General features: G+C 42.3%; 9 protein-coding genes across 24 annotated transcripts; 5 read left to right on the top strand and 4 right to left on the bottom strand.

Moving 5' to 3' along the window:
• Positions 1-22,496: 22,496 nt before the first annotated feature.
• Positions 22,497-106,335, top strand: LOC114450098 (zinc finger protein 521-like). Of its 5 annotated transcripts, none has more exons than XM_028428017.1 (9): positions 22,536-22,638; positions 23,311-23,351; positions 29,913-29,966; positions 36,733-36,933; positions 60,114-63,619; positions 63,698-63,782; positions 90,610-90,741; positions 96,180-96,295; positions 106,123-106,335. In XM_028428017.1, the coding sequence occupies exons 2-9, from the start codon at positions 23,312-23,314 to the stop codon at positions 106,150-106,152; spliced, it is 4,164 nt and encodes a 1,387-aa protein (XP_028283818.1). In that variant the 5' UTR covers positions 22,536-22,638; position 23,311; the 3' UTR covers positions 106,153-106,335. The 5 variants fall into 5 exon arrangements, with proteins under 5 accessions (XP_028283823.1, XP_028283820.1, XP_028283818.1 ...); XM_028428016.1 differs by having other exon boundaries at positions 29,910-29,966; XM_028428022.1 differs by lacking the exon at positions 23,311-23,351 and having other exon boundaries at positions 22,497-22,638.
• A 10,449-nt stretch (positions 106,336-116,784) lies between these two features.
• On the bottom strand, positions 116,785-119,811 carry LOC114450083 (histamine H3 receptor-like). Its single transcript, XM_028427990.1, has 3 exons — positions 119,565-119,811; positions 119,044-119,210; positions 116,785-117,534 (listed from the first exon to the last, which is right to left on the bottom strand). The coding sequence occupies exons 1-3, from the start codon at positions 119,809-119,811 to the stop codon at positions 116,785-116,787; spliced, it is 1,164 nt and encodes a 387-aa protein (XP_028283791.1).
• Positions 119,812-126,195: 6,384 nt separating this feature from the next.
• On the top strand, positions 126,196-144,717 carry LOC114449362 (oxysterol-binding protein-related protein 1-like). 5 transcript variants are annotated; one of them, XM_028426957.1, is made up of 28 exons: positions 126,196-126,315; positions 126,612-126,747; positions 126,840-126,925; positions 127,006-127,080; positions 127,258-127,369; positions 127,477-127,562; positions 127,887-128,031; positions 128,204-128,271; positions 128,719-128,763; positions 128,987-129,060; positions 129,350-129,410; positions 129,531-129,632; positions 129,745-129,870; positions 129,967-130,045; positions 130,252-130,358; positions 135,374-135,542; positions 137,131-137,323; positions 139,025-139,100; positions 140,171-140,305; positions 140,512-140,609; positions 140,692-140,874; positions 140,958-141,065; positions 141,341-141,430; positions 141,508-141,634; positions 142,789-142,905; positions 142,987-143,110; positions 143,185-143,275; positions 143,684-144,717. In XM_028426957.1, the coding sequence occupies exons 2-28, from the start codon at positions 126,624-126,626 to the stop codon at positions 143,784-143,786; spliced, it is 2,904 nt and encodes a 967-aa protein (XP_028282758.1). In that variant the 5' UTR covers positions 126,196-126,315; positions 126,612-126,623; the 3' UTR covers positions 143,787-144,717. The 5 variants fall into 5 exon arrangements, with proteins under 5 accessions (XP_028282758.1, XP_028282760.1, XP_028282759.1 ...); XM_028426959.1 differs by lacking the exon at positions 127,006-127,080; XM_028426958.1 differs by having other exon boundaries at positions 126,231-126,747.
• Positions 144,718-145,004: 287 nt separating this feature from the next.
• On the bottom strand, positions 145,005-152,495 carry LOC114449363 (tetratricopeptide repeat protein 39C-like). Of its 2 annotated transcripts, XM_028426963.1 has the most exons (15): positions 152,335-152,495; positions 152,078-152,251; positions 150,906-150,954; positions 150,050-150,178; positions 149,753-149,867; positions 149,257-149,650; positions 148,701-148,869; positions 148,491-148,584; positions 148,305-148,412; positions 148,118-148,227; positions 147,913-148,036; positions 147,722-147,819; positions 147,135-147,239; positions 146,987-147,025; positions 145,534-145,623 (listed from the first exon to the last, which is right to left on the bottom strand). In XM_028426963.1, exons 2-15 carry the CDS (start codon positions 152,221-152,223, stop codon positions 145,534-145,536), a joined length of 1,770 nt encoding a protein of 589 aa, XP_028282764.1. In that variant the 5' UTR covers positions 152,224-152,251; positions 152,335-152,495. The 2 variants fall into 2 exon arrangements, with proteins under 2 accessions (XP_028282763.1, XP_028282764.1); XM_028426962.1 differs by lacking the exon at positions 152,335-152,495 and having other exon boundaries at positions 145,005-145,623; positions 152,078-152,223.
• A 750-nt stretch (positions 152,496-153,245) lies between these two features.
• On the bottom strand, positions 153,246-199,838 carry LOC114449365 (laminin subunit alpha-3-like). Of its 3 annotated transcripts, XM_028426967.1 has the most exons (78): positions 199,787-199,838; positions 197,737-197,858; positions 197,048-197,200; positions 188,936-189,053; positions 187,787-187,905; positions 187,542-187,712; positions 186,934-187,034; positions 186,160-186,275; positions 185,349-185,467; positions 184,874-184,964; positions 183,495-183,626; positions 182,473-182,523; positions 182,328-182,375; positions 181,232-181,366; positions 180,970-181,104; positions 180,439-180,573; positions 180,253-180,305; positions 179,572-179,671; positions 178,813-178,865; positions 178,588-178,693; positions 178,375-178,474; positions 178,134-178,290; positions 177,437-177,575; positions 177,152-177,294; positions 176,878-176,981; positions 176,630-176,786; positions 176,246-176,409; positions 176,029-176,137; positions 175,841-175,938; positions 174,814-175,012; positions 174,520-174,646; positions 174,214-174,359; positions 173,709-173,824; positions 173,322-173,533; positions 173,039-173,243; positions 172,137-172,281; positions 171,895-172,035; positions 171,424-171,585; positions 170,978-171,079; positions 170,807-170,890; positions 170,335-170,565; positions 167,700-167,813; positions 166,979-167,097; positions 166,804-166,884; positions 166,604-166,704; positions 166,458-166,511; positions 166,226-166,377; positions 165,661-165,771; positions 165,463-165,574; positions 165,170-165,346; positions 164,896-165,092; positions 164,708-164,824; positions 164,323-164,477; positions 164,051-164,192; positions 163,857-163,956; positions 163,669-163,785; positions 163,425-163,595; positions 163,195-163,346; positions 162,892-163,086; positions 162,674-162,822; positions 162,412-162,574; positions 162,187-162,314; positions 161,934-162,075; positions 161,740-161,835; positions 161,500-161,654; positions 161,299-161,416; positions 161,065-161,205; positions 160,842-160,972; positions 160,361-160,495; positions 160,130-160,250; positions 158,059-158,192; positions 157,804-157,984; positions 157,563-157,721; positions 157,326-157,491; positions 156,762-156,916; positions 154,854-154,947; positions 154,637-154,756; positions 153,246-154,317 (listed from the first exon to the last, which is right to left on the bottom strand). In XM_028426967.1, exons 3-78 carry the CDS (start codon positions 197,087-197,089, stop codon positions 154,175-154,177), a joined length of 9,864 nt encoding a protein of 3,287 aa, XP_028282768.1. In that variant the 5' UTR covers positions 197,090-197,200; positions 197,737-197,858; positions 199,787-199,838; the 3' UTR covers positions 153,246-154,174. The 3 variants fall into 3 exon arrangements, with proteins under 3 accessions (XP_028282768.1, XP_028282767.1, XP_028282769.1); XM_028426966.1 differs by lacking the exon at positions 199,787-199,838 and having other exon boundaries at positions 197,737-198,308; XM_028426968.1 differs by lacking the exons at positions 153,246-154,317; positions 154,637-154,756; positions 154,854-154,947; ... (4 more) ...; positions 158,059-158,192; positions 199,787-199,838 and adding an exon at positions 159,717-159,954 and having other exon boundaries at positions 197,737-198,308.
• Positions 199,839-200,894: 1,056 nt separating this feature from the next.
• On the top strand, positions 200,895-207,520 carry vps4b (vacuolar protein sorting 4 homolog B). 2 transcript variants are annotated; one of them, XM_028427867.1, is made up of 13 exons: positions 200,895-201,049; positions 202,320-202,431; positions 202,645-202,745; positions 204,605-204,716; positions 204,902-205,055; positions 205,213-205,271; positions 205,368-205,487; positions 205,621-205,777; positions 205,909-206,057; positions 206,235-206,316; positions 206,399-206,618; positions 206,709-206,849; positions 206,930-207,520. In XM_028427867.1, the coding sequence occupies exons 1-13, from the start codon at positions 201,029-201,031 to the stop codon at positions 207,029-207,031; spliced, it is 1,530 nt and encodes a 509-aa protein (XP_028283668.1). In that variant the 5' UTR covers positions 200,895-201,028; the 3' UTR covers positions 207,032-207,520. The 2 variants fall into 2 exon arrangements, with proteins under 2 accessions (XP_028283668.1, XP_028283669.1); XM_028427868.1 differs by lacking the exons at positions 200,895-201,049; positions 202,320-202,431; positions 202,645-202,745 and adding an exon at positions 203,377-203,688.
• A 1,113-nt stretch (positions 207,521-208,633) lies between these two features.
• On the top strand, positions 208,634-213,663 carry kdsr (3-ketodihydrosphingosine reductase). Of its 2 annotated transcripts, none has more exons than XM_028428269.1 (10): positions 208,634-209,068; positions 210,574-210,663; positions 210,857-210,913; positions 211,038-211,103; positions 211,196-211,291; positions 211,854-212,045; positions 212,182-212,265; positions 212,402-212,485; positions 212,579-212,680; positions 212,755-213,663. In XM_028428269.1, the coding sequence occupies exons 1-10, from the start codon at positions 208,880-208,882 to the stop codon at positions 212,872-212,874; spliced, it is 1,080 nt and encodes a 359-aa protein (XP_028284070.1). In that variant the 5' UTR covers positions 208,634-208,879; the 3' UTR covers positions 212,875-213,663. The 2 variants fall into 2 exon arrangements, with proteins under 2 accessions (XP_028284070.1, XP_028284071.1); XM_028428270.1 differs by lacking the exon at positions 208,634-209,068 and adding an exon at positions 209,749-209,876.
• Positions 213,664-215,703: 2,040 nt separating this feature from the next.
• Positions 215,704-242,443, top strand: bcl2b (BCL2 apoptosis regulator b). The gene is made up of 2 exons (XM_028427763.1): positions 215,704-216,829; positions 239,283-242,443. The coding sequence occupies exons 1-2, from the start codon at positions 216,287-216,289 to the stop codon at positions 239,418-239,420; spliced, it is 681 nt and encodes a 226-aa protein (XP_028283564.1). The 5' UTR covers positions 215,704-216,286; the 3' UTR covers positions 239,421-242,443.
• Positions 242,444-245,560: 3,117 nt separating this feature from the next.
• On the bottom strand, positions 245,561-264,299 carry LOC114449898 (5'-AMP-activated protein kinase subunit gamma-1-like). Of its 3 annotated transcripts, none has more exons than XR_003672019.1 (16): positions 264,064-264,297; positions 262,611-262,676; positions 260,421-260,682; positions 253,255-253,481; positions 251,169-251,220; positions 250,439-250,545; positions 249,747-249,828; positions 248,691-248,749; positions 248,561-248,606; positions 248,429-248,483; positions 248,218-248,344; positions 247,881-248,046; positions 247,749-247,786; positions 247,525-247,671; positions 247,259-247,447; positions 245,561-246,810 (listed from the first exon to the last, which is right to left on the bottom strand). XR_003672019.1 is itself a non-coding variant. In XM_028427760.1 (16 exons), the coding sequence occupies exons 1-16, from the start codon at positions 264,145-264,147 to the stop codon at positions 246,782-246,784; spliced, it is 1,641 nt and encodes a 546-aa protein (XP_028283561.1). In that variant the 5' UTR covers positions 264,148-264,299; the 3' UTR covers positions 245,561-246,781. The 3 variants fall into 3 exon arrangements, 2 of the variants coding, with proteins under 2 accessions (XP_028283561.1, XP_028283563.1); XM_028427760.1 differs by having other exon boundaries at positions 247,354-247,447; positions 264,064-264,299; XM_028427762.1 differs by lacking the exons at positions 260,421-260,682; positions 262,611-262,676; positions 264,064-264,297 and adding an exon at positions 257,542-258,312 and having other exon boundaries at positions 247,354-247,447.
• Between the last annotated feature and the right edge of the window lie 445 nt (positions 264,300-264,744).

Genomic DNA, 264,744 nt, shown 5'->3' with positions numbered 1-264,744 from the left:
GATACAGATGGTACACCAGATGTGTGGCCGAAGCACGTGATGGGAGAGTGGTGTTGGTGTTAAGAGGGCCACAGACTGCTTCGGCTCCCGTGTTCATGGTGTGTGTGTGATGGGGAAAAAAGTGCTTCAAGAAAAGCAAGTGTGAACTTTTTTAGTTTAAATTTTGTATGTGTTTGTGTGCACATTCATGTACCCAGGTTTAGTGGCGTTGCCTGCCCCACCACCCTGCTGCTCCACAGCTGGCTGCCCCACCCTTCCCAGCTGCCACTGGGGCTCCCCCTGGCCCCTCCGCTTGGCAGAGCTGGCGTTTTGGGCGCTCCCCCACCAGTCCTCCCTGGCAGCTGCTGCCCTCAGCTGCGCTCTCGCAGACGGTACTGGGGTCGGACAAAGTCACTCCTCCTGTGACTGAGTCTGGGGCCGTTGTGGGAGGATGAAGAGGTGGCAAGGAGACTTTTACCTCCTTTGAACGATTTTACCTTTAAATGCTCATTAATTTAAAATTGACGGACACCTTTAAGGTAAAGCAGTGAAAACATTTTTGTTCACAGCAGTACTGCAAAGTATAAGAATAATTTCCATTAAAAAAATTGGTCCTGGGATGTGTAGTTTTAAATGAGTTATCAGGGAAGCTTACAGGAATCCACGCATGTTCTGTGATGTGGTAAAGCAAATAGTGAAGTGGCAGCATCATTTAAGTGGATGATTATCTTGTTCAATATTTTGATAATTATAATTCAGGGCACCTTTCAGAGGAGGCTCCTAACCACTGAGGAGAAAATGACATTGTGATCATAGCTGGCAGGCAAGATGTGATCTTTCTCTCTCTCTCTCTGTCTCTCTCTCACTAACTCTCCTTTTCACTCTCTCATACCCACACTCTCAGTGTGACAGAAAGTCTATGGGGAGGTATAAGAGGTAGTTATGGGGGGAATGCAGCAGCCTCCACAGTTTAATTGGAGATGTGTCACACTAAATAAATGGTGCAAAAACAAGCGCTGACTGGAGGCTTGAGGGAGGGGCCCTGGGGATGCAGCCTGTTTTATTGGGCAGGAGCTTTGCACCGCTCCAGGGTGAAACAGGGCTATGCACTGCTGAGATACCCTCCAACCACCAAACCACCAGGCCTCCCAAAGACTACTGTGGAGGAAAAAGACAAAGGCATTCATTTCACCACACAGCCCAAAAGCATCTTAATGGTTCTGAAGGAGAAGGTGTGAACACGGTGACCCGATGGTTCCTCATGCAGTAAAGGGGCATATCATCGTCCTCATTTCAATTCCTGCAGAATGGAGAACAAATCTATAATCCAAAAAGTGCTGTACTGCTTTACTTGCTTCCTACATCTATGTCAATTTATGTTTGGAGGAGCAGACAACCAACAGCCCCCAGCCAATCCTATTTCCCTGTTTAATCCATATATGACCTCCAAGTTAGCAGGAGAATGTGTTTTCCAATATTCTATCAATGCTGATATAAGCGTTGTCTCGCTTTGCTCATCCAGCATGTGTGTGTGCACCTTAGATTCCAGAGTTCATGGCACGAGTTTTGATTTACCTCTACAGTTTGTGCTGCAGTAATTGGATGTGACACCATTCTCTCTGCTCTCCCTGGGGGATATAACAGGAATCTGACTATTATGGCCCCAGTCATGAATATGTCATGGCAGTGGCAAACAAAGGCCCTCTGTTTGGAAGAGACTCTCCTGTATGTTGTGCTGATGTATGAGATAAATGCAGCGAGGGTAAATTAGTTTTCTGTAAAGCAATTTGCAGTGTTTACAAGGAGTGATTAATTGCCATTGTTTTGAAAAAATAAATAAATATGGTAGAGACAATGTTCAGAACTACATGTTCACCATTATGCCTGCCAAATATATACTGGCTTTCTCAGATATTTGGGTAATATCTAGTTTCAAAAACAACCGAAAAGATTTTTTGGACCTGACTTACATAAACAGGGTGATCCCCTAGAAAGACATTGTTTTGCATGCATTTGATGCTTCGTTTAAATCCCATCGTTTGTTGAGGGTTTAGCCATCAAATCAAATTGAGTGTGCTGTTTTGTATGTGTTGTAGCCTCAAAAAAGTAGTCTCTGGGTAAAATAGCAGGTATACTGATATCAGTATTCCCACAGCCTGCATAATTGCTGTAATTTGCTTTCCCTTTGGGTAATCTGTAAACATGGCTGTTTTGATGTTTTTGGCATCCTCCATTGGCTGAGCTCTCTACTCCTCCAGTGGAGCCCCCATCCCAGCCCAGGGTGACACAAATAGATCCTTCCCCAGAAGGCGCACGTATTTCCACATGGGCACAATCAATACAGCCCAGTCATCACTGGAACTGTGGCGGTATTAAAAGCACCCCGTGAGCTGGTTCTCACCATGCCGGCATTTTAGGGAAATAAAGCTATTGATCCTCCGGGGCCTCTGGTGGAGCATTAACCTGGGCCCACAAATTAGAACGTGCTCATCTGGACACATCTGCCTGTGATGTTCCAAAAAAGCCAGTCCCAGGGAGAGAAAAGGAGGGCTGTGAGGCCTGCTGCTTCCAGTGATGAGAAGAGCGCTACTTGACGCCCATGTCGGAGCGGGGGAGGCGTCTGGATGCCCAGGACTTCCATTAGAGGCCCAGGATGGTGGCATGGGTCGATGTGGTAAGGTAAGGTTGGGGGTACTCCATCTCAGATCAGTGTGGTTCCTTCCCCCTGATGTAGAAAGAGAGGGGGGCTGACCCGTAGTAAACCTGAGCTCCTGACTGGAAGGACAATGAAGGGATGGGTTGTTGCTATCACTGCTTGTCTTTCTAAAAATGTATATATAAAAATCAGAATGTACGTCCTTTGCCACTGAATCTACAGAGAATATATACAGTGACTTTACCAGAAATATTGACTATTAAGCAGCTGTAATGTACAGTTTATATTATTATTTGTCTGCAAAGACTAGAATTACAGTTTCCTCCATGAGGCTATATGATCAATTGATTCAAATTATATTTGACTACTAGATCAGAGTCTGCATACACAGAAAGAAACCCCCACACACAGCTGTCTGCCTCTATATTCTACTAACAATGACACATGATATAAGATCATACAACATGGAAATCAAAATTATTCACAATCCTTCTACAGTTTTGCAAGTGAGTTAATCTTTTAATGTGTTTAATAGAAACAATGCTACAGTGTCATTTTGACAAGAAACAAGAGAGAAACCAAAACTATTCAACAGATGCTGGAAAACAGCTGATATTTTTGTTGTTGAGTTACAAATGTCACACTGTCACATCATCAGTTCCAGTATATAATAAAATAACATTCACTACAGCCCGCCTGTGTAACTTCTGATACCAGTCTAAAGGCTGATTCAGGCCTAGATATCCACTGGAAGATTTGTTATGGGAATTCAATTTGCTAAGGCCACAGAAGCAACTGAACTACAACAGGTGCATGATTGTGAAGGCTCTGCATTGCACCCTTGCAGAGCCAGCTCTGAACCACGCTGGAAGCTTAGCTAAACCTTTTAGCTCAAAATTAAATTTAAGTGTGAAACACCATTTTAAATAAATAAAGCCTAAAACCAGTTAAACTAAAAAAAATATCTGCATGATTACTGATGAAGAGAATCCATGTATGTTTCTGAACAACACGTTTTACTAACTATGCTCCCACAGACAGAGACACTTTGGAAACTTTCCCTTTTTCTCTCAGCCTGCCCTAACAGTGGGAAGCTTGGAAGTTCTCTGCCCCAGTTCTCCATGTCCTTGAGAGTTGTGCCTTCGGGCCGGGGCTGGTGGGGTCCCGCAGTGCACAATGTGTGCTTCTCACTCAGGCTCCCGCTGTACTCTGCCGCCCCTGCATGGCTCTGGAGAGTTGCCAAGCTCTGAGGGGTTGTCCATGTGAGTGGGGGTGTGTGCACGTTACCACAGAACCACTCCAAACATCTCACTTCCTTCCCCCATGACAGTCGACCGGATATAAATCACTTTACAGGATTGGCCAACCACAATAGGATGCTGGGGAAGATGTTGTTATGAATAATCAGACTAATTGCAATAAACAGTGTGAAGTGATGTGCAAATGACGGAGGATCCTGTTTTGCCACATTCTGCTTTTGCAAAGGTTAAACCGTGGGGTGGAGTGTGTGATTCCAATGCCAAGTTAACAGGCGCTCGTGTGGAATTTTCAAGAAATATGAACAAAATAACATTAATAATAATAATTTTAACATTATTGTCAATTTGCCTATTGTGTGGATTTAAATGATAAAAAAGGCAATTATAGGTTTTTTGTAACTATGCAATTGACAAATAATTCTATATTTTATTCAGTACATATGCATTGTTTTTCCCTTTTTTTGTAATTAATATGGGTATTGGCCAAGAGCAAAGATAAAGATCCATTTTCTAATATTTTGTCCTTGGATTGTGCTCTCTGGGAATTCACTCCCCTTCTCTTTCGTTTCTCTGGCTAAGGCATGGGGAATTGGTGGGATGAGAGGCTATTCCCTAAATAGCCCATGGCAAGAGGTATCCTGATTAGCATGCTGCCTGCTCTCTGGCAGCAGTCCTCCAGGCCACCAGCGCTATCACTTATGTGCTGTTTGTATTTGTAGTTGATAGTGTGTGCTGTTATAATTGGAATGAGCTCAGGAACCTCGTTTGCTTTTGATCCGCTGCCAGCCACTCAGAGTGCTACTGGGCCACAGCTCTCACCTCACCACTCCCAGTGGATTATGGGAAACTGCAACGCTTATGTTCTAAAAAGCGCCTGACAGCATCTCACTCAAGGTCGAACAATACAATGGTAAGTGTGGGGAGTAGAACAAAAAAAAAATATGGAGGAAAAAGTTGAACAGATATTTGATGTAACACTGGGTATTGAGTCAGGAACTGTCAAAATGACATTTCAGACTTGTGAAACTATGAGGCAAATGGTCTCTGTGATTGTTTGGGGTGATTTCAATAACACACAAGGATATGTGAATTTCTAACTCTCCAAAGACTGCTGACCAAACCTGCCTCTTTATGAGCACCAAGTTGAACTGAACTATGAGTTAACCTGTGTATTCAAACATGCAACGCATTGACTGCCTTACATGTTACACAGCACAGGCCTAACAATGATGAATCCAAAGATTTTAGTGCTTTGGTGACACCTGTGGTCACAGGTGGTAATAGCAAGTGCTGTTTGATACACCTACAATCTATGGTAACAGTGCAGCAAAACAGTTTGTCAGAACTGATGTTTCCATGAGTCACATGTGATTTAATGCTTCACACAACACAAGGTTTTCCACACAACAGCAGGACAGTAAATAGAGTTAAAGATACCCTGCTGAGAAGGTGGAGGTGTGCCTCCGCTCACATTCCCAGTGCTGTTGTTCCTATTTAAAACTTCACAGGTAAATACACTGTGTTTCTTGTAAATGCTTCAACATAAAAGCAACTCAGCTAAAGCACCAGTGTGAAGGATTTGGTGGATTTTATATTGAATTGAGATGAATTGAGGGTAGTGATATTTACACATGAATAATAAGGTTTTCTTACTTTAAACTGAACCCTTCATGACTACACAGGGAGCCAGGTACTCTTCCACAAATCATGCCATGTTGCACTACCATGGTAGGCCTACCAATGTGATACAAGCAGAGCAGAAGCTATATAAGATCCAACATTCTCAGTCATGCAGATCATTTTCATTAATATGCTTGAAGCAGGGCAACTGGATTCATAAGGATTCTTAAAGACGTTTCTATGCTACTCCAAGCAGCTTCATTTGTTCTAAGTGTTGTGGTGGGGAATACAGGTTTACACGTGGTACAGGACCTCAGTAAGTGGATCTCTGTAAACCTCACATGACTATATAACTGTGAAAGGCCCAATATTTAACTATGCAGCTAAACGCCTCAAAGAAACTCTAACACAAACTGGAGTATCCCACATTCCTGTCTATTTCATCTATTTTTAACAGTGCTATGTTTCAGCTGAACCCAGGCAGGTTAGTCTGCAATGTTTTCCATAGCCCCAAAGTGGCACCATGCTGGTACCTTCAGTTAGGGTTGGTTGTAATCTGCAATCTCACCACTAGATCTCACTAGATACTGCACACTGGTCTTTTAATATACAAACATAGCAAGAAACTTTCTGATATGGTGGAAGTAGGAAGGACAGTCAACAGAAAAGTTGATTTCAGGAAGATATATATTCAAAACTATACACAAAACTAGTTATTTAAAATGCTTACGATAAACAGGGTTGAAAATTAAATAAAATCTAAAACTGAAGTAGCTGAATGGAATAAATTAAAATGTCCTCAGTGATAAGATCAAATTCTAATTTTGTTCTTTACTAATAACGTATCACGCAACACTAGACACATCATCATTCTGTGAGTCAACAGGCATGACTCCACTCTGCTTTCCCCACCATCACTCATCAGAACATCATCAAGTCCTGTGAAGTACATTCTGATTTGATGCATGCTTGTGGTTCACTCCATGACATTTCTGCACTTAGATCTGCCAGCTCAGCACTTTTGCAGAGTGGACCAACTCCAGGGACTTATACTAGTTTGATGCTCCCTTGCTGCCAAATGCCAGCAGGCCAATGAAAAAAGATATCTGAAACTCCTAAGCTCAATATTTAATCAAGCGCTGGGTTACATTTGCTGTTTGATTAGGTAAGAGAATTCCACCTCCCTGAGTCTTTGATTGCTTTGAAAATATTTGGCCAAAAAAATTAATACTCCTTTTTGAACTGTGTGCTCTCAGCAGTAATATCTCAGCACCAGTTTATAATTGTCATGGTTACATTTGTATTCTGTCAGGGACGGCACTGAATTACAAGTTTTCTTCTCTCTCCTCTGAAATATTTCCTGTTGTTATTACTGATGTTATTGTTGTTATTATAGATGATGGTGTTTTTGTTGTTTTTATTGTCATCCTACATTCAGCAGGAGCCTCATTATTATCCATGTTTTTGACCACGAGTCCATCTTGTCGCATAATAATCACACAGGACTGCAGCGATACACCTGAGAATAACCCTGATGAGCTTGTTCCAGGAGGGCATTACCAGTGGTTAAGTACAAACACCTGCTAAAATATTGGCAATTAGGACATAATTAGCTGCTAATGTATTTCTAATCCAAAGCGGGCCATAGTTTTGTCTTTTTTTTTGCGTAGACTCCCTTTTTTAATGTTCTCAGTTGTTATTGTTTTCCTCAGGTATTTGTATCCCGAGAACATTGACTAAGTGCCCTAGTTCATCATATGCAAATGGCTTATTAATTACACATGCATTATGCCCGTATTCAGAAGACATCAAAGGGCCTGCGAGTCTTCAGATGGTCCCCCTCTGTACCGCGCTCAGGTTACAAATGCCTGCGTGTGCACTTTCCTGCATGCCTTTTCGGGGCAAAATAACTACATCCTCAATTAAAATTTTTCACAGGAACCTCTCTCTTCTTGCCTCCTAATATCTGAGAAACACCTCCGGTGGTCTGTGGTTGTTTGGTAAGTGCAAATTGCAAATAATCATTTGAGCCTAGATTACATAGCATTATTAGAAAGCATAGAGGCCGTTGAGTATATGTTTGTATGAAGCCAATATTTGTTTTGCTAAATGAAAAATACCTCTAAGTGTTGAGCACATGATCTCCTTATTTGTACATTTCAATTGATCAGCTCTGTGGTCACCATATAATAACGTTCTCCTATGAATGTCTCAGCCTGTGCTTCTGACATTTCTCTTCAGTGTGTCTGCATGTTTGTTCTGTCTATTCCTCCCCAGTGAGTTCTCTGTTAACGACCCATACAGCAGGTGTCAGAGTGTGATTTATACAACCTATAACGCCTCACATTGATTAGCAATAGAGCTCTAATGGGATGCCAGCTCTTAAACGCGGGTTAAAAAGAGAACAGAATACAAAATTGCAAACCACACCTTCTTAGTGCTGCTCTATATAATTATGCTTACTGTTATTGTACAAGTATAAGCAGTCCTCTACCTGTACAATGAGATGGCAAAGAGGGAGGTAGAGTGTGCAATCACTGTAACCCTGGGCAGTGCTCCGTTATCAGTCTCTTGTGGGTTCTGACTGGGTGCTACTAGCATAATTAGTACAGCACTCACTTTGATGATAAAACGGGTAATAGAGCATTCCTTCCCCTTTCCCTGCCTACCTGATTTTACCATCATTTATTGATCTAATTAAAGTAATTCAGCTGTTAATGGTGTAGTTTTGTTGTTATTGTTATTATGGAAGGCAAGGATTCATTCCTTAAAAGACTGTGTGCCCAATATTAACAACACACAAAAGGTAGATTTCTGTTCTAGGGTGAAGCTACAAAATAAATATGTGTAGCTGATATAACCAACATAAAAATCCTACTGAACATGTTGCACTGCTGTGGATAAGTAAAGTTAATGCACAGTATTATTCCTCCTCCTTTACAGGGGTGCGTGTTGTACATCAAAGCCACCAGGTGGGGCTGATTCTTTCACAAGTGAATACCCCTTTTTGCTGAGAATCACAGCAAAAAAAAACAACCCTTAAGTGAGGTGTTATTCTGTGGCATTTTTGTATGGCACCTCCAAAAACATCATTTCTCATTAGAAGACCAAACTGTTTGTGGTTGTCCTCATTACTAAAAAGGTAGAGCTCTACCCCCAAAGGTAACTTCATCAACACCAGAGACAAATCTATCTTAGGTGCTCTATTTATATTTCTGACTCACTGCCACAAAGATTTATTCTGCGATCCTGTCAATCCATCTCTCTAATGGGCAATGGCATCCTTTTTAGTGTAGATGGCTGGTGTGTGTACACGCATGCGTGCACGTTCTTTAGCGCCAAGATGCTTTTTTTTTTGATGTGCACAAAAAAAACAAGTACCTCGAAGTCACAGAGCCCGTCTCATCTCTAAAGAGAGTCATCTTTAGATAGCGAGCTCAGATGTCATGTAATTAAGATGATAAAAAAAAGCCCATTTGCACATCCATGGGTTATTAATGTGGACTAATGATGCTCAGATCAACTATAAGATGTCTGCTAGTTATGGGGTTAATCTCCTCATTCTCGCAAAAGCCATAAAGATAAACATCTTACACAGAAATGGGCTTGTGAAAATCCCCCAGAGAACTGCATCACAACTTCATAAGAAAAGTTTGAAGGACCAAAAATAAAACTGCTGAGAGGAAAATGATGGTCATTTGTTGAAACAAAGACAAGCTGTCTAAACAATGTGTGTGGTGGATGTCAGATTATTACTTTAAATACTATGTAATATGCGCACAACGAGACATTTTAGATCATTCTAAACACAATAAATGTCTGTTAAAGTCAAAATTAAGTAGGGAAATAATCACCTAATGAAATCTTGTTTTAACTGTTTAACAGAACAAAGAGAAGAACTTAATATATCTTTATAAATTAAAGAATATGTAAGTTATTGGTGTTAACGTAGAGCAAGTTGTTACACACTTCACAGAAGTGAAGTTATATTAAGTTGTTTTCTGTCACTGAGGGTCACTGTCTAAATGTGCAATCACTTCTGAGTGACCCTCGGCTTCACCTGAGTGTATGGGTGGTAAAGATCCTCTCTAATATATCAAATGTGTGTGTGTGTGTGTCATGCCTTGTGATGACTTTATCATAAATGTTCTCATCATTACATTGTCATTAGTTGGCAGACTTGGTTGCACCTCGTTAATGCGCACAAACAATCTGAGGAGCAGCAGATAATGTTGTGTGGTGGTGGTGTTTAATGAGGGTCCGCATTTGCATACTGGCCTCCACCCCCACTTGCATTCCCACCCCACTCTCATTTATAAAAATAAATCACATTAGAACATCAGCAGCTAATAAAGTCGACTCCGGCCCACATCCCACGTCCCAGTGATAGCCAAGTCTCAGTGCAGGAAATACACAAAGCAGTCTCTCAGGATTAGAGAAAACCCATTATAGAAAATTCTCATATGGCACTGGAACATTCTTCATATTAACACCGTGCTGCTGAAGTAAATTATGCCAGTTGTTTGTGCGTGATACAATCAAACAGTCTATCAAGAATCTCCTCTGGAAGTTGGAGCAAATGTTGAAAGTCAGCCTTTCAAATAATGCAACCACTTAGAGAAGTCAGATTTAATTACACATCCCATCACTGAAAATAGAAATAAAATAGGAGTGCGTTTGATTTTGAAGTAGTTTGTAATCTTGATTGCACATAATTGTACAGGATACCACCTGAGGCGAGCTAGTTTCACTGCCATTTCTGCATTATTGAAAAGCTTTGATTTTGTGAAGAAAAGATTGTGCTTTGATTATGAAACAAATGCTGCTAATAGCAAAGCTTAGATTTTGAAGTCAAGTAGCTCAGCTCATATTTAATGTGCTTTCCTGATATCATTTAGTGCTGACTCTGTCAGTTATCTGTCCAAACTGGGAGAGGTCAAGAGCTGCAACCTCGTAAGAGCACTTTGTCTTGTGTCGGTGTGTCTGTTCAAGTGTTCACACGTTGGTGCCCCAAGTCAAAACACACTAAATAAACAGTGTGTTTCCTGATGCCTAACGGTGTGCACGGCCCATGCACAGCTGATGTCAATCCACCCAGGACTACCAGTGGCCCCACTTTGCTCACTTACTTACTCTTTGGCTCACTCCATCCTTCCTTCATGCTCAAATTGACACTTGGTGCAGAGGCAGGCAGACAGGGGGCCTCTCCGCCCTGCGCCTCCAGAGATGTGGCCCAGCTGTCAGCCGTCTAATCCAGTCCAACCTCCCCCTGAGCCAGGCAGGAACTCCAGGCTGCTCCCCCTCATCCTCACGCCTAGAGGCACAGCAAACAACTCAGCCTTCTTCAACACTACACACAGCAGGCCAGGAGGGAAACACTTTGCTAGTCAAATCAGTCCTGACAATTCTTCATAAATCAAACACAACCGTGTAATGACCCGCTTCAAAAAAAAAACGTGGGATTGTTTTTTGGAAACACAAAAGGGTTTTGAAATGATATTGAAACTGTGATATTTGTTGAATCATATAGCCTATCACATATATCATGTAGGTCTAAGGACTTGTTGCACAAACTAATAATTGTTAATGGAATACACAACATGAAACAGGTGGGGGTATAACAGAAACCACATATCATTACATTTATTAACTGCATATATTTATATTTAGCATGTAAAGAGGGGGCACTCACAACTCATTAGCATTCTTAAAAACAGTAGACAGGGCTACCTGAGCTACTTTGTTAGCATAAGATCCAAAGACCAGCCTGTTAGCATTGTTGACATTCTAGCAAGTCCAGAAAGAAATCACAGTGTAAAGGTGTCTAACAACAGGTATACCTACCAGGAAGCTACTCTGATTACTCATATTTTCCCTCCACAGCTTCGATTATGTTTTATTTTCAAACTATAAAGCTTAATCACTCGCAACGTCGCCCTTGCAATCTGATTGGCTAAAAAGACGTCACGTGTCAAAATGTTGTCGAACCATAGACTTTATGAGTTTCATGTCGGCAAATTCAATTAGATATTTTAGCAATTAAACTGTAATAATACGATCATCTTTATTGATCGTACTTCGTTCAATCATCGTGTGTCTGTAACGCACTACCTTGGTTTGTCAAAAGCGCATGCGCAGCAGACGACTGCTGCGTCCTGTGATGAACACCTGCGTAGCCAATAGGAAGGAAGCATCCAGCTGGTGGGTACGGAAGACAAAATGGAGAAAATAAAGAGGTGTCGGACCACCGGAAGGAAGAAGTTTGCGTCCAAGGAGGAACTGCAGGTGTGTTCATACAACCTACAGCAAAGTAGCTGGACACAGTTTGATAGTACGTGTAAACATGGCTTTGGTTTGTTATGTTTCCTCCTCAGCAGCCCTGCAAACTTTTCAATATAGAGCTAGGCTTTTACGTTTTATTAATTATATATAATAATTAGAAGTAAGTTGTTAAAAACAACACACCAGATTTGTTTGTACTGTTGGACACAAACTTCCATGTGGTGTTTGTTTGGTTGTTTGTTTTATTTTCATCTTGTTTGGTGTAAAAAATACAAGGTCAGCGTAAAAATGCCATGACTAAGAGTGTCTCCTAGATTAAGTTTACTTTAGCACTATTGCGTGAATGTCATATTGATTTACAAACAGGTCTGATGTATTCCTAATTATCAGTTTCAGTAATTCAATGGAATGTGTTAAAGATTGCCCTCAAGGGCATGTCAGTAGTGGCATACATTGTAACCCTGCGAACAGTGAGGGTTGTATTGTTACTATGGAAACTACAGGCAAAATGGCATATTGGCAAATTTACAATACCCTGCTGTCACTAAGGTGACTTCCATACGCTGACTATTTGATAATAGGTGCAAGCAGCAGTTTTAAAAGGCTGATTTATTTTTGTGTGGTTTTTGAGTGCGCGTGGCAGAGATGTGAGCATGTGTGTTTTCAGGAGTATGTCTGTACCTTTCGTGTGGCTCCCCATGGCATTCCCAATATCAGTATTCCTGTAGATGTGTTTGATGTGTTTGAAGCCACGTAGCATACCTTGGAACATGACAGTAAACATGGCAGAGGCTCTCCCTCAGTGGAGCAGTGATGCACGTCACCCCTTCAGAAGTGTGTGACGGGTGTACAAACCAAACCCACCGGGCCACGTTGCCTCCTGGGATTCTCCCTCACTATGCAGCGCTGACTAGCTGCATGTTGCTCGATGCTATATGCTGTTTGGAATTATTCCGCCTGCAGCTTGGAAAACACAAAAGAGCAAAGTAAAATGGGAGAGAAACAAAGCAGAGAAATGCAAAACATGGACTTTTGACAAGTTATGGACCTCACTTAACTGGTTATCTGACCCAGCAGCAGTAGGTGTCATGATACATCTTGGTCTAATGTTTTCCCTATGTTTTATCCCTGGAAAATCACTAGTGTATGTTTCCTGCATGCATCCCTAGGGAAATTAAGAGGCGCACTATGTATCTCAGGAGGATTCCCCCACGAATGAGAATAAAGCAGGCAGCATGAAAGAGTAGTGTTGGTGTGAGGGAGTTATTGGTCTGGCAAAGGAATTGCCAACACATCAAAATAGCATGGGTGTTGAACAAGACAGAAACTTGCACCATTTACACCTGCCAGAAAGAGACAGAGTGAGAGAGAGCGAGAGAGAGTGTGTGTGTGTATTTATTCTGACATGGAAAATTTCCATAGCCACCTATTGTGAAGTGCAAGAGTTGAAGCTTGATGTCAGACTGAATTTCACAAAGTGACATGTACAACATGTTCACATGACAGAGGTGCTTTGAATGTTATTTTATGGCTAGATAAGTCATTTGTATACAGTAGCAATTTTATAATGCCACACATGGCAAGGCTTTGAAGGAAGATCCTATGTTTTGGGACACAACAACAGTGCTCGGAAACTTGACAAAACAGTCAATAGTGCAAGTGTATTCAACTTTCGAACACTGAAACAGAAATGAGTATTTTAAGCTAATCTTACACAGCTATTTAATCAGTAGTCACACTGTGCCACGTAAACACATCAGACAGGCTACTATGGTTCTCTAACATGTTTATGTTTCATATAGAGATTACCATTACAATTCAGATATGCCATGTTGCAGTTTTGTAATATTTTTTATAATGAATGGTTTGTTTGACACAAAAGGGTGAACAACACAAACAAATCAAATGTCAATACTTACCAAACTAATGCCTCTCTAAAATGTATTTTCTGATAAATAAACGCACTGATTTTTTTTTTTTATATATACTTAAAAGACACGACTAAATGTTTTTTAAACTGTTTTCTGGATGAATTCAGAAACAGTTTCATCAAACAATACAATCATTCAATTGATTTATTATTTTTTTCCAGCCTCCTTTGTACATAGAGGCATCCGTCAACAGAACACCCTCATAATCAAAGTTGTGTTTTGAATTTGCATCATTTTGTCACTTTTTCCAGTGTAAACAGACATTCAAAGCATAATTAGTTTATGTATTTGGAACACAGTTTTTTTTGTTGCTGAAAAAACAGAAAATAGTACTTGTTTTATGACTTTAAATTGATTCCAACATTAACAGGACTTGCCAAGAAATAGCACAAAGCAAGACAGGGCAATGGGAAGGGATGGAGTGGAGGTGTTGGGAGGAGGGCAGTTCATCGAGGGCAAGATGACAGTAAAGAACAGATGAGATGGAGCAGCTGAGGAGTGTTTTGTAGGTGGGATGTTGTAGGAGGGAGCTTGGTGGTAGGGAAACTAGGCCAGTGTCCAGACTCAGAGCACCAAAGGCCTCTTGTCCCTAGATGCCCTGTGTCAGCCCTCTGACAGGAGAGATGGGACTTTAACACAGAGTTTTTCACCACCAGACGCTCCCTGTCTCCTCTGAAGAATACCCCTCCTCCTTGACACACTCACCAGTCAGAGTTTGAGGAGAGAAATGCACTCGTTACAATAAGGAGGGCACATGGCATGGGACCTGAGGCTTTGAGTGCCGCCTCCTCCACACTCTCTGTAGAATTGGGATCTTTCTTGCAAGTGCTGTGCATTTTCTAAAGTTGATGTGCAGTAAATAGAATTTTTAAGGCAAACTCACTCTGCTGAGGTGCATGACCATACAATATGTGCTTGTTGGCCGTGTAAACAGCCTTATTAAGCGTGAATACACAAATCTCTCATAGCTAAATTTGAATATTCCTCCGCAGCTCTGCAGTCTATTATGCTCACTCCTACCCCTCGGATACAGCAGACTTATTGTCAGCCTTAATCAGGTGGTCTGTTACCTTGGCAATTAAAGCCTTGTTAGAGATATAAAACCTTGAGACTCAAATGGAGAGTCCCTGGCGAGTCGAACCACTGAGCAAATCCTTAAACCAAACAACCTTCCAGTGGGAACACTTCTTCTCTGAGGATAGATGTTTAATTATCTCTGCTTGTTTGGGGGGAAAAGGAAGGAAAAACTGTTTCACTCCCTCTTGTTTGTCTTAAAAGCTCATGAGCATTTATTAGAATTAATTTAAGTGGCAATCAGTGTTTGATCGTCACAATGTATTAACTTAAGATGGCAAGTATTTGTTCAAGATTTTAAGTCAATCGATGTGTTCCTAATTTAAACAAAGAACAAAAATCAAAACATATAAAATAGTTGTTTTTCAACAGTTTGTGCTATATCAGGACTATTAAATATATGCTGTGTTCTTAATTTAATTTAATGAATTAATTGTAAAATATTGCTGCTAAATGTGATCCATTTATCATTTATTCCCACCTGATGCAAATTTTTGTTAACTATCCTAAACTAGGCCAACTATTTTCCCTAATGAACGTTATTTTTTTAAATAATGCTATGTATTTGAGGAACATGAGGTGATAATTTATCATTATTTAATGATCTCCCACAGACAGTACATCACACATGGTGCAGTCAGCGACAACAGCTGTGCAGGATGTTGATGGGCTAATCTCAGAGACTCCTTGTCAGTCCCACATAACCCTTTGAACCGTTCTTTGGTGTCCACCATGACTTTTTTTCCACTCTGAAGGGTTCTTTCTGTTCCTCTTCCTGTTTCCCTTCATCTTACCTTTTGTCTGTTTCTCCTTTCCTCTCTGACACACTCCTCTAAATGGGCCTGGCATGCATCCCACTGTCTAACGAAAGTGTGTGTGTGTGTGCGCATGTGTGTGGGCGGTGTTTAGGGAGGTGAGACCTTCTCTGGGACACACTAATCAGCTCAAAGCTGGGGCCCAGGCAGGGAGGCACTGGACAGGTGAGTCGAACCACTCTCTACACCCACTGGCTGATCTTTAGTGTGGAGGGGGTCAAATCAGCTCCATCCTTTATGGCCCAGTCACTCCTTCATCCCAGTGTCCCCAATCACCTGGCCTTCATCCCTGGTTGCCGCTACCTTCCTTGGGGTCCTCTGTGGGAGGAAACAGCGAGCAGCTGCTCTACCAAGGGAGCCTCCACGAATGCACCTTCTGCTAGCCCCGTGTGTGTTAACCTTTTCTTTTAATTAACACTGTCCCAACTCCCAACTCCTGCCACCACAGTCCAGAGAGAGGTTCTTGCAACTGTCAGAGAAGCAGGGGGAGTCATCAGGGAGCAAGAAAGGTGGTGGGCGGGTGGGAGTGGTGAAGGTGAGAGAGGGGTGAGGAGGAGGAGGAGGATGAATAATGTGTGCATGGCCTGGGAGTGAGGGTTATTCTAATCCTTCAGAGCCTTTCCTTATCCACATGCCTTCACACAACTACAACACACCACTCATTCTACACAGCTGCCTATTTTCCAGGGACGATCCCGAAGTAAATTGGACATGCTGATGAGAAGATAGCTGCTCTTAATTTGCTCTACAGCTCATTAGGCTGCACGAGAGTCAAAAACCCTTTAATTCGCGCTCTAGTCATTGACTATGCAATTGCGTGCAATAGTAGACGCTTGAAAAAACTTAGAGATGTAAATGAGAGGGTTATGTATAGTACTATGTAAGTTTGTGTTTGGTTTTTCAAAGCTTTTACATTTATGATGATGTTAAAGGTACAGCTTGTAAAAAAAATAAGAGGTACTGATTCTTAAACGGGTTTGCTATTTTTTTTTTATCTGCAGAGAGTTTTCAGGCCATCCTTATTTAATTTCTATGGCACTTACACATCAGATTCTTCTTGTCTACCAGTTCCACACATCCATCAGTCAAACTGTTATAATGATCTGCTGGATTAGTTTTTCAATCTTGGCATGCTATGTTTGACCTCTAGCCCCCTTGATACTGAATGTGAGTACAGGCTAGATGGCTAAAAACAAAATGTGGGCAGTGCAACTTGTTTTTATGGTATAGTGTTACTCACCTGTAGCTAGCTAGTTAGCATGCTGTAAATGTTATGGGAAGATTGCGGAAAAATACCTGGCATTTTCCAGAGCAATATGCTATGTTGATTGTGCTAATTTAGCACCAAAACCAAAAGTCATAAGAAACCTCTTTTTGTAAACTTCCTGGGTTTTTCATCAGAGGTTTCACCATCCATTAGACTCATTAGAATCACAGCAAGATTTACCTGTTGCTGATAGGCTTAATAAGCAAAGGTTAGCAAGGCCATGAAAGTAACACATGCACATATATAAGAAAATGTGTTATATGCTTTACTAAATCATTAAATTCTGTTTGAGATCAGCAGGTCTGATAACCAGCCACTGATGTCACTTAGAGGTGTTGGGCTTGCTGTAATTGTCTGTAAGATAAAGGGCTCTGTAGCACACCTACATGCTGTAGCTTAGTTAACTACCAGTGCATACAGTGAGGTGAACAGGCTTGATCTCATCTTAAAGTGAAGATCTCCTAATGAGAGTGTGGTAATGAGCAAGAAGGGGAAAAATCACTCTCATTCCAGTTAAAAAAAGAGTGTTGTAAGGTTTGCTGTCTTCTTCCTTTCATCTTGTGCAGTAGTGCCAAGTGGAAAATGTCCATCTTTCACCGGGAGATTTTTATGTTCATCTTGGCTCATGGTAATGCCCCCAGGGGATCCTCTTTCTTGGCATGTTCATAGTGGTCACCATTTGCTGGAGATGGGCTGTGGAGGTCAAAGCCATTTGAGAAGGACATAAAACCCCTAGAATGATTTTTGATCACACTATGAAACCACCCCATTGTGGTTGAATAGTATTCTTTTTGCCAGTAGCACATCATTGTGGAGGTTATTGTCAGAGAAGCAAATTAACATTGTTCTGAGAGAGTAAATCTAGACTGCATAGGTGTATAATCTTACAGCAGTGCAGGCAGCGAGCTGGTGATGAGAAGTGGTGGTCAGTGCTTGATCCAGTGGCACAGGTGATGATATTTTTGAGTTGATACAGGCATGATGTTTCAAGTGAGGGATATGCGTGAGCCTTGTGACCTTATGATGGAGTAAGGAAGGGGGGAAACTGCCAGGACCTTCTCCTCATGAAGACCCAGAGCAAGGGCACTGTCTCCCCAGCCCCATAGATCAGCCAGCCCTGAATGTCAAACCACACAGCAGCCGCTGCAGTGCCAGGAGTCCCCCTCTCGCTCCCTCTCTGGCCCGTGATCTGCTGTCTGGTGACACCACTGTGCTAATGACCTGGTTTGGGATTTGCTCCATGGGGCTCCTTGGCTTGGGAAGATGGAAGTTGCGGATATCCAGCTGGAAGGTCACTGTTGACGACGACCACACACTCCACATTTCCTCAGTTTCGTTGACATCCTTCGATTTGCGGGGACATTCACACACAGGCTATCATTATTCTAACATGATTTCCACATGATTTTTTTGTAATTATATGCATCATTTCCTGGTAGAGAAAGGCACAATCTTTATGTGAGCTGCATAAATAAGATGTTGTTTTTGGGTTTTTTTTTTTCGATCCAGTGTTTAATTGCCCAACAATTTGGATAACAGAGAAGTTGGAAAGCAGCACTCGCGCCTTGCTTGCCAACTCTGACGCCTTGTGATTGTTAGCACTCCGTGTAGTTTTTGTTCTTTTTTTTAATCAGTTTACTGTGAGAAAATGCCTGGGTGCTCAGAGAGGGCAATGTTTTCAGTCACTCACTATCTTGACTTCTTTTTCTCAGCCTCAGGAGTTTGGCTTGTTGGAGCAGAGTGTAAAGTCCCCAGGGAGGGCTCCTCTAGTGTTGGGGCCACTGTCTCGACCTCACTCATGCCTGGTGTGGGTGGCATCCAACTAGGGAGACACACAACGGAGAGCAAGGCTGAAGATGGTGATGCTTCTGGTGGACTCTCCCAGGACTCAGCCTTATTCTCGGGGTCATGCATTTCAGCAATCTCTGTAATTATAAGCAAGTAAGAAAAAAAGTTGAGTCTTCTGCCTTTCTCAAAATGAACGTGCCCCACTCCTCAAGGGAAACATTCACATCTCTGAGTTCTAGTAGCTGGATGGGTTTTAATGAGGCAAGTCAAGTGTGTGTGTGTGTGAGGTTGGTGTACATGCATGTATGTGTATCTGCCCTCTTCTAACGAGCGTAATTGACCGACTGTGCTTTTAAGCTGCCGTTTTTCACCATTTGCGAGACTATTCTACTAAATAGCCTTCAGTGATTATTATTTCTACAGGAGACGCTTCATTGGGATTAAAACTTTCTCTGAGTTTTAAACTTGTTTTTGTTTTTTTCTTTTCAATGTGGTGTCAGAGCCAAATGGACAGAGGGTAAGCAGGCCACAGGTCAGGAAGAACTGCTGAAGGATCTCACCACCCGAGGTCTGCAGATTCCACTGGGGAGCATTCCACCCTGCTGAGAGGCAGAGTAAAATCTCTGATGCTGCGGCACGCACTCTTGCTGTGGCGTCTCGATGTCTAAATAAAATCTATGGGTGGTGAAAAAAATCCCCACATAACTGCTCAGTTTTGCTACAAATGCTGTGGGAAAGAAAACCTAGGTAAAACCAGACTGTGCCTTTGCATGTTAGCTAGCATTTCAAAGACCTACAGTTAGAGAGCTACTCTTACAGTTTGTAATAATAGTTAAGTGTCTTGTTTCATGCATGCCCACTTCGACTCTTTGAGTGATCATGCAAAAAGGTGTAGGTTAACTGCCTTTGTGGTTTTTCTGTTTTCACAGTATGTTCAAGAGAGCCTGGATGACCCCTGTCACTGCATCATAGAGGAGAACATTGACAACATCCATGATGTGATCTTGATGGGGCAGCAGTGGCTCAGTGGTATCCCAACTCTAGTCACTCCCTAGTCACTGTTGTGTGTCCTTGGGCTGACCCACATAGCCTCCAGTGTACTCACTGGTGTATGGATATAAGCAATTTCCCCATTGTGGGACTAATAAAGGTTTCTTAATTTAATTAATGATCAATCAGTGAGTAACACAAGGGTGTCACAGGGTCCATGCACTTATTCACAACAAAGTCCAAAGCTGTCTGCTTCCTAGGTCCTCAAACTCCATGGACTTAATGAGAAACAGATTCAGCAAAAGACTGTCTTAACATTTTTAAGGCAGATCTCACTGGATTTATCCACCTATCTATAACCACATATGAGACTTTGGCCATCAACTTCCAACCAGACACCAAAGATGGAATCCCAACAGTAAAAAAAAAAAAAAACATTGAAGAGCCTCCGGCTTCCAAGAAAAACTAATGTGTGAGGTCTGTAGTCAAGGTGATGGCCTCTGTTTTCAGGGAAGACAGTGCTGCTGGTGGAGTCGCACCATTTCATGGGCTTTCTACGTTCATGTCTTGACAGAGCTAAAGGGAACAGTTGAGATGATCGGTGCAGGAAGCTGACAAGAGGCTCTTCTGTTGCTCCAATACACTTGGTGGTGGCTGCCATCCAGGTATGTGGATTTGGACCCATCCGGTACAAAACCTAGTCACCCTCCCTTTTCCCTAAAATGCAGGTCTGTTGTAACGATTTTGTCAGAGGTGATGACATCATCATTGCAACTGAAATCTTCCAAAGCAGTGACTTCTACAAAGAGTGGCTCATTTATGCTTGCTGAACTAAGTGTGTACATTTTAGAGGGATATGTGCTGAAAAGTTTGTTCTGTATTTTCTAAAATTGATCCCTCTACCGCAGGCCACACACTTGTCAATCACTCCTCATTGGTACATGTGGAATAGAAAAGGCCTTCAAACAATACGTTTTTATTTTTATATATATGATGCTTGATTCCCTTTTCTTTCCTCCACAGACGTGAGACTAAAAACAAAAGCTTTTTTGTTGATTTTTATTGTGTCTATTTGTTCCCAAAAATGTATATTTGATTCTCCTTTCCATATTTATAAGGTTATCCCCTGAAGGAGAAAACCATGTCAGACAGTTTTTTGGAGCATCACGAGCAACATCCCTCACATGAGGTTTCTTGCACTACACACACACACACACACAAAAAAAACAACTTCTGTGCAGGAGTGTACTGTAACTTAGAGATTTAACTGTGCAAGCTCTGAGTCAAGTCGAGCCTTGCTTTGTCACTAATGAAAGTAGCAAAGAGCCCTGGAGGACTGAAGAGCAGTGTTTGTTTGCGAGTATTCAAGAGGTATAGAAGGGGGGGGCAAGGTGGTAAAACTTTGGGAGAGCCGTCTGACAGAGCGCTGAGACACAGACGTAGGAACTTTGGAGCATTGCTAAGATTGAAGTTTTAAGGCAGCTGAGACCTCCTGACAGACTCAGAGCACCTACAAATAGACATTTTATATGTGTGTGTTTACCAAGTTTACTGTAGTTTGTGAGGGCTTTGAATTTACCAAAGCACATCACGTCAATCTGTGTCATACTTTGTTTTATTGATCTTCTTGCAAACATTTTGTGGCAGCATGGTGGGTGGGAGGGAATTATTTGAAAAGCAAAGGGTGGCAGACACAATTATAATTTGAGCCTTGACATCACACAGTATGTAGGTCATAAGCTTAAGTCGTGCACTGATTAGGGACGAGATGCAAAATAACAAGGCCTCTTTAAAATGACTTTTCACTAATAGATACATCTCCTCTCTCATGTCTCTGATTTTTCCATTACATTTACATTACTGTGTGCTACAGTAGGTGATTACCGCAGATGTCTATTAGGCCTCATTATGACTCCAAAGAGAAACGTGACAATACCCTATAGAATACGAGCAGCCTTATTATGTACGTACATCATTAACTTTTATAGTTAACTTTAATAGTGCATTTTCTGTAACAAAGTTAGATTTGGCCACAGTAAAGGCTATCAAAGGTTGCCGTTAATTTTCTTCTTCCATACCAGCCTGTATTTGGGAGTTGCCCTATCGACTGCTTCTCTCCATCCCTGTAGGTCTGTGGCAAAGAAAAAAAAAAAACCTCAGTCAAAATAGAAATGCACTGAAAACTGAAGGAAAAGCAGTTGTATGTCTCTGATTTCTTCTTCTTCTTTCTTTAATGCAGGGACCCCTTGCAGAGGCAAACCTTGCAGCCCACCGCAAGGCTCCTCTCTGGATCTCATTTTAAACTAGCAGAAGTATGGAGACATCCACATGAGGCAGGTGAGGGTGTATTTCAATGCAAGAAAGAGAGAAAAGGGGACTACGGGGCTTGCCAGTAAACTTCATCTGATTCATGTGTGTTATAATAATGAAAAAATGAATTAACAATATGACAGTATAAATCATAAAACAAGAAAAAATTAGACTCAGTGTGAGGGAAAAAAATCTTTAACATAAGATTGAAATAAATACAGTCTGTCATGTATGAAAAAAACGTGCCATTACATGTCATGTATATCAGCACTCACACACAGAAAATGTCTTTCTGCTTAACCATTTCTACCAGAAGGGGGACCAGTCCGTCTGCCGTAGACGGAGAGTGGCCGACGGCGAGCATGAGGCAGAGGAGACGCCAGGGTGAGCAAGCCGACTTTGGGTTTAGAGTTCGACTCCGGATCCGGGGACCAGCAGATCCAGCAATCCGCATCTTGCCATGATCCCTAGGATTTTAATCATGCCTCTCTGTCTGTGTGTGAGTGCAGGCAGGCTGACAATGATTTCCTCAGTGATTACGTACAGAGCGAGTCCCTGCGGGGTAGGGGCCCCCTCTGGAGCCATCCTGATGGCTTTGGGGGCCTTGCTTCCATTTTCCATTATTATGTGGACTACCGGAGCGACAGCGCAGTCCAAGACCTTGCAGGTTTGTGATGAGGAGGGAGCTTCCATCTTCTCTCTGCTTCTTCATCCTCTTTTTAAGAGCAATTTAGACGTAGACTTAGATCAGATTCCGAACCTAATTCATGATTAGCTGACTGTAGTGAGAAAAGGAAGAGTCTACAATAGTTTTAATGCTGTTAGGTGGATATGAAGTGAAAAGTGTTATTATCATTTTTTCCCTCTTTTTTTTGTTTTTGTTGCATTTTTGCATTCTCACAGGAGGCGTTTTGCTGATGTCTTTCGCACGCGGATGCATTTGAGATGAGAAGCGAAAAGCAAATATTCCGCTTTTATTTCTAAGCGAACATCATGCCTGCACGCGTGTGTGTCTTCCCGGAGAATGGACGCGCATGACGGGATTACTACATTCTCACACTTTTCCCGAAAGCCAGCTCAACTAAATAGAGTCGCCTTATATATACTACCGATCGGGCTAATTGGATTTTATAACATCCACCTACTCATCACAAAATAACAGCAAACTCGTGCTCAGACCGCGCGGCCAGGGCTCAAGTTGCATCTTTCTGTAATGGTTAAAAAAGGCAGTCGCGATTTTGGTCAGTGAAATTTTAGAGACCCTTTTAAGACTATCCCGTTCTACACACAAAATTGTCACAGGCAGAAACTGAGCAACTTCAGCGTTTTTTTTCTATAGGATGTCGCGCCGCAAGCAAGCTAAACCAAGATCACTGAAAGGTAAGTGATAAGCCTGTGTTTGCCGGCTCTCAAACAAAAAAAAACATTTGCTATTTATAAGGAGATGATAGACGAGCACGAAGTCAATGCTCTTTAAATGTAACTGTCAATCTCCCCCCTCTTATTTTTTACGCATTTCGGAGTGTTCTTCCTGTTGTGTTGCGCATGAAATCCCGACTACATAGCCAACAGTAGTATCCTACATATACTACTTGGCTATCGGGGGTAAATCTGATCGGCTCTGTATTGTGGTGATAGTTGAAAGTGTGAGGGGCAGGGCATGGATAATTTAAGAGAGCAACAGTGCAGCGCGCAACGCAGGCAAAACATCTGGATGTGTTAAAGACGCTCCTGGTCGGAACTTAAGCCGTCTGATGGAATGGGGTGCAGAGTCACGTGACCTCCCCCCTTGTCTGAGAAACTAAAGGAGGAAACATTTTATTCGTTTGGGGTGGAGAGGCAGGACTGGTGTGTGTGTGTGTGTTGTCATGTACTAAAAAATTAGATTAAGGCTTTTTTGTTTAAAAAGTTGTAAACATCTGGAAGCTTAAAGAACATTTTATGATGTTTTTTATACATTTAAATGCCAGTATAAATGCCAGAAGAGCAGGCAAATGTAGTTACTTTTTCTTTTTTCTTTTTATATAGTTTGATTAGTAGTAATTTTATCCCTCATTTGTCACTGTGTTAACATGTGTGAGAGAAAGAGGTGGTGGTTTGTGTGTGTGTGTGTGTGTGTGGGGGGGGGGGGGGTAGAAAGCAACATGCTCTCTCTCCCTCTCTCACACACACATATACACACACATGTATTCGCACATTACTTTTCTCTGTCACATTTTAGTCAGAGTAACTGCTGGGGTCTCTTTTTTTTTGTAGAGGTTGAGCTCCAGTTCATCTGGCAGGCATTGTATTTTGCTCAGCAAATAATTGTCCACAATTTCACATTCCCAGCTTGTGGTCTGTGGACCCCTTTCTCCCTCTCTTCCCTTTCGTTCTCGGAAGTCTTCATCTCAAAGGAAGATTACATGGTCTGCGGTAGTACATTCATGCAGCCACCATTTTAAATCAATACCCAGGAGAGAGAGAGAGAGAGTGAGAGAGGGGTGGAAATGTGACTGCACATGCACATCTTAAAAAATTGTCACAATCTGTTTCCAGACTTGCACTGCTCTATTCACAGTAAACAGCTCCATACATAGATTTCCTATTTTCCTAGACCTGATTGCCATTGAGTTGTTGCTTTCTTAGTTGATGTGACATTTGCTGCTCTGAAAAGATAATCGTCTCCTGCATGCCTACATTCTACAAGTGTGTCTGTGTGTGTGTGTATTCAGGAGAACATCTGTTTATATTTGTGTACATCTAAGTGTGCGACAGACAGGGATGCAGAGTGAGCAAATCAGTATGCAAATGGAGTCAGAGAGATGACATTGGTTGTTTTGTGATTGTCACTAAAATTGAAATCGGGTGGAGGAAAAAAAATGCGCACAAAACATCATGACTTATGTCTTCATTGCGACTGCTGAAGCGGAGCAGAAATGCAGATACGTCATAGATATTTCCCTGTTTTGGAGGAGACCCAAGGAAGGCCAGGCAGATGTTATTTATTGTTCTTTGTCTATCTCTTTCCTCGGGGACAAAGATACACTTATACAGATGTCCATAATAACTTTGCTTGTCCTTTTTGTTTAACCCCGCATTCTTTCCCATTGTTTGTCATGGTCATTACATTTGTAGACTTTTTTTAAAAAATTCAGTTGAGTCCTCACATACTTGAAATGCAAGTGTGCATGTCCTGTTTGTTTACGTGTGAACAGAACGAGGAGTTGACTTTTGTTGGTTGTCTCCATGCTAACTTGAGGCTGTGGTCAATGTGGAAGGTCCATTTTTTTTCGCTCAGAAAGAACACTTTGTTCCACGGAGGGGAGAATAAATAGAGGTGCCGATGTCGGGAATGTAGAACGGGTGCATCATGTGTAGCATTTGAGGCACTGGTATGGATAGTATAGACGTGAAGCGCATGTAGAGGAGATGAGGAAAATAATGCTATGACAGTTGGCACTCCTTTTTCCCTTGTGTACCCCCAACACACACACACTCACACTTCCTCAGTATTGGCTGCTTGTGGGAGTCAGAGGTTATGTTTTTGGTCCCATCGAGGAAAAGGGCAACATTACAAGTCCCGTTTCAATTAAGTCTGAGAGACAGATCCGGCTACGTTATTGCTTGGGGGAATAAATGGCACAGGACGAGACCATACATCATTCGCTTATATGCAAACACTTCACCCCAGCCACTGACATTTACTCAATCCTGAGCCCTTCTACATTTCTCAACTGTAGGCACATTGTAATTTTGTTTTGATGTGCAGAGGCTTTGGGTCAGCACATTGCCTCAGTCAGTGGTGAGCAGCGAGCAAAGGAGGATCTTGCTCCAAATCCTGCATGACGACTGCCACGTTGCCTGTCCTACAGTATACTTCCTGAATAATGTGAGGCCGGGTTGATATTTTCATACGGAGCACAAATGACACTCTCAGGTCTTAGTGCTGGTGTGTTCATTGGCTAAGGAAGGAAGTTTCCAGGTCTGTAATTTGCATATATAAATATATTTTCTGCGCCATTTACTTTAAGTACAGCGATTGTCATGAAATCAGGGCTGTGTCATGTACACCTTAAATATTTGATGTTCTTGAGGAGCTGAAATTTGTCGCCACATGAGTGAACTCTGGAGCCTTTTGCTTGGCTTTACATGAAAGGACGCACCATTTTACACTTTAATGTAAACCTTGCACAACAGGTCGATTTATGAACTCTGTGGAGGGAATATTAAAAAATAGAAGTTAATAAAATAGTCTGTTTTAAGTTCAAAATTCCTCTGCTCAGATGTAAACAGATTAGATTTGTATTTGCCTTCATGTCATTCAACTGTAAGCAAAGCTGCTATCAAAATTTGGCCTTAATTTGATGCTTTTCAACGTAACTCGACCACTCCCCCCTGTCGGTCTTTGTAAACAAGGTATGAGCGTGTGATGGCAGCTGAAGAGTTAGTCCTTCAGTCAGAAATCATTCTTTTGCCTTCTTTTATTTTAAATTCAGACATGTCGAAAGTTATAGAGAGGTCTTCTTTACATTAAGAATTAAAAATGCAACATACTCTTGTCTTTTTGTCCCTTGTGAAAACGTCTATAAACGGTTGCGTCATTCTTCGTTTATAAGAAGCCGCAGTCTCCCAGCCTGTTCCCAATTAATGATCTGTGGCATAACACCCATTAACACTTTTCTAATGTGACACAAAAATATGGTTAGTATTATCATTAAGGAAATTATGATGGAGCCATGGAAAAATCCCATTAGCACGGCTGTCAGTGCTCTTGACATGCGGCTCAGCGTGTTGGACTTGGTGTCGCGGGAGCTGGCCGATATCTCTTCTTATTCCATGGCATGTGTCTCTCTTGTTGTCATGGATTGTCTGCCACATGGAGAAAAGAGTTTTGATTCAGAGACAATGACTGATTTTCACCACTGCGTTGCTGCATGGGCTTTTTTTTAATTATTTTGCATATGTCTCCTCCTTTGCTTGTATGATTTTTTTCTGAAGCTGAATTTGCAATAATTGCATAATGAAATCACTGACTTGTGACATTTTGTTTGCCCCTAGCCGATTTATTTATTTATTTATTTATTTTAGATTGTGATTTGCTTACTCTGCAAGGCAAAAATATGGAGGATTACAAATATTATGCAACATGATTAACATGCTCCTCTATTGCAAATTATTTATGACACCAATCACCAGTTCAAATAATGCTCATTAAGAAAGTTATTCTTGTGCAGTGTGTGTCCTCCCTCCCTCCCTTACTAGCCCTAATTGAGGAGGGTTGACCTCTTGACCCAAGCTAAATTGAGTTGTAGTCCCTGTGGCGAGCGTCTCCTTCCCGGTCAGTCAGGGCGGATTACACAGCCATTGTGTTCGGCACTGTATCGTCCAAGCTGGCTGTAACCAAGCAGATGAGTCACGCATATCCAGGAACACACACTCAGGGCTTTTTTTTCCTCTCTCCTCATGCCTGAGAACTGCTTCAAGATACCCACACAGTCCTCGTGTATATATATATATAAAAAAACACCGAACATGGCAGTATTTATGTTTGCATGCACATACACAGTCATTCTCATCCTGTTCTCTTACACAGCAGGAATTCAATTGATGTTAGCTGCTGAGTATTTGTCATTTTTTTGCTTTGTCATGTCAGGTTCATGCAGTTTTGATGTCTCATGGTTTGGGATTGTGTGTGTGTGTTTGTGTGCTATTTGAATTCTTGTTTTGCTTGTTAGAAAATTAATTCATTCCTAAACATCCTGTCTTGGGAATTGTCACTCACAATGTGATGACAGTTACTCTACGTTCATTTTTGTGTGTGGCCAGCATGTTAATTAGTGGCCTTTAATGCTGCACCACTTGTTGTGGGATTATGTGTTTTTTTCCCCCCCTGCTCTGCATTTTGAAAATCAAAGGAGGCAGTGATGAAATGCTCCCATGTGTGTTCGGTATTGTATCAACAAAACCTAGCAGCATGATTACAGTTTGTCACTGACTGAGTGATACACTGTACCTTGTCAAACATTAATTAACTGATAGCAGTCATGCATTTACAACAATGCATTAGGCTGCAAGTCATTACGAAGTGATCATGAGCTATTTTAATTAAAGCTGTCCAGCTATTTATATTTGTACTGTTGTGATCAAAATGTCCAGCTTGTGTGAGCGCGTAATACGAGTTTGCCCTCTATGATTGTTCACCCTGATATTAATTATCCTTCAGACAGGTGCAATTGAGAGAAAGAATTTGCACTGTGATGGAAGTTGTTTACTTTAAATGACAAAACTTTTAATAAGTTCACAGTGGTGACAAATCACGGCAAACTGCTGTAATGTTTAAGTTCTTATGGCATTGTAAAATGGAATTTTCTGCCTGAACTCCCTCATCACACCAACAGGGATGGTAATCAAAACAAAAACTCCAGCTCTCACCACCAATCTCTGATAGAACCATGGGGGATTTATTAGGACCCCCTATCCTTAGCCCATTTAAATGATCCTAGATGCAAGGCTCTCAACAGTGCTGGAGAAACTCATTAAACTCTCAGGGTGTCAGTCACTAAGGCCTTCTTTAACAGGACAAGGTTTCTGTGTTTGGTGGCTCTGAGGGATGTGTACCTCCACGGCGTCCAACTATGTCTGTTCCATCACTTTTAATTGATTTTGCTAATTAATTGCCAGACCCATGACTATTTGTTTAGCATATTTTCTGCCTACATCAATTATAATTGTTACTAAGGGAAACATTTCCGATTTGAAGATGTATGTACTCTAGTTCACATTGGCATACTTTCCTTTTGAATTTGAGTTTTGGCTGGACACGGCCTGACAGAGAAACACAGTCGCCGCGTCGTTTGCTCGACACTTTTCTCTTCATTTTTCACTAAGGTTTGACACACCACTTGACACCGACTTGTGCTCCCCTGAGGAAAAGGCTTCTGCCACCATAGGATCCCGCCTTAATTATGCAAAGTACAGGATATTTTGTGCGATTTTAAAAGTGCGCCAGTTTCTGCTTTGGCAGTCATTGCCACACTCCCCTACTGGGAGGTCCTGTCAGACTCCCCCCTTCCTCTTTGCCCAGGAAAATGAAAGGCTAGAAAGAAAAGACATAATGGAGAATGCATTTCAACTGCAGGGGTGGAACGCAGAGGCGTAAGAAGTCCTCAGTGAGACCCTCATTTTACATGGAACAGGTGGGAGACTCTTTTGTTCTCTTCCCGCTGTTAAAATCCATTTCATTTCTTGTACTTGACATGCCACAAGGAAGTCTCACCAGTTCTAAAAAGGCTACAATGTAAAAGGGTTCTTACCATTTACTAAACACAAGTCGTGTTTTTCAAGGCCAATGCTGTTGTCAAAAAAGTCAAAAGTGGTTTAGTTGCCATGCGCCTAATGAGCGGATCAAGCCGTCACTATTTTGTCACACGTCCTGTTAAAAAGCACTTTGCAGCTGCTTTGGCTGTTATGACACATGGCATAAATACTTCTATATTTTACTGTAAGTTTTTCAGGCAAGTTTGTCGGCTCTTGGCAGATTCATATTTATATTGGATTCTACAAATTTGCTTTTTGATATCCGTCTAATTTAGCTAACCGTGCAGCCTCCGCACTAATGTAGTCATCAAGGTGTTTTTTTTTTTTAAACTTGGTCACTGTTGATGTTGGGAAGATGTTTCATGGGAGACGTTCATAATTCATCACGTCATTACCCAGTCCAATATGTTATTTACGTGGGTGGCTGTTTGCCTTGTTGCCAAACCTCATACATATGAAAGGCTTGTGTGGATTCCCAAACCGCAGGATGAGCTGTCAAAAGCTGCAGAAATCTCTTGGAGTTTTCATATAGAAAACCCTCAATAGTAAATATTAAAAAAAAAGAAATTTCAACAACTTGTTTTTTCTCTGTTAACTGTTTCTTTCCCTTCTATTTCTCCCCCTTCTTTTTTCTGGCAGTAGAAGACAATGTGACAGAGGACCAGCACAGTCCCGGGCAGACTGCCATTCCAAGCGGTAATGCTCCATTTCATATTTCATCATTTTCGGCTGGAAAGTGGATCATGCATCTTTCGGTGTGTGTGTGTGTGTGCACGCCTGTCTGTAAAAATCTTTGCTGGGACCTGAGTGATATGTCGAATTTTCTGTTTGTGAGGTTCCTATACTGTAAACTGCATGTATGTCTAAAAGAGAAAGGGCAGTGCAGTGGAGCTCTTTTTTCTTTTGTTTGTGTGTTGTGTGTGTTTGTGTGCATGCATGCAGGTGTGCTTATAGCTGCCCTTGTGTTTCTGTGTGTTCTTGCTGGATTTTTTTTCTTTGTTTCCCAGCCCTTCTGTATGATGTAGAATAGAGCTACGCAGATGAATGTGTCCTGTCTCCCCGCGTGCCATTCACAGTGGCCCTCCAGGAACAGAGCGGTAATTCAGGTCAGGCTAGCAGAAAGCCCCCTATGAATGAAGCCTGCTCCTGATGCACCACACTGTATATTTTCATTTCATTTGTCTCTGGTAAAGGTTAAGTCTCAGGCGTGGTTATTTTAAACCCGATATGGATGGTTTTGCCCAGCAGGCTGGGGACCCTGGATACTCCTAGGCTGCCACATTAGTCCAGCATTTACCCATAGCTTTTCTGAGTGCACAGGACCCGCATGTAACACTACATTAAATCCTAGGTTTCTTCAGCTGCATTTTTTTATGTTTGAGATGTCTGCAAACACATGTTTTTAGACAGAAGCAGGTCAGTGCCTCTAATATCTAGCATTTCTGACTGACTCCTTACTCTAGATCAAAAACTTTGTTTTTACATTTTCTTGAGGCAAAAAGCGGTGAAGATATCTTCATTTACAAATCCTTTACAAATCCTTAACTAATTTACTTAACCACAGCTCTGTAGAAACACATTAACGTGTATTGATAAGTATTGGTGTGTGGTTCTGCAGAAAAGGAAACTGCCTCCTTAGCCCCCTCTAACCCCCAGCTCAGGGGATGAAGGACTGGGCATGAGAGGCAGACTTGCCTCTGAGACCTCCTGTCATCCAGAGCCAAAGCAGAGCTAATGAGTGTGCCTGATTACAACGACCCCCTCAGACACACGAATCTCCCCTCTCCCCGTCCTCCTCCACCACCTCTATCTCCAGAGTGAGGGGAGACAGCCGCCACATGATCGATGTCTGCCTGTGGAGAAATCAGGAGGGCGCACAAATTAATTTCTCACTTTCCTCATTTGACTTCGTCTGACTGATTTATTTTTTAACCCCCTCTCAGGATGCAGCTCGGCGAATGGTCAATGAGAAGAGAGTTGTTTGTGGCAGTAAACTTTTTAAGATGCACTGGATTTCTCTCGCCAGTTTATCACATCCAACTTTTAGAATGTTTCACCTCCACTTTCTTTGCTCCTTGTCGTAACAGCAGCAATTCACCTCCACAGTTAAACCACTGCCCAAACACTGTTGTCAAACTGAAAAGCGACAGGAAATCTCACCTGATTTTTCATGCATTTGCCACTTTGATGGACAGGGCCACAATAGCCATTAGACTTCTGACAAGCTAAGGGCTTAATCAGACATAGTGTCAAGATCTGCCTCATAAGTAGACCCCCAGTTGTGCTCTTCAGTGACTCTGCAAGCATTCTGCAGGCCCTGCATCCTGTTTCTCATTCATGTTTGATATGTAGGAGAGGCAGAGGAGAAATGCTAACAAAAGAGGCCCTCTAAAAGATAGACAGTATTATGCATAGTATAGAGGGGCAGGAACAGTGTGATATCTGAGATTTAATGAGGCAGTGTGCTTTTTTACCCAGAGAGTCTGGAGCAGGCTTAAGATCTGCAGCTTGGCTTTACCACTGTGCTGCCTGTGTGTAATTATAACCACATGCTCGCTGCTTTTTCTTCTCTTTTATATATACATCCCTTTTCTTTTTCTTTCCTTCTTTGCTCTCGGCTATGTCAGATTGAGGCTGTTTTTTGTGTGTCAGCTCTGTCAAAGAGGAGTGGACTGAGGCAAATAGAGGAGTTACAGAGATCTGAAGGGGTGGCTAGGTGCTGTAGTGTAGAGTAGTGGTGCGGTATCTGAGACTCTGAGGCTCTGGCTGAGGTTGAGGCTGCCCACAGATCAATGTACTGCAGGGCTCACTACAGCAGGAAGAGGAAAGGACTCTTTCACTCCACCACTTCAGAAAATCATATTCTCTATTATTCATTTCCTTTGATGTTTTACTGCACTAATGGCATAGCAAGGCGCTCCGTTCAATATTATCACTCCCTGTGAGCGAGTGAGTAAGACAGACCGAGAGAAAGAACATTTGGTATGTTCAAATGTTGTTTCTCAATCAGCTGCTTTGATTTCCATTCTTTGTGTGCTCAGATTTTAATGGCGGATGATGCCGTCTGTATACCTGTGACTATATGTGCTGCTTCCTTCATGTAGTACTCGCTGTGTTGTCTTCATTGTTTGTTCTTGTTCCTCCTGTAATTGTTTGGCACCTTTTTTCTCTCAATATCTACGCTAGTGTTATCTTTATCTCAGCATGCATCATAAAATTTTCATAAATACGTGGCATGTTTATTTGTAATATATAACAAGGTGGGAAAACATTTTCTGTCAGCGTGTCACTTTAAGCTGAGCGCTTCAAATGAAATGGATTCTGACAAACACCTCTGCTAATCTGCTTTCAAATTCCAGGTGATTCAAAATATCTAACGGTAATTAGTCCCAAATATGAATGAAGAGGGCTTGAAATGGATTGGTTGCATACACCGACCACATGAACAGACAATCCTGCCCCCCCCCCCCCCCCCCCCCCCCCGCCCTACCATGTAAATTCTTGATGATCGTTAACAATCTGGCAAGTGTCAAGCTCACAGCCTCGTCGTCGGATCATGACATTCTTTAATGATGGGGGATCAGTGGATGTGACGGTTTAAGTGGAGAGCCCCAAATCCCATCCACACAGAGGAGGATACACTTGGAGGCACATGTGGCATTAGAATGTAGTGTGACCTATATATGGTGGGTGCTCGGCAAAAGTTTTAGATTTTTAAATAATGAGGTGCCGGCAAGCGTGTGAAGGTTATTCAATCTTAATGTCCTCCTATTTCTGACAGCCTCCCTCACTCTGATAAAGGAGCGTGCTCACCTTTGATCAGGCCCGCCGACACGTGTCGACAGAAGCTGCTCGCTGGTTAAAATAAATTCTTAATTCGAAACTTGGGGGTGGGTGGTTATAGGGTGGGTTGCCAGGGAGGGGGCATCATAAAGATCAGGATCTCTGGAAAGTGATGGGGAAATGAGGATATGGGTGCACTGGTAATGATGTTTTTCAACACCAAGTACTTTCATTGCACAAAGAAAGCTCCATCAGGCTAAACCCAGGCCGAGCCCCACATGGTGCATGGTGTGTGTGAGTTCATAGTTTTTGTGCTCAGTATGTTGTGGCTGAATTTAAAGTGATGCTGACATCTATTACATGTTGCATTTCAAATTTTGCTTGGTAACTTCTCAATATTTTATTCAGTCTTTTAGTGTATAGAATCTCTGGTGAGGTTAAAGGCAGAGCTCATGGCAAGACTTTTAAAATTCTATTAATTTCAGGCTTTTGTACAGTGGCTTAGAGAGCTCGGTGCCCTGCTGTTCAAAAAGGCATGAAAATTTAAAAAAACAACTTGACATCATATGTTCTGTAAATACTTACAACACAAGCAGAGACAGAAATGTTCAGCAGGTAGTGCGGATGACAATTAAAATGTTTCTAGGGACACCAAAAAGTGTGAGTCTGGCAGATTAATTGAATTGGCATAAGCAAACATTTCCAATGCTACCGGCAAACTTTAGTAACATGTCCTAGCCAGGTCCGTCACTTTCTAAGGGGCCCTGAAAAATGTTGTTGTTTGTTTGTTGTTGTTTGCACTATTTAAAGACTTTTTCTTTCTTGTCTTTTCGTGTTGCACTGAACTGTCACAGTCATTGCACTTGTACTTATTTTCTTGCTTCATATTATTTTCCTCTACTGTGTCTTCATGCTCTTCCTGTATCTCCCTGTGGTCAGTGTCTTCACCTGTCTCAGTGTGTGGGCCACACAGTGGGGGATGAGCTAGGGACCAGGGGTCCCTGGTGGGGCTAATGGAGCAAAGAAAAGAATATCAATTAAAAGGTTATAAATATTTAAGAGCAAAAATATTCAATAATATAAGGGTGAGAGGGTCCAGGAGACTCTTCTGTTGTCTGTCTTATTGGTACAGTATTAACATGCCTGTAATACTATAAAGATTTAAAATTTAGCCCTAGAAATCGTCCTGTAAGGTCTTCATTATATCCCCCATGAATAATTTCTTATTCACAGCTATGATCATCGTACTCTAAGCTGCCCTTATCAGAGTATGGATCAGCGGTCAATGTAGCATCTTGTTTCTATACCGACATTGTCAGGCTGATTATTGAATCAACAGGGGCGTTAAACACAGTGAAATATTCTCAATATGTTGCACATCTTCCCCCAATATTCCACATGTGATTGTCAGTCCATTCCAAGCATGCTGGTATTGATCTGCTGTCCAGCCTGTAGAGAGTGGTAGAAGAGGATGTCCTGATCTGATGGATTACTGTATGAGACCCACAGGCACAGGAACCTCAGTATTGATGTGGCTCTTTAATCCCAGGGTTGGACGTGACCTTGCTGTGTCACCCCCCCCCACCCCCTACCCCGACATCCACCCACCCACCCACACACACCTCATCCTTCCTTTCCAAACCATCCACCTCAAACATGTAGCAGTTTACACTTCCAGTGCTGCATCACAGTGGTGCACCGGAGGTCACTCAGCTCACTGGAGCACACTGACCCAGCGTGGATTTGCTGGTAGTTGCATGCATGAATCCCTGAAATTCCTTTTGTCATTGATGTAGCTCTGTTACTAAGAATTAATATGAAATATGAATCACATACAGATACATTCTGCACAAAAAATTGCAATTTTATTTGAGATAAAACTGTTTAAATGTAGCCATCAGTTGTTTTCCTTGACGGGACCAAGCAGTAATATTAGAGAAATTAATGATTCATGAAGGCCTTTGGAAAAAAAAATCAAAGTCTTAACCTCCTCCACAGACACACTGTAAAAAAAAGGCATGAAGTGTTCGTATTTCAGTGCATATTGTGAATTCTGTGTCTGTGTGTATGGATGAATCATAAGTCTATATTGTGTGACTTTTGGCCTCAGTCAGAAGTGTTTCCCCCAGAGCAAGAAAGGCCTGCATCTGTGAGGATTGGGTTGGGATTTTCATTTTCTTGAAACACCTTCTGTTCTGTTCTGCATGGTCCCACCGGGGACCACAGTGCTGATATTTTTAGAGGGCATGTTCCGAGAGCCTCAGTCGCCAAGAGGGAAGGACAATGGAGGGTGTGATGTTACATCAATACTTGGCGCAAGTGGGGGAAAGGAAAAATCCTGGGTGGCCTTGATGAGTTTTGGAACGCCTTTCCTCAAGGAATTTCACAGTTTTAAGAGCACCCTACAGAAGGAGGACTTAAAATGGCTGCCTGAGTTGTATACACCTTATATGTGTACACCCGCACCTGCACGCATCGGTGCCACACACTCCTTGTCCTCAGGCTCTGTTAACTCTGTGCTAGGCAAAAAAAAAAGAAAACAGGCTCTCTCCTAACGTTCCCCACTGGAGTTTCCAGACAAGCTGAGGAACACTTGCATCAGTGGGGCTTAAAATGGCTGCCAGTGGAGTATAAAGGCTCTTCTCCCCCACAAAGCCTAACCAGGGTGACATGATTGTTTGATTGCAAGTATGGCTTTTTAATCAGTCTTATTGTTAAGTGTAATGGTCACAGCAGGGGAGAAAGAGGCTGCAGGCCATCATGCTGCCTATTTATAAGATGCTGTTCCAAGCTGCATTGGCTTTATGCTTCTGAAAGAAGATAGGAGTGCAAGGCTTGATTTGCTGTCAGTGTTTTTTAGCATCACACGGAGAACTTAACATTAGACTAGTCATTTTTAAGATGGTTGCTAGTCGTGGTTCAGGGTAGTCAGTTGGCCACCCCTGGCACTGCTGCAGCACAAAGCCAACAAGAGACAAAACTGCAGATGGATTGAAGAATATTGATGTGCGCGACCCGCGGCTGCCTGCGAGCAAGGCTGAATAATTTAAGGAAGTGTGTCGTGACGACAGCCTAACACACACACACACACACACACACACAACAATCTCAGTTTTTTTGTGTGTGTCCTCCTGTTCTACACTCCATACATCCGCAGTCCTGGTGTAGATGTCTGGATACCATGGCAAAGTCTGTCTCCTCTTGATAGATGCTGACTGATGCAATTCAGCACTCGCTGGCAGAATTTCATATGTCTGTGGTCCAGCCAAAACTGCAATCCAGGATTTATTAACTACACATATTCCCATCAGTCTAGTTTCATATACTGAAGTTTTGCTTGGGTGAAGCAGGGCAAACACAACGTAAAACCATTTCTAATAACAGAGGTGTGTGTATGTTTGTCTGTGTGTGTTAGATTTGTGTGTGTATGAGCACTGTGCCACCACCTCTGCCTGTATATCTCTCACCCTCACCTGCCCAACAGTTCTGTTATGGCATGAGTGGTTGAGTTACAGAGGCCCAAATTGAACCTGCATTTTTATTACAGCTTTTATTATTGTTTTTATTAAATCCAGAGTCTAGAAATCCATTTTATTGTCACCCAGAGAAAGCTGTAGTTCCTCACTGTGCGGGTCACCCTTCTGACTATGTGGTGCTGTCATTTCCTGTGGCTTGGCAGATCCAGAGTGCGCCCTCGAGAGGGCGGCGGAGGATGGTGAGACCGGGCGTCTGAGGAAGAGGCTGCTCTCTCCAGAGGAAGGAGAGGAGGGAGAGGAGGAGGACGAGGAGCCTGCACTGCACAGCTGCGACAGCTGCCGGCAGGTGTTCGAGTCGCTGAGCGATCTCACCGAACACAAGATTAATCAATGCCAGCTGACAGGTAAACAACGTTCAGCCCACCGAGCCTCCCCTCCACTCTGCCACTCAGCTCTTCTCCCACTCCCACTCTCGCTCTGTGCCTTCACCAGAGAATATGCCACACTATGTGTGTTAGTACACTGCACCAAGGGGAACCCAACACCACACTACCAGTTTCCCTGGTAGATATCCAACCACACAGGCCTCACACACACAGAGCATTATTTATATGTGCCGTGCATCAATATCTACAGGCATGACACACAAATTGGCCTCCATGTGTCCTTATATAAAGATGTGTATTTATAGTATGAGCTTTGTGTCCTTGCCTCTTTTAGTGTAACATTTTATACACCACTACACTAATTCTAGCATTTCACTAACAGTGTGTGTGTGTGTGTGTTGGTAACATGCAGCTAGTAGGTCCCACAGTAACAAGACCACCAACTGAAAACAGATCCTTGCTCCAGGAAAGTCCCTCTAGCTGGTCCCAGTGCTAGCTAGCTGTAGTAGTAATACCTATTGGGACTGAAAGAGAAGGATGCCATTGGCAGACTGTGTCATTGACCTGTTGATGGATGAATAGGACTATAAATACCCTGACAAGGTGGCAGACAGAACTAATGATGTGAACTGAAGGTTTCCATGTGCTTCTCCTGGACTTGCTGTCCTCCTTTACATGTCCTGATGGGCCCGCATTGAGAAACACCAGCTGACACACATTTGCCAGTGTTTGAGCACAGGCCTCATCTCTTCCTATATTGAGAAACAGAAACATGAACAAACATGTAATGATTCTGTTTCTGATGCAGCACAAAATACACCAAATGAGATGGATTCATGAGAACTCCTAGTTTAGCCTGTTTACATTCAAGCACAATTTGATTTCATATTTCGCAAACCCACAATCAGCAAACCACAAATTATAGGTTACATATCCCACGAGTTTTACAAAGATTTTCCATTAACTGTAAGACAAGTTTTGTGTTTCTGTGTGTGTTTCTGTGAGTGTGTGCAGCTCCCTTTGCTGTTAATTTACATGCATGTTCAGTGCAGGAGCACATTGGTGTGCGCAGGTGCACTTGTTTACATGTTTGTGTACTCCGGGTTGTGTATGTGGGTTGAAATATCGAAAAAAGGTGACACTCGGTCGAGTAAAGGTGTGAAAATCAATGCACTGTGCACTTTTACATTACTGTCATCCAACAAAGGCATTCATTGGTTTGAAGAAAACTAAGTGCAGGACCTTCTGTCACCCTTTTTTTCAATGGCACACCCAATTCCATCAAGTGTGGGCAGATAAACTAAAAAAACAATAGCACAAAGAGCAGAATGGTATTAAAACTGACTTTTAACTGTACCTATTGTGTAACGATCAAGAAATAGTAATATTTATTAATAAGTTGTGTGTGACCACCACTGACGCAGACATATTCTTTCTATAATTAAGCTTGTCTTTTATAAATGTCAATCTTACGGACAAATAACTCTTAATTGCTCAATGATGAAAAAAAACACAGTTTGGATAAGAGCCCCTGTGGAAACCAAACAAAAGAATCTAATTGCCATTAGGGTATTGTGATTGTGCAGAAACACTCTATTAGTATTCAAACACAGTGGGAGAAAAGAAACTTCTAGATGGCATACTAAGTACTTTGAATGTGTGTGTGTGTGTGCGTGTTTGTGTATTCTCTGAAATATGGGAGGAGATTTCCTATGTGGCATTATGTAGACATCCATGACCAATTAATCTGCCTTACATCAAGTCTCTACTCACAGATGGATCCTTTATTAGAAGCGTTTTCTAATCAACCACCAGCACCTGCTAAACTCTCCATTTTTTACAATTTCAAATGTTTTATTTTTGGTAAACAAATTGCGGAGCTTGACTGGAACCAATCCACATATGGAGATTTGCTTGCTGACAGAACTGAGCTCTTTTCCTCCCAGCCAACAGCTCATAAGCTTATACAGTGTATTACCAGAACCAGACATGCCCGTACAGTAAACACCCACTACCTCATGTGTTTTGTTTTGTTTTGTTTTTTTTGTCTGGGATTCATTATACTTTCTATGTTCTGTCATGACAGCAGAGACACAAAGCAGACTAAATAAAGTCTAAACAGATTCTGACTGCATGTCGACCACGCCCGATGGACAGAGAGAAAGAGAAAGATGTTACATGTCACCGCGATCAATGGCGGCCATTGTCTTCCCCCTGTCTGGCAGAGGTATAACACCTTTCCATGCACTTAAGCCGTGACCACTGCAGTGCGCTAAGGGAGCGCATGGGTATGGATTGCCTCGTGTCCCCGATGCGATCGGTGCTATTGATCGCACTAATGCTGGACTGCAGAGGAAGGCGAGAGCCTGAGAAAGGGAGAAGGGGAGAAGGAGGGAGTGAGAGAAAAGAAGAGGGAGAGAGAGAGAGAAAGTGCTGCAGGAATGCATCCCTGGGGAGCCCGTCTTGGGCTGGGGCAGGGCTTCAGGAATGCTCCCCAGGAGATCCCAGTGAAGGCTAGGGCAGGGCTGGAAGAATGCTCCTCTAGAGAGTTGAGAGTGGAGGCTGGCTGGGGCAGGGCTAGAAGAATGTTCCCCTAGAGCACCCCTTTAACTCTGGGGCAGAAGTGGAGGGGCTCTATGGGGGGAGAAAGCGCTCCTCCGTCCCCCCTCCGGCTCCAGGATGGCTGCGGATCAGGTTTCCGTGTGGGGATCAGCATCCTGCCGACAGGGCTTTAGGCTGCCCTGGGGAGGAGACAGGAGGCTTGAGGCATAGCTATTCCATGGGCCTTTCCACAAACACTTCACAAATGCTTTGTCTCACTATCTTGCTGTCAGACTGTATTGTCTGTACGGCCTTGTATTGTTACCGATCCTTCATGGAGAAAGAGAAACAGTGCCTGTAGTTTGACTTTTGCTCTCAGTTGGCACAGGACACGCTCATCTGCTAGATATGAGATTACAGTGGTAGGGAAAGAAACATGCCTTCGGTCTTACTTGCCACCATGCTCCTCATCTCATTTCCGGTTGTGTTTGCTAGCTAGCCCACACTGTAAATAAAAATAACACCTCCAGCTCAGACTTTAATTCAGAAGATTGCATTTTCACACAGCCTTTCACTGTCAATTCTTCAATTTTAAGTCTCTGAAGGTATTTGAATAGCCTAGTGCACACATGGGCTGTCAGCCTGGTGGCCATTCTTTCATTACGGGTCCAGCTCCCTTGAGCAACACCTTTTCTTGTGTCCTTCACTAGAGGAGGGGCATGACTGCTCCCCCCAGAGAGATCTGTGCCCTGCTATTTTAACCCTCTGTGAGATGACCTTTTTAATAAGTGTCTTTCTCTGTTTTCCTGCCGGCCACTGTGCGAGCAAACAGAGCATGTCTTCTGCTTCCCTCAGATAAAGGAATCAATCAGAGAGGGTGCAACAGAGAAAGAGAGAGAGATAACTGGGCCATATATGGATTTATATTATGTAGATTTCCCCTTTCTCCATCCCCGTAGACTGTGCAAAATGCACTCAGCTTCAATAAAATACATTTCAGATTTATGAGAAAAATACAAATGAAATACTAATACTGAGTGAAAAACAATAACATCTCCCCACAATACAGACGACGCGTATATGATAAAGATAGTTTAAACAAATTTCTAATATGAAGTCTGTGACAGAAAGCCAGACAAATGTTTTAAACTCGCTGATGTATGTTTTCTCCCGTCTCGTCCACGTGTTTGTTTGAATTCATTTACATCCAGTCTTTGGGTCACCAGCATGGAAACATTCAGTAATACCCTCAACTATGAACAGGCTCCTGGCAGTCCATGTTTTGTACTAACTGTTTCCAACAGGCTCCTATTGGTTGTAATGTTTTTTTTCCAACTAACTTTGTGTATTGATCCAACAGCTGCTTTGTGGCTGCCAAGAAGAATGTGCCAAACTGCAAAGACTTTATTTGCTTCAAAAGGGCTCACATAAGAGGAAAGCGACATGAGCAAGACCTGATTAGCCGAACTCTGAGCCACTGCTGTTCATCAGAAATTCTGCTGTGTTTTTGCCGGGGTGTCTTGCGACATCCTGGTACAAAGAGCAGCACACTGATTACAAGGCTTTGAAAGGAGGAGAGGCGGTCAGGGGAGAATAGCTACTTCTGGCACAACGCAGCCACTGAAAAGAGACCTCATGCTAGAGTGAGCTCTTACAATTGGGCCCGAGTCTTTTCCTGTGTATGTGTTTGTGTGGGGCGCATGTTCTATGTGAGTGTCTGTGGGAGAAGGAAAAATAGTTAAGGAGAGAAAGAAAGGTAGCATTAAAGTAAAGGTTTGACTCAGTGGCATAGCATCCCTGTGCGTTTCCTCTTTGTGCAACAGTGCCAGTAACGTTAACAGGAGTGTCATTAGGAATTCAAAGCATATGCCCTCGTGAGGACGCCCTCGTTCTTTCTCCCCTGTGCTTCACACCGCACACATTATGCACTGTATAAAGTATTTATTGGTCTTTGTCAGACGAGGGCTGCATTTTCTGCAAGAAAACAATCAAAATAAGAATAGAGGAGGTTGCGTTTTACGCTTGTGTGTTTAAAGCATAGATGACAATGGCCATTACTGCAACTCTATTTTGCTCATTTCCTCATCTTCACATCCACCCCCCCCTTCTGTCTCTCACGTGTTTGCTTGTTCAATCAGTCATCCGCTTAGGCATGCAAACACACACACATATCAACAAGCACGTGCACACATGCTCCGTCTCTGCACCTGCGTGCTTGCACTTTGCATTTTAGACGACACATAATTCATCGCCCAAGAGGCTAAACACATGCTGTGACTTCATTCAGTTGACCTCTTTCTTAAGTAGGTAGCCACAAAAGCAGTGATGACATGTGGACAAAACAGAGATAATCTCATGTACCGAGTGAAAACACTGCATCAACAGCACTGTTGTTTACTTAACCCTTTACTATCTAGCATCTCCCCTTTGACACCACTGAATTCAGTCATGTGACAATGACCAGCCCGTGGTGCGGTTGTCTCGGTTTCTCTTACACTCTTCATCTCTCCCTGGCCCTGGCTCTGCCTGCTCTTTGTTCACTCTCTTCCTCAGCCTGCAAGTCTTTTCTAGCGGCACAAGCAAAAGAATGGCACATTAAATCTTAATAGGACTGCGTCTGGCCGTGTTGAATTGCAGAGCGTGTTAAGCCGGCGCTTTCCTCCCCCTTGGCACACGCTCGTGGAAGTGGAAAACAATTGAATAAAAGAAACCGCTCACTCCCTCTGTAACACAAGTGACTCTGCTGAAGCTATGAGATTGAACTGACTCCACCTCACAAATGGCTTAAGCCCTTACTGAGAAACTGTAACATAAATGGTATTAGTGTTTTTCAAGATGTATACGTGGAAGGTACACAGAGGATTTACCTGGCCACACACAGTGAAGCTGTAACAATGTTGTCTTTTTTGGAAAACGCTACCAGAAAACTGGATATTCTACAAAATAGTAAATAGTGTTTTGGCAAATAAGATCAAGAAAGAGGGGCCAAACTAGTCAGAGAGACAAAAGGTGATGAGACGAGGGCATGGAAGAAAAAGGAAAAGTTTAGAGGGAAATGGGTAGAAAAAGACAAAGAAATAGAGAGAGACATAGTCAAGGTAGGGGACAGCCAATCTCAGCAGCAGCAGCAGCTATGTGAGTCCAGGCCTGCTTTGTAAGGCAGTCAGAGGTGGTAATTAGCCGGTGATGAGTTGACTGGTTGTGTGTCCAGTGCTCGGCACTGCTGGGTGGGGCTGTGGGAGGTAGATAAGGCCAGCAGTGGGCTTATCTCTGAGAAGGACAGGCACCAGGCCTGCCAGGCAAATCCACCCACAGACCAGCCGCATTTTATTAACAACATCATTAATGCCAGACAGGTTATGTGCGGTGGCTCGGAAGAGAGACAGGAAAAAGTAAAAAACAAATAAAGTCTCAATTCCTGCTTGGCCGGCCAGTCTAAAGTACATAGGCACTGGTTGACGTGTTTTGAAAGCAAGGAGCTTGTGGAGATGTTTACCAGGTAGGCAGCCAACGGAAGGGCACGGAGCGCGAGCTTGGATCTTACCTCTGGGTTTTGCTCGCTCTCCTCTGGGTCCCCAGAATTCAAATGATTTTCTTTTTTCTCTTTCAAACGTGGGACTGCTCACCAGAATAATGATGAAGCAGATACACAGAAACATAACTAGGCACAGAGAAAAGGCTAAAAGATATATTTTAAAAACTTCACGGACATTTGGCTTTGTGAAACAGTGTGGATATTTGCTCTTTCTTCCCCAGTAGCTCGTTCAGGTGTGCAAGGTTTTAGGTTTTTTCATTTTTATTAATGATTTTTCTACAGAAATCTAAATTCCTGTGATCAGGTGTGTGGTATGTGGCAAATGAGCATGCTCTTCACTTGGTTTGTAATTAACACTTTGTATTAGCATATGAATTTCTAAAGTGGTATGTTTTTTTAATGTATCAGCAGTCAACTCTGAGTAACGAAGGTGTGAGACAAAGAGAAGTCACACCTACAAGAAACATGTACAGGCTTTTTGAATAATGTTCGTCAATACTCCCTAATGAAAAGGTCATAGGTTTTTTGCCTGTGTGGAAATGTACTGCACATTGATCCCCATAGGGCTTTTTCCTTAGATGGCTTTTGCCAAACTCACCAGTAATGGGAGGAAAGGAAGGAGGGAGATGGAGGGCGGTGGAAAGAGTGACCAGTCCGACAGGTTTATGTCTCCCTGCAGGCTGAGCTCCGTGGAGCGGGCCCACAGGAAGGAGCAGAGCCAGCTGTGACGGCATCCTGCTAGCCACTGTGGTTTAGGAGCTTTGGGGCTACACTATCGCCAACTCAATATTTCCCTCTCTCTCTCCCTCTTTTTGCCCCTCCCAGGGGTTGTTTTTGTTGGCCAGGGGGTTCGTGTTTGGGTGGGGGCTGCTACGGGGCTCTGCGGAACAGCCACTCCTAGACTTCAGGATATGGGGAGCTAAGCTAAGCCACCCACAAGGACAGGGATTCTCAAATATCATGTGAAGTAACACATTTGTTCCTTAGTGCTAATTGCCATTTTCAGACTGGAAGGTTGGTTCATAAATTTAGTTTTATGGGCAGGATGGGTGTCGTTTAAGGTCTCCAAGGCCACCAGCTGGACTGTGCTTTGTGCTTTACCGTGTGTCGGTGCAGAACGTAATGGTTTGACAGTAAAGCCACGCTGTCAGGTAATACAGAGATGTCCTCATAATGTTAAGAGCAGTGGACAGTGGATGGGGTCTAACACCACTGGGAATGTAAAGGTCATCTAATCTATTCCGCCTCCAACCTGTCTGACTGATCAATCATACTGGAGGAGCCGATCGATTTGATCAGAGAGTCTCTCCTAAGAGATGGCCTCCCAATGAGTGGCTGGGATTCTGCGAAAGGCTGCTGAGTGTGCCAGCTTGGTTCATGTCTCCGCGATAAACCGAGACATTAAAATCCCTGATTAAATAGTAGCTCACCACCTGTGGCAGCCATTCTCTAAATAAGCCACTGATTTAAGATGGGAAAGAACATCTACAGTTACTATCAGCTCATCCTGTTATCAGGCTCATTCTATATGCGCTGCATGTACGCTAAAATCAGATCAACAAAAATCCTCCAAGACTGACTGACAGTCAGGAGAGATTGGGCCGCAGTAAACAGAGTGGTAATCTTTATATTAGGACATTATGTGCCCCCAGTCAAAGCATGATGCATCTTTCTCATCATGAACTTGGTTTGTAGAACATACCCCACAAACAAAGTCAACAGACAAAACCATCTTGTGATTGGATTTTAATCCAATTGCATTATTATTCAGGCCTCCCATTGGCCATTCATTACTCTCACATGGAGCCTGTGTGGGTTGTTATCACCCAATCAGGCTCGAGACTGTATTCTGGAGAGCATGCTTTCGTTTGCATCCTTTAAACCCTGTGAGCCCTCCCTCTCTCTGGGCCCGCCAACGGAATACCTAATTCCAAAGTAAACTGATTGCTCTCTCCAACAAGATTACGCTGTGATGATGTTAGCCAAATGAGACCGCTATTCAGATGCAACCGGGGCAGGCAAGGATGCTTACCGCAAGATGACTGATCAGCATGTTAAGAGAAACAAGGTTGGTAAAGGGGCAAAAAAAAAAGAAAACGAGGGATAGAAATCGAAAGTGTGAGAGAGATGTGTGTGTGCGTGCGTGGGGGTAAGCAGAAATGTAATTTGCTTCTCACCTCAGGCGACTGGGCTCTGAGGCCAGTAAATATGCAAACAAGCTGAGCCTGGCCATCAATATGAAGACCCTAGATGATTACTAATCTCCACCGCAGAAGTAGATTGAGGTCTGTTCAGCACTGCCATGCAACATGAGGGGAGTCCAAACTACATCTCCATGCTGGCCCTCAACATTATGCGCAATTCAGAGTTATGGGTATAGTTGACCTTCATTTTGTGAAGTAATATGATATTTATGAGGCATACAAATCAGCACTAGAGCAGCAACGAAAATATAGGTGTCTAAAAACTGTGTTAGAGGGATCATGTTGTGAAACTAATGGCGTAACTTCTCTGTAACTTTGAACCTTCTTCTCACCTCGCCCTAGTCTTTTCATCATGAAGAGAGCGCCTTGTCTGATATGAGCTCTTGGACGTGCGGCACAGTAGTTTACCAGCCCATTGTCATTCCCCATCCGTAATCCAGGATAAAAAAACCTATGGGACTCAGACCAGTCTTGAGTCATTAGGTGTGTGCGTGGCTTACCCAGACAGCCAGATAAACCAGATGCCTCGGGATGGCCAGGGGTCATCTCACTCTGTGAGAACACATTGTTGATGTCCTTGTTTCTCTTTACCTCTTCTTTGCTCGCGTTCCTTCTCTCTCGCCCCCTTCTTCTTCATCATGCCTTCTCTTGCTTGCTTTCTTTTTCTCTCTCCCTTGATTGCTCTGCACAGTCATCACAAACACAGAGGTCTGCGTTGGAGCTTAGCAGTCGAAGAACCTGTCAGCTAAAGGGAAGGAGGAAAGACAGACAGGGGAGATGTCTGTGGCCCTAGGTTGAATGCCTGAGGGTGTACTACGTGTGGAGGATAGTTAGTGCAGAAGGACACACTGCAGTCTGCAGGTGAATCCTCTCATTTTTGGAGACTTAATGCATTTGAATCATCACCTCTAGGGGAAAGTGTTATGACTTTCTGTTACAGAAAGAACCTTGATATAAAATGCAGCAAAAGTTGTCTGTGTGTGTTTTCTCTAAATACAGCGGGAGGGCCATGTAAGAAGAATATATATTCCAAGAGTGTCTTTCCAGTCCTAAACATAATTGACTATTCCTTGTATTTTAGAGTGTGTTTCCAGCATTGAGCTTTACCCTCTGCAGTGAGAGCACAAGGCTTGAGGATGTTTACCTGGCATGGTGCCTGTTGTAGCTGCCCTCCTGTTGAGGAAAAGCAGGTCAGGCTATAGCTTTGTGTTTGTTTGTTTGTTTGTTTGTACATGTGAGGGCTTTTTTCAGTGCGTGTTAGATTGTGAATGTATGTGTGTGTGTGTGTGAAGATGAGAAGTGAGAGCTCATTACGATAGAAAGGGAGATGTATCTATAATGTAGGCATTTTCTTTCCAGGAGTGGTATATAACTGGACTCTCAATTTAACCGAACCATCCATCTGCTCAGCCATCAATCTTCCAGCTTTCTATTCCTCTGTTCATTTACTCATCTGTCCATTTATCCATCCTCACCCATGGCCATAGGGCCATGTCTCTTTGTGGCCCTGATAATCTGGACCAATTTCCTCTGCAATTTATTTCCTAGCCAACCACCCACCTGGTCAAGCAGCATCAGGCTTCTCAAGGTAGAGCCACTCATCCCAGCAAGCCCCTACCCACCAATCATTTCCTGCTTTTTTCCTCCTCAAAGCCTCAGATCTTTTGTCTTGTGTGTTTTGAAGTTTGGAGTAATAGAGCAACCTTTTCCTCCTCATCTTTACAATCATCCCTGACACCACTAGTCATCCGTTGTTTACCTCTAATGTCCCAACCCGTCTCCATCTTTGTTTTCTACTATCATCTTCCATTTCCATCCATCACTCTCTCCCTCTGCTGCCTCCCCTCTTTCTTTCTCCCTCCCTCCATCCTGTCATGGCTCCTCAGTATTCTGCTGCTGTCTTGTGTGGAGTGATTTTGCCCAGACACGTCTGGCTCTGGGTAAAGTGCAGTCCCCAGAGAGCGTGCTCCGCAGCCCCCAGGTCGCCAGCACCATGAATACATTATGATCCCCATTTCCATCCTGTTGCCACGGCAGCACTTTTTGAGCCGCAGGGCGATTAAGACGTGTGCTGTCGATACCCTGATAGGAGCAGAAGTTGGATCTGGAAGCTGGCCTTTGATCAGATTTCATCTTCCTGCCTGCCATTGGTGGCTATACTACAGAAGACAAAGGAGAGGTCTTTTTTATTGGTTTGACAAGCTCACCTGCTGCACATAAGCATACCATGCATCCATCCTCAAGCTGCTTTTTTTCTCACCTTCTCTGCTTTATCTCATCTTTCCTGCCTGAAACCATTTCCCTCCCTTATTCTCATTTCCGTTGCTCCTCCCCATCACCGCAGTTCAGCTAAGGCAGCATTATACGCAGCTTCTCTCTCACTGCTCTATGATATTCCTCTATCCTCACAAAGGAAGCAACTCCCTTACCTTTTATTGTTTCCTTTTTTTCTTTGGGGGATGATGTATAAAACATGGTGCCTCAGGTAGAGGATGTTGGGTAGGAAGCCATGTCCCCCTAAATGGCCAGCCGTGTGCATGCGCCTAACACTTCACTGAGCAATCTGTCAACATGTCAGCAACACATGTTTTGTAAAAAGCCTCTGGTGGGAGCCAGGGGAAAAAAGGCACTCCTGCCAGACCAGAGAGGAAATGCTTTTTTCTCCTCGATGCAGTGGATTTTCTATTGCTGGTGCTCAGTCCCACGGGCCCCCCACCACCACCCTCTCCTCCCCCACACATACACCCGTTGTCTGCACTTCAGAAATTTGAACTGGGGACCCTCGAGGGGCTTTACTGGGAGGGTGGGGGAAGGCTGGGAGGGAGGGGCTCCCTCTTTTTCAGAGCGTATGAAATTGTGAAGGTATATTGTGGCAGGTCCCCAAGCGGTCTTTTCTAATACCTGAGTTTCTGGCGAAGCTGGAAATTACCAGCGGCTCCCCCGAGGGACGGCTTTATCCACACCAGGAAGGGGAGCAGAACTCAGTGGGGAGGTTACTTAATGCATGGCTGAAATAAAAGAATTTCTGAGAGACAGAGGCTGAAAAGCTAGCTTTTTTCTTCTTCTTCTTCAACCCCCCTCCCTTACACCCGTCCCCTCTCCCTCTCTCTTTTCCTCCCCAGTAGTATAGTTTACTACTCTCTGCCTTCTCTTGAAGGGTTCTAGTTTAATAAACTTTCAGAGGATCCTGCTGGTGCAGACAGCTAGACAAATACCCTTGTGTGTTCTCTTTTGTCGGAGATACAGCTTTTTGTTATGTTCTTGCAAATTTGATTTCTCCCTCTGTCTTTCGTTTTCTCCGCCGCTCTCTGTCTCTCTCCCTTTCTGCATTTGTCTTCATCTCCCCTGTCCTCCTCTTGCTTTCTGTCTCCCTCTTTGATTCACTCACACACGCAGACACACACAGACACAGACTCATACGCACACACACAGTCAAACTCTGTCTCTTGTGGTTGAGTTTATTGTTTGGTCTGTCTCTTCGTTCTCCCCCTCTGTGCTCCCTTTTGTTTTCTGTATGTTTTGTTGTATTGTGCACAGAGGCTGAGATGCAGATAGAATGCAGACAGTTTGCCCTAGGTGAAGAGTGTGCACAAGCACCCTTGATATCTATTTAACAAAACACATCCATCTATTTGCACATGACCCAATATATGAAACCCCAAAAATATACCTTAAATATCTTTTATGAGCTTTAGGAGTAGCCTAAAGCTCATAAAAGATATTTAAGGTGTATTTTTCCTCTCTTTTTGTATGTTATGTTCTTCTTCTCAATGTATGTCAGGCTTTCTTTGTTAATCAGTACCTGTATCTGATTTCTACGGATCATTAAGTTGTTCATAACCTTAAAAACAAACTCATCTCATCCATGTATGAAATGCTTCTTCTCTCTGCTCCTTCTGTCTTCCTCCCCCTCTACTGTTTGTAAATAATTCAACCTTTTCCCTGTAACAAGTGCTGGCCTTAATAGGGAGCAGTACCTGTAGTTGGGATAAACAAGGCAGCCGGCCTCACCAGTGAAACAGAGGGATTTGGGCTTCATGAGGGCAGAGGAATAAGTCGTTTCCTTCTGAAAGGCAGAGTAGACTGGCTGACATTAATTAAACCCTATAGGATAAAGGTTATCTGAGGCCTAGCAAGGCAGAGACTGTGCATGCGGGATGTTATGTCTCCCGAATCCTAATCAAGACTTCCTATTCAAGCGACATGTGTGGGTCCTGGCATGTATAATATCTGTGGTACAATTGTAGTATTATTTTCCATAACTGCGAGTGTCTGGGAGCTATTGGAGCATAAAAATGACTATATTTCCTCCAGTAGAAGAAGATATTTGACCTTTCAGTTGCAAACAGATAATCTAAGCAAACAGTTCTCAAAATACTGTGAAGAAGCTGCCACCTTAAGCTGCACATTTCAGTGTTCAGCACATTCCTAAAAATAGAGGCCGAGGCAATTTTCTAGAGAGTTCCATGTTTGGAAAAACATACTGTTGCCCACTACGCTTTGAGGCGGAAGATGTGCCTCTTCACCAAAGATTCTCCCATGGTGCACCTGTAACTGAGTCACCTGACCCAAGATTCAGCATGGCACTCAGGTGCCAAGACTCATGTTTTACAAATTACCCAAGAGGACTTGCGCCACCTCTGCGCCCATATTTTCTCCCTGCTGTATGCATAGTGCGTGGGATTATTTTCCCCAACTCTTCCCTCAGACAATGAACAGTCACAGACATGGCAGTCACCTCACTAACCCAAGAATGCGAAGGAAAATACAAACTAGACCTTAATTTGTTGCATTGAATTGACACTTAGCTGATGCTGCAGCCTACACAAGTGGCCTACGCTGTTGTGAGCATGTGTGTCTGCCTTACGGCGTTGTTAGTTTGCTTCATATACATCACTCAGTGGTTACTGAAAGCGAGTGTGTGTCTTTTCCTAAATCTGACCCAGTAGTTTTTCAGCAGTGACTGAAAATATGAAAAAACACCTGCATAAAATGAAAGTATATAGCAAGTGATATTGAATGTTTTTGAATACTCTACTGGACTTTTTCTGGCTTTTGTACCTGTTGGTAGGCTAATAGAAAACAACAGGCCAACAAGGCCTATAGGCATTTTAAAATTTGATGATGTGGCTAGCACAGGTGTAGTTGCTCGTTGCATGTCAGACGCACCTGACAATTTAAAAATCTCTCTCTCCTCCTGACTCGTCAATTTATTTGCATGCAAATTTTAATTAAAGGTCACCTTTTTTGTCCTTATTATGTTGATGTTTAAAATAGCGAAGTTAGCCACAAGATAAGTGACACAGGTTTTATTACCATCCCATTGTATTATGCCATTTCTATATAAGTGAGCGCTACCATGACACCACTGTAGCTCCTCTACGCTAACAGTAAAATAGTTCTTTCATTCAGCGATAACGGCAGATGTCCTCTCATCTACAGCGGCCTCTTGAAAAGTAATTAGCTGATATGGATGTTGCTGTCAGTGATAACTGATAATGGGGGACTGTTACATTCAGTCTACTGAATGATGATCCTTGGAATGAGTTCATTACAGTAGGCAAAGCAACATGTAAGAAAGAAAACTCATATTCTAACACAAGGATGCCATAAAATGGCAAATTTTCAAAAAATAAAGATTTAATCATCTTTTTATGACAGGTTATTTATATGTGATTTTTTTTCTTTTTTTTTACTTTTAATGCAGAAATCAATTGTAAAGTGAGCTTCTGAGATCTTTCTTAGTTTTTTTTTTGTATTGAATGGATGATAATTCATAAGGGGTGGTTTTGTTTCGCAGTCATACCAAGTTCCTCTCCTGAGAGAGACATAAATAGCCTCCCAGGTGGTGGCGTGTAACTAAGTAAATGGTTACTAAGCCAAGAAGTGCTGGGCCTATGTAAATATAGTGAGAAAGTATTTGTTGAGGTGTTGGAGTGAGAGGGAGTGTATTCAAGGGTAAGATGAACCTCAATAATCTCTTTTAGGGATTTTTCTACAGTGACCCTGAAAGTTTTCCACTAAGTACGTCAGCATGCAAACTTTCAGCAAAAAAACAATCCAGGGGAAAAGTTTTTCTTTTTTTTCAGTTGATAAATAGATAAACAGGAATAAATCAATGTGAAGTGATGGATGAATAAGTAAAATGCCCTGTAGTCATTTGTCTGGTTAGATTCAGGCCTCATTTTCCATCCCTGTTCTGCAAATGAACTGTATGGGCAGCAGAGAAACCGCTTTATTCTGTGAGGTGTGTGCATGTTTGCTTGTCAGTGTGTGTGTGTGTGTGTGTCTCTCTCTCTCTTTGTTTATTATACTTTTAGTATTAAGATAGGATGATGAGCTGCCTGGATACCAGGAGAAAACAATAGAAGAGGAAACAAAGCAAACCCCTAAATCTGTCTGCCATTTGCGCTCACATACTGTACACACATGTCATGAGTATTCTGGCACAGTTACTGGGCCAGAGAAGTGCTGGTCTGGGGCCTGGCCCATTCTCTAGAGACACCCCTCCACCACCACCACCCTTGTCTCCTCCCTCTCCACCCCCTTCCCCCTTCCTGTGCAGTCTGTGGACACAGTCTGAAGCGACAAGGTTGCACAACAGCTTTCTAAACCTTCGCTTTATAAACAGGATCTTAAAAACACACAGTCTGCCATTAGAAATCTGTTTTAAGAGGAGAAAATAATTAGAAGGACTGTGATAATTGTGTCAAGGGGGAAATAGATCAGACGAATTATGGGAAGAACCAGAAAATCTTGCCATGGCTTTGTTACTTTGCTGTTGATTCATTTCGACATTGATCCACCCTTCCATCTGTCATCCTTTTCCTGTGCTTCCTTCTTCAACTCTCCATTACTTTCTCCCTTTTCTTGGATTCGAGAGTGGAGGAGCCTTCTGGCTTTAACAGAGAGGGGATGAAGATGTTTATTCATCTGGAGGGTATTAGAGCCATGATTAAGGAGGGGAGGGAGTAGTAAGGCTGATGCGACGTCTGCATTGCTCGTTCACGGGCCGCCTGCGGGATTCTGGCCAACACGCCAGGAAAACAAGAAATGAAGAAGAATGAAAAAACTTAGTAGTGAAATTCGATTCTCCCGGGAAAGGACAGAAGTTTAAATTTTAGCTGTCTCGCTGTCTCACTCGCTCTCTCATTCTCACTCCCGCTCCCTGTCCTCACAGCTAAGCTAATTATTAATGAATGCGGTTTCTGTTGAACCTTGGAGAGGTGTCAGCGCTGCAGTCACTGAGGGTTAAGAAATCTTGACATTTAAGACAGGGATGCATGAAAATACATCGTCTTGCTTGAGTTGATGCTTGTTTTTCTTCCCCTCCCGCTCTCCTTTCCACGATGCATGTTTTCTTCTCCCTCCTGGGCTGTCTGCAGTTGTTTTACCACTGACAAGCTGGACTGGTATTGAGGAGATATCAAATAAAGCCACAGTGTATTAATCAGGGGAACCAAAGGTCACGGGTCAGGAGGCAGGGTCAGGGTTTTCTGATAAATGCTAATGCTAAAGCTAACACAAGAGTTCATTGTGAGGACTGTTCATCCATATGCATGTGATTTCTTTCATCCCTTTGCAGTGATTAAAAAAAAAGATGGTGATATAAGACTTTTTATGGGCATTTGGCAAACTAACTGCCCTTTTTAAAAATATTCCCAAAGATGTAGATCCAAGCGTCTGAAGTTACACTCACAAACAGTGAGATAATTCCTACTTGAAGTCTCACCCAAGTTTTATGGGTCACTCCGAGATAGTTTGATTAAAAAGAATTAGACCCTATTTTCCGAATTCACTCACAGTGCAGTGTTGGGCTCTAAGTAATGGATAGCTTCTCTTGAAACTTGCAGAGCAAACCCTATTTTAATGAAGCAACCATACAGTAACTCAGCATATTTCTGTATGCACAACAATTTTTTTATTTTCCGAGCTGATCACATAAATCACACAACTAAGAGTAGGGAAAAATAAAAGAGCATCCGAGTAAACTCCTGTGCAGTAGCAGCATACAGTAGTACAGCACAGTGCTGCAGCATCTCTCAGTGGCTGACTGGCTAGCTGACTGTCCACTGGGTCCTGCGCCTGGTCTGCCGCAGTGTTCAGGGAACACAACACACACATATATACACACAGAAGCACCCCTGCCTATTGAAGCCCAGCCCAGTCCAGTCCCGCCTGGCCCAGCACTCCCCTTAGAGACAGTGCAGTGAGGCAGGCGGTGAAGGGCCATGCTGGGGGACAGATTGTCATCCTCCTTTCTCCCCCTGGGATCCTCACTGTGGCTGCAGGTCCAGCCAAGACCTGAGGAACAGCCTTCCTGTTTGTGCTACCAAGGTCTACCTGAAGTGGTCCTTCCTCTCCACACCACCAGCCGCTCGGTTGGAGGGGAGGTGACACCACTGCCACCACCCTACACCCACACACAAACTGCTCCAAGTGCATTCTAAACACAGCTCTGATTATCCTGCTTTGCACCACCTAAGGCCTTAGCAAATATGTTATAATGGCAGTGTTAGGAGGGTGGAAGTAAGAGTGAAAACCAGTAAACAGGAACAAACATTTTGTTACCTATAAATATGAAAAGAAACATTTAATTTAACAGAACAACATACACATTAATATTATTTGTTGTAGCTTGCATATTGTAGTATTGACTGCCAATGCTAACAGGCTAGCCTGCTGTAGGTTAGCAATTCAGCTAAGTAGGTAGCTCACTATTTTGAACCGGAGTTCAACTACTTTTTTTGAGTAAAACAATAAAACAATGGGCCAACTTAAAAATGAATGTGTTTTAAACCTTAGTCCGACCTCCACCTATTTAAATTATGGCTGTAGCTAAATACATTACAGTAGCTCTGTTATAGGCTGTAGTCTGTTACTCCCCGACCCTGTGTTATTATAACCTGTATAATCTAACACTTCAAATCAAAGACAGATTTAACTGTAACAATAAAACACCAACATCAGCCATCAGGCCCACCCACTGCACTCTGAATAATGACCTGTTACGAAACCCCAAAATCACCTTCTTTTGAATAATGGAGTAATTAAATGTCTCCATTTTCTTGTCCTCTCATTACTTCCTTTTTCCTCATTTGAAAAGCAGACTTAATTTTGAAAGCAGAAAAGCAAAGCACTCCTGACTATTTAATTTTGTCATTAACCCTGTATGACACACAACAAATCAAAGGTAGGGGCCAAATAGCAATACCAGTCAACAGCAAGTCAAATTCTCTGAAGGGTTGTCGTATTATGCATTATAATGAATTAAGTTGTACAATTCATTACATAAAGGTCTATTCGGGCCTGTCTGCCATTGATATGACAGGCTGAGTGGGGGTGACCTAAAATATAGGATGAAATGTGTTACACAGCTGTAAGTCATCTTTGACATGCTTTTAGCGTTCAAACAATGCGGTTATGGATTGTTACATGATGCTAATTTTTACAGGAAACACAATGAGGCAGAGCCTGCACACAACACAAACATCCTCCTTCATTTTAAGAAATATTATTAATTATCGTGAGTATTATTGATTTCAGTTTGTCCATTTTGGTGGAAAGACTATAAACGACGCAACGACACATCTTTGTGTCTCACTATCACAGGAAGAAATAGGCATAGTAAAGGATGACTGGCCGCCCTACTTTTCTTCCTCTGGCCTTCCATTTGTCTAACTTTCCCGGGATGCCACTGGGGCACAGTGATTTCTGGGACAGTGACCAAGTGCTCCTGTCTGAGCTGGGGGACGTGGGTAATGTGGACAAAGTAGTTGACAGTTTGCCGCTTCCCCATGGTTGAGAGACAGAGCCATGAGGGCCAGAATAATGGACACCCACACCACAGAGTCAGGACAGCGCTTGATGTTCCAGCTCTTTGTGTCAGGACCTGCGTGAAAAAATCCCTATTGACTTCAGTTTGTGCACAGTTTCTCCCTCATATGTGTTGTGCTGTGCATGTACATAATGTTAGGCCTGAGTAACTTGCTCCTAAGGCACTGATGAAACCACAGGAAGTGAATCCTTATTTCATCTAATGTTTTTTCTACCTTGTCCAGTAAAAGACAGCATCCTTGTTCGCTGATCCTCCAGTCGTCTCACACAACCCCTCCTTCTCATCCTGTAGCATAGTGGATTTGATTGATCTGTAGCATGGGGGGAGAGGGACCTGACATTTCTCAGTGATGTGTAAAAACATATTGTGTTTGCTAAGAAAAAAAAAAGGAGGAAGAGCGAGAGACAGCAAGTATACACACAACACACCTACACACACCTAGGCAATACAGTATCTGTGGTTTGGAATCTGATGGTAAATATAGTGACTCATTTAACTACTTCTACTTAGGCGATGTGTGTGTTAATCAGCTGCATGGTGCAAAAAGTCACATCTAGCCACCTGGCGCTTTTCTTGACAGCTACTGGGAATTATCAGTGTTTCATTTTGACTGGATTTGATGTCTTAAAACAGGGATGTAGCAGGACTACTGTGAGTAAAGCCCAGCACTGGGCCTCTTCCAATAGCTCTGCGTCCTCTGAGCTCTCGGTCCTGAATCAACTGAGTGATTTGTTCATCTGACTGGAATTAGTCCCAAAAAAAGAAAGAAAAACTCCTCCCCATCCCCATCCCTGCCTCTTTTTCTGTGTCAGAGAGAATAGAGTCTTAGCTAATGTAAAAAAAGGAAAAAATATTCCACCACCTCCTCTATTAGATCTTAAGTGATTGTGTCACAAACAGGGGCGTACATGATAACGTGTTGTTCAGACACACACTGCTATTTGGGCATCAGAACGGGAAAAGTGTTGAGATGACACATGCGTTGTCTCATGGGAGCAGCTCACTACTTTTCCCAGTAACTGTAAAAAGATCCCCTCTCTGAATATGAAGTGGGGTCATGGTGTTACATCAGACAAGTTGTCAGCTTTTTGTTTATTCAATGAATCCCCCAATCCCCAATGTGCCACAAATACACTCACACAAACACATCTCTTATGACAACCACTACGTACAGATCTCTGGTACCGCGCAAAGGAAGATAAGGTTTGGCGACTGAAAGTGTGGCCATGCTTTGCTTCACTAGAATGGCTTTTGAACAAAAAGTCTAGCTCGCTACAGAAGTGGCAGATGAGTGATAGAAAAAAAAAAACACTTTTCTGATAAGATAAGGTCCTGGACCTGGATAAGAGTTTGGCTACCTAGATAGAAGAGCTGTACTCTGTCGCTGTCAGGCAGTGATAAGCCATCGTGAACTGCTTCCAGCACCTCAGACACGGAGGTCCTGGCACCAGCAGTTAGTCATTCCCAAACCGTGATCGCTGAAAGGTTATAGGAGGGTGAATTCAATAAAAACAATATGCAATATATAATTCTGGATAAAAACTGAATTTTAAGGCATTTTGTAAAAAATATGTCCAGGTTTTAACCCTAGTACATTGATTTGAAGTGCTAGTTAATTTTAGTTTGAACATATTTTACCAAATATTACATTTGTTATGCCACTGCTGAGCATGGCAGCCATTAATTGTTGCAGGTAAAGAAATCACATAGCTTTTAGATTTTTTTACCACCATATGTGTTGTAGTCCAGAGGGAAACAATGTCATCATGAAAATTAATGACTTGCTCTCCAAAAAAAAAAGGAGAGATATCTTTTCTAAATATTAAATGCATTAATTGCATAAATAAAAAAGTTTGTTTAGGAGTTTTCAAAGTCATGTTGTTTTTGTACAGAAATGGCAAAGCTATCTGTTCCCATGCATGCAGCAGTAAGGATCTTATTTGAACAGCAGTATTTACTCTGGGAAAGGGTGCTATAAATGAACATAGAGGAAGTGGTGCACAAAGAGTAGTTCAGACTGGCTTAGAGGAAACTGGGAGCTGTGTGTGAATGGGGATTTTTTTAATGGTTGTGCAGTAAAAGAAAAATATATATTTTATAGATCCTTCAGTGTCTTTATTAACCTATTTGAACTCAACAGGCATTATTATTTGGATTTTTAAAAAACGTTTTCTGGCTTAGGGCATTTTGTTTTTATCTTTTTAGTAGCTGTGGCACATTTTATGCCATCCCCTATAGAGATGCTCCAAATGAGGTTGTTTTGTTCCATATAGGAGACATTTAAAAAAGAAAGAGGGAGGGGGGGAGGAGGGAGGGACAGAACTCCCAGAGAGGGACAGGCCTTAAGATGGAGGTCTTCCTCCCAGGACGTGACAGGCTGTTGGCTGGAGGATGCTCAGGAAGGCCTTGGCAGACCAACAAAGACAGCCCTTCAGCTGCAGGGTGTAGTTTTTCAGGCCCCAGCATCCCCTTTGGCAGCAGCACAGAGAGTGCTGGCGTGCACAGACCCCCGGCCCGAGAGACAGGGAAGTAAGGCCCGTTCTTTTATTTACTCAGGCTGCTGCTGAGGCCTGGGTATTTCTTGTCTGGGTGAAGGAGGAAAAAAACAAGTCTCTCTCTCTCTCTCTCTCTCTCTCTCTCTTTTTCTCTTGAGGTCTCCCGAGGAAGATTGCTCTTTCATCCACAGTTGTTCACACACTTGTTTTGGCCATTGCTCTTGTATCTGTGTATTCCATGTGTACATGCTATGTGTGCACATGTATATGTTTGTTAATGTGTGCATTGTGTGTGTTAACTTACACTGTCTTGTGTCTATCACAAAGTCTGTGTTGGGAGGGAGAGGGGGTGAGAGAGACTAAAACTGTAACTGCACAATTAGTATCTGAAATCTTTGCCTTTTTTATCGAATATTTTAAAGGCTAATCAAATAACACACCTAACTGGTGGCAGCCTTATATTAATACACAATTATTCAATATTATCGTGCAGCAACTCCTTTGTTTCACAGACTTTATATTAACGTAGTTACTTACCCGTGTAAACTGTTTCCTTCTGCTAATTTAACTCTAGCGATGTTTGCGACTCCCACATGTCCCCCACAGATATGACTTTATGTATGTGTGTTATTAGAGCAAAGCACTAAATAAATAATATACGCCAAGTAAACAAACAACAAAAATGGAATGAGGTTGTCCTGACAGCTTAGTAATGTCTCAAGGCAAACACATCCTCATTTAAGACAGTAGAATTTCATTTAGCCTTGTATACAAGCCCATTTATTTGTTTGTTTTATACTATTGTCTCCAAGCCAATGTGTTTGACTGTAAGGCATTGGCTGGGGTCATTCTTCTTGCACTGTCTTCTTCTCCTATACCCTGAGAGGCAGGATGAGATAGGGCAGATCCGCCCCCTCTGTGGAGGAGGGCAAAGCACTGAGTCACCCATCCTCCCTCAAACCAGAGAGAGAGAGAGAGAGTGAGAGAAAACATTGAGACATGTATGAGAGATAAAGCAAGTAAATAAGGCAAGGTTTGCTCCTTGAGTGAGATGTGTGCGCAGAGTGGGCGCCTTGCCAGGGGTGGGAGGTTTCCGGGAGGGCCACGGTGTGGAGGTGGGCTCTCAATGTGCAGCTTTCAGCAGTTTGGAGGGGCAAGGGAATGGCCTCCGACCCCATCTGTTTCCTGAAGATAGGCCCTGATGGGGGTAAGTGCTCAGAGAGGGCATGATATCCTGACAAAGGGCAGATCTCCCAGCAAAAACAACAGTAAGGGGGAGAGAGAGAGAGACTTAGATTTGTCAGCAGAAGGAGAGTATAGAGGTTGGATCCTGGAAAGAGCTCGTGCTTTTCCTCCATCCATCTCATAAATCTTTGCAGTTTCCTCTTGTTTTTCCCATTCCAAGTTATGGCCTTTTGACACATTTTTTCTGAAGGGGTTGGGATTACGTTGTTTTATTTAGGTAAGGAAGTTCACAGCACTTAGGATTCTGCAGCGGGAAGAAGTGGTCCGTAACCTTTTGAACCTGTGGAAAGTGGTGCTCTGTGTTTTCCATTCATATCAGAGCTCTGTGAACAAGTGGACTGGAATGTCGGCAAATAAGCTACTTGAATAGGGACACATTAAAATAATGTTATAAAGAATTAGTAGTTGACCGGTGTTCCCTGGTCAGTCTCTGCACCTGCTTGTCCTTGAGTGAGACAGTTAGTCACTCGCTTGTCTTTCCCTATCCGTTTCCCTGTATCCTCCTAGCACCCCCACCCACCCTCCCTCCCATCCTGCATCAGCACATGGCACATTCATCCATCCAGGATCAGTTGCCTCACAGCTCAGTACAGACCACACAGACAAATATGGTAATAATGCATACTATAATCTGATATCTATTGACTGATGTTCTGAAAGGTCCATGTTTCATGAAAACCATTCGTTTTACAGCACAGGGTTCCCCAAAGGCTGTGCATAGCTGTGGTGTAAATTGCTCATTTAATCTTGTGTTTCATTCTTGCTTTTGCTTTTTCTGTTCCTGTCTTTAGGTCATTTCAAGGGCTCTTGTTTTTTTTTTTTTTTAAATCTAGTAATTGTTCAGAAATAATAGAAATGTTCTAATTTACCTCATGCCAGGCTTACATCCTAAAGTACACCTATTGTCTTGTGTTGGCTTTAAATGTCAGGTAGATTGTGTTTTAAGTCACAGTAGGCTAAGCCATTACATGGCCACATACAAGGTTAATTGTAGTAAAAGTATTTCCACTTATTCTCTTCTCTAATTATACCTTAAATTGCATATTTGAATGTAACTTTTTAGATAACACCTAAGGAGAGGTATTGTTTCGCTGAAGAAAAAGAGTCTACATTAGAAAGAGTTCTAAATTCACACACCACAGCCTTATAATTACTGTGACAAATAACACCATGTCGGCCCACCTTTTCTGTTCAAAAGAGTGAGACAAATGAGTTGCTAATACAGTCTTACAAAACACCTCTCTAACTCACTTTCTCCTTCTCTTTCCATCCTTCTCCCTCTGACTTGCCCCTGATTCCCCTTTTTCTCTATTTTCTGCTCCTTCTGTCTTCATCTCCAGATGGTGTTGATCTTGAGGATGACCCATCGTGTTCTTGGCCAGCATCATCTCCCTCCAGTAAAGATCAGACTTCTCCAGGACACTGCGAGGACTATGACTTTGGTGAAGACGAAGGGGGCCCTGGCCTGCCATACCCATGTCAGTTTTGTGACAAATCCTTCAGTCGCTTAAGCTTCCTCAAGCGCCACGAACAGAGCCACGGCGATAAACTCCCTTTCAGCTGCACCTTTTGCAGTCGCCTGTTTAAGCACAAGCGCAGCCGAGATCGACACGTGAAGCTACACACTGGTGACAAGAAGTACCACTGTGGAGAGTGTGATTCTGCCTTCTCCCGCAGCGATCACCTCAAAATCCACATGAAAACCCACGCCTCCAACAAACCCCACAAGTGCCCTGTGTGCCGTCGAGGCTTCCTTTCCTCCAGCTCACTCCACGGCCACATGCAAGTACATGAACGGGGCAAAGATGGCAGCAGCTCAAGCCTCTCTAGAGCTGATGAGTGGAAGCTGAAAGAAACACGGAAATGCAGCCGATGTGAGGAAGGCTTTGATGTTCCAGAAGAGCTCCAGAGGCACATCGCAGAGTGCCACCCTGAGTGCTCACCGTCAGAGGATGGAGGCCTAGGCGCCACCCTGCAGTGCATTTACTGCCATGAACCTTTCAGTGATGAGGGCACCCTGCTAACTCACATTGACCAGGCCCACAGCAGAGATAGGAAGGGCCACACCTGTGCGATATGCTCAGAACACTTTCTCTCTGTTGAGGACCTTTATGCGCATATGGACATCCACCAGCTCCCTGAATCTAGTAACCATAGTAACAGCCCTTCATTGCTGACTGTGGGCTACACCTCTGTCTCCAGCACCACTCCAGACTCCAACCTTTCTGTTGACAGCTCCACAATGGTGGAGACAGCACCACCTGTGCCCAAGACAAGGGGCAGAAGAAAGAGGGCTGCTCAGAACACATCTGACATGGGAGGACGTTCCTCAAAACAGCCTAAAGTTTCCTACAGTTGCATGTACTGCAACAAGCAAGTATTCTCCAGTTTGGCTGTGCTTCAAATTCACCTACGAACGATGCACCTGGACAAGCCAGAGCAGGCTCATACTTGCCAGTTTTGTTTAGAGGTTCTCCCCTCTTTACTAAATCTAAATGAACATCTCAAACAGGTTCATAATGCAGAGGACCATGCTGCCCTACTAGCCAGCCTACCAGATGCACTCCTGCAGTGTAACTTCTGCCCTGAAGTGTTGAGTGACCTAAATGCCCTCCAAGAGCACATCCGCTGCTCCCATGGCTTTCCCAGTCCAGTGGCCAAAGAGAGCAATGCCTTCTTTTGCCCCCAGTGCTTCATGGGGTTCTTAACAGAGGCGACCTTGGAGGAGCATGTTCGTCAGACTCACTGTGATGGAGGAAGCCTACGTTTTGACTCTCCCTTGGCTGTAACTCCCAAAGAGCCCATAGTAGAGGTGTACTCCTGTTCATATTGCACCAATTCCCCTATATTCAACAGTGTTTTAAAGCTCAACAAGCACATCAAGGAGAACCACAAGAACATTCCATTGGCCCTAAACTACATCAACAACGGAAAGAAATCCATGCGCACTCTTAGCCCCTCTTCACCAATATCTGTGGAACAAACTGCCGTGCTGAAACAAAGCTCAGCTTCCCGCAGCACCAACGAGTTCATATGTAACCAGTGTGGAGCTAAGTATACAAGCTTAGACCTTTTTCAGACTCACCTCAAAACTCATCTGGATGGTCTGCAGCCTCAACTCACCTGTCCACAGTGCAACAAAGAGTTTCCCAACCAAGAATCCCTGCTGAAGCATGTGACGATTCACTTCACTATAACCTCCACATATTACATCTGTGAGAGCTGTGACAAGCAGTTCACCTCAGTAGATGACCTGCAGAAGCACTTGCTCGACATGCATACGTTTGTGTTCTTTCGTTGCACTCTGTGTCAGGAGGTGTTCGACTCCAAAGTATCTACCCAGCTCCACCTGGCTGTAAAGCACAGCAACGAGAAGAAGGTGTATCGTTGCACGTCCTGCAACTGGGACTTCAGGCATGAGACTGACCTACAGCTACATGTCAAACACAGCCACCTGGAAAACCAGGGTCGTGCCCACCGCTGCATTTTTTGTGGGGAGTCCTTTGGCACGGAGGTGGAGCTGCAGTGCCACATTACCACCCACAGCAAGAAGTATAACTGTCGCTTCTGCAGTAAGGCTTTCCATGCCATTGTCCTTTTGGAGAAGCATTTAAGAGAGAAACACTGTGTGTTTGAGGGAAAGACACAGAACTGTGGAGCTAATGGCTCCGCTGTAAGTGGTGGGGATGGCCAGCCTAAAGAAGATGCTGAGCTACAAGGTCTCTTAACAAACAGCCATGGTCCAGTGGCAACAGGAGGATCTGTGGTGGAGTCCCACAACAGCCATGATGGAAGTGAGGAAGAGGTGGACACTGCAGAGCCCATGTATGGGTGTGACATATGTGGGGCATCTTATACCATGGAGTCGCTGCTCACTAACCACCAGTTGAGAGATCACAATATACGCCCTGGGGAGAGCGCCATGATAAAAAGAAAAGCTGAAATGATCAAGGGCAATCACAAGTGCAATGTTTGCTCCCGAACCTTCTTCTCAGAGGCTGGGCTGAGGGAACATATGCAGACCCACCTTGGGCCTGTCAAACACTACATGTGTCCTATCTGTGGGGAGCGCTTCCCTTCTTTGCTCACCCTGACTGAGCACAAGGTCACCCATAGCAAGAGTCTGGACACAGGCAGCTGCCGCATTTGTAAGATGCCACTGCAGAGTGAAGAGGACTTCCTGGAGCATTGCCAGATGCACCCTGACCTGAGGAACTCCCTGACAGGTTTCCGCTGTGTGGTCTGCATGCAGACAGTCACCTCCACGTTGGAGCTTAAGATCCATGGTACTTTCCACATGCAAAAGACAGGCACTATGTCCAGCAACCAACCTATAGTCCGCAGCAATGCCATCTCTCAAAACCAGCAGCAACACCACATTCAAAAACTTTTCAAGTGTGCCTCTTGCCTGAAAGATTTTCGGTCCAAACAGGACCTTGTCAAGCTGGACATCAATGGACTGCCTTATGGACTGTGTGCGTCCTGTGTGACAGCAGCTGGCTCCAAGAGCTCGAGCCCAACAGTGAATGGAGGAAGGCAACAGCAGCATGGTGGAACCACCACTCCAGCCACAACTACAGCTGCATGGGTCCAAGGGGAGAGTCTCAGTCCAGGAGATGGCAAAAGCAAAGCTGTCTCTTCATCCTCTTCATCCTCTTCAACATCCTCTACATCTGCAACCAAGACACGATGTTCAAGCTGCAATGTGAAGTTTGAGTCTGAAGCAGAGCTGCAAAACCATGTCCAGACGGTGCATCGGGAGCAGGCAGGGGATAGCAACAGCGGGCAGCACAAGACCCCGCAGGTGTCCCCCATGCCCAGAGCCAGTCCCTCACAAACTGAAGAGGTATTGTTAATTATTTTATTGCAAATTGGTAAATCATCATTCAAGAATGACTATAAACCATTTCTTGTGTTTGTTTAGAAGAAGACCTATCAGTGCATCAAATGTCAGATGGTGTTCTACAGTGAATGGGACATCCAAGTTCATGTGGCCAATCACATGCTGGGTAGGACATGATTCTTTCACTTTCATTTATTATGGTTTCACTCCTGCAACAAAGTCATACAATGGAGTGCTTTAGTAGTATCTATATAAACACGTTCCTTCAGATCATACATTATTTACAATACAGTATACAGATTATTAAGGAACATCTACAATGTGCCCATTTCTTTTTAAAGATGAATCACATACGAAGGATTGTGTAATAAAACATTTGACCCTGTCTCATTCAGGCTCACAAGTATCTGGATCACATCACCAAATAGGTGGAATTATTTTATTATTATGACCATCAACTGCATCCCCAGTGTTGTGCATTCATAAACCCGTCAGCTTCATTTCCCCTTGCATGTGAATGGTTAAATACAGTACGTATGCATGCTTGTGAAGCAGAATCACTTCACTTCAAACCACCCTGTAGTTTGAAGTTCTGGAATTTATTCAAATATTTAAATAGCAACCAGATTTTATTCATACTGTTTTTTAAATATTATTCTGCAGTTGTTTTTTTCTTTTTTTTTTAAATCAGCACCATACTTCTTTTGTTGGTTTGTTTGTTTATTGTGCCTGACTGAGATCTGAATACAAGATTTGGAAACATACATTCATGATCTTTGCATTTAATGACATGAAATCAACTGAAAAATAGACTTTGTGACATTGTATGAGACAAAATTACTCTAAATTTTGCATTTCCTATCAGAAGCTTTCTAAACAAAGGTGTGAGTCTAACCTCCACATTTTCAAAATGTCTTCACTTTTGGTTGTCATTTGTATGCAGGCAGAATAATTCATAGGGAACAGACAATTGGAAAACAGGTTTTCTTGCCTGCAGTAAGTAGGCGTCTGAATTCCGGTCTCACGTTCCTTTATTCATTCATTTATTCAGCTCGTTTGGCGGCTCTTTCATTACACTGCATTATCTGTTGTCTTCAGTGGGAGAGAGACTCATTGATCTGGAACCAAACCGCCTCTCTGTTTGGGACACGCTTCTAGGCGCAGGTGAATTTAAACACGGTGGGCAATTCTATCAGGACCGGTAGGCAATTCTATCAGGGACCCACTGTTTGTGCATAAACAATCAGAAGCATGTGATTTGTGATTTTGATGCTGCGGTGTATTTGCAAAAGAGAGAGACGAGCTGAGAGTGTGTAGGTGTGTATTTTGTATTCATCTTTGCGATCTGCTCACCCACTAGTCTACTGGGGGTGCCTAATACAGTACCATGCCAGCATTAGTCCTTTCTCTTGCAAAGGCAGGCACGGAGCACACTGGGAGGGTAGAAAACAAACCCCCCTACTGGTTATTTTATGTCTTTCAGCCGCACAAGCACACAGTTCCCCCATAATAGTGGAATTCAGACAGCTTAAGATAACAGGAGGATAGGTGATTGGGTTATTGTCTGATGTCTTACTTCTCTGATATGCCATGGCTTTGTATTCAACATGATCACGGGTTTCATCTGACTTCTCAAAAGGGTTTCTCTTAGATGCATTTGTTTTGTGAGCTCTAAAATATGGAAAGAACTAAGCTCATCGTGATATGAAGTTGTCAAACAAACAGAAAAGAAAGTGAACAGAATAAAGTAAAGAAAACATGTTTAACCAGCGAGCCATAAAGACAAAACATACGCACTGTATTTGCAGCTGTTACAAATGTTGATCTTGTGGTTTTTACATCGCTGGTTAAATGGTTAAATTCAACCCAGCCTGTAATCACTGCAAAGCCAATTTGGGCCAGAAACACAGAAAAAATACTAATTTGGAAAAGCTCTAAATACCTTCTCTGCAGAAAAAAGGGACACTTTCTCCTTTTAATGGCCATCTGCACAGGAGAGGGGAAACAGGGGGCTGGGGTCATCTCCGCTCAGCTGTCAGCGTTATTAGCGTAGGTAATGGAGCAGACGCTGGATTCATAGGGGTGTTGTTTTCATCCATGCCCCGCTCCATGGTGTCAGTTCACACTGATAACTCTATATATAGTGATGTGCCGTGACATAACCATAGTGCTAAGTGTATGGAACAACAAAACCTGAGCCTGTCTCACCCAGACGAGTCCATATTAGTTGCCTTTGTAATGCAATAGTCTCCTCAAACTGAGTGCGATGAGCCTCCACCCTCACCTCGTGGTCGTGGCTGCCTCTTCCTGTATGACTGCCAGCACATTTTGATGCATGGATATTATACTCAGATGATAACAGGCCTGGTTCAGACATAAAGGGCAGCTCTGCTGCTCAGCTACTTAACATTTACTATGATAATGGAGGTAAATGAAAGGGAAGGAGGTGGCCATGGGTGCAGGAGGGTGTGTTGCAGACCAGCCCCAGCCAAGCCCGTGAACGGCCCCACGTGTCTTAAGATGGAGGCTGCAGCCTGCTAGGGCCCAGATGGATCAGTACACATTTGCTGTACAGCTGGTCGCTCTGTTTGGGGACCTGGTGTGATACTCCTATGGAGAAAAAAATGATATCGCCACCATCCAAGGAGCAATTTAATAGCAGGCCAGAAGACAGCTGGCCACTCTTTAGTTTAGAGTTTTTTTGGCATGGCACACTTACAGAATTGAGGGTGTCCGATTTTTCTCCAGAGACACACAGATTTATACAGCTTTCAGCTGTTGAAGTCCTTTAATTTCCTATTTTTCCTTGAGATTAGAAGACAGATTTTTCAATTAATATGTTTTTCAGTTTTGATCTGTTGTAACGACAGTGAAAAGAAATATTTAAAATCATAGAGCTTTCAAAAAGTCGCCTGTTTTAAGAGGACCTTTGAAGGTCTTTCTCTGACACAAAAGCCTGTTTGGTTTTATCAGCATGCCATCATGCCACCCCATTGCTTCACTTTGACCCCAGTGTAAACTATGACATTTGGAGCCTCATGGGGGGCACGTTTGGCCCATTTATCGCACTGTTTCAAATGTCCCTGTGTGGATTTCAGAGCCCTGACATGTTTTGAAGCATGGGTTCTGTCTTAAAGGGGTTCTGAAGGTGAAAAGGGGGTCTTTTGCTTTTGGGTTATATCTGCTTTCAATCTAATTCTCATCTCACTCCTGTCCATTCCAAGCAACTACTGCCAGAATGGCACTGCTCAGAAGGACAATTGTAAACAAACAAACCAAACCACATCCCAGAAAAAGTGTTTTGGGGGTCACCTCTACAGATTTTTTGGGTTGGTGACAGCAATGAGCTTGAAGCCAAGTCAGGGAGGAGCCTTCTCTCACAGAGAGGAGCCGGTGGCCTGGTCGGCCCAGGCAAAGGGGGGCACTGGAGGGGTGGAAAGGTTCGGGGGCGGAGAGGGAAAGGCACATTTGCTGTACAGCTGGCCGCTCTGTGTGAAGCAGGCACTGTGGGCCGTTACAGAGCTGGAGAGGAGAGCGAGTGAGAGGCCTTTAGCTCTCCTCTAGTTTCTCCTCCTCCTCTCTGTTCTGTCTTTCTCATTTTCCCTCTCTGTCTGTCCACCATCTCTCCATTTTCCTCTGTCTCAGTATCAAGCACTCAGATTTTTCATATTAACTGAGCTCCAACCTGGCAAAACGCACTGTGTTGGCTGTTACTGGGGGAACCAACAGGAGGCACACTGTAACAGTATTTGAAGCTGAAAGCCTTGTTTTGTTTCTTGCTAAGGGCCGCAAATTATCCTTGACACATATCCTCTTGTCTTGGGCCCCTGGAGCAACTTGGCCAGTGTATGTTGATTATATGGTCTCCATCACTGTCCCTGCCCTGGTGGCAACACATTTACTACTCCATTAAGTGTTTTTTCCCCCTCTTGATCCACAAACAGTACATGGAATTTTCATTCTTTGTTTCTTTTCCTATAATCCCCTTTGATTAGGTATGTCTGATGGTGTTCCCTCGGTTTCTAGGACTCATTCATGGAGCACATACACATGTAATCTGTTAACAAACATGACCAAACACTCCTCATTTGACTCCTGGGGGGCTGGATCAGAGTCAAAACTCAATAAACAACACAGCACAGGAACAGGATCAATCTTATGAAATAAATAACAGAACAGGTTTGGACCAGCCACTGGAAACAAAGGAAGCCACGCGTGCCATATACTGAGTGTGATATCTGCCTGCTTTTATTAATTGGTGATTAATAACGCCTCTCTGTTCGTTAGCATAGTCACCTCCCGTGCAGTGAAGTGTGTTGCTGCTAATATGCAATTATGCGCACCTTACTGCTCGTTACATTGTACCTCTCCCTGACTAATGCGGAGTCCATGAGGAGAATAGAAATCAGAGCAAGCTGCAAAAAAAAAGAGCTATCAATAAGATTCTCACATTCACTGTGTTACTTTCCTGTCTGGGTGGAAAACAAAAAAAAAGAAGTTTCTTACAAATTCCTCAATGTAACCAGGAGACTGCATTAAAAGTTTTACAGCATTGCAGAGACTGTTTTGCTCTTCCTGGTGTTTTTGTTGTAAAGCAGAGGTAATTGACATCACCATGGGGATGCTCTGTTGCTAGGCCAGACAAGCTCAGTCTGATGTGGTCCTTATCTATTGATTTTCCTGACATTTCCCCACACCTCACAGACTAGGCCAACATGTGAGAAAATATCTGATGCTCTCAGTTCATACAGGCTGTTTGTACAAACTCTGAGCGAACACTTGCTGCCCCTCACTGCATTGCAATTGGTAGGTTGATGTCACCATGGCGACTTGGGGCAAATTCCTGCCAGCGATTGGCTGAACTGTGCTTGTTTATTGAGTCAATCATTACGCAACATAAATTACAGTCCTGATACAGCAATTTAAATTTGACTGTAGACATTTTTAGATGTTGTATCATGGTAGAATCCTTTTAGAGTTGAGTCTCACTGGAGACCTGGGCGACCTGAATAAAGGTAAAGGCTTTCTGTCCTTCTGCTATGTTTTATTGATATACAGGAGAGATGTCTCCTTTAGAGTGTTAATGCCAACCCTTGTTCTGAAGTGAAGCCCATAAATACTGGATGATCGAAATTAACCTCTGCATTACTTCACCTCCCTGTGGTCTCCGAGGTGTCACCAAGGCCGGAGGTGCGTGCACACCCCTGGTCTGATGGGGTTGCTTAGCAGTCTGACTGGAGGGGGGCTTATGGGAGAAGTGCAAACAGACAGTCCTGCCTTAGTAAAGGTCAGAGCTGCAACCTACACCTCTCAAATCCCAGTCTGGCCCTGATGGGACCAGGGTTCCAGGCGTGCCTAGAGATGCTTGTGGTAAGGGAGACTGACAGTGAGAGTGTTACCGCCAAACTGCATTGCTTTTAGAGGTTGTCAGCACCAATAGTAGTGTGACAGATCTGATCTAACTTTGTGTAGTGGCTCTTACTCAGTGTGTCTTTGGAATGACATGCATGTGGCAACACCAGTAGCTATCACATGCTGCTGAATAGGACAGAGTTTCAGTGTTGTTCTCAAAACTGTTGTTAAGTACACTTCATAGGTGTAGAGAGGTTTGTTATAGAACACAAACAAAAGAGTGTCACAACAAGAAAAAGTTTTTGCTCTCTTTATGGAGCACAATGGTGGTTTTCTAAAGTACCATGTAACGAATGACTATCCTCATCAAACTTTGGCTGTGTGAATGGCAGACAGGGGAGGAGAGGGGAGGGGAATAGGGTTCTGAAAGGCCCCCCAGCGTCAAAGCCTTAATAATCATGTGAGCAGCGCTGGACTTCATTACCCTCCTGTTCGACAGGCCGAGTGCCAGCCTGGATTGCTGGCTGGCTGTGGCAAGGTCAACGGCGGAGGAAAAACCAGTTACTGTGTTACTCTGGAGCGGAATGGAGAGGGGCGGCCATCTGTCAGCTCAGGCCTGCCATACCCGCAGAGCAAATGGACACGGGCGGCCAGAGGAGAGGCCACAGACACCCATAGAGCTAAACCCAGTGAGCATAACACTGAGGCATGGACACAGATCCAGCCAAAGAGATGGGCCTTGGTACCACTAAAACACATATATACATACACACACACACACATTGAGAAAAATAAGGCTATCTGCAACAAATTTGGCAGCAGGTTGTGTCTGTGTTTATGCATGTTTGTTTTTAGTGTCAGCACACTGTTGGGCCACTACTGTTATAAGTCCAGATGGCAAATTATTTGATAAAAAGTTGACAAAAGTTTTGCTCTGCTTGCCAACATGTTTAATCATAGAGTTCCTTTATGGAGACAAAATGTAGGCGAGTTTTGGTTCTCTTGTTTTCTTCCTAAAGATGACAAACGTCACCATCTGTGTTATCCTCAGATGTCACACTCTTCCATATCAGATTTTTAGTGTTTCACCTTGCTAGCTGTTTGTCGGCATCTGAGTCGCATCAGTCCTCTCTGCGAGGACCTTTACGATGCCCTCTGGCCAAAGTGGAAGAACCCTGTGGAATGTTCCAAAGCTCTCTAATAGGTTTCAGGTGCTGCGGGCCACCGGCCAGCCCCCCGCCATCCCACCACTCTGTGTATCCCTGCTCAACAGTCAGAGCACCACCATTTCTCCTCTAAAAGAGAGAGGGCAGAGTCGCAAAATGGATCATAGTTTACTGTACAATAACAACTTACAATACACGTTTGCTGTAGCTTTTGGTTTACGTTCTACATCGACGACTCTCCTGCAACATTTAAATGCTTGTCAGTTAAAAAGTAAAGCAGTGTTGGCAGAGGCAGAAAAACTAATTTGCATCTCTACCATCGCACAACTCAGCACAGCTAAAGTTCCTTCTTGTTTTCCCTCCTGCACTGAGAGTACCGACCCCCCGGCTTGAGCATCAACATACTCCGGAAAACAGGGAGATGGTCCTGGGCGATTCCCCTCACATTAATGGAAATCACACAGGAACTCCCTGGATGAAAGCTTTATTAGTTATTAAGGTTTAATGTTGATATCAGTGCTTATATGTTTACTGGAGTGCACGGTGTTGCTGATGTGGAATTGTCAGAGAGGTGCAGATTTAGTAAGGAATTAGTGTATACTCAGGATTTAATTAAGGGGATCTATTTCCATCTTGTTAGAAAGAGATAATGTGAGTACTGCATGCATCACAGGTTACCATATTAAATGCTGTTTCCTGTAACAGCATTATATCTGCTACAGTTGTGCTTATAGAATGGAAACATGGTATATTTGCATAGAAGGATTGCAGAATAGAGAATGCACACTCAAGTTGTAGATAAATACACCTTCTTCTTTTCATAATGCAAAACCTGTGTTTTAAAAAAGTGGCCGCCATTAAAGGTAAAACGCTTCCACTTCCACTTTTTTCATACGTCTTGTTCCATTTCTAGCATGACGGCAGAGTGTGAACACTGAAGCGACATGGCCTCTTTGTCTCTCCATTTGTCCCACTGCTGCCTAGAGACGTAAACCTTAAGCCACTCACTCTCTGATTAATCTTTTAACATTTATAATTACTAATTAAGTTAGTAAGAGACTTTTAATGTAGTCCTCCTTCAATGGGGAGCAGAGAGGACAACAGATCATTAGCTTCAATAATGAACGCGGATGAGACAGATAATGGCCTATGATAGGTGAATACTGACAGTTATATTAAATGAGGCGAGGATATGGGAAATGCTGTATGCAAGTAGCACGTCACGGATTCAAAGGCACGAGGAGAAAAGTACTTTAACAACTGCAAAAAAAAAAAAAAAAAAAAAAAAAAGCCGTGAGGCATAAAGGAAATTTATTTTAGAGATAGTTTGTACTAATTAAAACATACATGCATATCTGTGATGCACACAGTATGGGTCTTATAATGACTGCATTGCTAGTTTCAAGTACGGATTTTATTTATTCATTCACACTGGTTTCATTGAGTTTTTTGGTGTCCCTGATGTCGTCGCTGTCTCATTATCACATTATTACATTAGTGTCTGCATTATCCTGGTGGCTGTAAGTTGCTGCCCATTAAAAGAGTCATTTCATCTTTCTTTTTTTTTTTTTACCTTAACGACGATGCTACTCTGGCACATTCCGTGAGCCTTCCCACTTTGGGGAAGGTGCTTATGCCATAATGATTATTATCATTAAGAAGATATTAATGTGCTTAGTGTTTGCGACCCAGCTGCTCATCATGGCCTGAGCTACCTGCTGGGGAGGGAAGTAGAGTTGCTGCCAAAACGGACAGTGCACGCAGGCCACCGCCCACCTGTCCAGAGGTTTCAGGGTCAGTGGAGGGCACACGTACCTTCCTCCCTGAACCAGCAGTGGGGATGGTGCAGCACGTAAAATTTGGAGGAGATGAATTGATGCTATGTGGGATAATGTTGGTAAAGCGCACAAATGAGTTTTAACACAGTTTCAGCATACATATTAATTACAGTTATGTTGCTCTGCTGTGTGTGTGTGTGGGGGGGGGGGGGGGGGGGGGTAATATGTTTTTGCTGCAGAGACCCATGCACACATAATTATTCATTGGATTTAAATCTGGCTATTATTTCAGACCATTCCAGCTTTAGAGCACTGATGCTAAATGTGATTTCATACGTTTTTAAATCAGACTTCCAAAAAATATTTGGAGGTGTGGTGACTTATGGTTTTGATGCCTCATAGATAGACGGTGTGGGGCTGAAGACAGCCTGGCTCTCAGTTTCAAATTGCTGCTTCATTAGGGCTTGGAAAAGAAACCCATGGTTACATTTAATCAAACGAATCGGTATGGCAGACCAACATAATCAATCACAATCCTTATCCAATATGCTACATTCTGTAACTACCAAGCTGGCTTGGAGAAAAGTCAATTATGGCCCCTCTCTCTCTTTCTCTCTTGCTCGCTCGCTCTGTGCTCCTCTGCCGGGGTTGCTGTGATATTATACTGTTGCTGCAGTTATTTTCATTATGCAAATACGCACTGTGTACATCTCTCTCACACACACATGCACACAACCTTTTCCTATTCAAACACTGTTTTTCCTTTTTTATATTGGTGGTTCTTGTATGATATATGGGCTGGGGTTTTGTTGGAGAGTGTGATGTGCCATATCTGGAATAATCAAATTAAGTATTAATGATTTTTGCTCTCAAACTAACACTTGTGTTACACAGCAGGCTGCAGTCAGCGATGTTGTTCATATTTCATATGTTTTGTGTCCATACGGATCTGTTCACCCTGTCTTTCTGTATGAAATCAGTTACAGTTTGTTTTCTATACAGGATCTGCTTCACTCGCCACATATTCTTGAGACTAACACGCTGTACAGACACTCAATCTATCAATCTATTTTTCTCATCTTGTGTGTTCTTTCTCCCTACCTTCTTCACAAACAGCACACACCACAAGCAAGGAATAACACACACACACACACAAAAGGTAGCTTGGTTGGTGGGGGCCATGGCTGCAGCTCTTCTGCGCAGTCCCAGAGTGGCTCCCGGGGCTCGGCTGCCAGTTGTTTGCCAGCGTCTCCGGGTGGAATTCATTCAAATTAAAGCGGTGGAATGAGGCCCGAGTCCCAGAATGCCTCGTCCCTCTCCTTCATCAGCATTCCGCCGATGAGAGTAATTAAAGCAGAAATTAATTCTGCTGTAAGCAGAGGAGCCACAGAATAACTGATATTAGAGGCTGGATGATGAATGCTTGGCATCAAGGGAGGTCTCAGGGGACAAAGGGGAAATTCACAGATCTCTTTCTCTCTTTCTTTCTTTCTTCCTTTCTTTCTCTCATTCTTTTTCTCTCTCTGTTTTTCTCCTCTTTCTCTCTCACTATTCCTGTTTTTCTTTGGTTTCCGTTGTTTGCCTCTGTCATGCGTTCCTCTGTTTCTCTCTATTACTCATTTTTCATTTTGCATTTCTTTCATCCTCCATGGCAACATTTGTCCTTACCGTGCCACCTAAAGATTGCTACAAAGAGCTGAGGCCATTGGCTTTAAGCATTACTAAAGACGATGCCGTTAAGCCTTCCTCTGCTCGGTAACAGTATTTCACATTCTGTCAGCGCCGCATTTCAGTCAACAGGCATATTAGAACGTAGTGATGCTGCAAATGCCAGAGCTTTTGTCATTTGTCAACAGAAGCCAAAATGGAGAGTGCTTTCAGGTGAATTTGTTAACACCGGGGGCACAGACAACATATACATCAATGTAAGTGTTACTCAGAACATGAGCGCCAACAGAGATACATAATTATTGAATTAGTCTGTATTTGGAATGGCTTGGAGCTAAACACTGTGTGTTATTTTCAAGAAAAACTGCCTTTTTTCACAGGCATAGTTTGAGACTGAACCTTGAAGCTCTCCAGATGATGTGATATTCTACCCAGGATGATTCAGTGATCCCTGTGTCCCCTGACGCTTTATTTTTGGAATAGCACATCTTTAGCAAGTGCAGTCACAAGACTGAAAGACAAACAACTGAACTCTCGAAACATTGAGGCTGAGTGAGGCTGTCAGTGTTTTCCTCTCTTAGAATCAAATGGAATTGAACAAAGGTTAGCTCTTTGGGGCTTTATGGTAATGTGATATACGATGCTGCCATGGAATTTGCCAATGCATGTCTTAGCACTGTCTGACTCTTAGGAAGGAGTGAATGGTAATTACGCTGACCTCTGCTCCTCCCTCTCTTATTCTGCCCTCTGGGTAAAAAGCTAGAGGAGGTAATAAACAATAGATAGATTTGTCTTGTTTGTATTGCAGCTGCTGCACTATTTAATGACACGTGAGATTGGTCTGTATTTTGAAAATAATGCATGGCAAGATCTGCAGGTAGTTATATTACATTTTTAATTGGTTTTGTGCAAGAATAACACAATCAGATGTAAATGAATGGGAGCTCAACCTGAGAGTTACTGACTACTGCTATTAAGAATTTAGCAGGTTGGCATGGAATTGAAACACAGAATGAATTATCAGAAACCTTAAAGAGCCCCACATGTAGATGACATGCAGACCAGCCACAGACCTGTTGATGAGGAGAGGCCTTGGGGAAACACTATCAGTATGATCTATAGGTTTAAAGCTGAAGCTTTCTAAATGCATTTTGGAGCAACTTTGGGTCTCTGGAACCTGAAAAGAAAAGCAGGAGGCTTTAAAGTCATCACATCCAGAGTGTCACATAAATTAAGTGAAACTTAAGCATCAATTTTTGGACAACAAAGGTAGCCTGATAGATTTTAATGGATGTGCTAGATGCCATGAGACTGATCCTTTTAGCTACCAAATGAGATGGGGCCCAACCATGATCTTTTGCTAAAGTAAGTATTGTTTTGTTGAATACAGTGCAGTTTGTGAGTGATGGAGTGAACCAACGCTGGCCCTTAAACTCCATTTGGTGTTTTTTTATAGATAGATTTTCTATTTTTCTTCTAAAAGTGTGTAATTGTAGTGAAAAAAGTGCAGTGACACTCTCCCTCTTCACATAGTATAAGCGCACAATATTATTCCGCCCTCAGTGTTTTATGTCATTTAGCATTTTCTTTTTCCAGTGTGTTTTTTCCCTCCTTAAGAAAGATGATATGAAGCATGAAGCAGAAATAGTAATCATACAGTAAAGGCATTTCCCCTAAATTATTTAGCAGCTGTGTCTTTTTATAGACACGCAAAGTTTACCTATGGTCCTTACTAAAAGCTTGGTACTTACCAGCAGTTTTCTGAGTGTATCTCTATGGTGGATCATGTTGCTGTGTAGCTCATGATATTTCTCTCTATCATTCAGATGACGTTATGAACAGAGAGGATCAGGATCTTGATGTCTGCCATCCTGGAAATGGCGGCAGCATTGTTTGTTTGTCTGCTTTGTTCCATACACCAATAAAAATACACTCAAAATGAAACCTTGGTGTAACGATGACCTTAAACGCAATGACACTCTTTCCCATAACATTGTCCTGTCCAATAGTCCAGAACTCCCCTAAGAGGCCTTACAGCAAGTCTAGGAGGAACCAAATGAGAGAGAAATCGATTACTTTCCTCTCTCCACTGTCTCTGCCCTGGCTGAATTACTGAAACAAGATGCTGCACTTAGAGGAGTCTTTGGAGAGCCAGAGGGAGAGAAAGCAGGGTGGGGGAGAGAGAAACACTTTTAGGGACATGGGTGCCATTTAGACTAGGACCGTCTTCTCACAGAAAGCCACTAAAAGCAGCGAATGATCCTCTTCCTGTCCCTGGTTGGGAGATGGCTAGCCTCCTGTGGTTAAGTGAATACAGAACTCAGGTTTGAGGTCAAAGCAAGATCATTAAACAGAATATTAATTTCTGAAATCCAAGCATGACAATCTCATACACACACAGAGCTGTATCTGTTCATCCTCAGTCTGACCTAAGGATATCACAGTCACAGTGTGTCCACAAGTAAGAGAACAGGACCCGTGTCCCACACTGTTTCCAGACTTCATAATGTCAAATGGGTGTTGTTTAACATCCGCACCAGGTTTTATTGTCTGAACTACGAGGATGAAAATGAAGCCCGCTCGTTTGGTAGACAGAACGTGGTGCTTAAGGGACCCAATCCCTGTAAGTACCATTAAGTGGAAATTGCCGTTCACATATTCCAGTGGTTTGATTAATTACACTCTCTCATGTGCTTTCATAAAGGCCCAATGAAATATGGGAAGCAAATTGCATTGTGTTCCTGTATCCTGTTATGTAAAAGCAGTTTAATTATTGACACATGTTTTGCCACCTGGCAGGGGAAAGGATGGTTGGACATGAATAGAAATCATACAATAGATATTATGGTAGGGCAGAGCTAGCACTTGAGACGCCATGTGTTTCTGTATCTGTGTCCCCGTCTTCACCTCGCCTCAGGTTCTGCTGAATCAGAGCAACGAGCAGTCGCGATCAGCTGGATAGTTCACCGGTGTGAGGGAATCATTTTTGTGATAGTGGCTGCACTTTGAAACGTGTTTCACTTTGTAAGACAGGACTGCTTTTTGAAAGGTCTTCTCCAATAAATATGTAGTTAAAGCGATATTTTGTGAAGGCTCAATAGTCTCTCTCTGGGGAATAAAAGATCACTGCTGGCTTTGTGTGATATCTTAAGATGGCTCTTTTTGATCAGAGTGAAGGCTTAGGCACTGCTTAGTTACTGACACACTTTGAACTCAAGGAAGCGGTGTAAGAAGACAACAAATTTGCAGTTTTCACATAAATGTCTTTATTAACCTTTTCCTCGTTTTTTCTTTGTTCCTGGACAGTTTTTTTTTCATGAGTGCCCCCCCTACTGCCACAAAGATTGAATGACATCACTGTGTCAGGGCAGTGCTCGCCTTCTGCTGTAGCCAATAGTGCTTAGGCTCCACTCTATTCTGTATTCTACAGTGTATGTGGAGGTATTAGCTCATAAAACCCTCCTACTGTCATATGAACCCGCTGCTGTCCCTGAGCGCTATATGAACAGCAGGGCTCTGATACTTAGTCCCAAGCTGTTCCTGTTTGCCCAAAACGATCAGGCCTGGCCCCGTGCTCTATACCTGATCTAGTTGACTGGGCTGTGTAAGTTAGGTAGGCAGTCCCTGTCTCCTTCCCCCCTCTCCTCCCTCCCAATATGCACTTGGACCCGGGCTCAGGCTGCACCTTTTGTGTTCCATAGGGATAGGGGGGCCAGATGGAGGAATTTGATTAACCAGCAGTGGAGGACCAAATGTTCAATTGGATACAGAACCAGTTGGAAGACGGGAGGGAGCGAGGGATGAGGCGGGGTAGAGGGAAAAATCTAAAATGGCTGGTCATGTGCGCCGGCCAACACTTTCCAAAGGGGAGCCCAAACAGACACTGAGGTGTAGTAATGCAGAAGCCCTTTTCCAAGTACCAGCTGGGCCTTTTAGGAGCCTCTATCCCCACAGCAGACACTCGGCAGCCTCCGAGCAGCTTGACTTTACCATATGTGGAACTTTTTTATGCTCCACCTGGTTTCCCCAGGGGACCTGTGCCGCTGGGACGCCGGAGGCAGGTGAATTGCTCTTAATGCAAGGCACTGAATCACTGGGCCAACAACATGAGGGAAGTGCCTAGGGAGAGGAAATGGATCTGCAGAAAGACTGGCGCGGACTGGCGCGACCTTGGAGCTAGTGCCTGCTGCGGAGCAGAAAACCGCGTGACGTGTCATTGTGCCTACACTCGCCACCACACACCTCCTCTCTAATAACATGCACACTTGGATGTCTTATGTAACATTATTCATCATTTTAGAAAGTGCTTTTTCAAAATGGATATTTTCCATTGGCAAACTGTCTCAGGTTCTGAGTTGCCGCTGGTGTTTCTACTCTTCGCTCCAATTTCCCTTGGACCGTTTTACTCTCCGGTCACTGTTCTATACAAAAATAAATTTTTGATGGATGTAGAATTTCTAGTATTTGGTTTAGGAAATGCATAGTACCCACAGTTCTGTCACTATCTAATATTTGCAAGGTCCCTCTGTATATCTGTAACTGTAGTAACAACCATTGTTGTTTCTTCCTCTTTACACAGTTTTCAGAGACCATCAGGACAAGTACTGTAGGTCAGGTGAGTGAGATTTTGGCCAGGACAGTGGGGGTGTGGTCACTCTCCTGCCTGCACCTGTCTTACTGTGTCTGTGGCACAAAGCCAGAGGTCAGGGGTCACCACAGGGGGCTGTCAAGGTCAAAGGTTTATCACTCTCCGAGGGGTCCTGGAGCCATCACTCAGACCCTACAGTACACACGAGCTGCCCAGTTGAGTTTTTTTTTTCCTTCCCCCACTTTTTCTAATCCTTCCAAATGGCTCAGGCAAAACTCCTGACAGCAGCAAGAGAAACAAACTGTGGGGTGTGGAGCTCTAAGCCATCAGCTGGAGATTTCACTTTGAAAAGATTCCCTTTTACTCACTGCCCTTTTCCACCAATCAGAGGGCTCGCCAGAGTCCAGGCACCCAGAGCAGCTGCCCTCTGACCCTGCCAGCGGTTGTTGGTTTATTTTGTTTGGGCATTTTAGAGCGGATGGGGTTGCTTTTGACAGGTCGGGCAGCAGGACTTGGATGAGGTCTTTAGCAAAGACAGCCAGAGAGGGAGAATTGCACAGCTCGAGAAAAGACACAAGCTACCCTGAGCTGGTTTTGCAGTTCCAGTATTGTGCTCACATTGCTGGAGAGGTTGTCATATTCATTGAGACATGTGGAAAATGGCCCATTTTGGGGGGAAGAGGGGCCATTCATGCAAAGTCAATTCCATCAAGCAGACAGAAATTCCTCGATACCCCAGTTTACGCAGCTGTGCCCACCGATCAAATTACACCAAACCTCTTGTAACACCCACACCTCCTTCTGCCCCTTATTCTAGTCCCCCCCACCCCTCGACCTCCTGTGAATGTTCCAGGAGCCAATGATGGGTCTCCTCACTCACTAGGGAGCACAGGAGAGGTAAAGAGACATAAGGGGGCACGTAACCTAGAGTACTACCTACCCGCAAGAGTAATTGGGGCAATGCCACGAAGCTTCCATGGGTCAGTGGAGGAGCCTGTCATGTGACGGGCACACAGGGGCAAGCAAAGGAGGCACGTCCCCGGAGACGGAGTACTAACCGTCATGCTGTAGCACCAACTCTGACAGACCGCGGGGAATGGACCCGCCGCATCGAGCCTGTCAGCTGTTCCAGCAGCGCAGAGCGATCGCGCAGCCCTCCACTGGGACTGTATTACTGAAGGCTTTTCTTTTCTGCCTCTGTTTTATTTTTTTGGGTGGGTAGGGCAGAGTTGCAAGTCTGTGTGCAAGAGGGGGTGTTGAGGGGTATAATTTAGAGCACAGAGGGAGGCTTCGTCTCTCCATCTTATGATTTGGAGGTGAAGACAAGCGCCCTCGGGGGCCCCCTGTCAGAGCTTTTGGGCGCGCTCAATGCAGACTTCAATAAAAACACACAAAAAGAATTCCCCCACAAGGGCGCCTGGCTGAATCGCTGACGCCAATGTAAAAGATTCAGTTTTCTGTGAATCATTTAGTACGCGACCCTGAGCTCTCTACACAACGTGACAATAACAGGAAACCCCCCTCTGTCCTCCTCATCATGAAAAAATGAGAATTGCCACAATCCCAGAGAATGCTGAATTATTTTTTTCACACATACAATTTCACACATTGATCACCCTCTGCCACTCCTCCATTTTCCTCTTCCCCTCCCACCTCTCACTCCTCTTTTCTCTCTCCCTCTCACTGTATTCCTGTCATGACAAATGTCAAACACAGTCAGTTAGGAGAGTGTTTTTTTTCTTTCCGGTAACCAAGAGCTTGCCAAGTCGAATGTGCGCTGGGACAAGACTGCTGCAGAAGCATCACATTGGAGCATCAGCATCAGATATTTCTGTGAAAGTAACAGAAATGTTTGAAGGTGTTGTCACAAGCTCACAGGTTCCTGCTGTTTGTGTGCACCGGAGGGAAATGGCGCCTTCTCAGCCCTTTTGTCTCCTCCCTCCCCATTGTTGTTTTTAAACTTATTTCTCTGTTTAGTTGTTATCACTTTTATTGTGGTTAAGAATCTCAGCATGGCTGTTTTTTGTGGGTTTTGACGGAGGGGGTCGGTGTTATAGTCAGAGTTAAAATTAGAGGAGTTGCTTTTCTATGACTTGGAGACATGTCATCTTCTAGAAGCAGTGGGGAGTCTGTCAGTCACAGCCATGGTGTGTTTTAATCATCTCTGTCCCACTTGGTGAAGCGCTGACGGTTAGAGTGAGGGTTCCCTCCCCTGGACAATACTAGTTTGCTAGAATCTCATACACTCTGATGTCAAACGTAGCAACCAGTTAAGAAATATGAGACGTTTCTTCCTCAAGTTAATCCTGTAAATTCAATGGGGGAATCAACCAATGTCTGGTGAATCTGAAGACATATCACAAGTGTGTTTGAAGGGTTTTGTGATCTTTCAAACAGATATGACAGCTGGAAGGAGATTGGCAACAAAATAGCAGGAGTTTGTCACTATAATAAGAGAATGAAGCTGATAGAATAATCAAAACCCACGACATCTTAGAAGCTTAATGAACAGGGGCTCCCCCCAAGCGGGCTGTAATAATAGTGTTTTGTAATTCTATAGCCATTTTAATAACACTCCAAGGAATTTAAATAGACATTTCTTTGTAAAGCTAAGTAGGTTAGGCTGCAAATTATATTTACAATAATGTAGCAATGATAACAAGGATTGTATCTTTACAACACAACGCTCTGTAAGAATGCGCATCTAAAAAGGCAGACTTTAGATTCCTTTAACTCTGTGTTGAGTTGGCCATAACACTACACCCATCCAGTCAGGCTCTCCTTTAACCCCAGGCACACGGTCTGAGCATGCTCCCTGTCGTCCTCTCCAGAGATATGGCCTCTCATTTCTGAGAGCATCCTCTGACAGTCTTAATGGACAAGTAGTCTCTCTACGAGGCCAGAAGAGCTCTCCCTGAAAAGACCACTCGTAGCATGACTGGAATAAGTACTGTTTTCTCCTCTTCCACATCTCAGACCCATCTAAGATGTTATTTGGGGGCAGAATTAAACAGGGCATATTAGATGGAAGGAACTGACGGGAGGAGTGGAGGAGGCTGTGGAACGCACAGGATTAGTCAAAAATATTTTGATATTAAAGGACAAATTAACAGTCTTATCATTTCTAATTGCAGTTTTACATTTACATTTTAGAGTCAGAGTCATGTACGCCACTAAATTGAGCTTTAAACAGAAGTACTTAGAAAAATATTCCTACAAGCCCCCAAGCAATTAGTCCAGCTGCCTGCCTTTGTCCACCTACCCATTGTGTTCTTTGTAAAAACCATTCTCTTACACCTCCACTTACTCCATCCTTTGAGACGCCATTGGAAATCCAGGGCTCTGAGTTGAACCCACAGTTGGTTTAACTGTAATGAAATGTATGTCATGTCTCTGGCTCTCTCCCTCTGGCTTCCCCTCACCCCTAGCCCCCTGAAAGCACTGCCTTTGACAGGAAGGCCTCTGTGGCTTCTGCTGCAGTGATCTTTAGCCCTTTCAGGTCCCATTGACTATTTAGGGCGTCCCTGCGATTTGAGGGTGGACTCGACCACTCATGCACGCTTCAGAGCATCAAGCGAGGAAGAAAAAGAAAAGAGAGATGGATTGAGTGGAAGACTCGGACAGTAAAAGCAGCCCTCTGGGAAATCCCACCATGATGCCTCGCATTTAAAAAAAATAAGCTCTGCTTTGTTTAATAGATTTTTACAGTATTCTTATTGTAGGTCAGCAGTGCTGCATCATACAGGCTGGGCGCTGAGCAATGTGCACATTTACTCAGTGGTTTACACTGTTTATCTGTTATGTGTGTTCTGTCCTACATTGTACACATAATAGAAACCATGGCAACAGAAGTCAGGTGCAGTTTCTGCAAAAGGACCCAAGCTGGGCCATTTCAGATGATGCACATTTAAATTTGAACATATATTGACTCGTTTCCGAGTATCGGTTTGTCACATATTCAATCTTTATGCAGATGAGGGCGAACACATCATGCATAGCTCGCTTGCGTCGTATCTGTGTGTGTGTATTTTTCCGTGGCTGTGATTTACCTGAAAAGCGTATGAGTGTATGACTGTGTGTTTGTGTCCCCATGTGCACATCTGTGCATGGACCGTGTGTCTGTGCATGGATATTGCAGCTTGGAGAGAGTGTGCATGTCCACTATATTAGACAGAGCGTGTGAGGGGTGCCACAGCATGTGTGTGCTGCTGTCTGTTCAGAGCTCTCTACGCCAGCAGGGTGCGCCATTCCAATTTACCCATCAGCCACAGAGGTAGGGGGTAAAAGCGCGGGGCATCGCTGTCGGAGATTTCACATTCGAGGGACAAGATTACCAGTCAGGGGACCCCTGTGTGGAGGTGATGAGGGAGGGCGACTGCAGGGGCACAGTGTGGGGGGAGTTGGGACTGTGGAGGGGAGGGGAGTGGAGAAGGAGGGGGAGGGCAACACGACTCAACACCACCCTGGAATCCGTGGGCTCTCTGTTTTCTGGGGAGCGTAGCTGCCAAGCTGCACATCTGTTTGACACCAGGCGCTGTGGTATGGCAGTCAGGGGCTGTCTGTCCTGATTCACATCTCTTTGCTCTCGAGTTTGTTGCAAGGATCTGGACCACTGCTGGAGCTCCATGTGTCTTTAGAGATCCTTGAACAACAATGTGTTATTGCCCAAAAAAAAAAGAGAAAGAAGAAAGAAAGAGAACCAAAATGCTCTTATTTTTCCTTTGTATTTACAAGTGTATAAGGGCCATTTTGTATCTCTTAATTGTTACTCTAATTATGGAATTATAAAATCAGTTTGAATATTTACCTCAGCCCCGCAGACACAGCCTGCTGTCGGCCTTGCTCACTCAGTCTGTGTTTGAGTGTCAGCCAAGTCAGCTACGGCTGCTCCAGAGACCCTGAAATCTGCTGGGAAGACGGGACATTCCAAACAGCATAACTCATTCTTTACACCATCTCTGCTGCCATTAGTTAATTATATGCAGGTGTTTTCCTGTCTCAGGTTTTTTTATATCTAATAAAAAATGTAACCATAAGTTCATAAAACTAGAAAGACGGCGAAAAGAAAGAGGGAGACAGTGTGGAGGAAGTGGCTGAATGTGCTGTGTGAAGCAAATTATTGCCCCCATGTAGATTCATCAGTTCTCCCTGCTGGATTAAGGAAGGGCCTTTCTAATGAAGTTCGCCCCGTCAAAATGAAGGGACTAATTCTGATTTAGCTGAGGTAATGAACTTCCCCTCTCCTAGTGAGAGCAGCACCATGGGGTGAGGAAAGAGGGGTGGTTATGCAGGGGGGGTGAGGGCAAAGGAGAGGGAGAGAGAAAGAGAAAGAGAGAGAGGCAGGACGGAGACAAGACAGCAGAGAGACATGGAACGAGGACAGATAGAGGTAGAAGGGAGTGAGAAAGCAAGGTGGAGAATGAGAAAAAAATTATGCAAAACGGCTGTCTCGTATTTGCTGAGATGTATTAAATTTCCAGTGCGGGTGCCTGTGTTATATAAAATTATGTTAATGTCTTGTGGCCCGCTGCGAATGGCGGCTTGCTGGTCCTGAGCATGCGTGGCTGGCCGCTACACGGAGCGCACTCAGTGGGACTCAGCTTTTCTATTAAGGAAAACCTCTAGACACCTGATGATGAATTCTCTCTCACCAAATGTTCCCCCTTTTTGTGTCGAAAATATGAGCGCTTTTCTAAATGACTTTGGAGAGCCTGGCGTGGCGCTTGGCGGCCTGCATCGAGCAGGGGGGAATGGGGTGTGAGGGGGGGAGGTGGGGGTCCCTCTGCAGCAGGCTAAGGGAGTCAATTAAGGCAAGCACTGATAATTATAAGCCGGCAGAACGCCGGGGCTGGCTAATTGTACAGTGTTCCATGCCGCGAGCCCAGCCAAGGGGCCTCTCCTCGACGCTCTCCTTCTCTGCTCCTTTGTGTGGACCACAAACCCCATAGAGCCACATACCTCAGCCTGACAATGCCACAGTGAGGCTAGTGAAAAAGACGGGCATGTGCCCATAATTAACTTCTTACGTTCAGGCCAATCACTCTTTTGAGACCTGAAAGAGAGTCTGGTTTGTATTCATCCCTATTTCTTTTCTCCCTTTTGCTTGCTGTAAACTTTTTCATTGCCTATTTTACAGATTCTTTGCTTGTTTATTAGGATTTTTTTTCACACTTTAAACAGCAACTTCCATTGAGCACAAGAGTCGTGGAAAGTCGGGGCATAGCCACTTGACCTTTATTTCCTTCCAACAAGAAAAAAAGCCCAGCAGTTTAGAATAGGCATGTATAGAGTAAATTAGAGCATTTCAGTGTAGAATGGTGTTTGTGTGGCTGCAGGGGGTCCAGCACTCCATGCAATCCATCTCTGCAGCCTGCACTGTTTGTCCCCAATGGACCTCCGTACCTGCCTGCAGCTGCAGTGCCTACATATCATTCGTTAACAAGTATTCGGTTCTTGCCTTTGTTGTTGTGGATTTCTCCCTTGCCTTTTTTTCTTTTCCTCTGCCTGTGTGACCTACGCACTGTTCATTTGACCGAGTTTTAGCCATTGTGAGTTTTAGCTGTAAGAATAGCAGGTAAAGCGAAAACACCAAATGGCAGAGTATACTCTTCAAAGAGTAGTGTAGCTTCAAATCAACCTTAAACGTCAGCTTTGTCTGGATGTACTTTCCCTTTGGCAGGATGATACATTATATTCAAACCCTCCAATATGTGTTTTGGAAGTAAATCACAGTGTGAAGTCTTGTAGAATGACAGGTGTGTACACAGCATCTATACATTTTACAGGTTGAAGCATTTTGAAAGGTTCTCTACCTGCAAAATGTCCTTGTATAGACCTAATCGTGCTCTGAGAGTTTTTCTATCTGGCCTCAGGTTTTTCTGGCAAAAGAATGGAAAAACAATGCATGATGATTAACAATGCAGTCTCACATTCCAAATGTGGGCTCCACTCAGTTTCCACGCAAAATCAAGCAAAAACACTGAAACCAACGCACCAGGTGAAAGTTACACATTGATTTTAGCATTTGATGTGTGTGACTATTGTCTGCACTAGTACCTGCTCTTACATAAGCTTATTCAAACACATTTGTCACAATAAACACTTTTTATTGTTAACCTAGCATAGAATCAATGTATGTATTACATATTTTCATGCTAGACTGGGCTGTGGGTAAAGCTGTGTTTCCTTCTCCTCCTATGGTTTTAATATTAATGCTTCCATAATATTTGCTTTCTTTTTTATTTCCTGAGAATTCCTCACAGTAACACATGCATAAGGACTCTTGGCACTTAACAAGAAATGTCTGCTCAGTGTGTTTATGGAGTAGAAAGTGTCCTTATGTTTTAGTCCCTCTTGTTTTGTGAAATCCAAAAGGTGTTCTAGTCGACTAAACCTTTTGTAACACCCATTCAAGCGTTACGCATGTTTATCTCGACACAAAAACCTGTCAGTTCAGTGTTTCTACCTCTGGCCTGGTAGCCAGGGGAGCCGTGAAGCGGTTAATGTAGGCGCAGAGTGGCTGATCCTAGCAGGGGCCTAGCCCTGCTCTGATTAGCACCTCCAACGAGCTGCCATGCATCAGAGCTGACAGAGTCTCAGAGTCATGTTCCCCCAGAATCCTTTGCTCGTGCTGTGCGAGGGCGTCACCAGCACCACTGACATGTCACAGCCAACAATCTCACCTCACCCTTTTTCTCTCCCTCTGGAGGCAGAAAAAACAGCATCAGGCATGCTCCAAAGTTGGGACCCTGACATGAGGGCTGTGGTGCCGCTTATCTTTCACTTCTCACTTCTCACTTCTCTCTTGCAGACACAGACTATGTCTTTTACATGCCCACTTCTCTGCAGGAGCAAAGATTTTCCCTTCATGCTGAGATAGTTCTCCAATATCTTTGATTTTATTAGCTAGCAATCAACCACATTTCCATCACGGTTTGTGTAATACATTAACTCTTTGATAGAATGTATTAAATCTTATACTTCAATTTCAACATTTTGCACTTGACTCACTCTGTCCTTCTCCAACTGTGGAGGCAGGAAATAGATATTAGTAATGTTCCCCCCGGGCGCCTGTTCTCCAATCAGCTTTGGTCCAGGGGGAGTCCATCCCTTTGCGCTCCCACCTACCAACCTTTCTACCCCCATCCGCTGCATTCTCCGGGCCTTAATGGGTCTTGTAGTACTTCAGAAATGAGTTTGTTCCTTATGAGCAGTGCTTCTACCTCAAGAGAGCACACCACACAGAGGTGGAGTCAATTTGTATTCACCCATAATTCCCTGGGCCTTAATCACTCTGATTTTCCCCCCATTATCTGTTAATGGATAGTTCCCGCGGAGAGAAGAGAGAAGTAAACCCACCTACTGTTTACAGGCCTGAAGCTGTCTACTCTGCTACCATCCACAATTCCGTAGTGGCTTATATATACAGCAATGAGTCCGCTGAAAACCAAATCTTCTTGCTTTATTAACATATAACTCCAACATCAGGCTGAATAGCTGGAGACAGATGGTAGAATAGAAAGTAAACTCTCACTAAAGGTGAAATTCCTCATAAACAAGGTTGTTCCATGTAGGTATTTGTGCTTTTATGGCGCGGTTTGGCAGTGTAGAAACTCTGTTGCTTTGACCTGTTAGTCTGAGCGGAGTGGCTTTGATTACAGTGGCTGTTCTGTCTGTAGAGCCTCCAAAACAACCAGTTCCTGACTACTAAATATTCTCAATTTGTCCTCCCAGTTGTTTACTCATTACTCTCTGCAAAGAAGTGCCTTGATTGATGTCCTTAATATCATCTAGTTTGGCGACACAAGCAACATGGGTCCCTCTCAGAGTAAGCTTCAGAGAACCATTCGCGGTGCCCCTGGAGAAGAGTCTAAATCTAAGTATCAGATATTTCTCGTCCAAAGCCAGATCCTGAATCCTCCCTTCGTTTCAGACGGCTCCTTGGCAGAATTGTTTAAGTAGAGTAAGGGGCAGTGATGGTGGAGGGAGTGCTGGTGTTGAAGCGGAAGCAGCTGAGGGAGAGTTTTTAATTAAGCAATGCCCTGCGTTACACTTAATTATTATCAGAAAGTTGGACTGCCTTTAGTTACTTTAGTTTCTTTTACTCACTGTCAGCTGATGGCTGTGCTTTGACTGACTGTACGCTTTCAAGCAAAATAAAGTGTCTATCAAATCCACAGACACTCAGCATCTGCTTAAAGAATCCAATATGCCGCAGCTGTGTCGTCGTTACATAAAGACTTCACTATACTGTGCGAGCCAGACCTGCAAGCCCCAGTGTCCCAAACAACCTTCAACGGCACATGAACTTCAGCCTGGATAAAAAAAAGTAAACAGCACGGAGAAATAAAGACCATTCTTTTTGAGAGTAGTTTTTTTCCCTCTCTCCCTCTCCTGTCCTCCACATGGGAGAGATATTAGGCGTTTGTGTTTTAAGGAGCTGTGAAATACATAAACCATGAGCCACAGGAACGCGAGGCCCTGTGGATATGCAGATGGGCTTACTTTGCTGGTGTCAGGGATGCTTAGAGGGAGCAGACACAGGAGCAGTTCTCATCTAAAGGATTTTCTTAGGAGTGCAGGGGGACAGGGTGGTGGCAGTGGAGAACACTCGGGAGACTCAGAAACAGGGAGTGGGAGGAGGGAGAGATGAGGATAGAGAGAGAGAGAGAGAGAGAGAGAGCTGACAGTCCCCTGTGGCCCTGTAACTATATCCAGAGTCTGCTCAGTGCATAGAGAGGGGTGGGGGCTCACACAGGGCCATGCTGATTGGGCAGCCCTGGAGAAGGGCTGGGGGAGCAACAGGAAGTGACCTCAGTCCAATGAGGCAGCTATAGGGGCGAGCAGGCTGACTTCCTCCCTTGGCTCTCACTAAGAAACAGGCTGCCAGCCTGATTCAACCCCTGTTACACTGCTGAATACAAACCCAGCCCTAAACAGGCTGCATTACAGGGGCCAACAGAGCACAATGCTCATGACAGACGTGCAGGCATATTGCTCCCTCATTCTGTATTGCCTAGCGTTCATATAGGATTACATACATTTGAAATCAATAATATTTTGTCAAATAATTACATGAAAATGCCAAAGTTATAATAGTGGTCCAAAAACGACTTGATTTTTTTGACAGTGACAAAAATACAGACTAAACACCATCAGTGAATTTCTCTCTTTCCCCTGATGCACCTGCTCACAGACAACACACACATGCACGCATGCAAGGTCAGTCGGGCAGGTGCAGAGTTATCTGCATAATGAAGCAGGCCAGGTCTCCGAAGGGACAGCATTGTTCACTGGGGTCAAACGAGGGCTGCGCATATGGCAGAGGAACAGATCTGTGAACGCTGCAGCAAGCTTGACCTCAGTGTACACCCTTACACAGATAAGCAAACTGAATGGTGATCAAAGCGGACAGTGATCGTCTAGCACGGCTGCGTGGATCCGCTCGTGGCCACCTTCTTCCCCAACCCCCCCACTCCCCTATCCACCCCACTGATGCCTGCTGCTACACTCAGATGCACATGTAGGCTACAGAGTATCTCATCTGTCAAATGCATGATTGCAGAACACAACATCAAGCCTTTCAAACAAATACGGGCTACTTTGATCAGCTTTAGCAGTGCAGTCCGTGGGCTTCATGCTGCGGAACACACTCTTATGTGATATACCTTGCCATAAACTGAGAAAGAAAAAAAAAACGTGTTACGGTAAAACGTTCAATATGTATATACTCCCACTGTTTCTTTTGGCACTGCAGGACATGTTTCCTTTCCACTTCCTAGAATATCAGGGGTCACTGGGTCCCACTTGTCACTATTACTCAATATCAATCCTTACTGTAGGTGCAGAAACTGAAATACTACCTATTTTTCATATAGTTTCAGTCATCTGAAACATTTTCAGCAACCCAGTCCTCAGAATGTGTAGTTATGTTGGTCCACAGCACAAAATACATTACAAGACAAGGCTTTTTTTCTATTAACCAATGTAACAGCAGATACAAAGGCCAAGAACAATGAAGAGCCAAACACACAGGCAACAAACAGACTTGTTGTTATGTTTATAGATAATTCACAATTTGTGTTGGAATATACCTTTTACCTTTATTTTGTGAGGAAGCTGGATTCTTTTAAGATGTGTGACATCACAAATTGATCTTTTCCGCAGGCTTTAAGTTATGCGCTAGAGCCATCATTTGTCAGAATACCTTCTTCTAAAGTTCAGCAGCTGCTCATGATCTAAATGGTTAACTTTTTAAAGCTTTTGCTATATCAGACAGACTTTAAGTAATCACTCCAAAGAAGATAAACAAAGAAAGAATTATAAAGCATTCACCTTCAGGTGAGATTTTAAATACAAAGTATTAACAGAATAGCAAACCAGAAGACATCTTGTCTATTCAAGGTTGTAGTTTTCTTCTGCTGACTTGTTCTGCCAGATTTTCCTAAAGCACCTTCAATTAACCCTCTCCTCGCATCCTCCAGGATTCGAGCTGTGCACAGCTGGTCAGGTGGGCTGTGTATACACACTTCTGGTACCCAGGGCCTCTGTGGTGGCCACTGGGCTGTAGAAACGTGGGGATAAACCCTTGATGAGTCCCTGAGTTATCTCCCCCCCCAACCCCCCACCCCACCCCCTTTGCTGTAGCACACCTAATGTCAGGCTTGGCAGGAGTTTGACAGAGCACACCAGCCTCATGGCGGAGTCTATAGGCCTTTTATTGACACGCTGGCGATGGGCAGTCCTCTCTAGAAGTCTGAGTCAGCAGTTTGTTGTGCTGCAAATAAGTGTGCAAGCCTACAGTCATGACATTTATTTAAGCCATCATTGAGGTATTCTAATGCTGAGACGTGCTGGGATTTCTAATGCTAAGCAGATAAACCATAGTCTGTCTTCTTGTATGTTGTAGCAGATATTAGAGTCAGTGCATGTACACCGAATGTTTGAGAAGCTGTTCGTTAGGTAGAAGTAATAACCCTTTGCACACTACTTCCCTATTCCTGATTTATTTTGATTCATAATCTGCAAACAAAAATGACTCCTTCCTCATTCATTTAGACTTCCATCAAGTCCATTTTAATTTGCAGACACTAAAAAATAAATGATTTTTTTAAGCAAGTTAATCAAAAAAAGATGACGCTCACCATGTTCGAAGTGCAACGCCTCGTCTGAGCGATTAGGACCCCGGCTGGTCATCCAATTTATGCCTGATGGGAGCAGATCACACGTTATATTATTTCCTGTCTGACTCACGAAAATCACAGGCAGGAGTCTTCAACACAAATTTGTTGAATTTAAATTTCATGTGGAAAATAAGAGAAAAGAGAGAGAGAGAGGGAGAAAGAAGGCAGAGTGAGACCTTTGTGCTCCTCGGCTGTTCATGCTCTGCTTATTTTTCCTCTTACGGATTTCTGTGTTGTTTTTCTTGTGTCTTCTCTGCAGAGGAAGGATTGAACCATGAATGCAAGCTCTGTAGTCAGTCGTTCGACTCACCAGCGAAGCTTCAATGCCACCTGATTGAGCACAGCTTTGAGGGCATGGGAGGAACCTTCAAGTGTCCGGTCTGCTTTACAGGTGTGTATTGTGCATGTGTGCATCATGGTTTTGCAAACCAATGAACTGACTGAAAAATGATAAGATCAGAGTTACTTTTTATGTACATGATAAGTTTTGTGTGTATGTTTTTGTGCAGTGTGAAAAGCCAAATGGCTTCTAAATGAGTTGGGAAAGGTCGTGGAAAAGCCGAGAGGAGTTTGCTGCATGTGGCTTTTTTATTTAGTCAAATTGCCTCCAAATCAAGGCCAAAGAAGTGTCATGAGGTGAGAGGGGGAGAAAGAAAGAGAGCAAGGGGGGGGACAGTGTGAGCTGAGGGGAGATGGGGGGGGGGGGGGGTAGAGGAGTGGAGAAAGAAAAGGAGATGTGCTAATTGTGGATGGCAGTGGTGCTGATAGCTGTAATGATCTCATCTGTCTCTGTGCGTGGAGGTGGAAGGACCGGACTCCTCCTGAGAGGATAGCGCCCTCCTTCAGTGTCAACAGGGTTAACTATCTCTATAATGAAATCTGCAAAGTCGTTAACTTCAGCTCTTCACTCTTTCTCCCGTCTCAGCTCTTTACTCTTCCAAACACTTTTTTTAGTGGGTCCTCAGCTCATTTCCCCCTCTTGTACTTCCTGCAACCCCCCGTACACTCATTGCACAAAAAAAGTCATTTGCCTCTCCCGCACTTGTTACATCAATTAACATCATTAGTACACATTTTGCATTTTTGCTCAAACTTTTTTTCATAATCCCTCCATCCTCCTCCTTTCAATATTGCTCCTTTCTCTCCACTCCCCACCCTCTACTCGTAGCTGTTTTGGCCTTATCTCTCTTTTAGGAGAAGCCTATTGATATTTCCCCACCCGAATCCTCCCCTCCTCCCCCCTCTACCACTCACAGGGGTCTGAGCATTTAATATACAGAGCATGCCTCCTTCATCTGAGCCTTCATTTTCCACCGCCGGCTTTGACAGACAGGTCCCCCTTCTCCCTCTGCGTCCATATCGATCACGGCGCATGAGAGAGAGAGGGATGCTGAGAGGAAGGGGGAGGGGGAGACAGAATACACCCTCAGGACAGCGGTCGCAGAGCAGGCAGACAGACAGATGGGTGAAGGCCTATGGTGGTGGGGACAGCAGGCTGTGGATGGCGAGTGTAGGATGAACTGAAAGGCCTCCCTCTGTTGGGGATGCAGGGGACAGGCAGACTGAAGTCAGAGCACTTGGAGGAAAAGGAGCGATTGAGAGACTGGCTGACAGCTGTCCTTGAATATATTTCTTCACGCTGAGTCTGTAGAGAAAGTAGAGAAAAGACTTAAATAAATAGCAGATAGATTATTTTTATTTGTAAAATAATGTTAAAACAGTAGTGGCAGATTAGCAAAAGTAAATAAAACAGAAAATAGAAACGTAGGGGAAAAAATCATTCCTTAAAATCTATAAATTAGGTCACGCTAATTTATAACAGCAAATTATGTTGTAAGAAATGTAGAGGCACTGAAATTTTCATGATAATATAACAAAGTTTGGAAAGTTTTCAAAGTTCCCTGACATATTTTCCTATAAAAACATGTATTATTTATTATCTAGGACAATTTAAATGAAGTGCAAAGGCTTAGCAAGTTATTTATTTATATTTAGATATAGTTACAAGTAGGCTGAATTCTTATCTTGGAGCACTGACTGCTGTTTCTCTATAAGATGATGACATGAGAAATATAGCTAAGCTGCTAGCTCGCTAACGGAGCCAACTGTACCAAGTGGACCCCTGCTAATTTACTACATATATATGTATATAATGACTCACTGCTGTCTGCACATCACAGTCATTCACAGTGTTGCATGCAGTGATATGTGAGGCTGTCTTGAAGTATATAAAATACATTACTCAGTTTGAGTCATCTAACAGAGGAGGAAGCAAACTATGGGGCACTTAGATACTTTTCTTTTCATGACCTTAAACGCTGTGGGAGGTAGGAGATGATGATGTAGAAAATGTCAATCTTTTGACACACCTGATTATCCTCAGTCCACTCCGATGGGAGCGGTGAGAGGACAAATCACACCACAGAACAGTCCAGAGAAGAGTATGGCTGGAAAAAGTAAGTTGTAGACAGGCAGACACGAGGAGAGACGAAATAGAGGAGAAAAGGAGACAAAACTTAGAGGAAGCTGAGAAGGTTGCAACTGGCAAGTTTGTATGTGAGATGAAAGAAGGGAAGTGGAGGAGGAAAAGAGAACTGTGTAGGGGAGGGAGGGTAAATGGAGAGAGGTCCATAAGCCCCTGGATGATGAGAGAGAGGCTGACTCTCCCAGGACAGATTTGACAGGTTTCAGAAGTGGGGGAGCCTGCAGCTAGAAGTGTCTGCCTGCACCCTTAGGAGCTGTAGTGAGGGCTGGTGTGGAAATTGTGATTGGGAATATGTGCTTAAGACAAACAAAACAGAAAAAAGAAAGTGTGCCTGATGAAAGTCCTACGTGTGTGTATGTGTATCTTTTCCTTTACTTATGTCACAGCGTGAAGTACAAACTTGAGAAACTACAGGATGCACTGCTTTCAAATCCACATGAGTCTGACAATGACAGTAGTTTAATTAGTTTTTGTTTAGTTGCTGTTCTCGTTCTGTGTGATGTTAGAATTATGACATCTTAGCTTTAACTCAAAATTAGTCGTTAAAGCTGAAAATCAACTCTCGCTGTCGACTTGTTTGTGTTGCCTCAGAGCAGTTGGATCAGACTCTGCATTGTGAACTCTTGGATTAGGCAGAGACGAACACATGTAGGCTAGACGAATAAATAAATGAAAAGGAGAAAGAGGGAAAAAAGGATAAACTTATTTTTCCTTCCCGCACAAACAGCTTAGTATTGGTGCAGTGCAGCCTGCAGAGAGCACCACCCTGCCAAAATAAAGATGAGCTGGGGCCTGTAGTAAAGGAGACGTCTGCCATGGCCGGCCCCTGAGATCTAATCAGAGGGCTTAATATCCCCCACAGCGAGGAGACCTTGGCCCCTCAGCCCCCTCAGCCCTGACACCCCTGACGCCCAACCCGGCTCAGTGCTGTGTTCAGCTCTGCTCTGCTCTGCTCTGGCTCCACGGCCAACAAACTCCACAAACTTCCCTCTCTCTCTCTCCCTCCCTCTCTCTGCCTCTCTCATTCTCAGCAGGGAGAGACACAATGGCCAGCCACTGATCCTGTTTGGATGTGGTTTTTGGATTATTTCTTCCTCGTTTCTCTATGTCCTCATTTTAACCCTCAAGGAAGACATGCCTCTGTTCCTCCTCTGAATGGGCAATGGCATATTTTACATGTGACTCATGCTGCCAAATGCCAATACAATGTCCTTCCATTGCCTGTTTTTTAGCTTATCCCTTTATTACACATTGCATGCTCATTTGCTTAAAGACAATGAAAGAGTCTAAATCTGAGCTCTGCTATTAATTAAGCAGTCACGGCTGTGACTTGTATAAGCAAACAGTAACTTTTACAATCATCTTTACCAAACATAAATAACAACCTGATCCTTTAAAAATGTCAAACCTGCTCTGTATAAATTAGCAAAGAAAAGTTACTGGGCTTTCAATTACATATTTTTGCACTGTGAGTATTTATTGGACTGCATTAAAACATTTTAGCCCCTTTAAATCAGCTGTCCACTTCCATCTAAATGAATGCTATAAAGTGATAAATTCATCTCTGATTAAATGCCTCTCATGCTGGAACCGGACCAGAAATGCATGTAAACAGCACGAAACAGCTAACTTGACATCTCAGTTGTGTTTGGCCCTATTGTACAGTATTTGAAGGCCCCCCAAGTCTCAAATCCATTTTTATTTTTGCTGTATTGACTTTTTCCTCCTCTAGCCAAAGACATAATGAAGGCTTCCTGCAGCTGCTGTGACCCGCTTCTGTACAGTATATGCAGACAAAACACCTCTAAAGAAAAAGGGGCTATTGTTTATCAGCACATTTTTTTTCTTTTCCCTTTCCGAGTGTGTATTCCCCCACAAAGAAAATTGTCATCGTTTTTGGAGCATAACAGAGGCACAAATATGCAACACAGCCGAGGCCTTAACCTTGACTCCAAATGTTTTGTAACCGACTGTAAAATTAGCCGCGTATCTGCGGTTATGTTTGTCTTCATATTGCTGTGGTCATTAGTTTCAGAAATGGACCATGCAGTTGTTGTTTGTTCATTAGAGGAGGTTTGTTCATTTCTGGTTAACATGCTGCCATGTTCCAGAGACAGCTGTCGCCCAGGCATTAGCAGTCTGAAAGCATCACCGCAGTGTGTCTGCTTTGGATCTAAACTTTTATTTCCCAGGTCAGGAGTGTGACATTCAATGAAGCTGAATGTGTCTCAAGTCTACACAGCTCAATAATTAATAACCGCTCTCCCAGGTGAGCTTAAATTGGGACACGTTAAAGTTGCAGAGGCAACGCCATGGGGGCTGCAGCGACCCCAAAGCCATCTCCAACAGACACCTCACCTTTTGTGGCTGTGCTTTCTTATTTTTTTTTTCTTCCTCCCTCTCCTTGTGGCCCTCGGTGAATGCATTAGAAGAAAAGTTATTTTGAGCCGTAAGAAATTCAAATGAAGCCCCCACATGCTAACTTTTCCAGAGCATCCAGACCTTTGAGATTAGACAGCCATCCTTAAAGCACAAGGGTCTTGGATAACAAACGGCATGTTTGAAGTGCTCCTTAGAGAATGTACACACACACACACACACCCACACATACACCCAGGATGTGCACAATCACATCCCCCTTTAGCTTTTCAGCGTGGACTATGGCTTAATTAAAGCACAAATGTATGGTATATGGTTTTAAGTGCCAGCGAGTTGTGTGTTTATATGATGGCGAATGCAGTCTGAGTCTGCATGAATAAGTAGTGCAACACCATGAATATTTATATTGTCAATATAATTAGCAATGTAGACTAATGGAGGCCATGTTTTGCACTTGAAGCCACGCCAATTTCTGTGGTTGTTTATTTCCTGGCTTGTTGTCCCCACAGTAGCGCTAAATAAAGAGCATCATTATTCCCAAAACATTATGCATTCGCAAGCTCCGGTGCCATGAGTATGACCACCGTAGGTTCACTGGTAAATTGTGTTTTTTATTTTTAAATCTCACGAACGCAAATGTTTCATTTGTGTTGACGGTGCATTCATTTGTTTGTCATTAAAGAATTTACCTTGACATTTGACACAGCTTGTTTTATTTAGACTGATATGTTATTCTGCTGTCAATCATAAGAAGGCAGTGGAGGACATTATGCATGGGTTTGGGAAAGGGTGACAGGGTGGTGTGGAAAGGCAAAATGTTGACATGCAATTCAAAACCATCATTAAAAATAAGTTTGAATTAGTCAGAGAATTGGGTAAAAATGATAAAATGATGGTCCGACATCTAATGAAGTGTAGACCCCGTTCACTAATTTCTCTCCTCTCTTCTCTGTCTCTGTGTGCAGTGTTCGTCCAGGCCAATAAGCTCCAGCAGCACATCTTCTCTGCCCACGGACAGGAGGATAAAATCTACGATTGCTCGCAGTGCCCACAGAAGTTCTTCTTCCAGACAGAGTTACAGGTGAGACCGGGAGAGCTGGGAGAAGGGAAAGCTGAAAAAAAGGGGCCACTATGGCAGAAACTCCGGCTGCTAATCACACATGACAGCTTAGCAAACACTAAACACTGCTACACTGGCTATCCCCCTCCATCCCGGCTGGGACGAGAGACTCAGAAGGAATTATTTCAGTCCGTTTCCAAAACTCATTTGTGATGTGCAGATATGATTTGATTTGCTTATTAGACCAGCAGAGCACTAAAATATCTGGAATTAGAGGATTAGTGGAATGTTCGTTTTTGAAGAGGTAATTACATACAGTGCAGAGGCAAAAACACTGTTGAGTCAATATGCCTGCATCTCCCCTCCTAATCACAGAGGAGGCCTCGTGGCTAAATATGAGCTTTGTCCTCTGGGACGCCGTATCTGCCCTTCAACAAAGTTAGTAGTTGGACTTATGAACTCGCAATGTTAGAGAGATAATCCATTTTCTAGCAATCTTTCTCTCTGGTCCTTGGAGAACCTGAAAAAAATGAAACAGACCTTATTATATTATTTCACTGTGGTGGTGTTTTCAAGCAGCTCTGTTTTGTTTGGGGGATTCTCTATCGTACACATGGCACACTTCTCATATCCAGATCTTTTTCTATTACCTTCTGAAACTTAATCATTAAAATATGACTCGTCTGTAAGCACCGCATTCCAATCTAATCACTGAAATTGTTCTTAATTCAGCTTAAAGTGCTGACCACATCTTCCATATACGCACATCCATCTGAAACTCGGATTAGAAGCGCTGTGTATTAGCCAGCAGCCAGAGGAAGCATCCGGGGCTTGGCCGCTCATTGATCGCCAATGATTTTCATATTGAGATTCAGGTTGTAAACACAGAGGTGTGTGTCTGCCAGGAGGAAGGTGAATGTGATCATTATCTGCTGGTCATTTGAGCACGGCGGACATGAATAAAACAAGTCCTGATCCGACCAACATGCACCTCTTTTGCAAGAGTAGGTTGTTTAATAAGCCTCACACTCCACCAAACTGCCAAATGTGGAGGCCTTTCATTCATTTCAAGCTCTCCTATTTATCACATTTTCATCTCTCATTGGTACAAGTGTTCTCTATATAGCAAAGGTTGTAGCAGGTACCTGTAAACAATCTCAAATAACCTGGGGATGTTTTCCTACTTTTTTTTTCTGTTTGACATTTTTTGGAATGAAGTGATCTCCACCTCCCGGAGGTGATGTTTCATGCATGATTATATTGTTTTGAAAAGACAAGAGCAGAACATGAAAGACCTATGGCACTCTGTTGTGAAACGGAGGGTTATGAAAACAGAGCAGGAATGATCTGGAGGGATAAGACGATCATTATGCTCAACCTGTGCCACGCGCTAAAGGCAGTCCCATGTGACTTATACTCTGTCAGACACATACGTTGTACATATAGATACAAAGTCCTGTTTATTGTTGCATGAAAAGGGCAAAAATCCAAAATCTTTCAGAAGTCTCTGCAGGTCAGCTTTTATTTAAGCATGTAACTTCTGAACTTCTGTAATTTTAGATTTCTTTTTTCCACCGTCTATAGTTAAAACCTGACAAACAGTGCAGGTTGGAGGCTTGTTTTTAGTTGTTGTTTGTTTGCGGTTGCCATTTCCCATGCATCACACTTCAAAATGTCTCACTGACACAGGGCAGTCGTTTGTCAGTCTGTCTGAAGTGGAGCTGTCTTCCAGCAGCGAGAGCTCTCTCTCCCTTCACCGGGTCTTGAGTTTGGAGTTTCTCTCCCTACTTCTCCCTGACACTCTGGCCCACTCGCCGGCTGCCTGGGCTCCTCATCTCTCACAGTAGTCGGAGGGGTCAAAGGGCCAGTGCAAGCTGGGAGAAGGAGCGGCGAGAGGGAGAGCTGCCACGGCAGGTAAAGGGAAGCAGGAAAGATATTTTATTAATTTGCTGCTGAGATCCTGAAACAGACCAAAGGCTGTGACAGGTATCCAGTGCACCACTCCATCGCCTCCCCCACCGCCTCCCCCCGTGAACTCTACCCTGCAAGGGGCTAGCCAATTTTCGCCAGCCTGTCGAGATGGATGATGGGAGAGCATCCGTCTAATCAGCCCTCCCAGGACCCCCCGCCCAGCCGCCCCCCTCAGACCGGCCAGATTGACTGACTCCTGGGCCTGTGTGCCCCAGAATCCAGATTCCAATGGAGAATAATCTCTCTTGCTCTTCTTCTCTTTTCCTTCCCATTCTCTCTCTCTCTCTTTCTTTCACAGACAAAAAAATAAGCAGTGAGATGCATAGACCACCATTCCCTTCAAATCTCTCCCGAGGACTCCCCTCCTGCGCATCCCTTTCCCTCACCCCATTAAAATATGGAGCAAAGTCTAGATATTTCATGAGGTGCTGATAGGGAGGGCAAGCGTGCTGCCTATGCAGCGCTCTCTCTGACCCTCAACTGCTGCCCACCCCTTGAGCAACTACACATAGCTTCACTCTCTCTCAAATAAGATCCTCTCATTGCAGCTGTCCCCTTATGAGGGTGAGCTATGTCCCTGGGTTGTATAGTAAAGGCCACGTTGCAATGTGAAACTTGATAATAAACTTACTTCTCCCCTTGTGTTGGAATACAGTAGCTCTTCACATCACAGGAGGAGCTGAGCTACTGACAATGCTGCAAGGCTGGATTAATTAGCCAGATTCATTAACTGATGGATGTGCAGTATTAGCCACAGCTTAAATCTGACATTTCTCTGAGTGCACTTCGTTTGAGGAGAAACACACTACTTCAGCCCTGTTCAGGGCTGCAGTTGGAGGATTGTCTCCCAATGATCCAAATTTCTCCAAAGACAATGAGATTGAAGTCACACAAGAGCAAGGGTGACATTTTCTACACGAGATCCCCCTGGTTCTTTTAAGCTGCGCTGTCTTTCATTCCCAATTTCATTATCATTCCTTGGAAGTGACATGAGATTGTGATTCGTGCGTTAAGCCGCACTGACGTGATCGACGGCAGAGCTGAAGGACCGGGGTGTGCTGTATGACTTCTCCCTCTCTCCTCAGACGCCCGCAGGACACGTACCTTAATTGGAGTGTCTTTTAAAAGGATTCCTTCAAAGACAATCCGAAGCTCCCTGGCCTTAATGAGTGCTGAAAGTGACAAGAGCACATCTGCATCATGTTCTACTTCCCCACACAAATGAGATTCTTCTCTCCCCGTGTGATAGCCATTATTGCCAAGCTGTGACCAATTCTGCTGTTTTAATTAAGCATATTTATAGGCTTTACGGTCACCAGGTCAGTGTAAACAGCTCTGTATGTCATAGCTGTCCGAGGAAAATAGGCTGAGATGGACACATGGAGCGAAAAGAGGGAAAAGAAAATGTGCCTGGAAGTGTAGTACATCCCTTATTTTATGTTAGAAAAACAACATTTAAAGACTTAGGAATAGCATTCTTCAGCATGAATCACAGAGGTCTCAATCCCCAGAAGTTTTTCTTTCGCTCTTTTTTTTTTTTTTTTATGAATTTTAAAATATGCCCCCCAAAAATGCCCTAACTGCCCTGAGTCCCTAATGTGTCGTACAAAAGCGAATCTTCATGTGTTTGTCCCCATGTGGCTTTCAAACAGCAAATCTTCTCTGAATATCTTGATCTGCCAAGTGTGACAGCTCTTCACGCTTTTGAAAGTTTGTATATATATAATATATTTCCTTTCATATGACAACTTGTTTTCTTCTTCATCACCCCAGGTGCTCAGAATTCTGTCACCGTTTCAATAATAAAAAAAAAAAAGTTGCACTACAAAATAAAAGAACAATGAATTAGAGGAAAAAAAAATCATGCTTGTGTTCTTGTGAGGCGCAATCATTAATATTTAAGCTTATTTCTAATTACTTGCAACACTGTACACACATATGCATGCTGTAAACGGGGACATAAACACACTTAGATGACTGGCGATGTATCGCAAATAGTGGTGTTCTAGTTTTGTAGGTGGATCAGAATTAGACAGCATGACAGACCTAATGATCCTGGGAGGATATTCTCCTTCTCAGAGTGTGTTTGTGTGTATACATCTGTGTGCTGTGTTGTATGTGTTTTGTCTTTGTCTTTGTCTCTCTCAGGGTCTGATATGTGCATGCAAACACACTGTCTGGAGGGAGACATGACAAAAACTCCCAGAAGCCTTTGAGCTGTTCTTTTTTTTTTTTCTTTTTCCTCTGTTGCACCACTGGGGAAAGTTAAAACCAAACAAAGAGGAGACGCTCGGTGCACTGTGCTAGAATCCATCACCGGATCTCTCCCTCAAACATGTCTCCCTGTACTTTTTCTTTAGCTTGACTTTTCCAACAACTTTGATAAATAACATTTTAAGCACTCGTTCTTGGAAAATTCACCACAGGTTTAATTTACCCTCTGTAGCGGTTTGATTTTTAAGTGTCTGTTATGCTGTTGATGTTGCAGCAGAGAAGCCAGACTAAACAGCATTAGAACAATTATTCCCTCTCAAATTTTATAAACACACATCGCTTTCCAAGAAAATGGCTCAGGGCACTCGTGTAGGTCAATTAAAAGTTTATTTTCTGTTGGTTTTCCCACTCCGTTTCACCGTGAAAGCATGAGAGTGCATTTCGTAGAAACGCAAGAGAAAATTTAGTCCTCAAAAATTCTCTGCTTTCGTAAAGTGTCAGAAGAGAAGGAGGCTGGGGTGGGGGTGCACACGCTGTAGTATCCCTAGTCAAAGTCTGTCCCTGACTGAAGTGGTTAAATGTGAGAGTAATTGTGTTTTGTTTCTGGGACTGACATGTGGAACCCCACGGACCCCATCTCCCTCCCAGTGACAGGCAGAGATCCTCCCCCCTCGCTCTGTCTAATTAGAGGATGTAGCCCAGGGCTCATGTCCCAGGAAGACCCATCCCCCTCCCAAGATGGCTCCCCTAAGAAAGCCCTTAATTGGGTTCTTTAGTCATAGTCTTCATTTTGGCTGGAAAGGCATCTGTGTGTTGCTATCACCTCAGAATACAGTTTGTATCGCTCTCTTGTGTTTTTTTTTTTCCTCGTCTCCCTCTTGCTGGCCCTCTTTCTATTGCTTTTCCTCTCTCTCCCACACTCTCTCCTCACTTAATGAGGCCCCATAATAACACAGCAGTTGTGCAGTTGTTTTGCTACCTCAGTCAAACAGCGGGATCACTGCATAGTGTGTTTCTAGTACCATTCACTTGTCTACTTAGACAGGGTAATGAGTATCATTTGGAGCTACAAAGCACCAGCCCACAAAAAAAGGTGGTCCGTCATCTCCGGTTACACCTCAGAAGTATTTGGTCGGGGTAGTTAGACATCTAATCAAAGCATTTCAAACATTATGGATTTATTATATATTTTTACTGCGTTGCGTAGTGTGTGACCATGACTCCCCGGGCAACTCACTTCAAACAAGACAGTCTGTTACCAAGGAGACAGCGAAGGCCGTTGTGGCACAACAGTGTTTGGGGTCAACCCTCCCTACGGCCTGATAAGTGATGACTGTGGAGAATGCCAACTGCTGTATTATTTTATTTATTTGATTGTGTTCTTCATTGGCTAAACTAGCCAGTGGTAAGCCTGGCCTGAGGTCAAAGCAGGAAAGGATTACTCCCCTGGTGGACCGGTCAACAGTAGGGAATGCACAAAGGGGAAGACCGAGAGTCAATACAGGACTGAGTTCAACACACCATTAAAAATCAAGACACAATACAACACTACTGCTAAACACGACTTTCACTAACATCGTAAGGTCCGCTGCTCATCTTTCAGTCATTACATGAACAGAATGAGCTTTAAAAAATCCAGTTTCAGAGCCGTGTTGGAGGCAAAGAAAAAGGATCAGAGGTTTTTTTTTGTTTTAGTACCATTTGGTGACGTTCTCTTATGCCTTAATTAAATTCCTGAGTGATGACTACGGGTGTGCACAGGTCTCAGTGGTTTTTTGCACGCTCCCCGTGCTCCAGATGCAGCTCTGTGCAGAAATGCTGCATGTCAGGCTTGCAAGGTAAAAGAAAGAAAGAAAGAAAGAGAGAGAGAGGGAGAGGGGCTCGGCACAGATTTGACTCAGATCAGACTCTGATCATGAATAAATACGATTTCGCTGGAGGTGCTAAATGGATGCACCAAGCTCTCATTAACTGGTTTCTTTAATGAGTAACCTATGCTGTTAGTAACACTTTATTCAATATTTATCCTGTTGGCTGTCATGCATGCTAAGTAAATATGAAAATGCTTTTTTTGTTGTGTTTAAATTTAATTTTTTCAGAACTAAATAACTAGGAAATACATAATTTACCAAAGCTCTTTTTAACAGCCGAATTCACAGTAGCAGTGCAATTTTCATTTTTTGGCATAAAATATTTTACTTAGAGCTGTGTGCATGTTTAAAGTGAAAGTGAAATAGTGAAATAGTGAAAGTGAAATACCATGCTTTACTTAAATTGTAAAGGCTAATGTGTAGTTTTTTGTTTTGTTTTTACAAATGCACTGATTTTAATTATCACTGCTCACTATTCAGCAGATGCAGCATTCACCGTACGACAGACTGTTAAAGCGCTGCTTTATTTTGCTGCAAAAGTCTTCACTCAAAAAGTCATTATTGCCTCCTCTGCTCTTTAAGCACTCGATAAAGCCTGGGTTTAATGTTACACACCCGATAACACCAGGTGGAAGAGCAGACCTATTGTACTTAACATGTGCTCAGCAGGTATTAACATTATGTTAATCAAACGTTGTGTTAGCGTTGCGATTAGGCTTTACATCTCCTCTCTGTGATGTCGGACAATCTGAAGATCGTCCTTAATACAGCAAGATCAGATGAAAGGGGAGGAAGTGCCTTGCTAGTCCACTGGCCTTCCTCTGCAGAGCTGATGTAAGAGATGCACCTCTGTTGCCTCACTGGAGACCGGGTGCTATCGATGGAGACCAGAGCAATGGGGAACGACATAAAGAATGATTAGTTAATAAATCAGCTCCCCAGCCTACTTGCTCTTTCGCAGTGTCTGCTCTTCTTAATTTTTTTTTCTTCCTCACCCTCTCCCTCTCTGCAGAAGTGTTAAATTCCTAAGACATGTTGCACCTGTTTGCATGGGTACACAAGACCCCTGCCGGGTGTTCTCCCTCCTCTTCCACTCCCCCTGAGGGCGTTGCAGCAGGGTGATGTAATCAGATGAAAGTGGAGGTTTAGCGGTGGCACATAGAGGCAGAGAATAGGAGAGGAGGAAGAGGCTCGCTCCGAGCCAGTGCAGCCAGTCTTCATAAGGGAGAAGCTGGTGCGCATTATTGATCAGTGCAAAATTTAATTTAGTGGAGAATTGACTGCTATGGTTTACCTGAGCACTGCTGGTAACTGGGCCCTGCAGCAGGCCTGTGTGGCCAGCAGGTGGTTGAAAGGATCGAGGAGGAGATTAAGGGTTGGATATAAGGGAAGGAAATGGATGATAAGGGGAATGGCAGAGTTTCAGGGGGAATAAGCTGGCATTGAAGGAGGGAGCTAAAAGGCTTAATGGAGGGCATCTAATCCTAAATTGCAGTGATTCTAGTGTGACACCATTAGTGACATCCTCCTTGCAGGGGCAGACATTTTGGCGAAAAGGTGTGAATTGTGTGTTTTATATCTAATTTGACACGTAGGTATTTTATTATCCAACACAGTGCAGAGGTACTTGAAGAACTTGACAAGGATGAAGATTGGAAAGTGAATTTACTCCCTCCCCCTCTCCTCCTCCCTCCGTTCCACCTTCTGTACTCATACACAGAACAGTTTATAGCTACTCTGCAGAGTTCAGTATCCACAGAGATAAAGGTATCAGTTTCATTTTCTTTTAACGTTTTTTTTTTCTTTTCCTCTATTTCCCTTTAGTCTGCATGGCTGCCACAGCCACTGAAGTCGTTTAACACCGTCCTTGAGAAAGCCCTCAGTGAGAAAACTCCTGGCATGTTTAAGGAAAAGGTAGAATGCAGTGTGTGTCAGACAGAGCTGGGACATGCAGAGGGGGGGGGGAGCCATTCCCCAGAGGGGTTATTTTCCCCTCTAATAGCTGTTACGAGCCCTACATTATATCCAAGGAGCTACATTCCTTTGGGGTCCACAGACTCACACACACCTAGACGCACTGGCACACTCACACAAAGGCATGCACACTCAGTTGAGCACAAATTTTCTCTCTGTGTTTCTGTCTCTTTCACACACACACACACACACACAGGGACACACACATACACACACTCGGTTCTAGCCGCTTTGCTCTCCCCGTGTCAATATCCTGCCATTTGAAGTCACGTACTGCAGGGGCTTCTGGGAGTCGCCAAGGAGCCAGGCTGACGGGTAATGGGCCGCATTCATTAATAAGGTTGCCGTGCTCCTGTCCCTCCTCAGCAACGCCAAGGATGTCTTCACCGGGGGGTAGGAGGGGGTTGGTGGAGTGTGAGGAAGGGGGGAGGAGGTGAGGTGAGAGAGAGAGAGAGAGAGAGAGAGACCGTCCCGTGGGGAGTCTCCTCCCAGACTCACTTAAAGGAGCTTTATTTCAGCAAGAGAGGAGAGAGGGAAGCAGAGGAGCTGTCCGGAGCCGCCTCTTTAAAAAAGAGAGAGAGAGCAGGGCCCATGCGAGCCACACTAAACCGTACAGGGGTCACAATCCTGCTCCCTGTCAAACAGCTTATTACCCCACCTGTCGGGAAGTAATCGCCCCAGCTGAAAGGAAAGCTGTCGAGGTGTTTAAATGCTTTATATGGAGGCAGCTGAAAGGGTAAAGAGGGAAGAATGAATGCAAGGGGGGGCTAATAGTCATCTCCCAGCGCTGCCCGGGGGATCCTGCACCAACAGGAGTGAAGGTGACTGGTTTGGTAAACCTTCTCGCTGAGGTTGCGGTTGTCTCTCCCTCACAGTTGCACCCAGTGTGTTGGACGGATGTGTGTGCTTGTGCATGCGTGCGTTTTTTTTTTTTGTGATGACTCTGTGACAGGTGCGTCTAGTCCATGCCAGTTTAGAGAGTCCAAGACCGTGTTTTAAACAGAGCGCAGCAAGTGGGGCATGTAGTTTGCATTAAAGGGATTAGCAGTCACTTCAAAAGATGACCTGGATTCAGCCCACCAGGGACACCAGTTACACACCCCCCTGGTCCACACTCCCTTTAAAGAACCTGGCACAGCTGCCCCACTACAACCACTCTCGACGGCCTGTGTGTGTGCCTGCATAAATTTGGGAGATACAACAGCACAACAGAGCGATATTGTCGGCTTGTTATCCTGTCACAGTGAATTGTGCACCGTTACATACTTAACACACAAGTGTGGAAGATCAAATTGTTAGCGGCCTCACCTGCGCCTCGATTTTTTTTTTCCGTTTTTTTTGGTTGTTTTTTTTTCCTTTTCTGCACTGTACATCTTATACATGTAGGTTAAACAGGACTCCGTGGATGATATCCCATCAGGTGTGTCAGTGGCTTGTTATGGATTTGTTGCCATGGTGACAGCCTTTGAATGGGAGGCAGGATTTCTGAGGAATTGGATGTTATCTGTCAGTGGTCTCATGTCTTTGTGTGAGAGCAGGACTTAACTACGCTTAATCCCAAAGTGAACTGCTATTGATCCACACATCAATTTGACTCCTGTGCAAGTTAATTGGATGTGGATAATGAACGCCTAATGATGACGATGATGTTCAAAATGTCAAGCTAATCAAAACACAGTGCTTGTCAATCACAACATTTAAAATGTATTACCAGCTTTGAATGGGAGAGAAATGAGATATGTGTTAAATGAAAGGGAAAGAAAGTATGTAATCATAATGTTTTCTTCTCCTCCTGTTTTTTTTTATGTGTCCTTGCAGAACCACACGTTGACTCAGCACAGCAGCTAACGTGGCAAAGCTCAGCGCCGTGGCCCAAGAACAAGGATCACATGACGCACAGAATAATGTCCGACCGCCAATTACCGTCAGTGCAGTTTCCCACTGACTGTCTTGCACTGAACTTTCGATTCAGTTACACCACAAGAAACCGTGCCGCAGCAAGAAAAAAGAAAAAGCAAAGAAAATAAAAGAAATGGGAATGGAGGGAGGGAGGAAGGGAGGCAGGGAGGGAGGGAGGGAGGGAGGGGAGAGAAACCTCTCAGTTCTTTACTAACCATTGTTTCAAAAATAAAGAAAAAGCCAACTTGTTTGTACATAGACTTCTTCATGTGTTGCTTAACTACAGCTATATTGCAATCTTATACAGTATTTGCCAATGTACAGTTCAAAATGTTTGTCCAAAAAAAAAAGAAAGAAAGAAAATATCAATGATGTGTTAGCCAGACCAGATGGGACTGAGAAGGAGAAACAGGGTGTCACTAAGAGCATAGGAAACTATAGGAACTGACAAAGTGTCGTCAGGAGGACCGTTTTCATCAGCACCACTCCTACCGTGCAGTACGTCACTCCGTATCCCTGACACGGTCCATCATTACGGGGGTAGAAAAGCTCGATTCACCAGCTGATAACTTGTATGTGTGTCCGTCCTAATATGGCAGCCAGAGGACCAGCTGTGAACGGCGGTGCGACTAATCTGCACTGCCTGCACTGGAGTTCAGATGAGAGGTGGGGGAGAGAAAAAAAAAGGAAAAAATAAAAACAACACGAGAGAAGAGAAAAGCAGGACAGGGGACAGGATGCTGATATATGCAAACGCAGTGACACAGATTTGGGAAAGGCTAGTTCCTCTGGTTGGCTCGTGAACAGAGGCGTGAAGCTCCCATGTGGCTCTCAGAGCATGGGGAAATCTCCAGCCCACTGATTCAACCTGTACATTTCTGTTATTAATGTTTACCGCTCGTTGAGGCCTGGAGATTACTGGATTTTTTTATGTTTTGTTATCTCTACATATTTTTTCACAATGGGGGAGTAAATTCATTTGAATTTTAGGGGTCATGAGGACTGAAGACAGGTTCAGTCTGTCTCGGGGATAGACCGTAGTTACAAAACTCCATCCCTGGCTCTCCTGGAGAGTGCCCGAGTTCTCCTCTTGTTCCTTTGCAGTGTCCCGTTGCTCTCTAAGCTCAAGCTGGAAGCCACTGTGGCATCATATTAAAAAAAAAACAACAACATTCTGTTATGTAAATGTTTTGCATTCATTGAACCTGAGATGCACTTTTGTATGAAACTTTAATGTTTTGACATTTTGATTGAGAATTGTTCGTACACAGTTTACAGGAAATCACCATCTCCTGCGGCAAAAAGGACAGTTATTCTCTGATGTTATTAAAATGTATTGTACAAATATGGAGTTCTGTATTTGGCAGACCTCGTTTTTTGTGTTGCACATGTGATGGAAATATTAAAAACTGTATGAGGAAATGGCTTCGACGTCCCTCCATCTTAAGGCCTCATGTGTATCTGTATGTTAATGTGTGTGTGTGTGTGTAAATGGGGGGGGGGGACACAATTAACCCATCAGACAAGACCTATGACAGCATAAACACAATCATCATCAAAAGCTTACACTGCTTTTTTTTCCATTGTATTAAATTGCATCCTATTTTTCCTCACTCCCTCGTGGCTCTCGCTAACGAACATCTGAGCATCTTAAGGGAGGTCTGTGTTATTAATGACTCCATTACCCATCACCCTGTGCGGTCCCATTCTACACACCCTTGCGCTAGGTCTATTTAGGGAGCCTCCAGCACTCCGGGGGATCTAGGAAAAAAGATTCCTTTGCCTTTGCCGAATGGGACAAAACCCATGCAACAACATCTGTCTGTCTCACCAAATGATTCATCAGTGGTGACATGCGAGCAGCATAACATTTGTTGAAGCTTTATGTTTTGTTTTGAAAGGGCTGAGCACTGCAGCTCTGTGAGTAACAGCACTGTACAGTACTTCACAGATGCTGCATTTCAGTTCACTGCACTGATCTGTGTAATAAAACCAATAAGAGAAGAAGCCTACATCAGTACTCTCATACACAGATGTGCCCTAAACATGCCAAACATTATGTATAGGTTCCTTTTATGCTGCACCAGCTCATCAAGGCATGGACTCAACAAGGTGTCCTGTGATAGAAGCTGTGAGGCCACATCCCTACCTTCAGCCTATCCACGCGTTCATTAATAAACTGTTCCTGAACATCACCATCATCCTGTTTAAAGAGCCCACTTTCATCTAGGAATGCATCACACGGCCTCTGCACACATACACCTGACTGTACATGATGTGAAAGGAAATGGGATCAAACAGCTCATGTGTTCATTGCAGGTACTATGTAGGACAGAAGCTTCAAGCTGCAAGGCCATGTGTGGTCTGACATCATAACCAGCCTTTATGAAGAGGTATGTGTGCAGACTTTGCTTTACCTGCACATCCTGATTCTGATTTTCTTAGATGAGTCCAGCCAGCAGGTTGTAGAAACCACAGGAGCAAACACATGAGGGCACCACCTGCATGAACACTTGTCATTTTAAATGATATATTTTTTATATAGAGCCAAACCTAACTGTTGATTTAGAGCAATGGTGGTAGTGACAGGGGCGAGGACCACCTCCCTTATACCTTATGCAGAACCCAGAGGTACCTGCCTACAACACCTTCCATTTTGGAGAGGCTCAGACCCAATAAGTGGGGTTGTTAGATCATCAAAGTTACTCACTCCTCCTGGTAGTGGTATTGAATTAAAGGTCATTTGTACAATGATTAAATGATCACACTCAGCATTACAGTACGTATGTACTATGTAATCCAGCTTTGTCTTTCTGAATGTTTTCCATTCAAGCGTAACACCAAATATGTGTGTTGTCTGTCATCTATTAGCTTTTATTACATTACTGTAATGAGGATCAGATGAGGAATGGACTTCTACAATGAAGAACACAACCCCTTATCCAAATCAGAGATGGTACAGCCCAGCATTAACTGTCATACCAAGTGCAAGCTGGGCATCCATTAAACAAGTTTGCTAGCATCTCCCTGTGCCAGCCACTTTTAATAAGCTTCAAGGGCATTTGAACAGGTCCAGAACTTTGCTTTGCCAGAGATGGACTGGCCCACATCATCCATTACATTAAATTGGGTGGCGGCCTCCAGCTCATATTTATGATTTAATTAAATTCACTTGTGAGGCGTATCAGAACCACCACGGCCTCCCTTTTTAGCGCCAGCCTAAGCAGCACAAAACACACATACACACACACACACGCATGCAGCTACACACATGAGTGCATATGCAAGCGTTGTGTTTCTGACATCCGCCCAAGTGTGAGACTTTGTGGGCGCTGTGGCGGGGGGGTTCTCAAGGGTTCATTTAAAGCAATATAATTACACAACCCCCAAGTATTCTTCCATCAGAAAGCAGCAGAATGGATGGCTTGTTCAGAGATAACTTAGCCCGGCTGATCCTCCATGGTGTCGTGGTGCCGAACATAACCTCAATGCAAGTGGCACTCAATGCTGCTAAGGGCCCGGACAGTCCTCAGTGAAACTGGGCAGCCATGCCAGATGTTTGGGAGTAGCTGAAATGGCATCGCTCTAGTCCAGAATGTGTGCAAAATGGCATTTTGTTTTTTTATTTGACAGCCATATACCCATAGTCCCCTCGAGGAACAGTTGCAGGCTGTGTTTCTTTATTAAAGAATGATGAGATCTTACGGAGCCTGTGCAGTAGCCGTTGTTGCAAAAAACAAAAAAAAAAGTGGCATTTTATCCCATATGAACAACTTGCACACATCTAAGTATGCATTCAGCGCCCGTCCCTTGTGTTCCAGTGTCCTTGCTATTGCTCTTCTTTGGTGCAAAATTTAGTTTGGTGAAAACCCCACATTGTTAGGCTGTGCATTCCTCCCACTGAAGGAGACCTCTGAGACCTCTTATGGCATTCAATATGTGCGCCCAAGCGTGAGATCCAGCTCCATTTGGCCGGGAGATCCGCTGGGAGTGTCTGAGGTAACCCAATCTCTCACACCGGCACTTCACATCCAGAGAGCCATCTTTTCACTTCAGAACTGTGTCAGCAAAATGGACGCCTGAACCTCAGAGCGCAGCCCTGCCAGGGTGTTCTTGGACGGAGCTCCGGGGCCTTTGCTATTGTCTTTTGGGTATTCCCTGAGTAATTTTGTGTACACCCTGTTTCTGTGTCTTTAAAACGTAACCACAGTAACAAGAACAAAAACAACTGTGAAAGCCATTACACACTGTCTTCCTTTCAGTGAAGTCACTTTGAGGGGGCTTTCTCAGAGGCAGATGTACGTAAGGAAAAGACAGTTATCAGGTAATAATTGAAGGAGCTGGAGGTGTGAATATCACTCTCAGGTCTGGTTATATTTGCCTTTATCCTGCATTTGATAATAAGGTTGTCATGATGTCAAACACAAGTGGTTGCTGATGGAAGTGGATGAAAGATAGAACGTTACTCAAGTTCTCAAGTTCTCAAGTTTTTTAGACACACATCATACACAGGATGTGAGCTGTTCCCATTTTTAAGAAGCTTCTTCATCATTGTTTCAGCTAGGAAAGTATGAAGAGTATGTACAATATATATTCACATGACCACAGGAGGGCACACGACACAGCACATGACCATTAAAGTCAAAAAGATTGTCTGACTTCCTGGTAGTAGTGGCCACACACACACACTTGGTAGCTAGTGAGTAACTGCATCTTCTTCCTTTCTGACCAGCTGCTATGTCACCGACTTACTGTACGTGATATTATTCTACTTATAACATCATCGTCAGTGGTTGTAGATTGAGAAAGTGCTTTTTAAAAGTTCATCATTAAAACAAAATAGTGATTAAAGTCTCTCATCCTGACATCCTTTTACTAAATTCTCTTCAGGCCCCAGTGGACTTCAGTCATCCATCCCAGTGTGAGGTGGACAGGTTTCCAGTCTATCACTGAGCTAATACACACATGGACAAACAAACACATTCACAGTGTTTCTCCCTCTGAAGCGTGCTCTAATGATCCCCCTGTCTACTGTACTGGGAGAACTGAAGGTGAGTATCCCCCTCCAGTCATCTCCTTCACCAAGACAGACACCTGAAATAGACAAGGCACATTTTTTTTGGGACTGGATGGGGGAGGATTTTCAAAAATGTATTAAACACCAAGCAATAAAATATAGACCAGGTGGGGTCAAATTCACTGCAACTCTCCAGGCTCTCTGTACAACCGATGTGGCTGGCGTGATGAGATGAGGACAGAGGGGGGAAGAGACTAACAAGAGGAGAGAAAAGGGAAAGAAACTATCAATAATGCAGCGTACACTGTATATAGTTGACAGAAAAGTGGAAAACACACTGCCTGACACAGAGAGAGAGAGAGAGAGAGAGAGAGAGAGAGAGAGAGGACACTCCAGAATGTGGGCTGAGTTGTGTATCTAAGTGCCAGAACATGAATTCATTGGTTAAATGATGTGAGTTAGTTTAAGTGGTCCAGCAGTGCTCCGGATGCAGAAATACCAACACAGGTATCTGCGACATCTACTTTAAATGTCTCGACGTTTAGCATGACTGAATAAACTGTGGAGGAGGCCGAAGTGGGAAGAAAGTGAGGGGGGGTACTTTATGTGATATAAACTTTGCTTACACTACGGTTCAAAAGTTTGGGGTCACAAAAAAAATAAAGTCTAGACATTGTTAATGTGGTAAATGACTATTTTAGAAAGGACTGATTTTTAATGGAATATATACAAAGGCCCTTTTCCAGCAACCATCACTCCAGTGTTCTAATGGGACATTGTGTTAGCTAATAGCACAGCTGAACTGTTATGCTGCTCAGAGCTGCTACAGAACTGGCCTGGTGACCCCAAACGTTTGAACAGTAGTGTATATCTTTTTTGCTTGTTTGACTAAAACAGACATGTCGACACGTGACACAGTTTGTCTAATAAAATATAAAATATGAGCATGAACTGTATTTTATTTAAATTGCCTGCTTATTTAAACATATTGTATTCAACAGACGGTTATTCACTTTTTAACTTTTTAAAGTATACACTGGTCAAATTGCTAGTATACCCACTGAACTGATCATTTCATACTTTTAGGTGGATTCATTACAATAAACTAGACTTACTGTATTTTTATTTGTTTTTTTTTAACCACTGGTTTAAATTGCTTTGGAAAATAAAAGGCAGAATCGAGCACCATTGTGTGACTGCCACGGTCACAATCACAGCTTTAAATCAAACATAATGTAAAGCTATTTGAAAGTATCCAGTAAACTAAGGTCATTTGTTCCTGTCTCTTCCTCTTAATTTTTATCCCTCTACTTTCTTACTTTTTCCTTTATCACCATCATCACCTTTTCTTCACCATGTCAGTCTTTATCGCTGATCCACCACTCCCCCCCCTCACTCCCCCTTTTTGCATCTCTTTGTATTGTAAACAGCTCACAAAAGCATGACAAGGTCTCTGCTCATGTTCCCCCTGCCTCCCTTCTCTGTTCTCCCAGCTATTTGTTATTGTCTCCTCGCTATCGTGTGTGTTTGTCTCTATCACGCGTTCTTTATTCTGTTTTTTTTTTCCTCTGCGTCAGAAAAGCAAAAGTTAATTAAATATGGAACGAGATGGAGCAGCATCTCTTTAAACCATCATGTCATTAAAATGGCATCCCTGGGAGATCAGCTTAAAAGGAGTTGGAGAACAATGTCTTCTCAGTCAGATATTTATGGGCCTGGTTATGTAAACATGCTCCCTTTATTCTCTATGTATATTTCATGTAATTATCACTTTTTGTAGCTCCGCTCCCCTGAGATTTGTAGAGGCAAGAAGTTACTAGGGGAATGTCATTAGAAGAGACTATTGTTACAGCGCTGCTGTGATACTGCACCAGGAACAAGCCTACATTCCCGTCCTGGTGAAACCTTTTATCTATATTTGACTTCATCCTATAAAAATGCCTCGTTACAGTGTACATATGCAGCTGCATGAGACAGATTTTCAGGGCCCGTTCTCTGCCCGTAACGCTTCATTTTTTAAAACTTATTTCTAGCATGTATTCTATCTGGTGGTTTATACAGTCTGCCTCATGTTAGAGAAGACGTGGAGTGAACTAGATTCCTTCAGCAGCAGAGGCCAGTGACTGGTGCTTGAAGGCCTGGGTGCCAGCTGACGGAAGCTGCTAATTAAGAGGGCTGGAGAGCCAGTGGGGGGCTTTATGAAACAGGGGCACCTGGGTTTCACATGAGGGGGTCGGGTATCCATCACAACTCAGCTGTGTTGCACAGTGTAGTCTATAGTCAGCTCCAGTGCTTTGCCACGTAGCACTCTTACACACACACACACACACACACACATTCACACATCCCCCCTCCTCTCTCAGCTTGTTTGCCATCACAGAGGGAGATGTTATTGCATGGCATGATGAAACTGTACATGTCAATGTGCGTTCTATTCAAACCAAATGCGCTTAAATACAAATGTAAGAAGACACAAGCCAGTGTAAAACACACACACACACAGACAGGATCTATACTCCCACAATGCCCTTCTCCATCCCATTGTTCATCCTGTCTTCTTTGCTGTAGGGTCAAAATGTCTCTAAGTAATCTAACTAGCTCTGAATAAAGGGACAATACAAGGTCTGCCAAGAGTTCTGTCATTACAGTTCCACACACCAGAGGCAGACACGGCTCCCAACCACCACTGAACCTGCCATATTGCTATCCAACCTGACCCCACATACGCAGCAACCCTAAGCGAACCACTGTTTCCAAAGTCGACAGCAATAACCACTGCAGAATTGCTTTTAATCAACGTCTGAAATGAGGGTGACTTGAAGCGTCGCCCCATGCTGATTAAATGTAATTGTTTAATTGCCAAGTGCTGGGAACCCATCCTAAGAGGATTCCAATGGAATTATTTAATCTCTAGTCAGGAAGTACACAGCAGGAAAAAAAAAGCAGACGGAAAACGGAAGAAAAGAGAAGAAATCAACAGAAATAGTCTTTTTTTCCCTTTATTGAGTAAGTCACTCATGAAATATTAACTCTGGTTTACATTTAGTGAGCTGACTGTATGACAGGAGGAAATATGTGCACTAAGTGATGTAAGAGGTCACTGTTTGGCCTCTAACCGTACAGCGAAGTGGTTTGATCTTGTTCGCTGCTCCAAAAGGAGAACACTGGCCGCTGCATCAGTCAGTTAGTAGATTCATGCCACAGCTGCCACCTTTCATAAGCTATTATAGAATCTGAAGATAAGAGATTTCAGCATTAAATCACTCCAGCAGAGAGCTAAAGAAGAACCTCTAAGTGTTGTTGTTCAGAGATCCTCGTGGGGAAGTTATAAAGGTTCCCTCCCTCCTCTGATCACTCACTGAGTCTGCTAATGGGGCTCTATAAACTTAAGGGGCACAGGTGTGCTCCATTTGGGGTCACAACTTTTAGATACATTGCTTGGGGTTACAGACAGCCTCACACACACACACAGAGAGAGAGAGAGAGAGAGAGAGAGAGAGAGTGGGATTAAGAGGCACAAACACATTTCTACGTTTTCATAATTATTATCTCTCATCTGTATTTCCCATGGTGCTGCCTTTCCTAGACCAATTTAAGCTGGCATGATCCCCAACACAGCCTCAGTCAGTAGCCAATCAGTTTGGCACACATGCCATGGCATTTCAATCTATCAACAAAATCAATAGCAGCGCTCCCACCCAAATATAACTGCACACGGTGCAAGCGTTTCCACAGAGAAGCGACTCCTGCTGTCGCATTTAGATACACAGGCTGCAAAACCGGTCCTGCCTTTCTGCTGATAAATGCAGTTCTGTCATCCCGAGGGAAATGTGTCTACATCCCTCTGGTCAGAAGTGTGCTTCTGTCCCCCTCGCCACGCCACGGGCAGAGAGGAAGGGGGGAGGGGGCGAAGGGGGGAGCAGAGGCCCGCTCCCTGCAGCTGTGCCCTTATTCCCAGCACCTGACCAAGAGCCCAGATGTGCACACAGGCAACAGCAACAATTTGAGCAATGTAAGTCCCCTGTGGGACCCAGGCACCTGCAAATGTAACCTCACTATCCAACATGATGGCGTAATTACAGGTCTAACAAGTCTGCATCTGGAAAGAACTCATTTAATCTATCAAATCAAATCTGGACTAGACTGGGGAACAATACAGAAATGGTATTGCATTCTCAGCATTTCATCTGCACATCAAACAAAAGCCACTCAGGGCTTGGCACTGACCCAATTAGCCGTTCAGTATAGACAACGACTACAAGCCACGCTGTCGTCATTTATACTGCAGCACAGAGGTACTTTTATTTCATTCATTTCATTGTTGCGCATAACAATGATCGGCTAGTTACAGTGTTTGAGTTTGAAAGCTTAGTTCACTTAAAACAGTCTTTTCCTTCACATCTACTTATAATAATAATTATAATATAATTCTAGCTGCACAAATGTATAGCATTCAATATCAATACAGCACTAAAAAAACACATTATTTACCATTTTCTAAAGCACAGGACGCACTGTTTCCACTCAAATGTTGAAATTTGACGGCAATGTTCAGTGAGGTGACAACAAATGTAAAAAGAGCACCATGACATATTGAAGACCAATAGAATTATTTGGGGTTGAGTCTAAACATAAAAAAACAGTAAATATAAAATATCTGAAAGGCTGACTTCGCTGTGTGAAGCACTGCACCTTCAGGGAACTGTGAAGGTTAATGGTGACATCTAGTGGCGGATAAGTATACATACATGTTTGTCACAGTGAAATGGTGTTTTGGCATTATTTTTGTAAACAAGGCAAATTTTAAATATTGCAAAGCCACAAACACTATTTGCAATAAATAAAATGTTTGTTTAACCATTTGTTTGAGTTTGTATGCTTCATGCCAACATAAATTAATACCCAGTGTTTCTCTTTGTTTGCGCCCTTTTTCCATAATTATTTTAATGGAATATGAATAAAAAGAAGTCAGAATGTGTATGGATATAATCCATTACTAACACAGTATAACATAATGCTCCAAACAGAGACATAAAAAAGGACTTCTTTTACATTCTGTATGTTTAAATGTAATGGCACTTTGTGTTTTCATCTCTGTGCTTAGAATAGTCACTGTCACAGTAGTACACTTTCCAACAGCAGAGGGTGACAGCGATCTGCTTTACCTCATCTGAAGTAAGGACGCCACAGTGTGGGCAACACTTTCCATGAGCACAGGGAGAAATTCAAGATGCAAAGAAAGACACGACAGCATGGCACCAAAATGTGAGGAAAATACTATTATATCAATATATATAACTGATCAATCTCATTATTATCTGCTTTTTCATGTTTATCTGCACATTTTCATGTTTGTGTGGTATTTTCATGCCTATACTGAATACATTATGTTACATTATGCTGTGGACACTAAAAATCACAACTAGCATCTATTAGCTATGGTCTTTATGACAAACTGTGCTGCACAGATTAGTTTCCCGTGCCTATGGGTGATATTTTTAATACTTCCATCCATAGTTTTGGCACATTGTTCGTCTCCCCATGCATCCACAGGCATGTGTTCATCACTGGGCAGCACGTAGGACGGATGACGATGGAGTCGTGTGCCGCTTTGGGCAGAGAATCTTGCTAAAGGCCCTCCGGAAGCTACTGTGGCACAGCGGATACAGGAAGGGGTTAATAGCAGAGTTGAGCCACAGGAGCCAGAAGGTGACCTCGTACCAGTGATGCTGGATGCACCGCCCTCTGCAGGCAGCACGGATGATCATCAGTAGGGTGTACGGTGCCCAGCAGATGGCAAACACACATACTATTATAGCCAGAGACTTAGCAATTTTCTTATCCCTGGACAGACGGCTGGGCTGGGCGGCCCTGCTGGTTGAGGGATCTAGTTTACCCAAACTAGGAGAGGAGGGATGGGAGTGGGTAGAGCCTCTTACTGCCAGTTTTAGCCCAGACCCCCAGTTGTGGGACAGGGGGATACTTTCCCCCTGGGCAGAGGCGGCCTCACTTGCTTGAAGGTGGAGCTGCGCTTCCCTGCTGTGGAGCCTCCTGCGTATACTGAGGTAAATGCTGAGGTTGAAGAAAGCCACAGAGATAAAAGGGGAGAAAAACTCCAGCATAGACGCACTCAGCAGGAAGTACCAAGAGTAATAGAACTCTGCGAAGCACTCATCTTTGGGCACACGACTCCTGCCCACTGCCAGCTCCCAGAATATGATAGCAGGGCCATATAGGACAAAGGCTAGCACCCAGACTGCAATCATCTTGATTATGGCTTGATGAGTCATGCTCTGTCTGGCACGATAACTCACCTGCAGTAAATAGAAGCAGAAAATCAGAAAGAATATAATGCAGCCAGCGTGTTGTTACTAAACAGCTGCATTCCCTGAAATATACACACTTATTTACAGTAACAACATCGGTGCTTGAGTTATTCAGGTATTTTTGAACTTCAGAGGTTGCTGCTCACATCTAAGAGTTAAAAATCAATTTCACAGCTAATACATACATCACCAAGCCATTACATTGAAACACACCGTCCTAATAATTATTGTAACATAACACTGCATTTTGATGGAGGACACATAATGTGTCCAACACTCCACTACCAGGCAGTGCAGAGGTGTGTGAATGAGTGTTAAGTCAATGAAGTACCTCTCATGACCACTTGTCTCCATTACTGTCACATCCTATGTCCCTGTCCACATCTTTGTTCGCTGAGCGGAATATTTTACAACCTCTCCAGCTGCTCTGAATATATGTCACTGTAGTTCTTTCTAATTAACTGCTCTTCTTCATCAAACAAGATGAAACATCCACTCATGTTTGAATAAATTAATTTTGGTATGGAGTCATTTAGCCCTCCCTTTACATTGTCATTTTTTTGTTTAATCCAAACTGGTTCATTCAGTTTAATGTGTTCTGTCTGTGCTTCTGCTCAATGTGCTGACATTTCATCTGTTAAATATATGCATGTAATCTGACCCCATCCTTTCTTTTCAAAGACAAACTATGGCTGTGACTGTTGACGACCTTTTGTCTTTCAACGTTCAGAGAGACATGCTTTTAGGAAAAAGCTGTTCGGCTGCCGGTGGCCTGTTTCTGATACGATTGATCTCTCTCTCTCTCTCTCTCTCTCTGGTTGGAAGGACCGCAGCACGGTGGAGGATCTCTATGATCAAAGCTTGCTAATTAAAGAAGAGGCTCTCTCTCTCTCTCTGGTGTTATTTGTATTCATTGCTCTGATGTTAAGTGTTTGCTCCTGAAAGGAAACAGAGCACTCTCTTTGTCCACCATGCCAAGCCTCATCCCACCTCTGAGTTAACACGTATGTGTATAGGATACAGTCAGCTGAGTGATACACTGACAAAGGACCAAATGAGGCTAATGCCACTCAGGAAACAGCAAATATAACATATTAGTGGTTGGAATTAAAGTATCTGGAGTTGTCATATATTGTGCATTTTTGACAGCCATGTGTTGTTTTCTGCATATTTTGTGGAGCCAAAGTCAAAATGTGACTTTTTTTTTAGCTTTGTCCTGGGGAAAACTATAATTAGGGGTGGCACTGGGCCTGAATGGGTCAGGAATGATTAACCTCTGCAGATGGGCATATTTGGGAGAATGTGGTGGCTCTGCCCTCACCAATAACCTAGGAGACTCATCAGAAATGAAGTCATAGACCACAAGAAGTGAACCTTGGCAAATTTACACAAGAACTTTTCATTACATTTTTTAAAACCTGAGCATCACCTAATCTGCTTTAGTTTGTTCTCTTTCCTCACATCAATGTGCATGGAGTGACAGTGTGTTCCACTCACTGCTCTGGTGACTGACAGGAAACGGTCGTAGCTGATAAGAACGATGTTGAAGACAGACGCAGAGCAGAGCAGGTAGTCCATGACCAGCCACAGCTTGCACAGACCCCGGCCCAGCGTCCACCTGCCTGTGAGGATGTAGGGGATGTAGACAGGGATGCAGAACGCACCTAGAGAGACGTTGTAATCACATACTGAGGCCAATGTACAGCAGATAGTAGTAAAACACATGAATATGTCTTTAAGGGAGAACTTAATGAATTAAATACCATTAGACATAAATAATATGATAATTTATTATAGTGCTTATAAATGCTAAATATAGGCAGGATAAAGGCCAGTCTTGCCATAAGTTATTATAAAAGAATAATTGTTTCTGTGCAAAAATTAATTCATCTTCAAAATAATAACATGCAATTTAATTATTAGTGTAGCTATATTCAGCACACGAAGACTAATATATAACATGGTACATGCTGTAGACTTAAGAGAAATGTAACTTCAATATTCCAGCCTCAACTTACCCACAAGGAAATCTGATATTGCCAAATTCAGGAAGTAATAATTGCATTGTCTCCTCAAACTCTTGTCCACTTTAAATGCCAGAATAACCAGCGCGTTGCCCAAAACTATCACAACAACCAAAGTCACCATCATCACCATCAAAATCACAAACATGGGTCCGGAAAACAAGAAGCTGCTCTGGACTCTTGAGGCATTGTCAAAATAGTAATACCCACTGGAGTTAGAATCACTTTGTTCCTCCGACATGATCCCAAAGCTTTTAATTCCTCGAGAGTTAAGCGCTGAAAAATAATAATAAAACGCCTGCAACAGGTGCCAGTAGGCGAACAGACAGCGCATCCAGCACCCCCATATGTGTTCCGAAAGCTTCGCTTTCCCTGACGAAAGTGAGCACCATGTCCGGGAACATCCACGAGAGAGCGCACGACGCTCTCCACAGCGCCGGTTTTGCCTGGACACCTGATGGATTATACGCACACCTGCCATCAGCGGCGTGAACACAATACACTTCACTGCAATGAGATGAGATTACTCCTGCAAACAATCACAGAACAGCTTCTCTCACGACAGCACGCAGCTCGTTAAGATTCTGATTTGAAAGCATTTCTGAGCTCCAGCCCAGACTGGGAAGAAGAAAGAATTCCGCATAATTACACGCCCTGAGAAAAATGTCGTGTTATTTCAGGAGTGTCTGAAGCTTTCTACAGGCGGAAAGTGATTGATTTGTTTTGTTTGGATGTAATCTGGGATACTTTTTCTTCTTCTTCTTTTAAAATATCATTCATTTTAGGATCTGTTGCAGAAACACATTCATTAAAAAAACACCCTCATATTTAATTCACACTCACACATCCCCCTCATGACAGCAGGCACAGGTGAAATTACATGCATGTGCACACTCCTCCAAACAGGAAGCTGGACCCATGTTCCTTTGGGCTGTAAATGAATCTCCTGTAAAATGTTGCATGGACAGGAGTCGCATGCTCAGAGCAAACTCTGGGTTTCCACATGTAAATCAGTCTTGTTGTTGTTGTTGTTGTTATTGTTTGTATTTCCATTCTGTTTCCCACATGTTTCTTCTGTGATGGTCCCAGTGTCATATAGGCCTTATTTGCATTCACATCCAGCCGGTGCCCCAGCTGCGGTCCAAGAAATAGGGGAAACACTACAGAACAGTAGAAGTGACTGAAGAAGCTGCAGCTTAAATTACTGTTATTTTCTCACAAATGGAACTGCCACCATCTCTCAGAGTTCATCATGTCACAGCAGGCAGCACCAGTGTAATGGTGTTTCATTTACACTTTTTTTTTAAACCAGTGTTAAGTGAAATGTAACTTTACGAATTAGAAAATAAAATACTGCTTTACCATAGAGGAAAGGTAACAATGTGTGCTGGATGATTAACCGCCCTACTTTTAACACTGAATGATCACATCGGGTCAAAAAAAGAGAAGTTCAGCAATGTTCTGGTGCTTTTGTTTAAGCTGTGTTGGAAAAACAGGACTGCTGCATTAATGTCAGTTATTCAACAGAACGCCAATGAAACTGGCGTTGGTGCCGTCATGGAAACGAATGCACAGGAAGGACATCATCCTAATGAACAGTACATGCAGCCAACCAGAATTCCAAATGACAAAAGTGTAAGACAGGAAATGTTAGAAGTAAACAGGTGCCATAAATAATGTAAAGATCACGCAGGTCTTCCATCCTTATTAATATTGGATCATCACTCCAAAGGTCATACACTAAGGTGCTTTTTGGTAACATGCTGAGAGGAACAATGAATTTATTTTAACATCATAATGCTGTCCCTCTGTAGAGTATGTGAAATTAGGTCATGAACACAGCACGGCCGATGAATGTGTGTCAGGGATCATTTTAGCAGGTGCATTATAGCTGGATTTGAAAAACACAAATGCATCTAAATATGGAGGACACTCAGAGACAAAGCAGTGTCACTGAGCATACACTGAGGCTCTAGTGTTTCCTATTATACTGTGCACCGCTGCAGCTCTCCATTACTCAAGTATTCAAGTGTTTGTGTTTGGATGCTGGGCTGGATAACAGATGTTAATATATACTGTAACGCTGTGCCTAGCCGAAGCAGCCTTACAATTTAACAGTGTTCAGAGCATGTCTGTTAAACTAGTGCTATTGTGTTGTTTAGACACTAAGGTTTAAGGGTTAGATACATTGATTTAAGGAATAAGGTACAATGTAAACGCATTTAACAGCTGGATAAATCCATATAGATGTTGTTTGGTATTATTTTACATTACTTTATCATTATATTGTGTTATGTTACTTCACATTGCTTTACATTGCATCAGCTGATATTGATATTCAGTCAGTGTCGACTACTATAGTGTATATAGTGTAGCCTATATATAACAAACCACACCAGATCATGTTGTATCTTTCTGTTTCCTCCATTTTATATTGTAATTATTGTATTTATTGTGTTGTATCATAACATTTTGTGTTGGTTTTTTTGGTATCGTATCTTCTTCAACTTTCTACAGTGTGTAAAAGTGTAATTAATTAATTTATATTGAACATCTAAAATAATGTTTTTTGTAACTCAAACAAATGTTTATTTACACGCATCAAAAATTTCTCACTGATGGAACGCTTGCGCCTTTTCCTGATTTCTAGAACACATTGCAATTCACCTAAATGAGAAGTGGCATTCTCAAAATTCAGCACACACACAACAACACAACCGAATGCATTATTTTGGATTGTTTTATTATTGGGCCCTGAGCTTGCTGTGCAGATTTGTTCTCAGTAAAGCAGGGGTTCCTGACTAACAGCCAAATGTGAGCTCATGCCAACAGCTTCCATCAGAAAACGTATTGTTAGCTGAAGAGTAAATGTTATCTGAGTCTTTCAGGAGAACAAAGAAAGGCTCTGATTTAACAGTGACAAAAATGAAAAAATATTCACAGCCATAACCTCAAAACTATATCTCATTATAAAATAGCAATGCACCTGATAAATAATGCTCCAACTGTTGCATTGCTGGGTGTAGCTGCATCATTATGCTGGGTATGGGCTATCTGCCATTTGAACATGACCAGAACATCCCCTGGTAGTGTAAAAGAATTCACATCACATCAGAGCCGTCACAGTTTACATAATAAATGCTGATCACTAATGAGAGAACCGAACTGGTAGTTGGATGGCGTTGGAGCCTCACAGTCTGTTTGGCAGAGCTGCTTGTGAGATGAAGGGTGCTGGCATTTACCTTATGCTCCCCATCCACAGAAGCTCATTGAAATGCTGTGGGCGTGCCTTGTCATGACAGTATTTTGACTTGTTAAATTTTTCATCTCATTTTCAAAAGCTCCAAGCTGTTTCCCTTTGACCCACCCTAAGTTTAACATTTCTCAAGTTAGTCACAACTGTAACCATTAGGCTACTGTTGCTATTGGATGATTATGAAAATTATGCGTTTATGCATTATGTGTTAAATTAAAATGTGGAGTTTTTAAATCTAAGATTAACAGACAAATGAGCAATGAAGCACAAATGCGTCACTTGTCTTGTAAACGTCAATCAGTGCTCAGTAAAAAAAATACAGCTGAACCTGTTGATCCACAGAGCTTTATTCAAAATGGTGACAGTATGTTTAAAGAGCATTTTTGAGGAAGAAAACCCACGTCTGGAGGTGAGTCAGACTTGAAATAAAAAAGACTTTATTAAGCTTGATAAATGAGCCACCTGGGATGTAAAGAGACATAACATGAAAACATACACTGTCACATCATACTTGAGTCATTTTTCCATGACACATTAAAAGCCCAGCTGAAGCTTAGTTTGGCCCCTATAAGCACTGGACGTTGACTCATTCAGAACAACTTACAGGTTGTATTTCTGTAACCAGTGAAGTGCCTTCGTCAGTATTCATTGTGACCCTTATTCTTTTCCCTTCACTTCACAGAGTGGTGAGCAGTGCCTGCTCAGGGGTGGGATTATTATTGCACAGCATGCCCATATGGCCAACACCTGGGACCTTTGTGTCTTCCATAGAAGGTGACTCATCATCATGTATTAAGATGCACAATAAGAGTAAAAAGTTTCATTTCAGGATCTGTGTTCGTGTAATATAAACTTATAAACTTATTGGTTGGAACCATCAAACCTGAAACCTAGAACACTGATGGCAGTTACATAAGAAGGATCTGAAGTGCACAATGCGTCCACTGTGCATGTGTAACTCATATTTATTTATTTATTAAGAAACAAACCACCTGTTACTGTGAGTCAGTAGTTCCTATTATCCTGACTGGATGAAGGCACAATTATACAAGATTGCTTGCAGTGGCTCATTTCCCAGCAAAAGTGGTGCATGCCTTTTTTACCAATTATCTTTTCTTCTTCATTGTCAGCTTGAAAAAGCGTGCTAGAATAAGTGTATAACAATACCGATGTATAACAGGTAAGTAAGACTGTGCAGTGAACTAGAAGAGAGAGAGATGACCTTTAATCTATGGTTATTATAGCTGAAGCTCATGCTGAACATCATAAAAGATTTTAAAACATCCAAACTATCTTATTATGCAAATTTTTTCTTTTAGTTTTTTTTAGCAAATAAAAGAAAATATGAAAAAAGAAGTATACTGTGATAAAAGCAGAACACCTTTTTTGTAGCCATTCGTTTTACTAAGCAATCAAACAAGTCTGTTCTATTCAGACTGAGAGGAGAATACATGCTGCACTTCTCCCCCTCCTCCCCCTCTTCTACCTTTCCCTCACTCACCGTCTCTCTCTCTCTCTCTCTCTCTCTCTCTCTCTCTCTCTGCCTGTCCCTAAAATGTCCCTGCTGGGATTTCTATCTTCTGGTTCCTTTTGAAGCAGTGGCCTCTCTTTGCCTCCATTATCTTGTAATTTGTGAGGGATTATGCTCTGGAGCGCACACAGTCCACCCCGTTGCTTAAGAACTGTGACAGCTTACAATAATTGCCATACTAATTAGCAGGAACTAGCCCACTGCGCTTCTTTTTCTTCTTACCAGACGTGATTTGATGAATATGCTTTGATTAATGTCAAGCTTTATGATTGTCTGTGTTTCCAACAGCATGTATGTTAATTCATAAATTGTGGAGGCTGTTTTAATTTACATCACTAGAAAAAGACATTACTGCAAAGTTGCGTTTGTCAGATGATACAACACAGAGAAAAAAACCCTTTGGCTGACATCTCTTTTATTTTTCTTGTTTGTCTGTCGTTGATGTAATTGTGGTGATTTCCATGCCTTGTTACTCTTGAATGAATTCTCTTGCTATTCTGACAGCCTCATCTAGAATTAAGACACAGCCGAGTTGGCCTCACAGACTTAAAGCGTTATCTTAAAAGACGACATGCTGGTATTGTATTCACGGTCAAATCTTGTGTGGTGCAGTGTGTAAATTAGTTACCAAACAAAATCCTTTTTTTTTAAAAAATTAATTCACCTCCTGTTGCTCTATTGTGTCTGGCCTTCTGTTGGTGACTTAAACACTTTATTTCTTCTTACAGGTGACTAAGTAACTCATCTCTGAGATTGTTGTCTTCATTACAGCATAACCCGCCTGTCACCTTCCCTCACAGATGTGCACACATGTTTCTCGGGGGACCTAATTGCTGGATATAAGCAGGACTTTTAAAGCCACACACAGAGAATTGACCTTCAATACCTTAAAAAATGTTTGGAGCTGCAGTTTCTTTTTACATAGCATAGCAGAGCATAAATGTCTAGGATGAGTGACCTTTAAAACTAAAGTAGGGTGCTATTAAGTGTGGAGGAGTAAAATGTGGCACTGTTACCATCTTTTTTGGATCATTTATTCAACTGACACAGACCTATCTATCCTGTAGGAGCATCATCTCCTCCAACAAAAGCTTCCACTGAGTGTACAACAGAGAAGCAGTGAATAAAATCATGCAGGACCAGGACATCTATGACTTCATTTAAATATTTAAAATGTAGAGCTGTACACAATGTCAGAACAACTCATCCATGATCAGCTTATGACAGTGATTGACAGACACTATGGGAGATGTGGGAGATGTGGTTGGCAATTTTGAAAAGCTTACACTTAGTAGCCTCTGTGTCATTAGAGGGAATACATACCTTAAAACCTGCTCTCTTCCTAACTCCTTACTGCAAAAAGTGACATCAACTTTTATTGTTTATATTACCATATATATATTGTATATATTACCATATACCATACCAATGTGTTACCCTCTTTATGACTGTTTTTCTACGTTTTTTTTAAAGTGTCATATTTAGAGAAACATAAACAAGAATAGATGTGCTTATGGGGTGATTTGTACAAGTTAACCCCTGCCCATTTATTTTTGGAAATTATTTTGTCATTTAAAAAACTGTCAGCTAATCAACAAGCACTTACTGAATTAACTGATTAACTTATCTTTTATATAACTGTAGCCCTCAATTTACCAGATGTTTGATAGTCAACTCCTTTAGTTCTTATATTAAAAAAAATATAATCTAATAATATTTCCACTTCCACAAATTTGAAATGAATGGTGAAGTGACAACCAGGGAAGGGGGCGTCCCAAGCCCTCTCAGGGTGACATTAGCTACGCCCCTGCTAATAGGTTGAGCAGCTGTGGGGTCATGTGACCGCTGATTGTCAGCTGGTTGAAATGATCAAATTTCGGAGGTGAAGTGTTGTGGCTGTTAACCACCCTGAAGTCTGTGAAAGTTTGGTGAACTAAGTGTTAAAAAAACACTTACATGTAAGTCCGAAGGCGGCGTCGTGTCGCTTCGTCAGCGTCCAAGCTAGTGTGCTGTTAAGCTAATGCCACAGTGTAGTTTGCGTTGTTTGTTTAAGCAAACTAAACAAACTAAACACCCTAATACTAAAGGACGTACAGGAGGTGAAAGTTGGCTGTATTAATTGACATATATTGTCCAACATTAAATATTTAAGTTTAGTGAGAGGCTCACTTTACCCAGACATGTACTTTTTTGTTGTCGAATAGCATAAATTAGCTTATTTGTACCAATTATCTTTGCTAACGTCGCCATTAAGGAAAGTCCACAGATGGAGAAGGGCGCCCTGGAGGACCAGCTTCTCCTGTATGCTAAAGAAGGCAGTTATCCTCACATTCAGAGGCTCCTACAGTCGAGGATCGACCAAAACAGCTCTCTCAACATCAACTGTAAATGTAAGTGGAAAGCTAGAAATGCTATTAGCCAGTTTGCTTGATTCCAGCTGTGGCTAAGGAGAGTGTGTTATTCTAACTTTGTCGAACTGTAGCCAGGTATAAAACCAGCTCAGGGTGGACCCCCCTCCACCTGGCCTGTTATTTTGGACACAGAGATGTTGTAGAGGAGTTACTCAAGGTGAGAGCTGACGCTTACACTGTGTAGATGCATGAATTATCAGTAACCTGAGGTGTTATCTATGAGGGATGTATTTCCAGGCAGGTGCTAATGTGAACATGCAGACTGATGTGGGTGACACACCTCTACACAAAGCAGCAAATACTGGAAGAAGGGTAGGAATAAATAATAAAATATAGCTTCATTGATATCTCATGTGCTTTGATGGTTACCTCATATCAGATGGAACAACTTTCATGCACTGTAATTATATGCATTTTATTTCCAGTGGGGCCGTTGAGTGATGACAAGTGATGGTCAGATGTTTTTTTTCTTTACTCTCGACCCTTAAGGAGATTGTTCTGTTGCTGCTACGCTATGATGCCTGTGCCAGCATAATCAATGGAACAGCTCAAATCCCTAAAGATGTCACAGAGGATGATGAAATCATTACCATGCTGGAGGGTATTAAATCGTGGGAGCATTTTTCTTTTTTTGGTTTTAATGGCTGATGGCATCTCATTACTGAAGATCATCTGCCTTTGTTCTGTTGTGTGTGTGTGTGTGTGCAGCTGCAGAGCAAAGAGAAAGAAGGAGACGGGAGGAAAAGCTTCTTGAAGCAGCCAGAGAGGGGGATGTCTCCACTCTGTCTAAATTGGTTAGCATCTGACCTTTACTAGAACTTTGGCAGAGTATACACTTTGAGAGCATCTCTCTCATACTTTAAAGAACATTTCACACTTATAACAAGTCTTTGGCAGGCTTAAGTTGTGTCTAAGATTCTTTAGATGCACACACAAAAAACAGAATCATACTATATGATGCCAATTATTCTAGTTCCATGCCAGGTTTTAACAGGTCAGTGTGGATATTACTGTCTGGATTATAATGATCTGATATTCATATATTCACAAATTCCTGTTGCAAATGTATAAAGAGGTTAAAGATATTTCTGTGATTCTGTCTGGCTTCTCTTTTTCAGCTCAGTGTTAAAGAGGCTCCAGATATTCACTGCAGAGATTCAGTGGGGAATACACCTTTACACTGTGCAGCCTACAGGGGGCAGAAGCAGTGCATTATAAAGCTCCTCATGTCTGGAGCCAGCCCTTGTATCAAGAACAACTATGGTATATCACTTATCTGGTCCCCCTCATCAACTCTTATTATTATTCGACTGATGGTTAATATGTGTTTAATTTTTTCAGAATGACTTTCAAAGAAGCTTGTGTAACACTACGTTCAGCTGGTTTGTGTTCCCAAAAATGTGTAAACGTGTTTGTGTGTCTGATGACGTTGCAGAGCAGACAGCATTGGACCTGGTACGCACTGATGAACTGAAACTGATTCTAGAAGCCTATCAGGACAAGGTGAGGTTAGATGAGTAGATTCTGCACAGACTGTTAAAGGCGTAGATTTTAGTTTTTACAAAATGCATTGTTTTACTTTTACTACAATTTATTTAAGAAAAATGCCGATTTAATGAACAGTTAGTCCCACACTTAGACATAATACAGTCTAGGTTGTGCAGACAAGTCTATTCCCGCCCTTCTATTTATATCCTTTTCTGTACATTTTCACTCCAGTCAGCAGTCCGTGCTCATGCTTGGATGTCTGATGAGGCTGGCACAGGTTTAACTCAGACTACTGCATAGTCTGGTGGTGATGAGAGGCAATGCTGCTGAGAAAATTAAAATACTTACTTCTGAAAGTATCCATGCACTGGATTGTTTCTGGTCTCAGTAACAACCATTCCTTCCTGTTAGGCAGGCTCTGTCTGTACACTTGTCTGAGTGATTTTCTTTTTCCCCATGAAGGATGTGAGCCATGGGGTGCAGAAGATTGAAGGCCCTCTGTGGAAGGTACCCAGATGTTGGAGTGTATACTCTTTCACTATCAATACAGCAAGCAATGCTTTTTTTCTTCAGACAGCAATCCATGTACTCAATGAAGAAGTGTATTATTTTAAAATCCTCCACTCCTTTTATGTATTATTTTTACTTTCTTGAACTATATTTTTGTAAAATATTGTAATGTAATGTATGTAAAAACACAGTTTCTGTTGACTTCTTGTGTCTCTGGCAGAGCTCTCGCCTTCTTGGATGGCGATCTCACTGGGTGGTCATTGAGAATGGAACCGTCTTCTGGTACCCGAGACAGTAAGATAACTTAATCTGCATTTGTGAGAAGCAAAAACAATTGACATGGACATTTATAGTATATATTCAAAGTATTTATGAATATAATACCTTGTTGCCAACAGAAAGGGGACTAAAACTAAATCTTATTCCCTCCCTTAATTCTTACTGGTGCTTAAGTCATCTTTAGAAATTCACCATGATATATATTTTTAAGTCTTGCTTGTGAGACTCTGACCTTGGCTACAACTTGTCAGTCCTGACTTGTAAATACACACTCTGGTGTGTGTTTTTGTTTTTTGTTTTTTAGAGCTGATGCACTCGCTGGAAGAAAACAGGGCTGTAAGTCTCTTTCTCAGTCTTACTGCACAGTAAGTAATTCTGGTTAGAGGCTTGTTATGATGACACAATGATGCTTAATGTCGTGATTACGGTTGCCTGTAACGTGATGAGACTTGATGTGCATGAACGTTCCGTGTTTGTCGTTGCAGATTAAACCCTGGGATCATTGCTTCTTCACGCTCAGGTGCTTTGACAACACGGTACATCATTTTAAGGTCCCCTCAAAGACGGACTCGGTGGCAACAAGAAAAGTGAGCTGAGATTATCTTTACATGCTGCTGCAGTGCCTCTGTGAACATTTTAACTGATTTCTCTTAATGGTGCTGAATAGACTAAATGTTACAGTTTTTTTTGGCCGATTAGAGATGGTTAGATGCTTTTGAGGAACATGCCTCTTATAGCATTCGCCACTGCACCCAAGAACAGATAATCCATGATGCAGCTGGTGACAGTAGTGTGGAACTGGGGAGCCTGACACAAGCTGTTCAGGTAGGACTTAGGGAAGTGATGACATCCAGTGAAAGATTTTAAACTTTTTGTGGTGTTCCACAGTCTAAGTGTGTCTCTTGCCCTGTACACGTTCAGACAGCCATGGTGTGCCAGCAGAAATTGGAGAGTGAAGTATCAGCATTTTTCACCATGGTGAAGAATGAGGAGAATTTTTGTAAGTTGAATTAAAAATATCCAATGAATACAGTGTCAAAACATGTTATGCTCAGGCTTCTGGAAACCTGCTATGGTCATTACTCTTTCACAATTTTTGGTAATTGAATGGTAATTCTGCTGTAGTCAGTTAACCATGAATATTGATATGAATGAATAAATCACTGTTGTGTGAGATTATTTATGAGTTTGTTTTTCTTTTCTAAGCGTTGGCTGCGTCCCTTCTTCTCAAAGCCAAGGAGACTAGTGAACTTGCCAGTGAAACCTGTGCTGCCCTCAGTGTTTGTCTGGAGCTGCTGTCAAAACAAGAGGAGGTAAGGATTCATATTTACTGTCTTATCCTAAAATGGAAGCCACAGGATTGAGATGCAAAGCAGTTCTGCTCTGGGTGTAACTAGAAGCTAGCTTGTCAGATTAGCTGTTGCTCACTGACACGTACAAGTGTTCATCTCATTGATTCCAATACCATCAACCATGCGCTGCTCTCCTATTGGTTGGATAATTTATACTGAATGATTACAGAAGCCCCTCCCCCCCTTTAACATTAGCCCTTTTTATACCACTCAGCTTTGTGGTTTTGTGAATGCATGTCCCTGTCCACCTGTCATAGTGGCTGTGTCTGTGTCCTTGTGGGGGATCACTGGAACAGTGATCCGCTTTTATGCTGAGGTCTGCATTCACCGTGCAGATTGGTGTACACACATGCACACGCACACACAGACAGCCGCGGACTTGGATGCTCACACTCCCGCTCTGGGGAAACGCTGTGCATTGAGCGAGGGAACTCAAGCGCTTGCATATTCACAGGCTCAGCTGGAGATGCATGTATTCACCCTCACACAGTGAAAATACAGCTTGCAGGCACACTTCTACATGCCAGAGCATCTGAGCACAGGAGGGAGAAGAGTGACGCCACTATCATCCAACATCAGCACATCAGGTACTTATCCAAACAGTTGTTTCTTGTGTAAAATATTCTTAGCTTTCTCCTCAGTCGTCAGCTGAGCAGCTGACTGCATTTTCTGTGGGCTGAATATCTGGTGACTTTGAAGGCGTTTGAAGTTTTGGCATGAAATCATTCTAATGTTTTTGTTGACGTGAGGGTTGGACTGAAGCTTTGCCACAAGCAATGACTGAGTATGCAGAGGTCATTTTTATGGATTTAATTATCGCAAATTAGAGTAAGAATCAGAAATATTTTATTCAACCCAGGGGAAATTGCTTAGAAATTGACCTTGTTTGAAGTGTAACTGATGCTATGCTGCTCATTCCATTGTTTTAATGACATCATCTTATAAAGTGTGTGAATCACACTAAGAACTTATCTGATGTGGTAAATCTTTAAGATAATCTTAAAGATACTAGTAAGTCTCTCTGTTGCACCTAAAATAGGAACTGAGAGAGCATGTCATGCTCACATGTCTTTGCCTCATTACTTATTCTTTTTAAAGTGTTATGCTGTGTCTGATTTTAGTATGAAATCCTTTTCACGTGACAACCATTGATGAGGCGAGGCGTATTTTTAAAGACTTGTGTGTCTGCATCTCTGTGGTTGTATAAGAGTGTGGGTAATTTAATTTACATTTACTAATACTGCGCAGCAATGCTCAGATGTAGCACTATCATAGATTATTAATACAAATTGGCAGCAGTCCTGTCACAAGAAATAAGCCACTACTATTGGGACAGTTAGGCATTTATTACAGTCTCAGCACCCAAGAAGCAGTGATAATAACGGAGGACGCTGAATTAGTGTCTGACAACTAGTTAGTATAATGAGGAGGAAGTGCCTAAACAAGTTAACATCATGCTAAACTGCTACCACATGTACTAACAGGATTATATTTCCTACAGTGCTGAGATTGCCTGTATTAAGCAGTATTAACGCTAATCCCCTTTTTCACTTGTCCCACCATGCTGTCACACATTTGTTTTCTGCAGCACATAACACGCTGGAGTCACGTGCTGTTGTGAATGTATAATGGAGAAGCACAATTTATTGTTAAAGGGTTTCACAGCAATTAGAATATTGCTCTTCAGCAGCGTGTTGTGGTCTGACCCATTTCAGCAGCTGCTGCAGAAATCAAGTGTGCTGGCGAGAGTGGCACATTTATACAGTACATAAACCACACAGTACTGCTGTATATGCTAATTGCTCAGCGTCAATGATACATTGTTTTGTAGGATGAGTCGTTCCCTGGCTGAGGTGAGGTGAGAGAATGCATAATCTAACAGTGTAATCATTTGTAGGTCATTGAAAAGGTCCCAACTTGTTGTATTGCACCATCTTTGTATGTGAGCAAAGGGTTATGGGTGTGGGTGTCAGTACAGAGAATACACAAATCCCTACAAATACATGAATTAAATACTCAGTCCTTGGGTTTTGAAGCTTCTCCAGACACCAGTTCCTCATTGGGGTTTGATAATGTAGAATAGAGTCCTTTAAATTCACACGTGGGATTTGAAGTGGATGAATTTGTGCTGCTAACTTAACGCTTTTGTCGTAGTGCAGTGTGGTGGGGCAGAAACCTTCTTGGGCGTTGTGACTACTCTCAGACAGATTCATAGGTCCAGCCACACCTGTCAAGAAAAAAAATTGCAGCCTCTAAACCAATTAGTGGTGACACATGGATGAGCAGATCTGTCAGTTTCTATTGCTCTGAAGGCAGGTGAATGGCAGGATAGTGTTTCTTTTTCTACAGCTGTGATTCATATATTTTTCCGCGTCTGAAAGGATGAAGATTAACCTTTAAAACCTCAGGGATTTCAGAGAAAACAAAGTACCGTTTGACCTTTACTTTAACCGTCACCATAAAAGTAACTGTCCTCCTCACTGTCATGTCTCACCCAGGAGAGTCTTTAGCGGGTGTGTTTTTTTTCGGTTCCTGCACTGACCTTCTCTTTTAGGTCATTCAAGGTCTGATTAGGAGGAGCGACTGTATCCATACCATATCATTCAGGGAGCTTTTCCTGAATAGTGTGTGTATATACAGAGAGCTAGTGTGTCTGTGTAATATGCTACGGGTCTGTGCTTTACTGTAGCTGTCTTCCACCAGCTACTATGCATTCATGTGCAGGAGAGTTTGTCATAGAGTTAGCATTACAGTGTCCTGTATATAGGAAGGATCATTTTGCCTTGGAGATTTGCATCCCCCTTCAGTACAGAAAGCACATTTCACAACATAATAAAAGCTCCACTCTTTAGGGTGTTGGCCAAGGAGAAGCATCCCTCCCAGGCTTCAGCAGACTCGACAAGGCTTAAAATAGCGCTGTTTGTGCTCAGGCGAGAGGATGCAGTGAGAATGAAAGAGCTGGCTGGGATAGTTACACAACAAAGTGTTCAGTTCCTGGTCGGGCTCTTACGCCAAGTGCCCGGGACAGGGGGTGTTACGCAGGCTCCTGCACAGGCAGTTGATTTACCTTGCACTATATATAACAAAGTGAGTGGCTTTGCAAGGACGATCCATTAATTTGATATGTGAAATGGTTGATTGTAAAATGAAAACCTTTATGCAAATGACTAATTCTTATTTTTATGTCACAAGATTAGGTTTAATTTTCAAAAGGACTACTGCAGATCAAACAGTTGGGGACAACCGAACATATTTGACTTTTTTCACAAAGATGGGTCTGAACATACAGTAAAACAATGTGTTATAGCACCAAGAAAAGTGTTAAGCTCTTTCTTTGGGAAAGGTGCCAGACAACTGCTGAACCTGTGAAAAAAAAGTTTGAGCTTTAGTACAGTTAAAAAATGATCTTGGTGAACCATGGAAACTGTGTATGTATCTTTTACAAGAACACAAAGACGGCATTATTTTTTAGTAATTATTATGTTGTGGGGCTTTGGTTACGACGTTAAATATATGCATGTTTTACATAACTAACCTAGCTGGAACACAGAGTTGATGCCATCTAGAATCAATTAATATGCACTGCAAATGGGTGGATCAGTTTTTAAAGTGGCCATGCTATATTAGGAAGAATTAAACAGCAAGCTTGGTTTGTTTTTGGTTTTATAGAATATAATCTTTGGATTTTAGAACATTAAAGCCACAGTGTGGAACTTTTGCAGCCCCTTCTTGGGTCATATATGGGTCTAAAATATGATTATGTAACACCAGAACTGTCTGTGGTTTAGCTCATGGGATAACCATGAGGCTATCAAGACACATGCATTGTTAGTTTTTGAGATGTCACAAATCTGTGAATGATGCTAGTTTTCTAAGGTATTGACCACTATCTTTTTCCCAGAATGTACCAGTAGTTGTCTTCTTTGAACACCAGGTTCATCTGAGACCTTTTGTGTCTTTTTGGACATTGCCTAAGTTATCCCAGCTGAGGCTCTTAAGTCCCAGTTGTCTCTGAGGTTTGCTCTTCTTCAGCTCTGGCAAACCAGTCATTGTTGACCACGTAGCTACTGGTTCAGAATGTAATGTATTATCGCTTGAATTCTTTTGGCAAAGTTTTAAACTAGTAAACTACATTTTGTCACTACTTAATTCGAAATATTCAGCATCCTGGGTGTTATCAGGTAACTTGTGTCCATGTGAAATCCCTGACACATACACTCAGCTACAGGCATGAATGAGCATGTGGGCAAATACTCTGACAGGTGCCTCTTTTAGCGCAGCTGTGTACACAGCTGATATCACTTGAGGCAGTCAGAGAGAGGACACTGAACTTTTCATCTTTAATCGAAGTCACTGGCCTTGCTTTGCAGTCTCAGATTTACAGTGTGATTTACCAGCTCCTGTTTCTCTCAGCCCTCTCCAAGGTGACTGTGTAGGCAGATGAATGTGCTCTATTTTTTTATCACTGGACTTTTTTGCCTGTTTTATAAAACATTTTTCTTTTATATTGAAGTTTCATTTTGTTTTGTCTGACATTATTTTAATAATTTTGGTGGCAGCTGTGGAGTTTTGTTTAGTTTTCTTTAGTTAGGAAAGGATGCCCATCAACAGCGATAGACAATAGGAAACACTGATCTGGTCTGTTCCACAGTGTCCTGGCTTAGGTTTCCCTGAAGGGACACTTAATCCAGGGCTACAGAGCTCGCTGAGACTTGGGTGTTTGGTTCTGCCTGGAAGAAACCAGATCTTAAGGCAGGGTTAGAACAATGACCTGCCATCAGAGCGAAAGAGATGCTTACACGATGGCAGCTGAACAAGCTTTTTTTTTTAATCAAACATCAATCACATAGTTTCAAGCACTGTCTATACTGTAGCATAATGCTCTACAGATATGTACATGTTGAGCACAGTCTCCTCAGTTGGTTTACTTTGTCTCTGCTGTGTGTTTTATCTCTCTGGTGGTCCTGTGTTTGCAGGTGTGGAGCCTGAAGGTAGAGCAGGAGGTGGAGAAGAACAAAGCTCTGACAGAAGCCTTGCAGACTTTGGCAACTGATCACCACGAACTAAAGCAATCGCTGAATAAGAGCAGGAGGTCGTCTACCCTCAGTGCCCTCACTGAAGATGACTTCTTTGATGCTGTGTCAGGTCAGCAACTGCTGCATGAACAGTGAACCACAAGTATCATAGGAGGGTTACACAAGAGCAGTACATCAGTGTAGAGTACCGCATCTCATGTCTTAGATGAGTCAATCCCCACTCGGTAGTCTATGATAAAACGAAAATATAATGCAGATTTACTCTTGAAAACTTTGCGTAACAGGCTTTTAGCATTTTTATTCTGTCTAGCTAATCTTCCTAGGCTGCATCAAGTGTCTGACCTGGTGTCTTCAGGTCTCTAGAGATGTTCTATGTGGTTTAAGTGTGGGCCACTCAAAGGCAGTCTTGTCTCAGACGTGTCCTGAAGCCACTCCAGCATGGCCTTGACTGAATGCTTGGAATAATTGTCATGCTGAAAGGTGAACCATTGCATCAGTTTCAGGTCACCTGCACTCTGGAGTAGGCTTTCGTCACTGCCTGTCTATTATTTGCATTCATTTGATCTCTTCCTGAGTTCTGACCTGTTTTCTTGCCTCTTTGAAGTACCCTCTTAGCATTATGCTGCCTTTACTATAGGTAGCAGTTTTTCCACTACATTAAATCGGGGCATGTGTGAGATGGTTCTAATCGTCCCTTTCAGCCCTTTTGTGTTTCCATTGTGGTGTAGCATCCAGCAGACCCACAAGGCGATAAATCAATATCTCTCCACTTCATCCATGGCCTAATCAGCCCATAAAATCTGCACCTCCTGATTGGTCCATGTATCCTCCTTTCTTTTTATGTTTTCTTTATGGCTTGCTGGTCTTTTTCTCGCTTCTCTTTCTCGTTTTTTTTTAATCCTGCATCTTACAGTGTTTTAGTCCCACTCAGATGTACCTAAACTGGTAATGGGCACTTAATCCTCAACATATCTTCCAATATGTTGGGATCTTTGACACCTTTGACTTAATGGCTTGTTTTTTTGTTGTTGTAGAGTTTGTGGGATCAGTTTTCTGGAATATTGTCAAGTTGTAGACACATTTGAAGGATGATTGAAGCAAACAAGATGTGCCTAGACACAATTAATGTAAAGCAGCTGAATTGATTTAAAAACAAGAGGATCAAATTTGAATACAAGCAAAATCTAAAACCAATTCTTTATGTTGTTTTGTGTAAACTGATGGACAAAATGTAAATCACTAATCACTTGAATATGTACTACATTTGCTGCTACCCAGAACCTCTGTGCAGCTGATGTCAACATATTTTTGTGTATACAGTTACACACAATACACACTCATCTTAGACTAACATGTGCAATCCTTCTCCGCCTCTCCCTTTGTGTTAGTGACAATACCTGTAATGTCACTAACAGTGCTGTCTAGGGGAGGAGTAGTATCCAGCAAACACAGAGCAAACAATGTTGGAGGAAATGAAGCCTCTGTGTGGCCTCTCATTGGAACACAATCCTCAGGTGGGGTAATGCTGGCAGCAGGGAGGGGGAGTTTGGAGAGGAACCCAAGCACAAGCGTTTATTTGCCAACTGTATGCTGTAGAGGTTGCAGAGCTGGAGCTTCCTGAGGCAGCCACTCGAAATCCTGTACGTGTTTGAGTGTTTGGCATGACCTGGCATCTGCCCCCTGTCATCATCCCACAGAGTCTGAGTCGGAGCTCTCTGTAAGCGGCTTCCTGTCTGTGACCAGTCACTCCTGCGAAGAAGACGAGGGGAGAGACACCCCCCTTCACAACAGCCTTCGCCATCCCAGCACACACAGGGGGCCTACCGGAATGTCAGGGGAAGGTAACCATGGAAACCAACCAGCCCAGTACAATGGAGTCAAGAAGCACAGGTGGGACATGTTCCAGTTATGATGTCATGCTTGTTTACTAAATGACAAGTGAAACTGAGACGAGTGAAACTTAAAAGATGTCCATGCTGTACATTCAGTGTTAAATGCAATGTTTTGTGTAAGTACCACAGATGGATTTAGAGGAAGATGTGGCTGAGTGACATAAATTTTGTGCATGTTTGGAGTATGTGTCTGATGACAGGGAGCAGACCTCAGTCAGCAAAAGGATAGCCCAGTAGACAGAATTGGTGTAACAGGATACCACCTTTCCACTCCAGCCTGTTTTTGTAGTCAGGTGTTTTTGCTTGAGCACCCAATCCACAGAGAATATCCTGTTGTGTTTTTCCTGGTAGCTCCAAATCTCCAAGCGAACAATCAATTTAGTGCTCAGCGCTTGTTGCTGCTCCTGCTTTTTTGACAATCTCTTTCATTTCTGTGGATGCTGATTCTGGCTTGGCCTGTCTTCCTTTATCCAACAAGTGAGCCATAAATAATTTAGCATGTGCTGGCTCGGAGTAGAGCTGGAGAAAAGGGCCGGCTGGCCGGCCAGCTATGTGTGCATGTGTGTAGGCCTGTGTGTGTCTGTTGTGCATAAAAGATTAATGAGGTGTCTGTTTATTTAAAATTACTTCTGTCATTCAAAGGTACACCTGTCACTCTTTTTCCTGGTCACATTCTGCCTGTCAATTTACTACAAAATCTCACTATACTCTATCTTTTTTTAAAAAACTGTAGCTAAATCATGCAGCCTCATCTGCAAGGGATTTAGTGTTTAATGTGTATAGAGCAACCCGTACCACTTATGCCTTATTTTTTTTTATTTCTAGAAAAACTGAGTTGATAATGAGCATTTGCAGCCAGGTCTTTTAAATCCCACAGCTACAAAAAATCCTATGCACATTGAAATGTGTCCAATTACAGCAGCAGATACAATCTGTTTATAAAATAAAATAAATCAGTTTTTCAGTCCATGCTTTAATACAACTTGGAGCAAAGGCTAGTGGAACAAAAACTAGGCCAGAAGTACAGGCTGCCATGCATCACTGCTCTGCTCATCCTACAGATGGAGCAAACCCCTGCTCCCTACCTCTCTGTTTATTTAGCTGAAGTAATGGCTTTTATTTGTATAGCTGCTTCAGCACACATTTCTTTCCCAAAGAATGGACACCATCTGCCTCTAGCCAGCATACCTGTAAAACAGTCCATACTACATATGTCAGCAGTACTGGAAGATAACTGAGTAAATGTAGTCAAGCAGCAAACAGGTTTATAGTGTTATTATGCTATGAGAGGGCATCCTATAGCCTTTATTTAATAGCAGCACACTGTGCCTGCGTATTGCACGAGGGTTGAATCTGGTGGCTAAGAGCTTATTAGCTTACAGGTGTCAGATAACCCTTTTCCCCAAATGGTAGGTCAAGCTCATCTATGTGTCTGTGTGTGTGATGTAGGAGATAAAATAATGGGTTTAATGTGTGTACAATTTGCAGGTATTGGATTTGTACACAGTGGCATATTAGAAAAGTAAATGAAGTGTGGAGGAGACTAGATCATATATCCTCAGGTCTCAGTGGTTCCCTCCTATAAATGGAAATCGATGATAATGCACTTGAGACGGTGATGGATAATATCATATAACTACCACATCTCTCACCTCATTGACATTGTTTCTCCCTGTTTTAATATACTGCTTTCCCACAGAACATCTCTACCGACTCCCATGTTCTCCAGGAATGATGTGAGCATTTGGAGCATCCTGAAAAAATGTGTTGGCATGGTGAGAACACCTTTAGTGCAACAGTTTCCTAAATGAATCTCAACTGAGGATTAGTGAAGCAGTGAGCTGTTCAGAAAGAAAGATTTTAAAGAGCTTGGTTATAGAATTAACTAGTACTCTTACTTTAAAGAAAAAAGGTTTCTAAAAGATTAGTTAAAGTATACTGTTTGAGAGCTCCAGTGAACAGCAACCAAATGCAAATGTATACCCAGAACCAGCTCCTGGACCTTTCTCTGTTTGATTAGTCATGAAGTAACAGGGGATTAGACACTGACCATGCAACTGCTGACCAGCAGTGGGGGGCCTTACCCTGACCCTAACCCTTTTGATTGGGATCATTTTGCTTGCAGTAAATCACTGACTAATTAAGGAAAGGCACAATAAGGCAAATAATGACCTCCAAAAGATTTTATCCTAGTTCATCCTCCCAAGCACTTGTCAAGTGCATTTTGTATCTGTTACAGATTTTGATAGCCCCCGTTTGAACATGGAGCAAACCGGCAGCTTCTTTTATCCTGCAGCTGCTCTTTCAGCCTATTTTTGATCAGTTTTCACACATTTTTATGCCTCTGTGCCAAAAACAGTATGTTTTTAGTGTCTGTCTTGTTCTTGTGAACCCAGTATCTCAGGAACATTTTGTGAGAAAGTCTTTGACATTCTCTTTGTACTCAAGGATGAAGCAATTTAAAATGTGGTCATCAGAGGTCACTGGGGCCTCACAAAAATCACCCACAATTCCTTAATTTTGACCACGTGTCACACAAATGTCTAATAGGACCACAAGGCTATGAAATATGTCTTATTTTTAGTACATTTCTTAACATACATGAGGCAACTTATAATCAAGTGTAATATATTGTAACTGAAAATAAATTAAATGTCAAGACCAGCAAAAACATGCACAACTAAGCTGTGACTGATTTTATAAGTAACTGTTTACAATCCATAAATGCAGATTATACCCGTCACTGAAGACTGTGCTGTTTGATATTTCAGCTTCCTCTGTGCTGCAGTGGTCTGTGCCCTTTCTTCTTCTTCTCATCTTCTCTGTCTCTTATTTTTCTTTTCAGGAGTTATCAAAGATTGCCATGCCTGTGGTATTTAATGAGCCTTTGAGCTTCCTCCAGCGGCTAACAGAGTACATGGAGCACACCTACCTCATCCACCAAGCAAATGCCACAACAGATTCTGTGGAGAGGATGAAGGTACCACCATGCCCACATTTACTTTCTAAGTAATGTGTCTATATTGTATTTCTGTAGACATGCTTTGTAGACTTTCATAATGATCCATTATTTAACTTTGAGCTATCAGTGCCTTTTTATATAAAACAGTAGGAGACACATCCTATTACTGACAAGTATTAAATCAATTGCCTTAAATTTGGTTATCATGAAACAATGCTGTGTAGTGTGTTGCAGCATTTGCTGTGTCAGCTGTAGCATCACAGTGGGAGAGAACTGGAAAGCCCTTTAACCCGCTGCTGGGGGAGACCTATGAGCTAATCAGGTAGGACAGTGGGTTTATCGATGTATTTACAGTATGTTGATATGATGATGTCATGCAGTAACCTCTCTTTGTTCTCCATCAGAGACGATCTGGGCTTCAGGTGGGTGTCAGAGCAGGTGAGCCATCACCCTCCGGTCAGTGCCTTTCATGCTCAAGGCCTCCAAGAGGATTTTGTCTTCCATGGTTCCATCTACCCAAAACTCAAGTTCTGGGGTAAGAGTATAGAAGCTGAGCCCAAAGGAATCATCACACTGGAGTTGCCCAAGTGAGTTCAGAGTTGTTGTGCGAGTCTGTGTTGATTCCTTTGAAGTGTTTCTGTCTTTACTGGTTGCCTCTTTGTCACTCTAGGTATAACGAAGCCTACACCTGGACAAACCCCACCTGCTGCGTCCACAACATCATTGTGGGTCAGCTCTGGATTGAGCAGTATGGCAACGTTGAAGTGCTCAACCACAAGTAAAAGAATATTCCTGTCTCCTCAGTGTATGTGCACTTGTCCTTGCTGAGGCGTTAGCATGCACACACTTTTGGCTTGAATGTCTTGTTTTCCATGCTCTGCAGAGGAATGTTGATCTATATTCAAATGCTTCTTATTGATCATGGAAGCAGAACTGGGACAGTTGCCATTAGAATAGAAGCGTGTGAGCAGGATAATTAATGTTTGAACGCCTCAGCTTGCAGAAGGAAACTAGTGAAACAGAATAAGTAAACAGGCTGCCACTCTGTTGCAGAACCGGAGAGAGATGCAGCATGACGTTCAAACCCTGTGGCCTCTTTGGAAAAGAGCTCCATAAAGTCGAGGGATACATCATGGATAAAAGGTATGACTAATTACACAGGATTTCATTTTTTATCTGATGTCAGTATTGCCTTTATATGTGAATCCTTTGTTTTACAGCAAAAAGAAGCTCTGTGCAATATATGGTAAATGGACTGAATGCCTGTATACAGTAGACTCCGCCACGTTTGAAGCTCACAAAAAGAGTGACAAAAAGAATTCAGATGACAAAAAGGGCAACAAACAGGTAATAAATGTTACTGCTTTAAACATCACAGGTCTGCATTAAGTTGACAAGTTTTTAATGTCAGCAGGAAGTTTGTTCCAAACATTTTGTAGTGTATGCCACAGTTTTGGATTTAAGCTGTGTGAACTTACAGTTTTTTAAAGCATCTCCTGTCAGGTGTCAATGAAGAGAGGCCTTGAGAACAAGCCCAACATCCTTTTGTTTCTTTTTTTCTCTGTGGCTGCTCTGAACGCTGTTCTAGAAAGATGCTGATGTCCTCTCTGTCGTCACTTGTTTTCAAACAACCAATCATATAAATTACATGTCAGACAAAAACAAAAATGGAGGCAAAGCTTGGTCTGCCAGTGTCTCCCTCTCCTGGCCTGTAGGCTATGACATGTCAGACAGACATCACAACAAAGATAGAGAAGCTGGTGAATATTATGCTGGGAGCCAGGTTGAACCCTGGCTGTATGTTTTGGGATTTTATCATAATACAGAATGATTTGTCACCAGACATCTCTCTGTTAGCAATGCACAATGTATGACCCTTAAATAGACAGACATACTTTGTCACCCAATATACAAAGGGGCTTCAAAAAGTTCATGGAAAAAGTACATGGCTAAAAATTATATGCAGGGATTTTGATCTCAATGCACCATGTTTTAACATGACCAACAAATATTGCAAAAAAAGGTGCAGAAAATTGAACATTAATACATAGGTAGTAGTCTGTCCTTCTTAGTATTCTCAAGGCTCCTCTATATGTCACTGCTGTTTAGACTTTTCCAGGCTGTACCAGAGTCCCAGTAGTTTCTGCCAGTTCTAAGCTGATGGAACTACTGGACCATTTCCAGTTTCAAAGAAGTCTTGCCTGCCTTGCTGCAGTGCAGTTTCTTTGGCCAACCACAGATCAAACTGTCATGTTTTTAGTGATGCTTCCTCCTCCTAACAGCTTGTGTTTGCCACACACAGCTGTTTCTGTTTGGGTTGTATTATTTTGCACCTGTTTATTGTATAATTGGGGCTATATGTCTACAATTCTCCAGGTTTTTGGATTATGGCTTATTTATTGCTGTCATTAACAGCATACAAGTATCACCAGAGAATAATTCACTATTTAAGATGACGTCAAAGACAAATGTATGAAATGTTAATGTGTTTGTGGCCTTAGAACAGTGTGGACGAGGAGCCAGAGGAGATGCCTCCTCCTGATGCTGAGACAGTGCAAGTTATCCCAGGAAGTGAGCTCATCTGGAAGATAACGCCTCGACCAGAGAATTCTGCCAAGGTATAAGTATACACTCAGGGAGAAAAAACAGATCAAATTCAGTGAAATTTCGCTCCTAACTTCCTTTTTCCTCTGTTACAGTTCTATGCGTTCTCCACATTTGCCATGCAGTTAAATGAGCTGGAGAAGAGCATGGAGGGAGTCATCCCTCTCACAGACAGTCGTCTCAGACCGGACATTCGCGCCATGGAGAACGGAGATATAGGTGCAGTGTAAGACCAGAGCTTGTGTCTGCTACAAGAGCTCAGGTACATCTATTGAGTTGTTCATGTCTTTTAGATCTCGCAAGTGGTGAGAAGAAGCGACTGGAGGAGAAACAGAGGATGGCCCGAAAAAATCGCAGCAAATCCACAGAGGAATGGAAAACGAGGTCAGTCACTGAGCAGTGTGATGTACTGTAATGTTTTCCCACTGCTATTTGTGTGTCTTCTGATTGTACTGATTGTACCTTGTTGTCTTTTGTCATCAACAATGCATTTCCATTTCATTATAACTGAAAAGGAGCACACCACTTGGCCCAAGGTTAGATAGAAAGCTTTGCTTCATCTTTGGCTGTTTGCTGTGGTGTGAAATGCTGCACTACAGCACCCCCATCAGGACAAAAAGGAGTCTTTTTAATAATCAAAGAAATCTGATTCTGGTTATTTCAGAAACAAACATTTATTTTAAGGTATATTTAATATACCTTGACTCAAGCTAAACTTTTGTCCACATTTTCCCTTCTTAGTTTCCACTAATTTGCTGTGTACATATTAAAAATCAGTCTCCTTCTCTGCAGGTGGTTTCAGCAAGGACCCAACCCTTACAACAAAGCTCAGGACTGGCTCTACTTGAAAGGCTACTGGGACAGGAATTACAGCCAGCTGCCTGACATTTACTAACAAGTAAAAACACACACAAATACCATACACACTATTTTTGGACTTCATCTGCCGTACTGGGAGTGTGTTCTCCCAACACAGGCAACAATGTAATGAAGTCAGTATAGAACAGTAGGCAGTGTATGGGGGTTCAGAAGATGTCTATACAAAATAAGAACCTTGTGGCATATAATATTCTGTAGATGTGTTAACAGTGAAGCACAAAACTATTTTTCTTATTTATTGTGGTTCCTGACCACTTGAGTAAGGTATTGGCATGTACTGGAAAACTAGAATGTATTTTAGAAATATTTGATGTTAGATAGGTGCAGTGCAGGTTTACCTCAGTTTTACTGTAGATGGTCCATAATTCCTAGGTGGTAGCAGAACTTTAAATAGCTGAGAGTGCAATTAAGTAACTTAACACCACAATGTATTCTGATTTTGTAACTGTATGACACCGTCTAGCATTTATCTACAATATTCAGTCTAACAGGAATAATGGACTACAACAGTAAGACAAAGGTTTGAACAACATGTCATTAAACCCAAACAACGTACTGTATAAATGTGTATAGAGATGAACAGCGCTGCATAAAGTCTACTGGAGTGTAGACAAAGCACTTTTTTCTCCGTATACGGAAGCAGGGACTCTGGTTCTGCACTTATAGATTTATGTGTGCGTGTGTGTATATAGGTCTTGCCATAGATTAGTATAATTGGTGATGTTCTTAGTGCTATGTGCATTGATCTAACTGACATCTATCGCAGTAAAAGCATGTGCATCACTATAACTATGCAAGCCTTACCTCCTTCAAACAAAACACTGAATATTCATTTTTCTCATGTTATGGATAGCTGCTAGATGTTTCAGTTTTTTTCTGTTGTCACTCTTTTGGGTATTAAAACAGAATTTCTATTGTTACTAAATAAAAGCTTAATGTTAATTGAACTTTTTAGTTTTGTTTTTTTTACAGATCTACAGACAGACTCGTACAAAATCCAGGTTTAAAAAGCAGCAAATACTGAATCGGCAAGATATGTAGACATCTTCCTAATTAATGGTGATATGTTAACACAGAATTTCACAATTTCTGGGACAGATGGACAAACAAATTCCTCCAGCTATGGCTGTCTGCAGCCATAAAAAGTCACAGACTGGTCCATCAACCCTTGTACACTTCAGACTCTTGACCTCTGTACAGCAAGTTCATGTTACTGAAAGTCAAACTGAATTAATCAATATTCCATATTACTTTTATTATCATAAAACAAATATAAAGTAGAACCATTTCTAGCAAAGAGCAGCATTGATCTGCTTTGATATGGAACAATAGTTACACATTTATTAAACCATATTTACAGATAAAAACAATTCTGCTTAAAAAAGGCGCTGTGCTAAAAACAAATCACAGTTAAATACTCATGCTTATAGATTAGCAAGCAGCATAGATGTCAGCAACCAACACATCGCTTTGACAGGTAAATACTTATGTGCCTTACTACAACTTCAACCTGATTTGTTGCCAGATTTGAAGAAAATGTGTCCCCCTGAAAATAATATGCCTGATACATTTCAAACTGTAAAGAGTAATAACTGGCACCTAGTTATTTAAAGAAGTAGTTAATGTAACAGAATAATAAACTGTGCGTCAATGATTACTTTTGGCTCATACATCAAATGATGAAATATTACTGTCCAAACAGGTATTGGCTTTTTTCACAGACCTTTCTTCCAGTGAGGTGTTCCAGAGTTGTAGTTCAAACCTCAAGGCTGAGCTGCAGCTCTCATAGAGGCCAGAGCTGAATGAATACGAACATGGAGTCTGTTCTCGAAATCATACCCAGCGTAGTCCTCCTGCACAGTCAAACAAGATCAGACACAGAGAGTGGAAAAGATAAATTATACATTTGTTCATGCTCTGCCCTCTAACAAGCTCTGCAGTCAGCACAGACAGATCAATGCACCTGCTGCCCAATCAGGTGATGGCATTCCCATTAAAGAAACAGACAGCCCTGCAGCTTGGCTCCTCCTGCGCTCCCTGTCAGACTCTGGTGCATCTGCTCAGTCATGCAGAGGCGGATTTTACAGCCAAGGCTGGAGAAGCCAGATCTGTTTGTCAGTGTCAGCTGCCAATCTACTACAAAGTCTATGCTGCTGCACCACATGACTCCAACTGTGATGTTGGTGAGACTGCACCAAGTGTGCAACACAGAGCAGACACCCTTTTCTGTAACTGCAACAAAAAGTGCTTAGATACTGATGTTTTGGACTGCTCAGTCATGTTGTTCTTACTTTCTGAGGTCTAGATATACAATTGACCCAAACCACTGCCCATCAACAGAGAGCCTGTCCATTTTTTATGAATGCTAGTGTGTGGACTTGGCTGCAATTTACCTAAAGGGCACTTGGAAGATAGTTTATAAATAGGAGAGAAAAGAGCTCCACTGCTAAAATAACCTACACCTGCTTCTACACAAACAAAAAGCACACGTTCTATTTAGTGGCTACATCTGTGTAAATCTTAAAAAGGCATTTTACTACAATTTATGACTAAAAAAATGAGATGATGATGAGAAGTGCAAGATTTTGACATTCCACAGGACTATCCCATGAGTGGGAGTTCACTCCAGCAGAAATTCTATCCCTTCTATCTTTAGAACATCCACAATTTCCCCAAGGCATCTAAGGGAGAGGCCAAATTCAAAGGCCACTCAATGACAACATGGTGACTGTCCTCATTTCTAGGAGGACCATGAATGCCAGTTATGATTGTCACTGGGACAGGAGGGCTGCCTCCTCCTGGTCACCTTTGCTCACTCTCACACACCTCAATGAGCTGAGTTGAGGAAAAACAATCCTCTCTGGTCTACATCCCACAGGCTGATGTGACCCAGTCTAACCTACTGTAACTTCACTTCAAAATTAAGCCAACTTTTTATACTCAGTTCACTGACCTCAAAGGGAGATGAATTGTCATTACTGCACATTTATTAGGTATGCTGTCACCTGATCAGAGTGGTGAAACAGAACGGGCACATCCTGTACCACCACAGGCCTTCATCATAACCTCTGAATGTAATAAGAACATTCTAATTGCCCTCTATTGATCTATAAAGGCTGTGTTGTCATAAAATTCATAAAATAAATAGATAGAAGCTATTTTAAGTACAAGTCTCAAACTAAAATAAAAGTCATGCAGGATAGAAGTCTACTGTACCTTAGCCTGAAGCATTAGCATTCGTCCCTTCATTGCCGACTGGGAGAGGATGAAAAAAGAAAAAAGCATGATTAAATATTTAGAGTATGTGACTCCTCCACCAGCTCAGATAAGAGAGAAAGTCTATCACACACAAACAAAAACTTGCCTCTGGGGAGTTGAGCAGCACACAGCCCAGTTCATAGCAGGAGTAGGGCTGAACATAAGAGTTGCTCAGACGACCCACCTCGTCCCTTACAGCCAGCTGGAAATACTGTTAAAAAAACACTGCTGTTGCTACTGATATGTTTTTTCCTCTACAACATACATCAGAAAAACATACTTGAAATTTGCAGATTGTCATCAGATAAGCTGTCGCTGCACAGTGCACCCTTCAAAGGGCCTCCTCTACAAAGATATGGCCCTCATGGCCTGCAAAGGTTGCACCAGGTTTTGGAAGATGAATAAATAATGATCTACTTTTCTTTCTTTTTTCAATACACCTCAAACATAACCTTGACTTATCTCAAGCTAGATGGCAAGCGATACAGCAGATTGTTGTCAACATGTGTGTACATGTTAAGCGTATTGGCCAATGTCAGAAATTTCTTCCAAAAATTCCCCAATTAGTCCGGATTATCCATCACCAAAGCTTTGATTATTAGATCACAACATGAATCGAACATGAATCCTGTGCAGCTGATGAGTGCAGTGCCCCGAGTTTCCAAACACTATACTAGTGTGTTAAAGTCATACCTGAATGGCATCTTTGGTATTATGGAGACTTTTGTTTATGGCACCAAGAAGCAGGTTTTTCAGGCCCGCAGATGAGACATCGTCAATCCCCTGCAAGACTAAACGAAGAACAACACAGTCCGTCTAGGTCTAGTGACAGGGCAACCAATGAGGGTACAACTGTCATGATGAGGTATGTTGCAGTGCAGTACCTTTAGTCATTGTCTGTAGCTTGGCAGTAGAGCAGTTGGGCAGAGCTTTCCACAGATAGAGGATCTCAATCACACACAGGATGCACAGGTCTTTGGATAGACTGGAACCCCTTAGCTTCTCAGCCTGATGTACAAAAAAAAACATGTACACACATGATTGATTTTTACTGAACACAAACAGAAAATCATTCAGATGCACACTCACCCTCTTCATAGAAAACAACTCAATCTGATTATTCTTGCGTTTGAAAAGTCTTTGAACATCCTTGAAAACAGCAACAGCTCCCTCCAGATCACCTGTGGCTCCTTGGCACGCTACACACAACACACAATAAGGATTAGCCACGAGAACAAAAAGCCCTTAAAGACTCCTTCTTGTGTGCTGTGATTACCTCCAGTTAGATAGGCATAATAGCACTGGGACCAGCGAGATTCAGTCTTCAGTCGCTCAAATGCTTTGTAGGCCTCTTCATAGTTCAGCTCAATCATGCTGCACCAGCCTAAACATTCAAGCAGATATTTTGACACAGCCTCATGCTGAGCACAGGAGTTTGAAATCTGAGAGGGAAGAGCAGTACCTATTTCATATAAGCACACGTGCTGAATCTCCCTCTGGTCAGATGCCAGCTCTAAGGCATCACTGAAGGACGTCAAGGCACTGCTGATCTGACACTAGAAAAGGGAACTTTGTGGTGAGTCACAATGAGACAACACTGAACTTACCCAAGTCAGGAGAATACTCTGCTTTAGCAACAGGATTTTTTCACACATGTCACATGGCTTTTTACCTCAAGGCGCTGAACTCTGCCTTTGAAAAACATGAAGAGGGAAGAGTTTGGATAGACAGCTTCTCTTTGTTGAAGAATGGACTTGGCTTCGAGCAGGCCTGCCTGAGTGTCTGTGCCATCCAAGGCAAAGAAGGGCTGCACTACTGTGTGGTACCACAAGAGGGCCAAGCTGTGAGGGGAGCACAGAGACCATCATAGGTGGGAATGTGATGGAAATTTATGACATCATACAAGAACAAAATTATTTTTAAATCAGATCAACGCTGATAAGGTGTAGACAATTTCTGATGTCTTTGTGAGAAAACTTTTTTTGCTAATACCAAAAAAACTATTAGCAAACAAGGAGACTGAAAGTCAATGATCGCTGTTAGACAAAGACAGTCAAGGAATAAAAAGGAAACTGACAGAAAAGACAGGACTGGACAAATTCTGCTGCAGGAGCCCAAGTCAGTCAGGTATTACAGTAGGAGCATTTCCTTCTTTTCTGCTTCCTATTTTGTTTCTAAGTGAATTAGTCAGATCATGTTTCAGTTAATACACAAACATACTCACTCACGTAGCTAAGGGGGCCTTCATGTCCTTACTTTCACTGGCGTACGTGAGCGCCGACAGGCCCTGAGTGCGGTCTCCTGGGAAGCCCAGCAGGTTGACGATCTTCAGTAGGTGCGGCGGCACCATTGAGATACAGAGATGGAAAAGGCCGTAACCAAAACTGACTGAACCTTTGAGCCGATCCAAAGCCTCTGGACTGATGCCGTCTAGTCTCTGGGATGGACTTGGCCCAGGTGAAGAGTGGCTGTGGTTGGACGGGTCAGAAGAGGAGGACGGTGATGGAGACGGCTGTTCAGGGGCCCTCCTGCTGCTGCTCTCTTGTAGATGTGTGATGTCACTGTAACATTTGTTGTACATCTTCCAGGCTTTGCGGAGGATCCAGCCTCCTTTGATATATGCTGTCAGGGGGTTGAAGCTGAGGTCACGCTCTCCCTTGCTATGATATTTTTAAAAGATTTAACAGTACAAGTGAGGGGTTCACCTCCTAAAGACTCCCTTACCTGACAGCTCTTGTTTGATGAAAGACAGAACTGCGAGGTAGACCTGGCAGTCTGCAATGATGATCTGCCGCTGGAGTCGGTCTACTGCAGCCACCCCTGACCTCTGGGAGTCCACCTGCCCACACACATACCACGCAGACTGATGAGCAGCAGGCAGGTACGAAAGCTAACAAACTAACCTGAGACACGGCATTCTAACATTAAAAGTACCTCTTCAAAGAAATTGCAGTTGTTCTATAAATACACAAACTATGTACTATACATCCCATTAAATCAAGTGTTTAAGAGGTCACTCACACTCCGCTTGATCTTGTTTTTAATGGTTTCAATGACACCAGTGTTTTCACTCTCACACAGTTTCTCAGTAGCTTTGAGATCCTCGAAGGCCATCTGCATTTTCTCCTCTTCAAATGTCATCATGGCATTCTACAAAAACAACACATGTAACTCCATCATTTACATAAACTCTGTACAGCTTTTCCAAACTCAAGTCTGGTGATCCAGCAAATGTCTAATCCTTGGTTACATTGGGACCGTGGAGTCCTTGAAACTAAACTATTCTGATTTGAAACAATAGATAAACGTAAGAAAATACATACATATATGTTTTCCCTCTGAACATTTGATATACTTTTAATGACCTTTATGTAAAACAGCCTAAACAACACAAGGCCAAACACATTCATGCACAAAGGTCATAATTTACTCAGTTTATTAATAATCGTATCTATGTTTAGCAAAGACTCATAAACAAGGTGAAAGATCTCCCCGTTACTGTGACTACAGCAACATTTGTTATTTTTACTTTCTTTTCTCTTTGCACATGCTGAAACCTGGGTTGCCTGGTAACTCAGTCAGACAGGACAGGAAAGGAAAACATCAAGGTATTTTGCCTTTGTGTTTTTTTTTTATCCTAATGTAAAGTCATATAATTAGTACATAAAATTTGATTTATAAAAACAGCATATGAATGCATATTGTACTTTAGGAGCATACAAACTAATTCAGTAACATGGTTCTGAAAATTAAGACTATAATCTTGGTGCACTACCCCAGTTCTTGTCACAATAAATTCTAAAATACCAATTACCTCTGTCACTACTTGAATTACAAAACAGGGGTACTCTGAATAACGTGTTGTTTCTTTGCTCACCAGAAAACTCACAAAACTGGCCCCAAAACTCATCAGAGGACTGTGGTTCCTGAAACAAAAGATACACACAACGCATGCTGGAATAAAGGCTGTTTGGCACATGAACAAGTCCAAACAAAAAGTTGACAGCTAAACAAAAACAACTCGATTTAGAAGGAATGTGGCGATTTCTCTGGGTCATATTTCACTTAACCCCCCTCCTCCTACACACACAATGCAACACAAAGCCACACTTCCAGAGGAACTTAATGCCACCAGTCACAGCTGCTGTGTTTGTGTATTTCACTTCCCGCCATCTTTTTTTTTCTTTTCTTCTGCTGATGCTGTCAAAACAGGATGACACCTAGTGATAAATGCAATTAGCGGAAGACGTGACATTTAAGCCTTTCACTGGGGGGTCGGGAATCACAGTGTTTGCCCTTCTGTGGCATCAACATGTAGTTTGAAAGCAGAAGCTTTGAGATAATCAGTGATTATATGGTGGTAGAGAGAGTTCATCTTTATCAATCAGAATACACATCTACCACAAATACCACACTAGTAGGCTGACTCAAAACTGACAGATCTGACTGGAACAGGGTTGTATTTAATGCTGTGTGGGTTTTTTTAGGTGAAATTTCTTCTCTTGTTTTTGTTTATTGTGAAATCCTGTCCACAACATTCCTTCATAATTTGCATTTTATCAGCACAGCTTGGTTCATCACTCTCCCAGGACTCCCAATAAATCACATTTTACAGTATCCTTTGTTTTTGTCTGTTTGCACGAATCTACATGATGTGTTGGAAGTAGAGTTGTAAATTAAATATTTACATCCGGGTAGTTGTGATGAGATTTAACCCACCACCATACAAACCTGTGCAAAGTAACTCAGCAGCAGGCATGACATGAATGACCTGTTAAACAAGCAGCAACCTGCTGTCATCCTACATAAATATCAACAAAATGATCCGGTTCCAGCATCACAAGTCATCATGTGGGCGTGAATATTTGCTCCGGATTTTTTTAAAACAATGCAAATCCCTCCTGTGACCTGATCAGATGTCGCTACACCAAACACACCGCACAAGCGTTGCTACACCGAGCAGCCCTCTAATGGAAGATGACAAGTTTGCAAACATATTAGACACACCTGTCACAACCATTAATGTCCGTCACAGCAGCTTCCACAGACCTGTATGCTCTGAAGAGCTCGTTGCTCTCCTTGAATCCATTGTTGAGCAGCATGTTGATTCCTTTCAGAGCCAGCTCTGCGTCGTTTATACGCTCGGGCTTCTGCTCCTCCACGCTTCCTGGAGCTGGTTCTGCCGGGTCCGCCATTAAGATACACGATTCTGTCGTTGGGGTACTGGACACCGCCGGTAGCAGAGAGGGTGGGGGGTAAGACGTGGGAGGGAGGGGACGTGCGGTATGTCTGGATAGTTTACTTACAGTCAGAACAGTCTCATCCAGTGGCGCAGTTTAGAACCACCGCACTCATGTCTGCATTCTGAAAGAAGACACTAAAACCCACGCGGACATAACTGACCGAAAGCTGCATGAGCGCGTGAGCCGCGGTTCCGTATTCTGCCGCCTGACCGTTGGTTTGTCTGCGCTCGTGCAGACAGGAAACGTGCTGCCTTTAAGTGCCGCTGGTATTTGTTAGCTTTCTGTCCAGATGTTATGCTTTGTAAACTCATGACTATAAAATGATAAACCCCATACAAACCAACGTCAGAGACGAAAAAGACCCCTTCTTATCTCAATCGCAGTTTGCTGGAAGATCTATGTGTAACATGTGCACGCATGAAATGAATCATTCATGACTACAGAGAAAACAGCGTCCGTGAATGCAGCACAGCAGTGGGCGTGACAAGCCCAAATAAACTGAGAGAATTTATATGTACTTGGTATTAATAATGAATCAAACCCTCTATCAACACAATATGTTGTTGTTTTTTTCTTTTTTTAAACATAGTTTAAGTTTTTATTTACTTTTAGTAGTATTAATTTATAATTTAACACTATATTTTGGCAAATTTATGTGTAAATGATATCAAATTTAATTCAAATGATTAATTAATGTGACACAAAATGTCTGTTTTTTAATTTAGTTTAATGAGTTTTGAATTTTTAACTGTGTAACTGTGTGCTATGTAAATGTCTGCAGAGATCAATGATAATCTGCAGAAACAATACTATGTGACTTCAGTATTTATTGTAATATTTTCAAGGCCATAAGGTGTTAAATGATGTGTTGTTTTTCAACATGTTTATGTTAAAGATCTATTAATGGAACTGAGACGTATTTATAAAGAAAGTGATTCTGACAGTTAAAAAAAAATAATTCTACACATCAGTGGTCACAATACAGGAATGCATGTATTAATGTGTCCAATTATAATACAATTTCTTATCTATATCAATATATAATATTATACTAATTCAGGCATTAATGTACAAAGCAGGACAAGTAAACACTTTCTGGTGAATTTAAGTACTGAAAAATACAGTTTGTTCTTTGTAATGTTTCTAGTAATGGTCCCAAACATGACTGACCAGAAATACTAATGGTTACATGACAGAAACAGAACAGTACATGCTGATACGCAGAACATCCTCATGCAACAGGAATGCAGAAAGGTGAAATCAACTCAGAAAAAAAACATTACAATATAATGTGGGAAAAAAAGTCATGACTGTCTCTTAAAACAGATTAAAATGCAGAATTCTACATGCTGGCAATGTGGATACAAATAGCTTGGCGACCCATGAAATGTCACTGAATTTAGCACCGTGGGTGTAAACGTAATTATTCTAGTATAAACAAACACACACACACACAAAAACATGAACTTAATTACAGCACCACTACAAAAGGGATCATTGGTTTACTTAAAGTGCTGGCTTGCCTGAAATGCAGCCCTGACCAATCACAAGCATATTCAGTAGCATTGATTGTCGATAGAGAATCAGCAGACCAACATGTCAGACTGTATTACAGCTGTTAGAATATGCATTCATGAACTGGTGATAAAACTTTCACGATAAATACAAAAAACAGGGCAGCAAACATTATGAACATGTAAGCTGCTCCCTCTATTTCACACACACACATAGATTTATACACACACACACACACAGATTTATACACACACTCTTCTCACAATACATACACACAAACACATTCTCTGTCTTAGTAACAGATTGCACATAGTTGACGGTGGACATGGTCCCAAGGTTTGTTTAATGATGATGATGATGATGATGAAGGGAGGCGCTCTCTCTCCGTTCAGCCCGGACACTCTTTGAGGTTGATTGGACCAAACACGCCTGGCGACCTGTCGAAGGCGACCAAGTCGCCGTTGATCCTCATGTCCTGGATGCATCCCACAAAGGACGATGTGACGGGGAGAGTCTGCTGATTTAAGGTCTCTGCAGAGGGAAGGTGCAGGTGGTGAACTGGAGATTCAATATACAGTTCCAATTCTGTTTGACTTTCTATCTATTTTTAAACAAAGTTATTTGCTACAAGGCAGACTTGAATGTAACAGTCTCACATTCTAGCTTGAAGTGAGGCTTTTCCTTAAGACCATGTGACATTATCAAGGGAAAACACAATAAACCTTCAGATACTGGCACTGGTATACTCACAAAGACTTTCCATTTTCATTTTTATTGAAATGTATGATTACAAAAGAAACCTGACCTTAACAAAGCTAATATAATCCCAAATTATATGAACAATACCAACCAGGAATGCCACCCACATACAGTGGGTCTTTGGTCAGGGTGGTAGTGGAAGACGGTGGTCCAATCTTGTAATTGTCCATTGTGTCCACATAAAGTTGTACCACGTTTTTTCTCTTGATTACTAGAAGACATGCAAATGACAAATAAATATATATTTATATATATATATATATATATATAAATATATGTATATACTTGAAAAAAACTTGCTGTTTTACCTGAAATCTTGTGGAATATTCCGTCACATAATGAAGTTTTTGGCTTCACTGACACTTTGAATTCTCCTTTTCCATTGTTCACCTGTGCTACAATCTGCAAGAGAGCACGTCCAACCCATAATTAATAAGGTTAAATACAAGTCACAAAATCAACTAGACCTTATGTACATCCATCATGCATAGACTGTCAATAACCATGACCATTTCTGCACATACCTACAGACTGTAAATACTTCAACCTGCTATCACAGTACTGTGATAGCAGTACGTGTTTATTTCATGTTATTTCTTATTTTTCTTACTTAATTATTGCTATTTCATGTTTTTATGGTTTTTATTGTTTTTCCATTTCTTCTTAAAATGGCTGCTATCCTGCATGTTTAGCTGTGTTAACTGCTTACATGCCTTGAATTTCCCATGTAGTCCATGGGCCAGATGACATGTCGGTACCACCCAAGAAGGCAAAGATTTCTTATACTTTTTAAAAATACATATAAAATATGTATATAAAAAAAATACACAATATAAAAGTCTGCAGTCAACATGTTGGTATGGTAACTCCATTGAAGTCACAGCTAAGTTATTCTTATCAGCTGTTAAAGTGACCCTTTTCCGATGAAAATAAAATGCATTATTGACACTGGTTGGCCCTCGTTAAGAACATATTTGAGTGATTTATATTATGTTTGGTGTCATTTTAAAGGAACATGCTGAGCTTTCATTCAAGCTCTTTTGTATGTACTTTGGACAAGTACAGAGGACACTGTGAAACATTTCCGTAATGGTCTCAGTGAGCCGAATGCATTAAACTTTGAACCACAACTCTGCGACCTTCCTAATCCTAACCCTAGTTTTAACTCTAATTTTAACCCTAAACCTATAGCCCACAATTCAGAGGTAGCCTATGCTAAACTACCTGAAATAGATTCAAACCCTTTAAAACAGGACATTTGTATTGTCATTAATGGGTCTGTTGTAACAGGGAGGGTCCACCCTGCTTTAGTGCAAAGAGGTGGTATTGCAAGAATATTGCCAGTGCAATTAATGTACTTAATACAGAGTAACTAGACTACCCAATGTAGTAATATATCGGATATATAAAAACAATTACGTATTCAAGTTGTACAGTTGTAACCTCACTGTGAGATAAATGATTATCCTGTTTTGCTATTGATTTGAACAAATGCATAAAATGAGTGTGATGGTCTGCTTCCTTAGAATTAGCCTGATCTAGGCCGTAAATCACCCCCTCAGAATGTATAAAGTGGGTAAACTTTACATTTCCTTAGAATCATGAATCATGCCAGTATTGAAGTGTTTGTATTTTGTATCTCTTGTGCTTCCTGATGCCACAGGACTGAAAGACAAAAGATCATTTAGGCAGAAATGGCAGGAAAATGTGTGTGATTAAAGGTTTGAAGAGCTCCAGTGTCCTCTGTACTTTTCAAAAGTATTCACAAAAGAGCTTGAATGAAAGCTCAGCGTGTCTCCTCTAAAATGATACTAAATAATACTATACATTATTGAAATATGTCCTTAATCAGGGCCAATACCAAGATATGCACCAGTGTCAAAAATGCATTTTTTTCATCGGAGGGTGGGTAACTTCAACAGCTGATAACAATAATTTAGCTGTGACTTCAATTGGGGTTATCATACCAAAATGTTGACTACAGACATGTAGCTTTTCCTTTTACCTTTGCCACCTCGAGTGGTACAGACATCTTGTCTGTCCCATGGACTACTAGTGGGCAAATAAAGTTAGTAACAAATAAAAACTTACTTCTTCTTGGAGAAAAAGAAATATTTAATCAATAATCCCTTCATTTTTGAAACAAAGTTGATGGCTTCTAAGCTGAGCTTAAAGCATCTAACACATGGCTGCTGCACACAGACGTGTGGTCTCACCTCTCCTCTCAGCATGTAGATGCTGAGATAGTGGCCCATCGCAGGTCCATATTGATTCCTGCTGGAATCACCAACATGAAGCAGGAGTCCATCAGGACTCCGTGGACGAATATTAAACAGCAGCTCAAAGGTTGAGCCCACAACAAAGGAGTCATCTGAGACGCAGAAAGAGAGGAGTCATCATTGTTTGTTAAGATGTTTTTATAAAAAAATAATAATAATAATCTAAACTATAAGACGACAGGTTTAAAATGAAAGGACTCCTTTTTATGGGTCTCAGTTTCTTAGAATGAGCTGATATGTAATTAATTTCCTTCAAGCGTCCTTGAAAAGACTATTTAATGTGGTACTAATTATGTAGACCGTGTTCCTTAATTAATCAATTCCAATTAATTTCCTGTGTCACACTGAGAGCTTTACTAGAGAGTGAACGGCTGATCAGCAGAGCATGCAGATGTATCAATGTCTGGCCATGCTGTTCTATGCTAAAGTATGAAAATATACTTAAATAAATATATTACTTTGATGTCAGCGTTCTGATTGTTAGGGGAGAGATGTACTCACTGATAATAACATGAGCTCCATTCCCTGAGAAGTAAGCCCCTCTTTGTGTGGGCCCCTCAAAGCAGGGCCCAGCTCCATGATTGGCGGTTGGATTTGACATGGGTGCTCCGTTCATTTTAAAATTGCGCACACAGCCAGACAAACTGTGCTTTGGAAGAGCCTTTGTCTGAAAGTCAAAACAACATTAAATAAATAAATGAAGATGGTATTTTTCTATGTGAAGCTGTTGTATTGTACCTTTAACTCTTTGTGAAGGGCCTCGGGGGGGCTGCCCAGGAACACAGGTGACATGAAATGCTGCATTAATGTCAGCTCGGTGTTTGTCAGCTGACCATCCTGAGCTCTGATCCCATCCACAACCAGTCTGAACTTCTTCTTCTCTAAACTGAATATGACCTGCATACACACCACATACAAACAGTGTTTGCTTTCATTCTGTAAGGGGGACAAAGTTCAGGTCTGTGTTGATGTGACTGACCGAGTGCCATTTCCCATCATTGTATTTCTCTCTGTTGAAGATCTCCTTCTGTTTGCCTACAGACAGTCTGATCCTGCCCTTAGACATGTACAAAGCAAGGTGTGAGCGCCCTCCTCTGGTGGCAGCAAAGAACAGCAGCCCTTCAGGAGATCGAGTCCTCACATCCAGAGAGAAGTGGGGTCTGCGGAGGACGAAGGATCAGTTCAACTCTTGTCGGGTTTCGTGATTTAAGTGTGTGAGAGGCTGGTCACGCACCTGGGCTGCAGGACCTGCAGAGGGAGGCTGTAGCTCAGGCTGCTCACTGGACCCCCCAGACGATAGGTGTGTTGAATGAGGGCAGGTAACGCACAAGCTGACACACTCTCATTTATCACGTTCATCACACCGTCCTAAAACAACACAAACACAAACAAACCTCAGTACAAGCTGGCCCAAAGATCAGCAACAAGCTCACAGCTGTGTGGATGGACCCGACTAAAGTATATATACAGTATATAGCATATTCTATAGTTTATTACATCAGAACCACTCAGTCTTGGAAACATTCCACATTAGAAGACACATTACACTTATGATAAATGAACGAATGAATGAAATGTTTCAGATGACAGTGAAATGTTATATATATGTATATTAACTATTTTTATATATTTTATTTATAGATTATGGTAAACTAAAAGAGCAGGCAGCAGCTTATTTACATGATTATTTTCTAAACTAATAAATATTTTGGTCAACAAAATGTCAGGAAACTGACATATAATTCCCAATGTGTATTTAAAGTTCGTGTTTTCTTTCAAACATCACATGTATTTACCTCAGATTCTAGGTTAAGAAAATGTTTGCAAAACTAGATCAAGTACATGATGGATATTTGCATGCCTCAATTAAAAGTTCATAATTTATAAGAAGCTGCAGATTTATTTTCAATCTGAACTTCTTCTCTCAAACCTTTGTGTAGATTTTTAGCACCATTAACCACTCACAAAAATGTGAGTTCATAATGGTGGTAAATATGGGACGTAAGTCTACTTACAGCAACAGAAAAACACATTCGATTGTGATTACTTTGGGGGTGGGTGCTAAACTGCTAAACTGAAGCATAACTAAGGTGTGTGTTTTTTGGAAAGGGAAAAAAATTGTGCTTATTGTACTGTTCCTGTTCCAAGGAGCTTCATGGTGGTTAGGGTTATTTGCATGCATTCAGAGGTTTACCTGCTTCAGAGATTGTGAGAGTAAAGAAACTGTGTAAACGCATTTGTAAAGTAAATCATGTGGTCCTGATATGATAAAGATATGGATAACAGATAAAGGTCTGTTTGAACTACACACACACAGACACACACAATTTTACATTTACGTCTTTACATAGTTCAATATGTGGTTTTATGATCTCATCAGTAACTGATCAATGATCAATGATCAGTTATTATTCAGCTATTTAGCTGCTGAAGAATCGACTGCTCCAAACTAAACAAGTTTTAGAGGAAATTGTGCTTTAAAATAAAATAAACCATTCCCACTCACACACACACCTACAGGCAACTTAGAGTCAATGTCTCTAATTCTCTTTTTTAATTCAGATTAATGCTTGTCAACCTTTTTTATGAAGTCAGTTTATTTGCATTCGTATGGCTCACAACATCCCATTTGTCGTGTATACATTACCATCTATTTTTTAGCTGATGAATGGACCAGATGCAGATCATTCATTTCATTGGATATTAACTTAAATGTGACAGCACAGCAGCTGAAGTATAACCATTATATATCTGAGTCAAGCCTCCATTTCTGTCATTTCATAATCAGACATGATTGTGTGTGAGTTCAGTGACTGACATCAGTGGGTTAGAGAGAGGGTGTTTGTGAATGACTGTTAGACTGTGAGTTACGTGGAAGAAAGAGAAGAGACGTGAGATAATTACAGTGTTGTTATTCACATGTTCGTAGTTATTGATTGTAACACAGACAGGTCAGATGATAAACATTCGGATTTCTGAAGCACTCATGCATTTATTTATTATTGAAGTACAACTACAAAGGGGAGAGCTTGTGTAAAGGCCACAGATTGTGGTGCACACTGCCAGTTTGTCAAGTCAGTGCTAGATTCTCGTCAGCATCAGCAGGTGTTAGGAATCTTCTTCTTCATCTCTGGAAACAATGCAGCAAAATATCATTTAAACAATGTCAACATGGTGAGGACACTCAAAGTCATGAAAGCTGATGTGACCTACTGCTAGTGGAAGAAATCAAGTCAGATTTATCAACAAACAACAAAACATCAGGATCCATAATGTGCATGTTTGCATGTAAAACAATCCCTCACCCTCTTAGAGTTGCGGTCCAGCATCAGCTGCACAGGACTGCCAGCTGTACACACATCCAACAGGATGTCTCCAGAAGCCTTGAAGGTGTTGAGGTTCTCAGGCTTGTACAGATTATCCGGCCTGCAAACATAACAAATGACAGACGCAGAATGAAGAGTGGACACACACAGACGAAGCACTGCACATAACATAAATATTGTGATGTGAAATCCAAAGTGAGGAACATTTACCGCCTTGTGTAGAGGTTGGATACGCAGCCTTTGAATGTCTGTTTGCCCAGGATTACCATGCCACCTGTTTCAGGAACGGATGTGGTGCCACTCTGCTCCTGACCTGCGTCCTCATCATCAATAAGCAGCACAATCCTGGGAACAAATATAATAATGATATATATTCAATTTAAATATTTCTTGCACATTAGCTTCAAACGATTATGTTAGTATAGAACTTCTGAAAACGACCCCCTATTATCAACATGTGAAGAATTAGCAGCTATGATGCTGTTGGAGTTAAATCTACCAAACTGGCATGCTAACTATCTGATTAAACAGTGTAGTGTGCTCTCAATACAACATGAGAGGAGGAAGGAAAACTGCCCACAAAATATTTGTATAGTCTATAATTTTAACCTGCCAATCATGCTGAAACAAACAGCAGCATAGGATATTTAGGAATCTTTACGTGTTTATGTAATCCTTGCTTCTTTCATACCTGCCAGCTCTACTGGTGACAGTCAAGTAATGCCACTGCCCATCGTTGTATTGCTTGTTCGATTTCCACATCTTGCTGTTGAAACTGAGAACCACGTAGCCATTTTCCAATGCCAGATTAATGGCATTAGCCTGGAAGGGGGTAAAAAAAAGATGTTTTTAAATATGTCAGTGCTCTACCACATAAAATTCCAACATCAGATGGAATAACTGTGAAGACTGACCAGCTTCTTGTCCTGGAAGATGAGACCCTGATTCTCAGTGCTCTTGAATCCAAGTGAAACAGTTACATCATTAGCCAGGCTGAAGCCTGCAAGGTCAGCTGAGAGGGAGCTTCCCAGGCTGAACTCTGCTCCGCGTGAAGCCTGCAACAGCAACAGTGACGCCAATACACATTAGCTGCTACATAAACCTAAGTGTGACTTACTCAGTATGAGATGCTGAGGTTAACGACATACCATAGAATCCTCAGGACATCCTTTGCTGATTCCCACTTGTTCATCAACATTTTTAAACTGTTTATTCACTTTCAGGCTCCTCATGCACCCTTTGAATGGCTGAATAGTGATGTTATGTCTGTGAGAAAAGCAAAAGAAGTCAATCACATTTCTAGAAAAACATTAACAAACTCAACAGGAGGAGCATTAAAAACCACATACCTTTCCCTCAAGTCTTGTGGAACACCACCAAGATAGAACTCAGTACTCTCTGTGATCTTGAACTCAGTCTCAACATTGTATTGCACACTGGCTGGACGGATTAAAATTGAGCCTGTGCTTTTGATGATGATTTGCACCTCCAGAAAATCATCAGTCTGAAAAAAGGGGGAGGATAGAGGTGAATGAAAGGAAATTACCAAAGACTGTTGTTACAGAAGCAGAAAAAAACTATATTCTTACCGGGAATACTTTCTCACTGTTCGAAATCGGTTTTTTAAGCAAATTGCTATGGACAAAAATGATGCCCTTCTCCATCGTGAATAGCAAGTGATTGCCCTGACACACACAGACAAAATAAAATGTGAATCAAACTCTTTTAAAACAGTGTAAAGATTTCTATAAAAACAAATATGTCGACATGTACAACAGCTTACCTCACTTTCTACATACACAAGTATCCCGTTCTCTAAGCGGGTAGATATGGGTACTTCAATGATCAGGTAGGGTTTTTTGCCTGTGACCACTCTGGCATAGCCAGTGCCTTCATAGAAGTCTGAATCCACTGGAGAAACATATCTTGATGGAAGAAAGCATCAGAAAATCACAGTTACACGACAAATGGTGCCATCAAAATGATGTCATTTTTATTTTAAAATACCATACCAACTTTTCTACACTATGGCTTACCTCTTGCATGGAGCCTCCACATTGATCATCTCTGCTTTTTGGAAATTATAGAGACTGATGACTTTGTCATTAAAGGAGGAAAACTCAATGCAGCCCTTGTAGTTGGGGTAAGTGAGAGACGCAGGAGGCTGAGGAGAAAATACAGAGATAGGAATCAATGGAAGACATTCTAATCAAATAAACAAACAATGATAGTATTTCTGCTCTGATTTCCTTGTTGCTTACAGTGAAATTGGCAGGGTAACCACCAACATAGAACACTAGGTCACTGGGACTGATGTCCAGCAGGTACTTGCTCTCCTGTCCTTGGTTGGCGCTCTCGATGGGGGCTTGAGGTGCGGAGGAGGTTATGTCTTTCGTAAGGGTGAGTTGAGCATCTTGGTAAATTCTGAACCATCCGAGCAAGAGACGAAAAAAATCATAAAAAGACTGTATTCTCTTTGCTTTTTAAACACAGTCACACTGGTTAAGTCACGTCTGACGTTACCTGCGCAGGTCCACTCTATCAAACTTGGCTGGCTCCACCACAGATGTAGTGATGTCACCCGACCTCATCTCATACTCGACTCCGTTGAGCTTATACACGCCGTACAACACGTTGGCTCTCAAAACCATACCGATGTAGTTCTTAGAAGACTACAGGACAGTTTGCTTGTTAATACCTTATATACAGGTGACATTAGTCGTTTATCTGCATTTACTTACATCTTTGTTGCCAAGGTACAACACAAACATGTCTCCTTTGTCTTTGGCCTGCCTGCGTCTGCGTCTTCCATCTCCTCGTCCTTCAGGCCTCTGCAGCGACAGAGACAGAGACGTGTAGGCTTTCAGGTCATCCAGGTTCTTTGGTGGACGCAGCTCCACGTGACCTACGCCTGTGAACTTCATGGGGATTGCAATCTGGAGAGAAGAAACACAAAGAAGTTACATAGCAGCACACAAGTACATCTGACCTGAAGGAGTGAGCAGAGTAGATGTCATGGATGTATGTCCAGAGCTGGTTCTCACCCTGTTAGCTGCATCTCTGGCTTGTTCGATAAGGTCTTTGATCTTCTTGATGCTTTCAGATATGTTGCTAATTGGTGAAGACTGCGAGGTCAGGTTCTCCACCTCGGCGATCTTATTATTCAAAGATGGGATGGTGTTCAATATGTCCTTTACTGGAAATGGAAAAAAATAAAAGCGTCAAGTAAAAGGAAAATGCAGCTGCTTTATCTACAATTTGTTCAGCACTTCACCTGACTTGTCCACATCATCCAACACATTGGTTAGGTTAGAGTCCAAAGGAGTGACGCTGATCTTATCTATTTCCTTTCTAATGGTGTTAAGTTTGTCCATAGTGTTGGCGGCTGTGTCATTGGCTGAAGCTGCCTTCCTCTTGGCCTCGTCGAGCATTTGGCTAATGTTATCTGGCAGGGACAAAATAACAGTAAGGTGTGTTTTAACAGGTATGGAGGTGAATCTATTGTTGCTTGTGCTTACTTTTGTTGATGTCATTTAATTGGGTCTGTGCATCAAGAAGGTCTTTCTGGAGTGCTTTCTTCTTCTTGTCAGCGTCCGTCAGGCGTTTCTGCAGGTCGATGAGGTTTTTGGCAGTGCCTGTTTGGGAAAAAAAATTAGTAACTGAGAGTTATTTTAAACACAACAGCTTAAAGAAGATGGCTGAATACCCTGAAGGTCCTTCTCTGCCTTTTGTGCTTTCTTCACTAGATCACCACCGGTCTCTTTCAGGTCTTTAGCTCTTTGTGTGATGTTCTGGCTTTTCACATTCTAAAAGAAGAAAAAAAAAACATTGATTTGTTGTTCTAACATGTTTTTACATCGTGCTAAGAAGTTTGCTTTGTTACAATGAAGCATGGCTTACATTCAAGGCATTGTTTGCAGCATCTTTGGCCTCATTAGCAGCAGCCTCGGCAGCATTGATGGCATTTGTGATGTTCTTGTAGGCCTCGATAGCATCTCTGGCATTACGCACCTCGGTACGCCCACTTGCATTCTTTACAGCACTATATCAAAACAAACAAACGACAGATCCTGTCTTTAAAATACACTCAACCAGCAGATAATTCTTCACTAAAACCAAACTAAAAGCCATAATAACACATGTCTTTATCATGAACAGATGAATAAACCTACTCCTCGAGCTCCTTTGCCAGCTTGTCAAGGTTCTTAGCGTGTTCCTCTGCAGCCTCAACAATGTCTTTCTTGCCCGCTGCCTTGGAAATCTCATTCACTTTCTTGGTCAGATCAGACTTGGCGCCATCCAGCTGTGCTGCCAGATGTTCGTACTCCTAGACAGGAGAAGGAGAGACAATGTGTGCAGGTGGTTCATGATAAGAGAGAATGCCTGGGATCTCATCTCAGAGCACACTGAACAAAATATCTTTGTTATATTTGTTATTTTCTCAATGAACAGCCGGTAAGAACCTGACAGAGGCTGGGTAGTTTGTAACAACGCAGCTACAGTGCTCATTGTGATCCGGTAAAATATAACATATATAAAATTATAGGTCAAACATACTGTTTTGCTGTCTGAGAGCATTTTTAGCATATCCTCTGTTTTCTGCAGCTCAGCCTCAGCCATAGCCATCTGGTCTTCAACCGTCTTCCGCTCCTTTTTTAAGTTTGCGATACGTTTCTGTAGAGAGAATACAAATATAAGTATCTATACAAAGCACTCAGTCAACCAACAACTTTTTTTTTAATTACCTGCAGTTCTTCCAGTGTCTTAGCATTGAGGCCGTTCTGAGCGTTGGCATTTTTCACCTGGTCCACTGCATCTTTCAAAGCCTTATCCAGGTCCTTAAGCTTGGCTTCATAATCTTTCAGAAGGCTTCGAATCTTCTCTGCTGCCGCCTCATTTTGGTCACTCTGATTAGTCATATTAGCCTTGATGTAGTCTAGCACTGTAAAAAAAGATGATATGTTTTACTCCATTCTGATTTTTAGCTTATATTAAAGCTTGTAGGAGTAAGTCTTGTACATTTCTGAGCCTCATCTCTTTCTTTCTCAGCAGCTGTCTTCTGAGGGGTGAAGTCCCTCTCCTTCATCTCCGTCACCATTCTTTCAGCCTCCTCCAGCATTTTGTCCAAGTTTTCACTGGGCGTATCACCTCTGCCACCTTTGTCACCTGCTTGATTTTTCAGCTGGTTCAGAAGATCTTCAAGCACAGAGAGACACACACTCAGTCAAGCCAGTGAACCAATTATCCACACACAAAACTGGAAAATTAACAACAACACAACAGCAGCACAAAGCCATGCTACATTTTTCTACCTTGGATTTTCTTGAGTAAGTTCTCAATCTCTGAATTCAAGTCCTTAGCCCTCTTGTGGGTTTTTTCAACATCTGCCACTGCCTTGTCAGTATCAGCAGCCCTCTTGTCAGCCTAAAAAACACGTTCCAACAATGAACACACGTGTTCCAACTTATGAATGCATATGCAGAAATACCTATACAACTAGGCACTCTTACCTTGTCCTTGAGGGTGCTGATGTCATCTACAAGCGTGTCCGTGTCTTCTTCCAGCTGGCCAACTTTGGTCTTTTGAGTGTTAATGGCAGAGCTGTATTTGTTCACAAGAATCTGCAGACATTACAGCAGAAGCAGAAAATATAATATACATATCATCTACAGTAGTCAGCGGTTGCTAGGATACAGGAGCAGCACTTTGTGACAGCTGGTGATGCAAAAAGGACACTGTCGATAACTCGAAATGACTCGATCAGTTCATACTTGTCCTAAGAAGCATGCAGCCAGAAAGTGTGTTTTCTCAAATGAGGAAGATGCCACACAAAAATCACAATGAAACACGAATGAACACGTGCGTTCAGGACTGTAGTCTCATGTTAACACAGAGGCTGGGGGAGCTGAGTGCTGCTTATCATCAGGAATGTCCACTGTTTGAACAAGCATGCCTATTCTGTGACAGTGTTTGTGCGTGTGGGTATGTAATGGATGTGTGCAAAGTGTAGATTCTAAAATGGATGTGACTGTGTGTCCAAGCTTATTTTGTGGTTTTTGTACATCGTTGTGCTACCTTGGTGTCTGTTATAGCCTTCTCCAGCTTGTTCAGCCTGTCTAGAGAGGATGTGCTGGCTGTGGCGTTGTCCAGCTGGGCCTTGATCCTTCCCAGATCATCATCCAGCTTCTCCAGGTCAACCAGCAAGGTCTGAGCGCAACTATCACACTCTGGAATATATAAGAAGCCATAATTAGTGAAAGGATCATTCATGCTTTGTTTAAGTTCAGTCAGTAAATCGTTAATTCACCTTGGCAGTTGCCTTCCGTGTTTGTATCTCCTGGCTCCAGTGTGTTCTTGCAAACTGCCAAAACAGTAAAAACAGTGAGAGTCAATTTACAAAGAATGAAACACAAATGCAAAATAATCATAGTAGTGAAAGTAGGACAGTCTAACCTCCAGTCCGGGGATCACAGTTGTTACCATTGCCATTGCAATTACAAGGCCGACAACTTCCTCCTGCTGCCAGTGGATCACCATAGTAACCGGGAGCACAACTATGGAGGGAGGAATAAAAAGGAAAAAGAGTGAAACGCAAATAAGAAAAAAAGCCGACAGTAATCCTAATTGAACCGCATTATTTAACACAGACTCACCTCTCACATCTCTCACCAGTGTATCCTGTTTTGCATACACACTGGAACGCTCCGTACACCTCTCTGCAACCAACTGCAAAACTGCAGACCAGAGAGAAGAGTACAGTTTAAACCCCTAAAATACACATTTCCATTTAATTGTAGAGCCATTTAAATGTGTGTGTGTGTTACACACTTGTTTGTGGGCGTGGTGAATGGGCATGGGCATGGTGTGCATGTCCGCTGAACTGCGTTTCCATAGTAACCTTCTTTGCAGAGTTCACATCGGTCCCCAGCTGTGTTGTACTGACAGTTCTGGAAATAACATTATGTGTTCATTACAAACCAGTCACAAGGAAAGACAATGTGAAGAAGGAACGTAATGAAAAGCAAACAGAAACAAGTGTGTGTGTGTGTGTGTGTGTGTGTGTGTGTGTGTGTGTGTGTGTGTGTGTGTGTGTGTGTGTGTGTGTGTGTGTGTGAGAGAGATCAGAGCAGCCAGCCTTTTACATACACACTGAACCAAATCAACCATCGAGCGGAGAGGCAAACATCTACGTGCTACGTGTTCAGCTGCTTGTGTCCACTTGGTTTAGGGCTGTAGATGTTTGGATCCATTTATGCATAGCATCCACAGGCCTAGTCTTGAGTATATTGCATAACAATGACAGAAGAGAAATAGCTGAGATCTTGAAATGCGTAGCAGCTTGTTTCCTATCATGGATAACACAAAGTGAGAGGGCCTCATAACTGGAAATCAGGAGGCCATATCTAATGATCTTGTATGCAGTGTTTGATGTGCAGATGTGCACTGGAGGTCTAGACTGTGACTAAGTCAGCTGTGGTGAATTTATCCCTCCTGGTATTAGGTCTGTGTGGTCATGAAGTCATTGAGAGGGGTTGAGTATATTTCTTACCAGGCACCTCCCTGTTCTGTCTTCACACTCCACAGCCAACCCGTTGCACTCACAGCGCACACAGCGGCCCAGGTAAGGCCCGCTGCCATCTCTGTAGTAACCAGGAGCACATTTCTGAGGAGGAAAAACACACATATTAAAATGTGATCACTCAGTTGGACTCACACATGTTATGTGGGCTGATTAATAAGCTTGTGGCCTGAGGTGGAGAGAACCGATTACATTTTTTTCAGCACTGGCCCCTTCTACACTCAAACACCTCCACAAGGTGGACAAGTCAATGGATGATTTGAAGATGCCAGCATCTTTGACCACCAAAAAGCAATGATGCAATCACCACTGTGAGACATCTGAGCTCTTTGTGAAAGGGATCTTAACTGAGGGTGTCAAATGAAGTGAAGTGGATGAGTTCAAATCCACATTCCTGGATGGCAGCCATCATAAATGGGGCCCGAAACAAAAACACCTCTAAACCTACCTGGAAAATCACACAGGGTTGAAGTTTGTATAATTCACTTAAGCTCCTGACACCAACATCGAAACAATTACATTAAAAGAATAATTATAATATGAGGTGTGGGAAGTGTACTGCACATGTAGATAAAATCTGTACTTTGAAACAGATATGCTTGATTTATAATGTGTGCTTAGCAGTCATGCTCCTGGATTTCGGCATTAATTCTTAACCTATACATAAATCCCTCTTAAATCTCTGACCGTCAGTCCTACCTTATCATAATGCTCCACCTTTTATGATAACATGACACAATGCTAACTATCCATGCACTTTAGCAGAGAGACTTTCAGCTGCCTTTGATTTTGCCAACACATAGCTGTGTTTCCACTTACAGAAGATGATAATAAGCCACTCTCTCAGAGTGCACCTCTCTGGGTTATTTGCACAGCAAGTGTCATTAACAATTAACACTGAAGCATGCCCTTTGTTTTCAGAGATAAGTGTCCTTCAGTCACAAACAATCTACACCTGACACTGGAGTGGTGTATTCCACATCTGAGGCAAAACAACAAAAACCACATACGTGACATCTTCACAGATTTTACCTGAATCTGAGAACCGGCACTGCTGTCAATAACAGAAGGGTACTGAACTGTCTGGCCTCTGTCAAGCACTGAGGGATAACGAACCACCTGGCTGCCTTGGTCATTTACTGATGGATATTCTATCCGCTGAGTGTCCTGGTCATAAAGTGAGGGGTACTGTATCCTCTGAGCCCATCTGTCATGATGTCTGGCATAGCGGGGTCGCTCTCCCTTCTCGTAGGGCCTGTGGCCGGCGCAGCAAAGTCCAATCAATGTCCAGTAAATCAGGGTCGGAAATAGAACCCCTCTACGCCAGCGTCTGTCCATGCACGTATCTGACATTCCTCCCGGTTAGTCTGTGTGAAATAATGATCTGCTCTCCCTCGTCTCTGCCTCTTAAACACACACACAGACAGTCACACTCACACAGGCAGGAGAGGACACACCCCGTTTACCTGAGTCAGTCTTGCAGCTTGACGTGAGTGTATGCAGACGCACAAGCACACACATGCAAGTGTTTACATATTTGCTGACCCCATTACATTTATCTTTTAACATATATAAAAACAGTGAAAGAATTGTTTGAGATATATTCACACAGGAAAATATGGGTGCGTGCACGTACAGTAAATCAATTTTTCCAACAAAAAAAGGCTCAAATATAAATCTTTAGTTTGGCAATAAAGCTGTGTGTAAGTGTGTGTGGGCACAAGTGTGTGTGTGTGGTTTATGCAAGTCTATGTGACTGAGTGAAAAGTCAGACAATACAGACAGAAAACTCACACCTGAATCACGCACCTCAAACACACAACAGACACAACTAGGTGTGCCGGCTGTACTTAGAGACACATGATGCACACTCAGGTTTATGAGTAACTTTATGTTGTTTAAGGCCACACCTCATGTTTCAAGGCAAGGCAACTTGTCATATTGCCTTTGGCCACATATAATCAGCTTCCTCTAACCACACCCAATCAGACAGTGGCTCACAAAGGTATGTAACTATACTCATGGCAACAACACCACCACAAACAAGAAAGTCAGTTTTTAATACTTGGTCAAATCTAACACAAACACAAGATGAAGACTAAAGTATGCAACTGCATCATGGGTGTTTGCACTATGTCTCTGTAAGCTGTAACCATGCCAGTGATTATAGCTGTATAATCACTAATATTATGTCTGCATGATTGTGCCACATATCCCTGCCTGGGGCTACACAATTCAGCTGCAGCGCTCTCTGGACGGTATTTTCCAGTGGATTCCACAAACATACGTGAGCTGATAACAACTTTCCTCTAGGAAAAGGGTGTGGTTGTCTGTTCAGGCGCGTCGGGACACCCTAAAACTATGAGGAGAAGGCACAGCTCTTCAAAGATGACAAGATGCCTTTCGATCAGCACACGGCCCCACCCTGCTTGTTACCCGACAAAAAGCTTCTAATCCCCCCACCCTTTCACTGCTTTTTTCATGTTTCCTTTTGACATAACACCATGGAGATTTCAAGTGCACAAAACAATAATTTAGTGTACATTTTTCAGTACTGTACAGCTTATCATCTGTCACCATTTTGTCACTCGAGACTATAACTCACCTCACAGGAGTCTCCAGTGTACTGAGAGGGGCACGAACAGTCTTCCACAGTGTTTCCAGGACTCCCGGTCCCTGAATTTGTGACCTCCTCTAGGCCCACCTCTCCCAAGCTGAGTCTCTGGGTCTGAGTGAAGTACAAGGCACGAATTCTCAGCTCCATCAGACCTGCCAAGACCATCATCAGTACCTCCCTAGAGACAGGCCTGTTGGTGTCAGCATGGCGCCAATTTCCCTGCAAACATCAAAAAGTCTGATGTCAAAAGACAAAAAGTCTGGTGTCAACTTCTGCCTAAATAAAAACTTTAATCTACAAATCTTAAATCTACACAAACCTATCCAAGCCAAAGAATCAAAGTATCAGTAGGATTAATATTATTACTTATAAGGCTCTGAGAAAAATAATCAGGGTCTATTATGACAGTCTAGTGGTGTTTTAGACTATAAACAAAAAACAGAGGAAATGTTTATTTTACCTCCACAAGCTGGACTCTGCCCTGGTGCAGCCTGTCTGGAAGTGGAAGCTGTGAAGCCATGTGGATGATGGTCACATCCTGACCCTGAGAGGGAGAGAGAAGAAATGGATACATTGGCTAGCACTTAAAAAATAAAGCTTTTAAGAGTATAAAAGTAGGAACATCACACACAGTCAGCATAACATCAGGTCTTCTGTTCAGCAGAGTCATCCCCTCCCTGGGAATCCCAAAAGATTTAGACTGGTAGGTGAGGAAGCCACCATAAGATGAAACCTAGAGGAGAAAGACTACACATTAGTTTACTGAATGTGCTGTTTAGCACATTCTGCATATATGTAAGCCAGCCTTCTCCATTAGGAAGTCATAGTTGAGGTTTTTATCATGTTGTTTTTAGAACCTGACACACAGAATATGTTTAATGATCTCAGCACACTTTAAATGCATGACCACATATAATCCATTTTTTTGTATTCATTTCAACATTGATTCTTAATTTAGTGTGTCCCTGTTACTGTTGCACCATTGTAAAAACAAGGCTTGATCAAATGTTTGTACCATCCAACATCTGCGCTCATACCTAAACATCAGCGCCACCCATTCTCCCTGCAGTGACTCACCCTGTCTCCCAGGTAGGACGGTGGTGCCACCCAGTGTAGAGTTTGCACTGTGGAAGGAAGCTCCTGGATATCTGCAACCACTGTGTTACTGGCTGTGTTCAACACAGAGACAACCTCCACTTTGTTGGGGCATTCCAAGCGCCATCCACGCATGTCCACAAACTAATAACAGGAAATGCATTGACAGTTTATGATAAAGTTAAATCCTAAATTTGAAGATGCATGTGGAAATTTATTGGAGAGCACCAAGACTATTCACAGTACATGTGACACCATGGGTTCATGCAATAGAGATATTACAACACAATCATACCCAGGTCACAGAACAATTACCATGTGTTCCTTTATCTGGTTAGTTTTACAGAATGTGCTTTACAAAGGCAGCACACACTTCTGTCAGCACAGAGAGTGCAAGGATAAAATTTCCAATGGCATTCCCAGACATGCAAGAACACGAAAAAGCGAACACACCTTCCCCCTGCGTTTGCTGGAGCTCTGACACTGGTCAGTGGCTCCGAAGCAGAAGCAGCTTGTACAGCCCTGAGGGTTGGAGGGGTCAAAATAAAAGGAACCTTCCCGACAAGTATCACACCTGACTCCAGCAACATGTCTCTACAAACACAGCAGCGTAAGAAAAAAGGGAAGTCACATCAATAAGTCAAGATAAAAAGAAGAAGAGATTTTGGATCAGCATTGCGATAAACTGAACTCACCTTGCAGAGACACCTGCCTGTGTCTGGGTGACACACGTTAGGAGTAACTCCGCCTTGATTACAGTCACAGGGGATACAGTCAGGGAAGCGATAATATCCTGCAGCACAGCGATTACACCGCCGACCTCCAATTCTAGGCTTGCAACTACATAAAAACACAGACACACAAACACATTTTGTAGCATCTTCTCACTGAGACCAGTACGCTTCCAGGACCCTGAGGGAGGGAAGAACTTGTGGCTCTCCTGTTCAATTCAGGGTGCTACTCTCTGAAAGGAGGCAGCAGTCCACAAGGACTAAAACCTCATCCACACCAACGTCTTCTTCACAAGTCTGAGAGCCTCAAGACATCAAACACCAGCATCTGTGGCTGAGAAATCAAACCAAAGCAGTTCCTATTGCTATATTTCCTGTTTATAACAACTGTACAGTGTGTAAACATGTATATAACACACATGTTGTTATTATACTGTACAGTAACGTTGGCACAAAAGCTCTGAAAAAAGCTGCACAGAATGGTTCCTGACAGAAAAGAAATTTGTATGTCAACATTACTGGACTTTGAACAGCAAGCCATTAATCACAGGTAATGGTTTGGTGTTATGTTTCATTTTCACTGTTTGAAACTGCGGGCCCCACATTCCAGCTTTTCTTCTCACTCAAAAAAAAGGGGGGGAAGAATGATTGGAACTGTCGAAGAAGAGTCATTACTCACACAGTTGTTTGAAAGAGAAATGACCCAGTCATACAGTAGAGGAAAATTAAGAAATTATATTATTTGAACAACTTAACTATTGCACATAGATGTATAAAGTGAAGAATAATTAGGAGTATATAAGAGAAATAAAAGAAAAAAACACACATAACAAAAACTTTAGTGTGTAAAACGGTTGAAAAGTCACCTGCACTGTCCTGTGATGCGGTCACACTGAGGCCCTGCGTTTACATCTATGCCATTTGGAGAGCAATCACAGTTATCGCAGCCCAGCAAAGGGTGGTAGTTGAACGTCTGATCCTGACACACATCACAGGCTGGTCTGATTGTCTGAGGGGGGCAAATGCAGCGTCCTGTCACCTCATCACACAGCCGGCGGCCACATTCACATGCTGCAGAAAGGACACAAGATTTAGTGTGTGTGTATTTTCTGAAAGAAAGAATTCTCACATCAGTAAATATGTACTCACGTCGGCAGTAGGGAAATCCAAAGAATCCAGTGGCGCATTTTGTACACTGCCGTCCGATGACATGCTGCCTGCAGGGACACTGTCCTCCCACTGGATCACAGACAGTTCCTGTAGAACCGGCTTTGTCACAATCACAAGGCAGAGCTCCGTTATTATAAGCTGCAGCAAGAGAGTGGGCTGAATCTCTGCAGAACTGTGAAGAAGCCGTGGGGCTAAAAATCAAAGAAATAGGAGTTCTTATTATAATACAGATGGAGATTTATACTTATATAGCAGCTAGAGGGCACCATTTCCAAAAACCTGATGCCTTGAAGGCCACACAATGTAATAAATTTTATTTATTTAGCAAAAAGTAAGATTTCAAATTAGCTTTTGTTGGATACATACTCAATATAGAAGCCTTCTCCTCTGCACTGCTGCGTGAAGTCTGCAGATTTATCCAGCGGCTTCTCTTTCAAAAGCTCAGGGCTGTAACTGCTATCAGGAACCAACAAGATATAATCCTGAACAAAACAAAACAAAAAACATATTCTTCACAAAAACTTCTACTTTGGTTGGTTTAAATGTTACAGGGAAGGTTAAAATGCAGGGCCTTTTTTTCTATTTGATTTAATCTAAAGAGTGGAAAGTAAAGCATTCTTAACATCATGCAAGCAAAGCCCAACCTGCCCCTCCTGTGTTACACAGGCTGGAAACTTAGCTTCTATAAAGCTGTAAGGGACTGCCAGGTAAAACACAGTCCTTTCATTGTTGTTGTTGGGGATATGGCATAACACAGTGGAGAGACAGTTTCAGTATGCCAAGTCTTCAGCCTGAACAACTCCAGTACAAAACACAGACTTTACTAACTTAAAAGTCTTGTTAATTTTTAAATATGTGATATATAACTAACCAGAATAAGAGTCTTTCGAGATGGCACAACCACAGAGATGGTGGGTTGCTGCCAAGGATTGTCAAAGTCGAGGGCAATGCGCCCATCAGCGATGACAACTTCCCTGCAGCCTGAGACAGCAGGACAGAAGGACGCGTTGATCAGACCTGCAAAAGAGAGCAGTTCAGACGTTTGACCTGTGACCATCCTGACATAATCTGCTCTTAAAGATGGATCTCACTGGGAATACTGTGAACTGGGAACATATACTTGATAAACATTACATTTAAACATGAGTCGGACTGCCACTTCCTCCCACACACTCACCCCTCCATTCACGCCCTGCGTCCACTCGCACTTCCACAGGGAAGGAGATATGCTCAGGCTGGTGATAATGGACCACAACCACATACCTGCCTGGAAGGGGCACATTGGGAGTGAAACTGATCTCCGTCTAAGGGGGGAAAAAAGAGAAAACTTGAAAAAGTATTAACTAGTCCAAGTGAAACTGAAAATGTATGTAATGGCATGGCCTGCTGAATGTCTTCAGAGCCCAGCAGCAGGGTCAGGTCCATAAAACTCAAACTATTCATCAAGGTGAGGAAGGGTGGAGTGTAATACCTGAGGAAATTTAAGTAGTGTTCCATCACTGTGAGGTCCATGAACAGAGAACACACCAGACTGCCGCCTCCGCCTCCAATCCTCATTTTCCCCCCTATAGAGAGCAGCAGCTGGTGCAGATGATAGCCGCCCGTCACGGGCTGCATACAGGATCAGGGCTGAGGAGGGCTTGTCAAACTGCCCCAGGACACAGTGCCGGCTAGAAACATCAAACAGAAAGAAATGTATGTTACTTTAAGTGTGTGCTTTATCCCACTGAGGTGGAAGAGCGAGGCTTGGATTAACCAGGGAGGCGTTGATCAAAGTACAATGTTTACCTTAAATAATCTCTTTTTACATCTTTTGACAACCACAAATCTCAACTCACCTGGTTGAGAAAGTGTTTCCTTCTGGCAGTCATTACTTTTAACAGGGTCTGACTAAATGTATATGTACTTTAAAAGCAAACAGTTAACAACTTATCAGTCTGGGAACTCATTAGCTATGAAGCCTGTATAACTAGCAGGTATCTAGATAACAACTCATATCCAGGCCACAACACAGTGTTTACAGTCTGACTTTCAAAATGAGATGCAAAAAAGCTTGTGGAATTGAGACGTGTGTGAGTATGCGTGAGCTTTTTCTTTTTTACTTTCTTTAGGTACAACAATCTGAAGTGTTTTATGCCTACAGGTCCTGGACATTTATATGCAGATGTCAGCAGAGATAGGTGATGCAAAATAGTGCACAAAAACACATATTACATTTTCCTCTCTGTCATATATAGTTACCTTACATAGTAGATGACAGAGCTGCAGACAGCTTTAAAAGCTGTGAAAATGCAACGCCTAACCTGGTCATTAGGTTCAGAGTGAAAGCATGACAGAGAGAGCTCGACCCTGACTTCAGCCTCAGGTAAGTGACCCCGCTCTGCTAAAGGAATGCACACAATCTCACCTGGAGAACAGATGTGCGCCTCCATTCTTCAAAACAACAATAAAACATCCAGTTTAGTATGTAGCATTTCAGAAATGTTTGCTTGACTTACGTGTCTTCAGTGAAGCGGCCATGAGTCGAGACACACAGCACCTTGGGCTTAACATACTCAATGGAGAACTCTTCTGCAGGCACTGCGTATACTTTATACTACAGATGAAAACACACGTTTCAATTTGTACGCTCCTGACTCAATAATGGACTTTATATAATCAGTTTTTGTTGGAACGTGGCGCTCACCAGAAGAAATGATGTAGTGGAAGTCTGCAGAAGAATGTCTATCCAGTGAGTCAGCTGCAGCAGCGCTACTTGATTTCTGCTGTCCACTGCGACACTGCGGCACAAGTGGCTGCAAAAAACACACAACAGCTGAAACTTATGCATGCTAAAAAACTCTAGTTTAAGAAACAAATTTGTTTTACCATTCATAGAAAAGCTGTGAAAGAGACAAACTGACCTGAAGGCACAGCTATAAATGTTGGCTCTGGCTGGGATCTGTGCACTGGACTGACCACTGATGAGTATGTTAACATTCTGGGCGGTGTCCACCTCGCTGACATACTCCAGAATAAGGGCATATTGGCCAGGATTGGGTACACGCAGACTGAGCTGGAGCTGTGACTACAGGACACAGAACATGGGAGACATACCTAAATAAACTCCAATAAAATGAGTTGTAGTAAAAGGTAAATAAAAGCAACAAGGATTGATTTTGACAAAATATCTTGAGATATTCAGGAAGGAAGATCCAGTCTTCACATTCTGAAACAAAATTGACTTTGACCAGCTGCTTAATAACCTCAATCTGTTTAATAGCTCTCAGTGTGACACTGATCTTTACCTGTCTGCCATTGAGAGCAGCCATGTCAGGGTGATCCGGTGTAGGACGTCGCACTCGAGTCTGCCTCCTCCTGCGTCCACTCCGGGTTGACAATTTTCCCTGAGAGCCCAGTACAGAGCTATAGCCATCTAGGGCAACGTGTTTATACAGTAGACAGCTAAGACACACACATAAAGAGACAAAGTCAGTGATGACAGTCTACCAACAGTAAAAAGGATGAGCAATATGACTCAGAAATGCTGGTTTACTTTGTGTCCCTGTTTGCAGTGGGTAGGTATGTGCAGGGCTGGGTGATCCTTTTCTGCAGCAAAGGTGCTTCATAGTAATCCTGAGGCAGAAGTACTAAATAGTCCTAAAGAGAAGTAGGACAACATGCATTTCATTATTGAATCCATGTTGCAAGAGGTTTGTAGTTAAAGTGAAGAAAATCAAAATAATTCTTGCTTTAATAAACAATATACATAAAGATAAAAAGTGCAATATACACAGGAAGAGTATCTTCTATCTTTTTTATTAACTCACCAAGAGAACCCCCTCTGCCCTGATGTGGATGATCCATTTCCCAGAGGTCAATGCAAAGGGCTCAGCAAAGCCCTCTCCTGGGACAGTGAGGAAGGATGGAGAAGGACTTGCAGGAAATATGATTTCTTTGCTCTGGTCTGACCCTGCAAAGCACCAAGCATTACTATCAGCAGCATTACCACATATTATGCACCACAGTGAAGGAAATGTCTTTAATGATGGGTTAGATTGGACAGTTTGATGGTGAAAATGTAAAAGCTGTTTTACTGTCAGAGGCAGCCTTACCTGCAGTGCCTCTGTTATTGGTAGCCCTGATGCTACCAGTCACACTGCTGCTGCTGGGGTTAATGAACCGCAGAACCACACGGAATAAGTGCTGCCTCCCATCATTTGGATCAACATGCACTGACACTCTGACTTCACTCTGCAGAGATGACAATGACATACGACTAACTGCAATGGCACAAGTAGACGATGATGAGGGGGACAGTGTTAAAAGAAGGTTAAAAATCACGACAGGCGGGCAATGGGGGGTTAGGACAACAAAGCAGGTTAATCAACAGACAGGCACACAAAGGTGAAAGAAGTCAATGCAGCTAAAGCAATGCAGGCCCTTCACTTACAGTCACAGCAAGACTGAAAGTCAGCTTCGTCCACCACCGCGATCCATGCTCGCACTTTTGCTCGCCCCTTATGTTGTGGGGTGGAGTAGCGCATTATAATATGGAAAGGTCCAGGAAAGCCAGGGGTAAGCATTAGGATCACCTCTGGCTGAAGAGAGACAGCGTTAGTTCTAAGAGAGCCAGTGTCCGTGGCACTGAATAACAGGAGGGCGTGCGCATCAAGGAGGATTATTTGTGCAACAGCAAAAGCAAAAGAATAATAGTGTCATTGGAGTATGAAGAAAAGGGAGACATCAACAACACAACAATCACCTGAACTTATCAATGATGTATCAAAGTACAAATGTTATTAGACGGACCTCTGCAGGGGACATCACAGCATAACCTCTCCAGCTGAAGTCTGGGAACTCCTGGGGGTTATAACCAAACCGTACTGGTCTGGCATTTGGAGTGGTGCCATCCTCCACCTCAAACTTCAGCTGGTGTAGGGTGGGAAAGTAGTAGTTTGGTGCTGGCCTAATGAGTAAAAAAGAAAAATAAATGATGACTTTAATTTGAGGTTGTTTTATTTTTACAATTTATTTTTCGGGCATATCTTACTCAGTGCACTTAAGGCCAATTATGTTCTGCCGACATCGACACTGTCCTGATGTCTCATCACATGCAATACCAATGGCACCACCCACATCACACCGACAACCTAGGAGGGAAATTAATTATTACCTAATTGTTTGTTGTACAATTATTGTTTCATTTTTTAGCAAAAAAGGTTCTGCTACACTATGATGCTGGAGGTAAACAAGAACCTGTTACCTTGACAACCAAAATAATTCTTCTTCTGCAGCAGGAAGTATCCGTCCTTGCAGGAGTCACACGAATGCCCGCACACGTTAGGTTTACAGTGACACTGCCCACTTTTCTAGACAAACAGGTAATCAAGAGAAAAGCATTGCCGTAAAAAAATAAACTAAACTTTTAACTGACATTATAATACCAACACTGTGTATAATCACCAGAGGGGCTATTGAAAATTCTCACCTGTTCACACTCACCAACTCCACTCAGCGTCCCTTTCAGATCACACTGACACTCTGGCACGAGAGACAGAGAGGGAGAGAGGTGCAAGGTTATGAAAATTTGAAGGGGGGGTGGTGGTGAGGGGGTCTGCAGTGAATAGACTCTGATTACAGGGTTCTGGTGATGCACAACAACGCAAAACCCTCCAATCTTCAGAGAGCTGCACTTCAAAGATTCAAAGAAGCTTTTCAGCCACAGTGGGGAAAAAAACTTTCCCTTAATGTCCGGCCACAGCCAACCAGAGACATTCTTTGTATATTAAAAGCACCCTCCACCCCCACCCTTTGTGTCTTCAGGCAGCAGGTAGTGATAACATTCTTACAAAATAGCAGAACTGTAACATAAGACAGATATGTGGACAAAGCCTGGAGCTGCTCTCTTATTGCTGTATAATGGGAAACTCCTTATTATTATTTCCATATTTTTGTACGGTTAGAAAGCAGAAGTTCAGGTTATTCTTGTAGTGGTCAGTCTCACACCAGAAGCAGTTCATAGGAATTTGCCTGTATGATTTGTTATTTTCAGCTGCCCCACTGAGGGACAGGAAGCCAGATCCTTGTTGACAGGAGAATGTTGACATATCTTCTGGGTAAGAAGGGCCGAGACCCATATCAGTGCCTTGTTAGATTGCTCCCGGTAATTAAACAGTCGAGAGAAAAATGGGGTTAATGATCGGAACTAATCTTGCTGGAGACAAAAAAATAAGACTGGCTCGCTCACCTATGCAGCCACGAGGGTTCTCTGTAGCCAGATTCCAGTAGAGAGGTTTACACCTGTCACACAGAGTTCCTTCTACATTCGGCAGGCAGCGACAGGAGCCCTGAAACAACAGATAAGGAGTGTTGAGAAATGTTGTGACTTCTAGCTACAGCAAAAAGCTCAGTTAAAATTGTTTATCAGATAGATGCAATCAGTTTCATGGGCCTGCATATGGCACTACAGTAAATCTTCTGGATGACTGGAACTTAGTAGCTTTTCTTTTTTCTAAACACACTGTGGGACATGTTCCAAAACAAAAGCGTCTTTACTTCTCATTACTCCATGTTGTTGTTTCTTTCTTCCTCTACAAAATGGAAGGAAGTCTCTTTTCCTTTTTTAATTACCAGCTGTGACAGCATGGCTAGTATTGTTTTTACTACTTGAGTGCGTGTGTGTGTATGTCATCATGGCAGCTAATGGAAATTTTGAGTACTTTCACAGGTGTTTAATGTCTGTCAGTCTCAAAAATATAAAGGTGTTTGCGTCCCAGTTGGAGAGATCGCATTCTGACATGGCCTTTTGTTACTCTTTCTTGCAAAATTGCTTGGGTAAAGTTCAGTTACAAGTTTTTTGTCCCTTTAAATCCACACTTTTTTTTTATCCAGGCTAGAAAAAACATGACCAGGAGTAAAAGTTGCTTACCGTTTGAGAATCGAAGACTTCACTTCCTGCTGTGTTACAAACACTAATGGAAGCTGAAAACAAGCCAAATTTAATATATATATATATATATATATAGATGGAATAAATACTTATACAGGATGCTTTGTGTTAGAGTAAGGCACAAAAACATTTAAATTATTGTAGAGTGGTGTCTGAGGGGGTTACCTGAGCACTGGGGGAACCTGAGTCCAGAGGCGCAGCGGTCACACAGCTGGCCGACCACACCTGGGAGACAGAGGCACTGACCCGATAATGGGTTGCACGCTGTGCTGTATGAGCCTTCCTGTGAACACCGGCAGGCTGGGGACAGTAAAGGGGTGGTGTTACCATAGATGAGTATGTTTATTTTGGGGAATCTGATTTGCCTAAGTGATTCCCAGCTGTCTATTCTTGGGAATATTATCCCTTGTAAGGAAGAATTCCATATATATCATATGTTCAGCTCTGTGTGAACCACTGTCATGCTGATTGTATTTAAAAACATTGATGCAGATGATAAATTAGGATGTTGCAGGACACTGTGGGAGAATGAGGATGTGTGCTCAGAAGTCATGAGAAGAGGCCACGGTTAATGCAGTGGAACCAGACCCTACATTTTTTCCAGCAGCACTTAGATCAGCAGAGGTCATGCACACCCATCGGGTTTATCTATCATAGTTACACTAGGGCACATAAAAAGGAATCAAACCCACTCACTAGCACAGTCTGGATATCCATAGTAGCCCGGTGCACATTCATCACAGTCCTGGCCTCCGTAGTTGGGAAGGCAAACACACTGACCATTTGGACTGCACACATTGTCAGCCACACCAGCTCCATCACAGAGACACACTGAAAGACAGAAAAGATAGAACTCAACCCATACATACTGTGTACAAGCAAGGATCTGTGATGTAAACATATATATGATTATCTTATAACTTTCGATATAAAAGTCTGTATGCTGGTTCTCTCTCACCCTGGCAGTTTGGGAAGGAGTGGTATCCAGGGCGACAGCGGTCGCATCCCTCCCCCTCCACACCCTGACGGCACAGACAGCGCCCTGCTGCGTCACACACCCCGTACACAGTCCCTCTGGGGTCACAAATACATGCTGTACACAAACACACAAGTAAATAAATAAGATCCCAAACTGCTCTAAATTTAAATGAGTAATCTCGCTAAACTATGTGGTCTGCTTACAAATGAGCTGGAACTCTTTCTTCAGTCCAACATGACAACAAAGAATGGAAAAAAAACTCAGCTATTCTCATTTTGTAACACACAGTGGTACAGCTACACTGGTGCCTACATCTTGCCGAGCCTTGCCAGGCATATTATTGAGCAGACATGTGAAAGGACAGTTCTACATGTCCCTACAAATGAGATTACTGACAACAGCATTGCTAAAAGTCTTCATTTTAACACAAATCTCACATGACTAGTAATGGGTTTCCCAGCTTGAAGGAAACCAGTAATGAGAATATAGACCAGGGGCCATCCTAATATTAGACTGGTTAGTTCTCACTGAACAGTCCCAGATGACTGATGTTGTTATCATGATAGGACATGAGCTTGAATCCCCACTGATGCAATGTCTTTTAAAAAATAAGTCTATTCTGCTGAACAGCTGCATGGTCTTTGCTGTCACTGTGCATTTTGATGCCTCATACCAATATTTTAAGCATCTCATAAAACTCGATATGACTGAAAAGTTTGGTTCTTTTTCATTGACATATTTGGATCATGTATAATAGAAGATTGGCAACAATTTCCAGGCCATGTTTGGATTGACAAACAAAAAATAATAGACATGTTATTGACCTAAATCCTTATGGGTAATCAATCAAGTGTTTTAACTACCGTACTCATTCTGCATGTAACAAGAGCTGCATTTGCACTTAGCAGCTTTACCCTGGTATACTAATCCTTTACTTGTCTGACCTCTAACACCTTCTTCAGCCTTTAAAAGCCATTTTTTAACAGCCTGGACTGCCAGTAAGTAAATGTGACACATGTCATGTCACAACGTGGCACAGTCCAGAAACACTTCATATCTGTCTTCTCACACTCACGCTGACAGCTGGGTGAGCCAAAATAACCCGGCGGACAGGCACTGGGAACTGTAGAGAAAAAAGATTGCATAATAAGAATATTTCAGATGCTTATTAAATGATGTTGCGACATGACACACTCTGAAACCTTGTGTAATGAACGTACCTACAATCGGACCTGCAGGGGATTTGGTGGTTGTCGGGTACACAGGATAACCTGCAAAAAAAAAAATGTCAACTTTTCCTATTGCTTGCTACTGTTTTATGTTTTGAAATTTACCATCATGTACTGTCAGCTGTGGCCACTGTGGTTATTTTGTTTTGTCTTTACAGAAAACCTTGTAAAGTCACAGATTATGTTGCAGAAATTAATTTAGTCAACAAAGAATAATCTCTTGAAATAAAGATAGCCTCCTGATTTGTACTGCCGACATGTTTAGTCTAGTTCATCAGTGCTAACAGGCTGCTGGTTAGAGAGCCACTTTATAAATCTTGAGAACATAAAATGGGAGCTCAGCTCAAGTTAATGACATGAGCAACAAACACTCCGGGCACATCTACATTTGCTGGGCTGTGTGTGCATATTTAAAAAAATGTTGATTACGGTAATCGAATTAAATTAAATTTCATGTGAATTCTTGCCATGAAAACATGTGAATACCAGTTAGACATTGAATTCCTGGAACTCAGAAAACTGAGTGCTGTAGCAGAGTTCACAGAGGTTCACACAGAGACCTTAAAAAAATCTCATGCCAGTCAAAAGAGAGAAAAAAAGCACCTGCATGACAAAACAAAATAACTTGAAAGATGAAAGACTGAGTGCCTTACCTCCATAATCAGATGAATGAGATAAAATTGGGGGAATTCTCCTTGTGTGTATGTTATCTGTATTTATATTTGTTATATGGAATTATGGTATGTGGAATGTGCAGTAACACTTCCACACACAGCCATGCAGCATATAGAATAGAATAGAATAGAATAGAATAGAATAGAATAGAATAGAATAGAATCACCATGGCAGACATCTAAAGCAGAGAGCAGTGTGATCAGATCAATGGATCAGATGGAATATGAAGGCGCGTCTGCCAACTCATATGCTAACTCATACCCCATATACATGCACTGCTTCAAACCAATGCACAGAAGTGAAATTATCTGAAAGAATAAATGGAAACAGAAACTTACGGATGCACTCGGGGTAGTAATAGTATCCAGCGGCACAGCGGTTGCAGTTTTCTCCAGTAAACTGTGGCTTGCAGATACACCTTCCAGACCCCATTTCACATCCGGCTGTAGTCCTTTCATCACAGCTGCAGGCTGTTGGGTGTCACATCATTATATATATAAAAAAATCACAGAAATAACTGTGTCTTGATAACAGGAGCATCGGTGCTACTAAGATGCACATGAAGAGAAAACAGAAAGAACTGACTGCACATCATCTGTCTTAATATGTATAAATATAAATAGCTCTTATCTAAAAATAAGACATTGTAAAAGCAAATAATGACACAAAATTTACTGACTCTGAACATATCACACACATATACTAAGCCGACTAAACTGAGCTTGTAGGTTCTGTGGTTTACTTTTCAAAGTGCTCAGGGCAACCAGTTTAATTCCTCTACTTTGTAATGTCCAAACATAACTGGCAGCTATTTATACCATGAGGAACAGCCATAGACCATTAAAGTAATGTAAACAATGGCAGAGCCCAGTTTAGCAATAATACAAGCACTGGTGCCAGCTAAGTCTGTCTAAAACCAGATGCTGGCGCCTTTCTTTGAATAAAACTCTTGTTTTGTCTTTACTTGTTAGTCAGAGATACTGTAGGTCAAATGTCTACATGGTGAAACAGGGCTTAGTTCCTAGCTGCTAGCCTGGGAAGTCTTTGTGGAACATTTTAATTGCATTGATTAGAGTAGTCGCAAATATTGATTTAAACTGGTGTGTAAAGAACATTTTATAATATGACAACAGCTCTTTGTTAAACTGTCCCATTTTAGAGAGAATATTTGAGTCATGCAATGATCTTTCTGTAATCAATCAATCAATCAATCAATCAATCAAACTTTAGAGATGAGACTGCATGGCATAGGTCACTAGGTAGAATTTATAATGTACAAAGGTCAATATGTTTTGGTTAAGCTATCTGCAGTAAGGAATGTCATGACCTAAGGCAATATCATCGGGGTAAACCTGTGCATGCTCTGTGTGACCTTACTTTGGAGACACATTTATCCTTATCTTAAAGTCAGCAAAATGTTCTAAATGTGAATTTCTGTGAGAACATTCAAAATTGGGTGAAAGTGTAAGTGTCCAGACAACTTCCAACTTCCTAGCCTTCTCATCCTTCATTTTTTTCCATTATGTTGAATATACTAGCTTTCCACTCTCATATTCAATTACATGAAAAATACAAGAAACAAAACATTTAGGAGACAAATCAGCTTACACACACATCCAGCCAATAATTCCCCCAAAGTACTGCCAACATTCAGAGACTTGAGTCTTAAAACTGAGCAGCAGGTCAAAGGGAGAGTGCAAATAATACAAAGACTCACGTATGCATCCAGTGGCAGACTCAGGAGGAACTCCATACTGTCTGTAGAAGCCTTCAATGCATCTCTCACAGTTCACTCCAGCAGTGTTGTGCTAAAAACAAACAATACAAAATCAATGAATGACCCACATAAAACTAAAGTGAGCATCCAACAGAAAACAACAGCTTCAGTAGACATAACTCAAGATTTGGCTCTCTATGTGTGTATCACATTCCAGGTTATGCCCTGTTAACAGTGCTACACTTTGGCAAAAATATGACATGAAATCAGCTCCTTGGACAAAAGCAAAGTGTACGTTTGTCTTGGCCTCATAAACCAGTTTGTACAAGTTGCAAAGTAAATGTTGTAATTCTACATGGAGGACTCCAGTAAAATACACAAAACATCGAATGTTTCTTCTTTTTTAACACACTCTCCACCCTTACAACCACACACACACACAAGAATCAGTTTAGACTTGATATGCATTTCATACCTGGCAGCTGATGCACACTCCTCCTCCGTCATACCTGCCAAAGGTGTCTAAACTTGCTCCCCTCTTTTCCACCTCTGGGTCATAATAACAGTCAAAGGCATGGGAGAAACACTGGCAAGCTGAGAAGGAAACCCCCGGCACACAGACACACACAGGATTATTCTATATACTCAGCAAATTACCACCGATCCCACAACTGTATTTAAGCACCTTAAGCTTCTAATTCTGCAAAAGAGAGTTACATGTCTGGTTGTTAAACCTTAAAGGAAACTATAAAATCCAAACCAAATAAGACACTACATCCTCTTCCTGTATACCTCCCCTGAGTCTCATTATAAATGGTTATGGTGCAGTGTGACTACATGAGTGCGCTGATTGGATTACAGATCTTCTCTCTTTGCTTTTGTGGATGATCTGAGGTCATATTTCATAAAGGGAAATTTGTCAACAGTCCAGAGTAATTAGATTCCAGCTGACACGGGCTCTGCTGGCTGACTGGAAGGCTCACTGATAAGCTTTCACCATCTAGGTTGGCGCAGGCCTGGCTAGCCAACTTGCTAAGCAGACAAAAAGCAGTTATCCCAGAGCAAGTTGGGCAGTGCGCTGATCATCACACGCACCATATGAGGAATGTCCTCTCAACTCTTCAACTGAGGCTCACTGCAATACCATATCAAGGCATCCACAGCCCAGGCCTTAAATATCAGAGGCGAGAGGACACTTCAGCCCTCACTCCGGGGGTCGTAATTCAAGGAGCCAGCACAGTGTGGTTTTGTTTACACATCAAATGAAGTGGTACATGAACACTTACGCTGACACTCATTTGGGCTGTCAACAGTTGCAGCACGCCATGGCTTCTGATTAAAGCCGGGGCAGCAGCGGTCACATGACTCTCCGCAGGTGTTGTGTTGACACTCACACTGGAGTCTGATGAAAGGAGATGAGACACACAAAATCCATCAACTTTATTTAAACCTAACAGCGTTGTCATGGTGAACACAGCAGTAGTACAAATTTGAATGAATCTACAATAGTTTTTCAGACTATCATGTGATCCTAAATCTAGCTGCTAGCTAGAGTCTAACTCTCTGTCTGATAACTGATGTTTAACAAATACAATGAGGGTGGTGAAAATTTGAGATCAATGACAGCATGACCTAATTTGCCTGCTCCGTGGATTATGTGTATAAATGAGGTAGGGGATTATGATGAAAAATGTTTTCTAGACCTTTGGCCACCTTATCAATCACCGACTGTATCTGTAGTGTTTAGCTGACGGCAGCTTCATTCAGCAGAACAAAGCTGTCACAGTGAAGCATCCTGTGTTGTTCTGTTGTTTTCCAGGTTACAAAGAGCTACAGTGGGTCAAACCAGTTCTTTATCACTCATCTTGCCATTTTACCAACCATGTCAGAGATAGAAATGGAACATGGTGATGTCATGTAGACAACATATGAGATAATTGTCTCAGAAAGAATTCAGTGTACTTGATTATATCTACTACACTATACATTTCTTGTCTGTTCTACCTCTGCTACATGAAGCCACACAGCGGGTGTCCACTAAACCATGAAGCATTGCTAACCTGTTGGGGTTGTTCAGGTTACGTCCGGCACCGCACACCTGTGCATGTCCATGACAAACACAACGTCCGCCAATGCTGATGTCTTTGATACTGTAGTAATACTGTCAGCAAAGAGAGAAAACACTGTTATCACCAGCACAATTACAAAGTAATAGCAGTGTTATCTCCCACACCAGAACAAACATCTGCTTAAAAGACTCATTTATCACATGTTGACAAGTACAAACTTAAACTATGACCTGTAGACTGAAGTCAGTTTCATAGGGTGAATCAGCTGGCAGCACTGATTTAGAGAGAAGATGTAAAAAGCTGCTTCCGAGATTAATCCAGAGGGTAAAATTCTAGAATTATGTCCCCAAGTCATTTACTTTAAAACAAAATTTTGCTGACGCTATATAAGATAGTGTCATCAGTAGAATTACCATGATAACATGGACAGACAAATGTGGCATCACAGATGAATGAGTCAGCAGATCTGTGTGTTTGTGTCAGCAAAAAGGAAGCTGGCAGGTAGGTGGTGCAAAGCAATAAATCTGGCTTTCCCAAATGGGAAACAAGAGCATGCCAGCATGACACCTCAGTGTGAGGTTGTACAGTTTGTGCCTCACCCTGCGCGTGACGGTGGGGTCCCTCTGGGCCTTGGAGATAAGGTGGCCGAGCAGGGTGCTGGTGCGCAGGAAGTGGAGGCGGATGTTGGTTGCCTTTGTGAAGTCTTGCAGCACTGGGGAGTAGGTGAAGTTTTTGGACCCCGGCCGGCCATTGACCAGAGACACCACAATCTGAACAGCACAAGTTTATTTCACAAATACACCTTATAAAATGCAGGAAGTTTGGTTTGAGTTGGATATTTTACCTCTCCGTTCTCCAAAGGAACGATCCGTGAGTATTCTGTGGTGCAGAGCTGATCATCATCGTTGAATATACGAGCATTGGGCTGCTTTCTAAACCTTTCAATACACTCGTGTTTTGAATCTGTTCAAAAATGACATGTTTATTTGCTCACACTTTGTGCCAATCAAACAGTTAGTATGCATGTTTTTTGCACTATGGACAAATTGAACAATAAAAAAATACTGGAAGAATAATAGAATAATAAGGAATTCTAGTAATAGTACAATTGGAAATAAATCATTCAAGGGCAAAGCTGAAGGCAAAGAGCACTGAAGTTATCATGCTCTTCATGATCATGAATGAACATGAAGTTGGATATATTTGAAGACAATTCCTAAAGAAATAAATGTCTCCAGGCAATCCCTGTGAACAGGTGCCATCAGACATGCCAAATCAGCAAACACCAAATATGTTTCAGGTATGCAATTTAGAAATTATAAGACATTACAGGGCTAGGATCCAATTTCACACATCTTACATGAATTCAAAGTTTCACTGTTATGATGGGGAGGGGGGGGGGGTCTGTGAACATAGACCCAACAAGTTTAAATCCATCTTCACAGCCAGTCTTTTTCACAGCAGATATTTGGACTTGGCAGGAAAGGAAAAGGTGTAATTAAGGGATCACAATGACAATTTTCAACTTTATCTCTGTATACAGTGTATGAAGTAAGGGAACAATGTGCACAAGAAGAACAAGAGTTATTTATGTTCTCCGGGGATCTGGGGATCAGCAGCAAATAGTGTTCTTCCTCCGGAAACAGGTAACCACATGGTTTAAGCTGCTCAAAATCAGTTGGTATACTGGGAGGATGTTATGGACAAGGATACTTCCTGCATTTTGTTGGCTGATGTGGATAGTGTACAGCTAAAGAAATATCCAGAAACTGGGCTGCTGACAGCACACATAAGAGAAAAGTAATACAAAATGTATCTTTAATGGTGACTACCAGTAATCCTTTATCTGCACCAATACAGGGGGTCAATATATACTGTATGTTGGACCACTAAGATTTTGGTTTGGTCAAAATATCTGCCATAAAAACAAGCTTAATTTCAAACAGAAAAGGCTATTTGTTGAGTGGCGGCTGCTGTTGTGTTATGAACTTACGTGCGAAAAACTGCCATGGTGTGAAGGTTCTTCCATTGTCCACAGAGCGCTCCAGGACCCATAGGTCAGGACGAGGTGAGTTAGCAAACTTGATGAGGACATATGCAACATGGAAGAGCTAAAAAGCAGGACACATAGAGGAGGTTAAACAAAAGGCTGTTCAGAGCGGATTTTGGCAAAAATGTTGCAGTTTCCTGTCCTCTACTTGCTCATTGAAGCAAGGGCCTGGCCTGGAGCTCTAACAATATTCTTATTTCCTTTCCTGTGAAAGTCGGCTCGGTTGTTCACAATCAGCACAAGATTAGCAATTTAAAGGAGCCTCTAACTTTTTTAAAAAAAATCTTGCAGCTTGATTCAGTTGTATCTGTGTGACATAGAGCAAACAATTTACCAACATGGACTCAATAAAAGTGGTGCAGGTGCAGCCAGGTTAGTGAAAAGACACCAGCTAAACCCACATGATCCCTGTCTGTTCTCTGAACTCTCTATCTCTACCTCCAATCAGAATATACGGTCCATACAAGTGCAGCAAATCATGCCAATGATTGTTTCTGCCAACAGCGAGATCTCTTTCAGGCTCATGATTCTCAGTGCTGAACAACACCTTTACAGTTCGTCAACATCATCAAGGCCTAAAAAGAGGGTGACTTCATTTTGATTGAACATTGTACCAACAATCAAAGCTCTCTTTGTACCACCTGGCACAGACGGAATTTAGACCCTGTGACACCAGCTTGCACGTGACAACTGCAGTGTCAATAAAAAGCCTCACCTATACTTGCCTACCACCGCCCCTATCTCAGACTGAAAGGTGGTTTAACTACAAGCTGGCAAAGATCCAGGAACAACATTTAAAATGGCTCAGAAACACAGACACCAGAGCTATAAATGATCAACCTGCAGCACCTGCCCTCAGGACTGAAGTAATGAATGAAAATTGCACCTAATATACTGTACCCATGTTTAAATAAGACTTTTGTTTCTGTTTGAGAAGGATGAAGGCAGGCCCACACTCGTCCAGCATCCCTCAGCACCTTGATGAAAAACCCAGTGGGCATTTAAAATATTCAGGTTTCTCTCTTTCTTCTTTGCTCCAGTATGTTAGTATAGCAAAGAGCTATACTAACATACTGAAGCAAAGTAAAACATTAAAAAACCTCTGCTGTGGAGTCACGAGGATCCACAATTTTCTCAATGGAAGCCTCCCCAGACCCTACAAAAGCATAAGCCTCAAGTTCAAGTAGCTTCTTGGTTGACAAATTGTGAGAAAGTTCAGAGGTTAGCTGTGGGACTGTTTGCCCCGGTTCTCTGCAGACGTGCAACAATCCCTAATAACTAACAACAAAATCATTAGGTTGCAAATCAGGCATGTGTTTGTGACATCGCTGCCCTTTTAATCAGTGTAGCCTCCTCCTAACCTCAACTCTAAACGGGGTGTGTCTTGAAATTAATCAAAGAACGCTTCCACCCACATGCAACGGGATGTACAAACAACAAAAAAGGACACAAGAGGTGGGTGTAATCTAAAAACAGGAGCTGCCTACTATCTACTAACATGCCAGTTCTGCTGAGGACCAGGAGGAAGTTTAGTTCACATGGACTGCAATGACATTAACAGTAGGCCAGCCGGAAGCGATACAGAAGGGGCGGAAAGCAGGAAGGTAAAAAGGGTAGGGATGGCTAGAGACGTGCTGGCTGGCATGCAGACCCATCTCAAATTCCAAACATAGCGCCACATTCCCCTTCCCTCCTAATGCCCCCAAAGCACAGCATGCCACTGCTTTCAGGAACCTGTCGCTGGCAGCGACACACAGCAGTGAAAATCTTCACCACCACTTGTCACGATAAAGGATGGTAACTAAAGTGGATTCTCGAGTTGCAAGAAAAATATTATTGGACAGGACAAAGCTTATACACAAACTGAAGAGTCAGTGTGTTGTTTACATTTGTTTCTACACAGAAAGAAAGCATTTGCAGTATGGCAAACAGAGCTGAGTATCCCTTACCCTGCAGGGCAGCTGGATTCCTGGGAGATTTGTGAGATCACAAACACACATATCCATCTTGCAAGCCTCAAGGTGTGTGATTATGATCATCATGTTAGACATTTTGTCCCCTTTTCAGTCAGTTGTTACATTGTTTTTTTCTTTACATGAAGTAGTATTTAATGTTCTATAATATACTTCTTACTTCCTTTAGATGAAATGAAATAAAAGAAATATAAATGTTACACACAATAATAACTTGATGCCCAGTTGGCATGAAGAATCCTCTGGAAACAAACCCAGTCATTGACATATAGTGCGATCTTGGAAGCAGAGGGCCCGTAGGCTGTGCTTAATTGCAGAGATGTGTGCTGCCAATCCAAACACACACTATTGAAATATATCCAGAGCTCATGTATTGTTTGGAGGGAGCATGAAATATTGCGATGTGCTTGTGCATGCTGTGCACATGAGCAGAGGATTCCAGTGGTATAGAAGACATGAAACAGATTGACACACTTGAAATAACACTTGAGCAGAGCCACCCTCAGCCCCTCCCAGCTCCTGCAGCTTCAGACACTAGACAAGAGTGTCATACCAGAAGGGTTAGCATAGTAGCCTGGTGGGTGGGTGTCAGAAAGGTCAGGGGGGGGGGTTGAGCTGTGACAGGTATCGACTGTTTGACAACTACCCCCCCATCGTCTTTTACCATCCTTCTTAAATTCCTGACCTTGACCCACACACACTCCGTATACAAGATATAAAGTATCCAGATCTCCTCTAACCTTCTAACACAACAGAGCAACAGTGCAGATGACATCCCTCATGACCAAACACCTTTTAAACAACAGCATGTTAACGTTTTTCCTGTAAACATAATGAGGCAATGTGTAAATTAATTTCATCATGCCCAACATGTATGTCAATTATCAAGTCCAGAAAAATGCAATCTAGAATCTCAGTGACTATTATCTGGTGCGTCTGGTGGTATCAACCACTTTCAGAGCAAATCCACATTTGGAGGTCTATGGTGCAGGTGTACCAAAATGTTGCCAGCTGCCTGCAGATTTTCCATATACATATATATATTTAACAGAGATTAACTCTAATGGCCCCTAACCATTCAGACCCATTCTGTGTGTGTGATCATTCAAATGTGTTAAATTTGGATCCTTAAGTGTGAACTGCAGCGCTGCTGCCACCACACAGAAGTCTAGCCCTCTGACTTCACACATGCTTGCCCTTTGGAGTAATAGAGTTGTGGAGCAGTGCTTCATACACACAGAAAAATCACAGATCTAAATAAAGGACCTGATTGCGTGACCCTTTGGCCAGTTACTCTAGTCGCCGAGTGTTCCACGTGGATCTCTTCAGTCATAATCTCTTTGTGTTGATCAAATGCAGTGTAGTGTAAAGGAATTTCTCACGGGCTTCTCAGTCATCTGTAACCATTCATAACATTGTAAATTTGATATTCAAATGATATACTGATATCTATCAGACAGAAGACATACAGTAAGCCAGCAGTCCAACTGTGATGCAGTGAGCAAGCAAGAACTGAATATCCTAATCCCAAATTCCAACCAAAGGGCACTGCACAGCTAAAAAGACTAAATCTACAGTCGATCTAAGTCATGACACAGAGGCTGAGTGAGCTGCTGGTAGTCTGATGTAAGATCAGAAGAATGCAATTCAAAGGAGAAGAGGCATCACCTTCTGTTGAAGAGGATCAGCCGTCCCACATGGAGCAGCACGCTGCAGCCCAGTGGGGTGGAACAGTTGTCCTCCAGTTTGTAACAATGCAATGTACAACTGTTTGTCTGCATGCAACAGGTGGGCGGTGGAAGGGGGTACAGTCTGGTGTATTTTTCTCTGTCTCCATGACAGAATTAGGTATATGGTAACAGTTGGCTAAACAGCACAAGAGAGCTGCAACAGAATCAATCAATCAATCAGGTTGCTACTTGTTAGCAGCCTTCTCACTGTAAAGGCCTGAGGTATAGCTGCTAAAGTGTTGATGCTTATCTGTGCTTTTCTGCTCTGAAGACAGGATGTTTAGGGTTAATATTAAGGAGAATTCATTAATGCTGCTAACAAATTTGGATTTGTAGGCAGAATAAAATACATTGTAATGGCTTAAATGTGACTACAGCATTTTACACATTGCACCTATGTGTGAAATACTACTGGGTTATTGCAGTTGTTATTCCATCAACCTCTCCCAGTGACATCCACTGAATGCATGCTTATGGGTGTCATATTTATGAAGCCACGCCAGCCAGGAAAACTACTGCTGCTCTTAACACTTCCCATTGCATCAATGCCTGCGTCAGTAATCTTGTGACCACTGATTAGCATCACTCTGCACGAATTAACGACAAAGGTCTTTAAAAAGGTGAACAGATCCCCACAAGCTTTTCCACATTGGGGCTCCAGATTTAGGAGGAGCTGCGGTTTAACAGTCACCCGTGATACACTCCCCAAAGCCAGGCTGCCACAGCTAACTAGCACATGGTGGCTGGTGTTACTGGAGTAGTAAATATCCGCTGGGCTGGGCTGGGCCGGGCTGGCCTGGCGCCGCAGGCAGCCCGGCTAAAGACAGGCACTTACATCACCTCTATCGTCACCACAGCCATAAGGGCAGGTCCCAGGTCCCAGTCAGCCAGCTGGACTATATGAATAAATCTATACTACAAAGCATGTCTGCAGCAGGATAAATTACAACTTCAACAGCAATCAATTCTTTGCCTTATTAGGATTACCAGCTGTACATATTTAAAAACCACTTTCTGCATACAGTGCAGTCATGCACTATGAATCTGTATCCACATGGTCATCCATGCTTTAAACAAGGCATCATGCTTGGCTGTATTATAAGAGGCCTCAGCAGGAGGGGAAAAAGAATGTTTTCTGCTATGACTTGTGTGCTTGTGTGTGTTTTCTTTTTAAGAACCATCAATTTACATCACCTTTGTTTTTACTATGCATTTAACAGGGTGAAAAGAGAAGGCCAGGTCATTTTCTACAAGGCTTAAAAAGAACCCAACCTCTGTGAGAGTCTAAGAACACAGAAAGGATGTCACACAATACTGCCTAGAAGGACTGTGACACAAAAGGGGGCGACAACCGCTAATAAAACCATCATTCAAACCATCTATGGTGGGAGGTGGACCCCTCAGAGAGAGGATTATGTTCGAGGGGAAATATCTCTAAAACTGAGTTACTGGAAGTTTTTGTCTCTTAACTATAGCATAACTTTGAGCAAAGCCGAAGCCAAAACACTGACGTGAATCTCATCACTCTCTTCTCAATTCATTATAGAGCAACGTCATGAAAATGAGGGGCACGGGCCAATGCCTGCCAAGCATATAAATCACAGATAAACAACAAGATGTTCTACAATCAGAAAACCACAACACAAAGCTCCATCGTCAACACAACAAAAATACCTGACGCCCACAAATTTAATCCACAGCCTTCACCTCTAAAGCCCCCTTGAACATCAATCAGCTACTAATCTCAACCTTCTCAAACCAATACTGTCCAATTTCCATTCAGTGGCTGACTCCTACCAATCAGAAGCAGTCCTGTCTCATCAAACACAAGACAGACAGCAGTAAGCTGTGGTATGTTTGCCTCACATGCTCTGCTCTGGGCTCACTCAGGCAGATAAGCACATGCAGTCAGGGCTCCTAAAATACATTCCCCAGAAAAATAGGAGTGACTGGCAGTCTGATACATGGTGTAAATGTTTAGCAGAACAATGGCTTACCTACTGTGTCCTGTAAATAGTTCAACAAGGGGAAAAGTTCCAGGAAAAGGAACTAACTGTAGATCAAGCATACATTTATGAGTCATGTATTACTGCTTCTTGACACATAACAGCATTTGACTAAACAAAATGGCCAAGAGACACACAAGACAAAATCAAAGACATTACATATTGACTTCATACATTCTGGACCAAAGAAGAAAACAAGTCATTTATACCAAAACATCATCTTTAACTGTCACAAAAGAGCCACACAAAGGTCACAGAGGTCATATCCTGATTAAAAGGTAGGATCTCTTAGGGGTCCACAGGTCAAAAGCCAAAAAGTCACAAAAACAGGGAGCAGCTCGCCAGCTTGCAATGGCCTGTCTGAGACCTAAGACTCTTCCAGAGCTTTTTCAGCTGGAGGCCAAACAGACAGTGATCCCCTCATAAAAAGCTTTAAGGCTCCACACTGTTTTTTTTTTAAACCAAACAATGTTTGGCAGGTTTGCATACTTAAAATACATGCATATATCTTTCCTAAGTCCAAATGAAGTTAAACTGGCAAAGTTATTGATTGACTGAGGAACATAAATGTATGTATCACAGTTCACTGGTATTATTAACTTAATGCTGGTGCTTCATGAGCCCATTCTCACCAGGAAACCTGATCTATCGTTTGCAACAAAAGGAAAATGACGAAGTAAAGCACAAACATCACTGCACTGCATGGCAGCCTGAAGCTGGGTTAATGTGTGTGGTGGGTCCCCACTGACTGTGGACCACAGCCATATGATAATAGTCACTGGCAATCAACTTATTGTATTATCTATGTGTGACGACGTGACAAATATTCAAAAAGAAACTTTGAGATATTTGACTTGATAAGACATTATTGTAGCCTGCTTGCAAGTCATGAAAATACATGCTGTGTCCAATGATATAAAGTGTTATACAACATTTAATGGAAATCAATTCTAAGGCAGTAGAGATACTTCAGCACACACCAACACTACCTTACCTATAGCCTAGGTGCTAGAATGCTGGTGTGATTCATCCGTCCAGTTAGTTTTGATCAGATTAGTCTGGCTTTTAACTTCAAACATCTCCTTTTGAAAACCGGAAACTGCTCCGTCAAAAAAAACTGGACCCTCTCTTTGAACCTCCACACTGACATAAACATCAGCATGCCATTATCTAACATATCTGCTTGGAGCTTTTCAGACACCAAAGCAGCCACCTGTGTTGGCCCTGAAAGAAACCACAGGACCCATTCAGCTCTGCCAAGCCCACTGTTCCATCATTTATCTGGTGCATCTCAAAAGAATCTAAGCTATCAACACTTGAGATGGAGGTTGACAGCTACAGCAGCTCTTGTGTTAAAATATGCATGAGCATGGGTTTTTAAGCTTTATTGCCATTTGGTAATAACTGAGCATGCTCAGTTTAACAGTTTGATATACTAATGGACAAGAAAGCTGAAAAACAGTCATTCTCAGGGAGAAAGAGTGTAAGATTTAAACAACTTTAATATGCAATTCTGGCAGGTGAGCATTATTTACGGTGCATGACAGGTGGGCGGTGTGTGTATGTGGGTGACATGGTGGGTGTGTGTTTGGTACAGATAGCCATACTGCTCCCAAATAAACTGAGCATTACCACATATTAAAGGCAGGCATCCCTAAAGGCCCTGCATGTGTCCATCCAGCATGGACTATATTTAGCCATGCAGGATCTTTGCTCAGCTCAGTCTGTCTAAAAACAGAGCCAGAAAAGCCCACACCCATTGTCTGACACTGTGCCCACCGGGAGCCACAACGATGCAGCACGTGTTGAAGAGAGCACTTTTGATACTCCTCTTCCAAAACTAGTCAAAACCCTCCACATACATGAGACCCACGCCTCCAGCTGCACGTCTTGAATCATCCTTCTGATTCCCTATCCCCAGACAGCATTCCTCTCTCTCCTCACAGAGGATAATTGAGCATGAGTTGCAGTTTTATGGGCAAAAAGCCAACCTCCTACCAGAGAGACACACAGGTCATGATGGAAGCATATTCTCAGGCCAAAGGGGGCGTGAATCTGATTCCTGGCAAGATCTCAACTAAAGAATATTATTCACATGATTACTGCTAACTAAGGTGAATCTCAGACAGAAAACATAACATACACAACGTAAACGAAAACGTAACATCTTAGGAATACTTGTGAGCAATGGTTTTTTTCACCTCACACAATCTACAGCAGCCAAACATCCAGGGAAACATTTGTAACACTCAAGTGCAATATTTTTACTGTCACCACAGAGCTGTTATTACTCACAAAGCAGCTGGTAAACATCTGGTCATGCACAGAGGTAAGTATGAGTCTCACCTGTCCAAGATCCAGGGTAACGTTCACCTCGTTGTAGCCCATTCCTCTGGAGAGAGGAGGACTCTGCCACCACCGCTCTGTCCCGTCGATGGCGTTGGACACCGGATGAGCTTTGTTTGGGTCAACTGAGTTGCAGTAGTCACAAAACTGGCCCTAAATGAAACAACAACAACAACAAGCATGTTTGTAAAGGGGAGTGACACAGACAAATAACAACACATCAATGGACTTCTTGTCAGTTTAAGCATGTGTTGGTCTAAATGTGCTTTGTAACAATAATGTAGGGCATGTACGTCACTCAACAGAACTCATAAGGGCACTGCTGAAAGAGCATTTCCTTTACAAAAAGTGGGACTCAATAACAATGGTGAGCAACTATTTCTGGCAGAATTACAAGATAGTAGGAGCTAGCAGTACTGTCAGGGCTCCTGTAACAAGTGTGTGGTTACCTGCTCATTAGAAACCTGTTGTGTCTTATCCTTAATCATGTCCAGTATATGACGTCAACATGGATGTTTACCTGAACATATGATCAGGAGACTCAAAAAGTCCAATCATGATGATGATATGAACACAGTTCTAGATATGACTTCCTGTTCAATGTTTGTGAATTGTTACATTACCTGTGCGTCACACCGTTTCTACAGACTAAGGAAAAGTTGGAAGCGTCAGCAGCTTTAATGTCCTACCTGTATATTTTGAGTAAGAAGTCCATTGGTTGGTCCTCCGACGAGCTTACAATACAAATCATGTCTCGGTGCGCCAGCCTCATCCTGGCCACAGGTTGCTGTGGCTGAGATCCTTGAGCCCTCTGCGAGGTTAAAGTACGGCGGATTCAAACTGAACCCTGTTAAGTCATTGAAAGTTTCTTGTCCATCTGCGTCACAGAATAATGTTGTCCAAAACGTAAAAAATACAGCGAGGAGATGAGCTCCTCTCATCTCTCTCGCCATGTTCCACACCAGAAATCACTGTAGATGCTGAGAGCAACCCGCAGGCAGCGTGCAGGTCTTGTCATCTATAGATCTCCATATAATGCGCTAATGGGCTGCTGCTGCTGCAGTTACGCGCAAGACTCTTCTAGCAGGACTGGACGTCCACCAAAGTCACACAAAAGCTCGGAGTAAAACTTCTTACACTGTTGACGGCGCGCTCTCTGTACGACACATGTCTCCAAACTGACAGCGATAGAGCCCTGGCTTACAGGTTCCCAACTGTGCACACCGCTGAAGCGAGGCGTCAGGCTGTGCACGGTCTGTGCGCCGAGTGCGACCAATTACGCAGAAGTTTGTCTTTCCTGTTTCTTTTCAGCTACAGACAAAAACCTGCCCACATCGCATCTGTAGCTTTGCCTTTATTAGATCACAACTTTCATACAATTAAAGAAATCACTTTAATAATGTTTTACTTTAATTACTTTTAAAATAAGAAATATAATTTTAACAGAGGGTCCAAAATGATGACATGAAAGGGGTAAGATGCTTGAAATAAGACATTTTAACTTTGGTAAAGTAGCTTTAGAATTGTGGTGGTTCTCATTTTAAGCATTAATCTACAAAAAACAAAAAAAACACTTAAAGCCAAGTCAAATGCTCTAACACAAAACCTATATTGTAAGAAGAATTATCTTTGATTTAAGACATTTAATTATAGTTAGATAAGAGTTTTTGCAGCGTACCACTCACCTGGCTTATTTTAAAGGGGGTGCAAATCTCGGCAGACCCCAAAATTAACCCTTTTGAATATTGCAACTGCTTGTGTTATCCTGCAGACTGTCTGGGATGAAATGATGCTCCCACAGTATTATGTAGTCTGTTTGTGCTCATCAGAAGGAATTTCAGGTAGGTGCCACTCACCTGTCTTATTTTAGGGGTGGGGGCTATTAAACTGTCTGAGATTAAATTAAAGACGTGCCAAAATCTCTCTTAATAATAACAGAAATGTTTCTTAAATGGTAGGCCTCTAGTCATTTATTGTGATTGGTAAATACGAGGAGGAACACAGCATTGTCCACCTGTAAAATACTCGGTAGACTCCACTTTAGCTGTGTGCGCGTTCCCGCGACGGCGGATGCATTCCTCGGCATCCATGCAAAACTCGACATAACACCACCACATGAGGGCCGTAGTAGTATCGATGTTTTTAAGGTGATCCTGAAGCGACCTCTAGTGAACCACACAATCATCACAGGAGTGATGGCATCGTGCGCATGCGCATAACTATACATACTCTGGTTAGTATGTCACTGTTATGACAACTTTCCTACCACAGCTGAAACTCTGTACTTTGTGCGCGCTGGTCAGGCAAAGTTGTTGCAAACGCTCCTTTAAAGGAGTGCCGCTATTAAACTTTCTGTTTGTGACTTTTTTAATTAGGTCACCAACTTGTGTTGTGTTTTTTTTTTACTTGCACAACAACAATAAACGTCATGAGTCACTGGCAGGAGGGTTTCCGCGTCTCAGCATCGCTGCCATTCTTTATACTGGGCAGTCCGCTTTCTTGAAGGCATTAGTGTTGGGAGGTTCGACTCTTCTTACTGACTCAAATCAGTTACTCTCGAACCCTCACGTGAACGAATCTTATTGTGAGTCATTTCGTTCATTTCGTTCATTTTTACAGCCGGTGGCGCCGTGTCCCTCTGTAGTATAGTGCCGCGCATTGATATGGGACAAAGTATAATAAGTATAACTACCACAAGCAATTCAAAGCATGTGAAAACATAAGAGGGCAAATACACACCACGGTACAGTGACTTCTGTCCTGCATCCTCCCTGCCAGTGTTGTTTAACAGTGCCACAGTGACTAGGTAGCTGTCACGTGACAAATGAACGAGAGTGTACTGCTTCACACACACATGAGCTGTGAACGAGAACGAATCTGTGCAGCCTGTGGAGCTTGTCACGTGACAAATGAACGATGAACGAGAACGAGGAGGAGAACGAATCTACAGCTCTGATCCGTGCAGCCTGAGCAGCCTATCATGTGACAAATGAACGATGAACGAGAACGAGGAGGAGAACGAATCTACAGCTCTGATCCGTGCAGCCTGAGCTGCCTATCACGTGACAAATGAACGAGGAGGAGAACGAATCTACAGCTCTGATCCGTGCAGCCTGAGCTGCCTATCACGTGACAAATGAACGAGGAGGAGAACGAATCTACAGCTCTGATCCGTGCAGCCTGAGCAGCCTTGGTTACATATGATTTCATGACTGGATAATGTACTATTATATTTATTATTTAATGGCAGAGTATAACACAAAACATGATGTCATTTTAGAAAGCATTTATTTACAAACACACTTTACATTATATACACAATAACACTACACATCAACAACAAGCAAAGACCATTAATTATAATTTCATGAATACATAGCGTTTGCCTGGTGTCACGACAAATTGAGGAGCGTCAGATATCAGACATTCATTTCCTTGTTTGTTTCTGAGTCCACAGCCCCGCAGCTGAGCTTCAGCTCTCGCGTGACAAATGAGCAATCCGGAACGATTCGTATGAACGATTCGTATGAACGATTCGTATGAACGATTCGTATGAACGATCTGTGAACGAGTCACAAGTTCCTTTGCTGATCATTTGCTGCTGGCCAATTGGCACACAGCCTGAGTGGCTTGGCCGTCACGTGACAACAGAACGAAGATCCGGGGGCTACCGCGACTCAGGAACGAATCATATCTGTTTCCTGTCCTGCCAACTGAGCTTTATGCGGCTGCCTGCCATGTAGCGAAAGAACGAATCACTCACTGAGGGGACTCGTTACCCCGATTCATATAGAAGATTCGTTCATATCGAACGAATCGTTCACGAGCAACACATCACTAGAAGGCATGCGTCAGGCTGAGGGAGTGATAAGCAAACAGGAACTGCCTGTTCAGAGACAGCGTAGCTTACACTGCTGGGTAAACGAAACGAGAGGTGGCGATTAGGGTGAACTGTGTTTATTAAATTTGACAGGACTCCTCATGGAGCCAACGAATCTACAGGTAGGAGTTATAACTGTCTTTAAAGTGGAAGCTGGCGATTAAATGAACAATGAAATGCTTTTCATGTGTGCAGCAGGATGACAGGTTTCATTTTATGATACTTCTCGAGTCACCTCGGAAGTTTTAAGTTGAATGTGTTTATTTTCCTGTTATATGTTTAAAGACTTGTGCTAAGTTATGTTTTATGCTTCAGTGAGCAGTTATTATGGTAAAAATGAGTCTGAACTCCATCACTGACCAGACATAATGATCGTCATCCAGTCCAGAAGACTCGGTGCTGCTCTATGAAATGACTCATTAACGTTTTTAAACAGGGAATATGACCCATCATATTTTTATGTCATTGTTTTAGCGATTTGAACACGTTTGTGTGTCAAGTCTTGGACACAAGTAGCCATTGTTCTAGTGGGAAGCTGAGATTGGAGTCTGCAGTGGACCTAGATCATATGGACGTTCAGTGAAGCATCAGCTGATAAAAAAACCTAATTATCCACGGTATTAAACTCAGGCTGCAACAAAACAAATAACAGTGATAAACAATAGTTTTGTCACTAATATTGAATTCTGACTACACAAATTCATACAGTTTATACTGAAAAAACTCAGTTCAGGCAGAAGATTAAAGTGCAGCTTCCTGAAGTTATAGACTGATGATCTGTTTAACACAATGTCATAATGATAAAGGCATTATCACAGGGTCACATCAGTTGGATGAAAAGCTAATCTGATACTGAGTAATGTTTTTATTTTTAGTATAGTTTTTTTACAGAAACCATTTTGCAAAGCCTGTTTTTTTTTGTTTATCATTGTAGCACTAGATTAAATTAAGAAATCTTTTTTTTTTAGTTACAATCATTTATCAAGATTAAGAAAAGCTTTAATTGTCCCACAATGGGGGAATTGTGTTATTGCAACAGCACATAAACAGAAAGTGAAAAAAAAGATAAGAAAAACTATATACATTAGAAAATAAACGACCAATAAAATATACAATAGAGTCAAAAAAGAGTATACATATTAACAGGTATTCCACAGATTTGTTAGGTATGTAATTGTTTACTTATCAACTTTGCTTCAAACCGGATTGCAAACAAACAAGATGTGACAGCAGCAACCAGTCCAGGGTGTACCCGCCTCTCACCTGTAGATAGCTGGGATAGGCTCCACCCCCCATGACCCTGCACTGCAGGACAAAGCGGGTTTAGATGGATGGGTTTGGATGGATGGATGGCAGCAGCTAAACCTTTCCTTTACTTCCCTCCACTTTCAGAAAGCTATTGCTGTGGCTCAGAAGGCCTCAGAGGAGGACCAGGCTGGAAACTATGAAGAAGCCATTCGCTCCTATCAGCATGCCGTCAAGTATTTTCTGCACATTTTGAAACGTGCGTCACTGTTGAGGGAATCACAATGCAACTAATGTCACACTGACATTAAGATATTAAGTTGTTGATCACCCTTACAGTCTATAATAGTGGGTCACACATGCACCACACCAAGACCCTGAAATAGAAGCATTTTTTTATTACCACATGTGCACCTGCTTCTTCCAAAACATGACTGCACAACATAAACATACTTGTTGCTTCTTCCATCAGGTGAACCTCAGGGAAAGGATGGCAACCAGAAGATTAGAGATAGATGCAAACAGTACCTGGACAGAGTGGAAGAACTGCAGGAGTACCTAGAAAACAAAGAGGTTGTCACAGACATAATATATATATACATAGACAGACACACACACACACACACACACACACACATATATATATATATATATATATATATATATATTTGTGTATATATACAAATGAACATCACTATTCAATGAGAGTCAGAAGAGTGTTACATGTTTAAAAATGCCTGAAAAAAGATAGAAAATGTATGTTATTCATACGTTTTATTAATATACACTACCGTTCAAAAGTTTGGGGTCACTTGGAAATGTCTTTTATATATATATATATATATATATATATATATATATATATATATATATATATATATATATATATATATATTTTTTTTTTTTTTTTTTTTTTTTTTTTTCCAATGAAGATAACATTAAAGTGATCAGACATACAGTCTAGACATTGTTAATGTGGTAAATGACTATTCCACTTGGAAAAGGCTGATTTTAATGGAACATATACAAAGGTATACAGAGGCCCTTTTCCAGCAACCATCACTCCTATGTTCTAATGGTACATTGTGTTAGCTAATCGTGTTAAAAAGGCTGATTGCACAGCTGAACTGTTATGCTGATCAGAAAAGCTATAGAACTGGCCTGGTGACCCCCAAACTTTCGAACGGTATGTCCTTTTTATATATTTTTAGCAACTTGAGCAACATTACCCAGTGGCCATTACTGTATATAGAGGCTACGTCTTGACGTCATTACATTCCGTGCACGCGAGCGTCCACTTTTCAATGCGGAAGTTTCCTCCTTGATTTGAGTCGGGAGCGATCTAAGAAACGAAAACACGTCTAACAAAATCCTCGATTGTCGCGTTAACAAGCTTCGAGTACGACTGAATTCTAACTTGGAGTGTTTAAAAGTTGTTTACTCACACGGTATTACATTCGTTTTGATTACGACACACAAGCGATCAGCCGCTATGGCTACCAACAACAATTTACAGGTAAGTAGAGGACCAACCCAATAGCTGGCTTAAACGCTTTAACAAGATAGAAAAAAAAGTTGTTTACACCTAGTTATTCTACTAATAAAAATGTCACAGTGTCCTCTAAATAGCGCTGTTTATGTTGGCTGTGTGCAGTGTAACTTTTTAACGATGGGGAGAAGCGTGTCTTTGTAACATTAGCCGCTAATTAGCATAGTTAGCTTAGCTAGCTAACTAGGCATGGACTCGGAAGTTAAGTTGTAAACACAAAAATAGACCACCCAAAGCGTTTACTGTTATCTGTGGGAGAGGTAGAGATTGCTGCTTTGCAACTGCAGTTGTGACGGTAGTATAATTACATCGGTGTGGTCTTCTACTAACGAAGAAGATTCTTAATAAGATTAACGCTGCTAGCTCGCTAGCTAGTTTTATTTGGCCTCTATAAAGATGTGGCTTTAAAATGTATAGGAAGCTGCTATGCTTTTGTGCTGTCACTTGTCTCCAAATGTAAACGGAGAAGTTGTGTTACAGTCATACGGTATAGTTATTTCTGATAAGAAAGTAAATTGTTTTTAAAGACGGGTTTGGGTACGTCTACCAATGTGTCAAATTTAGTAACACTACTCACATAAACGGTAGAAGTAGCGATGTGTGACCAAATACGACAGGTGTAAGATAACTCTAATTTTTACATCAAGGTTATGTTATTTTTATTTATGTAAAAAAAATTATGACATATTGTTTTTTTTAGTGTGTAAATCCATATTCTTGTTTGTTTACATTGTGTATTTTCACGTCTTGATGTTTATTTTGATTAACTGATGTGTGTCATGCTGTTGAGATTCTGTGATTTATGTCATCCAATTTCTTCTCTCTGTTAGTGTACGTATGAATCAGTATACCTAATAATGTTCTTTGACTCCTGTCATTTTAGAAAGCAATTGATCTTGCCAGCAAGGCTGCTCAGGAGGATAAAGCCCAGAACTATGAGGAGGCTCTGCGCCTTTACCAGGCTGCTGTTCAGTATTTCCTTCATGTGGTCAAATGTAAGGCATTATACAGCTCATTGGCTAATTACAGTTTGATGTATATTTTTCATGACATTGGGTCTTGTGAAATTTTGAAATATATGATACATACAGTGCCAAGACCAAGATGCCAGAGTGACGTGTCTCAGGAACAAATATCAAGCATGACATTATTTGTGTATATGTGTGCTGATTCCTTGCAGATGAAGCCCAGGGTGACAAAGCTAAACAGAGCATCAGGGCAAAATGTGCTGAATACTTGGACAGAGCTGAGAAGCTAAAGGAGTACCTGAAGAAGAAAGAGAAAGCTCCTGCCAAGCCGGTCAAAGAGTCACAGTCACAGTCAGATGACAAAGGGTGTGTAAAGGGGTGGGGCAGCAGCGTAATGTCAGTTCATTCAGATATTGCTGGTCTTCCATTTAATGAAAAATGTGATTGAGAATGTTGTTTTCCATCAATATAAACATTATATATATGTTATTTATATTTTATGTTGTTGTTGTTTTATGTCTAGGAATGAAAGTGATGAGGGCGAGGATCCAGAGAAAAAGAAGTTTCAAAATCAACTCTCAGGTTTGTAATATATTTTGTTTATATCATCTCTAGACTTTTCATATAACTATATTTTCAGTTTTCAGTTCAAGGCATTTAGACTTTTTTTTGTTCCAGGTGCAATTGTTATGGAGAAACCAAATATCAAATGGACTGATGTTGCTGGTTTAGAGGGAGCCAAGGAGGCGCTGAAAGAAGCTGTTATTCTTCCCATCAAATTCCCCCACCTTTTCACAGGTACTACATTTAAGTTGATAAGATTGCAGCATTCTTAATTTATTGTTTTATGAGTAAGGCAGATGCCTATGCTGCCCAAAACTGTTGTGCAAGTGACATACTAGCTAATAATACCCCTTTGCTTGACTGACAGGAAAGAGAACTCCATGGAGGGGGATTTTGCTCTTTGGGCCTCCAGGAACAGGAAAGTCTTACCTGGCTAAAGCCGTTGCTACAGAGGCAAACAACTCGGTCTTCTTCTCTATCTCCTCATCTGACCTCGTCTCTAAATGGCTGGGAGAAAGTGAAAAGTAAGTCATATTTGCAGTGACACAGAGAAGCACAGATTATTCATATTAATGTTCTGATATATCTTAAAATGTACTCCCCCCAAACTGCAGTTACTATTTATTTCCTAAAAGCCTTACCTGTTGCCTTCCAGGTTGGTAAAGAATCTTTTTAGCCTTGCAAGGGAGAACAAGCCTTCCATTATTTTCATTGATGAGATTGACTCCCTTTGTGGCTCAAGAAGTGAGAATGAGAGTGAAGCTGCTCGTCGTATTAAGACGGAGTTCCTGGTCCAAATGCAGGGTAAGTTTGAACCTTTTGTAGTTATTTGTGTGCTAAATATTTTTGAGTTGTTCCAAAGTATGCTGTGAGTTCCTCAGGCAAATTGATGTAAAGGCAACCTGCAAGAGAAACCTAATTGTAAAAGAAATTGTTGATGTTTGATTTCAGTTTTTCCCCCATGTTAATTTTGTTTACCAGGTGTGGGAAATGACAATGAGGGAGTGTTGGTCCTTGGAGCAACGAACATCCCATGGACTTTAGACTCTGCCATCAGAAGAAGGTCATTACTATTAGTACATTTAAAGCTGTAAACCCTATTGTCATTATCCTGAGCTCATATGTGGTCAAATCATCCATCTCAGATTTGAGAAGAGAATCTACATCCCGTTGCCTGAAGATCATGCACGCTCCCACATGTTCAAGCTCCATCTGGGCTCCACTCCCAACAGTCTCAGCGAAACTGATTTTGTTACTCTGGGCAAGAAGACAGACGGATACTCGGGAGCAGATATCAGCATTATTGTCAGAGACGCTCTAATGCAGCCTGTTCGAAAGGTCCAGTCAGCAACCCACTTCAAACGGGTATGTCTTTGAAAATATTTTTTATAATACAGTGAAGCATGATATTTTGTTTCTTAATCTTTTTTCCTCTAATGTTTTGATCTGTATAAGGTACGGGGACCATCAAGAACTGACCCCAACATCGTTGTAGATGACCTGCTCACTCCTTGCTCACCTGGCGATCCCAACGCAATTGAAATGACATGGATGGACGTCTCTGGGGAGAAGCTGTTGGAACCTATAGTATGCATGGTAAGGGTATATCAATTATTCCACACATTTTAACATTAGAATAAATTAAACCCTCATTTATGTCTTCTTTCCCTTTTCAGGCCGACATGCTGAGGTCTCTGTCCAACACAAAGCCAACAGTTAACGAACAAGATCTGGAAAAACTGAGAAAATTCACAGAGGACTTCGGACAGGAAGGCTAGGTTGGCTGACTGATCCAAGCCAAACCAAAGCTAAGGATGTGTGATTGTGTCTCTTTACTGTTCTCGTCCCTTTTGTTTTGTTTCTCTGTCTCATCCTAACCATTCACTGGGCCTTGAGGGTTATCTAAGTGGGCAAAAGTACCACTCTGTTTTGCCAAACTAATGACCCACACAAAGGATGGAAGACTTGGCTTTATTTGATATTCACTATTGTCCAAAGAAAATTAAGGACTTCCCACCTCTACAGCTGACACTTGATATAAGAATCAACACAACATAGAAAGGTTGTTTGACCTATGCTTTAAAGGTATTGATGAGCAGAATTCCACAGCAGATTGGAGAGACAAATGGCAAACACAGCAATAAATGCAAAAAAAGAAAAAACTATTGAAATAAAAGTTATTTTAGCATAGGACTTGCTCTTATGTCCATTTCTAAACAAAGTACAACTCATGGAAAATAGCCTTCATGTATCCATACTTTTATATAGTAAAAACAAGCATTTCATTGTGTGTACTTTTGGGAAATGTACAAATATTGGGCAAGATGAGGAAAAAAGGCAGCACTTGTTCATAAATTTAATGCGGAGAAAACACATTATCCTTTTAAGGTGGTGGACACACTGAGGCAATTTTGGACAGTGTTTTTCTGTTTCCAAATAAGTGACAGTTATATGTGTTTACTCATTTTGTTTTTTTGAATCAAGCACTGCTGTTTGGGTTGATCACCAGAGGTGCCAGACCAGCATTACCTTGTTTCTAAAAGGACTCAATAGCTTTGAAGTGCTTTGTCATTCAGCTGGTGTTTATTTTTTCTGCCTACTGTACATATTTTTCAATACGACCTTCACAGGCTATGCTGATTATCCTTAATATAAACTGCAAAAAAAACTAAGCCTTATATTAAGTCATATTCCACAAGACTGAGGTGTTGAAGCTGAACACTGATGGCTCAGGTGAGAGATAATCTTGTATATTTTACAGCATAGGAATGCATCTCCAAACATAATCGGCAGTGTGCACCATGTGCCTTCTTGAAAAGCTGCAAGATTATTTTCTTATTGGTTTGTTTCTAGCCATACTGCTAATATATCAAGTGCATTGTCACTACAACTAAGAAATGTATAGAACTTTTACATTTCATGTACACTCTGTTAGAGATTGTATTCATTGTGTACTCAGTCCCTCCTGAGATGTGCAAGCTGTTTCTTGTTTTTGTTAATTTTACTGTAAATGTCTATACATATATAAATACATAGCCAACTCTTGAACCTTTTCTTTTCGTTGCGAAGAGGTCACCATGCATACAAATTTCTGTCATTTCCACGGTGTAAATAAAGTTTAAACCACGTCAAGAAGAGTTTTTTTCTGTACAAAAAATGTTTAAATTAAAAATGTAGTTTGTTTAAATCATCACCACATCCTACCTGTAGGCTGTGTGGGTGTAACAGCTGTGAAGCTAATAGAAATGTATACGAAGAAGGAGGTGGTATCGCGTTGCATCATGGGAGTTGCTGTTAATGCGCAGGAGCAGTTCATTGAATTCTACAGACACACTACGCCTCGCGAACTACAACTACCACCGCACGCCCGCTGACAGTTCACAGTTCGATTTGTTTTGGTTTCTGCAGACTACGCTTTGTGACGGGGAGCCAAGGTCCACGGCCGCTCTTTAACCTGACAGATAAACACCTTTGACTCACTGACACAACCTGGAAAAAGTCCTCCTCCGAACTCTGAGTTTCGCCACCCCCTGTTAGGGCCGCCTCCTCCCTCGTAGCTTTGTTATCGGACCCCAGAAGCTGGCCTGCTAGTTAGCAAACAAGCTAACGACTGCCAGATTTCACCCATGTCCTCTGGAGAAGGGTTCAGTTCAACGATCACAGATTGGCTGTTCGTCAATTCCTGGTGGCTCCTTCTACCATTCATCATGCTTCTTGTAGTCGCTGCCTTCATTGTGGCTTTCGTGTTGCTGTTATACATGATATCGCCTCTTATTAGCCCCAAGCCTCTGAAACTGAACGGGGCCCACGTCGTGGTAAGTGTACCATAGTAGTACTCGAAGCTAACGTCTAGTCATAACCTTTGCTAACTAAGAATTTGTCAAACTAGCTGAATTACGCATTGAAGTCAGATTATGTGGACCTAGTCAGGTGAATGTTTAGTCATTATGTGGTCATCATTTTGTGATAAAATCATTTTCCCCTGAATGTTTAATTAGTTTGATTGCCGTTGCTACTATTGTTATTCACCCTCTTTCTTCTTCTGCTTCTTTTTTTATTCCGTAAGTTTTTTGGCGCAGCGTATCTTCAGCATACATTGACCGATTTCAGCCATTCAACTATCAAAATGTTCATCTCACAGAGGACATTCCGGGTCAACTTAAAGTGTTTTTCAAAAAAATATAGTTTTTCAAATATTAAGCAATTTCGGTGTCATCTGCCAAATGTATCTCCTCCTACAAATTTCAAGCTACAGACTCCATTTTAGTCTTAAAACGCTCATTAGATGCTGCTCTATCAAACTTGTATTCAGAATTTTCTAATTCCAAAACGTTTCTGCACGCCAGGCTCTCAAATTTGGAGTGGTTTTTGAGGTCTCCTCTGCTGTTACCATGGTGACAGGCTAACACAGACCCATACACAGAGGCATACGCAGCTCTGAATTGCTCCGATTCTCCAGCAATTTAGAGCAATCCTTCACATCAGCATTCCTGGTGGCTCCTTCTACCATTCATCATGCTTCTTGTAGTCGCTGCCTTAATTGTGGCTTTCGTGTTGCTGTTATACATGATATCGCTTCTTATTAGCCCCAAGCCTCTGAAACTGAATGGGGCCCACGTCGTGGTAAGTGTACAACAGTAGTACTCGAAGCTAACGCGAGTCATAACCTTCGTTACGGCAATCAAACTCTTGTTATTCACCCTCTTCTTCTTTTTTTATTCTTCCATAAGTTTTTTGGCGCAGTGTATCTTCAGCATACATTTACCGATTTCAGCCATTCAAGTATTAAAATGTTCATCTCACAGAGGACATTCCTGGTCAACTTCTTTTTTTTCATAAAATTATAGTTTTTAAATATTAAGCAATTTCGGTGTCATCTGCCAAATGTATCTTCTCACATCTTCTTACAAATTTCAAGCTACAGACTCCTTTTTAGTCTTAAAACGCCCTTTTCTAGTCACAACCGCTGTTAAGTGTCAGTTAGGAGCGACACGCCCACGCCACATTAGGCTACTAAACTCACTGTAGGTGGTTGGCTACCTACAGCGGGCATCTATAAATACTAAAATGAAAAAATAATGAAAATGAGGCAGTCTGTTGCCTCATTAAGGTTAAAATAAAATCTGAAACACTTGGAGAGAGGTTGTGAATTAGCTCAGTTAAAAATTAACTTTACGGTTATGTAGTTTTGTTCATATAATTACGCAAAAATAATCAAACGATGGCAGAAATTACCTTTTTGGAAATGTAACATTTCCAGTTGGTTTGCACTGTTTGGACTTTGATTATTGACCCTCTTCCTGTTCGTGTGTGTGTTCAGGTGACTGGGGGCTCCAGTGGGATTGGGAAATGCATTGCGATTGAGTGCTACAGACAAGGAGCCTTCATCACTTTGGTGGCACGAGATGAGGTCAGCACATGTTCATCCAATCTTTCCTTGTTTGTAGCCTAGTCACACATATTTGATGTGTGACTATGCCCCCCATCATATCTTTATTGTGTGTTAAAACAGCTTGCCAACATTTTTTTGTTATCATTTAGTTTTGAAAGTGGACCTTGATGACGCATACAGTGACATTTGATATATTTTTTTTTCCACCAAGGATAAATTGCTCCAAGCAAAGAGAGAGGTGGAGAAATTTGCCATCAATGACAAGCAGGTACAGGTTTTGGAATTATCTCACTGATAGATGCTAGTTTCAGGAATAGATTTAATGCACCTGTTTTGACCCTGTATGTGCTTAAATACAACACAGCAGTTAAGATTTAAATTTCCCTATGTAGGTGGTGCTCTGCATATCAGTGGATGTTTCCAGTGATTATAGTCACGTGGAAAGCGTGATAAAACAGGTAACGTTACCTTGTCGGTCACAATGTAACATGTCAGATTCCTTTAAGAAATTATTGCTTAAGTATTAAAGTGACCTTTTGCTGTCATGCAGGCTCAAGAGAAGCTCGGCCCTGTTGATATGCTTGTGAACTGTGCTGGGACATCCCTTTCTGGAAAGTTTGAGGAAGTGGAGGTGGACCGTTTTAAAGTAAAGTATATCTGACTTATGTTCAGAAATCACTAAGCAACTGAACAGTTACTAGGTGTTACTGAATCATTAAATTTCCAAGTTACAATAAAAATTGAAGTAGTATTGATTATTTCAATGTATAGCTTAAATATTATAAGACTTTGAACACCATCAACACAATAAATAAAATAAAATGTGAGTAATAAAAAGTGAGTAATCTTCAACATAACATTGCAATCTTAAAAGTCCCATGTGTCTGTATAGAAGGTTGCTATCTACAAGTAATTTTCATATATAGGAATAATTGACTCAGGCATGTTTTTGTCATTGAATTCATACTCTAGGTTCCTAAAATTATCAAATTTGCACCAGAAAGGTAAATTTGATTGCTGTACAACATAAATTACAACATTAAAGTCAATGTAGCTTACAAAGTGAGTGAATACCTAGCTATTCCCAAAGTATTGTGTGCTCTAAATACAGCAATTGTGAAACCTATTTGTGTTGTAAAGCTATATTAATGCAGAATTCATGTGTGCTGCTTATTTATACTGTGTTTATTTTTTTCACTTTACAACAGAAATTAATGGAAGTGAATTACCTGGGCAGCGTTTACCCGACTCGAGCCGTCATAACCACCATGAAGGAGCGAAGAATGGGCCGCATCATGTTTGTGTCCTCCCAGGCAGGCCAGATTGGTTTGTTCGGATACACCGCCTACTCCCCATCCAAGTTTGCCCTGCGTGGATTAGCAGAGTCCCTGCAAATGGAGGTACAACATTAGAGATGAGAAGTATTTGTATGATAGTGTTTTCAGTTTGAATACTGTGATAAGGATTCAGAATTTCATACTAAATTACTCACTACAATCAAGGTCAATAAGCTAAGACTTGTAGGTCTTTCTGCAGATAAAGCCATACAACATCTATGTAACTGTGGCGTACCCTCCTGACACTGACACTCCAGGACTGACTGAGGAGAACAAGACAAAGGTAAACACACGTTTAAGACAGAAGTCTTCTTTCAATTTCTCTGTCTTTATGTGTGCATCTTCTTAGAGGAATTTTTCTTTAATTTAAACTTTAACTCCTACAACAGCCCTTCGTTCATATCGTTGCTCTCTCCTAGCCTCTAGAGACCAAACTCATCTCTGAAACTTCTGGAGTGTGTCAACCAGACCAAGTGGCCAAAATTGTAGTTCGGGATGCAGTGGTAAGAAACTCACTTAAGAACCACAATGTCCATTTCTAAATGTACAATAATGTATAATAATTTATCAAATGTTCCTGGCTGTTAATTTTGCAGCAGGGGAATTTCAACAGCTCTGTTGGTCCTGATGGTTACATGTTATCAGCCCTTACCTGTGGAATGTCACCTGTCACCTCCATCACAGAAGCTCTACAGCAGGTATGTTATTATCACATTGACATAGGCTGTGCTCTCCTAAGCTGTGGTCATTTTAATTCAAACTTCCTTTACAGATTGTCACCATGGGATTATTTCGGACCATTGCCCTTTTCTACCTGGGGAGTTTTGACAGCATTGTGCGTCGCTGCATGATACAGAGGGAGCAATCAAAGGCAGCTAACAAGAGGGAGTAACACCAGCCTTACTTCTGCACACACCAATGCCCTCCGTCTCCACAACCTCACATTCAAACCCCTTTCTCCAGCTGTGCACAACCATCGGTGGGGTGGGGGGCAAGTCCAAGTCAAGTGCATTTCTAAAATCAACTTAACAGATGGGATGGGGAAAAAAAGTGGAAGATGTTTACTTGTTTCTTGTCCAGTGATGTAACTCCTTACAGCCATTTAGTCCTCACAGAGCATTCCAGTGACTTCGTTTTAATGTGTCCACCTGCTTCTTTTTGTGGGAGCAGCCTTACTTTTAGAGGAATGAGGGCAAGCTAAAACATCCTGCAGCCTAGTTTTAACGTAGGTAGGCCTCTGACGTTACATATAACAGGCCCTCCCTGCCTCCATTTGCACAGAGGAAAAGCAACAGATAGCCTGTCAGACCGGTTGTGCCAAATATGGCTTGAAATTCTTTCCCACCAGGGGCTGTAGTGGAAAACAGAGTGGTAACTCTGACCTTTTTTCTTATATTGTTGCATGTGTCACCAAGCTATTTTCAACCTAGTTAGGATTTTACAGTTTTCACTATATAATCCCCTTCTCCACTTTTTTGTGCAACAAGTCTTTGCAGGCAAAGCACCTTCCTCTTTGACTGAATGACCTCTATGTTTGAACCCGATCGTGGAAATTTTGTTTTATTGTGCCAAGTGTGAGACAAGATGTGATATCAGAAGGAGTTTTCTTTTCAATTTTTTTATTTTATTTTACTAATGCAAAACATTTCCACAAATTATTATTAAAACATTTAACATGCGGTGTTGAGGATGAGAATTGTGGATGAACCTTGTGCATGAATGTGTGTGTTTGCTGTGACTGAGCCGACCCCCAGGGGAGCAAAAAGCCATTTGATTTTCTTTTCTCTGGATTAGACACCAAATTATTTTCTCATCATTCCAGCTGAGGTTACTGAGAAAGTAAAGCAGGTACTAAGGGTTGAAGCCATGAAGTCATATGATGTAGAGGGGAAGAAAAGCACATGTCATTTATGTTTTCACCTGTGCATCACATTTAGAATTTTTGCGGGAGTGTTTTATCATTTTTACATGCAGTTAAAATGTAACAGTGCACAAAGTCAGTTCAGTACAGTAGTAAGTCAGGACTCGCTGGTTCGAGTCAAGTTGCTGTAGGTGTAGGGAGCGCTCAAAGATTTGATTTACATTAAGGCCTAAATGGCAGGATCCTTCAGGTCCCCTCTGATGCTGACCTGCAGGCATCCTGCCATGCACAGCTGGGATGATTAATGATTTCCTTCCTGATGTCTGACAAGCCTTGAAAAATGTTCTATTTACCACATGACTTTCGTATTGTTTTACATATAGAGGGAGAAAAAGTACAACATTGACTCTAGCAAGTCTTCCTTTTTGGTCCAACACGATCGGGGAGAATGTACTTTAATACAGAGCATACAAATCAGAACATAGGAATATTATTTTTTTAAATACACCAATATTTGAATGCCAAAATGTGTTAAGACAATTTCTGTAGATGCAATGCATTTGTTTGCGACTTGCTTTATTTATGTCGCTGCTCTGTTGATATAGTTAGTTTTTAAAAAAAAAATCTGTGGAGCAGTGTGGGGACCCATTCTAAGCCTTAAGATATGACTACTGATGAGGAATACGCTATAAGAATGGACCTGTCCACAGAGAAATGTGACTCAACCCACATGTGGTTTACCAGATCATTTAATATGACTTTTTTGGTGTGAAAAACCAACTTGTTTTTGTGTATTTGGTCAGTTTCTAGTCTTTGTACAACAAAATGAGCCTTACTGAAATCCAAGATATGAAAGTGAGAATGGATGACTCATGTTTTGATGATGTTCTCATTTGATATTGGTTTAAGGCATACTGTCCTGCACTCTAAAATATTTTTCATTTACTGTACATTTATTGCTCTCAGAAATTTTTCTTTTTACCTTGCAGTAGCAACACATAGTTGGTAGAACATGTAGCTCATATAAAAGCAGTTTTGTTTCAACTAACACTTTTAAGCTATGCAAACGAAGCTTATGATTACAACATGTTACACACAGTAAATGGTTGAGTAACAGTCACTAGTTCCCTCTGTTGAATGGCATCATCAGATGTTAAATGAGTATTGAACATTAAAGTCATACTGCGCTCTTTTCTTTTTTTTCTGCCAAAAAACTTAACACCTTCACCTTGTGTGCCATTGAATGAAAATGTGAGAACGTTTCTTTGTCTTATTTTCTTACATGATAAACTAAATAAATACATGTGAAGAAAAATTATTGTATCCTTTATTATGTTGTTGTCGTACTCTTGTTTCCTCCTGTTTTGAGATGTGAGTTGAATGTTACAGGCTTTGAGGAGGACTGTGGAGATGTTAAGAATTCTGTTTGAGGAGATGAAAATTTAATTTTCCATGAAGGAACTTGAACAGCGACTATATCAGGCTTAAGGAATACAAGACGTGTTTGTTCCAGACAGAGGGAATCAAATAAAAACACGCAAAATTGTGAGCATAAATTTACTCCTGCAAGGTCAGATCTCCATCCACAAGGGGGTGGCACCACATCAAAGCAGGACTGGGTGGTCCTGAGCCCTTACAAATAATCATTCAACACACATTTTTGTTGCCAATTTCTAGATAGGCAGCTAAATGAAACACATTTATGATCATTCTACTCCGTTCTGGGTGTTATTCTTCGCCATTCAACATGCTACTTGGACTATTTATGGTCTCTGTGCAGTTCGCCTCGTACACTTGGAGTAAGAGCCACAGCCAAAGGAATTACTTTCCGTGGTGACGTCAGGAATACCTCACCAGTAGACGCGGCCCACAGGCAGAGAGCTAACTGTGGAGGATATGATGAGGAATCGTGGAAGAGGACTCAGTCCGACCTTGTCTGGCTCACAGTCCTGCGCCTGGTCGTGCGCAACGCTGCCAAAATAGTTGGGCTGCGTTTAAAGCCTCTTTAGGCGCGCACAACTTTGGCTTTCATTCATATATTTTTTTTTATTCGCAACACATTCACGTTCTGGGTGATGTGCACAGGAACAGAGCAGCACTACACTCCAACCTCTTCCGCATATTGGATTTCTATGCAAAGAGAAGGTCGCCAACGTCCCTCCAAGGATTCGGGAAATGAAGCCTGCTGCTGATACGGACACAGTATTTTTTCACTTTTAAACGTTTTTCTGCGCAGTTTGGTTTCAAGGATTTTCACTCTGCGAAGTGTCTGCTCACTGTGTGGGATATTTCATAGTGCTTAAAATAAAAAAAACACAAAATAACCATAACCTAGTTTTGGAGACGCTTGTGCAGAGCGTTGTAAACGCGCACACATTCGACCATAATGCATTTTATCTAAGGTGGAAACCTCTGAACATACAAAGTGCCAAATTAAGCCGGAATGGCGAACGAGTGTAATCGCAACATCGTGGAAAAGTATATCTGCCATAAACTCTCCAAGCGGGGATACGTGTGGGGCTTCGGTGATGTCCGAGATGAAGATACTGCTAATAATGGGATAGTAGCCGACTCTCCGCCGACTTTGGTCCGCCGGTGCCGTGAAGCCAGCACCGGGCCCGACAACGAGAGCAACCCGAGCCTCAGCAGACGGCAGTCTGACCCACATGCCGCCATCCACAGAGTCTTGCGCGAGGCTGGAGACGAACTTGAAAGACTGTACCAGCCGGACTTCACGGAGATGTCGCGGCAGCTGTATCTCAGCTCCACGACGGCGCAAAGGAGATTCGCCGAGGTGATAGACGAACTGTTCCGGGACGGTGTGAACTGGGGCCGGATAATTGCTTTCTTCGAGTTCGGTGGAACCGTGTGCGTGGAGTGTGCATCTAAAGAGGAGATGACATCGCAGGTGGACAACATCGCGGAGTGGATGACGGAGTATTTAAATGGACATCTTAACAGCTGGATACAAGATAACGGGGGATGGGTAGGTCTGATTCCGTGTAGTTTGCAGTTGTGCGCCACAAGGACTCAAAAGTCCTCTTTAGCCGCGATTGATTAATGAGTTCATCTTGTGTGTCTCTAAATGTCTACACGACAGATCAAAACGTGTTTTCTAATGTGGCCCGATATGGAATCCACATGTGTAGCTGATCATTAATAAAATCATTCTGAAGATGTGCTCATGACGCACGACAGCGCAAACGTCCCAGATGGACGGCCTCGCTGTGTGCGCTGCTCTGATTGGATGCTCTTGTTGGCTGTTAAAGTTTTCTAACCAATAAGGAAGCGAGATGTGTCACACCTCCCGACGCTTCAACATATAACCCGCCCTGTCAGCTCTGCAGCCAGTAAAAACCACAGAGCTGTCATGGAGCACAGAGGTTACTGTGGTGTGATCCATGGAGACATAAACGAGCTTTAAAAAGGGCAAGATTTGTATGTAGAATAAACAGACTGGATCCCTCAGCATCCACCTGATGGAGGGATAAGCTCCAGTGCTGCTGTCATGTAATGCATTAAGGAGTCTAGCAGAGGGGAGCAGGGCAGACACATGTCAGCAAACAGCAAACTATTGCATTAATGTGTTTAGGCCTCTGGGCATAACTGGACAGGGTTCAGCTATCACAGCCCCTTTCTGCACATCTAAATGACACATGTGCTTCAGTTAGTAACAAGGATAGACATGTCCCATCTTTACCTGGCTGGATACACACAGGAGCATATCCAGCAACAATCCTCCATAGTGAGGAGAACACGCAAGGAGGCCTTTACACTGATCTGCCATGTATTAGCCCTTTAATTAGCAGAGGTGCTCCTAATGAGAGCATAACATTTGTGCTCCTTGGTTATCTTAGCTGGAAGGTATCATACAAAGTGTGTGTGTGTTTGGAGGGGCATCAATGATTCATATCGATTGTTTCATCTCAAAGGATAGGACCGTTTAACATTCCCCTTGAGTCTTGCCTTGCCCCTGGAGGTGGCAGGTTGTGCCACATATCAAAGGCAAAAGCAACAGAGGGAGGGCCCTCCAGGAACACACAGTGCTAATCTGCAGCCACTGTGTTTAACATGCAGTCCTCTGTGCAGTGAGGTTGGAACGCTTTTGTCTGCTGTTTTTTTTTTCCAGACCTGTGCCTTGAAGCATGGCGCTGCAGAGATGCCTGCTCACAGTCTCTGGAGCCTGTGCCCACTGTACAATAATGTAGGTCATCATAGTCTGTGTTTTACAGCTCGGTGGAGATGACTGTCTCCATCCACTGGAGGGATAGAAAAAGAGAAAGAGTACAGTCCTTTAATCCAAAGGATTATTTAGGATTATTTGATAGCATATGTCTGCTGTTTGGTTCAATTTGCTGGATTTGTGCTCCTATGGTATTAGAAACTAACATATATATCCCAATTTGAGCTCAAACTAAGGTTTAATACAGAATATTATTTTTTTTTTCAGATCAGACATCTGATGGTAATTCCTATTCTTTTAAATGGCTGTTGGTGGGGAATTTCCTGAGGTGTGTGCTTTAGCTATTACATGACCTTTAATAACTGACACTGCAGACACAGAGCATTGTCTGTTCTCTGGATTGGGTGTGTGACATCTGGCGTTGCCATGTTTTTTCACATGTTAGCTTGAAATGGAAGTCACTATATTATTCAGCAACAAAAAAAGGTCCTTTTCATTGTGCTTGTCAGAGCTGGAGCTGTTGGGTGTACAGTGTTTAATTTGGTTCTGACCATATTATGAATGATGAGGATGTTAATCAAATCCCTTTAATGACCCGTGAGACATAGATCTTTAAAAAATAATAATAATCAAATACACAGTGCATTTGTTTGTTTACACAAAGTGACATTTATATGTATTTACACATATGGTGATCAGCACCCTCCTGTGGTAGAGTGCATATATTATCAAATGTGTTGGCTGGGTTAGGACTTACTTGCGAAAAAGCTGGAATCCCGCTTCGAGTATCCGTGACCTCACTATGAGCTTGTAGCTGAACCACGGCCATGACTGGTTGGAGACCTGTAAGGTAGAACAGGCAGTTAGGGAACGTGTGTTTTACCTTTGACAACAGTCCACTCATAAAGCACTTCTGGTGTAATGGTGTATTACAATTAACAGTAATTTAGTACTTTAAAAAGACTTTTAATGCAAGTTGCAGTTATCTAACGACATTAGCCTGCTGGCTTTGTTCAGCAGCTGGTTCTGCTTCCTGTTTCTGGGTTGATCTGATTGGTTCAAGCAGCCTGTGAAACAAAGAGTTTCCCAGAATGATCTTGCTGATGGTTATGCATAGCAAACATATCTGACAGGTGAAGGATTTATGGGTTATTTTATTGAGCAAATCTCAGCTTCCTGGGTGAAAAGTTAGAGCATGTTTGTGGCTTTCTATCTACTTTTACAACATGTTCGACACTTTTTCATTGATGTTGCTGATAGTCTACTCTGCTGTTCATTTGTGAGGGCATGTTTCATTGCAGAATGCACTGAAAGAAAAATGTGACCTTAGTGTCCTCAATTTTAGCTACAGTTTCTGTGTTAACAACAACAATGGCTGCCACTGTTTGGAAATAATCTGTCATCCAATCTGTTTAAGTGTGAAAGCTTTTGAGTGGATTGTGATGAAACAAATATTATTTGTAGTATAGTATTACTGCTCCGGGTCTAATCTCATATTGGGGTTTGCAACCATTTTCAAGGTACATACGGTAATTATTCTATCCACCGCCTGTCAGGTGGTTGTTTTTTAATGTAATTAGGATAAAACAGATTTTAAGTTTTAGTCACTTCTGATGAGCTCTTGCTACAGTTATATTTTGACCGAGTTTACACATCATCCAAACAATGAAGGCATTTGGGTAAACATGGTCAGTCGTGCGTCTAGACAGGTTGTACTTATGGTCATTTAAACTGTCCACAGTGTTATTGTGTGGAAGAGATACATCTTGTGTTTTCCACCACTCTAAAAACAGGTGGGGACTAATCAACCTGTTATTGACACGTGAGAGTGGCATGGAAACAGCTTTCTATCAGCCACGCTCTGTTTCCTGTTGTTTTTGGGACAATTTGAGTCCAAAATAGGAGCAACCACTAATCGTTGTTGAGTCTAAGCATCACGGGTCAGTCAAATATACTTTTTAGGTAAACAAAATCTCTCCTTTAGAAGCCTAGCTGAGGCCCAAATAGCCACAATTCTGTACAAAAACACACACACACACACACACTCCTTTCATTGCCCTTAACATTCAGTTATAAATTCAACCTTTGTGTTGACAGAAATTGCATTCATCAGGGCAGGATTGTGATTTTAAAGTTACATGGCACACCTGTGTTTATTTACAGAAGCTCACAGTAAATACCAAGTGATTGAACAAACAGGCAGACGCCATCCGAGTTCTGAAATTACACGCTTGACCTCAGACGTTTGACTGGCTGAGAGGGCGGCTCGGAGCAAAATGCCAAAATGTGCTGCAAGAGAAAAGCAGCGGTTTCACAACTGAAGAACAGTTCAACGTGTGGTTTTTAGGAAATGTCTCTCCTATCTTGCATGAATCCTGAGAAAGCCATTTGGTTCACCTGCAGGTTTAAGTTATCACTTATCCCGTGAAATGATTCAGATCAACCCAACACCCTGAGACTATTCATTATAATGACATCACCTACACGACGGTTGCAAAATACAAATTCTAGCAAATGTTCACAACAATTTTCAACCTGCCAATTAAGGAGACATTTCACACCTTCTATTAGTTATTTTTTTGTGTTGGAATGAACATGCTAAACACTGCACCTGCTAAACAACAGCATCTTTGCTTTGTCATTTGAGAATGTTAGCATACTGACATTAGCATTTAGCTCATGGCTATTGACCGTTGTTTTTGTATAGCAGGTGGGAAGAAGGAGTTAAATCACCTCTAAACAGTGAGATCAGGTGTCTGTGGAATGCACCTAGCACGGTGGCCTATTTCTCTGTTTTCTTTGTGTGTTGCTTGTCTGTTTGTTAGAAGAAGACAAAGTTGTAAGTTTGGGTTGGGTCCATCCTGTGGGGGATTCCCTGAGTACAATCTGCTCGTCGACGGGTGGGACCTGCATGTTGCTACGGCATCTGGCTGCGCCCCTTGTTGAGGCTGAGTGGATCTGGGACAGTGAGGAAGTCATTAATCTTCATATAGGTGACATGTCAGTGAAAATAAAGAAAAAGCTCAACCCAAGCTGGTTTACAAAGGAGGCACGTGAAGGCAGAGCAACAATGAGATCTCACTTACATCCAATTTATGTCTGATAGATGCAAATTCAGCCTGTTTAACATGAGTCAGTAGTAATCAGAGCAACGTTCAGGAAGTGTTTAGGATGATGTTTTTCTCAGCTTTGAACCCTTTCCTAACAAAAAAGGAGCCTGTATTGACAGTGAAAGGGATGGCGCATGCTTTACAGTGTAATGAGCTCTATAAGTCATGATTGATCTATCCGCTCTAAGCTGGAGATCCTCTCTTTTCACCCTACATGCTGTCACAGTTGTTTCCTCTCTGTTAATTTGTAGTTGTTTATCAGCTGGGTTTCACAAATTAAAGTGTGGGATGAACACTGCTTTCTTTCCAGCAATCAAGCCTGCAATGATTACTCATGCAAATAGCGTTTTTCCCTCCCACCCATAAAATAACAATGTTTTTCACTGTTGGAGACGCATCTGGCTGAGTTTGGAGATTCTGACAACAATGTTATCACTTGATGTGTAGTCTCAGCTCTGTAATGGAGACTGCACACCACAAAGGAGCTGAATGTGGCAGAAGGCAGCCAAGATTTTCCCCTGCACTGTACCCCTTTTTTGCTGAGCAGGCCTCGGCCGCTCACCATCTGCTACTGTGTTCAGACCCATCAGCCCGACAACTGTAATCTCAGAAACATTTCCTACAGACACAGGCTGCTCTGGGCTGTAAGTCTCTTATAAGAGTACTGTCTTCCTGCAGCAGGCCTATAGAGATCTCCAAGACTCTCGGTCTCTGAGATACTCAAAGCACAAAGGTCTCAGTCCTGTGTGGAATACTCAAGAATTTTAACCCTTCACTGTTGGCAGTGCAGTTTGAGTGACAGTAATTCAGAAAGTGTTGGTGCTGAAATGGTTTGTTTCTAAATGGGTTATTGTTTATTACTTGTATTTTTACCTCTACCATAAAAGCTTCTGCAGTGACCATTTTATAGGTGTAATGTCTAACATTTGTCTTCATTCAAATGTCTTATAATGACTGCAAATGTATTTTTGGTGACCCAAATATGTCTATTTGATTCTAAAACTATATAAAGATTCTATATAATTCCACAGCTTTTACTACTAATAATGTGCAAAGTTTCCATCTTGGTTTTATGTCAGTCAGCACCTCCATGCATGTGTGTACAGCTCACAGATGGAAGACTAGATGGTTTTGTTCCAGGCACACAAGTAGGAACTCACTATGATGCGTTTTGTTCCATTCTGTGGTGATAACACAAAAAGTGCCAAATTAGCCACTCTCCTTATGATGGATAAAGATTATTCTTTGCTGTGTGCTGCACATTATGTCATTGTAATGCTCCTTATCTAAATCAAACACACAATCTTTAGCTGATTTGCACCTACAGTGGTGCTGGAAAAACTCCCAGTATTCCATGCTGTTTTGTAATGCTATCAAACTACTGCATCTTATTGTTTGATTTGAGAAGCATTTAGAGGCAGAAATTTGCCTGACAATCAGGAATGTAGGGAAAAATGAGACTGTAGTTTAATTACAGTGCTTTCTGACAATTAACAACTATACATATGCAGTCAATCTAAATTTTAGTGAAGCTGGCATAAAGACAGAAGAACATACTGGCATCTCTCCAAAAGACACTCTAAGGATTTTCATCTTGCTATTGACTGTATTTTAAGGCCAGACAGTTTGATCTCTTTTCTGCTTCAAATGACTCTCCTTGCTTCTGAGTCATGTTTTACACTCTATACCATTCAGGAACGTGCCAGAAATGCTTGAGTGTTTTCCATTGAAAAACACTCTACACGCTATTAAGACAGAAATGTTTTGTTACAGTATGGAATCTACTCGCACTCACAAAGCCTCACATTTTGTGAGCGTTGCCTCTTTCCATGAGCTTGCTTCTCCCCAGAGACCCTCCACCCTGTCCTGTGTGCTTATTTCTGGGCCTCCTCAGGAGAACTGGAGGAATGTCTGCTGGGGTTGTAACAGCAACTGTAAATAAATAATGGAAACAACCTGGGCTGTTCTTTCCTGAGTGGCCAATAAAGGGTGTGGTTGATTTTTGTTCTTTTGTTGGATAATCATATCAATGGAACATGCTTCATACGGAGCACGTGCTGATGTTTGGTTGAGTTTATTTACTTTGTGTCCTACAAAAAGTTGAACCTCACGTGAGGTTGTGTGAGCCTGCACCATTTGTAAAGTCATTTATACGATTGTGTTTCCCTTTATTATTGTTTGCTCAAATAAGTAATCAACCTCCTGTTTTCCTGTTTTATAAGGGACATATGCCTGAGCTGTTTAAAAGCCCTGCTATCTCACTCCAAGCATATGCTGATAAATAATACATAGAGCGGATAAACTTGGACACTAAATGGATGTCCCTCAAGTAGAACCCCAAAGGCTGTCTGTGCTCCAGTTGGGAGATTATCTTTTTCCTCCCTCATCCTCTTCCTTCCTCTATCTCTCTCTCACCCCACCTCCTGAGAGTTGTATTTATTTACACACATACACGTGCCCGGTCCGTTCACAAACAACACACTAATACCCTGAGACCAGACTTTCAGTGTCAGGTAACGTTCCACATCCCTGAAAAATGCAGGGACATGTGAGAGGCCTCTAAATATAGAAGTGTTACCATCACTACTCCCGTGTGGTTCTTTAATTGTTATGTTACACATAAATCCCTGTCCTGTTCGCTTTTGTTTGACATCACTGCCTTCACATCGCAAACGCATCGCCGATATACATGGAAAAAAATGTCCTAATGAACCGTTTGAGATAAGAGAGTTTTCCACCTTTCCTGTCGTTGTGGGAGCTGGATAATGAGGAGCCTACTGAGACGCTAGTTGACTTTGCCATAAGGCACACACCCTTGCAAGCCGTGCAGCATATCAATATAGGGCAAGGTTAAATGGTTCCTCCCATTGTCTAGCTACTGTAGATATTTTTGGGACAGTCCCCCTGAAGGGTTTTAAAAGTTGATATTCTGATTTAATTTCTAAACTACTTCCCACCAAAGGCAAGAAAAACTAAACACAGACTTGTGTAGTAAAAAGCAGTTTAAAAAATACAATACAATTTAGGTTTATTTACACCTCCTTAGTATTTCTGTTCAACACTACAGGGTACATAAACTAGCTGTAAATGCAACACTGAGATCAACTAGCATGGATTGAAGTCCAATGCTATGTTCTAAGCTTCAGTGCTGTAGTGGCATTAACTTGCCAGTAGAGGTAGTAACAGAGTCTAACAGTTGTGTCAAAAGGTTCGCCGGAAAAGCGCTAGGTGCGCCGCACAGACTTCTGATGTCACCGGCAAGTGAACCAAAACAGTAAATCTACAGCTTCAATGAGAAGATTGAGGCAAATTTCAAGAAAGGCTAAGCAGAAATATCTACTAAGTGATGTAATTGCAATGTGCTTTTTTAGGCAAATACGGGGGGGCTATCCACTTGTAAAGCAGTTTCTTGTAACATCTTGTTACATCTTCTACAAACGTCCTAGTTAGCTCACACTATACTCAAGTCAGAGGCTAACAAGTGTGAAGGGAATCCACAGTTATATACATGACGTACACATTTACAAATAACTTGTTAGATGAACTTAAAGAACCCCCCATCACATTCTGCATAGCTTTTAGTATAATTTATAATAAAAAAATAATATGAAATAGTGCAGCTTTGATACCAGATAAAGCCATCGATGTGGCTTAAAAACTAAGTAATTATTAATATGCATTTTGTGATTTTGGTAAACTAACCCTTTAATGATTAGCCATACACACAAGGGCAACAAGGGCAAGCAGACACAGAAGCGGATGTACTAGTGCAAATCAATTATTTGCTATTCACAAAATGGCTGTGTACATACACACACACACACACATATACACACAAAGGCTGGAGCACACCAGCATGTACACACAGAAGCGGATGTGGTAGTGTGAATCAATAATGCTGTGTTGTCACAGGGTGACATGTGAGCCATGGCAGGGAGCAGATGGCCCCGGGGTGCCTAGCTTCCTGTTAGCAGTGCCATTCAGCCTCAACACACACACACACACACACACCACTACCATCTCCACTAGGATTTCCCAGTGCAACTAGCCACAGCACTGGCCATTAACAAACAGCATGCCATTATTGGTTCTTCTCCAAAATGCTGAGTACATGTTCTACCAAAAATGACAACAGCCAGATATTGGTAAATAGATTTCTCTGCCTCATCCTTGGAGGTCTGCAGTAAATAATTCTCTGCGCTGCCCTCCCCAATGTGATTTTTTTTGGCAGCAGAGCAAATAGCCCACAGGAAATCTGATCTGTTTTAACCGACACTGAGTGAGGTCAGCTATTGCTCAAATATCACTTTGGCTATGTTGTATTGAGCGTTTCCGCGTGGTTTGTGTTGGTTGCTCTGTGTAAAGACTCAATTAACACAGCCAACCAGGTGGCTGTAAATGTCAGATTGAATAAACAGGTGATTCAACTTGACTCATTCGGAAAGAAAAAGTGCACCTGTGGGGAGCGGACCTTGGCTGAATCCACTATCACTTTCTTGTTGCTTTCAGTTTCAGTGTGTGTGTGTGTGTGTGTGTGCGGCTAGGAGCTTTCACACAGCACCACCCTGTTGGCAGTCCCCTTTGATGGCAGCTGATTAGGTTTGAAGTGCAGAGAAAACGATACGCCCCTGGTGTTTGGAAGATAAAAGCTTTGCTCTGGGAACAGTGCTCTGCGTATTGTTTTAGGGCAGTGTGTGCAAATCCACCCTTCTCAAACCTACATCCACGTTTTGTCAGCATGCTGCAGCTGGTGCTGTCACAGATATCCCCTGCTGCATGGGGCTCCTGACAGGGAGCGTCTCGCTGGCATGGCCAAGCCAAGTTTTGCCAGAATGTTGGATATTACTAGTTTTGTTATGTGTCTGCTCTGAAGGAGTGGCTTTTAATTGGTTGTTGGGCTGTCATTACACCTTCAAATAAAGACAGATACTTCAAAGGAAACACCCATGTGAAAAAAGCAGAACTGACAATGACTCCCTTTCTTCTTTGATATTTTGTTTCATATTTTTTGACAAGCGCAATGATTTATGCCTGTGTAGGTTCTTTGGATGTAGTCATTTTATGACTTGTGTCAGGGCAAATTTTTTATGATGCCAGGGTTCATTTATGTCAGGCGCCATTTTGCTTTATGGGGGATTTTAATTCCTGTCTAGACAAGCCATCAGATCTAACCACCAGAGGTTTAATCAACTGCAAATTGACTTATATATACTGCTTCATTTATTTTTTCACGTTTTATGACACTTGGGGGTTAAAATGTTTTAAAAGAACAAAGACTTCAATAAGTGTATATGCTCTTTTGCAAACTCATTTTCTGATACCACTCAATGGCTATCACGACTTACGCTCAGACGCCGCTGACCTTTAATGTTTCCATATTCGAGTTAAAATGAGTCCACATCTCTGCTCTCCAGGGAGGACAGGAGGTTAAAAATATTCCTTGGATGAAATGGCTGGACTTCAGAGGGACTCTTTGATCAGAAGGTGAGGCTAACAGGGTTGTGGAGGAAAAGAGGTGGAAGTGCAGGCAATAAGGAGAGGCGTATAAAGCTATAAGCTGGCAATCCTGCCCTTCTTACAGCCACATGCGTGTTGTAGCCAGGTCAAGACTAATGCTGGAAAAAAGTATTGATGATTGGCAGAGTAAGGACCAAAGCAGAAGAGCATATATATATATATATATATATATATGCTGTATATGTATATTTTTCTACATATCTCTCTTCACACACACACACACACACATATACATATCCAAAGCTAGGGAGGCACTATCCCTATCCCCTTCTTTATGGCTGCTGCCAAGCAGTGTCATACAATGACTAGCAAGGCGCGCCACAGGCTAGGGTGAAGTGTCTTGCCCAAGAGCACACAACCTTCCGGTTACTAGACAACCCTGCTATACCACTGCGCCACTGTTCCCCCCACAATTGTGACTGAAGGTACTCTAACACTCCAACACTTACTGTTGGCATAAGACAAGCTGAGCTAAGGATATGAATGCTTTACACTTCCTGTTTTTCTAATGGCTTAAAACATAACTTTCATGTTGGAATGTTCAGAAGACACAAGGCTTGTTAAACATGGGCCCAAAGTTTAGTTTAGCAACTGCTAGACAAACGAATAGATCAAAATCTGTGCACACATCTTCTATCGGAAGCACTGTAGGCTACTTCAGGCCAATAAATCTCCTAGCTTCTCTTCAGAAGGGACAGAGCAAATACAGGAAGTGACTTTTTTAGCGTGTCGTCTCGTCTCTGAGGTGTTTGTAGAAAATAAAGGGTGAAGGAGAAACATAAAATTTAACTGGGCACATAATTAGTGGATATACCCCGAGTAGGACACAAGTCATCAATGTGGTCAATAGTTTTCCAGGAAATGACAACCTCTAAAATGCCTTTAGGAATATATACAGAATAACTTCTTTGGCATTGTGGGGCCAGACATATTTACATTATATTGAGTGAGACTTATTAAAAAACATCCAGTTTTATTTGATAGTTTCTTTAGGTTAAAAGTGAAACAGCAATTAGAGTCACTACAAAGAAATTTAAAGAACAAACATGTATAAAGATGCTTGTAAAAGTCATCTGATTCGACAATCATCTGATTCTCAGCTGATCCATCTGCTGACTAGGAAGCAGAGGAAGGTACTTATAAAAACATCCTCATGGGCATTACAAAGCACAAAATAAAAATGAAATAAGCACATTTGGAACACCGTCAGTCTTAATGTACAGTGTCTCTGGAATTTTTCCTTCATGCCTTTAGTTTTAGTCTGGCGCAGTGTTTTCTTATTATCAGTATGCAGCAGTGTCAAGGTTTCTCAGCTCACAATAGGCTGTCACTGAAGGCAACTTAATGACATTTTCTATGGATTATTCCAGAGAGAAATCCTCCTCCATTACAAAACTGACATGTGCCTCATTAGTTTTCTGCACATTTGCACACTACACTTCCATTATTACAATAGGCAACTGATTATCATTCATCAGGTAGGCTGTGCTTGTTTCCCTTTGGTGTATGCACACAGACAGGGAAGGTCATACAGCTCTGAGTGAACTTGCTGCAGATACTTCAAACAACATCATTGTAAGTCACACTGAATTCCCTGAATGTCAATAGCTGCTTTCAATTGCTTGATTAGGCTTTAATTATACGTATTTATTCTATAGACGGGTTTAGCCTGACTTTTTTAATTACATAATGCAAGTGTATGGAGTAGGCGTGTTTCTTGCAGTTGGGTTGGTTATCTCAGGACTCAGTCCTTCTCATATCTGGCCTCTCAGGCACACAAAGTTCAGTTGTTTGTTTCCACACATCAATGCATTCCTTGCATTCCTCTCCCCCAGCCTGGATGAAAATCAGCTGGTTGCCTGTGAGAGGTCAATGAACTTTTCCCTAGTATTCCCAGTCAGAGAAAAAAGAGGCGGAGAGAGAGGGGTGTGCTGGGAAAGGAGAGTTCATTCTGAGATTGTAGTTAAAAAAGAGTCAGCCATGATATAGGCTGCGGTTATGTGCTTGGATTGCTCAGTCGGATGTCAAATTGCATAAGAATAATTATTACTTCCCTTAAAATGGCCTCATATGCAATGCAAGATAAAGAAGTTTTGTCAGGCGTTGTGCAACTCTGGTCTTCAGCCTGTGGGAAAGCGGATATTCCTCCCATTTTGAGTTTTGCTTCACCTAAAAATGGCTTTTTTAATACATTCATGCAAACAATAGACAGTAATAGAGGAACAGTACAGCACAGTTAAAAATCAAAAGAAAGAAAGATGAAATAAAATGAAAATGAACTTGAACAGATCTCTATTGTTAATTTTGACTCTTTGACTTTGTATGGTTAGATTATAGTGGGCTGGGTTTGGGTGCTGAAATGTGATATCACATATTGTATTTCTGAGCCATGTCCACCATAATCAACAAGGCCTTATCAACCCAACTAATGCCAGTGTTAGTAATTCTAGAAAGCTAACAAGGTTGGAAATAGCATTTCCTTATGGCCAAAACCACACCCCAACACAAACATAAGCAAAGCATCGCTGCATCGAAAGAGTTTTCAAAGCTTCACAGAGAGAGAAATCGTATTTAACAATCCTTCATGTCTTATTCACCAGTAAGAAAACACAGTGTCAATGTAGCATGTTAGCATACTCTCTCCAGGTTGGTTTTGCAGGTACTGTTTTCCCACAGACTGAGGCATCTACCACCATGGCACACTCTCACTCCCAGCTTGTCACATGTGGACGCTTTGTCAGGCACCACTTGTTGTTGTATTATAATACACTGAGTACCTGTCAAGCATCACTTTCAGCTTGCAGCATAAATTAACATTAACAAGTGCGGCTGTATTATGACTGACAACGAGGTAGGGGAAGTGGACTACTCAATCAAAGTACTTTAGTTTTTGGATGGTATTCAGTGTAGATAGACAAGAAGCAGTGGGGTGAGACAAAGCAAATGGCAACTGTACTAACTGAGTTAACAAGGCAGGCCCAGTCACAGGACTTAAGAGACACGAGGTCTGGTCCTGTATGAACTTCACAAACAAAAAAAGGCACAAACAAAATATTTACCATCAATGAATTTCTCTTCCATTTTGTGATTGTTATGGTGACAAGTCCCTCCCCATGAAGCTACAACAGTGACTGCACCAGCACGATTTGGTTACAGTTTCATGGTACTTAGAGGTTACCCTGTGTATTACGACCTCTAGGAAACCAGATTAAATGTTTCCATGTGATGAGTTGTGAGTGAGACAAACCTAAATGCCAACCACTTTGCCAGTAGTTAGGTAGATAGTAGGTGGCAACTAGATTAAATATTTGGTACATCTAAAACACAGTGGAGAAAAACATGTGACAACACTGTCACATCTTTAAAGAAATACTGTACTTTAGGCATCAGCAAACCTTCCTTCGCTCAAAGCAGATGCCTTTTGTGTGACTTTGTGAATAATTTTTCATTCTGTGCAATGGTTCCTCCGCTCTCCACTTCAAAGGTTTTCCTGAGGGAGCTGCACCTCAAACAGATGATTGTTTTCTCTAACATTATCGGACATCTGAGATCCTCAATCTGCTCCGCTCCCCTCTCTTTACAGCATGCCCTGTCCCAGGCTGTGGCCACACTCATTTACATGGGTACACAGCGAACACTGCTAAACCTGAAACCTGGGCCCCATGTACTCTAATCACATAAACCGCTCCGATATCTTGTTGCCGAAACCGACAAGCTTTCATTTAACGGCCCAACTTTACAAGATGTATGAAAGGGGAGACGATGGGTGCCTAATCTTTGATGTTCTAATACTTTCTCCTCTGCTGACATGTTTAATTCCTTATTAGATTATATTACACTTGACTTGCTTGCCTCCTAAATTACAGGGAAAACTTGGGATTTCATCAAAGGAATAAATCACAGCATTCCTGCTTTTGTAATGCTTTTCCTTGGACTTGGCACAAGGATTTAGGAGTCACTTAATGGTTCAAAACAAATACACATCTCTTAGTTACACTGTCTAACCAAGTGTAGCTCTCTCGTGCTGCTCTCCCTCTCTTTCTCCATGCTATTAGTATGACTACATGTTTGGCTTGCCTCAAGTCTTTCCCTAGTTACCCACACTCATCTGTGATTTAACCATACTTGGCGCTACCACAGTGAAACCATAGTCTCAAACCAGACAGTGATGTCATTCCTGCAGCGTTAAGCACAGGAAGTGACTTAACACTAACTGAACTGTTGAGTTCCTTCACAAAGACTTCCACTGAAAAGCCCCTTTCTGCATTGTATTATACTGTTATAGAAATAGTCTCAATACACAAGAAAAACCGAATGACTCAATTTCTCTGCCACCACATGCACTCCACATAGAGTATGAAGCCCTGCTGCAGATGGTGTTCCCACACTTCTACATTCATTCCTCCATATACAGTAGTCATTTCGGGCTGAGATCAGTCAGCCTATTTTTGGAGATGCCTGTTCAGATGGTGGTTGTGTGGTCTCAAGGTCTTCAGGGGTCAGCAGTTCTGACTTTTAAGGCTTAAAGCAGCATGCTGCCCCTGTCACAGGAAATGAGCTCCTCCCTGTGTGGACTGTGTTTGCTACAGGAGAAGCAACAGGCCACCTGGGAATCTGCTGGTTCCCACGGTCTCTATCAGGGGTTTCTATCTGAACCAATCAGGCACAGCGGCTCAGCAGCACTGGGTGCTCTTATGGTCTCTTGTTTGTGCCAAAATAGGAGCTGTTCTAGTTCCTGTACACAGCACTCCAAAGCTGATTTAAAGCTGATAAACCAGCCTGAAATGTTTTCCCTTCTTGTCTAATAATTAACTTGCCTTTTGGACACCGAGTGCTTCTGCATGTTTTAAATTGCATAGATTGGACTTTCACTTAGCGAGTGGCTCTTTACACAAGTACCCTTTCACATTCCTGAGTGCAACATCTAAACAAAATAGCCAGGATGGAGAGTTTTCTCACAATTATCTCAGTAAAAAAAACACCACATGGATTTTTGAGGCCACAAACATGTCAGTGGAGTAGCCGAATGTTCTATGCACAGCATTCTCTGAGAGAACATGGAGCTCTTAGACACCCAAGTGGCAGACATCCTGTCTTTACTGGAAAGCCACTCAAGCCAGGTTTAATGCACTCCAAGCACACCAGCCTCCACACATGTGGATGATGACTCAGCTGCCCTTTTCCATTCGCACTATTCTTGCACGTCATCAGTGGCCTTTTAAATGGACTGAGCAGAGGAGATGAGAGTTGTTTTATTAGATTGGGAAGCCCTGAACTAGGAGCTCAGATGAAACCTCTTGATATTTATAGCAGCACAGCAGTTGTGTTGCTTCTGTCCGGCACTGTCACTTCCTCCTCCGCTGTGAGCCGGATGCTCTCAGAGCAGACACCCTTAGACAAGGCACTCATCCCATTTTAGCTACATTGTGGGAGCCTTTGTATTGGGATATGGCAACTGTGGAGGATCAACTGCTGAGGCTGAACTAGGATTCAGGGTCAAAATTAAACCAGGCTTTTTAAGGAATGAAATAAACATATATAAACATATTATCAGGAGCTTCATGCTTTGAAGGACAAAGCCTATTGTGGCATGACCTTTGTAGGCTATAAAGGACCAAGCATTGTTAAATGAGGCAATCTGGCATAAGGAGGATTTCCTGTTTGTGTCACCAGCTGTCATAACCTGCTGCTCTTGTCACCTAGCAACCTTGACAGCTCAGTTGTTAAAGTTTCACTTGTGGTGGCCAGCGTAGCCTCTTAAAAATAAAGCTAGCCATCATCAGCATGCAGTAACTCGTAAAATAGCCAGGGTCACAATGGATCCACACACTGGACCAGAGAAAAGAACTAAAAAAAGGATTATCGTTCTTTGGCTTGCCCTTCGATGTCTATTTGGTCTGCATGCAGAATTGTATATGAGGCACGCTAACTAAGGTGTGCAGAGGTGCCGATAAACCAGAATCCACTTTAGTCTGCACCCCTGCCTGAGCCTGCAAGGTTACCCAGTCTTTTGTTTCACGTTGGCTCAGCTCTGTACAGTAAAAAAAAATCAATACACTCACAAATAAAGGATCGCATAACTGCTCAGTCAAGACCACATGAATACATCAGAAATGTCTGTCAAATCAAAATCTTTCTATACTGTCCTAAAACATCTTCTGCTGCTGTGCACATTCAGACCTCTCCCTTTACCTTCTCCACCCTCTGAGTTTACTGAAGCACTATACATCTCCAGACAAACCCAAGTCTCTAAAGTTACAGTCCACATTTATATAGCAAGTTTAGACAATGAATAATGGAGACAATAAAAAAAAACAGAGTGTCATGAGGAGTGTGGGTGATTTACTGGCAATCATGTATCATGTTCCAGAGGAGAAGGCTCACTCCCATGGGAGAGAGAGCTGTTTTGTAAACACACAAATGCTGCTGCTGCTGACGCAATTTGAATATTTATGAGCCTTTAGGGTAGCATCCAACGTCCAAAATTGTTTCTGCTTTTAAACTGGAGTCAAATGTAATGTCAGTTACAAAGCCTCAGCTTACAATAGAATTGAAGTAGAAGAGAAGGTCTGCCATTTCCTTTGTTTCACATTTACTATTCTCACATTATGCCATTTTAACTGTGGCTAGTTAAACTTTCTATACTAGGAAAATTGCTGTCTAATAATGTTGTGTTGATGAAGTAGTTGACATTGACATTGTTTTTCTGTCTGTTTCCTTAAAGTCTGTGGAGCAGCAGATTTGTACATCTTCCCATCTCAGTCTGTCGCCACTTGACTGTGACGCTGTTGTTTCCAAGTATTGCAGTATTGTCACAGGGAAGTGAAGGGCTCAGTGTCCTCAGCTCCAAGCTGTTTGCTGCTGCTGACACAGGGGGATTCACCGGGTAATGAGTGTTGCAACAAACTCCCCCATCATCTCATTTTGCCAGGCTGGTCGATGGATGACTCTCCGGGGACTTGATCGAACCCGACCTTTCTGCCTGACAAGCTGTTGCTGTCCTGTCACCTATTACTATATGTCTGGACAATGTTTTTTTTAATGCATCTGTGTACAGTATGCACTCACGTATGCACATAGATAAAAGAAGGGGGTGTACGCGTATGTATTTTAATCAAAACAGATCAATTGTAATAACATTAATGCCTTCCTTGCTTCTTTAAATCTCACATTACACCCCCTTGGGCCCTGAAACGGGAGTTTTGTTTGACTTTAATTAGCTGCTGAGAAGTCTGCAAAAGCTCATTAGAAAATCAAAGAGGGGCGGCAAGAACAGCGTATGTAAGATTATAAGTACGCTTCCATGTGGAATGCTTAGGAAATAAACAGAGCGTGGGGAGAAGCTTGGTTCAGAGGTGAATATAGCAGCGAAGCCACAACAGCCGCTTTAATTACAAGTTGAACTTTAACCCACATCCCTTTCTCTCAGTCTCAGTCTTCCCACAATTACCCACAGAAATATCCCAAAACAGAGATGCCTTCTTAATCATTTTTTTTCTGTTTTTGCTGCTTAGGGCTTTAAGTGAGCTAGTCAACCGAACAAGATGACTCATTATCTTCCACACAAGCTGAGGGATCATTCCCAAAACTGAGAGAGAGGGAGGGGGATACCCAAAGGAACTGGCAATTGTTTGGTATTTCCTGTTGCCAATAAGATAGTGTAAGGCCATCTGAGGGAGACAGCAAATCTTTTTGTGTCCATGATGATAGAGTAAAACCCTGATGTGTAAATCATGTGAAAAACAAATCAGAGGTTCAAGACGGAGTCTCTCCCGCTGGTGGGAAAAGCAAATTGTGTGTGAAGTTTCGAGCCTGGGTAACCATGACGCTCAGGCAGCAAGTTGCCACCCCATGACTGAGTATGGGATCCTCTCAAGTCTTCACTGTTCTGTTTGACTCTTTTGCTCTGTTTGTATCTCTCAGAGGAGTTCATTGTAGGCAGTACAAATGAAGAAAACAAAGTGTGTAAACCAGGCTAGGCATTCTCCCATTGGTTCCTGTCTCTATAGGATGGATGTGACCTTTTAAAAGCCATTGATCCAAAAAGTGAATACTGTAGAGAGACCTGCAGTCTGGAGTTTATTTCCCAAAAGCACACCTGCTGCTGATGGCAGATGGCTTTGCTGCAGGGCAAGGATGAGCTTTTGAGGATTATAAAGCCTTTTGTTGAGTGCAGATGTTCTGCCTTTCTGTCCCTGTCAACTTCCAGTGTCCTCTTTTCCAGCTGCTCATCATTATTCATCTCAGATTTTCATAATGACAGTAAATAATACGAGCCGAGGAAGAGCGAGAGAAAAGAAAAGAAAGTGCTGAAAGGTTTTGTTTTTCACACTCCTCACATGGCAGCACTGTTTGCTAATATGTGGGTGAAACAAAGTTCCAGGAGCTGAAGTGAAGCATGCCTCAGTCTCATGATATCCACCTGACATCCCTCCCCTCCTCCTCTGTGTCTGCTTCCCAGCTCTCCCTTGAGTCACTCCGGAGTTATTACCATCCGTGCCCTTGTGGGATTCTTTTAAACATCCATCACAGCTTCTTGTGAACCTCTTACCGTAATTGGCCCCGCTTTTGTTTTAGACTTAAATAGATGATAATCTATGGAGACTGTCTGGGACATATCAAGGACACACATCATGAGTTTGCCATTTTGTTGAGCCTTGCTAGTGGTCAGTCACATGCGCTGGCTGCAGTAACATGTGGCTGATTATTGCCTCAGCAAACTGTTATTTTCCAGGGGTAAGTGGAAAAAAAAAGATGAAGGCAGTATTTTTTTTCCAGCCAACACATTCCTCTCAGCTGTGGATCTGACTGACGTGCTTGTTCTCTTATTAATACCTGGAGAGGAGGAGGAGGGTGTTATTCCTCAAAGACAGAGCTTGTTCAGATCTTCCAAAGAAAAACTAGCTGACATTTTCTCCACACTAGTTGCATGACTAGTCCTGGTGAGACGTATCTCTGCTTTACTTCACATAGCAATAGCTCAAAACCTCTGATAGACTGCCATGAAAAGACATGACTCCGGTTAACAAACATGTACTAAATAGCAAATATTACCAGGCTAGACAAAGACGATGAGGGACACATATCATAAACAATCCAACACTTCTTATGGATTGAAGAAGTTCCACACAACAACTTACTGTTGTGACTGACAACACGACGTGGTTAGCCCTCACATGTTAGCACACTGAGGTTAGCATTTGCTCAAAGCTCACAGCTGAGTTCTCCACAGTCTCACAAAGCTGGCAGCATGGCTCTGGATAATTAAAAACGCTCCTCAGCTGCAACAAAGAGAATGCCGTGTGGTTAAAGATATTGCAGACCTACACTCAACAAAAATATAAACGCAACACTTTTGTTTTTGCTCCCATGTTTCATGAGATGGACTTGAAGATCTAAACTTCATTCCAGATACACAATATTACCATTCCTCTCAAACATTGTTCACAAATCTGTCTAAATGTGTGATAGTGAGCACTTCTGCTTTGCTGAGATAATCCATCCCACCTCACAGGTGTGCCACATCAAGATGCTGATCTGACATCATGATTAGTGCAAAGGTGTACCTTAAACTGCCCACAATAAAAGGCCACCCTGAAATGTGCATTTTGTTTCTGCTTTATTGGCGGTCTGGGGACTCAGAACCAGTCAGTATCTGGTGTGACCACCATTTGCCTCATGCAGTGCAACACATCTTCTTCGCATAGAGTTTATCAGATTGTCTATTGTGGCCTGTGGAATGTTGGTCCACTCCTCTTCAATGGCTGTGCAAAGTTGCTGGATATTAGTGGGAACTGGTGCACGCTGTCGTATACGCCGGTCAAGCACATCCCAAACATGTTCAATGGGTGACATGTCCGGTGAGTATGCTGGCCATGCAAGAACTGGGACATTTTCAGCTTCCAAGAATTGTGTACAGATCCTTGCAACATGGGGCCGTGCATTATCTTGCTGAAACATGAGGTGATGTTCATGGATGTATGGCACAACAATGGGCCTCAGGATCTCATCATGGTATCTCTGTGCATTCAAAATGCCATCAATAAAATGCACCTGTGTTCTTCGTCCATAACAGATGCCTGCCCATACCATGACCCCACCACCACCATGGGCCACTCGATCCACAACATTGACATCAGCAAAGCGCTCACCCACACGACGCCACACACGCTGTCTGCCATCTGCCCTGAACAATGTAAACCGAGATTCATCTGTGAAGAGAACACCTCTCCAACGTGCTAGACGCCATCGAATGTTCGCATTTGCCCACTCAAGTCTGTTACGGCGACGATCTGGAGTCAGGTTAAGACCCCGATGAGGACAACGAGCATGCAGTTGAGCTTCCCTGAGACTGTTTCTGACAGTTTGTGCAGAAATTGTTTGGTTATGCAAACCAATTGTTTCAGCAGCTGTCTGAGTGGCTGGTCTCAGACGATCTCGGAGGTGAACCTGCTGGATGTGGAGGTCCTGGGCTGGTGTGGTTACTCGTGGTCTGCGGTTGTGAGGCCGGTTGGATGTACTGCCATATTCTCTGAAACGCCTTTGGAGACGGCTTATGGTGGAGACATGAACATTCAATGCACGAGCAACAGATCTGGTTGACATTCCTGCTGTCAGCATGCCAATTGCACGCTCCCTCAATGCTTGTGGCATCTGTGGCATTTTGCTGTGAGACAAAACTGCACATTCCAGGGTGGCCTTTTATTGTGGGCAGTTTGAGGTACACCTGTGCACTAATCATGATGTCAGATCAGCATCTTGATGTGGCACACCTGTGAGGTGGGATGGATTATCTCAGCAAAGCAGAAGTGCTCACTATCACACATTTAGACAGATTTGTGAACAATGTTTGAGAGGAATGGTAATATTGTGTATCTGGAATGAAGTTTAGATCTTCAAGTCCATCTCATGAAACATGGGAGCAAAAACAAAAGTGTTGCGTTTATATTTTTGTTGAGTGTATTTAAGAGCAGAGTGTGTTTTGACACCACAGTGCCTAAACAGGGGGAAGAAACTGCTGATGCTTCCTCCCCTGTGTCACCAGCCCCCAGCCCCAGGAATGCCACAGGACGGGAAGGGAAACAGGAAATGCTTTTGTTATCTCCCCACAGCTCTTAGAAGGGATGTCTCCTTTTTTTAGCCCCTAGTGAGGGCTTTTGTTTGATAAAAAGGAAGCTGTGTATTAAAATGTGACATTTATCAAAGAGAGTGTATGAACCAGTTTTTTCTTCTTTTAGATCAAGGTCAAGGAAAACACAGTATTCCTATAAATGTAACAAAACATAATTACTGTAGGTAAATTAACTTTAAGCCCAGACAGTTGAAAATAGAAGGCTCCCCATGGGAACTGACACAGTAATGTTGAAGTGAATCAAACTTAACAATTCACTATTGTTCACAGATAGGTCAGATTACATCTAAAAACAGAGACTTCAAAGAGGCTCAGATGCTCAGCTTCACAGTGCAACGATTAATGTGGTCAGCTTTGTAACAAAAGACACAAATATTCAATGGGAGCTGCTGGTACTTCCTCCATTACACCTCTTTAAAGTACTCCATTGTAGTTCGTTTCAAGATAATCTATGTGTGTGTGTGTGTGTGGGAGAGACAAGGGTTTAGCACCATTACTTCCTGTCCAGCTGTTCCTGCTGTCACCGCTTGTGAGCAGATGTCTGTATTTCCTCGTCTAAGACGCACAGCTATGGTATTTGCTCCACAGATGCTTCTTACTGCACTCACACACTCATAGTACGTAAACAGCCCCCCCCCCCCCCCTTTAAAACTAATGACAGCAGAAGACAGCGCACCCCCACCTCCTCGGAGTAACATTTATGCATTTATGCTTGAGCGGCACCGCGTTCAGACACACCACCAAAACCTACTGAGAGTGGGTTCTTTTAGGAGATTCCCCTTGTTTAGTTAGTGTGTGTTTCTGGTGCTGTGTGTAGGAGGGTAAGTGGATGGATAATGGTTATAGATCTGTCTGCAGCATGGGTGTAATAACACTCTGTTTTCACCGATATTTGGTGCCAAGGGGTTTATTTTTCCAAGGGTCCGCTTAAACAAATGATAAAAACTCTTCTCAACAGAGAAAAATTTGCCCACAGTGCCGTTTATCCACATAGATGTGTGAGTTGCCATAAGAAAAAACATGTATTGATGCAGATAGGTAGGTAGGTAGGTAGGTAGGTAGGTACGTAGGCAGACAGACAGACAGACAGACAGACTTTATTGATCCCCGAGGGGACATTCAGGTATCCAGTAGCTTTCAATTCAATAGAATTGAAAGTGGGAAGCACTCTAGGTTTGGTGTTTTAGCTGATTGGTGTTACTTAAATCTCACATATACTATTTCTTTGTGTCTTCAGCCCCCGTGCAGTTTATTCTCAGACATCCCACAGACACTGTTCTGCTGCAGGAAAACGCTTACAGAGGCACAAAATATCTATCAAACCACTGCTGAAAAACACTCCCTGACAAATGCCCTGCCAGGTGTTTCAACAGGATAAAAGTGTATAGTGGCTACACAGGAAAGATGAATATGGCATCAGTTAGGATGACAGCCTTATGGACACATTCATGTATGTCAGACTAAATCAAGTGTCTTTGTCTTCCTGTTTCTCTCTAAGGATGCCTTTGTGGAGCTGTACGACAGACAAAAGGAGTCCGTCTTCAGTTGCTCCTGGCCCTCTATCAAGGCAGTCTTCGGTCTGGCCGCACTAGGAGCTGCAAGCCTCACCATTGGTGCATACCTTACACAAAAGTGAACAAGCCCTCTGTTCTATATCAGCTCGATTTTTTATTTCTCAACACCCTCGACCTTCTTCTTCTATTCCTGGTGCCTCTTCTCTTTTTCTTCCTTTAAACACACCCCCTGACCCCTTTAGAGACAACCTTCGGACTCTTCAAAGCTTCACTCCAAAAATGCCTTCTTCCTACACCCCCCCTTCATGTCAAAACAGACACAAATCAAAACAACTGAAGGAACCAGAGGCACTGCCCACAGAGCACAGGATGTCTAGAAAACAGGCATCTAAGATGTAATCACACTAAGCCGAGTACAGCTGAGGAGCAACGAGGAATCAGTGGCATGCATCTTTTCATTTTTTTCTTTTTTGGTTCTGCCTGCTTCTGTACTAGTTATAGCATGAGTGTTAGTGAAGACGTTGCATGTGTGGGACCTCTATCTGAAGACCCCGATGGTGGGCAGAATGATGACTCTGGAGAGAAAGCAGCCATGGCCCCGCCCCTTGCTTGTTAGGGTGATGGACCCCGTTTGAACTGTGGACTCCGGTTACCCCCCCACCCCACCCGACCCTACAGCTAGTCCTTCAAAGGACTTCCTCCACAGAACAGCTGCTCAGAATGTATAATGGAAACAGCTTGCTACAACCAGCACAGTGTGCGTCTTACTGCTTTCACTCCTCAGACAGCTCCAGTGAGCTCTGCACACACTGCACACCATTATACAGAACCGGCCTCTGATGGAGGACAGACTCGCTGAGGACGGAGCTTTACTATTGCAGCGTCTTTCAGGCTTCTTCATGGTGATTTTTATGTTGCTTTTATTTTTTTTTATTGCATGCCAAACTGAGCAGTTTGAGCATGGAGTAAAAAAAAAATATGCAAGAAGGAAAATGTTATAGTTATGTTGCTAAGAGAAACGTGGAGCACAGCACAAGAAAAGGGGGTAAAAATAAACGCTGCATTATGAATTTAAAGGAGCACGAGTGGTGATTGGTTACCTAGACTAAGGTAGAAGAAGGAGTCATTGCACGCTTAGGCCAGCAGTTATGAAACAAAGACTGCATTTTCCAGAATACAATTACTAGTAAAGAAATTCTGTTGTGGTCTTACTCTGCAGGTGTTTAATGAACTATGGATGCAGATCCTGCTGCAGTCTGAGGTTATAACTAAAGCCTCCAATACACTGTGATTTTGGGGAAGTTAACACCAACTCACACAGTACGAATAAAACGCATGCTCATGATGTATGTGCTCACACTGTGGAGTGCAATGGTCGGCTGCGACAAAATTCTGGTCAAAATCAGACCAAAAAATGCACAGTGTATGTGTGACTTTAAAGATGCAACATAATGACATATAATCATAAAGTCAGTCCAGAATCTGAGTGTACTAATGTACAGTATGTAGACTTGTAAGGACAGTGGTGACATCAAACTCAGATATAAACAACACACTCAATGTGTCAGAGGTGCGCTCTGCTTCTTACCTGTATCCATCAGCATCACTGTCCAGATGACACCCGCTGAGCTCCGTCTGCGTCACAGAGAGAGGAGGCAGGACTCTCAGATCAGCTGTTCACATCCACATTCCTACAGGGCCAACCACCTGAAAGAGAAACACTGCCTTTAAGCTTTCTGTACAATAACTCAGAGTTCATCTGCACCTGCATGTAACTCATCTCCTTCTGCCTTAGTGCATTCCTCAAATAAAATAATGTCCACTCATTCTACATTTAAAATGTTAACTTTAGCACTTATTATTAGCACACGGCTAACTGTAATGAAAGCTCTCAGCTCTTGTTTATGTTCTACCTCTGCTGCAGCTTTTATTTTTACTCCTCACTGAGTCAACATTGTTTGGGCCCGCCCAGGTCTCAGAGCTTTTGCAGTGAACTGAGACTTCACTCTGTTGCAGTGGACTGAGAAAGATGATGATGATGATGATGATGATGAGAGCGGATGTGAAGGCAGACAGTTTCAGTTCAGGACTTCCAGTCCCCGTGTCTTGGAACCTGAGATATCCCCCTCCCCCCTTTCTCTCTCCGGTCTGCAAATGCATTCGATCATTGATTTTTTCCTTTCAGTCTGTTTCATTGATGTCTGTCTTGTGTTACAGTCTGATCGAAAACATTTTGGGAATCACTTACAGGCTCCGAAATATGTTCTTGTACAGCAACTTATGGAGAAAATGATTTTGATTTCCAGACTTCTTTGTTGCATGGATTAAAGATACTGTTTCAACATGATGAATATCGCTATGTGTAACCATATTTATATAAGGTTAGGCTAGATGATGACGACAAAGAAGCTGCGTTTTCTATTTATTCAGAGGTACATGCAGATCACAGATTTTTAACAGTTTTTACTTGTTTTCTAATCTATGGAATCACACTGTAACTACATTATTTCCCGGCTGCTATTGTAACAAGAAAGAAAAAAAAACATGTTTAAAAAAAGTGAATTTCTGTGTTGTATTAATATTGGCTTAAGGCTGCTATACTGTTGATTTACTTACAGCTTAAAACTGCCACAACTTTACACAGTATAGATCTAGAGAGCTGGAAACCAAAGTTAACATGTATTAATCTTTAATTTAAAGTAGCTTAACGAGACATTGCTTCATTTTACCAAGAGTCCGTTGAGGATTGGTGATGTCTCTCTCTGTGGAGGGTTTGTCTAGTGTTACTGTACTATATCAGCTTAACTTTGTGCTCGGATGATAACTCAGTGCTTAACTGTAAAATGTTGACCCTGTCTCAGTATAAAAAGCACCCACTTCTCATTGAAACAGCTCACATGTGTATGTATGTATGAAACAGAGGGTGATTTATGGGCAGGAACAGATTAACAGCAATATACTGTAATTTTTTATTTTCTCTGTGCATATATGAATGTAGCACTATGGTTGCTGTACTGTTTTAGGTCTATAATCGCAAAACTTGTAGCACTTAAAAAAAAGTGAATTGTGTTTCCGTTGTTTACTGCTATATCCACAATAAGCTAGCGGGATCATATTGTTCCTAATAAACCAGATTTCTCAAGCAGATGCAGTCTATTTCATGTTGTGTCTACTTCCCGAGCTAGTTAACATACAATACAGTATAACAACATGATGTAGTTATAATAATAATAATAATAATAATAATAATAATAATAATAATAGCCATAAGTAGGTGGTAAAAAGAATAAGGTATGAGTTGATAATATTAAAAATAAAAAGTGTTTAGCTGACCAAGCTACATTGTCACTATAGTAGCATGTTAGCTAAGCATGTCTGGCTAAAAAATACACCTCCAGTTTCCAATTGTGCAGATTATTTAAATACTGTCTACACTGTTTACTCTGAGTATTTGTTGTTTAGTTAAACACTTCCTTGTCAAAAGTCTAGCTTCCTAGCAGGCTACCCTCCTTAGCTAAACTGCTAGCTGACTGCAAGCTAGCCTGCCGGTATTGTTACCAAAGTACCCTGCTACCCAAGTAGGTCAAGCAAACAAAGCAGCCAGCTAACGAAGTACATGGAGTGCAGCCCAAATTAGTTTTTGCTAGCCAAACGGCTATGTAGTGAGCTACAAAATTAGCGGAATTGCTATACTGCCGATTCATACTACATTTCATTTGTTAGCACAGTAGCTAGCTTGCTAAGGGAAACTAGCCATTTTACAACATTTGTAACATATATATTTTGTCCATTCATTTCTATCCAGCAACGTGTATATGTATATGAGTCAAAATATGTGGAAACACAAACATAGGTCTGGCAACTACAGCTATGTTCAAGCTAGCTCTCCTTCTCGCCAATTTAACGATGTGGGAAAATAAATAAATAAACATGACCTGCACGGACCTTTCGTGACGTTGGGTTATGAAGAATTGGGGGATGCTTCAACTGACGCCATGACGGCCAGGGCCTGAAGTCCTGGTTAATCCCAGAGAACAGCACAGTGATGGATGATGGGCAGTCAGTAAACTCGTTACCTGAATCACCACCTGCCTGGTCACACCCATAATTATGTGACGTCACCATTATGTAAATGCATTGTTGAATGAATCAAAATAAATAAAAAAAAAATAGAAATAGTAATATTTAAAGTTAAATATATCTTAAAAGTAGGCCTAACTTTCCCCAACACTGCCAGTCAGCATTTCAAAAGATGTTAAGGTGAAGAGTCTTGTTATCTCTCGGAGCTCTGCCTGGTGGTGTCAGGGCGACAAGTCTCCCTGTGAAGGACTGTGCAGAAGCAGCAGCCGCACCCCATCAGACATCAAAGCTGTCCCCAAACACTGCACTTGTCAGCCCTCTGCTGCTCCTTTGCCTCCATAGGCAGCTAAACATGAGTGCAAAAACCCAGAATGCCCTGAGGCCAGGTTTTTGTACACCCCCCCCCTGCCTCTGTTCTGATCACACTTGTCTTCAAAGGCTGCAGCCCTCACTGGCTGCTCAGTGGAATTTGTGAAAAGCATGATGCAGTAAAACTAATGTTGAAAGAGTTGAGTGGGTGCGAGAAAATGAAGGGGGGGGTGAGGAGCAGGGGAGAGAAAGTGGTGATGGTGGTGTGTATGGATATATCCCCGAGGAAACCAACAGCAGAGAGGGAAGTTCATTTGGGCTTATGCCCCCCCCCAAACCCTCACCCCTCCCAATGCAATCCTTGCTCTGCCTCTCTCCTACTCACCATGCATATAAAATGCATGACACGGTCTGAAGAGGAATTTTAAATCAAGTCCTAGACTTTCAAAAGAGAGTCCAGTGTGTGTGTGTGTGTGTGTGTGTGTGTAGGGAAGATGGGCAGTGAGAAGAGGAGGGGGGAGGAAAGTGAAGCTCTTGTGCCTCTTCTGCTTTAGGGCTACAAGGTGTAAAGGAGGCTTCCCCCAGAGTCAGGAATCACAGGGGACATCTGGAGATCAAAGCCAGATTGTCTGGAGTAAGTCTGGTCCAGATTTAGCCCTCATTTGGAAGTCCATCAGATCCAAGCACCACACCTCATTTAAGAAGAAACCTGCATTAAAAACTTCCTGCTGGAACCCAGCCATTTCCTTAAAGGAGATTAAAAACATAACACACTGGCTGGAGATCATTAATCTCTTAGTGGAATCTAAATATTCAATGAGGAAGAAGTAGTTCCTCTTTACAGCAGAATTAACTGCACACAGACAGTGGGTGAAGCTATCATATTGCTTTGAAGTGTGTGCTACAGCGTCACCTTGTGGCTGCAACATACCTGTACAGCAGCAGCCTGTGAAACCTCAGTAAAATATGCAAAAACATCACCACAGAGCAGATCAAAGGCCTGCTACCAGATAGTTTTATTTAAAGAGAAATAAGTTAAAATAAAAAATAAACACAGATTTATTTTTCTGGCATGCTCTGGCACATGCAGCCAATCTGGCTATCCCAATTCTAAAATATCCTGAGGGCAGTGTGCCATGAAGAGAAAAGGCTCCAGGGCTGCAAGCTCCACAGCTCCCAGCTCTGCTGATCAGCACTCAGCTGTCTGCGCAGAGAGGAGAAGAGTTCACTACAGCCGGAGAAAATAAGTGTGAGACATGAGATCATGAGAAAAACATGCTGTTACTGTGCTGCTGTGAAGCTGTTGTCTGAAGAAAGAACCACTGAAGCACTGCAGACTGGAGCTCTCTCTCATCGGGTTGGAGGTCATCGTGTGTCTGAGCATCAGAAAGGGGCTGGGCCTATCCCAGCCAAGACATGACCATGATCAGACATGAAGCAGGGTACATTAAGGTTTAATATTTTATAGTAGCATTCAAGTATAAATAATGAAATTGTTATGAAATTATTAGTAAACTGAAATGAGGTTTCAATTTATTTTTACTGAAAAAACAAAAATGCCATCATGAATCTTAATTCTGAGTCAAAATGTTTGGACTATTTTTCAAAAATACTTAAAGGCATCCCAGAGACATCAGAAGAACGGGTCTCAGGTTGGTGGCACGTCAGATTAAACAAACCTAAAATACATTGCTGCTCATATTTTGAAGTTTGAATGGTTGATGTAGTACCAGGGAATACAATAGAGTTGTAGGTTATAGTGACAGGATAAAAACACCACGTGAGTATTTACAGTGAGCAAAAACAAAACAAACACCCATATGAACGGTTGGTTTTCTCCATTATCACAAAAAAAGAGGAAGAACACGGCTTCTTTAAGTACATTCAGTGTCCATTTTTATTTTTCTGCAGCCAGAAAAATAGAAAAAAGTAAAAGAAAGGACATTCATACTGCTGAAGTGTAGTTTTTCATGCTTGCACATTTACAGTACATGTTGATTCGATACAAAGTTTTCTCTGAACTCCACATGTCGACACAATGTATTTACAAAAATAACATGAAACCTGCAGTCTTTTTTTAAACATGTTGACACGTTCGTAAAAATAAAGCTTTCTGTGACACGTTTCCCCAAAACGATCCTATTTACAGTCAAAGAGTCATGGAGATGAGTCCTGTCGAGCTACAGCTGAGATAAACCGAGTGAGCGACAACAAAAACCACCGAGAGGAAAGATCTGACGTCTAAAAAGGCTTGTTCTGAGCTTTACAGTATATAAAATGTATCCACACGTGACTGTAAATCACTTGTGATGTCATTGTGCTGTCATATTTTCCTCTGTTTATGATTTTTTTTCTTTTTAGGAATAAACAGATTTAACAGGAAGTCTTGGCATGGTTTTGATTTTTAGTCACAAAAATGCAAATAACTAAACTAATTCAATTCTCACACTTGAGGGCAAAACTCACCATCTACTTTAGTATTATAGATTCATATATTAATAACCACAATCCCAAATAATTTCACTCTCAAAGAATCTCATGTGTAAAGGGGTGGGGGGGGGATGAAAGGCACAAATAAAGACTGGCCATAGAGTGCACTGCATTGGCACGTTTTCTGAAATGTCATGAAATGGCCACAGCTGTTGGTGAAGTGTAGTTTTGCTACCAAATAAATATGTTGCATCTGTAATTGTTCACCTTCCTACAGTTTAACTGCAGGCGATGACATCCAGTATCAACTACAAAACATGACAGCAGCTCGATTGTTAACTACACAACCCCCAAAACACCGACACCGGAGCGTCTGTGTGTGAGCGTGTGCGTACTTTACACAGTATCTGTGTGTGCATCTGATCAGTGTCCAAGCAAATGGAAAAAAAAAAAAAAAAAAAATCTGAAAAATCACTCCTCAGTGCACGTCACTCAGCTGTCTCGCTCTTTGGATTCCAAGCCTTTATATATATATTTATATATATAGTGCATCAGTGTCAGGCGTCACTGGGACCATCCGACCGGCTCACACTCTGCCTCCCTACCTTAACCTTTCCATTATTAACTCTCACCATTCCCACACATCAAACTGCTGCGCCCCCACCTAAGTCAGGTTCTCCTCCTTACAGGCATCTGAAGAGGAAGATAACAAAGAAAGAGTTAGGACAAATAAAGTTTAGTGTAAGTATTAGTTGTTTTTATTATTAATAATTGTGCATAATGCAAATTCACAAAAGGCTGGACGATGCAGTGTACAGCCATGGCTGTGTAGACTCACATAATGTACAGAATGAAGTGAAGACTTTTAAGGAATTTAATAAAAAAGAGAAAATGAAAGTGTTCACTACACAGCTACATCTCAGTACATTATGTAGAGAGTAGACAGCAGCATGTTTTCTATCACCGAGTTCTTGTGGTGAGAGGTAGACAGTCCTCTTTGTCCTGATATAAAAATCCACACAACACTGCTGCAAAAAGCTGCATCCAGCAGAACAAACAGGATGTGGGACGACCACCATGACCCTGTTCATCCCAGCTACAGGCGACAGACAGCTGTGAGCCAAACAGCCATGTTTCCTACCTGGGGCAGGGTTAGAGGGCAGGTGGGGAGGGGGGGAGCTCAGGTTCCTGGACAGAGAGGGGGGAGTTGGGTCTAGCAATGCTGAGCATCTATACCTGCAGGGCTGAGCACCAGTGCCTGGAGGATGTCTGATAGGGAGACAATGCCCTCGATGCTGGAACGCTCATCCACCACCACCAGCCGATGCACCTAGCAGGACAAACGGGCAGTTAGAGGTAAGACTCTCCGGAGCTCATTTCTACTACGTCTACGTGTTTGTGTCTCACTTCAGCTTTGACTATTCTGTCCACAATGGTCTCCATTGTTTCCATTTTATGGCACTTCATGACTCCTTCAAAGTACTGAGAGCGATGTTTCAGAGCCTGGGTCACTGTGATGTCCAGATTGTTGTACGTCTTCTCAGCAGCCAAGTTCTACACACAGAAACATAAAGAAAACAATAAACTTCTCTTCAAATCTAACATGAAAACTGTAAAATTCTTTTACTTACAATCACATCAAACTTGGAATAAATATCCACAACTTTGCCTGTCAGGGGAGAAAAGGAATCCTTGTATGTAAGAATAGTATTTATTTGTATTAATAAAACACAGTTTACAGCTGCTGGAATGTGTGATCTTACCCGAGCCATCCACCACGGGCAAAGCAGACACCCGTCTCTCCACAAAGATGTTGAGTGCTTTGATGATGGGTGTGTCTGGGTGGATGAAAGCGATGTCATGGTACGTACCAATGCCCAGCTCGCCCAGAGTCTGCTTCATGAAAGCCGGCTTTGGCATTTCACACATCTGGGACAGGCACAGAAATGTCACTGCTAAACACAACTCATCACGGACATTCAATTCACTTATCAATTTCCAGTGTGATCACTAGGGGGTGCCAGATGGATGAGAGTGGGATGAGGCATCAGTGGCATGTTTAGTCATCTGCATATTGATTAAATGAAGTGTTGTACTCACAAACAGCTGGAGGAACTTGAGGATCCTCTTGTGTGTGAGAATATAAAGTGCATTTCCTGTGACAGGGTCGATGACAGGCAGGCGGTGAATTTTGTTTTTGATGAGGGTGTACACTGCATCAAACAGGCTGCAAACACAATGAAGTCGTCACGAGAAGCACACCGACACAACACATTTTCCTGTAAGTATCATTACTGCTGATCCTTCATACCTTGCATCTGGTGATATGTTGACCAGAGGTTTAAATGTTGCTTGAAGGTAAACCTCTGGATCAGGGAATGAGAACTGTTAGTATCATACATTCTGATAATGAAACACAGTCGTGATAAAAGACTATTCTTACCTCTCCACGTCTCCAGCTTATGTTCCTCTAATTCATAAATTTGCACCTTAAAGACATGAAGAAAACCCCTGAGCATCCTTAACAAAAACATACAAGTCTGATGCGAACCTTAGCTGTGAGGTGGACCTACCATCGGTGACTTATAGTATCTGTGTAGTATGATGATGAAATCTGTGATAGTCAGCATTCCTGCAATGAAAACAGGCGTTTAAACACACGGTATGTGTAAACAATGCTCTGCACAGCACCCAGCCTGCAGGCATTGTGCAACTGGGTACAGATGCCGTTTACAAGGGCGTGGTTCAAACAACACATCACAGATTCCTCCCCCCTTTATTCTCCCACCGACTCTGCATTCATTATTCATCACAGACCGACTTGCAATAAAGCACAACAAACCCAATTCACTGCTGGCTTGCCTTTGACACCACCTTTCTATAAAGGGGTTTATTTTTCCAGGAGTCTTCAGACATGTGTGTTTTTTTTCTACCCTTCTAAACTCCAGTCAATAGAGAGGAGTCACTGCTGTGCTTAATGGTTTATGACAGCTCTAATGACTTCTGCTCAATATAGCATCAGGCTCCACACAGACCATGACCAGCGGCATTAATACACAGTGTTTCCTCTGTGTTCACGGCAGCACAACAAGGATGTTTTCCATCTCTAGCGAAAGAAATTATTCAATAATAATTGACAATTTTCCGTTAACCCCAAAAATATTAGGACTTATGTGGTAGAGGTCAATCTACAGCACAGGGAGACTGATGTAATATTTAGCTGCTAAATGAGAAAAAAACATTCAAAGAAAATGAATATAACAGGAATATCCAGGACATTATGCCCCGCATGTCTCTGTATTGTCCTGCAGTTAGAATGCTAACGAGCTAGCCGCAGTCCAAAAGAGGAAGTAGTTCCCAAAGAGCTATTTTTTCTTTTACAGTGTGTAATTCATAGTGACATGTTGACAATGAATGAAGAGGAAAAAAGGCAAAAGACAAAAGCAACCATTAACACTTCAATGTGCACATTCCATAGAAAAGAACGGAAGTCAACAATTAGATAATTAGATAAAGAAAAAAACCAGACTACACTGACACGTTTTGTCCTTTTAAACATCAAAAAAAGCAACAAACTATTTCTTAAACTGTAGTTCCTTGTACAACACACAGTGTTTCAGGCTTCTTACCCACAAAGCTTTGCTTCTCTGTGTCCCATAGTGGAGCAGCTCGCACACCGTTGGCCACCAAGGCGAAGAATGCTTTCTTAACCTGTCACAAAAGAAACATCTAGCGTAAGTTTATTAAAACAATACATAATACAAAAACAACATGTGACAGAACATCTGATCGATGGAAAACTGCTGAACAACAAATTTGATAATCAGCTAATTGAATCAGTTCCTAAGTAATCTTCAGCTCTATAAACATGAATGAAAAAGATTCACTAAAAATAATCTTTACTTGCAGCATGATGAAAAACAACAGATTTTTGTGTGTAGCTTTGTGTTATGTTTCCATCCGCTTTTCAAGAAGCCTTCTAACTCTTAGCTTGGGTGGATTTAGTTGAAGATCTATGCATCAAAGCAGCGGGATTATTGTTTAACAACTTTATGACAATTTGATCAACCACTTCACAGAAACTGCTCGGAGCAAAAATACTTGGGCTCGTTTTATTGAACATTAACTTAAAGTGAAGGTCTGTTTGTGCTCCCAAGACTAACGACGACTTTAGAATCATATAAAAGTTTAGTCTGTGAGGAAATGGGCTGGGTTTTTAATCACACATGTGGTGGTGCTGCAGTACAAAGTGAGCAGGCTTATGATTCACTGTTTGTCATGTATTTTAACATTTTTCACAAGAAGAAGCAAGGAAACTAACTTGGAGGGCTGTGTCAAACACAACCAACTTGGAGCTTGTGGGGATGATGTCGTAGCACTTGTGGGACTTCATAAAGCGCATGTAAATATCACTCTCAGGTTCAGCAGCTGTAAGAACAGAAAGCAGGGAAATACTTTAGAGGAGGAAGACATCACACACAGAATATATAATGAAATAGCCCTGCACAAACTGCCTAAACACCCATTAAGAGCCTGAACCACTTACAGCCACTTTACTGCTCCATCTTACAGATAATTACACGTAAACAAGAACACAAACAGTGGAAAAACACAGACGGCTAAGCACTGAAGGCGCTAAGATACTTCAATGTTTTTTCCCCTAAATGTGGTGATGCTGAGTCAGTTAATTAATGGTAATCATGTGGAAAAAAACATGTGAAAGATTGTTTCAGCTAATTTAATTACTGAAGCTGAAACAGGCAGATTAAATGAGTACCCACAAATACTATATGTTTTAAACCTTTATTACCATAAGTGCTGCGTGTGTTTTTAAACCCTTATCAGCGTTGTACAGGTATGTGCCATTTATTAATCCATTCGGATTAACATTTAATTCAAGCAAATGATTATAAGAGCAGATTTAACAGAGCAACAGTCTGTGGAGGGAATCTGCAGCACCTTTACTCGCACGTTGCACCTGGAGTAGACGTGACCATCCTCATACTGTAGTGAGCAAAAAAATCGTAAATGTCAGCAGACACTGTACTCACCATCGTCATCTAGTTCAAGTTTCTCCAGCATGCCTTCGAATAAACCGTAGACCTGCGAGAGAGAGAGAAGGCACACAAGTTTGAGCGCAGCAGATTGTCGCCACACCACACAGCAGCGCACCACACAAACTTTGCCGTGAATTGTAAGTGAGCAGCAGCAGCAGCAGGGTGAAACGACGCCGACTTTTCCCCTGCGGCCCCAGCGGACTGCGATCACAACGCAAGTGGTGCGCAAAAATACCAAAACATCCAAACTGCGCCCGCGTCAACAGGGTTATATCGACCGCGTAAAGTTACTACAGGTCGGACAAATACGCACACGTAACGTGACAAACCCCCCCTCTGTCGTTGAGCAGCAACTTCAATGGCACATTATTATTACTAGACTACACACACCCCTTTACACTCGGAGTGGAACAGTCCTAATCCATTCGCTGCAGCAGAGAGAAACCAACGCTGCTCACACAGCCGCGCACGCAGATACGTGTGTGGATTAATCGCACTGGAACGAGTCACCTGAACTCATTTGTTCAAGATACAATCTACCAAACAAAACTCACCGTAAGAAGGGTCTCTCACACGAAGCGTGGGTGGAAAAGCAGGAAGCTCCGTCCGCTGTGGACACACCCCTCCGGAGCATGCATACAGCAGCCTAGGTGCCTCGCCATATTAGGAAATCCCTCACGTTGCTTAGCAGCAAGAAGCTGGGGATGCCTTGCCGCATCCTCAAAGGTAATTTCATCAGACAAAACGAGCCACATGGCTGAGATCTACTCAAACGACTCTCAGGGACCTCAGCTGTGTCAAGTATGGCATACAAATTGTGCTAATTGCATCTCCCACACAGACACAGTGTAGTCCCAGCATGAAACCTGCTGAGTCATGCTGAGAGATTTGCATACTCAAAGTTTGCTTGGTGATAACATGATTTCCCCTTGGTCCCTAATTTGCACATTCACAACAAGCCACTGCAGCACTATGAAAAATGTCTGCATACCTGCTCAACAGTCCCCTGTGTCGCCCTGCAATGGTGACACAGCACTTCTCCTGCCAAAAAACTACGCCTGCACTTTCATAAATCGAGCCCTGCTGCATCACAGCAGCCAGGAGCGTGGCCTGCTTTGGTATTACTGCACACCTCAGGCCAGCAGACATACACAAACCCATTAAGTGAAGTACTTTTGAAATTGGATTTGGCAAACGATGAACCCTGTTATATATGATTGGGGAGGCAGACAGGTCCATTCCTCCTCAACCACAATCACACCTCCCTGGGTGTTAATATCAACAGTAAACAAACTTGGTGATGAAATATTGATTTACCCTCTCTGCCTAGAATCACTCAAAGCAGACAGGTCTTCAGATAATTATTCATTAAAACAGCACTGCGAGATATGAGCTACTCCTCTGTGGCTAAAGGAAATCTGGCATCAAATCCTGACTCAGACTGCAGAAATCCCAATAAACCGTCAAAGAATGGTCGACTCGTGACGGAGCTCTGCTGAAATACTGCAGCCGACATGTTAATGCTGTGGCTTAAACAACCATGTGCACTGCCGCTGGTGCTCAAAGCAAGCAATATATGTGTGGCATGAAGAATTCTTAGCCATCAAGCATGAATTAATGAGATCTGCATCCGTGCCTTCTGTTTGCCAAACAAACTCTTATGACTCTGAGTAAAGAGGAGCATGACTCACGGACAGAAGGCATGCAAGGTTACATAGCCGCCAGAGGAAAAACAGTTATTGGCGTCAAAAATCCCATGACCCATTCTGTCTTATCAATGCCGCTTAGATGGCAAACCTGCAACATTTTTACCTCCAAGAGACGATAATTCAGTAATAGTGAGTTTATTTTTTGAGCTATATTTAAAAAATAGTTTACACAAGTCTTTCTTTAGACCAGGATAGCTCAGTCAAGCTGTGAACTCACACCACTCTCCCCTAAACCTGGATCCTGCAGAAGCTTCTTATGAATTAAATCTCTGCTAAATAACAAAAGGTCCAGTGACTTTAGAGAGCCTGAGCTCTTCAAAGGCTCAAAACACTAACACAGTAAAAATAAACATTCTTTCAGTGTGACTCACTTGTTGTGAGGTAGAGTAAGATGGCACAGGACTCGATGAAGGGATCGGGGGTTTAGCAGAAGGGAGGCTGAGGCGTTGTCCTGTGTCTGGAGGTGTAGACAGGGAGCGGGTACGAGCGGTTGGCTCCAGGCGTTCTGGGCTAGGGCCGCTCTGCTGGGCCTCCTGTGTGAACACGGGTTGGCTTGATGCCTGGGTCGGGGTGGGGGGTGGTGTAGAGAGTCCAGAGGCTGCAGAGAGATAGATAGATATCTCAACTTATCTCTCAATGCTGCTTTCAGTGACACTGAGATGCAGCACTGATTGACATCGTCGATGGGCTTAGCGGGCAACACTGAGGTGCTACTATTGTGACTGCTGCAGATGCCATCAATGCTGTCACATGCTATAACAGAGAAGGAATGCATATCTGATCCATCATGACCTGGGAGAGTCCTGTGCATTGCCATAGTGAGGATAAAGCTTCAGTCCAGCTGCTGACAGACAGGGATGCACTAACACTAGGTGAACTAGAATTACAAGGATACATACAAAAATAGTTGTATTAGCAATACTGTTTAAAAAAATATCCAAACATGGACCACAAAAAGTCATTATTTAATTCTAGTGGACATACATGTAAAAAAATCTGAGTAAAGGGCCATTAACCTTTGATCCGACACCACCACACTCAAATCAGTTCATCTTTTAGTCTAAATAAGTGTTTTTGCCAAATTAAAAAAAAATCCCTTATAATGGGACAACTGAGCATCACAGTGACCTTTGACCTACAAAAATGTAACCTGCTCTTCCTTGACTGGATTGTACCAGATTTGAAAATAAAAATCACAGTGTGTTTTGAGATATTGCCTTCACTAGAACACGAGGAACAAACAATCGTGAAAAGCGAATGCCTCGGGCACACAGTATGTGGTCCTGTACATGCAGGCCTGAGCTGTCATAATAACTCTCTTTCTTTTGGGTATCAAACGCTTCTTGAGTTTATGAAGCTTAAACACGTATTTACTTCCAAATTGGTGTTTTCGGTGATTCTGCTGATATCAACTGTCCCCTCAGGACCGCTGTGTGGGAATGTAATTACAGTTTAGCAGAAGTCTAATTAGTCAGAAGCAGAAACACCTGCCGGGTGTGCAGGGCTTTGTGTTTTTGATACAACGATCCACCTGGTTTGTATCATCCACAGCTGAAGTGGAAACGTCCTTGTAACTTCAAATTTAATGTGCTACATCACTTTTAGAGTTTCATGGAGTAACTAATTAGATGCACATCAAAATGTGATTGATAGATTTTTGTAAACACTTGTCAAACAGTATACATTTAACTGATCATTCACTTGAAAGAACAAAAGACGTAAATGTGTATGTGTCGATTAATTTGAAATGGTCTTTTAAAACGTATTAATTTCAGATTATATATAACCTCTACCTCACCAACTATTCCTGAAGAATAAACTTCCACACCACTGCAGTGACCTGACAGCTGCTGACATCTGCATCTTTCTCAAACCTTTAATGAAAATCCCCTGAAGGCAGTCCAAAGACCATCTCATCTAAATTACTGACCTGAAAAGCGTTCAATACTGGATCAATACTGGAAAAAAGCAGCCGCCATAAATCATGCAGGCTGTCTTTCTACTGTTTCGGGAGTCCCTCCATGATAACCAGGCTGATTATAACATGAGCATCAACATTAAACCTAACTCCAGAGTAACAGTCAGCTGTCTGTGACGCAGCCGTTTCAGATAAAAGGCGTCCACCACATGACGGGCCGTGCACACGCCGTTTCACATCACAATCCTACGCAGGGTGTCACACAACACTCACGCTGCCTTGGCTCCACCCCAGTGACATATTTTTGACGCCAGACAATGAGTGACATGGCTGATGTGGACCAAATGGTTCACATTACAAGGCCCACACCATGAGATGTCCAGATGGCTTTTATTAAGTGTGACAGTAAAGCTAGGAGTATGTAAATCACAAGGGCACAACAAGAGTTTTAGTTAATACCAGACTTGACTCAGTCAATTTAGCTGATTCCTATTTAGATTTGTGTCAAAGAGCATGTAACTCTTTGTGTGGTACATGACAGTGCTTCTGTCAATGAGTACACAATACATTCACGTTACCAGACATTTTTCCTTGGTCTGTCCATGTGCACTCACACACTATCTCTTGACATTTAGTTGGCTGGTTGCACCAGCCCTCTTTGGTGTGCCCTGCTTCCGCTGTGTAGCCTTCTTATTTTAGCCACGCTGTTCTGGCACATTCCACAGGAGCAGATAACAGCGGGGCTAGGAGCCCTCTTCTCAGCCGGGTTAATATGAGGCAGCTACAGTCGGTACCACCCAGGAAACAGGAAATGGATGCCGAGCTGTAAGTCGTGTAGTCCATTTACCTTTATGTGTTATATTTATGGGAGTCTCACTTCCCATACACAGATAGATGTTCTGATGAAACAGACAGAAGACTGATATGTCATCAGTCTGTGGTCCAATCGGCGTATAACTCATTATTATTCACATCTTTTTATTAGACAATCAGCAAAATTAATCATGTAATCTGCAACAATTTAAACAGCAAATTTACACAGCAAACAAACTGTTTTGGTATCTCAGTGCACACCACCTCTAACTAGTCATGTTGCAGCTGTCAGATTTTTTTCTCTCAAAGTTTATTGACTATCAGCAACAGTCTAACTGTGAATTACACTGGAAACTGACTACTTCTACAATCCTTGCAATACTAATTGTAGGGAGTTACTCAGCTCTCTGTTACCACACTAATGTCTTTTGGTGGGTTAACACAATGTACTGCAATGCTGTGTTTTTCTAACGCCCCTTAAAAGCAGATCCTCTCAGTGTGGGAGCCCCTGGAGGAGTCGACAGGGTGTTTTCAGTCACGTGGGGCTACGCTGACTCCAGCAGCAACGTGAGCGTCATTGGTTGATGTCAGAGCAGCAGTGAGGAGGCCGCTACAGATCCACTGCACACACTGCTGCAGCCTCCTCTGGCTGATCTCCACTGTGAATGCTTGTGTGGGGGCACTGATTAGTACTGTGAAGTATTTTTTTTTAAGTACTGAATCCCTAAGATTGAATCCCTAGATTTGAGACAAATTTGGTAGGTACACCGTACAAGTGAGCTCCTGGAAAAAGGAGAAAGACTCAACACAGCAATTACATTTAAATAAACATTCACAACTTCAACTGAGAAGCACACCGCTGTCTAAATTTCACACACAGACGTCACTTCTTAGAAGGTGCATATGAGCAACATGGTTTCAGCCTTCTCTGGATCACAGGACCCATAGTTTAGGCTGAGGTAACATCACATTGTATACTGCCTTTACAATGAACTCTATATCCTAACAGCCACATGTAGACGTATGTCATCGTGACAGGACTCTGCTCCTCTCATCTGCTGCACCGAGGTCAGGCTGGCTCTAAATCAGGAGCTGTGAAATGTGCGATAAAGCACCACTTGAAGGCCACCAAGACAGCTTCACTCATCAAGTATTATAAGCTTAACCCTATTGCATCTGAATGGCTATCTGTCATTTTTGTTTAGCATTACTTTCCCTTGGTTTACTTTCTGTCCTGCAGGGATTTCAAATATGGAGATAATGCTTCAAATCACTTCTGACTCTCCCTACTTAAACTGGCTTCCTGTCTATTTTAATAAAGTGTTCAAAATGGAGCAGCTATTCTGAACTCTCTTGGATATGGGACAGAAATAATGACACTGAAGTGACACTATAACAGGTAGAGAGGCTATAAATTGCTGCCTAAGTGACAGTGTTGCAACAAAATGAATAAACAAACTTCATCTTGATGATAATATTAGGACACACCACATAATCCCCTCCTTGTGGAAGACTGATAAATACATGAAGCACAATACATCTAGATGCATCTATATAAATTTAACAGAGTGATGGCTAACAGCTCGCCATATGTCAGCCACTCACACTTAAATTTACCACCTTTGGCTTGCATCCACAACTTTGTGTGTATGCACGCCATGCATTTGTGAAACTAGACACCAGTATCTAAACTATATGGAGCACCTACAGGGACCACAGCTTTTATACATACTGCCTGTAGGCCAAGATAGCTCTTTCCTTATTAATAAATAAGCCTATTTGTGAAACATTTCTTCCTAACAATGGCATAGCAGCATATGATAAGCTCTCAATAAATGTATAGATCTAAGGAAAGACAGCTGTAAGTACTAGAAGAAACTGCAGAAAGATTTACAGATAACAAAAGACTAATGTAGCAGCAAATTACCGGACAGACATGACGCCTCAGACTGATGCCTCCCTCCTAGCCCATCCTGCTCCTTCCTTTTCTTGCTCCTCCTCAGGCTGCCGAACCTCTTCATGGAACACAATGAGTTGTGGGCTCAAAACTAAATGTGACCATGACCATCTGCATCACGAAAAGGAGAGCAACAATGGCTCAAAACTGCCCCAAGTGAGTGTCACTCCATTTGCTAGATGAAGAAAGTTGTACAGAAAAGTATGTCCAACTGATGGAAATTCACTAGTTAGGCTCTGAAGAATGTATATGTGGTTTTTTTTTTTCCTTCTTGTAATTCTTCAGAGAATCTCAGCTACGATGCCATATCCGGAGCCAGCAGAAAGCAGTGAGCAGCTCATACATTCGATGAATCAGACTGTATATTCCACAGAGCCTCAGCAGAGAAACGTCTTTCTTTCAAAGTGATGCGAAAAACAACTGGGACGGACTGGAGCGCCTTTTTCCCCCTCTCAGCAGTGTCAGTGCTGTAAATTGTCAGGTGCAGCTGTGGGTGGCGTCTCTTTAATATAGCATGTGTGTCAGCAGCCTGTAAAAGGAGGACAGTCTACGTGGGAGGCGGCACCAATTGGCTGAGGTTGCAGATGTCCCCGCCTTCTTCTTCCACTGCCCTCCCTCAGCACAGGAACATCTGCTTCACTCCGTCTTCACAAAATGTTCCTAAAATAAAAACTTCCCCTTATTTAAATGATCCATTTCCACACAGAAGGGATAATAAACAAAGAGACAAGAGTTTTTGCTTGTGCTTTTTCATTCGTACAATCAGTTGTCTGTAACTTTTGGGGGCCTGACCTTTAAGAGTGCTGAGGCCGGCCAGCCCCCCCTCCCCCCGTCAGATGACAGCAGGGGGGACATCCCATGTTCTGTCAGCTGATCAGAAAGCTTCCATTCAATACGACACAAGCCTCTCCTACCCTTTACCAGATGGCGTACCCAGTATTTGCTGCTCACATTAGCTAAAGCATGTAGAGTACAGATCTCAATTAACATGTTACGCAAGTGTTCCACACTGCCCAGTGAGTCAATGACCAACATGACTGAGGGAAGTTCAGATATCAATGATGAAACCAGTCACGTGAAACATCCCCTCAGATTAACTGTAAGGATAACATTTAAAAAGTTTTCCTGAGGTATATTGGTTTTAGGAATAAAACTATTTCCAAGAATCCCTTGTAAACATCCAGCCCTTGTAAGGCCTCTGTTTAATGAATTTTGAAAGTCAAATCTGCTCACTTCCTTTTATTTACTGACAACATACAGCCCACAGTAGCAACAGAGAGAGTGAGAGAGAAAAAAAATACTCTGCATGGTTGTGTGAGGAGCGTCTGGTCACTTCCAGATAAGGCCATGAAAGTGCCTCAGTTGCCTTCAGCACTGAGAGACTGACAAGGCGATGGGAGAATGCATTTTTAGATCAGCAGGGAATGATGTAGCAAACAAATGTATAATTATACTGAAAAAATATATAGTCATACAATGACTTTATAAGTCACACAAACATTGTTGCTCAGGAATGAACAGATTTCTGCAAAAAAATAACATGAAATAATATATATTTATGTACAAAAATATAAAAAAGTAATAAAGTGACAAAGCAAAGACAGCTTTATTAACAATAGGTTTAGAACCCAAATGAACACTTTGCCTTCAGCACACCCTTGTGGCGAAAAGAGGGTGTCTACAAAAACACGCCCCTAATAAAAATAGAAAGGCATACTGTACTTTGTCACTCTCATCACCACTCATTCAAGACACCATCATCTATCAGCAGAGAGGATGTTATGTCCTAAACACATAATACACTACAATAATTTTAGCAGCTGCCATGGGAGCACTATAAGGGTTGTCTTGTTCTTTTCACTTTGGTTACCATCAATAACAACCTCCAGAGGAAGTGGAGCAGGCTGGCTCTTAAGGTCTGGCCCTCACAGAGCTATATTCCACCAGCCGCTGCCAAGCTGACCCTCCGTGGGGAAACAGAAAAGAATGAGTGCATGTGCAAGCCAAAAACATATGACTCATCCTTTTAGCAGTTTGATGCTGCTTCCAGCAGGGCTGTTTCCATGTAGACAAGGCTGTTTCTTGTTATGTAATGATCAACCACCCAAATACATGGAGACACGAGAACTGAAAACCTGCCAGTTAGGTCTGCTCTTCATAAAACAAGGCCTTGTTCTGCCTAGTCTGTCTTTTTCCTACTCGTTTGTGCATACCACTATTACTATTACGCTGTAAATGAGTTTTAATGGTGCCTGAAGAAATGTATTATGGCTCAGCTCCTACCTGTGTAGATGCCAAGTGTGTAACTTAATAACTGACTTTACAATGTGCTGTTCAATGCTGTGGACTGATAGCTTGATTCTGATTAAAAAAAACCCAAGCCAACCATTTCCTTTTCCTGGAGCCAGTTGTTGACATCAATACAAAGAAGAATGATGATGAAGGAACGTCTGTCTACACTCAACAAGATAGGCCGTCTGCAGAGGACCACAACACAAAGCACAGGATTTCTCTATTTCTACCAAGAGGAAACCAAAACTTCTACTTCCTTAATTGTGGGCAGAGAGAAAATGCTGCTAGACATGTTTTATATCAGTTCTGTCTCAAGCAGCAGAAAGTTTGAACTTATGATTGTCAGTCAGACACGGGTTCCGGGTGAGATTACGGTTTCACCTAATTGTGTCATTCTTCCTTTACATGAGCCAAACTCGCATATATTTACTTTTATTTAGAATTCAGATGACTTCATAATTTTCCTGACATGCATTTATTAAACTGCAGTTTGACCCGTCACGCTGCATTGATCACCATATATGACCAAACAGTGTAATGTAGAATTTTCTACTTACCTTTCCTGGCTCTGGAAAAGATTTTAATGCTTCCAGTTGTAGAACTGGATGATGACCGGAAGATACCACTGAAGCTTAGGCGGTGGGGGGATTTTGGTGAGGAGCTGAGTTGGGAGGGATAGGGAAAGATGGTTTTGGGGGAACCTGAACTGGGCTTTGACTGTGCCGGAGCAGAGTGGGGGCATGGTGGCAGTGGGACGCCAGCCGGGCTCTTTACGGACACTCCTTTGGTGGGGCTGGCTGAACGGATGCGACGCTCTCCCTGAAAGATAATAAGGAGGCAGCTTTATTCTTCCTGCTTTCCTGTGAGAGCATGGTTAATGTTCAGTAGGTACCCACTGTGTTATGTGAGACAGTGAAATGCTGCAGCACTGCATCTGTTCTCTGCAGAGCAAAGGGCTGCACTGAATAAATGAATGTGGATTTATTGAGATATTGTGAAATGACTGTTGCTGGGACCAGCTCTTCTGGTCACTTCTCCTTTTTCTCCATGTGAGACATGTTTTGTTTAGTTTGCCACACTGTAACCGTTAATGGTGTCATAAAAGCTAGCATGAGAATGTGAGTCTCATGTGCAAAGTGCAATGATTATTTTTGTACCTCAAGGTAAGGTGATAAAAGTTATTGATACACCAATATTGATTATTAGCCGTTATTATTAGCTATTTAGTTGGCTCGAAAGATAACCCTAACCCTAAAATAAGACCACACTATAACTTTGAGGTCTTTGAGGTCTGTGCTTTGGTTTGAAGAATCAGGTGTTTCATGTTTCATGAATCATGTTTCAGGTTTGGTGAGGAGATCTGATTGGTTGAAGCCAATGAAAGACATGATAGGCAGATGCATAATCTAATTCCATGCCAAACAATTTCTGAAAGTGCCTGCTCTGTCCAGACTGGATCCAAGGATGACTTCGCAGATGGTCCTGTGTAAGAAACCATCTGGGGTGTCAGGTTAGAATTCACCAAGTGCAAAACTGAAAATCTAATACTGCATCAACAAGCAAAATGTACCCACCATGTCTGCATAAGTCGCTGAATATGACATCCCTATGCTATCATGAATTAAATGGTCCCACCAGTCAGTAACAGTTCTCTGTCAGAGAGTCAGCACTTCTTGTAATTGAAATGTAGGAACGATAATGACTTTCTGTGTTTATAAGTCTGTCTTTGCGAGGTCGTTTTCATGAAAACAGATGAAGAAATACGTCTCTATTTGTTGTGCAGATACCAAAACAAAACATGAGAGATGGCAGCCAATCTAGCTGGAGACAGAGAGAGCCTCCTCCCACCACTGCCTGCTGCCTGCTCTGGATGTGCCAACAACAAATCTTTTAACCATTTGTGGGCACTGATACAGTGAGGCACTAATATACAGGGATCTCCAGCTCGAGGGTTGTATTTACTGGAAACATTCAAATGTAACAGGAATGTTTTGGTAACACTGCTGGTAGATTAAAGCCTGCAAAATAATCAGACAGAGTAGCTGAGCAAAAACACAGCAGGAAGTAAAAGGTGTTGATATGAACACTAGAATTACTGAATGTGACAAAATAAAGGCAAAAAAACAGAGGGATTGTTTGGTCTGGTCTCTTTGCAACAATGCAGTATGGTATTTGCTCAAGGCTGGCCCTACTCCATAGGCACATTTCAGTCTAAACCAATCCTGTGACAATCTGAAGAAGCATGAACACACCCATTTTTCAGTTTGCCAACAAATCTCACTCCATCATTGTGCAAGAAGCTTGTTAAGGCAAGTGAACCAGTTATTGAGGTTGTGTCTGGATATGGATAAGCTCACAAACAAAACATAAACATAGTTTTATCTGCACTGCAAAAATATGATGGGGGTTAATGTGTATTTTTCCAGTTTGTTAGATAACAGGCAATGATTTTTCCTATTCAGATGGATCACAGCAGACAGTGGGACAGCAGGCTGCTTTCTTTTAGAAAAAAAAAATCAATTTCCTGTATGTGCTCGTGCAATGCCTGGACACTGTGGGCGTAATGTTACTGTAAGCCAGCGAGGGTTGGCAGAATAAGAGAGATGGCCTTGTGTTATATTTTGCTCTCCCAAATCCAAATAGAGCCAAACAAGACAAGATAAATAATGTGTGGAGAGAAAAATGCTGAGAAAACAAACAATTGGCAAATAACTTAAAAATCATGACACAAGAATGATTAAATGTACCGTCTGAGTGCCACTTTTGGTTGAGACACCCGTGTCCACTTGAGGAGCAGTGAACGCACCAAAGTCCTGCACAAAAACAAAAAACAAAAAACATCTAGGTGTCACAGATAATGCCAAAAAAAAACAAAATGGCATGTCACAACAGGTTACCCAATGAATGCATTTTTGGCTGCTGCCATAACCAGCTTTAAAACAAATATGACATTGTTGGGTAAAAGTGAAGTTTGGCATCAAATCTCCTGCTTTAAAACTTGCAGTAAGCCTATGATAGAATTCTTTTTAGTCAGACCAGTGTTTTTTGTGTTTTACCTTGACTTGATTCTATCATAGTTCATAAATAGGTGAAGACCAAATGAACCTTGTCGAAATATTGCAGTAAGCCTCTCAAAAAGAAGACAAACATGTTTCACCACTGCGGAAACCTGCACAGAAAAAAAGGCAGGCTTCTTCCCCATACCGAGAGCTGGGCTCAACATTCCTCTTTACACAAATGATGTTACACATGCTGCAGCAAAGAGGCAGATTTATTACACAGAAGTTATTCAGTGTTCTGATATTTTTGTGCAGCTACTTATTACGAGTTTCCCCCATGTTGAGGATGGGGAACTTCACGTGGTGGTAGAAAGCTCCAATATCTAGCACTTAGGTGTTAGTTACACAAAAACAACAGTGCAGCATTCATAGGTTTTCCCCAGCTGCACCTGAATGTGACATTCTGGTGTGTTGTTTTCAAATAAAAATGATAATATACTGTGCAGGAAACACAAAGTGTATCTGACAGACAGTGTCCTACACTGCATAATACTATAACAATTACTCGTGTGTAAAATGAACCTGTGAAGTCTACAGTCTGCAAGTCTTTGCTGCAAAAACATACAAATATCTCAAATATTAATTGCACACAGTGATGAATGGAAGCCACAGTAAACCAGGCACACTAGGTGACATAAACAAAGCCCATAAGGAGTCATGAGTCCTTGGTTCAGTAAAGCAGGTTGGATTTTCTTGCTGTTCCTCACAATATTCTACAATAAATAGGTCAGCAGGAAAATTCATTTGACCTTTAGGGCCGATTAACGCGAAAAATAAAATGTTAATTGATCTGGATCAATCGTTTTTGTTTGCCATAATATGTAAATAGACATTAGCTGCAGCCCTAATGGGGAGCTGGCTCCAGAGGCATCACAAATAACAAGATAAAATGTCGCTCATTGAATTGTGTGTGTAAAATAAACGTCTGTTCGTTTTTTGTTAACGTTTGACAGACTTGTGGGAGACAGCTGTCAATCACGCAGCGTCTTCTGCGTCGTCAACATTTAAGCTAACATGACGGCTAATAACGGCTAAAACTTCCACTTCGGATTCCACCAAAAGTTAATAAACAAGCCAAATCTTTTTCACAACGGTCACAATAATAAAAAGCCAAATTATTATTGATACTTCACCGACTCACTGGCATGTTAATCCGCAGACTTCTCCTCTTCTTTGGCATTTTCTTTGAATTCTCTTTACTCGACTCCATCACGGTGCTTCCCATGTTTCTCCTCCTTTTTTTTTTTTAACAACAACAGAAAAAACCGAATACGCGCGTGCTGTAGCAGACCTCCACCAACGGCAACAGCAGCCTCCACCTTCACTTCAGCCGCCCCATGTAGTCACTGCTACGCCAGCAGCTCTGTGGAGGAGCAGCTCCATCCACCAGGAAGTGGAGGCAGAGGCAGGGCACGCGCCTTCAAATCAAAGAGCCTCCACGCGGGCTGTTTACAGGTGTTATGTCACACACACAGTGTGTAACCCACGAGGAAGTGTGTGTCTGTGTGTGTCCGTGTCTGTGTTTTTTGACTTCTGTCTCACCCCGGAGAGGAAACAAAAAATAATATGAACACTGCTCCGTCATCTTTGTGACGTGGTTTCACATTACAGCTTCGAAAAATGACACAAATCGAGCTAATTTATGCTAAAAAAAACCCGGAAGAAATGTCGTGTTTACGTCTGCAGCTGCCAAAAACATGTCATGTTAGGTAAAGACGATTGGACAGCAGGCAGCTCTGAAGTGCGCAGACATTACCAACAGATGTCAGTGTGACTCAGATATTAGTTAAGACTGATAAGAGGGGAAACAATTTAGAGCAGC

Source organism: Parambassis ranga, chromosome 17 (genome assembly GCF_900634625.1).
Source record: "Parambassis ranga chromosome 17, fParRan2.1, whole genome shotgun sequence".
Lineage (NCBI taxonomy): Eukaryota > Metazoa > Chordata > Actinopteri > Ambassidae > Parambassis > Parambassis ranga.
The sequence above is the reverse complement of the archived record's forward strand: the minus strand, read 5'-3'. Positions and strand labels throughout refer to the sequence as shown.

Bases quoted from the DNA above. Each gene is read 5' to 3' on its own strand.
- bcl2b (XM_028427763.1), top strand. From the start codon at position 216,287: ATGGCGAACGAGTGTAATCGCAACATCGTGGAAAAGTATATCTGCCAT. The intron at 216,830-239,282 runs GTAGGTCTGATT...TTTCTCTCTAAG, and splicing joins TACAAGATAACGGGGGATGG to GATGCCTTTGTGGAGCTGTA.
- vps4b (XM_028427867.1), top strand. From the start codon at position 201,029: ATGGAGCCAACGAATCTACAG. The intron at 205,272-205,367 runs GTTTGTAATATA...TTTTTGTTCCAG, and splicing joins GTTTCAAAATCAACTCTCAG to GTGCAATTGTTATGGAGAAA. The intron at 206,850-206,929 runs GTAAGGGTATAT...TTCCCTTTTCAG, and splicing joins TGGAACCTATAGTATGCATG to GCCGACATGCTGAGGTCTCT.
- kdsr (XM_028428269.1), top strand. From the start codon at position 208,880: ATGTCCTCTGGAGAAGGGTTCAGTTCAACGATCACAGATTGGCTGTTC. The intron at 212,266-212,401 runs GTAAACACACGT...GCTCTCTCCTAG, and splicing joins CTGAGGAGAACAAGACAAAG to CCTCTAGAGACCAAACTCAT. The intron at 212,681-212,754 runs GTATGTTATTAT...CTTCCTTTACAG, and splicing joins TCACAGAAGCTCTACAGCAG to ATTGTCACCATGGGATTATT.
- LOC114449363 (XM_028426963.1), bottom strand. From the start codon at position 152,223: ATGGCGGACCCGGCAGAACCAGCTCCAGGAAGCGTGGAGGAGCAGAAG. The intron at 148,413-148,490 runs GTACTGCTCTTC...TTGAATGTTTAG, and splicing joins CGTGTGCTTATATGAAATAG to GCTGGTGCAGCATGATTGAG. The intron at 147,026-147,134 runs GCAAGTTTTTGT...ATCCTCTCCCAG, and splicing joins TGCTGCTCAACTCCCCAGAG to TCGGCAATGAAGGGACGAAT.
- LOC114449362 (XM_028426957.1), top strand. From the start codon at position 126,624: ATGGAGAAGGGCGCCCTGGAGGACCAGCTTCTCCTGTATGCTAAAGAA. The intron at 127,563-127,886 runs GTTAGCATCTGA...TCTCTTTTTCAG, and splicing joins TCTCCACTCTGTCTAAATTG to CTCAGTGTTAAAGAGGCTCC. The intron at 129,633-129,744 runs GTGAGCTGAGAT...TTGGCCGATTAG, and splicing joins ACTCGGTGGCAACAAGAAAA to AGATGGTTAGATGCTTTTGA.
- LOC114450083 (XM_028427990.1), bottom strand. From the start codon at position 119,811: ATGTCGGAGGAACAAAGTGATTCTAACTCCAGTGGGTATTACTATTTT. The intron at 119,211-119,564 runs GTAAGTTGAGGC...ACGTCTCTCTAG, and splicing joins AATATCAGATTTCCTTGTGG to GTGCGTTCTGCATCCCTGTC. The intron at 117,535-119,043 runs GTGAGTGGAACA...TATTTACTGCAG, and splicing joins TCCTGTCAGTCACCAGAGCA to GTGAGTTATCGTGCCAGACA.
- LOC114450098 (XM_028428016.1), top strand. From the start codon at position 23,312: ATGTCGCGCCGCAAGCAAGCTAAACCAAGATCACTGAAAG. The intron at 90,742-96,179 runs GTGTGTATTGTG...CTCTGTGTGCAG, and splicing joins GTGTCCGGTCTGCTTTACAG to TGTTCGTCCAGGCCAATAAG. The intron at 96,296-106,122 runs GTGAGACCGGGA...GTGTCCTTGCAG, and splicing joins TCTTCCAGACAGAGTTACAG to AACCACACGTTGACTCAGCA.
- LOC114449898 (XM_028427760.1), bottom strand. From the start codon at position 264,147: ATGGGAAGCACCGTGATGGAGTCGAGTAAAGAGAATTCAAAGAAAATG. The intron at 251,221-253,254 runs GTGAGTCACACT...TCTCTCTCGCAG, and splicing joins CTTACTCTACCTCACAACAA to GTCTACGGTTTATTCGAAGG. The intron at 247,787-247,880 runs GTAAGATCACAC...CTCCCCTGACAG, and splicing joins GCCCGTGGTGGATGGCTCGG to GCAAAGTTGTGGATATTTAT.
- LOC114449365 (XM_028426966.1), bottom strand. From the start codon at position 198,000: ATGGCGAGAGAGATGAGAGGAGCTCATCTCCTCGCTGTATTTTTTACG. The intron at 163,957-164,050 runs GTAAGCCATGCT...TTCTTCTTTTAG, and splicing joins CTGCAAACAATGCCTTGAAT to AATGTGAAAAGCCAGAACAT. The intron at 160,973-161,064 runs GTCAGTCTTCAC...ACCCCCTTCCAG, and splicing joins TCTTCCAGGACAAGAAGCTG to GCTAATGCCATTAATCTGGC.